The sequence below is a fragment of the Lonchura striata genome, chromosome 1 (genome assembly GCF_046129695.1).
Source record: "Lonchura striata isolate bLonStr1 chromosome 1, bLonStr1.mat, whole genome shotgun sequence".
Classification (NCBI taxonomy): domain Eukaryota; kingdom Metazoa; phylum Chordata; class Aves; order Passeriformes; family Estrildidae; genus Lonchura; species Lonchura striata.
The window spans coordinates 153,062,110-153,350,467 of record NC_134603.1 but is presented as its reverse complement, the minus strand read 5'-3'; the positions used below and the strand labels follow the sequence as shown (position 1 = coordinate 153,350,467).

General features: G+C 43.3%; 1 protein-coding gene across 3 annotated transcripts; it reads left to right on the top strand.

Moving 5' to 3' along the window:
- Window positions 1-102,577: 102,577 nt before the first annotated feature.
- Window positions 102,578-254,698, top strand: CRHR2 (corticotropin releasing hormone receptor 2). 3 transcript variants are annotated; one of them, XM_077789598.1, is made up of 13 exons: window positions 102,578-102,724; window positions 117,901-117,994; window positions 147,530-147,649; window positions 182,876-182,961; window positions 189,547-189,653; window positions 207,554-207,671; window positions 210,003-210,156; window positions 213,175-213,235; window positions 217,361-217,433; window positions 229,154-229,239; window positions 231,685-231,820; window positions 235,037-235,078; window positions 251,920-254,698. In XM_077789598.1, exons 1-13 carry the CDS (start codon window positions 102,659-102,661, stop codon window positions 252,058-252,060), a joined length of 1,284 nt encoding a protein of 427 aa, XP_077645724.1. In that variant the 5' UTR covers window positions 102,578-102,658; the 3' UTR covers window positions 252,061-254,698. The 3 variants fall into 3 exon arrangements, with proteins under 3 accessions (XP_077645724.1, XP_077645719.1, XP_021403362.1); XM_077789593.1 differs by lacking the exon at window positions 102,578-102,724 and having other exon boundaries at window positions 117,144-117,994; XM_021547687.3 differs by lacking the exons at window positions 102,578-102,724; window positions 117,901-117,994 and adding an exon at window positions 146,900-147,387.
- The last annotated feature ends 33,660 nt before the right edge of the window (window positions 254,699-288,358 follow it).

The window sequence follows — 288,358 nt, the reverse complement described above, 5'->3', positions numbered from 1 at the left end:
CATAAATGTAAAAAGCTTGTACCTGGGAACTTAGGAATTACAGAAACCATGTTTTTTTTTTAATGTTTTGACACATCAGGCTACATCACCCTTGCTGCAATTTTCTTTGGCTGTAATGTTTTTTTTTCACTGCTGTTTATGCTCAACAGTGTTTTGAGAGAGAGGAATGACTGTTTTAAAAATTGAGGGTTTTTTGGAGTTAGGCTCCTTAACATGTCTCATTTCTTCAATTCTTTCAACTGCTTCATCCCCTAGTCTGACATTTCTGTTTGAGAGACATGTGTCTTCTGAATATTTTATATCTTGGTTTGGGTATTGTCATACTCACATAATAAATAGGAACTACTTGTGGTATCACCTGTTTATGGTGGGATGTGGTCAAGTGAGATTTTAATTTGGCCAAACTGTGTTTTCTTGATGCCACATAAACCCTCATTCTGCTCTAGGGCTGCTGTGTCACCTTCGAGTAGATGTAGAAAATGAATGCCTGGGTTTGCATGGAGGGACACATTAGGTATTTTTCTGAATACAGAAGCTCAAACCATTCTGATGAGGGGGAAATAATCAGATTTCTAGTACAGTTCTGAGGAAATTGGTTGTTATAACTCAAATTTCAGTACAATTTTGCTGCTGTGAGGTGAGATAGTTCTCAGGTTGCATTAAAAAAAACCAAAGTGGGGAACCTAGTAGTTTTTGCTAGTATGAATTGGTGGCCAATTTCAGATTGAATTTGGAAGATCAAATTCCAGGTTGCCTGGAGAACAATGACTAGAAAGAGGAGAGGAAATTACCAGCACTGATTCAATTGCAGCTCACGTTTAAGGGCAGGATTAGCATCAAATCAGTTACAAATCCTTCCTCTGCTATCCCAGACCTAAAAACTCAGAGGGTCACAGGGTGGGTGCCAGGCAGTTTTCTCCTGCAGAGGACCTTGAGGTGAGGCTGTGGCTGCTGTGTGGAGCAGCACTGGGGTGATGTTCCTGCTGGGGCTGTGGTGGGGAGCAGTCTGTGTGTTGTGGCTGCTGTCAGACAATTCCACGTATTGTATGGAGGCTTCAGGCTGTAAAAGAGGGAATTTTCTGTCTGACTTGAGCAAAAACAGAGTAAAAAAAGCTTTGCCAAGTTGGTGCCAAGGACAAACGGCCTGTAGCTGTGCTCTGAAGAGACCAAAGACATCTGGACTCTGTTCTCAGCCTGAAAGATTTTTTTTTGGTGACCCTTTGCAGAAGCCTTTTAATCATTTTGCCCCTTGAGTCTCCCAGCATAAAACAAGAATAACTGTCCCTGTCTCATTCTCCTTCACTCTTTTCTTTTGGCCCCATCTCCAGAGGATGCTACAGCAACCTGAGCAACAAAGCCCCATCTCAGCAGGACCCCTGATGCTGACATAATTAAGAGAATTATTGGATATTTTCATCCTTCCCTGGAAGTGTTTAAATGTTGCAGCACATTTTCACAGCTTCAGCCAGCATTGGTTGTTTTTTTGGTTTTGTCTTTGTTTTTGTTTTTTTTTTTTTAATTTTTAATTATATCAGTTGTTACCAACTTTTTTGCTTCAAAAGAGGTTTTTCCAGGTAACTCAGAGCACCAGTGCTGGGTGTAAAACTGACCAGCATGGGTGGAATATCTTCAGGCTGAATTAGCATGGAAATGGTGAGGCTTTTGCTTTCAGATAAAATGTGCTATTTATTGCACAGAAATTTTTAAGTAGCTCTAAGAACAGCTGGTGAAGCACTTATTGAAGGCCCAGTGTTACCTCAGTGCTCTTGGTGCTGAAAAATCATTCCTCCTACCACAAACTCTACTGGACAGAGACAGCAATGATGCAAATTCCAGGTATCATCCTCTCAGCAAGGAAGGTTAAATAGCTGCTAAATACCTAGAAAATGGAAAAAGAATCAATGCAGTGGCTTTGTCTTCAGCAGATGTGTATAATTCTGCCTTAGTGTCAATATACTTGTGATAATGAGCTTCTCTGAATTTCATTTCTATTCTCTCCTAAGTAGCTGCCTAAATATATTTTTTTTAAAATTGCTTATTCTTGGGGAGTGAGTGCATTCATGGCTCTAACAACATGTAGGGTCAGTCTCATTTCTTGTCCTTGTTTTAAAATAACTCAGAAAAATGGAATATTAGCCCCACCTGTCCACAAGGACAGGCTAAAGGAGTTGGAGTGGTTCAGCCAGGAGAAGAGAAACTCCAGGGAGACCTTGGAGATCTTTTCAATGCCTAAAGGGTCTCCAAGAGAGCTGGAGAGGGACCTGGGACAAGGGCATGGAGTGATGGGACAAGCGAGAATGGCTTCAAACTGAAAGAGGAGAGGTTTAGGTGAGGTATTAGGAAGAAATTCCTCAGTGTGAGGGTGCTGAGATCCTGGCACAGGTTTCCCAGAGCAGCTGTGGCTGCCTCTGGATCCCTGGAAGTGTCCAAGGCCAGGTTGGACAGGGCTTGGAGCAGCCTGGGATAGTGGGAGGTGTCCTTGCCCGTGGCAGGGGGTGGAACAAGTGAGTTTTTAACCTTCCAACACAAACTGTTCTGGATGGAAGCAGCCAATAATTCAAGGACTGGTTCTATCAGTGTTTCTAGAGAAATGCCCTGGTGCTGACACCAACAAGACAGGTGTGGGCCACCCGGGCCACTCTTCCAAAGCTGCTGGCAGCAGGGACAAAATTAAGAGCTTTTAATCAGCAGTTAAGCTTTTTCGTGGTTAAGACTCACCATAATCTTTCACAGCAATCCCATTTCACAGTGCTTTTGGGTCGTGGTGACTCTGAATCCAGATGTTCACCCAACCTTACCCTGGTTGCATGCACAGACTTAAGGTCGTGTTCCCCTCCAGGTGATTCCTCACAGTGGGACACACGTCAGATGCGGGACCCAGCTGTCTGCTCTACATTATTCTTTTACTTTGCACATGTTTCTCATCCATTTCTGGCTTTAAAAAAATAATACTGTGCACTTATAGCTGAAAGGCACATGGGAAGTTGGAGTTCATGAACTCAAGCTGATACAAAAAGTAGGATGGAAAGTTAAGAATCAAGGTGATGATGGGGAAGTTGCTGGAGTGAAATTTGGGAAACTGAGCTAATTCTTGATCTGTTGCTGCCAGGAATGAATAGAGGAACCCCCTAACCCTTCATTTTGTGGTTTTTCATAGCAATAAAAATGCTTTATTTTATTTTAGCTGGAGTCTGTCTTACCTAATGGACTTCTGAATTCATAAAGCTGGAGCCTTCACACATCTGTGGTCATCATTTGGAAAATCATGAAACACTTTGGGTTGGAAGTGACCGTTAGGGTGTCTGTTCCCAAAATCTTGCCCAGAGCAGTGCTGGCTTCTATCCCAGACCAGGCTGCTCAAGGTTTTAGTGCAGTCCTGAAAATCTCCAGTGATGGATTGTTGGTTGAACATTGTGGTGGAACACTGGAACACGTTGGCTCAAGAGGTTGTGGAGCCTCTATCTTTGGAAATATTCAAAACCCACCTGGACAGGGTCCTGGGCAACCTGTTGTCACTGCTTTAAAAAAAAAAAAGGGGGTTGGGCTAAAAGGTCTTGAGAAATCCCTGCTAATCCAAAGCAATCCATGATTCTGTGGGGTTTCACAGCCTCTCAGAGGCTCTGTTCCCATGCTCCACCACTGTCATGGCAAAGCCAGTCTTCATTTTTCAGCTGGGAGTTTGCCTCCCTTCACCCTGGACTGCTGTTTCTGTGCCCTGCTCAGCAGTCTGGCTCCTCATCTCTATTTTCTCCAACTTGAGAGTTAAAGGAAGTCATTCAGATCCACCTTGGACTTCTCCAGGATGAAAAAACCTTTCCAGGCTCTCCTCATGCATCACATCCTCCAGGCTGGTAGACCCCAAACCATCTTCATGTCCCTCACTCAGAATTTATCACCATCTTCCTTGTGCAGGAGGACACAGACAACATTCCAGAAGTTGTGTGCCAGGTGGAAAGGAATCATAACTTTCCACAGCCTTCCCAAAGCAGGCAGCATTTTACCTGAGCATCATTTGCTGTCATTGTACCTGTCAAATCCTGAGATGTGAGTTCAAAGGTGGCTGAAGAGAGGTGAAATTCATCTCCATCTCCAAAGGAATAATTGATGCTGGGTTGGGACCAATTTCTCCTCCATCTCTCTGGGTGTGCAGGGTTTACCTAACACATATGTTTAGCCCAAGGCAAAATCCTGATGCTGTCCTGTGACAGCTGGTAAAAAATCCAATATATCCGGAAAACCTGGATATAATGGCATGAGGAATCAGAGATAGAGGGAAATTGCTTCCAGCTACAGGCAAGCTCGTCTGTAAAACATCTGGGGGAGAAGGGAGAGTAATTTATTGAGTTATTTAATTATTGTTATTATCATTATTGCTGTTGTTGTTGTTATCATTTCTGCTATTACTGTTATTTATTTGGTTGTATCACAATGCTAATTTCTACTGTGCACACCTGAACCACTCATCATTTTTTGCCTACACCTCAAAGTTGCTCCCACAGCCCGCTTTGCCTGGGGTGACTCTGCTTTCTGGGTTAAGCTTTCTTGTCCTGTGAGAGAGAGAGAGGGAAGACCTGCAGAAGGGAAATGGATAGATTTGAGAAAGCAAAGTAAACTTTTTATATTGCTTCTGGTATTTCAGGAAGGAAAAGGTCTGGAAACAATTCAGATTTTTCCAGCTGGAAACAATATCTGCTGAGCTCATGGAGGAGTGAGTTGATAAGCACAGGATTCCTCTGGCAACTGCTGCCCAGTGTCTTGACTGAACATGGAATTTGTGGAGTGATCAAACCAACCTGGAGGATAAATCAGGATGCTAAAAGCCAGTGGATCATGGTACACTTTGTTTAGCCAGGGTGGATCTGGTTCCAACCCCCATACCATGGCCTTTAATGCCATTAGTCATAAATCAAAGCACTGGGGAGAAGATCGACAATTTCAAAATTAATCTAATTTGTTGAATTTTGAAACATGAGTAATGCCTGCAATACTGCATCATGCAAGGGAAATGGGGACCTCATGAAAATCACATTTTTAAGCCTGTTTCCTGCATGTGTCCCCTCAGGACTTTGCTTCCTTCAGGGTATCCACGTAGGAGATGCTAGATGAACCCTCTGGGCCAATATACCAGAACACCATTGCAAAAGATAACACAGAAAACAAACCCCTGAATTATGGGCAGTCTGGAGCTGTGGGCAAGCAGGTTCTGACAGGGTTGCCTGTGTGGTTCAGACTCTGGGGGTCACACGAGGATTTTCTAACATGTAAGAGCCTTCTGGGGCCAGTGGCCCATGTCCAACATTAATGTGGATCCAGGATTAACAAGGTATCTGAGGGACTAAAGATCATTTATTCTCACCCCACATCTCCACTGCAAACTGACACATGTCCCTGCCACTTGCCACTTCCACACAACAGTTTTAGACCTAGAACTCATGGGGGAAAGATCAGAAAGATACCTGCTGGAAGGCAGACCTTAACTCCCAAGTGACTCCAATATTCTGGACTTTTCACCTCCTTCTTCTTCAAGAGTGAAAAAATCCAGTCCCACCCCCAGCCCAGATTCCAGTGGGATTTCATTCCCGCTGACTGCTGAGATGAAAACAGGCTGCCATGGATTTGGCTGGAACTGGGTTTGTCTGTCATTAAGTCTAAATCTGCCCAGAGGCATCTGTGGCACTTAGATGGCAGAGCTCGTTCCTGTCACAGTCTGCTTATTCAGAGATTGGCCCTCAAAGTAAGGCTAACTGATTAGGAACAGGTTTAAATCCTTATCCATTAGAAAGAGGAATTAAAACTGAATGTTTTGGTGCTCTCAGACGTCTGAGAAATTATACTAAGCCAGAGAATTCTTCAGTCCTTGACGCAGAAATAATAAAAGATTAAGAAACACTTAGCTCAGACGTGGTGAATTTCAGAGATACATTACCATGAAATATAGAGGAGCTGATCTTCATCTGGCAAACCTAGATATGGCTCCACTGGGTTTTGGGGAGCTGCTTCCATCAGCTAAGATCCAAATGAGGTTTGATAGAGGCTGGGGTACAGCTTTTGTAGCCAGGAGGTGTCTGAAGGGCCACATTGGGTGATGGTTAAAGCAATAAAATCAACCCCACAGTCACCCTTTGTGTTTGTGGCTCTTCCAGGAGCAAGGTGGGAGATGCTACAAATCAGTGGTGCTGCAGTTTCTCACTGTGTAAATCAAAAGATGGTGCCCTTTGCTTGAGGGCTTTCTTTGAGCCTTCCTGATAAAAAGACAGCTTATAAAAATTAAATGACATTATCATTTCTTTCTCATAGCGTGTGAACATCTGCAAAAATTCACTCTGCTCTTTGTGAATATCACATGTGTACCTTAAACATTTGCTGTGTTTCTAAAATTTATACAAAAGGCAGGAAAAGACTGATCAGCTTTGGGGACTAGAGCTCTTGGAATCAAGAAACTCCAAAAGATTTAAAATCCCTGACTTTGTCAGACTCTCTTCTTACATCAGACTTGTGTATTTTGTGCAGTTCTGTCCTTACAGTGAAAATTTGAGATGACATTGAAGAGATCAGATAGTTTCATTGTTGTTTGGGTGTTTTTTTTAATCTTTGATGGAGCCCACAGTTGCTCTGACCATAATCAAAACCCACCATGACATTTCTAAATACACGTCACCAAATTAATTTTGAAAACAATATGTTCCTGGTGCTGATTAAAGCCAAGCAAAGGTAATCCCAATTAACCCCGTTACCAGCACCTGCAGAGCACTTCCTTGTGGCAACCAGGTCCCGTTTTTTTCTTTACAGCAGCCTCAAGTCAGCTGCCAAGAGCAACTTCAGTTCCCATCTATCAAAGGTGAAACAGCAGCCCTCTGCCCTTGGCTTTTTGGCTCTTCAGCTGTGCGTGGCATCGAGCCAAACCTAACAAACAGAAAGATTTGAGCCAGGAAAAACACAAAATAGAGCCTGCTGTTGCTGCAGAGGGAAGAGGTGCTCAGCCATCCCAGCCACGTGTGACACAGTGGCACTGTTGGGGACAGCCCCCGAGCTGCCCAGCCTCTGGTTTGGGCAGGGGTGGGTGTCTGCAGGAGCAGGTTTGGGGGAGTGGACAGTGGCTGTCAGCTTTGAAGAACAGCCACCAGCTGTCTCCTGTGCCAAATTGCTCACATCACCATCAGGTGTGTTATTTTGGGATTGAGGGCTGCTCTGACAGCACCACCTGTCCCCAAGGAGCGAGAGGAGCCATCGGCCTGTGCCTGGTGGTGGTGGGAATGGCCACTGGCAGAGGGAGCTGGCAGTCTCTGGGTGGAGAACAGTGCTAGGAGGAGGGTGTCAGTGCTGGCGTGGAAATGTGCCCGCAGTGAAATCAGCTCTCACCCAGCTGGGCCACAGCCAGGGGGGCAGGTGGCTCTGTCCATGGTGGTGCTACATGGAACTAATTAAGCAGGAGGGTTCAGGCATTGTAGACAGAAGCACTGACAGGAAAAGTGCCCTGCTGATGGGAATGAACAAGTCAGAACCCAGGAGATGCCCTTTGGTGCTTGTTCTACAAAGTGTTGTTAATGCTGACACATGTCAGCAGTCGGTCTTGTGCCAGGGCCTCAGCTGGTCCCCTCCCACAGCAGCTCTGACCTCCTGTCCTCACCTTATCTCTCTGTTTTCTGTGCATATTTCATCTGGAGTTCTTCTTGCAATATGCCTGTATCCTTTAACAGCCCTCTCTTTAATACTTTATTCCCTAAACTTCTCTTATTTTCCCATAATTTCCCTTTGTAGTGTTCTTTGCATGTAGAACTGTTGTAACAACAAAGGATTGTAGATGTTGTTGAGGAAAAATGTTCTGGAAGAAAAGGGGTCACAATATGGCAGGTGTGGAACTCTTTCCAAGCTCAGGAATAAGGACCTGGAGTATCTTTCCTGACCAAATGATGGCACATGGTGCTGGATGTCTCCTTTTGGCCATGGTTACAGTGTTCAGAATTCTAAGCCATGTTTACAGTTGTTCAAAACTTACCAAACAACGTTGGGGTCACATGTTCAGTTTGGGGGGATGGAATGACATGATCTTTAAGGTCATCCCCAACACAAACCATTCTGTGATTCTATGAACCAAGCATTAAGCCAGCTGTTAATCTGGATTTCTGAACTGCAGAAAGATCTGCCCTTTTCCAAGACCTGCTGTTTCCAGGACCACCTTGGAGAGGAGGTCACTGCCCTGGGCTGGGTTGAAGAGCCAGCAGTTTGCCCAGAAATTAAAATCCAGACCAGGTGACAGCGTGTTCTTACCCACAGGGACTGACACAAAGGGCAAGATTACAACTTCTGAAGGCCATTTCTCTCAGTTTAATATTTCACAGAATCAGAATCACAGAATCACAGAATAATGAGGTTGGAAGAGACCTCTAAGATCATCAAGACCAACCTATGCCCTAACACCTCAACTAGACTATAGTACTGAGTGCCAAGTCCAGTCTTTTTTTAAACATATCCAGAGATGGTGATTCCACCACCATTTCACTGCACTCCAGCTACTACAAATCATTTAAAGTGTCTGTTCCTTTTACTGAGGGCTTTTGTGCTTTCTTCCTGCTCTGTATAATTATGCAGTCATGCAGCCTGACATTTATTTATATAACTGCTTGCTGGAGAGGCACTGGAAGCAGGATCAAAGGCTATGTACAGTGAGTTCTGGAGTAAGGGCATGGTGTCTGCAGGACACGGCTCAGAGCTTGCCTAATCCTCACAGCTTTGTCACACAGTGTGTAAGGCTCTTTATCCAGATTTTACAGATGTCAGAAATTGAAATTCTACCATGAAGTACCTTGGCTGAGAACTCCTAATACAGTGTTTTGGCTTAGCTGAGGATTTGTCTTCTCCTCCTGGTGGATGTGGGTGTGCCAGCTGTGTCTAGACTGGGGAGAGATGAAAGGGTGACTTTCAGTCCTGCCTCTTTATGTAGGATCAAATTAATTTCTTAATGTTTGATAGAGAGAAGTGTAAGGCCTAAATGAGCCTTTCCTGAATTCCCATCTTGGTTGTGACTCCAGCGATGTGTGTGCTGGCTGCCTCCCCTTAGAGTCACTGAGAGGTTATCTGCTGATCTTTGCACTTTCTAATTAGCCAGAGGCCACAAAACTGCAGTTTGAATCAAGAAGTTTAAAAACAGTATGTTCCAAAGATTTCCCCCCCACCCCTCCCTGCTTTCCTTTCTCCTAAGCCTTGACTTTTAGCTACTCTTGGTTTTCATCTGGGTTTTTGTGGGGGTAGTGGCTTCTGAAGATGCTCAGTCCTTGTGATGCTCTGGGACCTGGAGCACCTCTGCTCTGGGGAGGGCTGAGAGAGTTGAGGTAGCTCAGCCTGGAGAAGAGAAGAGATTATTGTGGCCTTCCAGTACTAAAAAGGGCTCATAAAAATGCAGAAGAGAAGCTTTATACAGAGGTGGATAATGATAGGATGAGGGGGAACAAATTTTAAACTAACAGAGGAGAGATTTAGGTTGGATTTTAGAAAGAAGTTCTTTATCCAGAGGATGGGGAGGCCCTGGCACAGGTATCCCAGAGAAGCTGTGGCTGTCCCATCCCTGGAATTGTCCAAGGCCAGGTTGGACAGGGTTTGGAGCAACCTGGGATGGTGAACCAACCCCCATGGAAGGGGTTTGGAACTGGATGATTTTTCAGGTCCCTTTCAACTCAAACTATTCTGTGACAATCTTGGCATTAATGGCCACGAAATAGTAGAGTCCAGGACTGTAACAGAGCACACTATAAACTCTGGATTTAAGGAGAGTGGAATACAATTATACTAGTATAACTCTTTTTTTGTACTGTCTCTAGCTCTGGACTCATCTACAGAGCTGAAATTTTTCTGTTAAAAAAAATAAAATAAAAAAAAAAAAGACCCCAAAAAAACCCCCAAACACTAAAAAACCAATCAAGAAAGGAGGTCACAAACACTTTTAATTTCCCAAGATGTGTTTCTGCTCTCATGAGAGGGAGTGTGTAAATCCTGGGCTGTGAGCAGAGCTCCCTAAAGCTGTGAGACAAAACTGTTCACACTGAGAGAAGCGGGCTAACTCATCCATAAATTCAAGTGGTAAGCATCAGCTATTTCTTGAAACCCCTTCTGTGGCTGTGAGTTCACACATTTGTGCTTCCTTGAGCTTGCAGTGTTAGTGTGAAGTGAGTGGCCATGGGGATTAATGCAAAGCTAAGCAGGGACATTTCTAGAGGAAAGATTCCTTCCAACTGCAGTTACTTGTGGTATTGTGAGGGTATTGTATTCTGGTTGCTATGGTGATGAGCAGATTATAGAATTATATAGGTAGATATAAACAAAGTTAGGTTTGTGTTAAGGCATTTAAGTGGCTGAGGAGCTGGGAGCATCTTTTATTCAATTATTCATTATTTATTCAATCTCAGCAGCTCTACTGCAGCTCAGTTGGACAGAGCTCCTGTGTCAGAGCATCTCTGAGAGTGGATTAGGCCCAAACAATTGGAAATGTCATGTTTTTTGGGGATTCAATGGGATGTCTGACAGCAGGAACCTAATTTTAGAAGTTTAAGTATCAAATAATCTGGTTAACTTCATGCCAGTTTATTGGATTTCCAGCCCTGGGCAGAATTATGGAAAGGCTGATACGGGATTTGATTAATGAAGGCACAATGCAATTATCCCGTGTGCCAGCGTGGCTTTATTGAACATAGGTCTGTTGAACACTTGATCAAGGGAAACTGGAAAGATTTGTGTATAAATACTCCAAAGCATCTTTCAAATGCTTTTAATTAATATTGAGCAATATTTTGGGCAATAATGAGCAATAGATCATGTGAATAGATATTCTTATCCATAGAAGCACTTTCAAATGATTAAGAACAAGGGCGACAGCATTCCTGTAGCTAATGAAATGACTTTTTGAGATGTTTTACTGGCACTTTACAAGATTGGCTCTGAGCCCAGCACTATCAACAGGGTCATTAATGATCCCAAAGTAAATATGCAATCACAGCCTATAAAATTTGTGGGTGTCAAAATGATGAAGCACCTATAAATAATAATGAAGACAAGACATTTAGAGGGGGGCAATTCTGATTGCTTGTCAGGGAGGCTTGTGCAAATGGTCTTTTTATTGCAGACAAATGCAATCTGCTGCCTCCAAGAATGCAGGTAATTCTTGGATAACAGAGAGTGTTTTGAAGACAACGACTCTGAAGACATTCTTGTGGCTATAAATCTGAGCAATTCAGTCTGCCCTGGAAGTCACAGACTGGGAGTTGTTTGTGTGGCTTGGAGGGAGGTGTCTGATTGACCTTCTAGGTGTTTTGGGAGAGGAGCATTTGAGTAAAAATAAACAACTGGAAGCACTGGTCAGACCCACATGATATCTTTTGATGTCAGCATATGGATAAACTAATCAGGGAGGAGAAGCAATACATAAGATTATTAGAGGCTGGGGAAAGCACTTTTGGTAAGTGATTTAATGAGCTCAGCCTCTTCAGTTTGTCAGAAAGATGATTGAGAGGTGACCTGATTGCAACCCAGTACTGCAAGATCCAAAAGAAAGAGCAAAGTATTTAAGAGGTTATTTAATCTAACAGAAAATAGCAAGATCTGTGGCACCAGCTCTCTGGCCACAGAGAGCAGGCACAGATTTTCCCAGGCATTTTCCTGGGAAGGCTGTGAGAAGATCAGAGGAAAGAATGAGAAACAATTCTTATCTCACTTGCTCGTTGTTGTGCACATGTGGAGTGTGCCATGGAGATTTGTTTACCAAAGGGTGATTTCTTAATTGGACACTGGATGTTGTTTGGGTTGATTGTCAATTAGGTCAAAGCTGTATGGGACAGGCTGGAAGGATTACTGAGTTTCTTAATGAGTATAGTATAATCTAGGATGATAAAATAAAGCAGTTGATCAGCCTTCTGCAATCATGGAATCAATGCTAATTATTACCCAGCTGGGGGCCTGCAGCAGCAAAGATCCAGTGTTGGATGGTAGAGAAAAACTCAGGCAGCAAGGCTCCTGGATTTTTACCCCAGAAAAAAAAAATTATCATCGCAGCCAAGGAGCTGAGGGACTGAACTCCTGAAGTCTCAAAACAAACTCCAGGCACTCTGTGTGAGAAATGCTGTTCCCAGGAGCTGCTGGGCTGTGACCCAGGGCAGCAGTGAACTGACAGATGCTCGGAACTGACGGGTGATGGGTGATGATGGGTGATGGGTGATGATGGGTGATGGGTGATGGGTGATGGGTGATGGGTGACAAGTGACAAGCCCTGTCTGCTGTTCACACTTCCAGAGCCTCTGCACTTGAAGTCCTGGCCCAGGATCCTAAGACAATATGAGTGGTTTTAGGCAATGTCACCACTGCTGGAGCTGTAGGTTGTACAAAATGTTTCCATGGGTCATTAAATTGCCTAGAGGAGTGCAGTAACCAGTAGTATGCTCACATTTTGTCCTGAAATAGTTTCCAAAGCCACAGAGGGGGAAAGACATGTATGAAGCACCTGCCCACAAGGAGCAAGCCAGACCTGGGACCCCTCTTGCCCAGATGAACTCCCGTGAAGCCTGGCTGCACCCTCTGCAGGTCTGGTTTGGAGTGGAGCACTGCAGTCCCAGCCTTTGGACATCTTTCTTCTGCACACATCCAATTCAGGTGCTCTCTCACCAGCTTGGTGCCCGTGTGCTGCTGCTTCATCTTCTCTCCAAAAGCAGAGAGGCTTTCAGATGCTATTTCATTTTATATATCTGTGTAAAAGGCTTCTTTTTATAGCTGAAGCTGCTCAGCTTCACAGCAGTGCCAAGCTCCATCCTTCTATTTAATTGCTCCTTCCCCGGAGCCTGGTTGTAAAACCTGCCTGGGAGCTGCTCTTAACGTAGTCACAGTCTGTTGCACTGTGTTAACTTGTGAATGCATTGTCTGGCAGGCTCGTTTTTATCCTGAAAGAGGAGAGGAAGGAGTGGGGAAAGGAGGGGAGGAAATGGTGTTAATGGAAGCAGCAAGATGGGAATGGCAGAAATCAGCATAAGCCATCTTTATTTGCTGCACAACTCTGGCTTTTGGCAGAACTCCCCCAGCTGTGGTTCAGCTCAGACTTTTCAGTGGCTCTGGTGACCTTTGGATGAGACTGTGCTGAGGTTGAGCCCTACATTCCTGCAGGTTAATCAGGTATTTGAAGCATCCACTCCACTCAGGGGAGCATCCACCTCTGCTCCCCTGAAGGGCCACTGGGAACAGCTCCACCCACCAAACATACACAGAACCACACAGAATTACAGAATCACAGAATGATGAGGTTGGAAGAGACCTCTAAGATCATCAAGTCCAACCTATGCCCTAACACCTCAACTAGACTATAGCACCGAGTGCCAAGCCCAGTCTTCTTTTAAACATATCCAGAGATGTTGATTCCACCACCTCCCTAGGAAGACAATTCCAGTATTTTATTATTCTTTCAGTGAAATTTTTTTCCTAATATCCAATCTAAACCTTCCCTGATGTAGCTTGAGACTGTGACCTCTTGTTCTGCCAATTGCTGCCTGGTGGAACCTGCTCCAGGTCATGGAGCATAAAGGCTGGAGATAGCACAGAATCTTGGAATCCTGAGCTGGAAGGGGATCACAAGGTCAAGTCCAGCTCCTGGTCCTGCCCAGGACACTCCAATAATCCTGCCCTGTGCATCCCTGGGAGAATTGCCCAAACTCTCCTGGAGCTCTGGCAGCTTTGGGGCTATGCCCATTACCTGGGGAACCTGGGCAGTGTCCAGCATCCTCTGGGGGAAGATCCTTTTCCTGATATCCAACCCAAAACTCCCCTGGCACAACTTCAGGTCTCACACAAAACTCTGTGTTAGATTTGGGAGTTAATTCTGAGTCTGGTGTGTTAAATCCACTGGGTTGGTGTCAGCTGGAGTGTTTGTGGCAGGGCAGTGTGTAATGTGGGAAGTCTGACATTTTCAGGAAAGATTTTGTTTAATTCTCACCTGGTGTCGACAGATCCAGCATTTCTGGTTGTACTGAGCATCAACAAATCCACAGCTGTGACAAAGCCTCGTATTCCATTCAGTCAAAAAAGCCCAGGAAAAATCTCAGAGCAACTCCAGTGAAACCTGGCCTTGATCAGGGCTCCATCAAACCTTGAGCTTTGTTTGCCAAAGGAAAAGAATCAAGATGTTACAGGGGGTCACTGCTGGGGCAAGAGCAGCCACATCCAGCAGTTCATCTGTGTTCCCTGCTGCTTCACCTGCCACGGGCCCTGTCACTGTCACCAGAAAGACGAGAACAGTGCCTGCCCCTCCTCATCCCCTCAGGGGGAAATCACAGGCTGAGGGTCAAGGTTTTAAAGATGGGTTTTGGAGATAATTGCAAGAGGACAGTGAGCAGGACATGTCTGATGGTGTCTGCTGCTCCTCACAGGCATCCAGGGAGCCAGCTGATGCCATCCTGTCTCATCACCTCCATCTTCCTCATCTTCTCTCCTCCTCTTGTTGCTTAGAGGACAAGTTTGCTAGGGTTGGGAAGAATCAGTGAGGTGAAACCACAGCTTTGGGTGGAGAAAAGGTGAGTGGAGAGGGGAGGGAAGCAGCAGAGCCAGGATCAGAAGTTCAGGGAGAAGCCAGAGAGAAGAACCACAACTGGGAAGATCCAAGGTTTCAGCCTGGAGCAGAAACAACCTCAACCAGCAGCTAAACCCTCTGTCACAGGCATCTTCATGTGTGGAGGTAAGAGGAGAGTAACAGTTCAGAAGAAGCCAAATCCTTCCCTCTGTCTCCCAAGGAGACACTGGGCCATGTGTTTACAGCTTAAAAAAAAAAAAAACAAAAGAGGATGGAGGAAATGGAAAAAGCTCTGAGTGATTTCAGTGGATCAGTCCCAGAGGCATGTGGGAATCCAGGGCTTCACTCTGGCTGCCCTGGCAGGTCTGGGACCCTGGCAGGGGCCAGGAATCCCCCTGGACAGAGCTCCCAGAGACACTGGCTGTGATCTCTGGCCATGGAAAAGAGTTTTCAATCTTACAGGATGAATTACCAGCTCTGAGTGTTTGATAGAAGTAGTAATTAAGTGTGGCACAGGTGCAAAAATAAAATTTTAGGATTCTATATTAAGGGTTCAAAGAGTACAAGATGGAGGAAATTTGGTGTGCCTTGTCCTTTTTCTCCTTCTTCATGCCCTCCATGTCTCACTGTGGTGTTGGCATTTTTCTGTTGGTTCAGGCTGGGGACACACTGTCCAACGTAGGTGACAGATATTGGCACGTTATTGTAAATCCAGCCCAGGGAGTTTCTGGTATTGAATGTTTGTCACATCCCACTGAGGGCAGAGCCCCACACGCTGCCCTGCAGGACAGAGCTGGGCAGGGCAGCAGAACATGTTAGAGATAAACAGAATAAACAACCTGGAAACCAGCACAGACCAATTATGGCTTCTGCTTTGGCAGGGGGCAGACAGACAGAGACTTTCTACAATCTCGGGATCATCAATACCACAGATTCCAACAGAGGCAGATTTAGAGACACATCATCTGCAAAGATTTCAAAGAGCAGCATTCAGGAGGAGCTCATTGCACACAGCTTTGGCCCCAAGCTCTCTGCAGGCTGCTCCAGCAGCTTTATTGCCTCTATAGCTCATAGGCAAGGCTGGGGCATTGTCATAACCCTGCCCAGGGTGGACTTTTATGTGCACCTTGTTGGGAAGGGGCCAGTTCTCCCAGCACAGCTCCGAAACAATGAGTCCCTTTGGCAAAAACTTGGCTCTTACCACTCTGTTATTTTTATTAGTTTCCTAAAATACTGAGCACTTCAGAGGAGAAACAGATGGGCAAAGATACCCGGCGCTACAAGCTCTCATTTTAATGTTAAATATAATGCATATTATGGAGAATGAGCAGAAAAGACAGCTTGGAGGGTGCAAAGGACAGTCTTTGCAGGAACATAACAACATCTGTGTGCCGTTGCTGCTCTGTCATTTTATCCACTTAACTACCTGCTTTGTGTTTTTCTAATTCACTTTAAGCCAAAAAACTACAGGATTTTACATTGAAGGCTTAAGGTCAGAGAGCTACTAACAGACACAGCTAATTTATACCCTCTAAAAATGATCTTAACGTGGGAGCTCTGAGACAGGATATAGTTTAGCCTTTAGGCACTTAATTTTCCCAAGAAATCTTTCTAAATCTAGGATGGTTGTAAAGGTATTACCAAGGTTCATGACCTTTCCTGAGAAAGCTGCATCCAATTTGAAGCACACCTGGGCTGTTCCACAGGTTTGCAAGAAACTGGAGCTCAACAGAAAGTGCATGATTCTTATTAACATTTCTTTTTGGAAACCTATCTCTAAAGGAAATCCTAGTAAATATTTTTGGGCTAAAAAATCAAAGAAAGTGGTAACACCAAAACAGATGAGTGTAACTATAACTTACATAGTCCAGACTATCTGCTTTTAACTTCGGGATCCAAAGTTTTTTAAAGAAGTTTGACTATTTCATAATATTATTTATGAATCCACTACAGTAACATGTGTTTAACAGTTCAAGGAAATGATATTCTGGGCAATACAGAGAGCTGACAACTATTTACAGATGGTTCAAGGCACCAGAGGTGGCATTTCCCCTGAAATTAAGGGCATGCAGAGATGAACTGAAGCCTCCCAGGGTCTCACACAAAAATCTGTGTTAGATTTGGGAGTTAATTCTGAGTCTGGTGTGTTAAATCCATTGGGTTGGTGTCAGCTGGAGTGTTTGTGGCAGGCCAATATGTAGTGTGGGAAGTTTGACATTTTCAGGAAGGATTTGGTTTAATTCTCACCTGGTGTCGACAGATCCAGCATTTCTGGTTGTACTGAGCATCAGCAAATCCACAGCTGTGACAAAGCCTCACATTCCATTCAGTCAAAAAAGCCCAGGAAAAATCTCAGAGCATCTCCAGTGAAACCTGGCCTTGATCAGGGCTCCATCAAACCTTGAGCTTTGTTTGTCAAAGGAAAAGAATCAAGATGTTACAGGGGGTCACTACTGGGGCAAGAGCAGCCACATCCAGCATCTCATCTGTGTTCCCTGCTGCTTCACCTGCCACTGCCAGTGGATGCTGCAATTCAGGGCACTTGAAGCTGTCAGAGCACTCAGTGCTGAGGTGCTTCAAGGACTGATTCAGGACTTTTCTGTTTAATTGGTTTTGTGCTGTGTTTTTAAACAGCTCTTTGCCAGGCCCTGGCTGTGGAAGGGAGCTGAGCAGTGCCCTACAACACCCCTCACAGTGCTGCTTTATGGTCACCTGTCCTAATTCTGGGTTTGTCCCTTGATGCTGGGCAGTGTTGTGTTTGTGCTCTAAAAGCTGTTTCTCTCCCAGATTCTCTTCCTTTTGCACTGTTGAGTTGGTTTCTTGTTATTCCATCAGCAGTAGTTGTGTGGCAGATATGAAGGAATCTCTGAGGTGGAAGCTCAGCTCCCAGAGACAGGACAGCAGCCTTGTCCTCTCGCTCACAGCCCTCCTTGTCTCCAGGCAGTGTTGGAGACTGGCAGGCAGAAAAGTGCTGGGTTTGACTTCACACCAGCAAATCCAGCAGCCTCTGGGGACTTTGTTCTGTCCCTGGCCCTGCAGGAGTGCTGCAGGGGGGTCTCAGCAGCCTCAGGGCTGCAGCAGAGCCTTTTCCCATCACAGCAGCTCCAGCTTCAGCACGAGCCCCACAGGCCATAATTGCCAGAGCCCACCCTGGGTCGCATGGGCTCCGTGTGGTGGAAAAATCTCTCCTCCAGCCCATGCCTCCAAAAAAACTCAGAAGTCTTCTGTTGTTCCATCTCATGGTTGTCCCATCTCATGGTTGTTTATTGCAAGTTATCTAAAAGATTTTCTTCTCTGTTGCTGTGGTTTGCTCACAGCTCAGGCAGAGGCACACACACACCCTGACATCCTCTCTGACCCCGACTGTTTCTCCTCTCCCCGCCCAGGGCTGCTGCTGTCTTTTATATGGTACATTACGTGTTACATGGTTACAGTTTTTCCCCAGTGCCTATTACCTATATTAAATGGTGCTTTTCTATCTTTTATATGGTACATTACGTGTTACATGGTTACAGCTTTTCCCCAATGCCTATTACCTATATTAAATGGTGCTTTTCTATCTTTTATATGGTACATTACGTGTGACATGGTTACAGTTTTTCCCAATGCCTATTACCTATATTAAATGGTGCTTTTCTACTCTAAACCAATCTGTGAGTGCCAACATCACCAAGAACATGGAGGGAAGGAAGAAGAAAGAGGGAGGACAGGGCAGGCCCAAATCCCTCCATCCTAAAACCTCTGACCCCCATGTACAAAACCAAACCCCCCTGTACAAGTATTAAAACCCCCCTGTACAGCACTAAAAAATTCTTCCCTTTACTTTGTGACTACTTCTACTATAATATTTAAACTTTTGTGACTTCTTGTTCTTCCTGCAAGGTTGGTAAATCATTCCATGGCTCAAACCCAAAATCACAGCTGCTTCCAGCTGCCTGCCAGGGTCTCAAATGCTTCTGACCTGGGCCCAGAACCTCCAAAATTGTCTGAGGGACATTTTGATTTCCAACACATAATACCTTTGGGAATGGTGTCAGAAAATCAGAGACTCATGGAATGTTTGGGTCAGAAAGTACCTTAAAGATCATACAGTTCCAACCCCCCTGCCATGGTCTGGCAGTTCAGCTGATCAGATTTAAAGATCTGGTTTAGGGTGAGCTGAACAGGGCTGCAGGTTGCAGATCATTTCCGTTACAGTCAGTACAACCCGAGCACGAGTTAGGTCAGCCTGAGTGGCACTGAAAAATCTTTAGGAGTGAAGTGCAGATAAAGAGGAATGGATCAAATACCTCTCTCTAATCTACATGCCTAATACCATTTAATCCTGAAGCAAACCTCTTAAGGGATTTCACAGGACTACATAAGGACCACTTGAGGGTCAGGGATGCCTTTTAGCAGTTCAACACATCCCTTTTAGCAGGTCAACACCTCCTAAATTCAAGTCTGAGCTCACTGGTGCCTCTGGTCCAGCTCTCCTACAAGTGTCCATTTGCCTGGCATCACCTTCCACTCATGGGGATAAGGGAGGATGAGGGTGAGGCAGCTCTGTGCTTATCCAAGTGAAAACGTAAAGATCTGAGCAGCGACAGGGAGCTGAACTGCTGAACTGCTTCGATTCTTGGATTGATTTTTGCTCCTCTCAGTATTGGCACTGCTGAACTCCCTGAGCTCTCACTGCCCCCAGAGACTGATGCTCTGCCCTTCCTTACCTGCTCTGTGCCAAAACTCTGAGGGCAGCTCTGGCTGTGGAAGGGAGCTGAGCAGTGCCCTACAACACCCCTCACAGTGCTGCTTTATGGTCACCTGTCCTAATTCTGGGTTTGTCCCTTGATGCTGGGCAGTGTTGTGTTTGTGCTCTGAAAGCTGTTTCTCTCCCAGATTCTCTTCCTTTTTCACTGTTGAGTTGGTTTCTTGTTATTCCAGCAGTAGTAATTATGTGGCAGATATGAAGGAATCTCAGGGTAACACACCTTTGGGATAGGAAGGAATAAGAAAACACAACTCGAGTTGATGCAGTGGTACCTCCACAAAATACACCCCTTTTTAATGGGGTTAACTAATTAACTAATTAATTCTTCATTTTCACAAGAGATTTATGATGCTGGCACGTCCTGACAGGAAAAGAAAATGCAAAAAGAACTCCAGCTGTGGTTCATGATGATAAATCTACAAGTACAAATGTTATTCTCCTGCAGGACACACTTGGGAGGAAAAGGCAGGTTGTTTTCAAGGAGCTGACAGTAAGTGAATTTCCCACCTGGGTAAGTACAATGTGACTGTGTGTTGGATGCCAGAGAAGCAAGGGCTTTGCACTTAAAATTAAATGTGTTGTCTTGAGGGGTTAGAGCATCCAAACACTCTAATCCTGCCACTGTGGCTTTCTGGAATTATCACCCAAAGGGACAAATGGTGACTTAATCCTGTTTGCTGTTTTTCTTCTTATTATTCCGCTGCCTTGACCAAGAGATAATTTAGTCCAACACACATTATGTCTGAAATCTGTGCTCACACAAAAAATGCCATATGGGTCCTTTCTCGCTTTCTGACCTCCCTGAAGTTCTGTGCTTTGCACATGCATCTTCCAGTCAATTTATTACAGTCAGATTTTATAGATGTGAAACCCAGCACAAGATCAAAGAGCTTGAACAAAATGGCTTGTGGTGATTCTGGTGAAAACTCCACAAATGTGGCTAAGTTCCACCTCAAAGTGCTTGCAATGAGGAAACACTGAACAAATACATAATGACAGAGCTTGGATAGAACTGGAAGGAGGTTTAAAAACTGAAATTGCTGTTGTTAGCATTAGAGTTGGGAAATATTTGCAAATATGAGCAAAACTGACTCCCCTTCTCCCTGTCTAGAATGTCACCTGGCTAGGAACATGGCAATTCCTTTGTCTCTTTTCTCTGCCAGGGTCAGAATTAAATGTGTGAGATGGAATTTCTTGTTGGGACTCAGATGTTTATCAGTTTTTATCTATGTCACAGTCTCACAAACCCTGAGTTCTGCAGCCCTTCACTACAACAAACTAAAAATGGAGCCCATCTCTCTACAAGGCCATTTAAGGATAAAATGTCCAATTAAGAAATGACACCTAAATTATTTTTACTTTTAACCCAATAACCAATCACCTGTAGCCACAATGGGGACTTTTTTATCCAATTACACAAAACCACCCAAACCCATGGAGAAGAAGGTGGAGAAGAAAGAGCAGCCTCCATCCCGCTTTATGTCTATTCCTGTATTCTAAACCCTTAAACTTGGAGTTTACCAGCCTGTGATATCACACACTTCTGTTCAAACTCCACTCCCACAATCCCAGTTCTGTCATTCCATTTTGGAAGCTTGTTCATGGCCTCAGGTCAATGCAGTGTTTGCCTGGCAGCACAGAAAGTCTGAAATTCTCAGCAGTCAGGGTCCCAACAGGAACACAAATTTATTTAGAGTCAGAAAGAAGGGAAAGAAATCAAAATCTGTTTCTCTTGGAATTAGGAATTGACCCTGGATGCTGATACAAACCACTAAATTCTGAGTTCTTTGGTTGTGTTTGTCACAGCCACTCCTGGGTGCTTCAGGGCTGTCTCAAACCAAACCAGAGGAGGTCAAGGCAATCTCCACATCTTGCTGTGTCCATGGATCCAAAAAGCTTCATCCAGCTGGATAAGAGGAAGGTGGTGATGGAACCCAGTTTCTGGTGATGACCATCACTCTCTTAAGAGCCATTTTGTCTATTTTGTGTGGCACTGGTTGTTTCTCCAAGGGAATCTGGCCCTGGCACAGATCTCTGCACCCTGTCTTCTTCTGTGGCCTTTCCAGAGATGTTCAACCCTCTCTCTAATTAGGTTTTTATAAGGGAGAGCCCCTGGTTTGTCCTAAAGGAGGTATGAACCCACACTGCAGGTGGGCTGCCCATCCCAGTGCCATGATGTGCACATTTGGCTTTGGCTCCACTTAGAAAAAAACCCCTGAATTTCACCCATCTTGGGTGGAAATGTTTGCTGCCATCACCAAATGTGGATACAAGGCAAAGTGACAGCAAATAAAATGCCTGCTGCAGTTTAAATCCCCAATTTAAATGCACCCCAACTGTTTGCAAGGCTACAGTTAATGGGAAGAAGGTTGAGAGGTGATGATGAGTGTGCCCACTCTACTGAAGGTGCCTTGTTACTCATAATTTGTGTGGTTTAAGCCTGAGACAATATCAGTTAAGTCAAACATGTTGATTCAGTGGACTTTTGTAGCCAGCAGAAATGTATCTTTTGGATGAAGTGCTCCAAAAATAAATTAACAGCTTTTCTTTGACACTGACATTTCCTGCTGGCTAATAGCAAAATCCAAACAATAACATTGGGTTTTGTTGGAGTGAAATAGCTGGCACCAGTGCAGCCTGAAAAGGAATTTAAAAATATTTTCCTTAGGATAAAAAATCCTAATTTTCAGCAACCTCATTCATGCTTTTTAATGATAACTTGAATGAAAATTAGTATGTTGCAACAAGCCCTACATACAAGATTTCTATTTACCTGGTAAATATGAATGTATTTGAATGCCATAATGGAATAATCTGATTTTATTAGTCACTCTGTGGAGAGAATAATAAATGTTGATGTCTAGCCAAGTTCTGTTAGTGCTGATAGGCTTATCTGGGCTTAGTCTGATCAGTGTCTTAGATGTGCCAGAGAGAAGCAGAGAATTCAAGGCTCTGACCTAATTCGGTCTATTCCACCTGGACTGCACTTGGATGTGTTTGAGCTCAGGGAAAGATTTAACAATTTATCAGTGTGCCAATTAGATATAGCTCTGCAATGCCTGTTTCCATCACTTTGGACCAAAATGTTGTGAGATTTGCACAACTCTCAGCCTCGATTCAGCTCGGAGTGAAAATTCACAATCTGCTCTGGGGCCCAGATGCTTCCCTCTGCCTTTGGCACTGAGAATTCCTTCTGCTTAAAATACTCCCCATGTTCCCACAGACTCTTGCAACTTGCTAGAAGTTTGTTGAGGTCTGGGTATCCCAGAATGTTCAGGCAGTCCTTAAATAATCCCCATTTAACTCAAGGAGATGAATTCCATGAGCTCCAGGGCTCTCCAGGGCTGCACTCATTTGCCTGAATGGAGGCATCAGTGGCACATACCCCACACAGGGACCCGTGGGTGGCTACCAGAGAGGTGATTTAGGATTTAGGAGCAGCAGCAGAGGCTCCTAAGGTAGAGCAGGATCCACCCACAATGCCTGAGATTACAATAGGTGCTAAACTGGGAGCTGCACATTCCCACATCTTCCTGTTAAAACCTTTCTGAAAAGGTCTTTTCCCTTCCATCTCATCTTTTCTCTTTATTTGCTCTTGCAGAACTCATGCAGCTGAATTTTTCTTTCTGCATCCCCTAACAGTGAGATTTATTTTCAGAGCCTGTAACTGGATCTGGCTGGGAACAAAGATTTTTTTGGGAGCATATTTTAAATATCTCCAGTTTATACTGGAGAGTTTTTTCCAAGTTTGTTTTTGGGTCTGTCTTTTTTAAATTATCAGTAGGATCTAAGCAAACTCCAGAGTGAGGATATTTCATGGTTAAAACTTGACCAAATCTCGTTTTCACTCATAACTGTGTGACTCATCTGTATTTCTCTGGAACTGAAGAGCAAGTGAGGTGGCAGCTCTGCCACCTGTTCCATCTGACCCATCTCGTTTGTCTTTTTTCTTTTATTTGTTGTGAGTGTTAATTAGAGGCAGAGAGACTCTTCCAGTGGGTGACTAATTCTTCTCCCTCCCATTTTAGCATCAATTGAACCTCTGCTTGGAGGAAGCTGCCTCTTTCCATTGCCTGGGAAACTCATTTAGGCCAAAGTCTAAACTTAGGGTAGATAAATATCTTTTAAGTGCCTTGACCAGGGTTTTCCAAGGAGGCAGTGGCAGGGGAAGGAGTGAAACTCTTGCCTCCTGCAACTCAATGCACTTTGTCAACCATTTCTGCTTGAAATCAGCCTCATTTGTACATAGAACATGATCAAAACACTTAGAAAGATCTTTCCCCAATTCTAGTATGGAGAGTGAAAATTAGAGAGGAGGTTGGGGGTTTATTTATCTATTTGTTGTTTTAATTATTTATGTATTTTTTAACATGCCAGGATCATTTAGTGGAAACAAGTCAGTGGCAAAACAAAGGGGAAATTCCATTCAGGATTGGAGTCTGATTCTGTGTGGTGTCAACACCTGGGTAAAAGACAACTGATGGAATACCAGGCAATTTCAGTTCATTAATAATGTATGTGAATCCTCCAAAACACACTGCCACGGGAAAATTAGCAAATATGTCAACAAACTCATCAGGAGTGCTGCTGTAATTGAGTAAAGGATCCATCTGAAACACAAAACTAATTCAGAGAGAAACGTCACAGCCAGGCACTGAGGATGGTGTGATTAGCACATTTAAATGTGCACTCCGACTCATTTCTGGGCTGACTCCTTCAATTTAAACACTCTCAGTTATCCCCTCATTCCTCAAAGGTGACATTCACACCTTCTTCATTATGTCTGGTTAAGAGTCAATGCTAAGGTGATTTATCAAAGCTGTAAGGCAGAAAATGATCAATTTTGTTCCTTGCTGCAGTTCTCCCAGCTCAGCTCTAATGGATATTGTCAGGTGCTGGATATTGTCAGGTGCTGGATACTGGGATACCAGAGCTGTCCCTTTTCACTTGTAGAATTCATGACTTAATTTTTAAAGTGATTTACTTAGAATTATAGGATTCCAGAATGGTTTGGGTTAGAAAAGACCTTTAAGATCATTCAGTTCCAACCCTTGCCATGGGCAGGGACACATTTCACTACCCCAGGTTGCTCCAGGCCCTGTCCAACCTGGCCTTGGACATTTCCAAGGGATCCAGGGGCAGCCCCAGCTGTGAGGTTCCCACCCTCACAGGAAACAATTTCTTCCCAATATCTAAAGTAAACTTGCCCTTCTTCAGACCCATCACTCCACAGGAGTAAATTAAATTTCCCCAGACATGGCTCTGCTGTGGGAAACCAGCCTCTGATACCCAGTAGGTTCAAAACTGATCAGCTCATTGCTCTTCGTTCCTCAGTGACCAGATTTGGGAATGTACTGTGAGGTGAGCCAGGGTAAGAGCTGCCCTGGAGGAAGAAAGGCTCTGCTTTGTGCTTAAATTACTAATTAAATTCCTGCTACTAGTTCAGTCTAAGTATTTAGACTCACAAGATAGAATCATAGGCTAATCAATGTTGGCAAAGACCTCCCAGATCACCAAGTCCTTCCTGTTGGGATAAACCTTCCCCCAGTCCTGTGAAGAAAGTTGCAGCACTCCAGGAAGGCTGTGAGCTACTCTTGAACTTGTGTGGGAGATGTTGCACTGAACTTTTGTTGATGCCTGGTGGGATTTTTGCAAACTGTCTTTGAAGCTCTGCAGAGGCTTCAAACTATCAGTAAGAAAGATTTAATCACGTCCAGTCCAAATTCTCACCACTTATAAGCAAAAAAGACCTAATTGCAGCTCCTGGCCATCAGGCAAAGAGTTCTGTCAATATGAGAAACAGAAAATAATCCTAAAAATGTCTTGTTGAGGTCAACCCTTAGGCTGCTGGAAATTAGCACAGATTGATTATTACTTACATGCTTTGAGTGTCAAACACCAGCTGAGACCCTGTAGCTGGAAGCTCCTTGTCTTTTTGGCTTTTGCTGGGCTGTTAGAAATGTGAGTGTCAAGCTGAGCAGCTAATGAAGGCATCTCTCTCTAGAGGGGGTGAGGCCTTTCTGGTGAAAGAAATCTGTTCCTGTGCTTGGAGACAACCATCCTCATTGCTTCCTGATGTTGGGGTGAAATGGGTTCACCTGCCCCAGGGCTGGAGCTTCCTGAGCCACTCATTTGCATTTGCAAATGCTTCAGGTGGAGGAGCAGCAATAAAATATAGGCAGGAATGCCCAGGGGGAAGGAAATGAGCTGCCACCACCTCTGTGTGCTCTTCATGACATGGGACACCTGCACAGATCTGTGTCTCCTCTGAGGGGATGTTACAGTCCAACCACTGCTTCCCCTAGGAATTAATTGTTGGGGTTATTTTTGATGCCTTGTGAAGACTGACCTAGAACAGAACTGGACAGAGCTAAAGAATAAAGTAGGAATTTATTAAGAGGCTTTAATACTTGGGCAGTAACTTAAAATGGTCATAAAATGCATGACCCCTCCTGGGGGCTCTCCCTGGGATCAGTTCTGCTCCATTGGCACCTTGGAGTTCATTGTCCCATTCCAGCTCCAGCCCAGGCAGTCCCACCCTGCTTGTTTTTCTCTCTCCAGCCCACGCTGTTTGTGCTCCTGGGCTGAGGTTTGGATCATTTGTCCTTGGTGCCCAGCTGGAGCAGGAATTGTTTTGTCTCCCTGCTCTGTGCACAGAGCTCAGCATCCCCTGGTATGGAGCTCAGACCCACACACTAAAGCAGCTCAGAATGTGAAAATATAAAAGCTAAAACCTGAGGCATCATTTTATGCTGGAATATACTGAATCAGAAATAACAGGGTTTTTTCCCCACCTACAGCCCTTGACTTTGTGTTATCTTCCCATTAATCTTAATTTTTCATGACCCCAAATCATCCTCTGGAGAAAGAGTCAGAAATTTCCCACTGCCAGAATCTGCAGCTCCAGACTGCTCCACCTCCTGCACATGGCAAATCTGAGCCCCTGGCTGCATCACCCATTGAATCTGAAATATGACTCAGTCTTAATTTACCAGCTCATCTTATTGATTGCATCTTAATTAATTAGACCAGTAAACCATCCCATTGGATGCAAAAATGCCAACACATGCAACCATGATGGTTTTCAAGTATTAACCCACAGGGGCAGCTAAAAAACCCAAATAACACCTCTGTCCACCTGAAATTGCCTCTTCCATCTTGCAATGACCACTTTTCTCCTTCTCTCTGCTCTGGACTGGCATGGTGCACAGTGTGTCACCTGCCCTTGCTGTGCATTTGGAAAGAAATCAAATGTTTCATGGGTGAAGAGTCATCTTGTAATCATAATTCCTATTGTTTGGGGAATGTTGGAGGGATATTCAATGGAAGGTGTCAGAAAGAAGTGCCCTGCTGGTGACCATCACAATTAATGTACCCCTGGGACCACGGTAATTGGGTGGTGCCATGAGACAACACAGCTCCGTCACCCAAATGGCTTCTGGTTGAATTCCACAAGTGGTGCCACTCTGTCACTTGAGTGGAGTGGCTCAGGGAATTGGGAAGATGTTGTGTAATTATCCCTTCATCTCTCTCATCCTGACTTCCTCTGCTCATAATGCAAATTCAAAGTGGGCCTGAAGAAAATTACTGGATCTCTCATCTTTTTATTGATTTATTTCATTTATTCCTACTGCTTAGTATCCAAGGCTCTTCCTGTATCAAAGAAATATGATCCAAATTGCTTTTTATCCAAGGATTGATTATTTTTTTGTTGCATAAGACTGCTCTTCTGTGGGCCTTTGCCATCTTTGGCTTGTGATTAGATTTGTGATCCAATATTGCAGATAACAAACCCCAGTGACACCGTGGCTTGGCAGGGGCTGCAAATTTGTTAAGAAGTCTTCAAATCCTTCCCAGTTTTCCTGAGATTACTTCAGTCATGGAAGTCACTTTTTGTTTTCATGCCCTCCCTCTGGAAAAGGAAAGGACCAGGGCAACCATAAAGCTGCTAACTCCAGTTTTCCAACCCAGTGCCTCCTCCACAGAAGTGCTTCATTCCTTTCCACATATATTTTTTATTATGTGTGTTTTACATCTGGATTGCAGTTTTGAGCTGCCCCACTGATAGGAACAAAGCCTAAAGAGCAGTGATCTGTTATCTGTGATTGTGTAATTTTTTTCTGGCCACTCTTTGGCCTTGACTCTCCTGTAGCATTGCCTGATAATCAGCATCAGTGTTCAAACACCCCAGAGGCTCAGCTCCTGGGCCTGCAGAATTGCTCTTCAGTTGCCTTGAAACAGTTGTGAAATTGATTTTTGGTCTTTGTAGCCTCAAATAACTCTTTGGTCACCAGATAGGGCAGGTACATGAACAACTTCCATTGGGTTTTCCCACTATAAGGAGCTCCACACAGGAGGCTCCCATTCACTTTGGAGGTTTTGGGTCACACAGAGGAAAAACTCATGGAATTCGACTGGTTAAGGCATCTTTAAAATTTATGACTTATCAGTTACTTCATTTTCCATGATATCTGCTAATCTTGAGCTCATAGAGACCACAGAGAGGCTTTGCTGACCCCATCCTCTCATGGTCTTTGTGGTGCATTTTGCTTCAGAGCCTGGGTGAAAACCAGCAGCAGGTTTGTGAAGAAGCTGGGGAAACTGCCCTCAGATCAGCAGCTTCCCCAAAATTCTGCTTTTGAGCAGACATCTCCAGTGAAGCAAGATTTTTGTTGGTGACTCACTGTGAAGAGTCTCTCAGGAAGTCCCAGGAAATGGTCTTTGAGGAGCTGGGAGCATCCAACAGCTGCAAGAGAAAATGAACACATTTAGCTCTGACGTGTTTTGATGCAGGACCAGTAATTTCATTTTTGGCATTATTATGGAAGAAAAACATGTATTAACAGGGTGTAATTTATTTTAAAAAGGAGAGCAAGAATGTTTACTGTCTTCCTGGTAATGCAATTGGGCTGTCCCACAATCATCTATCAGGCATGACAGCATCTCCCAGTTTTATTCAGATTTGTTAATTAAGCAAATTTTCTGTAGGTGCAGAACAGGAGGAGGTGTTCTTTCTTTTAGTGTACACCTATAATTTACTTAAATCAGAGCTTTCCTGCAGGGAAGTAAAAATAAATTCTTTATTTGTGCTATGACAGGAGCAGAATTTGCAAAGACAGTCTCATTTTTTTGTCTCCTGAGAGAAAGCATTGGCAGGGTGGAACCTTCTGTGCCCCTCTGAAATTACCACACACTGAGACTTTGATCACTAGAGCTATAACCAGGGTTTGGAGGCTTTTTTTTTTCTCAGCTTAAATATTAACAAAGGCTGTGGCAGTTCCTGATATTCCTTTCTCCTGGGAGGGATGGTGAGGAGTAGGCAGAGGGCTTAGAGACACTTTAGAATCGAGTAAAATCCTTGTGCAATTAGTGGCAAATTTCCCATTGACTTCAGCAGGGCCAGGATTTCATCTTAGACCTAAAATTGCCTGTAAATTCCCTTCTAATTAAATTAGTGGGCTGAACTGTTTTCAGTGGTGCATTGAGAAAGAAAAGTTCTTTCCACTGCAGGAAATGGCAAGTCCAGTCCTGCACTATTTATAGGGGACCCACATCCTCCATCAAGCCTTTAATGTTGGTGAACTTCCATAACTTCTTACCAATGGGAATCTCTTTCCACCTCAAGCTGCTGGAAAGGATTAGCCCATAATTAAATTTCTTCAGTGAAAGGCCATCTTCAGCATATAAAAAAATCTGTCTTTTTGAGAACTGATTATTTCTCTGCTTAGTTACAGTGAACCTAAAGACACTAAATCAGAATAATTACACAGTGATGTACATACTTCTATTTTTTTGCCAACATGGAGTGAATTAAAAGGTTTAATATTCTTTTGTGGCACCCAGTCTGGCTAATTGATGCTATCTGGGAAGCTTGCCCAGAGGTAGCATGTAAAACATTCTGCATCTGTCAAACAAGAACTACCTACAAACAAACTCATCCTCCTCTCTTCTCTGTGTCTGAGCTCACAAAAATAATGTGTTCATAGTGAGTATCCAGAAATCTGATGAACACAAGAAGCCTGAGTCTTGACCATCTAAAACAGGGGAATTCCACAGATTCCTTCCTCCAGCAGATGAAATATTTATTGCTCAGCAATTGCAGAAAGAGAAAATGTTTTGCATGTTTTACATCCCTTACATCTATTTCCCTTGGCACAGATGAAGAGGGCAGCAGAATTACCAGGCAGTTCTAATGAGCCAAGAGGTCATAATTTATAGATCCGCCTCGAGACACAGGCCTTGCCATCTGTGCTGCACTTTGCTGGGTGTGAAAATCAGCTCAGAAAATGTGATTTAACACCTCTTCAAGGTAAGGCATCTCCTTCTGCTGCCTCGTGGCACCAAATCAGCCTGATTCTTCCCCTGCTGCTCTTGGGTGCTGCCCTCAGAGCACACCTGGAGGCTGCAGGTACAGAAACACCCCGTTAGTCTCTGGGATGTTATGGGAATTTTCCATGTTCATTTGGCAGAATCCATTCTGTTCAACCTGGATGTGGTGAGAGATGTAGAAAATCACAGAACCACAGGATATCCTCAGTTGGAAGGGACCCACAGGGATCACTGAGTCCAGCTCATGGCCCTGCACAGGACACCCCAACAATCTCATCCTGATAGCATTATCCAAACACTTCCTGAAGACTGGACACTGAGAGATGTTGCCTTGATTTTTAAAAGTGTTAAGTTTTCTTTTATAGCTCTTTTGAAAGTTTTAAAATTCTCCAGAAACTTCTTTAGCCATCTGATAATGTTTATGTACTTGAGAGTCAGAGTTCCTGCACAATTTCATGTGTAAATAGAATAGTTTACATATTTCTCTGTAGGTAGAGAGAAATGATTGATTGATCTTTGGACCAGTGTGGTTGGAGAGGTGGTAATTCCATCCTCCAATCCACAGTCACCTTTGGAATTCTATAAATACCAGATGTTTGAATAAAACTGTGTCTTTTTCTCTTTTGAACTTACCAAACTTCTGTGTACTCATTTTGTGTCCAGTAGTGACAGAGAGATACTTCCCTGAGCTCACCTGAAAATGCAGTCAGCCTTGCTGGTTTCTGAGGGAAAAAAAAAAGGAAGGGTAGCAAGAAAATGTTGCATTTCAGAAGGCTTAATTCTGTCTTGGATATTGGTGGATGAAACATGTTTGCACTGTCGGGGAGTCCAGGGTCTGTCCATATCATCCATTTAAGCTTTGCTCACCAGAGATGTCATCCCAGCACCTGGACACAGAGGTCAGAAGTTTCACAGAAAATTTTTCACAGATTTCACAGATTATTTGGCATTGGAAGGGACCAAAGGATCATCAAGTCCTACTCTTTGTAGAATGGCCCATTTGGGGATGGAACCCGTGAGCTTGGTGACATCAGCACCATGTTCTGACCAACTGACTGTGCTGACATCACAGCAATTTGCCTGTGTGACAGCGTGCTCCTGAGGTCCCAGCTGTGCTGGATTCGTGTCCCCAAAATTTCTGAATCATACAATTGCTAGGGTTGGAGAAGACCTTAAAAATCATCCAGTCCAACCATTACCCCAACACCACCATGTTCACCACTAAACCCTGTCCCCAAGTGCCATATCCACACAGCTTTTGAGCATCTCCAGGGATTGTGACTCTACCACTGCCCTGGGCAGCCTCTTCCAATGCCAGATCACCCTTTCAGGGAAGAAATTTTTCCAAATATCCAACCTACAACTTGAGGCTATTTCACCCTGTCACTTGTTATCTGGGAATAGAGACCAATCCTCACCTGGCTATGCTTTGTAAACAATTTCCAAGGAAAAGAAATGTTCTAATTTCTCCTTAAGGAATATTAATACCATATTTAGCTTCTTCAGAGCTGTAGCCTTTTCTTATGGCGAATGTTTGAAGAGCCAGTGGGAGCCAATTCACCCCAGGGTGGAACAATTCCCAGTGGAAATGCCAGCAGAAACACAACTGTGCCAAGAAATGAACCCTGCTCTGTGGGGGCTCCAGGGCATTTGTGCACTGGGAGACTTGCTGGTATCTGATCCTGCTGGGAAAAAAGCATGGAAAAAACAACAACCTCCATCCCAGGAGCTGTGTCCAGCCATACCACAACAAAAGTCCTTACTCAGAGGTAAAGATTCACTTTCCAGCAAGTGAATTGGTAGCTCTGGAAAGCCCAGATTGCCCTGGCTCAGCCATTCTCAGACAGCCCACAGGCAGGTTTCCATCCCATAGGATGGAATCCATCTTTCCCATTCCCACACCTTGTCTGTGTGCAAGGGAAGGCTCTGCTGGGATCAGGCATGAAGGTGACTTGTTCATCATTTCCCCTGCAGCACTCACAGAGCAGAAACCCACAATGTGCCATTCTACAGTATCCCAATTAAAAGGTGTTGTTTTTTTTTTTCCCCAAAAGGAATTACACCCATCAAGCTGTACTCCCCTTTCTCCGTAGAACTGTAGGGAGATGATGCTCTATAACCAATCTGCTCCTTATAAAAAAAAAAAAAAAATAATGTTTTCTATGGGCTCTGTGGTTTCCTTGGTATGTTTTCTATATTCTGCATTTATATTTCACTCCTGCCTGCAGTTTCAGCTGGAGATAATTGCTCTTTCTTTGTCATCAGGCAAGGTGAACCTGTTCCCCAGTGTGCTTGAGGATCTTCAAATACATCCCAGCTAGTCCAAGAGCAAGACAGAATGCATTGTAAAATAGCTGCTTGCTCCCCCCAGCAGAATTTGAGCACAGGAAGTATAAAATGACAGATTATTCAACCCCTAGGTAGGCCAATTAAAGGGAGAAAAAAATCCCAACTCAGCAGCAAAGGCTCTGCTGTTATAACTGAGAAAGGATTGCTTGAGAAAAAGGACTTCAGGTTCATCTAATTTTTGGAAATTGGTAGTTGCAGTGGGACTGGCTTAGAACAATGTCTTTTTTTTTTTTTTTAAGGGAAACTTTGTTGTCTCTAGAATTGTATGTTATGTATGTGTGTTGGTTTGAAAAGCCAGGTGTCTGCTAAGGAAGGCAGGAGCCTCCCTTGAAATTGAAAATGCAAATCCCTCCAAATTGTTATAATTTTGAAATTAAAAGGCTCTCAGGCAAAGATATGGGAGTAGGAATAACAGTTTTTTACTAGGAAAGCTAAAAATACAAATACAATAGATCAAACAAACAAAAATAAGCCACCAAAAAACCCAAACCAAACCAGAACATGCCCTGCCCTGGCAGCCTGTGTGTCAGGGAGGTGGCAGCAGCCCCATCCCAGGGTGGCTCAGCCCTCCTGCAGTGCCAGCTGTGCTTCTGCTGGAGCAGGATCCTGCACAAGGGGGGAGTTTTCCTCTGGAGCTCCAGGGCTGGGGGAGATGGGCCTGGGCTCCTCTGGGAATGCAGTGGGAAGAAAGCTGCTCCTCTGGGAATGCAGTGGGAAGAAAGCTGCTCCTCTGGGAATGCAGTGGGGAAGAAAGCTGCTCCTCTGGGAATGCAGGGGGCAAAGGCTGCTGTGCTGTTCCCAGGTCAGATTGTATCCAGGTAGGAATGCTTGGCTCCTCCCCTGGGTGCAGCATCTCCCCATGGGATGATGGAATTTTCTCAGCCATGCAGGGACACTCAGTGGCCATGGACAGCAGAGATCTCCTGTGAGGTGGATTGGCTGTGGAAGAGATAAAGAAAACTGCCCCATGGACAGCAGAGAACTGCCCCAGCTCTGACAGATGCCAACAGAACACACACTTATCTTACAACCCAGGGCAGTGTGGCAGCACGAGGAAGCGATGGGGAAATTGTCCTGCCTTGCTCCCAGCCAGGTTTTTCTCACCAGCTGGAGATCCTGGTGTCAGTCAGTGTCAACTCCAAGAACAGCTGAGACAAATCCCTTGATCATCTGGATAAATGTGCCCCAGGAATGGGCTGAATTAATTGCTTTTAGAAGTAGAGCCAAAATGTTGGTTTGAGAAGCTTGTGACCCAGGTGATTAAAGATGTGTGTAGGAAGAGGAGGTGAAGCTTCTGGTTTGCCATCAGAGAGGTGAGTATTGTACTGTCCCTTCACTGAAAGGGTGGTTAAGCTTTGGAACAGGCTCTCCAGGGAAGTGGGGCAGTCACCATCTCTGGAAGTGTTGAAAAAACAAGTGGATGTGCCACTTTGTGATTTGGATTATTGGGCACTGTGGCATTCAATGGAAGGTTGGGCTTGCTCGTCTTGGAGGTGTTTCCCAACCTGAATATTCCTGTGATTCTGTGAGTGGCTCAGCCACTGCCCTATGAGCTGCTTTCCAAACCCTGAGCAGTGAAATAGGCTCTTATTTCCCATATGAGAAGTGAAGTGCAGAGGTCAGTCCTGACAGGATTTGCTGTAGTTATGCATACCCTGAAAAAGAGAAGGATTCCTCCAGGGGCTGGGGCTGCTCTGGATGGAGGGACACAGCTGGGGCCCATCCACTCCTCCCTGGACAAACACCACAGCAGCAGTTGCAGGGGAGGTGCTGCTGTGCTCAATAAAGAATCCATCACTGCATTCCAGGCAGAGCATCCAATAAATGGGAAAACATTCTGCACCCATAAAACCCAGTGATAACTAAAACACAAAGCCACTCAGGCTGCAGCAGCTCTACTCCAGCCCCATAAAATTAGGCATCACACAGAGATTTGGAAAAAGCTGTTTTTTCCCCAACCTGGCAAGTGCTGTCTCAAGCAGTAAATCCCAAAGCCAGGAAGCCTGGGGGTGCTGCCTTGGGAGCTGTAAGTTTGACTGTGATAACCCAGAAAAGGGCAGGGGTCTGAGTTAACACAGCCAGGCTCCTGCATTGCACCCTGCCTCATCACCCCTCGGACAGGCAGGGGACACAGAAATCACATTTACATTTTTCTTGCCACTCACCAGAGGTGTCAGTGCTCCAGCTGCTGGCCTGATCCTTCCAGTGTCCATTGCATCACTGCCCTCTGGCTCCCAGCTGCTGCACAGAAAAGTCATTACTGGACTGCAGAGATATTCTGGTTTTTCCTTTTTAGGCAAAAACAAACAAACAAATAAAATATTCAGCTTTGCCTGCATGGTCTCTTTGTGGTTTTGAAGAGGAAGGAGACTGGTGAGGATTTTTTTCCCAGTCCCTGCCATGAAGTGTTTCACTCTCTTTTCCCAAAGTGCTTGTGATCTGAGGCAAAACCAAAAAAAAAAAAAACAACAAAAAACCCAACCTATTAAAAAGTGCTAATCTTTCAGCCAGTCTATCTGATACACACATGAAAGAGGGACATGTCTTTATTTGTCATTCAGTAGGGCCAAAATTGCAATCCCTAGTGTAGAATTGATCTGTTTTGCAAGTACTGGCAGGACAACAGAGAAACTTTTTAAAGCCTGTGGCTCAGTTTATAAGAATAAATACAAAACATATAAGAAAGGTATGAAAAGGGATCTGGATTTTTCCTGCTGTTTTCCAGAGAAAGGTCACAACACTGTTCTTGTGGTCTGACTGTTTTTGCCTCAGGGCTTTACAGCAGGAAGGACTTGGAATATCCCATATCTTGAACTTCCATGTTAATTCTTTTAACAAGAAAGTCCTCCCACCATTTTCTTCAAGGGTTCTCAATGAAGACTTGAAATACACCAGATATTTGAGACAGCCCAGAGCAGCTGTGGCTGTCCCTGGATCCCTGGAAGTGTCCAAGGCCAGTTTGGACAGGGCTTGGAGCAACCTGGGATAGTGGAAGATGTCCCTGCCCATGGCAGTAGGGGTGGAATGGGATGATCTTTAAGGTCCCTTCCAACCCAAACCATTCTAGGGCCCTTCCAACCCAAACCATTTTAGCATTTTATGATTCAAACAAGAATGGGAGGCCTTAAACTACCACAATTTTTAATATCTGGCCTAATTAAAGTCTCTGTTTTCCCAGTATCCCCACAGAGGAGTATGAAAAATTACCTTGGTGAAATCACCTGATGTCAACCCATCCTCCTGACAGTTTGGCATTGCAGATGAAGCATCTTTGTCAAACTCTTGAAGAATTCCACCCACTGGCTTAATTATTATGCACTATTGGACTTATTTATTCACATTAGTAGGAGCAGCTTGTGGCTTCAAAATCCAAGTTTTGCCATCTAAGCAAAGGAAACGGTGAGGTCTCCCTCACCACAGGAGACCTGGACCACAGACATGAATTCTCTAATCCCTCCCAATTCATACAACTCCACCTCCAGACACTCAAGCTGACCATAAATATTTGAAATAACTAATTTGTCTCTTTGAATGAGTCACAGTGTACATTTCTACCTATATATTTTTTTTTTTTTTAAGATGCAGTTTAATTTCATCAAACAGGCAAAAGAGAAACAATATTGAAACAAAATGGGCTGCATCAAAGTTTGGTGAGAAAGTTTTCCCAATGCAAATTGCCACAGCACAGAAATTAATCTGGCCCACAATACAAATCTACTATATCTGAAATGTTTTAAAACCATTCCCACTAAATCAGTATGATAAATGCATTTAAACCTTGAATAAATAATTTTGAGGAATAAATAGCAAGCATCTTGGTTTTAATGATGACATGGTCACTTGGGAGCCTGGAGGCTCCTGTGCAAATGCATTTCTCCATCACCTGCTCCACCCCTGTCTGAGTGCTTGTCTTTGCCTCCCAGGAGACAGTGATAGGAAATAGGAGGTGCTTTGAATTTCTCCTTTCCTAAGGGATAAAATGCCTTCTGTTTCCCCCAGTGCTGTGCTCAGGAACATAAACACCCAGGCACGGCTGACAGTGTGTAGGATCTTGCTGCTGGGTGAAATCCTTGGATTATCAGTGAGTGCAGGGCCCAGATCTTCAAAGGGACTTGACTCCTACTGATTGAATTTGATTCTGGGGACCAGGGACATTGCTGTAAATTGATGTTCCTCTCCCACGCTCGTAAGCCACAAGTGAAAATTTGATTTAAGGCCTTATAGAACGTAACACTTTTGAAAATGTAACAACTCAGAAACATGACTTATCTCGGTTTAACAGCATTTAAAAATGATCACACTCTGGCTCCATGCCTGGATCCAAACTGAAAGGCAATGTCTTGGCCTGGGAAGAGCCAGACAAGCCTTGCACGGTTAATTTTCAGCCATTTTCATCTGCTGTGCAAAGAGAAGATAAGGGAAACACAGGAATCAGGACTAATGACAGCCTGTGCTTTCTTGAAGCTTCTAATCTCCCTGTTAAGTAAATTAATTTTTATAAAGGGGGATTTATAAGAAAAGCATTAATTAAACTTAGTGCTTTGCTGTTGAGGGTGAGCCAAAGCAGATGTTTTTGTTCATGTCTGGTTTTAATTGCATACATCTCAGACAGGAGTATCTGAGGGATGCAAGGGATAAAGAACAGACTTGCTTTTGGAAAAAGGAGAAGAACTGGAGTTCTGGGGGTACATCTGCAGTGCTTGACATCACCTGAGTTTACTTGGACAGTGCTTTAGGAGCACCTGGAGCATTCAGGGTGTGATCTGCCCATGTGGTGGCAAATCCCAGTTAATTTTATTTACTGCTGAAGTCCTTTGCCATTTTGTCCATTTTGCAGCTGGCAGAGAGGCTCAGTTACTCTGCAATGCTTGGACCTGAGTACTGCACTGCCAAAATGGGTGAGAAGAAGCAGAGTGTGTCGGAATCTGAGGTATTGATGATCCCGAGATTGTAGAAAGTCTCTGTCTGTCAGCCCCGCTGCCAAAGCAGAAGCCATAATTGGTCTGTGCTGGTTTCCAGGTTGTTTATTCTGTTTATCTCTCACATGTTCTGCTGCCCTGCCCAGCTCTGTCCTGCAGGGCAGCGTGTGGGGCTCTGCCCTCAGTGGGATGTGACAAACATTAAATACCAGAAACTCCCTGGGCTGGATTGACAATAACGTGCCAATATCTGTCACCTACGTTGGACAGTGTGTCCCCAGCCTGAACCAACAGAAAAATGCCAACACCACAGTGAGACATGGAGGGCATGAAGAAGGAGAAAAAGGACAAGGCACACCCAATTTCCTCCATCTTGTCCCCTTTGGACCCCTCATCTAGAATCCTAAAATTTTACTTTTACACCTGTGCCACACTTAATTATTACTCATATCAAACACTCAGAGCTGGTAATTCATCCTGTAAGATTGAAAACTCTTTTCCATGGACAGAGATCACAGACAGTGTCTCTGGGGCTCTGTCCAGGGGGGTTCCTGACCCCTGCCAGGGTCCCAGACCTTCCAGGGCAGCCAGAGGGAAGCCCTGGTTTCCCACAAGAGTGGACACTGATTTATTTTTTGTTGCTGAGACCAGAAACCATGGCAAGAGTGCTCCTGGAACAGCACCTACCTGACAGGAGAACTACAGTACATAAAGTGCAATTTTGAGGGAGGATCTGGGATGAAAAGGCATGAATGGATGGATTAGTCTTGGAAAAAGAGGCTGGAGGGACTCAGTCTGGAGAAAAGCAGTCTCAGGGGTGACCTTGTCACTCTACAAATCCCTGACAGGAGGGTGTAGCCAGTTGAGGGTCGGTCTCTTCTCCCAAGTTACCAGAGACAGGACAAGAGGACACAGTCTTAAACTGTGCCAAGGGAAGTTTAGGTTGGACATTAGTAAGAGTTTCTTCACAGAAAGGGTCATTAAATGTTGGCATGAGCGTCCTAGGGACATGGTGGAGTCACCATCACTGGTGATGTTTAAGGGAAGACTGAATATGGCACTGAGTGCCATGGTCTGGTTGACAAAGTGGTTTTAGGTCACAGGTTGGACTCATGATCTCAAAAGCCTTTTCCAACCTAGCTCGTTCTGTGATTCATCTGCAACAAGGCTGAGCAGGGCTTTGGGGCTCCTCTTTTTACCTTCAATTTCCTGATAAAAGCTGCTTATTGTGGGTTTATCCCACCACAGTGTGGGCTCTTCAATAGGGAAAGGTTTTCTCAGGAGCAGGAGAGTGACACCAGAGATCACAGTCACCTCAGTGGGATGTATGGACTGGGACAGGAGTCCAGGGGAGCCCTTGCTTATCCTGCTTGGGCCAGGCCAGGAGCTGCCTCACTGAGGGGCAGCTCTAGGAGACCTGGGCATATTCCAGGACAGGAATATGATCCAGAGATCCATGAGCAGCCCCAAAACTCTGCTGTTCAGGGAGGCAGGAGGACAAACTCAGAGGCACCACTCCCTGAGAGATGCCTGTGTTCAGTCAGATGGATTCCTGTTTCAGAGCAGAGTTTTCACCAGTTGAGCTGGAAGCAAAGCAGATGCTCAGCCCAGCCAGGAGGCCATTACTCTGTGATTATTATTTCCATGTGCTTCATTTCCAGCTCTCTGGTGCCTGTCAGTGATGGATGCTGTGACAAAAAAGTCCTCAATCCTGCAGATAACTGAAAGCACACAGGGACCTAATCCTCTCCCTTTATTCTAGTAAATCTCTCTTGTTCAGGTAAACCATCTGGTCATTATCCCTTATCCACATTTAGGCCCTGGAGGAATAAGTCCAAGTCAGGATAATCCACTGCTGAGCTGACAATGAGGGGTGACACGTGATAAAATGAATTCTTTTTTATAATTAGGAATATTAAAAAGCCATTCAACAAAATGAAGTTGTTGTTATCACAAGTAAATTACAGTTCAGCAGGAAAGAATTACATTGAAAATTGATTGGCTGTAAAATTAATAATGTTTTGGGCAACGTGCCTGCTCTTGGCACTTCCCTGAAGCGTCAGCCTGTGGCAGTGCTCACCCCAGCCCCAGATATCCACACCCCACCTTCGAGGAATGATGTGCTAAAGCTTGCTGCTTGGTATCTGACACGAATTCCCAAATATTGGGGAAGAAATGTGAGATCTGGGCAGAGCTCCACAGGGGACATTTGCCCGTGTGGATGGCTGGCAAAGCACCCCTGTGCCTCTTCCACCCTCAAAACAGGGAGAAGCAGACCTTGTAAAAGGAGTTTCCACATCAGCTCTCTCAGTTCTGATCTGTGGTCACACTGAAAGGAGGAGAGGAGGATTTTGTTTACCCAAAGGTGAATTTTAGTTTAAGAGTCTGGAGTTTCAGTGGAAGCACCGTCTCTGAGGCAGCTGCCAATAACTTGAGGAATAGTAGTCAAATCTCCCAGGTACCAAATGCCCTTACATAAACAATTCCAGCAGCAAAGAAGAGCCAGGACAACCTCTTTTAAATGGAGAGGTGGAGGAAGCTATCTCAGAATCTGTCTGTTGGTATAGGGTGTGATTTCATGCAAGGAAAACTCAGTTTTCTTACACAGCCCCCAGCATCCTTGGCCTTCCATGAGATGATCCAAGTGTGTTGTGTGTGCTCAGGGTTTTCTTTTTTTTTCCTTCTTCTTCCATCAGAATGTGCCCATTTAGGATAATATGAGCAGGAGTTTTGCATGAGGATTTCTTTTCATTATGAACTCTCCTATCTCAGCACTGAGGGTGGCTCTGGGGTCAGGACAGGATGGTCACAAGCAAAATCCTGCCCCAGCTCCTACATCAATAACTCCTCTCAAAAGTTTCATTGCTTCCATTCTCCCTCTCTGTCTCTCTGTCAGCTTTATCCTCCTGCCCATCCCATTAAGCAGGACTTATTTCCACCAAAAACTCCCCAGAGTGGTCTTGCTGATGTCAGAAAATCCAGTTCCTAATCCAGACTGCACGGACACAGCAGTTAAATACCACGGTTATGGTGTCATTAAAATTGTGCAGAGAGGGGAATGTGTCCTAAAGAGGCTCTTTGGAATATATGTAACTGTGTCAGTTGATTCTCTTTCAGCAAATATCAAGCCATAAAAATGTCACTGAAGGTTATATATATATTCAAGGAAGAAACAATAAGAATCATCTGAGTTCACAAATCCTCTGCTCCACAATAAAAGTCTCATCTGTAGTAATCATTCATTTCCAAAGTTGTTCAAATCAAAAATTGACTTCAAGCTATTTCTTGTTTCTTCAGTTTCAGAACCAACTGCAAGAGATTTATCTACTTCCAAATTGTCTTTGCAAACTGTCAGTACCAAAAGGCAATTAAGCTGGAGCTCAGTGAGGTACGATGCAATAAAAAATAATTAGAAAAGGCACGTTCCAAAACAAAAAGAGTTTTCTGGCAAAAATACATCTGTCTTTAAATTCAGATGTGCTGCAGGGATGGAGCTGAGCTGTTTGACTCCACTTGTGATATTCTCATCAAGCCCATGACACCACATGAGGCAAAGCCAAGTTTGCAATTCTTATTTCAGTATTCCAGAGTATCCTGAAATTCCAGGGTATCCTGTAAATTCAGCTTATAGCTCAGACTTGCAGGAACATCTGCAGCTGATGTGCATCTTCTCAGCTTCTAAAAGGCCACAACCTCCTGTAGCTCCAGTTGTGTATAAGAAAACCAAAGCTGAGCAGGTTTTCCCAATGCTTTTTAAATAAATCTCCACCTCCTCGAGCTGCCAGGGTGTGTGGTGACTGTGCACGTGCTGCATGTGACTACACACACATTTTTAAACTGTTGCTGCCATTGCATAAATCCCAATCCAGACTATTTTAGGTGCTGACAGAACGGGAAATATGTTTTTTCCCCTCTGCCTGATGATTTTGGATCCAGCCTTTCCATCTTTTTTCTTGAAAAGGTGAGCAATGTGAAATTAGGAGAGCACGCACACAGGGGTAAGAGGGAAGCAGGGAAGGCAGCACGATGCAAAACCTTGCATGGTCAGAGTGGGTTCTGTTCCTAAGGACACTGGTGTTCTCTCAGTGCTCAGCACAACTGCAGATCCAGGCAGCTCTGGAGGAGGCTGGAGCGAGGATCTGCCTCTGGATGTGTGTGCAATGGAAAATGACCTCAGCAAAATGAGTTGTCACAGAGCAGTGGGGTGCTGGTGTCAAACTGGAGGCAGCTGCTGTCCCAGCTCCCCCGTGCTCACCTCCCTCCTGGTGTTTTCCTTCTCCCTGTTCCGGTGCCAAGGCAGAGGGAGGAAATCTTTCCAACACATCCTTAGGGCTGCAGTGGGACCTGGAGTGACACGCTCTGCTGATGCAGATGGAAAAGTGGCTGTCAAGGCTGACATCACACGCTGTTCTTGTATTGTTCCCAACAAACACAGCTCATTCATGTGAAACCCCCAGTGCTGATCTTCCCAAGAGGCTGCTGCTCCCGTGGGACTGCAGGGATTCATGCAAGGACAAATCCCTTGGGAGCACTCAACAGCAGAGTGGTGAAAATGGCACTGGCTGCTCTCTCTGTTCCAGGGCTGACACAGCTCATTTTCCATGTGTTACCTGGTCCCCTGAGTCTTGCACATTTAGAGCCAGAGGCAAGACAGGCTGTTGGCAGGGACAGGGACTGGAATTCCACGGAGTGCTGGGCTTTCAGCAGAGTGCTTGGATTGCTCATTTGTAAAGGCTGGTGCTAATGCCAGGCAGCTCTGGGTCTATTTGTGTCCTTCCCTGAAGTGAGCAGCTGCTGTGGCATCCCTCACTCAACCCCTCATTCTGCACGAACCCCAGACAGACCCCACATCCCAGTCAGTCCTGTCTGCTCTGCCCACGCTTTCTGGGGCTCTTGGCTCCTTTCCTTCCTGGATTTATTGGCTCTGTGGTCTCTCAGATCTCAAACCCATGACCACTGTCTCGTGCTTCCCTCCAGACTCACATTTGCCTTTCAGTTTATGGGCCTGTGTCCTCTGTGTGCTCCCATCCACACTCAGTGAATTTTGGTTTGGGTTTGTTTTCTACTTTATCCTTGATATAAAAATCATTAGTGATTAAAGCACTCAAGCTACATCAGGGAAGGTTTAGATTGGATACTAGGAAAAAAAAATTCACTGAAAGAATAATAAAATACTGGAATTGTCTTCCTAGAGAGGTGATGGAATCACCATCTCTGGATATGTTTAAAAAAAGACTGGACTTGGCACTTGGTGCTATAGTCTAGTTGTGGTGTTAGGGCATAGGTTGGACTTGATGATCTTAGAGGTCTCTTCCAACCTCATTATTCTGTGATTCTGTGATTCTGTGATTCTGTGATTCTGTGATTCTGTGATTCTGTGATTCTGTGATTCTGTGAATCAACTCCAGCCCATAAAGAGATCAGACTGCTGGCTCTGAAATTCTATTGGTTCAATTCCCCTCGAATGAAAAATTTTGACATCTTTGTGAGGGCTTTGGTCTGTGGATCTGCCCATATGTATATTGTATATAAAGTGTATATGGTCCACTACACAGGAGCTGCTATGGGGGGAGAATAGGGAGGCTCCTGAGCTGCTGGATTATCATTGACACAGTTGCTGGGACCCACACTTGAGTCCTCTAAAACCAACAAAATTGAACAAAAATACAAAATTGCCCTGTTTATTCCCTTATCCAGAAGAATGTTTGTAGGGAAAAGGATCAAACAGCAGCAGCTACAGTCAGATGTGCTATCCCAGTTCCCTGATCTGTGCATGGCACATCTTGGGTTCAGTTTTTCTTGGTGTCCACTGTCTCTGCAGACTTGCTGGAAATCCTAAAATGGGCAAGGAGTGCAGAATATTTGCTGAGAGCACCAACAAAGCACATGGCAAGAGGAAACACTGATAAAGATCTGCATGGTAAACCTGGATGGACACAATCATGATAAATGGTTCCTGTCTGGGAACCCCACCAAGAAGGTCTGTGCTGGGTCTGTGTGCTGTAAATTTAGATAAAATTTATCAGTCCCTGCCTTAGACCTGTGCATCCTGTTGCTGCTTGCACCTAAACTTCATCCACACATGATGGGAGGATCCCAGGGTCATTGCTGGAGGTGCTTTAAGTGAGCTGGGCCATTTTTCTTGGCATTCCATTTATCACAGAATCATGGAATCATTGAGGCTGGAAGAGACCTCTCAGATCACTGAATCCAAATGTTAACCCAGCACTGCAAGTCCACCACTAAGCCATGTCCCCAAGTGCCACAGAGCTTTTGAACACTCCTACAGATGGCAATTCCACCAGTTTTCCAGGAGATGTTCCAATGCCTGACTACTCATTCAGGGAAGAATCTGTTCCTTAGATCCAGTCTAAACTTCCTCTGGTGCAGCTTGAGGCCATTTCCTCCTGTTGTGTCCTCATACTTTTGTTGACTCTACAAAACCTGTTCCCTTCTCCCAGGGAATGTGTATCTGACTATTTGTGTTTAGGATGCTGTCCTCAGGCTGGAGAGGCACTGTGGAAACTCTCCCTTTTCCATCTGTGCTGTGTTTGCTGAGCTCATATGTTACCCTGAATGAAGAGCAGGAGCCTCCCTGTAGCTGCACCATCTCTGTCTCGCTGCCACGGAGCAGGTGAGAGGCAAACACCCTGTGGGCAGCCTGTGGTCTGACAGAGACCATCTGTGTGACTGCTGACACAGAATTTAAGCACTTTTTGCACCGTTCCCGAGTTCTGTTGCAAGAAAGAATATGCAGGAGATGCTGAGGATCTCCAATGCAGCATGCTCAGGGGGGCTCTGCCAGCAGACATTTGCTGCTCCTGTGCTAAAGCTTTGTTTTAAAAGTTACCTTTGTGGCTTCTTGGAATGCCCTGAGCTCTCCATGGAGCAGATATTTTTAATGAACTGTCAGTATTTGGCACAGCAGGCCAATGAAGGATTAATGAAAACCAGCACGAGCTGGTTTGCAGAACTCTGCTAGACATCAAACACCAGGAATGGGCAATATGGAATAAATTCACTCCCAGGGTGGGCTGTTTCAAGCACAAAGCCAAGCATGAAATACCGAGCAGTCTGCAGGTTCTGTGTTTGTTTAAAATCCAGCTTTAAAACCTTTCTACTCAGAGGCCATTTCCCCTCTGATATCCCTCCTGGGATAAGGGATACATCAGATTCTTGTTGGCAGATGGAGCAGTGGAGGTGTCCCTGACACCCTTACAAACAACAAATGCCTGGAGAATATATCCCAGCAGTATCTGCTGCCTCCTGTGATCTTCTTCCCTTTCCATGGAAGCAAGGGGAGGGCACAGTCCTGTTGCATAGGCAGAGCCTTTCCCTGGAGGACCAGGAAATTTAAGGTCTCAAATTTAAGGTCTCCATCCTGCAAGCTGCTCAGAGCCCTGCCAGCACGAGGAGTGGAAGGGGTTTGGCCCTGTTGTGTCTTTAGGACAGGCAGGAGGTTGGTGACAGATCAAGTGTCTGCACAGATTTTTCTTTGTTTTTCAGGTTTGTGTCAAGGAAATTCTCCCAGTGCCCCTGGGAAGTTCAGTGTGACATTGTGGCAGCCAGATAAATGCCAAACATTCCCTTCCACCTTTCCAGAGCAATTACAGCCTTCCCCAGCACATCTCTAAGGATTAATACCTGTCTGATTTGCAAGACAGCAGAAAAATCCGTAAGTTACTGATGGGACACACACAAGTTTGCAGAAAGAGAACTTCAGAACAAGGGAGGCAGCTCTGTCCCCACTGTGGCCAAAGCCAAGCCTTGCAGGCATCCCCAGCTGTGCAGCAGATGTGGGGCAGGTGGAAGCACCTCTTCCAGGCTGAACTTGCCACCTCAAGCAGAAAGAAATTCCCTGGCTTAGGGTCCAGCTGTACCACCCGAGAGAGCTCAGCACCAACAGGTTAGCCAAAAACCCACCAGATTTTACACAGCTCAGGGTGTGGCAACATCCACATCCAATCATCAGCAGGTGCCCAAGCAGGCTCTGTGTCCCTACCAAAATTTGGTGACAGGACCAAATAAAAAACTTTCCAATTCTCCCATTGCATCAGAGCACAGCAAAAGCTGAGGTTACAAAGAGAAGGTTGTTCATGCTGACTTCCAGATTTAATGGGCTTGGGGATGAAGTTCCTGTTCCCTGTTGTGTAAATTGCTGCTCAGGACACATTTCCATCAGTGTGCATCAAAAGGGCAGGAGGTTCTAAAGGAAAAGCAGCTTTCAATTTTGGCAACAACTGGCACCAGTGTGATCTCATGGCCAGCATGAACAGGGCTTGGAGCAGCCCTGTGGGAGGGGTCCCTGCCCCCACTTGGGATGAGCTTTAAGGTCCCTTCCAACCCAAACCATTGTGTGACTCTATAATAACAATTCTTTAGCTGTACTCAGATCAAGGTGACAGCAACAAGGTAAACTGGGATCCAGGGAGCAGCTGCTGGATAGACTTTGTGTCTGAGCACAGCCACTGGAGGAGTTCACGTTTTGGGTGTGTGTTGTACTAACAACACAGATCCGTGAATATATATATATATAGAGAGAGAGAGAGATGGAGATATATATATATTTGTCTATTTTCATGTATATATTTCTGTTGAAACACATTATAAAAGCAGACTACCATTCTGATTAGAATCACAGAACCACAAAATCACAAAATATCCTGAGTGGGAAGGGACCTACAAGGATCATCCAGCCCAGCCCCTGGCCCTGCACAGACACCCCAACAACCCCACCCTGGGCACCCCTGGAGCACTGTCCAAACCCTCCTGGAGCTCTGGCAGCCTCGGGGCTGTGCCCATTCCCTGGGGAGCCTGGGCAGTGCCCAGCACCCTTTGGGGATAAAACCTTTTCTGATCTCCAGCCTGACCCTGCCCTGAAGCAGAGTTTGGTGAGAGGAGCACCAAGGTGAGCCCAAGCTGCTGTCAGTGAGCCAGGGCTGTGCTCTGTACCTGCACAGCCCCAGTGAGCAGCCTGTGCACACCTGTGTGAGAATTCCTGGAACATCCCCGTGTCTGGGTGTGCTCCCATACACCTCCAGCCCCACTGCAGGCAGGATCTGTGGCAGCCTCACCTCTGCCAGGTGACTGGATCTGGCATTTGGCCACCCACGTATGGTCTGGTCTCTTCGGGATGGATTTTTTTGTTTGCTCAGGATATTTTCATTCATTTTACTCTTCTCTTTCCTGCTTTCTTCCTGTGGTGTTTGCCTGGCACAAGTGGTGGTGAGCCACAGTTCCCTTCCTGCTCCCCCAGACAAATCCCACTGGGCTGTTGTGCAGGAAAACTCAATTCACAGTTTTCTCCCCCATATTATTCCAACAGTATTTCCAGCCTACCAGAGTTAAATGCAACTAAGGTCTCCCTGACAGCCAGTATTTCTGATATACAGGCCCTCAACTGAACATCCTACTTACACCAAATTGCATAAACTGAGGTCCAAAGTGACTTACAAGTTATGATGACAGCTTAACCACAAGAACAAATTGCAGCTTTAAAACCCTGTAATTTAAATTGTCTGTAAGTAGGATTTCAATCTAACAGTGTACCATTTGAGGCTCAACAGTACAGTAATTGCAGCTGTACACAGAATATAATCAAAGCACCAGGGTGGGGGGGAGGGGGGGAAAAGAAAAATAAGAAAGAAAAGCCATGAAAACAATGCCAGAAAAATTAATTACCACATCAGCTCAGGCACTCTGAGGTGTTGGGCACTTCTGCAGCAATATGAGCTGTTTCCAGCTGGCTGTGCTTAACAGAAGTAAAACAGGAAAGAAAAATATCCAAGACAATGTAGGAATAAAAAGCACCAATCCTTTTGATCCCAGAGAAGTTGTGGACTCCCTTTCCCTGGAAGTGTTCAAGGCCAGGTTGGATGAGGCTTGGAGCAACCTGGGATAGTGGAAGGTGTCTCTGCCCAGTACAGGGGCTGGAAATGGATGATCTTTAGGGTCCCTTCAAGCCCAAAACTTTCTAGGATTGGTTTTGTTCAGATTACATTAATTTTCATTACACCAGAGATTTTATATTACCAGAAACAACCCCTTGCTTGGGGCATAAGCTTAAAACTGGCTTTCCACAGCACTTAGGTCAAAAAAGGTTTGAACTTTTGCTTGAAAGTGTTAAAGCTCCTGATTTCCTTGATTGCTAATAAAGATGCACTGGGTCATACAGGCTGATCTGCTCAATTTATGCTGTATGTCCTCTAAGCCCAGCACCAAGGGTCAAACTGGACCTTTTAACTCCTCAGGAGATTTTATTTATTCAGGATATGGCAGGAGGGAAGCCTCCAGTACAGCAGGTCTGAAAAGGAGAGTTTGAATGGCAGGCCCAGGTCATCCCATCAGCTGAGAAATCTTTTGATCATGTGTGGATAAAAACCCAATAAAAGAGATTTCTCTCTTATGGGGAAGAAGAGTGGATGTTCCCAGCACCAGGGTGCAGCAGAAAAGAGCATTAACAGATTAAGGATATGCAGCAGAGAAACACGAAAATGAGGACAGGGCATGGTTTTGATATCCAAGAATGACATAGATCCAACAGAGAAAAGCCTAACAGGGAAGAGCTGATACAAACACAGGAGTGGGGAAAGGGAAACTGAGGGGGGAAAAGGGAAACTGAGGGGAGGAAAGGGAAACTGAGGGGAGGAAAGGGAAACTGAGGGGAGGAAAGGGAAACTGAGAGGGGAAAAGGGAAACTAAGGGGAGGAAAGGGAAACTGAGCAGCTGCATCTGAAACCTGGAGCTGGTGAAATGTGGGTGGCAGTGACCACTATGCCCTGTGACCCCAGCCCTGCACACTGAGCAGGACCAAACTCACAGGAGCATCCCTGACATGTTTGCCCAGCTGTGAAAGGCCTCCCGTTCTCCTCAGTGCCATTTGCCCTTTGAAAGCTTTATTCTGAGTCCAATTTAAATGTTCACATGGCATTTTTCTTCCATTTTCTTGGTTCAGTGGATTTGCCTTCCCTTCTGCTGCAGCCAAGTTTTCCACAATGTCACATGGGGGGGTCAAGGCTAAATTCCCAATCCAAAATGGTTTTGAGACTGCACAGTTCTAGGCAGGCTGCAATTTCAGATTTTGTCATCATCTAAATTCAACAGATTTTGGGTGAACAGAGAGAAAATGCTATTTCAGCTGAGTCCTTAAATAAACTCAGCTTCTTGAGGCTCTGTGTCCACAACTTCACATGCATCCAACAACTTTTGAATATAAAGAAATTTAACAGAGCATTTCTTTCAAGTATTACAAAAAGCAGCACCTGGGAGAGAAACCCAATTCAGTGGTCACTGAGGGGGAAAAAAAATGCAGGAAGCTCTCACCTGAACACTTTATTTTCAGTGTCTGTGGCTTTGCAGCTGGCACGTGTCACTCTGGAATCCCTGCAGCCTGGGGGCTGTGGGGGAGGACTGGGACTCCTGGTGGGTTGTGGTGGGCTGGTGTAAGAGAAACCAGCCTGCAAATCTGGAGGAACTTGGGCTTCTCAGATGCCACTTCTTGATTTTCCTTCGCAGGACATCTGCCCATCAAAGAGGCTGCCAGAGGAACAAAGCTGCCTCGAAAAGCAGAACAACTTTTGGAAAGGATCCTGCTGATTTCAGGAGGCAGAAGCAGCTCCTGCACACCCTGGGGCTGCTCGTGTTTCTTGAGAAAGCAGTGGGCAGAGGTTTGGCAGTGACCTGAAATGCACATCCCTGAGCAAGTGCTGCAGAGTGGAGGACAAAGTGATGATGGAGGGCAAAAGCACAGGAAATTTGCCAAGCTGAAGGTCAGACCTGATATTTAGTTGAAAATAATCCCTTTTCAGGTCACTTCTGGTTTATGGTTTATCAGCATGGGTTCGTTTCAATTTCATTCTTCCAGTCTGTGGAATTGATGCCTCCAGCTCCCACTTAGCACCTTTCAGCATGAATTAAAAATCTGACGGCTTGTCTGGTGTCTGCTCTTCCCTCTGCATTGCCAGAGTGAGGTTAAAGAAGGCATTAGGGATATTTTAGAGGCCCAAGGACTGTTGTGCAGTGGGAGGAAATAATTTGCTGCTAATGCACACGACAAAGTGAAACATTAAATGTAAAGGTAATTTTGGGGGTTGGAAAGGAATCAGTGCATTTCTAAATGACTGCCTCATATGCCTCAAAATGACTGAATATCTCAGGAGACAAAAGGCATCTGGAATATTTTGTAAAAGTCTGCAGGAGAGACTCATGGGTTGAGCAGGAAAATGAAGATCTCCATCTCCAGCCATCCTGGCTTGTGCTGGAGACCAAAAACCTCATTACAATATTGGGGGAATGTTTGGCCAGAGTTCTCTGAGGTAAGCAAGAAAAAAAAAGCCTTTCTTTTACTGGACTGTTTCTGGGGGAAAATGGACAAGGATTCAAGTTCAAAGATGAAGACATTGATTCTGATAAGATGCAAAGAGACCCACGTGGTGTGACTGGAAGATGGCTTTGTGTTAAGCAATGTGGAAGCAGCTCTCAGGAACAAAGAGCACTGAAGATTTTAAGGAATTTTATAAGAGAGAAAATGGCAAAAGTCATCAAATTATGAAGAGCATTTAAATCACTAATGAAAAGTCAGTTCTCCAATGCAAATAAAATACAGATCACAAACTTCAGCCGGAAGGGGAACTTTTAGAGCACAAACTGTGCAGCACCCCTGAAACAGAGCAATGACCCCATATAGTCCTGAGGGATGAGACCAGAATTTTTAAAAGAGAGCTCCAAGTGAGTAGGAATCCCAAGCAGGAAGTTTTTGAGTTGTCGGAGGGAGGAAGCTGTGGGGAAGACCCAGATATACTCAATTAGTGGGTTATATTTGATAATCTTTGGGAAGAGTTCTTAAAGAAGGAGACAGGCTGAACGACAACAGACATACAGTAAAGCAGAATACAAAATTTGGAGAAGTGAGGTCAAGCAGTGGGCAACCTATCAAAGTAACTATTTTATCTGTTGTGTTGAACCCTTTCAATTTATTTTTCTGTTTACCCAACACCTGCAACTCCTTTGTTTTTCCCTTATGCCCATATCTTTGCCTCTCTGCTTCTTCTCATCACTCAGCTCTGGAACACTTCCAATTGGGCCACATTTTTCTTGACATCTTGCTAATCCTGTGGGCTTTTTCTTGACATTTTGCTGTGAGCTGTGGTTTGCTGTCTTGGGCTAAACAGGATGTCAAAACCGTGGTGCTCACTGGGTAAGATGGATTGTGACTAAAAGTTTGTTATTGACACCTGGGAATTGAACCCAGGTCCTTTCCACTGTCCACTTACACCTGCCTGCACAGTATTTTCTGTTAATTAAGGTCAGGTATGATGGGAATATCAAGAAAATAAGAAAAAGAGAAATTTAGAGATGTTAGATGAGAAATACATAGGTTTTTACTTGGTTATTATTTTATTTGCTTCATATCAACTTTTTTTTTCATCTGTAAAGTGGAATTTCTCTGCATTCTTCACCTTCTGTTTCAACCTCTTTTGTCAAGGCTCCTCATTTCTGTGCTCTGGGGGTTGCTGTGTTTGATGCTTGCTGAGAGCAATACACCCACAGCCTTCCTTGTGACCTCATGTTCTTACAGACTGAGTCCACTGGCAGCACAAGGGGTTTTTAGTAATAAACAGGGCGTGTGGAAATGCTGATTTCCATCTCAGGTAAAAAAAAATCTGAACTGTGTGGGCAGTCAGGGCTGGTGCTAAATTAATCAGAAATGGAGATTTATTCACACAGAGCAGCGTGGAGCTGCTGCTTTTCCCTGCAAGCCCCAGCCCATCCACTGTGATGTTCCCTCCTTCACCACCACCACTCCCAGAATTAAATATCACCTCTCTGCTGCGTTCACCAGGCTCTGAATCATCCTCTGTAACCTGCCTAGGGCTGGCTACAAAGTTTGCTGGCAAAACAATGTGACTTTGGGACAAGACTGATAAAAACTTGGGCAGAAGATGCTGCTGAGCTGAGCTCACTCTGCTTTTGCTGTGTGCCAGGACTGAAATCCCACACAGTCCCTGGGTGCTCTCTTATCTCAATTTTTAGAAAATTCTTCTTCTTCAAGCCCCATGCTTGTCCTGTAGCTCCTGTTGGCAGCTCCTCTGGGGCTCTGCCCTCTTTGCTCAGGATATTCTTGGTGTAGGACAAGACCTGATGTTCATTCACCCCCTAAGCATGAACTAGAAATAAATAATGATGACATCCTCCAGTCACCTATATGATTTTCCTGAAGTTCCTTATACTGCCCTTCAGGTTCTGGTAGCAAAATGATCTTTTTATTTTTAGTTTGGGGTGTTTCTTGCTATTTTCCTTCTTTCAGAGAAACTAAAATAGTAGTGCTTCAGATTAGTAAATATAAAGGATATCCCATGCATGAAGCAGTTAAAGATTATCTGCTGGTAAAGGTTCCAGGACATTATGAAAAGTACAATTAAAATACACATTAGCAGCTCTTCATGGTAAACCTTCCCTTAATATAGTTTTGAAATCACACACACACACAAAAAATTACATTATTCTTAAAGATTTTGTTCAGCAGAGTGACAAGAATGAGTGTAAAAATAAACCCAAGCTATTATTAGCTCTAAAAAGAAATCTTTTATTAAAAATCCCTTAAAATATGGCAATCTACTTGCTAATAAACAAGTATTCTGCCCCTTTCTCATAAAATACTCAACCAGTTAAAGAGGGAAAAAATCCAGCAAATTTAAAGAAACGTTGAAATCCTTTTCAGAACTGTTCCACCAAACTGGGTCAAGCTATTTTCAGGCTGAAGCAGTGACAGATTTCCCCAGGAATATGAAACATTGATGTGGCCAGATTAGCAAACATCATTGATTTGGAGAGCTGGGGCCAGGAGCTGGAGCTGGGCATTGTCCTGGGTTGTAAGATAAGTGTGTGCTCTATTCCCATCTGTCAGAGCTGGGGCAGTTCTTTCCTGTTCATGGGACAGTTTTCTTTATCTCTCCCACAGCCAATCCTCCCTCCAGGAGATCTCTGCTGTCCATGGCCACTGAGTGTTCCTGCATGGCTGAGAAAATTCCATCATCCATGGGGAGATGCTGCACCCAGGGGAGGAGCCAAGCATTCCTACCTGGATACAATCTGACCTGGGAACAGCACAGCAGCCTTTGCCCCCTGCATTCCCAGAGGAGCAGCTTTCTTCCCCACTGCATTCCCAGAGGAGCAGCTTCCTTCCCCCTGCATTCCCAGAGGAGCAGCTTTCTTCCCACTGCATTCCCAGAGGAGCCCAGGCCCATCTCCCCCAGCCCTGGAGCTCCAGAGGAAAACTCCCCCCTTGTGCAGGATCCTGCTCCAGCAGAAGCACAGCTGGCACTGCAGGAGGGCTGAGCCACCCTGGGATGGGGCTGCTGCCACCTCCCTGACCCACAGGGGGACAGGGCATGTTCTCATTCTGGCAGTGCTGTTTTGTACTATTGCATTACTATTTTTAATTTTCCTAATAAATAAATATTATTCCTACTTCCATGTATTTTTCTGAGAGCCCCTAATTTCAAAACTATACAATTATAATAATTTGGAGAGTGAGAGTTTACATTTTCCATTACAAGGAAGGTTCCCGCTTTCCTTAGCAGACACCTGCCTTTTCAAACCAAGGCAAGTGTAAAACTCTGTCCATGACTCTCTCGTTTTCTTTGGAGGAAGCGGCTGCTTCAGGAAGTCTTTACGTATTGAAAGAAGGATCAATTGTGTTAGATACCTGCATTTAACATCTTCCTATTTTAGAGGTCTTTTTTGATAATTTCAGAGGGCTGATTAAAGATGTTGTCTGGATGGAAAATCCATGATAAAATAGGATTAGGGATTGGAACAGGAGGTGAGGAGTGGCTAGTGTTGGAGGATCTGAGACTGGACTCAGAATGGAGGGCTGAGAGATTGGAGATGCTAAAAGGAGCATCACTTTAAACATTTCTTTCAATTGTAGCATTTGACTTTCTCACACTAGTAAAAATTCTCTTTAAATCTGAAAGACTGTGTGCCTCAAGCAACCATGAGCTCCAGGGGTGACTCAAATATTTAGTTTTAATTCATCCATTTAACTTTAGGAACTCAAACAGTGAACATTTGGCCCTAAGTTTAGCCTAACACCTCATGCTATGCATGGGGCATACATGAAATAGATATTTGAGGAAAACAGGTATCTATTTACTAGGAAATGTGTGTATTTGAAATTAAATTGTGATTGACTGGGGTTGTACTTTTGTCAAGTTTTATAGTTAAATATTATTATAACACTGTGCTGCCTTAATTGATGTCCTCACTAAAAGTTGTTAAAATACATCACCTTTGCAGCTCCTGGTTGCTTCTCCACGGAAATTTGAAAGCTGATGGTTTGATGAGAAAAAAAACAAACAACAAAATAAACAAAAAAACCCAACAAAACATTGCTGCATTGCATCTCTCCTGTCAGACCCTGTGATGTGACCAAGAATAGCTGAGATGTGTAGCTAAGATTCAGCCCAGTGTGCTTTTTCCCTGGATATCATCTTTGGTGTTTCCCATTTGAGTTTTGATTTTTCCCACAGCCTCTACAGACCGAGCCATGTTCCCTTTGCAGAAAGATTTCACACACTGGCACATACAAAGAAAATCTAGAAAGGAAGGAAATCCCTTTGGTTTGCTCCTATTCCGGCCATGTCACAGAATCATAGAGGGGTTTAGGCTGTGAAGAACCTTAAAGATCATCCAATCCCAATCCTCTTGTCCTTGCCCAAGAGCTGGATCCTGTTGCTGAAGGAACGACCCCATTTTTCAGCCTCAGACGACTGAAGCCTCAAAGCTCAGCCTTGGAGATCTTTAGAGAGAGGTCCTGACTGGGAACTGAGATCTTGAATGGTTTTTTGGGGGTGGTTTCTTTGTGTCCCAGACATTGTGGAAGATGGAACAATCCCTCTCTCTGTTTTACAGGTTGAAAATTACTGTTTCATAAATGTCTAGGCAGAGAGCTGTCGAGTTAAGAAATTATTCAGATATAGAATATACATAAAAATTTAATTATTTATCTAAGGTTGCAGATTATGGGGAAGAGTTTTGCTTTGACCTGACTCTGACAACAAGAGGATAACTCAGAATCTCTTCTTTTTCTTTGCTTCATTCTCCTGGTTTTAAACCAGTTGTCAGTGAATACCACCTCTCAGCTCCACTAAAAGTGACCTTTCATTCTCATGCATCTGTTATTTGTAGGTACACAACATTTATATTAAGAACAGGAATCGTGGCAAACATGACCCCACTTGCAGTGTGCAGGATTAGGCACTTCAGGCCCCCCAAAAGGATTAGGAAGTAACAGAGTACCAAAGATGGTAGCAAAAGCTTGCTTTATGGGTTTTTTTTGGAAATCCTCTCTTAAAGAAGTTCTCTGATTTTGTGTGTGTGTGTGTGTGTCTGTGTGCTCTCCATTTTTACCAGGGAAAAAAGAGGCAAATTCTAAGTATGACAGATGATTGATGATTCTGGGTTCCTAAAATGAACCCTCCTCAGAGGTGAGCCTGAATTTCCTGAACATGTTTCCTGATAAAGATCTTTCTGTTCTTTTACATTCCCATACATTTTTTCACTCTTGAATTTTATTCTTGGAGAGGACTGCCAGAATTCAGGGATTTTATTTTGCATTCCATAAATCTCAGAATGTACAAAAATGACAACAGCACACATGGGTTGATGTGAGAGCACATGCACACATTATTCATGGCACTGGCTGGATAGGAAGCTATGCTTTTCACTCCCAGCAATTCTTAGCTGAGGAAATCTCACAGCCATAAATTCACTACAGAAAACATGCTAAAACTTAGGCGAGAAATGAAAAGCTTTTAATTCTGAAAGTGTAAATGTATTCAAGCTAAGCTGTGTGAGCAAAATATGGCTTTTAAATTCGTTACCCTGCCCTATTTTATTGCAGGTGCTTCTGACTACAGATTTAATTGCTACAAGATGACAATGCTGAGGCTTTCAGATCTTACTAACCCATTTTCACTGAGACTTGGCTGACCTACAGGACCCCATGGAGCCACCCTTGTGCCATCAAATGTTCTGGGAACAGGTTGTACAGAGAGGCTGTGGATTCCCCATCCCTGGAAGCTTTCTAGGACAAGTTCACAGGACTCTGAATCAGTGGTCATTCTGGCCCAGTTGAAGGTGTCCCTGCCTATGGCAGGGGGTTGGAACTAAATCTTAAAGGTTCTTTCCAACCCATACCATTGTGTGATTCTGTGATCACGCCCCACCCCACACCTCATTTCTCTGCTGGTGTCACTCCACAGGCTCCATGGCTCCCTGGCACTGGGGCTGCTGTGGGACGTGCCAGGTGATGTGGCAGTGACTCAGGGGGAAGAGCTCTTTGGATGAGATTTCATTTCAATGTTCACCCTCGTTGCGTTTTGGCTTCATTTCAGTGCCCTGGTGTATTGCCTTGATGGATCACTACAGGGAATGTACCCATTCCCTCTGGGTGCATCACTCTACACACCTTTAAAACGGATAAGGAAGTAATTATCCTTATTTCCATGGAGGAGCTGCATTGTTCAGAGAGCACATACCCATTTCCACCACTATTCCATTGTTTTAATGAGTTTTCAGAGCTTTACACAGGGCTGGACTGCAAAGCAGGTCGCTGCCTTCACTGCCTCTCTCCCAGGATTGGGGTCTCACCACAGGTGGGCATGGGTTCAGTTTGGGAAGCTGTCTTAAGCTGCAAATGGGGGTGTGTGTTCTATTTCCATCTGTCAGAGCTGGGGCAGTTCTCTGCTGTCCATGGGGCAGTTTTCTTTATCTCTCCCACAGCCAATCCTCCCTCCAGGAGATCTCTGCTGTCCATGGCCACTGAGAATAGCTGAGAAAATTCCATCATCCATGGGGAGATGCTGCACCCAGGGGAGGAGCCAAGCATTCCTACCTGGATACAATCTGACCTGGGAACAGCACAGCAGCCTTTGCCCCCTGCATTCCCAGAGGAGCAGCTTTCTTCCCCACTGCATTCCCAGGGGAGCAGCTTTCTTCCCCCTGCATTCCCAGAGGAGCAGCTTTCTTCCCCTGCATTCCCAGGGGAGCAGCTTTCTTCCCCCTGCATTCCCAGAGGAGCCCAGGCCCATCTCCCCCAGCCCTGGAGCTCCAGAGGAAAACTCCCCCCTTGTGCAGGATCCTGCTCCAGCAGAAGCACAGCTGGCACTGCAGGAGGGCTGAGCCCCCCTGGGATGGGACTGTGCCACCTCCCTGACCCACAGGCTGACAGGGCATGCTATGACTCTGACTCTGTGTGTTGTATTACTGCATTTTTATTTTCCCTAATAAAGAATTGTTATTCCTCCTCCCACATCTTTGCCTGAGAGCCCCTTGATTTCAGAGTAATAATAATTCAGAGGGAGGAGGTTTGCATTTTCTATTTTAAGAAACACTCTTGCCCTCCTTAGCAGACACCTGACTTTTCAAAGCAAGATAGTAGTATTTATATTGGAGCAGGGAATTTCAACACAGCTCCACCATTTCTGAGGCCAAACCATGCAGTTGCATTTGTCGGTGCTGCTCTCTGATGACACAGACAAGCTTCCTTCCTCTCTCAGAACAGAAATCTTCAGAAGTTTAATTTAGAATCAGCTCCATCTGACATGAAAAATAGGGAGGCAGGGTGTTTGAAAGGCAAAGGCACAGACCTCTCCCATGTGTTTTGGAAGAGCCCTGTCTGCTCTTGGCTGGTCAGACCCCACACGAGGCAGTGTGAGACAGGTGCCTGAAGGTCTTTCTTGGAGCAAAGTAGGAAACAAGTGGTACTGAACAAAACAGAAAATAGAGAGAGATGCTCCTTTTTTTCATGAATAATGATCAGAGCAAATGTCACTGAGAGCAGTGTGATTTTGCAGAACACATTTCTCAGTTAGGAAAAGCCATTACGATGTGACTTCAGGCAGCACTTTTAACTCCCCTGTAGTTGTGGTCTGATTTTATAGTCAGTGGTTGGAGCTGTCAGTTTTCACTTGCTGGTGTCAGGAGAACAGTAATGGTAGAGAATGCCATTCACCGACAGGTATTGCCTTCAGAGCAAGTCCAGCCCTATCTGTGACTGGATGGATGTCAGCAATCCAGGCATCCCAGCGCCTTCTCCAGCCCCTGAGCTTGAGACAGGTGCTCCTCTATCTGTGAAAAGATTTGATTCAGTGCAGGGGGGAATGACTGCAGTCTCCTGGAGATTGAAATCACCTGTGCATTTCTCAGCCCTGAGCAATCCCTTTGGCTTTCCGGACTCAGCAGCAATTACTGCGTGAACTGATTCAGGACAAATCACTGGTGTTAATTAGGATAACCTCCATGGGCAACTGTCTAATTTAGGCACTATTTCTATTTCCTTTTGTACCTTTATGAAAACACTAAGACATCTTTTCCCTTCTGCCTACATTGGTGTTCATTAAAGTATTTCAGAAAGGAATTGAAATATATTTTCCCTCTCCGTAATTGCTCTCATCAATAACAAGTCACTGCCTGGATTCCAGCACATTGCCCTGAGCCACAGAATTACATAAGCAGGAGAAGGAGCAGATGGAATTATGATATTTAAACCTAATTCTGTGGGGAGTTCTCAAGTGACAGCAACCTTTGCTACTGCCATTCATTATGGAGGCTTTTTGTTGAATGTGTAAAGAGAGCCGTAATTATTGATTGCTCAGCAGGCTGCAGCTGACAGCTTAGTAAGAAGTATTAATAACTGGGATAAAGAAGTGACTAAGAAATCATATTTTTTTTCCAGCAATTGGGTTTATTCCAGAGATAAATTGCAATTTTATAGCCCTTGAGAACATCAAGTGTGGGAGCAAAAAAGGTTGGCTCACACTTTCTGCCCGTGGAAACGCAGAGGTGGAGCAGATTGGTTGTAAGTTAACATTCATCAGAGGATGCTGAGCATTAACACTGAGCTGTTTGGGTGTTATTTCACTTTTCCCAAGCCACTGCATCCAGTGAATTTACAACTCATTTATGTTTTCATAAACAAGTTCTAAGTGCTTTAGTAATGCTCTGTACGAGCCATAATTACTGTGAAACTTAGGAAAGAGAGAAGTAAGTGGCTTTAGGTCTTGCAAAAAATGTCAGTAAACTAGGCAGTGAATTTACTGGAAAATAAAGTTTAGAGAGACTAAAGCTATGTCTGGCTCCTGGCCAAATTTGGTAAATAACTTTGAACTGAAAAAATCTTGAAAAAGAGCATGAAGAACAAAGTGTTGCTCTCAGATTTGCTAAAGAAAATATTCTGCTATTTCATTTTGAGAGCAGTGCTTTAGATTGAAAAATTACCTAAAAAACAATTGGTTTAATCCCCTTACATTCATAGAGCATTTAATCTCAGTTTAAATACAATGATTCAAAATGAGCTCAAATTAATTTTGACTTCCTCTTCACTTCTTCATTTCAGATGGTTGGAAAAAAAATTAAAATGAAAATCCTGCATCTCTGTGCTTATCCCCTGAGCTGAACCATCCACGCTGCCAGCGTTGCAGTAGAGAATTCCAGATGTAACCAGCCAGGTTTTCCTGGGATGGAATGAGCAGCACTGCAGGGTCTGGCCCAGAGCATCAGTGGAAGAAGTCGACAAATTGCAACAGCAGAAAGAAATATGAATTTACAGTAGGATATTGTGGGCTAATTCCAGGATTGGGGTGATCTGTAATTCCAGGACTGGGGGTGATCTGCCCCTTTAGGCTCTCTGAGGCCAACTTGAGAGAGAGAGACATCTCCTGAAGGCATCTCCCATGGCTTGGCCCTGTCCTGGAATGAGAGGGTGGGTGAGGAGATGCAAAAACTGGAGATGATTAATGGCAGCTGGAGGTGGGAGATGGTCCTTTATGGTTGCTTCATGCTTGTCCACAGCCCCACGCAACTCCCTGGATCCTAAACTTAGAAAATGTACAGAACTATTGTTACAGAACTATTGTTGATGCTGCTCAGCTCTCCCCTGTCACTTGTCCTCACTGGATACCTGATTTATTCTAACTCAGCCAAATGAATACTAAGATTAAGATACTTCAGGCTTTTACTTTGAAAAATTAATGATTTATCCTATTAAAAACTGCCTTCTGGAAGCAGTTTATTGAGTATTTTATTGGCTGGCATTTTTGTTTCCCTCACCAGGGAGAAGTGAAATTTAACACATAAACACTTCAAATGTTTCCTTTTGGACTGAACGATGCATGACAAAGGTCAAAACACATTCACTGTAGTTTTTTACTCTGGTATGCTATTTAAATAATGCCACAATATTATTAGTTTGCTGTTTATGGATTCTTTGTACTCAATATATGATTTTTTCTGTTTCCTGCTATGCTTGATCATTATTGTAATACTTGGATGTCAGTAATGGACTCGGATTCTTATAAAAAACATTAATTTGGACACATGCAGCCCAATTCTGTGCCATTTACATCACAGAAAATAATTCATCACTGCCTCTGTAACCACTGGGTCTTGTTGGGAATGCTCCCAGAGCAAGATACAACTCCAAGAATCTCAGTGGTGGAATTAATACCATAAAATATAGCTTTAAACTTAAACATTAAAGTGTGCTGAAGTGAGTCTCATATCTCTTTGATATTCAGTGGAACTCAGGTCCATAAATGCCTGTCTGACTTTTAAAAAATAAGACTTGCTCACAAGATTTCTGGAAAATAAGTACTCTGAAGCAATTTGCTGTGTAAAATATATCATTCCAGGCAGGAAAAAAAAAGAAAGTAATTGGTGCTATCAAACAAGTTGGAAGGTCATGGGTTGTTCTTGTGCCACACAGCAATCTCCAGTCCCTCTCCATCTCTCAACCTTGATGAAAAAAAGTTTAAAAATTTTAAACTTTCCCCTTTTGGTGCTTCAAAGTCAGCAGAAGGCTTGAAAATGGATGGTCAGAATGAGAAATGTGCGTTCCCTTGCTGTGGTGAGAGAAAACCAGGCCCAGGGGCTGCTGTGAGCTTGGCCATGGACCAATTTCCACCTGACTGGAACTGGGGGGCCCAGGCTAAACAGAGCCAAGACTGTTCTTTCTCCTTGAAGACAAATAATATGGCATAGTTTTTATCTTTGCACTGAACTCTGCCCTTCCCCTCATCTCCAAAACCTGGTGGCTTCATCCAGCTGATTCTTATTTTATCTAAAAGTCTGGAAAAAGCAGAGCTGCTGAAACGCAGCAGCTCCATTAAGAAAGGAAGCAACAAAAGATTAATTTAACACTGCTGACATTTGTGAAATATTTGACTATTCTATGCTCAAAAAATGAAAGGCTTTGTTGTACCAAAGAGAACAAAAGCCCTTTGTCAATCATTATGTGTCTTATGTCCCATTTTAGTGACTTTATACACTTATTTTCTATAGGTTTATACAGGAAGCCTCTTTTAGCCTTCTGCAAGGAGCGATGGTTAATTCCTGTTGTATTTTCTGTCTCCTTTAATTTGATAAAATAAGAATAGCTCAAATCAGTCACCAGGAAGGATGTCAAATCATCAGAAAGGATGTCACACATAGTAGCTCAAAATGAGATGGTGGGAGAAACAGTGAAGCTGGAATATTAGAAATGAGAGTTGCCTGGAAGAGCAGGAGGTGCTGAGTCCCTCTTTGCCTCTGCTTTGTCACAGCCTCTGCCTTGAGTTTCAGCTTTATGTCCATGTGACAATGGGCATTTTCCTCCCTCTGAGCCGCCTGCTGTGACTGACAGCTGAATTTTGACCCTCAACAACCCATTTCAGGTTCCTGTGACCTCAGTGAGTCTGCTCAGCATCCCAGTGACTCCCTAAGATTCTGTGAGGCACCACTGCAGCCCTGGCAGAGGAGCCCCAGAATTGCAGTGGCATCCCAAGAATTCCTTGGATTTCAGGCACGTGCGGGGATCTTCTGCTTTTGCCCAGCTCTTGGCACCACGAATGTGAGCCTGGAAGGGATGGGGCAAGCTCTGCCTTGGGTACCCCGGGGTCACAGGTAAGGGAATATGGGGCAAGTGAGTAGTTTGGGTTGTGAGCTGGGATTCCAGCTTCAGAATCCTCTTCCAAGCACCATCACCAGCTATCTTGTGAGCAGCGCCCTGGTCTTGTCCTGAGATGTCAGATAATGCCCACATCCTCATCATCCCAACCTCTAATCAGCTTAAAAAGAAAAAATATGCAATAGCTGTCATACTGCAGGACGTGCCTCCCTAAATCTTCCTTTTTTCCTGCCCTATGTGCCCCCTGTTGCAACTGGTTTCCTACATCTACATGTTCACCAGTGGAAAATTGGCCCTTTCTGTCACCTTCAAATGTGTTATTTTGGTTATCTTGTGTACAGTTCTTCCCTCACCCACAACAAGAGACAAGACAGTTTTGTGCTGGCCAGTATTCAAGTTTTTCATTTGACAGTTCATGTCTGGCTATGGAGATCTGACATTACCAGGGATTTATCAAAGGGAGAGATCTTTTTCTGTGAACACACACTATGCCCATTTCTGGGGCTGTAGCAGAGTTCTCCTGCCTTGAGAAACACCCAGGAAAAAAGGAAATGTCCTGCCTTAAAACTACAAGAGCATTATTTAGGACTCACAGAATTATTTAGGTTGGAAAAGCTGTTTGAGATCACTGAGTGCAACATTCCCTCAGCACTGCCAAGCCCATCATTAAATAAACCCTGTTCCCAAATGCCACATCTACACAACTTCCAAACACCTCCAGGGATGGTGGCTCCACCACAGCCCTGGGCAGCCTGTTCAGTGCCTGACCAGCCTTTCAGGGAAGAAATTTTCCCTAATGTCCAACCTAAACCTCCCCTTGCACAACAAGAGGCCACTTAATCTCCTCCTGTCCCTGTTCCCTGGAGCAGAGCCTGACACCACCCCCCCCCCCCCCCCCCCGGCTGTCCCCTCCTGTCAGGAGTTGTGCAGAGCCACAAGATCCACCCTGAGCCTCCTTTTCTCCAGGCTGAGCCCCTTTCCAGCTCCCTCAGCCTCTCCTGGTGCTCCAGCACCTTCCCAGCTCCATTCCCTTCTCTGGACACTCTCAAGCAGATTTGGGATGTCACAGGTGAATTTAACCCCTCTCCTCTGGTAAGTCCCAAAACTGGAGGAGGATCCTATGGCTCTGCCTGGATGGGACCATGCTGATCCTGAAAATGAGCTCTGTTTCTTGTGTGGGTTTTTTTTTCTGCCAAAGTAGATCACAGGGCTCTCCTGTGAAGGCAGCAATGGGTGGGTGGACGTTTGTAGGTCAGGAACAGAGAAAGGACTCATCCATGTGGGAGATGCTGCTCAGGAAGTCTCAGAGTCTGGGTGTCAGGATGACCCCAAGATTGTAAAAGTCTTTGTTTCCTAGCCCATGCAGCCAAAGAAGGAGTCTGGAATGTGTAGGGTTGGCTTCTCAAGGTTGTTTATTTTTCCTTATCTGTAACATTCTTTCTCTGACCTGCTGAGCTCTGTCTAGCAAGTCAGCCATGGCAATCTGCTCTGCCCTCTCAGGAAGTGTTTATATTTTATACCCAAAATTATGTGTACTATATTTATGATAATGTACCAATACCTATCATCTATGTTGGTCAGTGTGTCTTTACCTTAAACCAATAGAAAAGTGTCACCATCACACCAAAACATGGAGGACAAGAAGAAGGAGAAGACCAGGACACACCTAAATCCCTCCATCTTGTACCCCCTGAACCACATAAAAACTCCAAAATTCTACTTTTCCACTTTGTGTTAATGCAACTACCACACTAATCAAACCCTTGTGGCTTGTTACTCCTCATACAAAATTAACAGCTTTTTCCACAGGCTAAAATTGAAGCCACAGGTGTTTTTGACTTCATGCCCCCTGCCAGGGTCTTGAGACAGCCAGGGAAGGCGGAGGGATGTCCTGGACTCTGACAAAGAAACTCTCCAGAAACTCCTCCACTCTCCCATTACATCCTGTTTCTCTGTTTGTTATATGCTGAACCCAAATAACCAAATTCTTCAGCTCCATCTTCATAAGAAACCCTGGGGGAAGAACTGGGCTATTCCTCTGAGAAATAAAAAAGATGGGATCCAGTCTAGACAACAAGGAGACCATCCTGGCTGACCTTTGAAGTTTTTCCAAGGTCATTCTGGAGTTTTCAAATTGGTATAATTAATTTCTTTTTTTTTCCCCCTCCATAATTACTGGGAAACGATTTGTACTGTGGCCTCTGAGACAGGGAGCACTGGGAGAGCTCAGCAACTTATTATTCAGTGTGAGAGACTTTCAAAGGAATTTTGAATGTATAATGAACTGTGAACATGGAGAGGGATTTTTCCTCCTCTCACCCTTTTTCTGAATTCCCAACACGATGTGGATAAAATGTGAAATATCAGGTCAAGACAAATGCGGCTGCTAAACTGTGCAGGGAATAACTGTGTTCTCTTATAATAAGGCTTCATTTCCCATCTGCATCTGTTTAGCAAAAATGACTCCTGCAGCAGGGTGTTCTTTTACACAAGCTTTGGAATTCGGTATTTTCATAAATTCCTTCTTTCTTCCTTGTGTTGGCTTCTTAGATTAACATGTGTCCTGAAACTAAAAGGCAGGAGAACAGGTATGTAAAAAAAAAGCAAACCAACCCCCCCTCAAAAAAAAAAAATCAAACAAACAAAAAACAAACAAACAAACAAACAAATAAACCAAAAATAATAATTAAAAAAACAAACAAACAAACAAAAAAACAACAAAAAACCCAAAAAAAACCCCTAAAAAACAGGAACAAGAGAAAGTCCAAATATGAGGGAATTTCAGGTCTGAGTGGTACCTTCTGCACCAAGAGTGTGAGGCATATGCTGGCCTCACTCTACATCAGAGGTGGATTTGTTTCAAAAATTAAAATTAATCTTTTTAGCCCCCTAATGTTAAGCTTCCATCCATATTGAAAGAGGATTATTGGCTGTTGGAGGAGAAGGAAGGGATGATTTACAATCAACCTCTTGAAGCCCAGCAGCTCTCTGCAGAAGGGAATTTACAGATCTCTGGAAAAATGCTTTCTCTGGGGTCTGTACAGCTCACCTGGGTGTAGGATCAGGCCTCATGTGCACCTGTGTGAAGGGGAAAGGGTTTGTTAATCTCAGTGCCAGCCCTAAAAAACAGCTCTGGATTAAACATGGTCAGCTCAGCTCAACCCTCATTTTCTTAAATTCAAACTTAAAATGCCACATTCAAAGAATCAAAGAATCGTTTAGATTGGAGAAGCCCTCTAAGATCACCAGTTCCAATCATTAACCCAGCACTGCCAAGTCCACCACTGAACCATGTCCCCAAGTGCTAAAATAACAAATTTTCAACATTTCCAGAGCTTCTGATTCCATCACTTCCCTGTTCCCATCCCTGACCAACCTTTCAGTAAAGATTTTTCCTAATATCCAATCTGGACCTCCTCTGGCACAACCTGAGGCCTTTTCCTTTTCTATTCTGTTCCTTTTAAAAAACACTGGAATGCAACTAATTAGACAAACCAGTATTGAGGCTAAAATCTTCTTTAAAAAACACATCTCCTGTTAGGGGTTGAGATGATTTATTTGATTTATTAAGTACAAGCAGCTTGGTGATTAGCCAATGTTCTGTGATCTGGAAGTAAATTTCAATAAAAAAGATGTAAGACTGCAAGTAAACATGCAAATTAAGGAATGAGGAATCTACAGCTGGTTTTAGTGCTTGCAAGTGAAGCTGAAATATAGGAATTTCCCATAATAATATATATCTGTATGCACAGACATCTACTTAACACACAGTTATCCCACATATTTTAAACTTAAGTGGTGAATGTAACTCAGAATAGTAAAGAAGATGCTAATTTGACTGTGTAACAGAGACAGAAAGGCAAAACAGAGGTGTGTAAAGTACAGGCTTTGTGTTTTAATGGAGAAAAGCAACTCACCTTGGGCTGGTGTCCACCTGCAGCTCAATGAAGCTGCAAGAACGTGCACACTTTGCCAACATCTGCAATAAATCTGCAAATATATTGTGATTTATCCATGGTTTTGTTGCATCTACAGCAGAAAAAGCCCTGCTATTTCCTAGATTGTTCCTTTCCCTGCTTCATGACTTTTCCCAGGCTTCATCCTCAGGTTTCGCGTGTCAGCGATTGAAGGAGACAAACCTCATAAATTATGGAGCTCTAAGACAGGTTTTAATTAAACTCAGTGGTCCAACAAAAACGAGAGGGTGCGGTGTTGTGGTGGGGGAGGTTGATGTGCTCCTCTGTGAGTGGTGTCAGCTCTCACTGTCAAGACAAGGTCTTTCAAATCTGGCTGAGACACTTCCCTAGAACCCACAAATTTAATAAAACTGGGAATTTAATGAGTACACATCTCACACAGACTCTCTCGTCAATCCTAAACTCAGAGCAGCCATGGTCTGAGATGAAAATCACATTTCTCTCTGAAGAAGCAGCAGCACAAATATCCCATCTAAAACCTCCTCTGTTGCAAGGAAACCCAAAATTGCTTTTTCTTCCTGACCTGTGTTATATCATCCCCAAAAAGAGATAAATGACCCAAGGAAAATGGTTTGAGTTATTCAAGCTGAGGAGAATATCTTCACCCTTAGGCCATCACTAACCAGCTGGTGTAGAAAACATATTTTGTGCCCTACAAAATCAGGGTCACGGTCCCACGTGGGGCTGAAACGCAGTGAGAGATGTCTCCCATCTCACAGAGCTCCTAATCCTGGCCAGCAGCCCTGATAAGGGGAAGCTGATATTGGAAAGCTGAGAGATCTGCCAAGCCCTCACAGAAAGACAGCAGCGGAGCCACAGGCTGAGCCCAGATGGGTTTTGGGGCTGGTCTGGTTCTTTTCTGGAGGAATAAATTCCAACCACATTTGCATTGGTCTGGCATGGAGTCGACAGCAGAGTGATGAAGGAGAGAAGTGCAGAGAGGAGGCAAATCAAAGGCAATGGGGATCTGAATCCTGGCCATTTGCATCTTCTGGGATTAGAGACATTTGGGGTTTGGTTGCAATTGATGGTCAATAAGTAGGAATCAGATAAAAAAAGGTTGAAAAGCTTAAGCAGATTCACAAGTCCTACCAGTCAGTATGTTTTTATTTATTACTCCCCTTAATATAAAAACAACCCCAGATTTACACCCAAGTTCATCTCTTTGGTAGCTGGTGGGACTGTGGAGCTGTGCGTAACCAGCAGGAGGAAAGGTTTTATATCAAATCCTCTCAAAACACTCCAAACCACCTGAGATGCCTTATTTCAATTATCAGTTTAAAAATAGAATTGGTTTTTGTTCCCTGATCCATTGATTCCTTCTTGGGTTACGTTAGAATCTCATTGAGGCCCAGGGGCAGCAAAGCATTTAATGAGGATTTAGCTAAATGGGTGATTATTAGCCTGTGTCGCTTTTCTTCTTGAGGGGCCACAAGTTATGCTACACTTGTTGAAATTTTAAAAATACATCACCAGGTTCTAGTCTGCAGGTCAAAATTTTAAAAATATTTAAAAAACCCCAAAGTTATAACAGATAAAAGTACTTAAAACTTGGCTAGATGTTACTACGCAAAGCTAATACTCAATCCTGCTGGAGATTTTTTTCAAGGCTTTTTTTTTTTTTTTTTTTCAAAGAATAGATTTTTAGTTCATTAGAAGAGCTACTACATTTCAGGAGGAAAGATGCAAAGATTTCCTTGGACATTTGACCTCAGCTGTGACTTAGGCTCCCTGTCATGACCATCCCCAGCCACTTTTCTGCACGTGGCCTCAGTCCCCCACTTTATTTGCTTGTTGCCACAGTCTGACTCCACCAGAGAGGACTGTAGGCAGCAACAACACCGTCTTGATTTCTGTGAGAGATGTAGGATGTGAGATTAATCATACATTCCCCAGCTTCTTCCCACTGGCAGCAGCCTGTGCAAGAACAAGTGGGCACTTAGGGCCAAGGGGGATGAGAATTTGGGGCTGCTGAAATCTAAAAAGGTTTCCTAAAAAGGAATCAGTATGATGACAAGCAGGAGATGGCTGTTTCTCCAGGGAGAGACCAGGGGGATTTCTGATGCATGAGAAAGGCAAGTCAATAAATAAGCATTTGCTGAAGAATAAAATAATTTATAGCCTCATCGGGAAAGCAGCTTTCTCTAAACATGGATGGCAACATGAAGGAATTGAACATCTGTGTGGTGCTTGCCTGCAAACGAAGGAGAATATATAAAAAATAATAATGTTTCTGAGAGCAGGAGGTCTGGGGTATTGGGTAGTTGGGTTTTTAGGGGGGAGGTTTTGGTTTCTGAAGCAGCTTTCAGGCATTTTGCCCAGAGAAGTCTGCAATACAGATATCTCAAAGATCCAAGCCCTCGTGTGAAACTGAACTGGGCTTAATGTGTGTTTCTCTGGCAGTCAATAAAATGGGAGGGGGAGACACAGAGAAATTTCATTGTCAGAAAAAACCCCACAGATCTGAAGAGCCAGGAGTGTCATTTGAAGTAACTGAGGGCACATAGGGACACAATTGATTTTAAGGAGACTTTTTAGGTCCTGTGGGTAAAGGCTTTTACTTTGCACACAGAGGAGCACAGAGAAACATTGTAGGGGGTGACAGACCCCAGAACCTACACAGAGGAGCAATGCCAGGACCCTGCTGGTCCCAGGGCTCCCAGAAGAGCCTCAACTCCACAGGTTGGGTGACAGAGATGATGGAGACAAGAGGCTCCTTGCAGGATGTTAGGGGGAACAATTAGAGGGGAAAGGGAGTATTTTGGCTGGTTTGGAGAGGAACAAGCATGGAAAAACAGTGAGATAAAGGGGCAGGTCAGTGAGATAAGAGACTTGGAAGCCAGGCGTTGGGATGGACAAAAGTCTGGGCTGGATATGGGAGAGATGCAAGACAGCTGAGTTGGCTGCAGGAGGGACAAAGGGCTTCAAGCCAGAGAGACCATGAGGTCTGGGGCTCTGCTGAGAGACATCTTTGCTTCCTTATGTGTCAATTCTTTATCTTCTTTTTCGGCCTTGGTCAGGGTCAGGATTGAAAGCTCTTGAGATGGTATTTCATGTTCAGACTCGGATGTTTATCAGTTCTTATGTATATCACAGTCCTACCAGCCATGAGTTCTACAGCATTTCAGTAACAACCTACAAAATGGCCTCATATCTATCCCTACAAGGCCTTTTAAGGATCAACTGTTCAATTAAGAAATGACACCTAAATTATTTTCACTTTTAACCCAATAACCAACCACCCATTCCCACAATGGGAACTATTTTATCAAATTATACAAAACCACCCAAACCCATGGAGAAGGAGGTGAAGAAGAAGGACTAGTCTCCACCCCAAAACCTCCATCTTGCTTTGTATCTATACTATATACTATATCTGTATTACTATATTCTTAACCCTTAAACTCTAATTTTCCCACCCTGTGATATCACACACTTCTATTCAAACTCCACACCCACAATCCCAGTTCTGCCATTCCATTTTGGAAGCTTCTCCACGGCCTCAGGTCAATGCAGTGTTCTCCTGGGGTCAGTGCCTGGCAGCACAGAAAGTCTGAAATTCTCAGTATCCAGGGTTCCAACACTTATGTGTCTGTGAATGAGGCAACTGGAGAGAAGAGGATCCAAGATCAGCTTCTGGGTGGGCAGGGTCCAAGGTCACATCCTGGAGGGATCCATAATTTCTTTATTGCTGTAGGAATCATCTTGCTCTTGAAATTCTAGGTCACACACCAGAGCAATTGCTCTTTGTGAGAAATAGTAAAGGTAAGGAGATTTTTAGAAGGATTTTTAGATTTTTTTTTTCCTGCTTTGCTTTTCCACTGTCACATTCTTCAATTGTCACCACCCAATGTTGTCTTTTTGGGTTAAAATCACCTTGCAGTTCCCTAGAACCATCACAACAACACTGCCTTGTCTCCAGCTGCTGGTCCCCACCCTGCAGGGAGAGTCCACTCAGAAATGCCACACGAGTGATCCAGGTATCACTGGATTATTTTCTGATCCTCCAAAAACTATTTGTCACAGCTTATTTGATCCAGAAGAAGCTCTAAACAATAATATGACACAACTCCCAGCACCTGAGACAAAAATTACTTTTTCTGAACCCTAAAAATGCATCTGCAATTTTTAAGAGTCATTTTGAGATTTGGAATCAGACACGGTTCAGGAAGGAATTATACAGGCAGATATTTATCTGGCTGTCTCTGCCTAATTTCATTCCTGAAAACTAATGCTCTTTGCTGGAAATGAGTCTTTTAAATGAAGAATTTATTATCACTATGGTTTGCTTTCTTTTCCACTATTTTTTTATGAAGCAAAACCATTTATAATTTCATACCGCATCACTGAGTTTTTCTGTCATATTTTTCATGTTCTTATCATAAAATAAGCTTAACTGACTGGTGGGTAAGCCCAAATTCCACACAATGAGACAGGATCCATTTCTTTATTCCACCAGTGTGGGCAGACTATTTTATGTATTATTTCAGGTTACCATTTCTGATTAAACAAAGACTTTAAGCTCTTGTTTAAGTGCCTTAATATATTGGATTTAGCAACGTTACAGGTCTTTTATATGGAAAATGCTGTCTGGAGATTGGGACAACAACATGAGAGTCAAAAATACTAAATGGTATTTCTGAGGTTATGGGCAACTTCTGGTAGATTAATTTTATCTTCTGATTCCTGCTATGGAAACAGGAAAGAAAATGGAAATTCCTTCCAAGGAGAGCCATGGCTGGTTAGACAGCAACCTGTATTTATTTCTAGGCTGCATATTAGTGGAGTGTTTGGAGATTTTTAGAGAAGAAAACGTAAGAGAAGGTCAATAACATTCAGAGGCATGAACTGTTCCAGTTCTGAGACCAAGGCTTGTCCACACCTGAGTGCCCAAAGTGTCTGGGTCAAACACAGCATTGATAAATTTCTGCTTTGGAAATCAGGAGTATCAGGCACCTGCTGGGAGGAAAAAGGAGCCAGCTGGAAATAAAATGGGAAAATCACCATCCTTGGAGATACTCAAAACTCAGCTGGGAAATGTTTTGGGCAGCCTCTCCTAACTTTGAACCCAACCTGCTGTCAGTGAGAGGGTGCACTGGAGGCATCAGAGGTTCATTTCCAATATAAATTATTATAAATCATTATGAGTCCCTGGTCAATTTATATTCTTTATTTTATTACATTTTATGACATTTCTGATCTTTTTATGAAGGCTTATAATGAAATCTGGGAAATTTTATAACTTTATTAATCCATAAAACTGGAATACATACAATATTGATGTGTGTGTGATGGCTACCTCAATCCCAGTCTGACCCAATACATTTGAAAATGGGGGATGTTTCCCTTCATTTATTTTATCTTCTCCTCCTCATTTTCTTATCTTCCTTCATAAAATACTATTTTCTGAAGCTATTTAATTCATTGATTTAATGTACAAGGAAGTGTCAGTCACTGAGGAATATCCTGTCACTTCACACAGTTTTTCCCATGTTTCTCAGTGGAAATGTGGATGGGTGCTTTAAAATTATCCCTATAACTAGAATTTGGCAAAAAAAAGTCCTCTATATATATATAGAAATGTAAATAATCACAAACCAAAACTAGCAAAACATTTAATTAAAAAAATATGCTACAACAGGAGATTTCCACAGTATTAAATCACCCTTTCTCTTCTGTATTCTTCTGAGAAAAAAAAAAAAAAAAAAAAAAAGGCAAAAAAACCCCAACAAAACAACAAACAAACCAAAACCCCAAAACAAAACAAAAAAAAAATCCAACCAAGATTTTTGGTAAATCAATCTAGCATTTTGGAATGTTTCACATTTTTTCTAACAGTGTATTTTCATAGAACACTCATTAATTAAAAAACTATTTGCTCTACTGATGGTGCCTTTCTGAGTGTGACAGGCCCAGCTATCTTCCAACAACTCACAGGGCAGATTAAGTTTTTCCTGTGCCACAAACTTTTGTGATCTTGGCACCAGGAGAAAATGAAGCTGTTCCTGCTCTCAGGGAGATTTAACTTGTGACTGCTGCTTGAGATCCCCATAAGCACAGCCTGTGCTGTTAAAATTCTATCAAAATGGGTGAGCAAGCACACCCCCCTGCAGGGATGATTGATTTCTCTTCCTTCTACAAATTCTGCCTTTTCCTGAAGATAAACATGAGAACACTAAAAATGAGAAGAAAGCCATGGGTCCATGTGAAGTGGTGGTGCTGCAGGAAAACTGCAGAAATTCAAGAGACTCGGACAGTCCCAAGTACAGGAGCAGAATAAAATCTCTTACTCACTTAGGAACATTTCCTTACCCCTTCCATGCCTGTTTTGGCTGTCTTGGGTCAGAGCTGCCAACACATGCTGGTCCTCTACAAAATCCATGCAGTGATGTTGAGAAAGGTTCCAGTGCCTCCTTAGAGCCCTCCTGAAGGAGGAATAGCAATGAGAGAAGGAATGCCAGACTCCAGGAAGAAATTCTTGACTGTAATGCCCCTCTTTATCCTGGGGTTTTATTTGTAATGCTGTGGAAGAATCTGCTTTGGATTTAAAGGTTTGAAGGGATTTTGTTTAAAGACTACAGAGAGGTATTTGAGGGCTTGAGCCAGGTTATACTTTAGCAAACTTGTAGGTGGTGAGCTCTGGGGTGGACTCTGCCTCAGACAGTGGTAGGGCTCCATGTTGTGTGTGCTGGTGATGGTTATTTGAGAGTTAATAATGGACCAGGTTTCCTGTCTCTTTATTTTACCTGATAGAAGAAAATATTCATGAAACCTCTGAAGTCCAGTGAAGATGCAGATGCAGAAAAGCAACAGCAGATTTGTATTTTTTTCCTTTTTTCCTACTATTTTTAATTGATATTAGCGTGTTTTTCAGTCACAAGCAAACATCTGAGATTTTAAAGGGCTATTCTTCCTTCACTGAACTTCAGTGCTAAGTTTATTTTGCAGATGGTCTCATTAGGCAGTAAAACCAAGAGTAAAAATATTCAGTCTCCCTAGTTTTTCCAATGAGTGCTTCAAATGGGTGTTCAAGCGAGTTCTGCCCATCATCATCAAACTGCACATGAGACTGGAGGTGTTTAGCACTCAGAACCCCCCTGTTCTCATGTGGGCAGTGGCAGAAAAGACTTTTGCAGAGACATGTCTGTTCTTAGAGAGGAAATTTTCCACCCAGCAGCTTTGTGTGACACAGACACCAGGAGCTCGCAGCTGACTCTCCTGAACAGATGTTCACTGCTCAGCTCCAGAGAATATTTGGATCCTCTTGGTTATTCCTGGAGTATCTGCTCAGGGCAGGGGCTTCCTCCCTAGCCCTGCATCACATCAGGGTGTTGTGTTATCAGTTTGCCCCGATTTGGGGGATTCAGTGGATCTGAAATACTCTGGTGTGCATCACAGGTGACTGCTCAGCTGGTTTTAGCAAGGTGTGGGAATCAGAACCACAGGGAATGGAACTTAGCAAAGTTCTTCATTGAGAGACTGCCTGGTGCTCATGGAGAGCAAAGCTGAGTGACCTGGGAAAGACTGGTGGAACAATCTACTAGAGGAGAAAAGTTCCTTTGGGACACCAACCTTAAGGAACAATAAACAGATGCTTAAATTTGCGTGCACAGAGTGAATGCTTGATTTTCTCCCCCAGCTCCTAAGCAGCATTCCTGCCCCTGGAGAAGATTAATCAGGACCAAACATCAATATCTTGTTCACCCACACCCATTCCAGGCCCTGAGGTGGACAGGAAAGCTGGAGCCACACAGGCTGGTGTTGGCTGCAGGGCTCAGGTGAGTGCAATGTGAATAACTCCAAGGAAACCCTATCAAAGCCAACAGCCACCTCTGGTCATCTTTCCCCACCTATGGGTCTTAGAAAATACATGGAATATTCCTAAGCAGGGAAGCTGTCATTCTTGGCTTGGTGGAGCAAATTTTGCCTGGGAACATCTTTGTGGAATTCTGCAGCTGAAAGAATTTTGTGAGAGTGGGTTCTGTTTCCCACTCCTGAGAGTGCTGTTGAAAAAATAATAGTTGCTGGGTTGAAAAACTGATTTTTCAAGAAAGTTTCCATGGTATCATATTAGTATAACAGGGAAAAAAAGAAAAACAAACCAACAAAGAAAGAACTGACTCCTGAAAAGTCCATTATCGACTGTCCACATGGCTTTTAATTTTTGGTGGAAATTTCAGTTGGTAATTACTGAGCAACCTGTTATATCAGCAGAGGGCATTTCATAAATCTAATGGCATCTCACCTCCTTTTTCCTAGCAGGTGTCCTTGTCTTAAAAAGAAATTAAGTGATAAGAAGCAGAGAGGGCCATAAATCCTGCAAAGTAGAACAGCAGGGACTCCAGTGAGGTGGATGTGATCAGCACATGAAATCCCATTAGCTCTGAACCCATTAGGCTTTAATAGAGTAAATCTGGAGAGGAGGATGCACAAACGTAGGGAGGTTCCATCAGGAGACTGAAAAATATTGTGGGAATGAGCCCAGGACTTGCAGACTGAGATAATTTTTTGTTGATGGGATGTAGAGTACACACGGTGCAACTCCAAGGAAATTTAAGCTGTAGTTGGGATATTCCTGCAAGAACAAAGTAGGAGCTGGATTTGACTTATATCAGCTCTCACAGTCTGAGGTGGTTTTCACTAAAGGTTACTTAACATTGCAAGAATAAGGAGAAAATAGCAGTGACATAGTTTTTTTTAAAGGTCTTCTATTTAAATTAATAGTTTTCTTCTCAAAACATTAAATTGGGAACTTGACCTAATCTCTTAATGAAGGGTTATTCCAGCTCCTGTACAGCAAGTCCAAGTCCTCACAATGCAGTTTCTTAGACCAACAGGGCTTTGTCCAACTGACTGACAATTATTTTTGTTAATAAATATAAATTTCAAAATTTTGTATTTATTATTTTAATAATCCACTTTAGGTTTCCTGGTGGCAGAGGATCACTCCCCACAGCAGGATCACATCCTCCAGATATCCCTGGTGGAGGAGTGTGGAAAAAACTTGAAATGCTGTGGCTGGCAGCAAAAAAGAAATTAAGAGGAGAGCTCCGACACTGAAAGTGAGATATGAGAGTCAAACTCTTCCCACCACTGGAAAAGGAGATAACAAAGGGCAACAACCACAAATTGCAGCTTGGGGAGCTCAGGCTGGACACAGAGTGCGAGGTTTTCATCAGCAGGGGAGGGAGCAGAGGAATTGGTTGCTCAGAATGTTTTGGTTTGAACAGACAGGTGACTGCTAAGGAAGGCAGGAGCCTCTCTTGAAATGGAAAATGTAAAGCCCCTCCCTCCAAATTGCTATAAATTTGAAATTAAGGGGTTGTCAGGCAAAAATATGGGAGCAGGAATAACGTTCTTTACTAGAGAAGAAAAAAGAAACAAAACTAGAACAATGCAGTAATGCAGAACATCACTGCCAGAGTCAGAGCAGCCCTGTTCCCCCTGTGGGTCAGGGAGGTGGCAGCAGCCCCATCCCAGGGTGGCTCAGCCCTCCTGCAGTGCCAGCTGTGCTTCTGCTGGAGCAGGATCCTGCACAAGGGGGGAGTTTTCCTCTGGAGCTCCAGGGCTGGGGGAGATGGGCCTGGGCTCCTCTGGGAATGCAGTGGGAAGAAAGCTGCTCCTCTGGGAATGCAGGGGGAAGGAAGCTGCTCCTCTGGGAATGCAGGGGGCAAAGGCTGCTGTGCTGTTCCCAGGTCAGATTGTATCCAGGTAGGAATGCTTGGCTCCTCCCCTGGGTGCAGCATCTCCCCATGGGATGATGGAATTTTCTCAGCCATGTAGGGACACTCAGTGGCCATGGACAGAAGAGATCTCCTGGAGGGAGGATTGGCTCTGGGAGAGGTAAAGAAAAGTGCCCAGTGAACAGGAGTGAACTGCCCCAGCTGTGACAGATGGCAATAGAACACAGACCCTTATTTCTAACTTAACACACAGAGAAGCTGTCACATTTCCATCCTTGCCCCAGCATCCAAGACTCACCACACCTGATTCAATCTGATGTTTGTGGTTTTGCTTGCTTCAAGCAGGAGGTCAGGCTGGAGGCATACAGAGGCTCCTTCCAGGCAGGGAGGAGAGAATTAAAGCAGCAGAAGTTAATTACATTTTGTAAATCCATCTTCCAATCATTGCAAAATTCACGGAATCTTTCCTCCCCTTGTTTATTGCTTAAATTTTAGTTTGCAAACCACACGTGATGAGATATTCCTAGGAAAATGGTGTTCAGCACCTAAAGATTCTTATAAGAAATTCCTGGAAACCTCACAAATGTATTTTCCTGACAGCCTGGAGGTCAGAACAGAATCATTACTAGATTCCTCACTGCCTCCTGTCCAACAAACACCTTCTGTGACGGAGCCCAGCTCTCAGCTCGCACAGCACCTTTACAGTCCATGGAGCTGTTACTATAACTTCTTATCTCCAGTGCACATTAACATATCTCCTTAGTCAGCAGTTATCAGGAGATGATGTTGTTATTTTCAGGAGAAAGGCCAAATATGTTTTTTCAGTTGGTGTGTGATTTGGGACAAGGAATAACAGATGCAAAAGTGTTCTTTTATCTTGCTGGCTGACACTGTACTTTGGTTCCCCACAGCTCAGAGAGCCTTGTTGAACAGAATGCAGAACACAAGACCTTTCCTCATATTCCCTTCTTATGACTGCCCTGAGGACTTATAAATGCCATCAAATTGCTGAGGCTTAATAGGTTATCAGAGTCATCTGAGATGTCTGTGCATTTGTTCTTATCCCAGGGCAAATGGCAGGGGATACAAATTATTCCAGACTCCCTTCACTGACAGCCACACACCAAAATAAATGAGCTCCTCCAGCCCAGGGGCTGTAAGCACACACTGTAACCACACAGCTAAAATGGGCAAGGCTGTGGATAGCCACAGTTGAGAACATTACCTGGTGCTTCATCTGTCATTGCAGAGAAATGGGAGTTCTTAGGGCACAAGTCACCTGTCAGGTTTGAAAAGTCTATTTAGGGCAAGGTGAATAATGCCCCAGCAAGCAGCTCCTCCTTCCCATTGTCCCTGCAGAGAAACCAGGCAAAAAGCTCAAATGGCACTGTGGTCATCTGGCCTGATGGATCTCATCCACTGTCACTTTTTAAATCATCTTAATTGAGTGTCTGACATTTAAACTTGCACACAAAGAGGAGAAGAAGAGGTGTCACACACTGCCTGTGCTAAGAGTTAATACACCAGCAAGGACTGGGTAGACAATCTTGGTGGTTTCTTGGTCAAGTTACTGATCCAGGTTTGGTTTATAGACACAGCCATGTGGTATGGTCAACAGATTTCAGGGTGCTAAGTGGATTCTAAGTGACATTCTGATTGAAAAAATTACCTAAGGGACATACATCACAAATGAAGAACAGGTTAAATGTAACAACTTGGAAATGTCAGTCAGTAAAGGATCACTATTATGTAGAATATTTGTGAAGTTTTTCAGGAATTCGTGTTGGTCCTGGTGCTGTTGAAGATTTCCTGCCACGTTTTGGGTATAGATAAAATGATGTGTGACAGTGAGGACAGATGAAGGCAGGACAGCAGTGCCCAGACTTTTCCTTTTGATGCTTTTAAAAATCATCTTCCTTTCCATGCCCAGGCCTGTGACCACATTCCACATCTGAGATGAGGACATGGAGAGGACATTTGGCTCATTTCCTCAGTTTTTCCCAAGAGTGGATGCCAGGAATGCAGTCCAAGCCCTTACCAGAGTGGCACAGAGTGCAGGCTGATTCCCTGATGGGAACAGCCAATATCTGGTCGAGCAGTGTTGGTTTCTTTTGTAACAAGAGACACTTTTGCATCATGGACATAAAATATATTTGGGACCTTCTCCTCCACTATTCCTCTCAAGGAAAGAACGTGGTCAATTCAGTGTCCCTTTAAACTGTTTCTTTGGTGATAAATGTTAAGCAAATTTTAGCACCCAAACTCTCTTGTCCCCTGAGGAACCCTCTTGCCTTGTCTATCCTATTGCCTGATGTCCACAAACATTTGAAAATGATGACATTTAGGTCAGTTCTTCAAAACTTGTCTCTATGTTTGACCTAGTATACCCCCTTGGGAATTTGAAATCTTCCAAAGGATCTTGCTGATCCTTCTCTTAATGAGTAGAGAAGTCTCCCAATGCCTTCTGGCCAGCAACTTTTGAAATTGAGTCCAGTCCTAGCTGGTTTTGCCAGGTGAAACTGATTTAAATATCCAATTTTCCATAGTGGCAGTGGTGTACAGAGGGGAAGAGAAGCTGTGATGAAGCCTGGTTTGAAGCACAGAGTGCCTGAAGAGCAGGAGATCCAGCTTGAACTGAAGCTGATGGCAAATCTTCCTTGTGGGATAAATTGTGGGATCAATTTGATTGGTATGAATAGCCTGAATTACTAACCTGGAATATTTTTAATAGTGTTCCATGTTTTATTTATATATTATATTATATATATATATGTGTGTGTGTGTCTGTGTGTATTATATAACATATATAATTAATAATTATTTTTATATAATTATTTTTATATAATATATATATTATATTATATATATTTTCCATGTTCTATAGTCTGTCTGTGTCAGATACCATGTAATGAACCATTTCTTGTTTCTAGAACTGTCTGCTGTGAAGAGGTGGTGAGGTTACATCGAGTAGCTGTGAAAAAGGAGGGGCTAATTGGACAGTCCAATGTCAAAGAGAAAGATAAAATCATCTGCTGTGCTTGTGGGAACAAAACAATTTGGGTTAGTGCTCAAGTGTGTTTGCAGAGAGCATATTTGATATCTGTAAACAGAATTATTCCCTGAGGAAAAGACATGCTAAAAGCTCTGTTCCCTGTGCAAGGAACCAAAATGCAGAGCAGCTCCCCAAGACATCCTGAACTCTGATGCCTGTGTTCAAACCTATGGAAAAAAATGCTTGTACAGGCAGTGCAGACTTAGAATCTCTCACAGATGTGATCTGACAAATATATTCATTCTCTGGACTGTTTGCACAAAGCAAACATGGCAGGAATATCAGGATAAACCAGGGTTTATTTAAAACCAGGAGTAAATATTTGCTGAACATCTCTTGCATTTTCGTAGATAAAAGGATCAAAAATAAAAACCATATGTACTCGATCTGCTCTGCTGTTTAAGGATTCTCCTTATTAATATGTCTACTTATTTTTAGTATTGCTAAAAATCTGATTTCCATGTTCTGTGTGCACCCTGAAATAAAATGTTCTAACCTTTGGCTTATGCATCATTCCTGCAGGGGAATAAAGGTTTTTCTCAGCATAACAATCTCAACTTTTTTCACCATTCCTGAAGCACTTCACAATTTAGGCTTGTCAACTGTTGACACTGAGGCAGCAAAATGCTACTGTTGTGGGTGGGTGTGGAATTTGAGCCAGCTGTCTCCCACATCCACTTTTTAAAATGAGGAACAGGGGGGAAAACAACCCTTTGAGCACTGCAGCTCAGTGGCACAAGGTCCCCCAGATTTCAGGAGAAGGTGATGTCCTCTCACACCACAGGCCATGGCTGCACACATGGCCATTACAGGAACTCCAACTTCTCCCTCATTAGACTTTTTTAGTATTTAGATTCTTTAGTATTTTAGTATTTAGTATTTTTTAGTATTTAGATTGTATTTAGATTTTTTTTCATACGGACTCTGGTGTATTTTTGTTTGGGTGAGTAAATGCCTTTGGGTTTGTTGGTAGTGATCACCCCACACACACCAGGATGGTGCTATCCCAGAAACCATCAGCCTTGTGAATCGTGGAATCCTTTGGGTGGAAAAGGCCTCTAAGATCAACGAGTCCAACCTTTAACGATGTTCACCACTAAACCATATCTTCACCTGCCACATCCACATCTCTTTTGAACACTTTCAGTGCTGGTGACTCCATCACTTCTCTGGGCAGCCTCTTCCAGTTCTTAATAACCCTTTTTGTGAATAAATTTTTCCTTAGATCCAACCTAAACCTCTCATGACACAGCCTGAGGCTGTTTCATGCTTTCACTGATTATCTGGGAGAAGAGTCAACCTGTCAGGGAGTTTTAGAGAACTACAAGGTCTCTCCTGAACCTCCTTTTCTCCAGGATGAGCCCTCCCAGTTCCCTCAGCTGCTTCTCATCAGACTTGTGCTCCTTTGACCACATTAAAAGCTGTTTTATTTCACTGTCTTCTGTCTGGTGTCCCAGAAGCTTTGTTAACCTGTCAGAAGTTCAATGAGGAGAGAGTGATGAATTGTCACTTATTACCTCTTCACTGCAGGAAAGAAGCCCTCTCTGGTACATTTACATATCTATTTGCAGGATTCTGGGTTGTGCTGCATCTTCGATAATATTTATATACGAGACCAAATCATATCAGGACCCTTCTTATTTGGTAAATAACAACAGAAAATAAATTAGATTGAGAAATGGCTATGGAAGTGATTGCTCAGAAAGAGACTAATGTGACCCAAGGCAGGTTTGATAAAAATAATCCTGGCAATTTAATTTTTCCCTCCAAAACTATCAGTGTTTTATGGAAATGAGCACAGCATTTCAACAGGGCTGTAATGTCTGGTCAAGTAAGGTTCTGACTGAAGGAGCAATAGTTCACTGTTCATGGCAGGAGCTTTGGGACTGCAATTCAAATCATTCTCCTGTCAAACTTAGGCCAGGGACTTGTATTCACAGTCTGGTGTCATCAAGGCATGCTGGTGCTGATTTATCCTTTAATCAGCAAACACCATCTAAGAACACTTTAGTAAAATGATTCTTTTTTCTGCCATCCACTCACTGTCCTACAGACTGTCTCTGCTTTGGCTTTCTGCTTATTGTCAGCCACAGTTTTCATTTTAGCTGAAAGACAATAATAAAACAATTATCACAGATAAAAGAACAGCTGTACCATTGCCCAGGAGAGAGGATTGTGTGGGGATGTGTGTGTCTGAACAGGCTGGCAGAAATAGAGAAATGACAGCTCTTCTCCCAGTCAGTCACAGCTCTTGGAAATACAAAGACTCAATACCCAGGAAACAACATACTGGTTTCATAAACACATTCACAACAGGGGAAAAAGCTCTCTGGGAGGAGGCAGATTGAGGCTGCCGTAGGCACTCACACATGGACTGGCTGATTTTGTTGGTATTATCACTGCAGGACCCTGCCAGCACCCTGGGGGAAAATTTGTCAGAAGATCTGCTGCAATAATCCTGCACCAGGCTCAGGTTTGATTAGCAGCCACTCTGGCCTGTCCAACGAGGCCAAGAACTGCCAACTCTTTAAACTGGATGGCATTCCTGCCTTTCTGAGAGCAGGGAAACCACAGCAGGAAGGGAGCTGGGAGCTGCACCTCCTCTGGGACTGCTGTGAGCTTTTACCCTCCCCATAAGCATGTGGGGCAGGATGAGGAGTGGCTGCAGCAGAGCAAAATCTCCTGTTTGGTGTTGGCTTGGGGTCACTGCTGGTCCAAATTCTTCACCCAGTGCTGGTCAGCAACCATGGGGCCCTCTGTCTGGGTTTGAAGAGACAGGTGTCTGCTAAGGAAGGCAGGAGCATCCCCTGAAATGGAAAATGTAAATCCTCTCCCTCCAAATTATTATAATTTTGAAATTGAGGGGCTGTCAGGTAAAAATATGGGAATAGGAATAACAGATCTTTATTAGGAAAATTAAAATACAAATGTAATAGTACAAAAAACCACTGCCAGAGTCAGAGCAGCCCTGTCCCCCTGTGTGTCAGGGAGGTGGCAGCAGTCCCATCCCAGGGTGGCTCAGCCCTCCTGCAGTGCCAGCTGTGCTTCTGCTGGAGCAGGATCCTGCACAAGGGGGGAGTTTTCCTCTGGAGCTCCAGGGCTGGGAGAGATGGGCCTGGGCTCCTCTGGGAATGCAGTGGGAAGAAAGCTGCTCCTCTGGGAATGCAGGGGGAAGAAAGCTGCTCCTCTGGGAATGCAGGGGGAAGGAAGCTGCTCCTCTGGGAATGCAGGGGGCAAAGGCTGCTGTGCTGTTCCCAGGTCAGATTGGATCCAGGTAGGAATGCTTGGCTCCTCCCCTGGGCGCAGCATCTCCCCATGGGATGATGGAATTTTCTCAGCCAGGCAGGGACACTCAGTGGCCATGGACAGCAGAGATCTCCTGGAGGGAGGATTGGCTGTGGGAGAGATAAAGAAAACTGCCCCATGAACAGCAGAGAACTGCCCCAGCTCTGACAGATGGAAATAGAATAAACACCCCCTGCCACATCTGGCAACCTAAGGCATACAGAAAGTCTGGAGGCCACCACAGACACAGCTCTCTGCTGATGGAACCCAGTGCTGCAGAGGATTGTTTGCAGGTATAGAATAGGGGATTATCTACAGGTGCCTGAGCAGGGCTATTGTTTTCCTCCACTTGATGCCCAGAGCTGTGTCAATAATTAAAAAGGTGTTGGCCAGCTCATTTTTAATGAATATTGCAAAACAGTCCTGACAAAAAAAGAACCGTCCTGGTGTTCCTGCCCATGGCAGAGGGGTTGAACTGCCTGATCTTTTAGATCCCTTCTGACCCAAAGCATTCTGTGATTCTGGGATTAGTAAAGGCCAAGTCAACCCAGCACCTCTCACAAAAATGACAGAAAATATCACACACAAGAACACCTCCCTCTCCAGCAGGCTCTGCTGGCTTGGAGCAGAAAACAACTGCTTGTTCCTCAATTAAACCAGTTTCTTAAGAGCATAAAAGCCCCTTACTCTGAAAAGACTATTCATTGCTAACTGCTCCTTTCAGCTTGTAAACATGGCTCTCTGCAATCCAAGGATAACTCATCTGAAGGGTCATCCTCTTCCAAGGGGGACACAGAAATCTGCCACAGCCTCCAGAGCAGGCTGGTTCCTCCATTTCATGCATTACATTCTGGCAGAAGCTGCTGGGGTGCAGGTTGAAGGCTGGGCCGTATTTCTGAAGTGTTTTGATAGGAATTTCGGGGAGAAATGAGAAATAACTGTTGGACCAGGGCAATTTACAAAGAGAAACTGGAGAATAAATCACTCATCTAGGGATATTTGTTCACTGTTGATGAATGTGTTACAATTCCCTTCATGCTCTCCTTCCCTGTATTGCCCTGATCAAGTTATGCTTGACCTTCTTTGTCTTTTTCAACACGACATTGACTGTTTCTATTTTTATTGATCCATATAATCCCTTCATGGACTTGGTGACATTAATATCCTCAGGGGTCTGTCTGGGTTCCAAGTCACTGAGCTGTTTTGCTTTCCCTTTCCCATCTGTGTAGGGCAATGGCATTGCTCCTGACAATTAATTCAATAATCCAGTGGATTGAGGAACGCCTTTCCAAGAATCTTGTGTGAAGTGTCTTGTAAAAACATCAGGCTTGATTAGACTTTCAAACTGAGCATTCTGAGCTGACAGTGAGCTTTGTGGTTTAGCAAGTACAAACAAATATCCTGATTTAATCTGCCTAATTAAGAGCTGAAGGACTGTTATGAAACTATGAAAGAAACTAGAAAGATATCCCATGTTTTTTAATCCATAGGATTGGGAAGATTGTTTAGTTTAAAAGATCAGCCTACTGGTACAGGGCATAATTTAGTGATAAAGGGACAGATCCAAGGCTGGAATAAGTATTGGGACATTGAGATTATTCAAACCTGGCACTATTTTCTGACCAATAGGAAATGCTGAAGAGAAGAACACAGCAGAAACACTTTCTCCTCTCAATTTAAGCACTTCTGGGTAGTAGTTAAAATTGCCACAAAAATAGGGTTCAGAACCCAGGGGATCCCTGGGGATGGATATCTGAATCTCACATGGCAAGGGAAGGCAGAGGAATATTCCCCTTTGGTTGTTTCTAGAATTTTTATTAAATATCCAGGAGGGAAAAAATTTCCCCTGACTCTAAGGTCTATTAAGATTTCCACTTCAAGCTTCACACACTGCTTGGCTTGTAAGGTAATTGGAGCAACATCTGGGGCACAGCTCTGTGCTTGAACCATCCTGGCTGTTCTCTGCTTTGCTTCAGCCCCTCAGACAGCTCATTCCTTGTGTGGGGGCTCTCTCCTGATGCTCAGCTCAAAACATCCTGACTGGTGAAACCAGTGCAAAAGGTGTCATTTTTATTTTGTCCATTTTATTTGGTGCTGGTGTCACCACAGTGGTGAAACATCCTTTGCATAAAATCAGCAGGAAAAACAATATCTGACTCTGGCTTGAGCTGGAAAGGGGCTGTGATGCCTGGATCTGCTGCTGCACACACTGGTTCAGTATCTTCAGCTTCCTTTACTTCGCAGAATTTACCTCGAGCTGCTCCTGGGCAAAGGAGGACAAATTTAGACCATTTAAAGCTGCCTTTCTAAAAATAAACCGACTAAAGCACTCACCATGAGGGTCCTGCAGCTGCTGGGATTTCAAGGAAGAATTTGAAAGTTTGGCTCCACCTTCAGGGTCAAAAAGCCTGGTGCTGACACAATGGGAAAGGCAATGGTGAGGGAGGATCCTATGGCAGGGACAGGCAGGCAGTGTTCCCAAACACACAGGGCTATTTTTAAAGGAGAGCTGTCTTATGAAACAGATGACTTCGTGCTGCAGTCTCAAACAGGAAGTGTGAATGTGTGTTCTGCTAGCTGGGCAAGCAGGAAGATGACATTATTTATTAATTTTGAACAGGAGAGACAGTGGGTGCAGGACACCAGGACGGAAAGGGTTGTTGGGATAGAATAGCAGCATCAAGTCAAAGCATGGATATCCTGGATGAAAGAAAAAAAAAAACAACAAACAAAATAAAGAAAACAAACTCCCAAAACCCCCCCCCAAAAAAAAAACAAGAAAACAAACCAAAACAAAAAAAAACAGAAAAAACAGGAAAAAAAAAAAAAAAAACACAAAAAACCCCAAATAAACAATCCCTAAATCTCCTTAAATTTTTATGGCTTTTCTATTTCCATTACAAACTCTGAAAACCTGATCAAATAAGCTTTCTGCTTCTCCCTGGCTGGCACACTGTAGGAAACCATCAATGACTCATAATTTATTACAGAAATTCTCTGATAACTCTGTGCTACTCACCCCGGGGGAAGAGGACATGAATTTCATGCCACACCGCAGTTCAGTGCTGTCAACTCACAATCTATGAGTACCCAACTAGTTCACACTTCACTTATTTCTCCAGATTCTGTAACAAAACCACTGGAAAGAAAATTAGTGAAGAAAACCCTCAGTGCCCTCCAATTTTACTGGTTGATTTTTGGTTTGGTTATATTTTGTTGTTGTTTTCTTGGATTTTTTGTTTTGTTTTGTTTTGTTTTTTGTTTTTTTGTTTGTTTTGTTGTTTTTTTTTTTTTAATCTGATTGGTTATGGAAAGTGTTCTGAACACTTGATGCAAGAAAAACAGAAATTCCTCATAAATACAAGGAGAAAGTTGTAAATAAGCATCTTCAGTCCCTGCCTTTTGGAAGACTTTTCATGATTTCTAAAAATTTAGCACTGGCAAGATCAGTTTAAAAAATCACTTCTGATCTTCTGGGTATTTACCAGAAACTGCCCAAGAAACAGAGAGTGTTAAAGCACAGGGCTGATTTAGCTCGCTGTGCCAAATAATAATAAAAAAAAAACCAGTTCTTGGATAACTTTTAATTAGAGCTTAATAATTAGAGTCAAGATTAGCTTAGCCTAATGAATGAGACTTGGCAATGGAGTTGGTTTTTTGATTTGTTTGTTATTTTTAAAGTTTTTTAAAAAGCCTTTTAAAGGCTCTCTGGAAATGAATGCAAAGCCTGATTTACGATGGAAGAAGGAAAAAAAACAATCTACTTTTTCCTTTTCCCTTTTTTTTTTTTTTTGAGTTGTTTCATTACCTGCTGGGTCCTCAGTAACCCATATGGCATTTTCTGCAGCAGCAGGGATGCTTTGTGCTCCCCCACTTTTCCTCAGTTCAGTTCAGTTCCACCCTCATGGAGCTGTTACGACTCAACAAACTCAGCAAACCAGATCCTTAAATCAAATGAGGTGGGAAAAAAACAACCAACACAGGTAAACATTTTTCTGCCTGTTTCTGCCACTTCATATGTCCAAAATCACCTGAAAGCTCCTCAGGTGAACTGCTTTCAGGAGGCTGATGGAAATGGATTTTTTGACCACAGACTTTAAATGTTTTGGGATTTAATCTGGAAAATACTACTTGCTGCCATGGTTCAGGCTGACTTGGCAAATACTCTTTGGCCTTATCATCAGCTCAGTCTTTAAAGGAAAAAAAACAATTAGAAAGCATAATCTCTTCTTCCAGTAAGTGCCAAGAAATTCAAGTTTCATTCATCTTGTTACAGAACTAAAGAGCTGTTTATGGGCATAAAGGAATTATGGTCCTCTCTCAACCTGACTTCTTGCATTTGCTGCCTGTATAAGGATATCCAAATGTGATCAGCCTGAGTTTATTCAGGTAATGACTCCTGGCTAAAGCATGAGAAGGGGGAAAATACCTGTTAATAATAGCTATGTGTTTAACTTCTAATTTAACCCACTGGTGGAGTAATGCTTGGTTTAAAGATCAAAAGTTTATCAGTTAGATTTATAAAAGTACTTCAGAGGGGAAGTTTTAATCAGTCATTGAATATTGTTCCTGTCAAAATGTTCCACAACTTTGTGATCACTGCTAGCCAATAGCACAAGCTAGTTTTTATTTCCTTCATCTATAAGTGTCTCTCTCTCCCCAGAGATGAGGCTTTGTCTGGTGGGATTACTTGACTCAGAGATTTGGAGCTACAAGATGCTATTTAAGCCAGATCCCAAATAATGAAAAACTGCTCCCCATTTTGGGGGAGGGTTGGCAGTTTTTGTGATTTTCCCCCCTGATGCAGGGTGATAAACCAGACAGCATCCCCAGGACCTCCCTGGCTCTGATCCTGCCCTGCGGCACCCCAAAGGCAGTGCCACCCCAGTCCAAAATCCTCAGGTGAGCTGATGGTGATGAGGCAAGTGCAAGTTAAGGCATATTATTCTGAGGTGATGTCAAGGCTGGATGAGTTCTGGGTAATCCTGTCCCTGCCATGCTGGCCCATGGTGACCAGGCAGGTCCCAGGTGAAGCTGGGAGGTGTCTGAGCCCACATCACTGGTGTCCCTGTCCAAACACAGCTGGCACTGGCAAAAGGCAGATATTCATCAGCATGACCCAGGCTGAGGCTGGAGAACCAGGGCTGGACACAAATGCAGGTGATGTCCACAGGAGGGGTGGGTAAAGCCCCTCAGTGCCCTTAGGACTCTGTTTCTGTCCCCTTTTCCTATGAAGGGAGCGGAGACAAGCTCAGACACCTGCAGCTCATCAGATGCATCTCCCATCAAATCTAACACCCTTGTTTGCCTGGGTCTGCCTTGGTTCACAGCCTGAAATGAAACTCTGCTTCAAAGGAAAGCTTGCACCCCAGTTAGAAGCAGGGCACTTTTAAAAACTGGAGTACCAGTTATTCATTACTATTTTGTTTCCTTAGGAGGGATATGTGGCAAGCACATTTCTCTCCCTCTCAGGATTTTCATAGAAGTGCACAGAGAGAAATAAAAGAGAAAACAATTTATATTTCTGCTCCTCGTTTTTCCCATGTGGAATGTGTTTGGAGAATTGTTTACCTGGGGTGATTGCTTGGCTGGATTCTGGTGAGGATTGTTTGAGCCTGATGGCCAATCCAACCCACCTGGGGGCTGAACTTGAGAGAGAGGGTCATGAGTTGTGTTAGAGTCAGAGAAAGTAGTATGTAGTTTTAGTATCCTCCTTTTACATAGTATATTAATGTATTTTAGCACAGTTATAATAAAGAAATAATTCAGCCTTCTGAAATGAGTCAGACATCATCATTTCTTCCCATTGGGTTCACCTGCCTTTACAATAGGGATATACACTGCTTTCACAGAAGTCAGGAACTGAATTAGTCAATCTCTCCTCAGAATCTTTTAAGATCTGTCTGCTCTTGTGTGCAGGGCAGGCAGCAAGTTGAGGTCAGTGAAATCCAACCTGATGCTGCTGAAATGTAGTAACCAAATAGGAAAACTAGGATTTGTATCCCTACACCATTATTTAGGAAGGTGACATGAAGACTTCATGAATAATTTGACTCCTAAGTCTTGGAAAATTCAGGTTTTCTTATTGTGTACTGCATCTTTTCCGATGATTGCCATCTTTTTGTCCTGCTAAACCTCAGGAATCCATGCATTTATCTCCTTCAAGCTGTGCTATGGTGACTCTCCCACAATCACCTGGACAGCAGCTATAAAGAACACAACTATTTGTGTCCCCAGGGCTCTGTCAATCCAATTCCCAAACCAAGCTGTATCAAATCCCAGGATAAATTCATGTGCCACCCATCTCTTTTGGTGGGACAATCTGCTCAAGAAGTTCCAGCAGCCCCATTCCCTGGATTTCTTACTGAAAGAATGTTGCAAATTCAACACAACAAAAGATTCCAGCCCCTCGGTCTGGGAGGAGATCTCTTCCATTTTGAATTTCTCCCACACTTTCTCTCACCACCACAAAACAAAATAACTGAGCCAAAAAAGCAGTGTAGCCTTAAATACACTCTGAATCTGGGCAGGAGAAATGCCAGGGAATCTGTGGAATACTGCTGTTGCTCTTGATCCTGTATGGAAAGCAATAACATATTTTTGTGATAGCTGACAGCAGATAGATTATGGATCTGTCTCCTGGGAAATATCTACGTTCTGCCAAGGCTGAGATATTCAGTCTAGTCTCAACTAAGCTAATTCTGGACATGGAAACAATATAGTTGTGTTAGTAGGATGTTCCACCCAGATTAATTAGCCTTTCCAGCTGACCCATCCCTGCTCCCAGCGAGAGGGACGTGGCTGGGACACGATGAGTTTCCATGACTGTCATCCACAGCTTCCCACAGAAAGGAGACAAGGATGGGGAAAGCAAACCAGTCTCACAAGTAAAATATGCCAAACTGCACAAGGATTAAATCTTGTGTTCTTGCCTCATTGCTAAAATCAACCTGATTTTATGCTGGTTATTCCACTGGAGTAGCCCTGGTAGCAGCCCATGTCTGATTAAGTGAAGGTGTTCGTGTCCATGGAGATTTTTGTACAGTCACCCAGAATTCCAAGGTCAGCTGGTATTTATATGTCTTTGTACCTTAAAACCCTTCACACATTTTTTCTTCTAAGAATTTGCCCTTGCTATTGCAATACTTCCGATTTTCCTTATTAAATCTAAATATTTCTGTGTTTTCTACATTTTCCTTTCTCTTTCTGGGAGCGCCTAATTATGGTGAAAAATACACATTTTTTCTCTTCTCCCCAGTTTAACGGTGAAGGAGAATTTGAATCATCTTCCCCTTTTCTTAAATTAGGATATCTTGCCACAGCTACACGCTGAGTCCTCAGCACCTCCCACCATGCACTTTAACCATTACACTTCTGATTTGGGAAATTCATGTTTTAATTAAACCCTGAGAGGGAAATAGATTTTCTTTTTCAGTTGAAATCTTCCACGGGGGAAAAAAACTATTTTTCAATGGGTACTAGAGAAACAAATTTCCCCATAAAATTAAATCAACAATTGCATTGGATGTCTTTTTTTTTTTTTTTTTTTGGGGGGGGGGGGGTGGTGGCATTAAAAATGTTTAATTATGATTGCCCCATCCCTGGAAGTGTTCAAGGCCAGGCTGGATGTGGCTCTGAGTAACTGGGGATAGTGAAATGTGTCCTGCCTGGGGATGATCTTTAAGGCCTCTTCCAACCCAAGCCATCCCAAAATTCCACGATCTATGATTCTATGATTTCTGCTCTCTATTTTTCATGTGAAATAAAGTGAAAATAAAAGAGGGTTTAAAATGGAAATCACACCCTGCTGCCCCTGAAAGACTGACAGGAGAATATTTCTATGGAAGTGTTCTATTCTGATTTTTCAACACAGTGTTTTATCAACTTGACATATTTCCATGATACAATTTTCTTTTGACAGGTTGACATTTCCTCATGGGAAATTCCATAGGAATGTTTCTGATGGGTTCTTTCAGATGATCTGCAGTTCTAAAAGTGAAGGCACAACTTGTGGGATGCTGAAAAGACTTATAATAATCCTGGGGGGGAGTTGGGAGCAGACTGATCACTGCCTTTTGTGTTCTGCCTTAATGAATCCATAAACAAATTACAGGGCTTAAAGGAGCAGCTGACCTGGTGTCTATCATGAGAACACAGATGCTGTACAAAATCCTTAATGTGACACTTAATGCCTTGGCTCTTCAGGAATATTCCCTCATTAATTGCTTAAGTCTCCAGATTTAAGCTCAGACATTGAGAAGGCAAAATTTACCATCACTGTAAAATACACTGACTGAGAGGCATTTATTCCTTGAAAACAAATGAGCAGGATTGGGACTCAGCTTTTAAGCAGAGCTTCCCACTGAGGCTGCTGAGAATTCCTGCCTTTTTTGCATGCAGTGAGGGCCAGATCAGGCTCAGTAGTTCGAGCAGTTTAAAAGTCTGAAGCCATATTCTCACTGGCTGTGAAAGCAGAATAATTCCAGCAAAGCTGGCTTGCTTCAGCAATAGCACATTATCTCTCTTCTCCTTTAAATGATGTTCACACAAAGGCCTGTATTTTTGTCATTATTAAAAAAAAGAAAACAAAAAAAACCACAAATCTGACTTGTGTGCTTTTATGTCCTCTACAAAATGACTGTTTGTGCTATTGCTTGTGCTCACAACAAGTCTTTAGCTATTGAACTTTTAACTCAGATGCATGAACCTGGCAGTCATTATGTTCTCAATTCTGAGACAACCAAAATTATTGATCTTAGACCTTGAACTATCAGAGAAGGACAGGATAATCTGTTAGCCAGTGGACTAAAAAAGAGCATAGCAAATACAAAAACAAAGGGATATTTGCTAGGTTACTCTATTTTCATTTCACAGTTGTATTCTGTGGCTCTAAAATGGACTATATTGCAAACACTGTGGTGTCTGAAAGACTTGGAGCCTGAAGGATTTGGAGAAGGTGGTCAGGGAACATTTGTTTACTGTTTCTTGCCTTGAAGAATTAAGAATTGCAAAATAAAACTACCAAAGGTCAGTGCCTAGAGCTGTGAAACTGCTGTGCTCACACAGACCTGTCCAGGAATTATCTGCATTTTGTGCTCATTGCAGACAATTTGGCTTCATAACCATTTCCTTCTCCCAACTGTGCAGCCAGGTACATAATTTCAGATTTCAGGGAGGATGTTTTCTAGGGGAGGGCTGTGCTGCTGAGATGAGCAGAGCAGATCTGCTCAGAGGATGACTCTGAGATACAAACCTTTACTAAACACATCCACCCTGATCAATTTTCCATGCCTGTTTCCTCAAGCTCCTGGAAAGTTTATCAGCATGTTTGTCATTGAAGTTTCCACTAACTTAAGTCACCACTGCTTGTTGCTACATGCAATTAATCCAGACCTATTCACCTGACTGCAGACCTATTAATAACATTCTTTGCATGCTTCAGTAATCACAGACAAGCCATACATCTAAAAAGTGCCTTGGAACTACTGTCAAGCTCCTTTTTAAAGCTCATTAAGATTGGATTACTTGGTTACATTAATCCTGGGGGCTTTATGCCAGTGGTCCTGACTCACAGTAGTTATTGTAACACATTGGCCATAAGAATAGAGGAAATGGCAAATTCAAAGGTGAAACTGAAAGAAAAAGAATCACAGAATAGTTGGGGTTGGAAGTGACTTTTTAAAGGTCATCTGGTACAACCCTCCTGCAATAAGCAGGGGCATCTTCAACCACATCAAGCTGCTCAGTGCCCAGTCCAACCTGACACTGTATAATTCCATGGATGGATCATTTATGTCACTGCTTTGCCACTCTCACACAATAGCTTTTTTTTCTTATATCTAATCTAAATCAACCCTTCTTCAGTTTGAAGCTGTTACCCCTTGCCCTGTCACTCCATACCATTGTTAGAAGTCCTCCTCCAGCCCTTACAGCCTTTTTAGGTGCTGGAAGGTGCTCTCACATCTCCCTGGAGCTGTCTCTTCTCCACACTGAAAGAAAAGCAAGAGTTGGTCCCCATGGCCCTTTTAGTGTCACAGTGCTGCCCACAGGTCAGATGAGGTGAGGAGCCAGCATCCTGTGCTTTCAGCATTCAATTATTGTGTAGCTGAGGCACGCAGAGCTGCCTTTAGATCACCTCCAATAAATTCAGTAGCTGGTGCTCCCACCATGCAGTGGCAGGGAGCTTCTTGCCTTCCATCCAAGCACAAAAATATTGTTTGTGGATATAAACACCACAAGTTCCATGCTTTGCAAACTGATGATGAATTTCTTGGTAACAACAGAAGCATTTTGGCTCTTTCCAACTTTATAAAGTGGGAAAGCAAAGAAGAGAGACTCAGCTTAAAACACAACATGCCAGCGGTGGAATGTGTGAGATTTGAATTCCTGGCTCTCTTGCCCTTGACATTGAACCAAGGTGGTCTTTCTTTCATTTTATGTTTTGGGGTGTTTTTTTTTTCTAAATCCAAGAATCAAGATACCTGCTACCTTGTTAGTTTCTGATGATTATGGGAACTGTCTGTTCTAGAAAGTCTCATAGTGTAAGTATTGCTTTATGGGAAGAGAGATGTGAGGGGAGGATGGCAATCAATGGGCTTCCTACACAGAGAGACTGACACAGTGTGAAAATGAAGAGTATTATATCCTAATCTCTGGAAAATTTGATATAATCTACCATGTGCATTTTGCAAATCACCCATGAGAATTATTAGAATCATAGAATTATTATTCTTAGAGAATCAGAGATAATTATTATAGAATTATATATAATCCTATAATAATTACAATAATTATTAATAAATAATAATTAGTATTATTAGAGAATGGTATTATTATAGAATCATTATAATGATTCTATAATTATTATAATCACAGAATCATTTAAATTAGAAAAGACCTCTAAGAACAGTGAGTCTAACCACTAATCCAGCACTAAGTCATAGATTTACCAGCAAAGGGAGGAGAAATGGGCATTCCTAAATATTCCTCTGAGTCCCTTTGGATATCAGTGAGGAGAAATTCTGTCAAAAATGAGCCCTTTTTGAAGCCAGCACCACAGGGGTGGAGGCACTGCTGGGAGGGCTCCTCTGCTGATGTCAGGTGTAACTAAATTTGCCTTTTCTTGGCTTTAAGCTTTCCTTGTGTATCCTACATTTCCTGTGCTGTGAAGGGTTTTTCCACTGGGTTCATGCTGCCTGTTTTAATCCTGACTGCTGCTTGAAAAAGGAGAACATGATTCTGGACAGAGGGGTCAAGGGATCTGTTGGTTTTTGTTTGTAGCAGTAGTTAGAAGGCAGGTGTGGTTTTATTCCAGAAAAGGGGATGAATCCTCTAAAGCAGGCAGTGTTCTCTGGATACTCAGCTCTGGGAAAGCCCCTGTGTCATAAATGCCTTTTCCTTTCTTTCAGTACAAATATTTTTGTCTGTGTTTCTCTCTGTGGCTCTGTGAGCTCTGTTTGTCTTCTCCCTAATTTTAATCAGGTCAAATTTTAAAAAATCACTCTGCTTTCCTTGGCTCCATTTGATTGACACCATCCTTGGGAGGGAGGTGTGTGGAAAGCAAATCCAGGTGTTTGGGGAAGGAGGATACCAAACCCATCTATGCTGCACCTGGCTGCTGGTGTAAATCACACAAGGACCAAAATCTATTGATGATAATCACACTTCACTTTTTCCCCATCAGGATTTCTGCAAAGACTTTTCGCAAAGGAAGAATGTAAAATGAACTGCAATGAAATACGAAATCATAGATACACCTGGGTTGGAAGAAACCTCTGGAAATGTCAACCCTGACTGCTGCTCAAAGCAGGGCTGACTTCCCAGTCAGGCTCAGGGATTTTTCCTATGAGGTACAGAAAATCCCCAAACTTAGTTTTTAAATACATTAATTCCCTGTGGCACTGATAGGAACTCTTTGAATCTCTTTTCCTTAAATAATGTAGAATACATTGGAGTTCTTCCCAATTTGGATCAGAAGAGATGTGCTAGCATGGTAAGGGACAATGTTGGTTTCATTCATTACTGCTGGCTCTTTCTGCCTCCATGTAGGGGAATTTCAGGATTTATACCTTTTATGGAATACTGAAAGACTTGTGGAGCATCTGCACAAATTTTAATTCAAAGAAGAGCCAAATATCCAAATTTTAATTCAAGCCCTGCAAGGATGATGTGGTTTTGCAGCCCAGATGAATTTTATGCTCTAAGATTATTATCAGAGATTCCCAGGCTGGTGTGCAGGACATGAGTTGCATCTGTACATGTCAGCAGCATCCTGAATTTTTCCATCTGGCTGGAAAGAAGGATCTGTGGGGTCTGTCTGCCATTCAGCCACTAATACTGACAACTGCAGGTATTTGGGGAATATTATTCTGTCCATCCTGATGTGCTTTACCCAGCAGTTTTAAAGATTTCAAATTACACTGAATAAAGCCTTTGTTAAGTCTGTCAAACACCTTCTGTACCTGCTCTTGGAACCAAAAGGAAGTTGAACCATTTTATAAATAAAATTTCAGTCTGGTACAGGCTAGAACTTGTTTTGTTGTGGTTTTGGTTTTTTGGGTGTTTTTTTCTGGGATGAAACTCAAGATTCAGTCAAGTGCTCCTAACAGCTTATCTGGAAAGAGAGTGTCTGGCTTGCTTTCCACCTAAAAAAAGAACACAAGACAAAAATTACACCCCCTGAAGCATTTCAACTGTAGGTGTCTTTAGCTTAGTATCTCTACCTGTTTTCATTTGAGGGTAAATTGCCTCAGCACTGACAATAATCTCTTCCTTTCATTTTCATGCCTCAGGATGTAAAGCAGCATTTATTGACAAACAAGCAATACCCAGAAAACTCAATTTCTGAGCAAAAGGAAATTCTTTATTACCATATCTCTGATAAATAAACATGAAATGATTCATCCCCTTGCTGCTACCATAACTCACACAAATGCTGCTTGCAAAGGGTGCTGACACAGCAGCTCAGTACAGACTGGACCAGAAAAATAGGAGAGAAGATGGATGAGAAGATGGTTTAGAAATGCAAAGTGGTGAGCAACCAGCATAAAAATATTTTCCTTAAAGTGCTGGAAGGAAATTTCTCTGAGTGCTTGGGTAGCTTCAGCTCTGCTGAGATGAATAAGTGGTGGAATTTTAGAGGAGTGTCTTTATGTTTTTATGAGATGTTTTCCTGGTTAATCCACAGGCTGAGTCCACCCACTTTGCCACCTTCTCTGCAGTGTCCATGGAAACACTGGGCTAAAGCTAGAAATGAATTTTTTGGGCCCAAAAATCCAAATTGTTTTTATTGGCAGTGGGAGATGCCCTGCTAACTTCATCTGGCTCTTCAGGTGAGAGGTTCCAATACTTTCCCAGGATGTGCAGCATGGAAAAGGCTGAACCATCCTAATCTAAGGCAGTGTGAAGAAGGCCAATATTTCTGCCTAAAAGAAATATGAAAGCAGAATAATTCCAGCAAAGAAATATGAGCTAAAGAAATGTGATGCACAGAGATGCTCTGGAAAGGGATTTTGACTGATAGTCAGCCAGGCCAGAGGAAATAAGACAAGAAATCCTGGCTGAGCCACAGCAAGCCCTGCAGTGTGTGTTTTAATTAGGTAGAGCATGAGTGAAGCATTATTCTGTAAAATTTCAGACCCTTTGAAACTGCTGAGGCTGATTGCTGCGATATTTAGAGGAATGTTAAGATGAATGACCAACAGATCCTCCAGCTCTCCTGCCTGGAAGAGCTCCCATGTACAACAAGGCAGCACCAACAGCTTTAATTCACAATTTGGGAGCCAGATGTTCATCACAGGGAAGTGTTGCCAAAGGTGGCACTAATTAATTGCTGTGAACAAGATGGGCTTCAGAAATCAAATGCTCTCATGCCTAAAGCTGGTGATTTAAAAGGATTTAAAAGTGTGGGGCCAGAGCATCAGTCACTGTGAATTGTCCTGATCCTGTGGCAATGAGGCACAGCAAAGTGGATGGCGAGTTGTAACATTTGCAGGGTGATTTCTTCTGTAGCTAAAGATGGGGTAGGATTCTTGGGATTCACTTAATTTCAGTTATCTACAAATCCCATCTGCACTCACTGTTTTCAGCTTCTTTCACAGACAAGGGTAGAAACAGACCAAAGTGAGTGCTCAGATGTGCCACAGACACTGAATTTGGGGTGTTGTGGAGGGGAGCTGGCCTGCTCTGACTGTGTGGCTCAGGTGTCCACTGACTGCAAAGGGGGAATGGAGAACACCCCATAAGACCCCCTGTAAATAATGGCTTTTTTCAGCCCAGTCCTGCCTGTGATGGTAATTTGGTAAGCCATAAGATGTTTTAGGAACTGACATCTCATTTCCTATGTCCTCGTTAAAAGTTTAAGGTCCCACACTGGATACCTTGTGAATGTCTTCTGCAGAGACTGGAATGCTAGCAGGAGCCTCTGCTTAGCATTCAATCTGTGTGCTTGCATTTATTTCTATTTATCCTCATCTTTTCTAGACCCAGAGTTTACCACATGGAGCTTTGTGCTGCTGGCTCCAGTGACTCACAACACTGAGAAGGCTGAAGGGCAAGAAGTAAAAGAGAAAAAAAAAAATCATGATGTGCAACTCCCTTGTTTCTCCTTTCTACCAGAAGATAAATAAGTTGTTTGTTTATTTATCAGTATTTTGGCAGCAAGTTTTTTGCAAGCAGTTTATATGCCAATGGGAAATTGTAAAAGCAAACTCTATGGTCACATTCAGTATAAATGTTGTATCTGTGTCCTACCTGAGAGTCCTGACTCACAGGGAGGCCTAATTCTCATTTTTTTAGAACATGTTGCACTGCCACAGGTTGCCCAGAGAAGCTGCTCCATCTCTGGAAGTGTCCAAGGCCAGGTTAGATGGACTGGTTCAGTGGAAGCTGGTCCCTGACCATGGCACAGGGTGGAATAAAATGAGCTTTAAGGTCCTTTCAAACTCAAAACACTCTGGGATTCTGTGATATTTATTTTTAAGTCTGAAATAACACAAATGCATTTGCCTCCATTTGCTTTGAGACACTTCAGCCACTCAGAATAGAAAAAAAAACCTGCAATACAAAAAAAAAAAAAAAACCAAAAAAAAAAACTGCAGCAAGCACGATCCAAAATAGAAGGCAGCTATTGCTGGGAAGAGTGATGCTTTTCTTCAGGGATGACACAGAACCATTAGGCTAGAGATAAAGAGAGATAAATTATGTTGACAGCTGAATTCTAGAGAAGTGGATGTAGAAAATCCCCATTTCATGTATTGTTCCACCAGCTAAGCCTGGTTCTTCTCCCGTATGTACCTCCAGTGTGGATTCACTGAAACCCACATGGCTACAGAGTGTAAAACTGGAGTATTATTGCTGTGACTGACAAATGAATATTTGCAAAATTGCTTCTGATTCATTCAACTGCCAACTGCTGAGTCAAATTTCCAGTCCTCACCACTGACACTAACAGTGTCAAGCAAGAATGGCACGAAATATCATGAACCTTTTTGTTTGCTGTGCTGTGAGCTTCTAGAGAGCCTGCAAATAGTTCTTGGGGGAAAAAAAAAAGAGAAAAAGGAATGATTTTCAAACCTTATCACTAGAAAAGGTAAGTGAGCAGCATTGTCAGATAATGTCAAGAAATAAAAAAATATTGCGCTGGCAAAAAAAAAGGTTTTTCCAAGGAAATTCCCAACATACCAAGTGATAACCCCACACAAGGCAATCCTGAAGTGACTTGGCAGATCTGGGGACAGAAATTGCTGATAGCTCAGCTGATAAAATAATTGAGACCTCAAGGAATTCAGAGCAGCCTGTCAAGGGAAGGATCCTCCCAGAAGGATCCTCCTTTGTCTGGTGAAGCTGCATTTCAGCAGGGACGTTTCTCAGGCAATGATAAAACTTGTCAGAAATGAGAGTGAACCCCATGAGAAATCTTTATTTGGCAGAAATGTACTTTTTTGGTTTCATTTGGTTTCCTGTATCTCCACTGATTACAATATGAGCTCAGCATTAAAATATTGAGACACCTACAGGTATTTATCTCAGTCCACAAGAGAAGTCCTGACTGTAGTAACATTTAAATTGCAGGACTAAATTGGATAACTGAGCCTCAAGACAGAATGAAAGCTTCTCTAGCATGTAAGGGGACATGGCAAGCTGAAAATTAGTAACTTATTTGGGCCCCAAAATCCAGACATAATATTGAACCAGAAAGATCCAAAGAGGAAGGGAAATGGAAGAAGTGAGGAATAAGTTCTATGAATTTCTTTGCAAAGCAGTAAATCTTCCAGTTTTGTTTTATGTTCCCAAAAGTATTGCATAATATTCATTTTACTGAGGCCTCAACACTAAGCTGTAAATGATTTCAAGCTAAAAGGACTGGAAGTTTAGCTCCTAAGTTGTGTTATTTAAGACTGCTGATATAAAATATCACCCCTTGAAATGTGAGTGTTGTATGAAGACTTTGCCTGTCAAGGGGGAAAACAAATACAAAATTTAGGAAATTATCCTAAAAACTACATCCTGAAGAAAGAACTTCAGCAGGAAATACATGAGTCAGGTTTTAGTGTCATCACAGTGGATTAAAGCTGGATGCAGGAACAGTCTCAGTCTTCATTTGATTGTTTAGTGCCAGATCTCCTTCAGTGTAGTAAAATACAGGAGAACACTGCAATCTAAATGCAAAATGCAGACAACATTTCTGATAAAATAGTGGAAGAGAGAGGCTGAATCACACATTTCTCTCTGCTACTTGGAAATCCAAGATTTATTTCCACAGAAGTAACTTGAAAGTTATTTGGAAATAATCAAGTTGTACCAAGAATCCACCAAAATCAACTTAGATGTGTGGCTCAACTTACTCAGTGTGGCTTGAAATTCTGAACCCAAATTAGGTGATTCCTCTCATGACACATTTCCCCCCTCCCCCATTTTAAGGTGAAACATCTCTTGATAATACTTTTCACCATCTTTTTACAATTTACCTCTGAAACTGCTTTGCCAGGCAGCTTTGAATGGTGTCCAAGTTGCCAGTTGTCCTTCCCAGCTTGGAGCGAGGCACTGAAAGCCCCAAGTACCCAGATCAGCATCCCCAGATGTGGCAGCTTTGCTGTGCCACAGCTGGCTGGGCACAGGGGAACACCTGGCAGGGCCTGCAGCCACCAGAAGAATTCTCCCAGCCCATCTGGGCTCGGGGCTCCCTGAGGTTTGTGGTGCCCTTGGGAAGTGAAGAGCCAATTGCATCTCCTTGGCAATAGCATGTGCCAAACACTGAGCACCAGGAAAAGCCCTGTGTTATTCCATGAGAATACAGTGGCCACATGAGTTCCACAGTAAAGGAAGCCAGAAAATCTATTTTATGTTAAAGGGGTGATGCTTTCAGCTAATTTTCCTCCTTTCTCCCCACTCCCAAGGTTTATACTACACCCCAGAGACTTCACTATTAGGAACCAGTTCAGACAATGGAACTTTCTTTAAATACCACCATTTTTTCCTCCATCCTGCTTACATCCCTCCTTCCAGTGCAAGTACTGACCTGCTGAAGAGGCAGAAGCTCTGTGCCTTTGCTTTGTCAGAGTAATCTCTGTTTTCCTGAGCCATGCTCATTACCAACTCTGACCCATCGTTATTTCAGAAAACCATCCCATTAATAATTAATAAGAACCCTCCAGCTAACTTTCCTCCCTTGCAGAAATTATTCTGGTTTCAAATGTCATCGTGGCATTCACTCATTCTGCAAAAATCAGGGGGAGATCCTCCCATTCCTTCTCCCAGCTTGGCCTTTTCCAGGTCTGGCACACCCAGACCAATTCTCCTGCCTCTCTGAAACAGAGCTGACTAAAAGAGATGCAGTCAGGAGGGAGCAGGGCAGCACAACACTTCAGAGAATTGTAGCTGTTCTGAGCTGTCACATCTCTGAAAGGGCTCTGACTTTATTAGTTTAGGGGATGAATAAAACATCTGATACACAGTTAAAATTGGATTTACTCAGATCCTGCACAAGAGGCCTAAAACCTATTCAAGTTCCAAATGGGGACTCAATTTGTTCCCAAGTGGGGACACATAGAAGATGGCTCTGGAAGTCACCTGGAGAGATGTATTTGGTATTTTCTGATGTTTCCTTTTAACTGGATGACATCTTATCCCCCTGAGAGGTCCTCAAGTGTTTCAGAGAGACAAAATTGGCAGCTAATTCAGCCCCATTTCACCCTTTGGTTATGATGTCTTTTGTGATGCTTCTGTTTATTATTAAAAGTGCTTTTCAAGTTATTTCATTGTATTTTAGAAATTCTTCAGGGTTATGGACACAGCAAGGACCTTTGTGTTAGATGTGACACCAAGAACTGCCCCTTCCTCCAGTGAAGATTCTTTCTGTACAGCTGACAGCAGTGGGGATACTTAGACTTGAAGTTCTTTCAGGAGCTTTATTAAAGAGGAATAAAAATCACCACCAAACAAGCAAAAGGGGGTTATCCTTGTATGGGCATGACTGCAACCCATGTCTGAAAGTCATCTGGGCAAGAGCTGAGCAACTGGATCCTTGCCACGATCCCACGTGGAGACTCACTCTATCTCCAAGTATTGATCTCAGGGGCCTTGGTGTGTTCCCTGGAAGAGCAAGGCTTACATTCCCCATGCCATATCCACACATGTGGATATCTCTGTCTGTGCATCTCTGTTTCCATGTTAACCTTGACCAACCTCCCCCACAAACCCAGCCAGTAGGATTCATGATCCTACAAGTTTTAGAAAAGGACATGACGGGGAGAAAAGTCCCCTGAATGAAGGAAAAGCTGCAACATGAGCTCAACCCTAAAGAGTATCCAAAGGGGAGTGACCTTATAAGCAACCCAGACAACAAAAACCTTTGGTAGGACTTTGCAACCCATTTGCAAGGGGAAAAGCCTCGGGCATGAGTATATTTTTATATACTATGGGAATGATTTGTTTAGTCCTAAGATAGTCACTTTTGGGGTCATTTTGCTGTGTTTCAATACAACTTTTAAGATTACGAGGCTCTGGACAGCGCAATAAACACAGATAAATGAAAAGAGAAAGTCATGGAAAACCTTCCTGGTTCCAAGGCACTTGATGTCTGTGCCCAGGCAGCTCCAGGCCTCTTTTACCCATTCCCACGAGTTCATGGAATCCTGTCGCGTGTGAGTTTCCAGTCCCGGAGTCGAATGTTTAAATGCAATAAAAATTTGGGCTGGATTTATTCCTCCCTTTTGCATTTTCATGAACGAACTCATTTTAATTGGAAGCATGCAACTTTGGGATATGGTTTTGTTTTCTTTTAATAATGAAAGGAAACAAATGCTGGTGTGCAACAGGCAGAAAAGGGAAAACCAGGCAAGCTTAAATATTTACATGTATTCAAACTGTTGAATAACCAAAGGAAAAGGGAAAATAATGCTGCTTTGTAAGAATTTTTGCCAGTCTCTTAGGAGGATTCCAAGTTTTCTAGCCCATCTCCTTGCTGTGAGGTTCATGCTGTCATAAATGGGATTCCTGGGGAAAATTAGGAAAGTAAGTGTTGTTGTAGGTATTTTAGAGAGGGTCAAAGGCTGTTTTATGCCTTTCTGAACAAATGACAAAAAGCAAAATAATTCAGCAAGGCCTTAAAGGAAGATGTCCAGGTGTTTCTGCATCTGAGTAAGGCTTGCTAAGCTTTTGCAAACCCTGAGAATTTGCTGGAACTCTTTCCTCTGTGCCACTATGACCTTTATGCCAATTGATTTTGATTAAAAAAAAAAATCAGAAAACAACTAGGAAGGTTGTGGAAAGGCACTTTCTTGGGGGAAAAGGAAGAAGAGGCTCCATCTCCCTGCAGGAAACAGCTGGCAACAGGTGACTGGAGAGGCAGGGTATGGCACTGCTCCCTGAGGAGATCCAGCTGGGCTGGGAGGGAGCTGGTCCTGCCTGCTCCTGGCCCAGAACTGTGACTGAGAGCTGTGTGCCTCAGGACACAGCTGGGCTTTTGGGGACAGTCCCAGCTCAGATGGGGGAAGGTTCTGCCTGTGATTCACACACAGCTGGCTGTCCTCTGGGCAGATAGGGTGGAGCAGAGGGGAAAATAATCTCATTAGGCTCATTGCTGGCACTGGGAAGCCCAGGGCTTGGCCTGATGCCCACACTTAACAATGCCACAGACACATCCATTGTATGGAGAAGGCAACTGCACATGGAGGGCAGGGAGTGATAATTCTGCTAGACCCAGGAATTGGGCCCCAACATGATCAGGCATCCAAATCTGTAAGATTCCAATTCTCTGATCATCAACATCCACCCCAGAGCAACCAGAGGGCCAGAAGCTCCTTGGGCAAGCAGCAGGAAGATGAGAGGTGACCTTGCTCTGCACAGGGGTCTAACCTGGCAAGTATCTGTAGTTAAGAGCAGGACAAATGTGTTTTGTTTCAGAAACCAAGTGCACAAGGCTCAGCCAAACAGGCAGGTTTGGGGTTGCATGGATAAAAGTGTGCACATGCATTGGGGAGTCCTAAAAGGCTTGGCGCTGGGGAATAAAGGGCTTCTCATGGCAACTGGGAATAGCAGAGGAGGTGCCCCACAGCCTTGGAGACTTTGGGAAAGGCGTGCTGATGAATCTGGTGACCAATAAGCAAGAATCCTTTTGCCTTGGGGTACAGAGGGAGATGGGAGATTTGCTTCTTATTCATTATCTTCCAGGTGGAGATGCTCATCACAACTGGTAATGTTGCATGGTGGGCTTGAGGGGTGTCCTGTCACTCTTGGAGGATAGGCAGGTGGTTCAGAGTGCACAGTGTCAGAGAGGATTCTCCCTTATCTTCTCAGGTTTGTAGGGGGCCACAGAATCCTGGAAAGACTTGGGTTGGAAAGGACCTTAAAGATCATCCTATTTCAACCATCCTGCCAAGGGCAGGGACACCTTCCACTATCCCAGGTTATTCCAAGCCCCATCCAACCTGGCCTTGGGCACTTCCAGGGGTGGGGCAGCCACAGCTTCTGTGGGCACCCTCTGCCAGGGCCTCACCACGCTCACAGGGAAAGATTCCTTTCTAGCATCTGATCTAAACTTTTATCTTAAAAAGAATGCTATTGCTATATGCTCCAGCAGAGTCACTCTCCCTCTTTTTATAAAACACCTCTGCACGCTGTGCACACAATGCAGGTGGTACCTGGGCACTGGGGGAAGCCTGTTGCTCCTGAAAGTTTTCAGGCTGTGGAGTTAACACTTTACCTAATGCCTGGCAGAATGGGGTGGTGGTGAAGGGATTATTAATGTTCCTGAGGGGCTGTAGGAGGTGTTTCCATTGCACCTAATTTTGGAAAATGCTCCCCACTGCACCCAGAGCTCGGGCAGGGAGAATCCTCTTGCTCCTGGACACTTTGGAGGCAGTGGAACTTCCAGCGTAGGGGAAGGTGGGGGAGGATCCCCGTCATTTCTGGAAGCTGGTGTGGAAGGCGTCCCCATCGCTCGGGTGGAGGGATCTCCATCACTCAGGGCTCGGCGAGGGGCTCCCCGCGGCTGCCGGCCGAGCGCGGGCGGCGCGGCCCCGCTTCCAGCTGGCGACGGGAGCGGCTCCGGCGCTCGGAGCCGGGGCACAGGACGCTGCCCCTCGCTGCTGGAAGCCGTGAGGGTCGCGCTCCCCCGGGGGCCCCCCGCCGCCTCCATCCCCGAGGAATCCTGGGCGGAGGGCGGGCTCGGCTCCCCCTTCTCCCTCCCTCCCTGCCGGGGCTCCGCTCTGGGACGCGCCGGCAGCGCCGGGCTCGGCTGCGGGACGGCGGGCAGGGGCGGAGGGCAGCAGGCGGGGGGCGATGCCGGGGCAGCGCCGAGGGTCCGGCTGAGCCCCGGGCACCCCCCGAGCTCTCATGGCGGGGCGAGCGCCCCAGCGCAGCCTCCCCGCGGCAGCGGCCGCCGCGCTCCTGCTCCTGCCCGTAAGTGCCGGGGACGGGGACGGGGCGGGGGTGCGGGACAGGGGCAGGGACTGGGATAGGGACTGGGATAGGGACAGGGACAGGGAGGGAGCGGGGGGGATGCCCCACGGCCGCGGGGAGCGCAGGGCAGCCCCGGGGCTCCGTGCTGCTCCGTGCCCCGCAGGTGCGCCCGGCTCTGGGGCACCCCGGGCGGGCGCCGCTCCCTGCCAGCTGCTGCCGGGATCCCGTGGCCTTTTCGTGCTCCATCACAGGTGCTCTCAGAGCCACCCTCTGCTCCCTCGCCTCTGGAGCCCCTCTGAGTGCGCCCTGCCCTGTGAAACAGCCACCTTTGCTTGCCAGAAGTGGTCCCAGCGCAGGGACGCCGCTGGGGTGGCAGCTCCGTGCCCCAGCGGGAAGGGGTTTTCCCTCCATCCCCTCGCTCCCTGGCGGTGCCCGGTGTCCCCGGCCCTGTGCCGGTGGCTCTGCCGGCACCGTGTGCCCCAGCAGCGCTCGGCAGCCCGGGGCGGCGATGGGCAGGGCTCAGCCCACGCACCCAGCCCAGCGCTTGCTCCGGAGTGAAACCCGCAGGAAGCTTTTCCTTCTCCATCACCAGCATCCCCCCGCGAGATGCTGGGGTGGGGTGGAGACCAGGTTGGTTTCTGTCGGACTGGACTTCAAAAGCTTTCCCAGTGTTTTTTGGTGGCTTGTTTTGTTTTGAGCGACGGTTTCAAGTGTGGTTAAGCCGGACTTGAAAAGAAAACGGGAGAGGTTAAGCAGCACTGAACCTGTGCAGAATTTGTAAAGGCTGTTCCCACAGCTTTAAAAAAGTGGCAGTGACCCTTCTGAACCGCAGTGTAATTGATCTATCTTTAACATTTCCTCAGATAAAGAAAGAAAATCTGTTCTGTTTCCTTAAGTTCTGTCTATTTTGGTTTGGGTTTTGTTTGTTTATTTGGGGGGTTTGTTTGGTTTTTCCTCCCCTCTCTAATTTAGAAAGAAAAAGAAAAGCCAGGTCAACAACAGGCTTCAGAGACGAGCAACAATTTATTTTTTTTTTTTTTTTTTCACAGTAGCTTTCTTAGAAGTGAGAGAATACTTTCTCACCTCCGCCAGTGTCGGGCTTTTTTTATCCCCAAAAGAAGGAAGAGATCAGTGCACATGGGATCACAGTGGCATGGGTCTACACACTTGCTGTTTTCAACCCCAAACCACTATTTCCTGATCTGTTTCTTAGTCTTTTTTCTCTCTCAGTCTGTGTTTTCTCTTATTGATTTATTTTGGTCCAAGAATATATCTCAGTTTGTCTTTAGAATGTGGGATTTGTCAGTGGGGTTATCAAAAGTACTCAGGTACTGAGTATTTAGCCAGACTAATCCATTCTCAATGAATCAAGAAATGTTTGTGTTTCCTCTGTGGATATAGTCTATGGATTTTCCAGGTTTCCAGTTCTGCTGCAACTTTGCATTTGAATTATTTCTGCAAATTTTGGTAGTTGTGTCACTGCTTTAAAACCAAAAACTGCCTCAAAAGAAATGGAGAAGAAAAGGTAGATTAAGGATCAAAAAGTGAAGTTCTCATAAAATGTGTTTAGTCCAAAAAATGTGAACTCTGAGTGTTTTCTATGTGTTTTTGTAGAGGAGCTTATTTGGGTGGAACATGCTGATGTCTGGCAGGGGCTCGTGTATACCTGTGTGGGAAATAACATTTTGAATTTTCACCTTCAGAACAGCTCAGGTTGCTCCAGGTGTAGCAAAAGCTTTTGCTGCTCCTGTGGGGAGTGTTTTAATCCCTGAATGTTGTCAATAAATCTGGATCTCTGCTTTCCAGCTGGAGGGAACTTTGCACCAAGACACTTTAGAGCAGTGTTTTAAAACTTTGGCTCAAAGCCAAAGCTCTTAAGCTCTTGTTTAACTTGAAAACACTCGAAAGTGGACTCGAAGTCAGTGACTTTATCCACATTTGTGGATTTGAGGAAAAGAATAGCTGCTCATGAAAGCAGGCCCTTACCCAATTAAGGGAGTTGAAGTTTTCACAGGAGCCGAGCAATTGTGTTTTATGGGAGCTGCAGGTTTGCAACGCCCATGAGATGAGGCAACTTTCTGGTACAGAATTAGATCTGCCACATGAAAATGCTGGTGCAAATGACCTGACAGATTTCACAGGGCTGGTCAGTAAAAGGGTGAAGACTTGAACTGAGATTTATGTTCTCTTAAAGGAGTTCTGGGTGTATGATGCACTTGAAAATACATTTAACTGAATGTGGGAAACAAAAACCAAACCATAAAATGAAGGCAAATTAGTCTTATGACATTTTTATATAAAGTCCTTGCTAAATTCACATAATTTGGAGGGGGGGGGGGAGATTATTAATCAAAACCAAAAGCATGGCTTGCTATCATTTATTTGTTCTCCTGGAGCTGTTAAAAGAGCTGGGGCAGTGTGAGTGTATCAGCCAGTGATGACAAGTTAAATAGTATTCCTGGTCTGAGGCTGCCAAAATTCAGCCCTGTTGTGAATTAATGCAGCATAAACATCTCATCAGGAGAAGCTTTTCCTGGGGCAGTACTTTGTCAGGGTTTAGTTTGCAACCATCCCATGGCAATTACTGGATGTTAGAGGGAGGTGGCTGCATGCTGGTGTTGGCTGCCTGTAGTTTTGCCATAAAACATTTCAGTGATGATGTTCATCCCTGCCCTTAGCCAGCAAGAAAGCAGCTTTAGCTTTTGTGCATATAAGGCATCTGCTTACATATTATTATTGTGTCAAGAGCAGAGGAAAAGTCATGATCAAGTCCTCTAAACTCTGTGACCTTCATATTCCAAACCAGAGTATGGTTATGGAGGAAGAGAGAGCTGGGATCTCTTTGCAGGCTGTGCATTACCAGGTGCAGAATTTTAATTTCAGCCTCACAGGTTCTAACTCCACTGCTACATCAATATCTCCAGGAAAGCTCTCCAGCCTTCAGAATAAAATGCTAGAGAGTGACTTGTGCTCATGTGATTGAGCTCCTTCAGCATCAAAACCAGGGAGGTGCTGCACAGACTGTGCACGGAGCTGGTCCATGGTGCTTCCCAGCTCCCAGATCATTCCCAGGAACTCTGTGAGACACCACCAGATTGCTTGGGGCAGAAATGTGGCCAGGAGCCATTCTAAAACTTGAACGGTTGAAGTGATTAAGGACTTAGATCTTTGCACTGCTTGATTTATTGGCTTGGATGGAGAGTGCTGTGCTGCCATCGCTCTGGGCTTGCCCCAGGGAGGAGTTTTCCTCTAAGGCCAGCTGTTCATTGCTGTGAATTTGGTGATCAGCTCTCTTTGTGTCAGGGATTACTGAGAGTTCCTGCTGCTGATGTGCTGAACTGAGAGACTCACCTCGGGAAAAACGGGGTAGTGAATGATACAGACTTATTAAGGACGTGTCTTCCTGTTTTCTTTTTATTTTCATTTTTCCCTATTAGTAAACCAAATATTTTAAAAATATTGTATTAGAACAAACATACAAACATTTGCACATTTCTAGAGTCTTTTAATAGTTCTGCAGATCTTATTTTTTGGGGAGAGGGGGAGGTGAGGAAATGTGGGCGGCAACAACAGGCTGCACATGCTGCTGAATCTGTTCCTTTGTAGTTTATATCACTTTCAGGTTTTGCAGCACTGCAAATGCAAGAAGGAGATTTAGGGGAAAGCTGATTTACTCTAGATTAAAAGTTTATCCAGCAGATGACTTTTTTGCCGGAATTTTCTTTTCCACACCATGTCTATAAATTGCAACAGATCATGTCCTTGTCCTTTCTTTTAATTTACACTGCTTTTAATCCCAAATGTAGTCTGCTCTTCGTTAAAGTGCAAACATTAATTATTGGATGTAAAGCTGGAGCTGTCCAGCGGGCCACTCTCACCTCCCTTCCTCCTGTGGGTACTCAATGGCCTGTGTTAAAGCATTGCATCAACATTGTCTTTGCCTCCTTATCTTTCTATTCATGACAGTTAAACACTTTGTGATGGTTTGCTTTATCAAACTATTTCTTTATACAGAATTGCTTTCTTTTACTGCTAATAATTCTTTTAATCTTAACAACTTTGAAGGTAGCTGTGTCTGATTTAAGTTGGCAAATGTTGGGTAAAGTGTTTTAATTTTCTTCTCTGAGAATTTGTATAAATTTGCCCGCAGTCCTTGTTACAAGAGAAGACAAACAGAAAGTAGATCAGCCAAAAGACAGAGCTGTCCTTCAGGTGACTGTCTGCTTGAATCTCGTCAGTCACATCCAAATACATGAAATTTTCATTTCCAGTTCGTGGTGCCAGCCTGGGGATGATTGTGGGATGCTCCCTGCAATGCTCTTTGACAAGGACCACGTCCTGTGGTAAGCACTGCTCAGTTCCCTGGCCCTGGGCTCATCTGCTTTGGCTCTCCCAAGCAGATGTTCTGCTGGAACTTCTCAAAGGCTGGTCCCTTTGGCTGTGGAAGGGAGAGAGAAGGGCACTTCACAGAGATGAATTCCAGTGTCCTGTCCTGACCTCTGACTCCCAAGTCCCTCCTTGCTGTGCAGAGCCAGGTGCTGGGAGAGTGCTGCTCCTTCCCCTGCTCTGGTGTGGAGCTCAATGGGTGGAAAACTGGGAATCTGCCTTTCCAAACATCCCTTACACCTTATGTGCCTGCACAGAAACTCAGCATGTTTTCACTAAATAGGAAAGAAAATCCATTTGATAATTCAAGAGCTGAAAAGCACTTCTTCCACGGAGCTGTAAGAAAATGAAACTAATTAAACAAAGCCAATTAAAGCTCTACAAACTTTTGCATAATGCTGGCTGAGTAACTGTCCACTCTGGGCTGTGTATGCCGGGAAAGTAAATAGTGAGTAATGCAGATGGAGATTAAAATACATTAGCTGTCCTCACTGCAATGCTAAACCCTTGCCCTGGTAATAGTAGCTGAAGTGCCAGAGGGCTGGAGAGGAGCTGCCAGCTTCCAGGGCTGTGGGATAATCCCTGCTGCACCCCCAGGTCCCTGGTGTGCAGGAGAGCTGCTCAGTGCTGTCCTCTCTGCACTGCCATGGTTTGGGAAGTGCTGTGCTCCGCCAGGGGTGGCTTTTCTAGTGCAAAGGAAGAAGGAAAGGAGGCAAAAGGGAAGGAGAGGAAGTGTGCTGATGGGCCTGAACAGGTTTCCTGTGGGGCTGCCAGCCAGGCTTTGCTCGCTGAGGTATCCATTCCCTTTGAGTGGCAGGAGCAGATCCCAGGCCTGGCCATGGCTTGGGTTTCAGGGGGCTCAGGCCAGCAGAGGCTCCTGAGCCACACCAGGGCTCTGCTGGGCACTGTGGCCATCACAGCTCTTCCCTTGCTGCTTGCTTGTTGTGTGAGCAAACATCCCTGCTGAAATGAACAGGGCTTATGCCTTTATTAATGTTCAGCTCTTTATTAAAAAGATCAGCTGGGCAGGGGGCTCGACACGGAGCTCGCCCCTGCTGCTGTGGCTTTTTCCTGGTAGCTGAGGAGGGAGAAGGCTGCAGGATCTGTCCCTGGAGTCTCTGTGCAGGGTCTGTCCCTGGAGTCTCCATGCAGGGTCTGTCCCTGGAGTCTCCGTGCAGGATCTGTCCCTGGGGTCTGTGCAGGGTCTGTCCCTGGAGTCTCTGTGCAGGGTCTGCCCCTGGGGTCTCTGTGCAGGGTCTGCCCCTGGGGTCTCTGTGCAGGGTCTGTCCCTGGAGTCTCTGCAGGGTCTGTCCCTGGAGGTCTGTCCCTGGAGTCTCCATGCAGGGTCTGCCCCTGGAGTCTCCGTGCAGGGTCTGTCCCTGGGGTCTCCATGCAGGATCTATCCCTGGGGTCTGTGCAGGGTCTGTCCCTGGAGTCTCTGCAGGGTCTGTCCCTGGAGTCTCCATGCAGGGTCTGTCCCTGGGGTCTCCGTGCAGGATCTATCCCTGGGGTCTGTGCAGGGTCTGTCCCTGGAGTCTCCGTGGCACACTGGCAGCCAGAGGTGAAGAGGTGTTGTCCTGGTTTGAAAAGCAAAACCAGTGAGACGCTCTAAGTCAGAAGTACAATTTATTAGGAAAAAGGGAACAAAGAACCAAATACATACAATGGCACAAAAGAAGAACCACTGGCAGAGTTAGAGATACAGCCTGACACTTGCTGGCTGGGGCGGTGGTGGCAGATGTGGTTCTGTCCAAGCTGTGCTCCTGTAGACTGATGGAGTTTCCCTCTGGAGGTCCAGTGCAGAGAAGGTCTCAGCTGTTCCTCTTGGAAGAGGGGATCTCCTTGCTGTCTGCACAACCCCGCTCATATCCTTGATGGCATCGTTTGTCTCCTCCCTCTGGGCGGAGCATCTCACACTGGAATGCTGTGATCTTCTCAGCCATGTGGCTGAAAGAACAGCTCCTCCAGGAGGGACTTATCTGTGAGTTATGAGATAAGGAAAGAAAGGGATTGCAGCTCGAGGTGGTAATGGAATACACCCCAGTATTATAACCTAAGACAGGTGTGCAGTCTGTAGCTGAAGTCCCAGCAGACCATCCTCTCTCCTTTCTTCCTGGCACACTGGCAGCCAAAGGGTGAGGGGATGTGCAGAGCCTGCTGTCCAAGTCCAGCAGCAGCTGTCCCCTCTCCTTCCCTCCTGGGAACACCAGGAAGAGTTGTTCCTTTGTTCCTGCTTCCCACAGCCCAGTCCAGTCTGGTCCCCTGCAGGCTATGGTGACATGTCAGACACAGACCAGGGATGTGGTTCCCTTTTCCCCAAGCAGCTCACCCATCCAGCCCCCTCCACTGTGCCCAGCCTTCCATTTAGGGGTGTTTTCATCCCCAAAACCCCCTCCCATGATTCCACTGGTCTCTCTATTTTGCATCCCAGTCCTAGAATGGCAGTGTGGGTGGGGATGTAGGTGATTCCCAGGAGCAATTAGCTAATTAACATTTCAATATCAGTGCTTAGCTCAACTCAGCAGTGTCCCAGCAAGGCCGTTTTGTTCATAACACCTGCCAGGGACCAGGCTGCTCCTCCTGCTATCCATCGGCTCTTCCAAAGCAGAGAGGAGCCCAGGACATCCCTCTGGCTGCTGAGAATGGTGTCTCAGAGCTCAGGGAAGTATTTTGACCAGGTGTGCTTCCAGTCAGATGCACTGAGGATCTTTCCTCATCCTGCCTCAAAACTCACCTCAGCTGAGACACCTTCCAAAGTTTAAAAATCCCCTAAATTATCCAAAGAAGTATCTTCATCAGGATTTTGAAGTCTTGTCAGACTTGCAGTATTTCTTTCCTTCAGAAAGAAAAAAAAAGGGGGGGATTAAAAAAAAAATTATCTTTAAATATAGTAATAATTTTAAAATGTCTTTTCATAGTATTTGGCATACTATTTCAATTATAATTATGTGAAAAGAGTAAAAAAATCTTAGAAACATGAGTGAGAAAGCCTCTGGATTGATGATTATTTTTCAAGATACAGTCTGTAAGCTGTTTACTGCATTGCCCACTGCATGAGTAGGGAGTAATTGTTATCTATGATTCTTTTTACCATAGGGACTGTAAATCATATAGAATCAAGGAATGAAAAAAATAATTTCTGCTGGAAAGGATTGCCAGAAGTCCAGTCACCTCCTCAAGGCAGGGTTAATTCCAAAACCAAATCATTCTCATCCAGTTCAGCTGTGAAAATCTGCAAAGATGGAGCTCTCACAACATCTCTGAAATGTCTTTTTACATCTCTTTTCCAATGCTCAGTTGTTGTCATGGTGCATAATTTTTTCTTCATGTTCTATGAGATTTTCTCTCACTTCAGATTGTGAATGATGCCTGTCTTGATGCTCTGCTGTCAGTTCCTGAAAGGAATCTGACTCTTCAGAGAGGAGTCTGTGATTCCCCTTCAGGTAGTGAAAGATAATTCCAGACCTGGAGTTAAATTTCACTGTGATACTTGGTTTTCAAATCTAGAAGTGGGCTCCAACCCAAGAATTAGCAGTTTAAGGAAAGACAGAAAGTTCACTGCTGATACCCAGTGCCACCTCGCTGGTTCATTTTTAAATCCCTGTCAGGAAATCTTGGGTCAGAGGAACATTTTGTGGAGGATACAGAGGTACCACCGTTGTCATTCCAAGGGAAGCTGAGCAGGTATCTTCAGCTGATAAAATCTTGATCCAGATGGGTTTTTACCTTTTTCACGTGGCAGAGACCTGAGAAACAAAGATGAGGAGCTCAGATTTGTTGAGCTGGAGCTGGGAGAGCCTGTGAGGTGTGGCTTTGGAAGTGTAGTGGCAGTGGGGACAGAGCATGGCTCAATGATCCCTGCAGAGGCTCTGCCTGTAGGTAAAGGTTAGATGAGGGAGGTATTGGCATTCACTTGGGTAAATATGACTTTTAAACTTGAGTTGCTCTGGATTCCCTGAGTGTTTTGTCTCCAGTGCATGATTATCTCACCCTGGAGTCCATGTTTAAAGCACAGGCGATGGATTGGTCCCTGACAATGGTTCCTTCTTCCACTTCTGAGCATTAGAGAGCCTGAAGTAAAGCCTGCTGGAATAGGGGGGTGAGGTGAAGCACATTGCAGCTGCTGAGAGGATTCACAGGAATGGGAATTGGGTGGGAAAAAATTACTCACAAACCTAAGGAGAGAGCAGACATGAAGGCAGGAGTGTCCTGAGGGGCTTGCTCCCCTTCCAGGCTCTGAATATGATACCCACAGGCATTGGAATGGCCAACAAAACTCTTCAAGGATGTGAAATTGAAAAGTCTTTCCATTAAACAATCTTATTTCAGGAGAGTTGCACCTTGTGATTCAAATGCAGTCATACTAATTTTCAACATATCAGGTTTCTTTGGAAGGGCTTTGAGACCTGGTTGGACAAATCCAGCCCATGGGTGGCCTTTACCAGGTTTGGTTTGTATCTCATGGTTCAGAAAATCCCTCAGCACCTGCGTGGCTTTCAGTGGATGAAGAACCTCCCTTGTAAAAGCTGCTTCAGCAGAGCTCACTGAAGGCAGATCTCCAAGTTTGAAAGACAACAGTGAAGTTCAGCAGTGGACTCAGTGTAGCAGGTGCTCAAGGGTTTGTTTTTAATTTATTTTTGCATCAAGATTGATTTAATTTCATGCCTTAAAACCGAGCATGTGTTTAGTTGCTTTGTTGAACTGGGGTCCTAATTCCCATTCCATGCAGGCTTTTAGTCTCTTTTTCCAGACTTCCTGGAAGAGCTGCAGAATACATCTGGCCTCTTAAGATCATGGAGCAGTCTCCTGGAGTGTTTGGTGTTCTCTAGCAAGTAGCAATGTTTTATGTGGCCACTTGGATTAACTCAGAGGGACTTTAAAGAGCTGAAGGACAATTTGAAAAGGAGCCTATTTTTCTTGAACTGTGCTCAGAGTCCTTCCCTTTACTGTAACCTTAGCTGGCTCAGGTTTCAGGTTGCAGGCTCCTGTGAAAACTTGTATTTGGACTTTCTATCCCAAATGGAAATTATTTTTCTGCTGAAGCCAAGCCAAACAACTGCACACTGCCAAGTGCTGCTGCACGAGCAATTTTAAGTTACTGTGTTGAGAAAGGCCAAAAACATCATGATGCAGAGGGCTGACCTTTTTGGTTCTCCATAAAACAAAGTCTTTCCAACACACTGGCCCTCTGACTTCTGTTCTTTAATAAGCATCTCTTTCAGATGAATCTTGTGGATGAAGTAACCACAGGGCAGTGGATATAAATCCATCCTGGCCACTGTGAGGATGACTTTCCCCTCCTCTCCTGTGCTAATCTCTGTTTTTGTCCTGAAGTAGCAGCTCTCACTCTTCTGGTTGTACATAATCCTTCAGGTGATGAGTAGTCAGCAAATATTCCAGCTCTCCTCATTCTCCCCCTTGTGTTGCCCTCTCTTAGAAGGAAAGAGATGCTCAGATGAACACTGGCATTTTTTTTTAAGAGCATTCCAAGGAATATCTGGTGGGTTTTTTTTTTTCCCAAAGCCTCTGTTTCTCCCCACCAGTGATGCAGAACTTGCCAGATGCCCACCTGCCCTGGAAACTGTGTTCAAACAGAGGATGGATTTTGTCAAGGAAATGTGGGATTCACTTTGATTTTGCTGAGTTGAGCTCTTTCACTAACTACATTTTCATTGTGAAGTTAGAAGCCTGTGTTTCCCTAAGATGAGCTTCTCTGCACACAAACTAGAATTTTGCTTTTAATTGGGCCACTGCTCTGAGCATTTCCATCCCAGAAGTTGGGGTGAGAACTCAGTCTCATTGTGGAGATGGAGTGAATTTATTTGCATTGCCTAATTGAAGAACTAAAAATTAAATGCAGTTTTCCCTTTTCTCTTGCACTCGAACTTTTTTTTTCGCTGAGTTCTGGGGCAAAGCTACTAAGCAGCAGCTTTTCTGTGTGCTAAAGACAGTTTTGCTGCAATTTTGATGTTGAAACAAGGTAGCATTTGCAGCCTCGGATATTTTAAAGAAATACATGGGAAAAGCTGGAGTCTTGAGAGCAGTGGAGGTTCCCAGAGATGAAGGGTAGGAAGAAGCATCCTCCTGACATAATCCACGCCAGGTGGTTTCTCAGGAGTGGAAAATGCTTTGTCTTTATAGAGAGCACAGTGAACAGTGCAGGGTGAGATTTTGTGTGGCAAAGAAGATGTGAGATGGACCCTCTTCTTGTCAGCTGTGGACTGAGCACATTTTGTGTTGATAACTCCAACATTTTTCCATGTTGGAAGGTCAATTCATCTTGCTCAGTAAAAGAAAGAGCACAGATGATTAAATAAAATTGTCATGTGCTCGTGTCTTCCTGCAGCCATCATCTCTAGGAATGTTTTGATCTCTCCTTTTGCATGTAGTCTAAAGAAAATTTAGGAAGGATGCATCTAAGTGACTCTGTCCTACAGTACATAAGACCCAGCTGATGCAGTCAGTGGAGGTCATTCCAATTTAAAGATTTAAAATACCGCAGATGAACTGCATCTGGAAAATTCCTGCTTCTCTTCCTGAATTCCAAAAGAATCCCTGTGTGACCAGCTCAGCTGCTGCTCTCTCTGTTTTGAAGTCTAAATCCCACTGCTTTTCTGGGAGTGGCTTTCTGCTGAGATGCTCTTGTCCTTCCATGGGATGGATTTCTCTGGGGCCTCGGGAGTACTAGAAACTACATTTTTTTAACAAACAGTTTTTGCTCTATTGCTTTGAGGCTGTGTCAGATGTCAGCACCTCTCAGCATGCCACCAGCAGATGTTTGACAGGGAGGCCTAACAACTGGCTTTTATTAGAGCCATGTGGCATCTGGGAATTCTTGTGTGAGGGTGGGAAAGGGGAGTGTGTGCATCTGTCCATCCACTGCCTCCAAACTCACCTCCGCCTTGGCAAGGGTGTTCCACTGTCATGGGTCATCCTTTTCCTCTTCAGTCCTTCCCTTCAGCTTGCATTCCTGCTAACTTCCCTCTGCTGCTGCCTACTGTGAGATATTTAAAATTACCAGATGCTCCATTGTGTCTCTGTGGTAGCCCCATGCTTGTGTTGACATTTTTGGATCCTATCCATAGATTTGGGGGCTGGTTTTTATTCTGAAGTCATTCCTTTATATTCCTGTAGCCATTTCTTCCATGTTTCAGAAGAGAAAACAACCTCTTCCATGAATTTTAAAGCACTGATGTTAATTTGGTTTTATATTTCTATATTGCTTCACAGAGGAACTCTGTATTTCGAGCCAGGACTCTTTGTTAATTCTTCTTTAAATGAAGTTACAAATCCTCTCTTACCTGGATGGAATAACCACAAATGCTGGTGGAAACTGAGAATAGGCAACTCTTGTGTCTCGTAGTTGATGTCCTCTGACAGAGATAAAGATCTTTCATGAATTAATGAAGAGCAGTGACCATGTCCAAGGGGAAAGATCCAACAAAATGCCCATGAGAGAGGCAGAGAGTGCCACACCAGAGTAACTCATCTTTTTCCCAAAATCCTCTCAGATGTGAACGGGAAGTCAACCAAAGGCTCTGTATTTTTTTTTTTTCTGAAGACTCAGAGCTGGCCTGCTCTTAGTTGGTGTCCCTGCTTTGGAAAGTAAAGGATTAATTTCCACCTCAGTCTTTGGCGCAGCACATTAGTTTTATTTGTTCATAAATGTCCACAGCGGCTCTGAGGAATTAAGTTGGACATTTCTGTGCATGATTTAGGTAAATTTTCAGGACAGAAAAGAAGTGATTTGGTGGACAGAGGTGATGGAATAGCTGTTTCAAGAGAAATGCAGTTTGAGAAAAGTCACGCATTAGTGACCCAAAGCGATTATTTCAGTACTTCAAAATATAATTTCTGCACAGTCATGGGCCCAATTATTTATCTTTACAATTCTATATTACTGAATTTTTTCTTGTTCTTTCTTTGTTTTTCCATTTTTTTATTATTGTAAGAGGAGTTTTTCAAGGCTGCCCTAAGAACAGAGGCTGGACAGAGCTAAAGAATAAAGCAGGGATTTATTCAAAGGATCTCCTCCATGGATCCACCTTGGGCAGCACCAGAGCCCAGCCAGGGCTGCACCCAAATGACCCAAAATGGTCCCAAAATGCACGAGCGCTCCCGGGGCTCTCCCTAGGATCAGTTCTGCTCCATTGGCACCTTGGAGTTCATTGTCCCATTCCAGCTCCAGCCCAGGCAGTCCCACCCTGCTTGTTTTTCTCTCTCCAGCCCACGGTGTTTGTGCTCCTGGGCTGAGGTTTGGATCATTTGTCCTTGGTGCCCAGCTGGAGCAGGAATTGTTTTGTGTCCCTGCTCTGTGCACAGAGCTCAGCATCCCCTGGTACGAAGCTCAGAACTGCACACTGAAGCAGAACAGAATCTGAAAAATATAAAAATATAAACCTGAGTCATAATTTGGGTTTATCTGCTTTAAATACAATTTTTAAAAGAAAAAAGTTTCACGCACAGCAAGGCTGTTGACTGTGGAGAGAAAATGAAACCAAAAGTAACATAATATGTGGAAAGCACTTTTCCCCCCAGCCAAATTAACCTGAGCTGAACCCTAAGGCAAATGTGACATTTAACCTTTCCTACTCCTGCCCAAGCTGTGCTGAGCTTGACCTCTGTCTGTGCTTTCCCATCGTCCTGGGGAGGGCACAGCTGAACACGCGGCGTATTTACAGTGCACGGGGATGGCTTGAGTTTCTTCTTTGAAGTGAGGCAGTGCTTTGGCCTGGGAGGTGGCAGAGGGGTGAGGGGTGGAAGGGAAGAAATGCCTCTGCTGTGTCAACATGCCTGGATCTGGCAGGAGACGTGGCCACTGCAGAGTCTGAGGTTTGGGAGCTCCGAGCCTCCGGAGGTGGAATCTGCACCTGGCTTTGTCTCCCTGACCTGACCGTGCATGGAGGTCCTGCCACGGGAGGCAGGAGTTCTGAGCCTCCCTGGGTGCTGGAATTTGAAATGCAGGGAATTCTCAGAACTTTGGGCCTGTAAGGCAAAGTTTAGGATTAAACACAAAATTTGATCTGAGACTTTAAACTTAGGTGCTACAAGTGAGAATGTAGTTAAAAGCAGAGGTATGTTAAGTAGAAGAAAGTTTAAAGTTTTAAAGTATGGAACTCTAAGTTTGTGTGTTATAACATGATTAATTTAAAAAGCTTACACTGGTATGAGTCTATAAAACAAAATACTTAAGAATTAGGTCAAAAATATAAATATCTTTGTTAGTACTGTTATGTTAGTTAATAAATCTTTAAAAGGTCTTGTAACTAGAAGTTTTGGGACTTTTTGAGTTATGTGGTGGAGATATGATCTGAACTCACCTTTCCTACCTATGTAAAAGATAAGAAAAATAAATCACATTATCTGAAACAACTTAGAAGTCATGTCTCTAACTAATTCAAAATTCTTCACACATCCTCACACGTGGAGGAGAAACAGCCCCTTCATGGAGTTGGTATGAAAAGAATGAAATCTGGGAAAGGTTTTCTGTTTGTACTTCAATGCTTCCTATTTTATAAAATAACAGCAAAGTGAGAACTAGGTAGAAAAAGGTGCTGTACAAAGAACAGTTGTTCTTTAGAGAGATTGCTGATGGATTCTATTGTCCTGAGCACTTACCGTCCTTTTTATTAAGTGAGAGAATTCAGTGACCTAAAAAATGGGTTCCTCAATCACTTAACACACCTTAGGGCACTGAAATATAGTATCAACCTTTAGAGTATGGTTGTTTCCCTGAGTAAAAGCTGCCTGAATTTTGTTGGAGTCATTCTGTGTAAACAGAAAAGCAAAGGCATTTTGTGTGTTACCATGGCTTTATATCCATCTCAGAAACAGTCAGAAAGATTTTGTTTCATAGTTTGAAAATTGGATTTTCTGTCATTGATCTGTCACTCCTGAATTTTCCTGTCACATTTCGTCCTACCTTTCTTAAAGGACTTTCCAAGAGCTTCCCTTGCTCCAAGCAGGATCCCAACTTGGCTCTATAGTTTGGTGTAGTCTTCTCTCCTCTGTCTGCACTGGGTGCTTTATTTTGAGTGTGAAAATTAAATATTCCCATTGATTTTCAACTCTATTCCCTAAATTTTACTTGGGGTTGTACTGCTACCTTGTACTGAACCTGCAGCTTTCTCAAAGTGCCCATGTTGGCATTTCTGCTCTTTCTCACTGTTATTTGCCCTCAGTGGAAGGCTCAGCCCTAAATGCTGAGGGTCAGAAACTTGTGTGTCTTCCATTGGCTAAAAAGAGCCACAAGACACCTTACAGGGATGCCAAATTATCCTATACATTCCATGGAAACACTTTATTCAAGCCCTCTGAACTGCCCTTTGCCAATTGCTGTATCTCTTGAATGTGCAAGGATCTTTGGCACCTACATATCAATTAAAAGTTCACTGAAAAAACTCAACACACAATCTTTAACTGAAAAAACTCAACACAATCTTTAATGGGATGTGATGATGTGATTCAGCTCTGCTGTTTCAGGCATCTACTTTCAGGTGATGAGACAAAGGGGATCCTGAGCTTTGTTAAAGGCACTGAGCAGCTCCCACAAGGAGAGATCCAGAATAGGTGCTTAATTTGCAGTTTCCTGCTTTAGTCAGGTGAATTCCATGTGATGCCCTGGAGCCGAGCAAGTACAACCACAAACCTTCTGTATCAGTGGGTGTCTGTGCCTGAATAAATCATGAATGGGAACTGCTCTGAGACTGCTGGGGCTTGTTGTACTCATGAAAGAGAAAATCTGTTCTAGGTTGCTGCTTTACCTGCTTGGTTTCTTTCTGTTTATCCAGATAGTTCTCCACTGTGAATCCTCTGTGAACCTGCCCTTGTCTGTTCTGCTGGAAAAGTACTGCGAAGCTTTGTCAGCCCGCACCAATGTCACAGGTATTTACTCCTCTGTTTCTTGGTGGCTTCTTGTTACTGGAGGATCCACTTTCAAAGTGCCCTTGCTCCAGGAACATCTTCTCCTGCTGAGATAAACATACTGTCTCCAGCTTGGCTTTTCCTTGGTGACAATGTGCAGTGATGTGACGAGGAAGGAGAACTTGGAATTTTGCACACCTGGAGAGAGCTTCAGAGGAACTGCTGACAGCCCTTTCTCAGAGCTTAATCAGTTGAATTAGCTGTACTTACTGACTGGTGTGGTAGTTGAAGATTAGTATAGTTGAATTAATTAGTATAGTTGAAGTGTCTTGTCCATTTATCCAGACCAGTTTATAGAAGCAGGGCAAAGCACTTGTCTCTTGGCTAAAATACGCCAGCACAAAAATGATGCTGTAAGAGATGTGAAACTGGATCCAGCTTTCTTTCAGAAGGGGGAGAAGCACACTCAGAGCCACCCTCCTCTGCAGCATGACTTGGGGGGGTGTGCTGCAATGAATGGTGCTTCTGGGGAAAAAACTAAATTTCTTCCCTTCCTCTTCACTTTCTTTTTCCCCCTGGTGAATATTCATGGAGGAAAAGAGCTTAAGATATAATGTAAGTGTTATCATTCAGCCAGGCGTCCATCCCTGGGAAACAGCAAAGGAAATGAGGCTCAGGGAATTAAAAATCTTTCTGTAAAATGTGTTGGATCAGTGGTGTTTTATTCTGACTTAATTCCTTCAGGACCATAGGTTGATCTGGATATCAGGCTGAAGTGTGAAAGTTGTGGTGCCTTAACTGCCTCTCAATTTGCATATAAATGGGTGTGTTGACCTGTATTATGAATCTGCCCCAAGCTCTGCCCCTTGGTGCCACTGTGTTCCAGGGAGCAGATTTGTTTATATCAGTTTAATGACCATCTATTCCATTCCTTAGCTGGAAACAAAGGAAAGATAAATGAGGTTCCATATTTGGACCCTTCTTTTAGGTGTTCTTTGCCTTTTGAATGTGTTTGTAAATATTGTTGTAAAACTTGCCATTTATTCATGAAGTGTTTTTCCTTGTGCAGAGCTTCTGTTTTAGAAAAAAACCCACAAATTTCATGCCAGGCTGTCTTAGAAGTCAGCAAACAATTTATTTTTCAGTTGTTGACAAAATATAATTTTCTGGACTGTTTATGTGATGCATGAACACACGGCATATTTTCCAGTGGAGTGTGGCTACTGGAACAGAATTTTAATGGGAAAAGGGAAGGGAGAAGCTTCAGAACCCTCTCTTCTATTCCACTATCTTTGTGAGGTATCACTGATCATAGGTAAAGCAATGCTCTGAAATTAATGGAAGTTGATATTTATAGTTGGTCTAACCTGCAGCTTTTTTAGAACAAACTTTCTATGATACTTTAAAATCCTGAGAACCTGTACTGTGCTTTGAGAGTGGATTTATAAATGTAATAAACCCTAAATATAGTAAAATATAGTAAACCTCAAATCTGCTCCATGGTGAGCCTCAGGTGTAAGTATGAAGTGAACTTTGGGACACCCTAGGGACAAAAATTAATGTTTTTTCTTAGCATGGACCAGTGTTCTTTTCTCAGGGTGGCTGGTCATCAACAAGAACATGGTGGTTCCCATGATTGATTTTTTTTGTGCTCCATGAAAACTGGATTTCCAAACAGTCTGGGCTATTCAGCTATGAAATGTCTCATTAAAAAAATGGAGGTCTCCAATATAATCACCACCTCTTCATGGTCAGTAGAGCTCTACTGGTACAGCTAAAGACCAAAGCATGATTTAATCCTAAATTAAAACCTAAAATGGAGCAGAAACTAAATGCTTTTTCATTATTGGGGTCCAAGGATAATGAGCTTCTGTAACTAAGTCTGCTCTAATATTTCAGTGTCCAAAATGAGGTGAGCTGTGTTGCAAGCCTCATTTTGAACCCTGGTAATGACAAGGATGTGTCACATGGGAACATTGGTGAGCTCCATTCAGCAGCGTGGATGGAGAGAACCAGACCACAGAGCCTGCAGTGTCTGAATATTTTCTCTGGCTCCTGTTCTTTGACACACTGCAGATATGTTTTAGAAGGGAAAAAGAAATCAAGAGAAGAAACCCAAGGAGAGCCATATTGAACAATCTTTATTTAGCTGGGAGAACAGTAAACATTAAGCTTTGTAATTAGTTATCTTCCCTGTTTCTTTTCCAGAAGATGCTGTTAATTAGTCCAATATGCTAATTTCCTCTTCTTATAATTACTAATTTCACCCCCCAAATATGTTCACACTAAGTATCCCAAACAGATGGCATAAAATGCTTTTGAGAATGTAATGCATGGGTAATTTCACAGAATGGCTCAGAGAATGACATTGTAAATTCACTCGGAAGCAATTTAAACCAAGAAATACTTTTTCAGAGTTGGAAAGCAGCACAACTCATTTTCTCTTTTGGGCATTTTTTCCTTGAAAAATCCCTAGATGGCACATTCAGGTTTGCTTGGATTCAGTTCCTGAGCATGATGGTGTTGTCAATGAATGGTTTAGGTCATTACAGAATCTCCATTAAAGCCATTAGCAAAAGTATGATTAGCATGAATTTGTAAAAGTGTGAGCAAATTTCAGTGTCAAGGTCCACTCTATCACTTTTTACATGGATGAATCACACAGAGGAAAATCGAGTTAGAATTGAGCTAGAATGATTTACACAGAGATGAAAAATGCAAAAGGGTAAAAGGGACTCTTCTGATGAATCATGAGGGTCAGAGTAGACCTCCTTTGCTTGTTGAAGTCTTTACAGAGCTTTGGTGCAGCTCAGTCCAATCTTAGTCCCAGACCTGGTCAATGATTTATATCTAAAGGATTACAGATGTAATTAATGAGCATCAGCTAAAGCACCACCATCAAACATATCCCAGCAAAAGGTGATCTTAATAGGATGTTGTAAAAACACCAGTTTACCACAGATGGAATTTTTACATGGCTCTGAACCAGCCATAGTCTGAGGTTTGTTCACAGTTTTTGGGTGGATTGCTGGAACCCTGGACACTGAGAATTTCAGACTTTTTGTGCTAAAAGGCACTGACCCCCAGGAGAACACTGCACTGACCTGAGGCTGTGGAGAAACTTCCAAAATGGAATGACAGAACTGGGATTGTGAGTGTGGAGTTTGAATAGAAGTCTGTGATATCACAGGGTGGAAAACTCAGAGTTTAAGAGTTTAGAATATAGTAATATATGTGAAGCAAGATAGAAGTTTTAAGGCAGTAGCTGGTCCTTCTTCACTTTCTTCTACATGAGTAGTTTGAGTGGTATTTTGTAATTAGACAGAAAAGTTTGCACTGTGGGACATGAGGGGTTAGTTATTAGGTTAAAAGTGAAAATACTTTGTGTCATTTCTTAATTAATAGTTTAGCTTTTTTTTTTTAATTTAGCTTTTTTTTTACCTTGTAAAGAAAAATAATTAGCCATTTTGTACCTTATTAGTGAAACACTGCAAAACTCACGCCTTGTAAGACTTCTATATAGATAAGAAATAATAAACACCTAAGTCTAAAATAAATATCATCTTGAGATCTTCAATCCCAGCCTTACCAGGCAGAAAGAAACCAAAAACCAACAGTGGATCAAAAGATTTTTAGCAATTCCTAATCACCAACTAATTTAACATTTACAGAGGCTGCCAGTAGAATTTATTACAACTACAATAGTCAATCACAGAGCTAAGATGGCAACATTCATAATGCACTTTCTGTAGGTATCTAAATTTCCTGGCAATAATCTGGGTAAGTAATTACTGGATTTTTTTAAATTACTGTAACAATGGAAGGTAAGAAATGTTCCAAGGCTGTCAGAGAATGACTGAATATTCCCACTGTCATTTCCCACCCAACATGGTCCCACCCTGGACACACAAAAGTCCTTGGTGTGGGGTCAAGGGACACTTCACCACCAAACTTATTTCACCAAGGCCACAGCCTAGCAGGAATTCGTGGATCATAGAGCAATCCAGAAGAGATCTGGGTAAAGGGGAAAATGCACCACTCCAGATGGGAAGTGCCTTTGTGAACCTGAAGAAAAAAACCTGTATTTAAGTATTACTTCACTCTCATATGTAAGACAAATTGGTTGAAATGGCAGAATTTATTCTTTTTTAGGGGACTCAGCTTAAGATGCTTCTGATGTTGTGATTTCCTGGTCTGGTTTGACTAGAACTACAGTGGTAGCCAGGATGAGCAGATGGCTATAATTCTATATGTCAGTATGATACAAGACTGAGTTATAATAGCTTGAATTTTTATAGGAACTTGGAGGACAGAGGCCTCAGTTCACACTGATATTCCATGCATTGTGGAATGTTTTGACTTTCTCATCTAATGTGTTTTCACAGGAGTCTGCAAGTCTTGGCCTGCATCTGATCCTACTTAATTTTGATCTGCATGGAAATCTTTTGATCCCCCTATTTGTTCCATTGACACATTTGACCACACAATCTTTAAGACCTTGTTAAGAGACAATTCATCTGAAAACAGGAATTTTATCCAAAAATAAATCAACCAGAATGTGGAGGGCCAATGCTACTGTGCCATATCAGTATACAAATTATATTCTCTGTTTTTCTTCTCTTTCTTCCCTTTCAGTCAGTTTGAAGGTTGCAGTTTGCATTTATGGTGTTTAAGTGTATTCAGACAACCCAGTAAATGAGAGGCAGCAAATCTGATGTCATGCATTTCACTTCAAGAAGTCCTGGGATGCACTAAAAAGAAAAATTATTTCTTCCTCCTGGTGACTGGATTCTCTTGAGCTGGGGGTTGGTTCCTTGCCCTCACTCTGGTCACTTTGTAGTGAAAGCCTCTTGTCTCCCAGAAATGTTGTAAACATCCTGATGCTGAGTGGTGCAGGATTCCACCTGTCCAAATCCTGGCTTAAACCGCTCCTGTGTTGTTTCCTCAAGTCTCTTGGGAAGCTGTAGTTTAAGGAAGGTGTTGGTGGGTGTGGGATGAATGTATCCAGGGATGGGTCCACAACTCATCAAAGATGCTCATCAAGTCTCCAGCTCACCTGACATCACTTGGAGTTTGCCATAATCTTCCCAGTTGCTAGGAGAGTGTTTTATTCTAGAGGGTCCTCCCAAAACTGGGAATGTATGAATAGTGTTGTTCTTGGCTGGCTTGTTAGTTTTGAATAATCAATTTCAATAATTCTTGAATCAATGATCCTTTTAGTGGATGAAAGTTTTATGACACACAAGCATATTTGATAATTTGTTTTCCATCCCAAACTGTGAAGGTAAGCCCCTCTCTGCTCCAAGGGTTATTTGTTTCTGTACATCACACTATTCTGTTTCCTGGAAACAGAAGATTTGGCATCATTACATCCCTAAATATCCCTCCAGAGTAATGATATGGCAGCATTTCTCTCTGCTTCCCTTCTGATTTTCCCAGCAGGCCACATCAATGAGCAGTCCCATTTAGAATGAGACTGGGATGGGGGATTTATTTTCACAGATGCTTTCACTCCCTTGGCGTCAGCCTGCTGGCTGCAGCTCCCCACGCTGCTCCTGCAGCTGCCTGGGGGACAAGGGCACATCCACATCCAGTCACAGCTCCCAGGCAGAAAAAGAACCTCAGCCATGGATGTTTGCACCATCACCACTCGAGCTGGGCACCAGCGACCTTCCCAGCGCTTCCTATTTTCAGATGTTGCAACAGCACTATTTAAATAGAGGTGATGATGTTGGTTTACTTTCCCACTGCCCCAAATGACATACCAGGCAGTCTAGCTCTGCTTGCTTCTGCTTCCCAAAATAAAGTTGACAGTGCTGGGTGTTGCTGAACAATTTGTAGTACTACCCTTATAATTTAAAAAGTTGCATATTTTTTTTTGAGTCTGGTCTAGTTCCAAACCGAGGGTATGGAAATTCCTCGTGTATTAGGAAACTGTAGACAGTCCAACAAGTTTTGTGGTCCACTAGAGAGGATTATCAGAGCAATAGAAAAGTTTAATAATGCCAAGGTTGTGGGTTTGATCCCTGTATGGCCCATTCACTTAAGAGTTGGACTTGATAACCCTTGTGGGCCCCTTCTAAATCATATTCTGTGATTTAGGTTGGAAAAGGCCCTTAAGATCATCCATTCCAACCAGTAACACAACACTACCCAGTCCACCACCAAACCATGTCCCTAAGCACCACATCTAATTTCTACATTTGCTGTAGAAACAAAATATTTATGAGGGGTTTGGGATTTTATTTTTTGGGTAAATGACTTATGGATGAGATAGGTAAACACATCTCAGCGTTCCCACATTTATCCTAGGTGTCCAGAGGCTGATGAATTCTTCCAAACTACGACAACAAATCTCTAATCTGTGTAAAGGAGGCTGTAAAATGCTCAGCATGAAACATGTTTCAGTAAGGAGTTCCCCCAGTGTCTTGACCCCGTGGAAAGGTGTTTTTGCAGAACCCCAGTAAAGCACCAAAAGAAGTAATCTGCCCTCTGATTTTACATTACACAGGAATATAAAGACCCTGGGAACAGACACTGTGATTTTTTTTTCATATTTTAGAAGAGTGTCACACCAAAGTCCTGGCTCTGTGCATTCCCAGCAGCCCCTCAGTAGTGACTGTTACAATGCCCCACTTCATCAAATATACCAAATATTTGAATTTATACATTTGGTACAATAAACACTGTTCACTGAAAGTGGTTTTTAAATTAGAAAGCATTTTTTGAACACCTGATAGATAATAACACACACTGCAGAACCTCTCATTTTGTTGAGTCCCACAGAGCAGATGGAGTGGCTTTTCTGTTCACACAGAATCACCTCAGCGTGTCTGCTCCTAAATGAAAACGCTCCCTGTCCTTTAAATCAGCATTTCTCTCAGGGTTTGGGGGGTGATGAGCTCTTCAAGGGTTAAAATAACACTGTGGCCAGTCTGAGAGTAAACCCAGCAGCCTGGTACTACAGAGAGCACTGTTCTGAAGGATGGGTGCTTCAGAGGATGCCCAACATCTGCAGAGTTGCAGGATCACCATTATTAGGAAATGGGAGAGATTGGGTGGAATAGGCAAATTTTTTTGTCGTTGTTTCTGATTTCAGTTTAGTGTCCAAATGTGGGAAATGAGTTTGTAGAGACTTCTCAAAGCCTGACAGAAGGCCCACACAGTGTGTGCATCTGTATGCAAACCTTGAGATAAGAAATGGTGACTTAGAAATGCCACGGAATAGGACAGACATTGCTGAAAGAGAAATGGAGCTAGAAACAAGTTTCAAAGGATGGCCTTGCACATGAGACCAGATACTCTGGAGAAACAGAACTAGGAAAATGCATTGTAGTAGGACCCACAAGGGGTAATTTTAGATTATTGGCTTTAAGGCATTTACAACATGGTGTGGCAAAAGCTGATAGGCCAACAAATGCTTATAGTGTATTGTAATTAGGAAATAGTTTGCTTCTGATGTGCTTTTGGGATGTTCTGGGTCAGAAAATAGCTTAGTCTGACTCCCATGAACCCATGACTGAGTTGACTCTCCAGGTTAGCAATGAGCCTCTAGATGTGCTCTTGTTGACACGCAGTTGTGGTCTCATCTTTGTCTCCCTGCTTTGGACAAAGCCAATGTTTCCATGCTTCTTTTGGAGGGGTATCCTGACCACACAGAGCCAGACTCACCACAAAGCCAAGATGAGGCTGAGCTCCATCCATTTCCCTGTGAGGGTAAACTCTGTGTGTCTTAGGCCTCAGTGTATAAACTCGTGCCTGCCAGTGCTGCCTTCCTTCACTACCAACTACTGACAGCAAAAACAGAGGGTGACCTTCCACCATGTGTTCTTGGTGTGTTCAAGATGTGCCCAAAGCTCTTTGAGATCCCAGTGGCTGCCTTGAGGAGGAGGAAGTGAAAGGATGCTTCATACTTGAAAGTTCTGTTCTGGTTTACCCTGGACTAGAATTTGAACCCAGAAAATGGAGAAGAGATTCAGCTTGAAGAAATCACCTGCTCTAAAGTCATAGCTGGCAGCTCCTTGTTTAACTCTGAGTTGCATCACTTGGTTGAATTTTGATGAATAAACTCCGTTATGCAGGGAATTAATTTGCCTTGGCCTTCAGCCCCGAGATGAGAACATCTTATTGTATAGTCATAGAACCATAGAACAACAGAATTGTCTGAGACATTTAAAATCACTGAGTCCAGCCCTTAACCCAGCACTGCCCAGTCTACCACTAAACCCTGTCAAGTACAACTTTTAAATGCTTCCAGGCTGGTGACTCAGCCACTTCTCTGGGCAGCCCATTGTCCCATGTACACAAAAATAATAGTCAGGCACTAAAGCTTGTCAAAGTGCAAAGCAACCTGTAAAGCTCCAGCTCTACTTTCCTCAGCTTTCTTATTCCATTTACCAAGTAAGAACTAGAAGAGTTATTTTTTTCCCCTCCAGGCATTCATATTACTCATTAAACTGTCAGAGGGTGGACACTTGCTGTATAGGAAAGAGATAATGGAAAATGTTAACATGGTTTATGCAAGCCACTTGGACTTGAACTGTTCAACACTTCACCCCCTGTACATCTTTTTTTGTAGCAGATTCATTCTCTCTGTCGTGCTACTGCTGTGCATAAATGGTCAGACAAAATGATTGTTTATGGGTGCAGATATTTCAAGTTGCACATACCAGTAGCTAAGAGGTGACACAAATGAGAAACAGATTGCCAAAGGTATAAAATGCTGGGTGGTCTCAGCTCCACTGATGTAGAACAGGAGTCTGATTTCAAGGCTCCCTCCTCACCCTCTGGACTCTCCAGCTTGTGCAAATATCCTTGGTACATCAGGCCAAGCATTTAAAGGCTGATCTCTTGCCTGTTGTCACTGTGAAATACACAGGGAGTTATTGCCATGGTAGAGAAACCTGGTCCTGTATCAGGAAATCCTTGGGGATGAACATGGGAGCTGGGAGAGTGTTCATTTATCATCTCCTGTCTCTGTGTTGTTCCCTAAATATCCACTGCTGGAGACTAGAAGATGTAGTAGGTAGACCCTCAGGCAGAACCAAAAGGGCTGCTTTGGTATTTTTAAACAAGCCTGGGTTTTTTTTATTTATTGAGTTTAAAGGCAGCCTAAGGCCTGCTCAGCTGTAGATGCCTACTTTGCAATATCCAGAGTTACAGGAAATTAATCATTCCCCTAAGAACCTGCTCTCTCTTTGAAAGCATCCCTGAGGTAATTCCACTATTACTCACTGCCTTCTGTGTACATAAAGGGGAAAGAGTTAATATCAAAAGTGAGATGTATTTACAATTTTGCTGTTAATCTGTTCAAGGAGAGTGCTGAGTTCATCCCTGTGAAGGTGGGTGTGAAATCTTTAGATGAATCCTCAGTGTGGGGCCATACCTCAGTGGGCATCAGCTCTTTGAAATTTGTATCAGCTAAACACAAGATTTCTGACTAAGATGAGCAGCTTTTTATGTGAACAATTTGTTGTGAGCTGTTAAATATACCTCTACCGATATATGCATAAAATATACACATATAAATATATGTCAATATCTGATTATTTTAGAAATCAAAAGTATCATTAAGCTGAAACTGTCTGTCCAGTAACCACTGGGTAAACTCAGTTCTAGGATTTAGGAGTATGATCAGTATTTTTTGCTGTCTTCTCTCCAGAAAAATGTATCTACTCTTGTTTGAGTTAATTTAAAACTTTGCACAGATCTCCATTTTCTTCATGGATAAATAAACTCAATTTATGTATTTATTTATGCAGGATGCTCACCAATTTTTTTTTCCTCTTGTTACTCCTAGAGGTTTTAAAAGTCTTGATTTTCAGAGGAGGGAAATGCTATTTTAATGCCAGTGTTGCTACCTAAAGTGCTTGTCACTTCTGCTTGGGTGAGTGCCCAGTTCACTCAGATGTGGCTGGTGTTCTCTCACATTGTTTTGATAGATTACTGGTCTTCTTTTATTTAATTTTGTATGAAACCTTCTCAGATCCAAATGTAAAATTCTTCTTAGCAGAAAAAATACAGGTTTTTTTAGGGTGCTGTAAAATAGCTTGTTGTGCTACAAATCTCTGAGATAAGTAATACAGAAATTCACCCAGTAGATGTAAATTTTTAAGAATGGAATTACTTTTTACATGATGACAGTGAAAATTAATGTAGCCATACATGTTATTAAATTTTGGCTATTATTTCCCCTACCTGGAGGATAAGATTTTATGGCCATTTTCAACAGGGAGACAGAGAACTCAGGGGCAGCAGTTGAAACATGCACAGTAAAAATTGTTATGTCTTCTATTTTTCATCAAAATCATCAGAATTTTATCAACATCCACAAGACAATGAAATAAACATGTCTGTTTGATTGGGGAAAACACGCAGTAAAGGAAAAATCTATGCAGCATTACATGGTATCTGTAACCTTGTTTTTCTACAGTCCCATAGTCCACAGATGGAACAAGCAAAGAATACTTGATTTTTGATCTGCATTGCAGATTTCAGAGCACTTTGTCACTCTTTATCTCACTTCAGGAGGCCTGACTGTGGTGTGTTATGTGAAGTCCACAATTTTGCAGTTCCTTCTTGCTTCCAGCGTTACTATAAACAGAAATACTTTGTTAATTTTCTGTAGATTGAAACTTTAAAAACTCACAGCAAAAGCAGAATCCATGGAAGCTGAGGGGTGGATATTTTTACCTCTGTTCTATGTATGGTGAAATAATGAAAAATGAAATTATTTGCCAAGAATTCAAAGGCTGTCACCAGAGGAATATCAGAACTTGAGGCGTTCTTGCTTTGCAGGCTGCCTGCAGTACTTGATTGGGACTGAACCCAGAGCAATTAAAAGCAAGCAGCTGACATTTTTGCATTGCAAAAGTTTTAAATATTCTGTGGTAGCCTGGCAAGCCCACACACAACCTGAGAGCTTTCTAATTGGTGCAACTGCTCTTGCTTTTAGCTGAGTCTCTCAAGTGTTGATATCTTCAGTTGATCTGTCTCAGAGGTGAAGTTCATAGTTACAATCCATGCTAAAAGAATGGATTCCATTTGAATTTTTGGTGGCTGTTGGGAAGTTCCAGGGAACAGAAGTAATGACTCTGGAGAAGGGAGTGCTGAGGTGCTCACAATGAATAATGCAGTGACTGCTAAAAGCTCGAGTAAGGGCAGTGGAGATAACTTGTACAACATCCCAGCTTTAGCTGGAGCTGGGTTTGAAATTCCTCTCTGCCCCAAGCTCTAACAACCACTCTCTTCCTGTATGAAATGTGCCACTTAACGTATCTTGACGTGGAGAAAATAGGGTATAAATGTTATGACACTGACAGTGGTTGGTGTGTTTTGTGCTGCAGAAACACCTTTATGCCCTACAAAAGATGGTATTTAAAAGGTTTTATGGAGCATGGGGAAGGTGATCAGCATTAGAAAAACATCTGTCCTCTTTATCATGGATACAGCTGGTTATTGATATGGAAATGTTAGTGGGGGATGCTGTGGGGGTGTTTATAGGATAAATATTTTTTGTTTAATTAATTTATTGGCAAGGTGGGCAAGACTGAGGATAAGGATGGGGGCAAGGCAAAAATCTTACCTCATCACATCCAGCCTTTGTGTGATCTGAACAGTAGCTGGGAAGTCTCAAGCACGTGATCAAACCTGACACGGAAACTGAAACACAGTCCAAGTGAGTTAAAGACAGCTCTTGAGTCACTTGGGTCCTGGCAGGCCTCACTGAATATTGCACAATATTCTGGCACAAAGCCTAGGAGGGGTCAGCTGTGGGATTTACCTCAAAGAGAATTTGCCCAAACACCTCAGCACGCACAGTTACAGGGTTGAACGTGTGACAGAAGTGCTGCTAACCTTGTTACCATGACAGCCTTTGCTCCATCCAGCCCTTCTCTTCCTGGAATCTCTCGGGCTGTCCATGAATAAGCAGCAGAAGTGCTGAATTCCAAACCTCTTTTTTTTATTTCTCCTCGTGTCAGTGCTGTCTGAGTCAGTGTTTTCCTTCACCTTCCATACCCTGTTCCTGTAAAGATTCAGTGCTTATTTGGGAATTTCACAGGGTGGGGAGGGCCTGAGCAGCTGGGGCACAGCTGAGTGTGTGTCTTTCCCCTCTTCTCCAGACTTTTCCTGCACTCTCTTTCCTCTTCCTTCCTGCTCCTTGTTCTGGTTTGAAAACAAAACCAGTGAGAAACTCTAAGTCAGAAATACAATTTATTAGGAAAAGTGAAAAAGGAAACAAAATCTGTGCAATACAAAAGAAAAGTCACTGACAGAGTCAGAATACAACCTAACACCCTTTTTGGTCAGGATGTTGGTAGCTGTCCAAATTGGAATGGCCGCAGTCCTCCTGGAAATCCAGTGGGAAAGCCTGAGTATGGTGTCCCAAAAAACACAGATTATATCCAGGTAGGAATGCTTGGCTCCTCCCTCTGGGCAGAGCATCTCACAGGGGGATGTTACAGCTCTTATCAGTCATGCAGTGACATTCAATAACCCATTATCAGCAGATGTCTTCCCTGAGAGAGGATTGGTTGTGGAAGAGATAAGGAAAAACCACCCACTTAACAGAAGACAACTGCCATACAGCTGGTAAATGGAATACATATTGTCTTGCAATCTGGGACACTCCTTCACAAATTTCTGAGATGCAAGACATCCATCTCTCACTCCATCTTCCTCTTTGGACCCTCAGGTCCTCCTCCACATCTTGTTGCTGATTTCCAAGCGTGGTATTCACATACCCTCTGAACAGAGAGAGGCTTGGCTTTCTCAGGATTTCTCCTGAGAGAAGCTGTGAGAGAAGCAGAGAAAAAAAAAAAAATCAAAACAATCCTTATCTCATTCACTACTCCTGTGTTTGTACCCATGTAGGATGTGTTCTAGAGATTGTTTACCCAATGTGATTGCTCAATCAAATTCTAGTAATAATGTTTTAAATTCATTGACCAATTGGATCCACGTGTGTGTCAGGACTCTCAGGAGAGAGTCACAGGTTTTCTAGTTGGTTAGTTAGTGATAGTTCTTTTTAGTGTAATAATAGTTATAATATAGTATAACAAAGTCATTAATTAACTTTCTGAGATCATTAGTGTCCTACACATCACTTTTCCTGCGTTGGGCATCCCAGCACCAATATCTAGGTGTCCCCACCAGTCCTTATTCATCTTACAGACCCTGCTGGGCTGTTGGGAAGATGGGGGTGGTGGAGATGAGGTGGAGGAGAATCCAGAGCTCTGAAAATCAGGGTATCTGGGACTTTTTAGGTTTTCTTCTCCTGCCATCATTTCTGCACAAGCTCAGTGGTGTAAGACTTAACAAAGAAGCAGCTGCCACAGGATATTTCAACAAAAATTTTCCTTTAGCTCCCCTGATGTACTGAGGAATTCCCAAGGAGTAAATACAATTACAGCCAGAGTTTCCTGTTCCTTTCTGGTTAGGAATTTCCAACATGATGGCAATGATAACACAAAATTTCCCAAAGGTAAAAACAAACTTTTAAAAATCTGCTTAAAAGCTTAATATTCCTAGTTGCTAGTCATTGCCTAAGTGAGAGTAAATTGAATTTTACCTTTAGGAAACTCCAAATCATGCAGATTTAGGAATGTGTTTCATTTTCAACAATTACTGCTAGAGATTAAAAAAAAAAATCTTTATTTCCATAAGTGCAAATATTTTTCCTTTAACAAGGGAAAAATTTTTACAAGCTTGGAATATCCATTTATTTAAAAACCAATCATATTAAATCCATAAAGGAAAAAAATGTCCTTAAAATCAATTTCTTACCATTATGTCTAATCAGAAAATTATTAGAAAATGATTAGAAAGTTAGAGGCTTGTCTGAGTAAATGAAGAGATTTCCACACTTTAAAATAATGAAGATAAAACTCACTCTCCACTGTGTATGCCTAAAGTTAGGAAAGAATAATTCTGCCCCTCAATTTTATCCTATTATCTGCTTAGATTCATTTTAGTGCAATTAAGGTATCATCAACATTTTGCAGCCCCTGGCTTGCATTTTTTGTGTGTTTTCTCAATAAACTGAATAGTAAATATCCAAGGAAATTGCTGTTTGGAGCAACAGGGGTTCAATTAGGGAAAGCAGCAAGTTCATTCTGAAGAATGATCCTAGCATTATTGGAATCATTTGTGTGGAAAAGACCTTTACAATCATCAAATCCAGCCATAATTCCAGCACTGCCAAGCCCAGCACTCAACAATGTCCCCAAGTGCCACATCTACAGAGCGACTCCACCCTTCCCTGGGCAGCCTGGCTCAATGCTTGCAGCCCTTTTGATGAGAAATTTTATTTCCTAATCTCCAATTTAAACCTCCTCTGGTGCAGCTGGAGGCCATTTCCTCTTGTCCTATCACTTGCTGTTTTCCATATAATGTTTATTTTCCATTGCTGTGGGCTTCTGCTTCCACAATTTGTGTGCCACTGAAGACCAGTTTTGGTGATTGATAATGAAGGAATCTACTTTAATGCTGACATAGCTCCATTTTTGGGTGTTATTTTTTGTGTCATCAGCACACTTTGGTTTAGATTATGTAGTTCAGAAATGTAAAGGACAGGCTATTCAGACTTTTGGCTCCTCAGAACTGGAGTGTTTGTTCAAAGTGCAGGCAGAATTATTTGAAAACTTTTCAAAAAACATTTTGTCAGTGGCGAGAGGGACAAATTTGAGTCAGGTGGTAAAACCAAGGAGGGCTGGTTGTGTTGCTGCAGCTGGGGGAGGAGGACACATCATATCCAAAGGCAGTGGAACAAGAATAAAAAAAGATGCAGAGTCTGTTTCTGGCCTGTTCATGCTTCAGCATCAATATTTTGTCTTCCTGGAGAGGGCCAGGTCACCCAAGTGTCTGCTCTGAACCAAGCCACTGTTTTTTTGCTGATTTACAGTCAATATAGAGAAAGAGGCATCTCCAGAGGGATGGCTCCTGCTAGGAGCAAATCACAGGATAAAATAAATTGATTCATGAAGGCATTTGTATTCCTTGCTGGAATGTTAGCAGCTCTTCTTGGAAACCTTCATTTTCTACACCTGGTTCTTTGCAAATCCATATAAACTCTACATTCATACATTCCCAGCTGCTTTCTATTTTAATAGTTTTTTCCTTTGTTTTCACTGTTTCAGCCCATTAATGAAAGCTTCTAGGAGACCAGTGAGTTCACATTTTCTGGGGCAGTTCTAATCTCAGAGATGGAAACTCCAAATCTGTCTTGTGGCTATAAATCATACTTTCATTGTTAGGATTCATTTTCTCATTAGGGTAGGATCTAGAGGCTAAACCAGATCAACATGTCTCTTGGGATAAACACTGCAGATCTCAACATAATCAGAATGGAAGAGAATTTTATCCTTTAAACAGCAATAGTTTTTAGTTTCTTGTTTGCCTCCTTCCTTCCCTTTGTATGTATTCTGGAAAGGATGTGCTTCAATGAGATTTTTCTTCTCTTAACTGCTGCTCTTAAAATTACATCAATCCCAAACTGATGGGCTGTACTAACGCTACAAGTGTAAATGCTGAAAAATTAAAATCTCTTTGTTATGCAAATGGAAGATACTTAGCAGAAAACCCCTCAAATCAGCAGTTTGCAGTAGCTGGGTATTTTCTGAGTGTTTTGTAGGAACCTGGCAATGTTGACTTCTTGGTCCTGAGCAGTTCAACTCCTACTGGGTCCAGAAAATGGGGCAAAATGGGTTGGTTCAGTGCTGTAGCTTAACTGGTTGTTTGTTACAGCCTCCCACATGCTCCAACACACACCATGGATTTGCCAAGTCAGCAGGTGCAGTTACAGGATACAGCTCATTGTATCTAATTATTTCTTCACTTTCCTCTTAGTTGGTGCTATTGGTTTGTAAAAACAAATTGTAGAGTCATAGAATGGCTTGGGTTGGAAAGGACCTCAAGGACAGTTAAGTTCTCCCCTTGCCATGGGCAGGGACACCTTCCACTATCCCAAGTTGCTCCAAGCTCTGTCCAGCCTGGCCTTGGACACTTCCAGAGATCCAGGGGCAGCCACAGCTTCTGTGGGCACCTGTGCCAGGTTCCCACCCTTATAGGGAAGAATTTTTTCATAATATCCAATCTAAATCTCCTCTCTGGCAGTGGGAAGCCATTCCCCCCTGTCCTGCCACTTGAGCCCATGTAGAAAGGGTCTCTCCATCTTTTCTTGTTGCTTCCTTCAGGTGCTGCAAGGCCACAGCTGGGTCACCCCAAAGTTCTCTTTTCCAGGCTGAACAATCCCAATTCTCCCAGCCTTTCCTCACTGCTGAGCTGTTCCATCCCTCTGATCACCTTGGTACCTCCTCAGCTTTCACTCCAACAGCTCCATGTCCTTCCTGTGCTGGGGACCCCAAGGTGTCCTGGATACAGGACAAATGGTTAGGAACAGGATTCCTACAAAACCAAAATAAAATAATCATGGAAAATTGTACAAAAAACAAAGCAAAGCCTCAGTGGAAATGTTCAACTCTGCTCAAGGTAAGGTTGTTTTTATAGGAAGGATCTTCCAGGCCTGATTTCAGTTCTTTTTTCCCTACAGATGGAATTTCTGTCCCTCAGTCTGGACATTTATAGCACAGACATGTCCCAGGGAGCAGGTCAGCCAGGTTGTTTTGTTTTTATTGTTAATGGTGAGAAAGGGACACTTTTAGAAGACAATTCATCTGATCCAATTTAAGTATCTGCTTTATGGTGATAGAAATCATCCCAGGGAATCCACTGAGTTCACAGAGTGGATCCCTCTTGACTTTTGAGGGAACTTGGAGACTTCTCTGCCCTGACAGCTCCTCTGCAGGCCATAAACTGAGATAAATGATCCCAACCACATCAGCTGCAGCTCAGAGGAGCGCTGGCATGAGCAGTGCCCATCCATCAATTTTTTATGGACTGCTTAGTTTATGTTTTCTGCAGGTTTTGCCTCCAGCAAAAACTTTAGGGAACATTATCCATAAAAAACCAGTATAATTCTGCTGAAGAGAGGTGGTGATTTCTACTAAAAACTGTAAATTGCTTATTCTTATATAAGAAGTTTCTTATAAGGAGATTTTTTTTTTTAATCTGAAGAGGGTAAATTGGGCTGTTCTTCTGCCTCCATAAAACAATCAATTATTTTAAATGAAACCATGGCTTTCTTGGTGTGGGGGAACACTCAGCTATTGATTTTTGTGGAGAGTGGAATTTTAATGTTAAACTCACAGGACTGTGTTGGAGAAATAACTTTTGCTTATAATCATAGAGTGGGTTGCAAGGGACTTTAAAATTCATTTAGTCCCAATGGCATAATAACAATAATAATAATAATAATAATAATAATAATAATAATAATAATAATACATAGAAATAAATCAAATAAATCAAAAATATCTAAAATAAAAAATAGAGGTGGGGAAAGAATTCAGCTTTAAAAAGTTTAATATACATAATGTGGGCAACCACAGTTAAGTCAGACACGTCAGACTCCACTTCTAGGAAATTGCAAGTATTGGAACAGGTCTCCAACAGGTCCAACCTAGCCTTGAACACTTATCAATATCTAAAATGTAAGGATCCCAACCATTTGTTTCATTTGGAATGCTGCAGATTCCAAAAAATCTAGGAAAATGATATGAATTCCTGCTCAAAATATTACACCTTTGTCTTATGTCTACATTTTCTGTCACCTGGCAAGCTAAAAATCTAGTACAATTCAGACTAAATAACTAAGGTGTAATTTAAATGACTCCGAGGATATTTCAGCCCAACTCTAGCTAATTTTATATTCAAAGACAGAAGCAAAGGCCAAGAAAATCCATTTGTCCATTATCTCTGGTATTTCTTTCTATCTGTGTTAGACTGTCTCAAAGGATTTGGGATAAAATGACCACAGCCAGGGCTCTCTATTCAAAGCTACTTCTAATTCATGGAAAATAAAGTATTTTCTGCTATGCCTGATGAGCTGGCTGGCTTGTGTCTCAGAATTAAAAATATTCAAGCTAACGCAGAGAAGTCATACCAGGATAATGGCAAAATCCACATCTCTCCCTGGCTGGTGGGACAAAATTGATTTTGACTCAGGATATACCCAAGAGTTTGGGTGAGCCGTGAGTGACAGAGATGTAGGGCAAAGTTCATCCCAAATTATTATTCTGGGGTGTTCAAAGCTACTTGTCTTTTATTCTGGTACTCAATATGGCCTTAAGAAAAGATAGAAAAAATTGTTCTGCTTCCACAAAACAATTTAGGTTTAACTAACTCAGCCCTTTTGATCCAAAAGATGCAGGGGGAAAAGAAACAATCAGAAATTTTCATTTAACAATGGTCTGATGTTTGATGATTGATCCATCAAGAGCAAATTGAACCAGCCTGGAAAATTGGTATTGGGGTGGGAAATAAGTTCAAAGTGAGCTGGCAGAAGGCTGAAATCACACTTAGTTGGAAAAGGAATTGAGTTGTGATTTCAGAGTGAAGTGATGCGAGGTAGGGAGGAATGGGTGATGAAGGCAAACACTGATGGCCTTCTTAAACCCACAATTTCCTGTGCAGTTCATAAACTTGTGTGGAAAAGGAAGTTTTCTCTTTGGGGAAATTCACCTCTAACTGTAGCAACACTTTTTGCTGCCAAAGGCAGGACAGTAAAATGCATCTTTTTCCACATGTGGATCTCTGATGAACCAGTGAACTCTTCCTGTTTTGATGGCTTTTTGACAGGTTTTGATTTTGCATTCAGGTAACTCCAAGCAGGTTTTCTTTTGCAGTGTTTTTGTCCTCAATCAGACATTTGTAGTAATGAAGATTTAGGAGAGCCCTCCAGTGGCCGAGGGAAAAGGATGAGCTCTGGCAGGGAGCCAGACCAGCCTAGAAACCAGGGGCAGAAATCAGAAATATCTGCAGCATATTTCAGAGGTGGGAACTTCCAGCCCTCTTAGGGATGGCTTATACCCCACTTGCATTTGTCCTTTGATCCAGAGGAATTTCACAGCACCTGAAAAACTCTGTGACTGAAATAATAGGTGTGTATTCCTTCATTATTTCTGTCTAAAGAAGGGCTATTTGTGTGAAGGGGATAAACTTTAGGGATAAACTGATAGCTTTTGTACTTAATAACTTTACAGGAATTGAAAATTTAAATATCTTGGTCCTCACAAAAGTAATTATTCATATTCATAATGCAATAACTGCCCAAAAAAATCTCTTCAAAACAAAATGAATAATTATTATTTCTTCATTTCATAGTCCCTTAAGGTAAAGACATGATGAGCATGCCCTTGTTGCCTAAAACATTGCTGTAAGTGATGATTCTTATGATTTTATTATCTGGGAAAGGGAAGAAATGCTTTTTTCAAGGCATCAATCACAGATTTTGACAACTGCTGGTGATAACTGGCAGTTAGCAACATCATGGATGGGCAGTGTAGGGGATGGTAAGAGATTTGGAAGGTTAACAAGGAGATTTGAGGAGTTCAGAAGAGAAGCAGCACTTGCTGGCAGCTGAGCAATAAGATGTTGTTATCTTGCCTTTGCAATTGAGTGTGAGAGCATGTGAGTGACAAAATGTTTAATCAGAACGTTACGTGTTTTCCCCAAACTCATTCTTTAATATTCATTGGGGTGAGATGTGCAGTTTTCCAAATAAAAACCACATGAACACATCCTGGGGAAAGAAACCCAGAGGTGCTGTCAAGCAGATTGGGAGTGCCACGCTTCCCAGAATTAATTTGTTGCTGCACCTGTTATTAAAATCTGTATCCCACTATCAGCTGCTTGATGACATTTACCCATGTTTTGCATCTGTGCTGAAATAAATCTGTTTCAATGTTGATGCTTATTTCAGTTTTCAGCTGTTTTGCTTTGAATTCTTGTGGATTGTTTCATGGCTTTTGTAAAAATCCACTATAACCAATGCTGATGGAACCAGTTATAGATTGAGATCTGCATATCCAATGTCTTGATAAGAACAGAAAAATCTTGGGGTTTGAGGCTTTAAACTGTTTTCCAAGGTTTATACTTATTGTGAAAGTTCTTAGCCACAAAATGGACGCAGACAATTTACAGGTGGCTCAAAATGTATGATTTAAAATAACAGGCTTCTATAAATTTTATACAAGATCATTAAAATTCAAATAAAAGCATAGCATTTAAACATATATGTGTGCATTTCAAAGCAGCATAAAGTCCTAGCTCTCAATTTCTGTCTGACCTGTAAGTAAAACTCTGATACCCATCTCAGATATGTGATGTGCTGGCAGGTGACAGCTCTTTCCAAACTTCAAATGTATCTTGGGGTAAATAACATCCAACTAAGTAGAATATCTATGAGTTGTAAATTTGAAGAAGGTATTTGTCTCCATATTAAACGAATCATCATTCTTTGAAAGTGTCCATTTCCCTGGAGACTGTTAGAGAACTTGATTTAGTCTAGATACCCAAATTTTAGGTGGCTGGAATTAGGTGAAATGAATCCTTCTGCCTCTATGAACCTCTCAAATACCCTAAACTATACAAGACCTGAAGTACCTGCAGAATCAGAAATACTGGCCCTGGTGGTGAAAACATCAAAGGGTAGTGAACAAAGCTAGGGAGGAAATCTGGAGAAGGATTTTATATTTTTTTATCCCAGGGGGAATCCAAAATTATGTGAGGTCACTGATTCTAGACAGAGGCACAAGTTACTCTGACAGAATTAATGTTCTGACATCCTCTCTGTTCTACTTGGGCTGCAAGCATGTGCAGTAGCAGTTTGAAAATCACAGATCAGGCAATTATTATATTATTTTTCCTCAGTTATCATGGCCATAATAACATTATGATAATCCATTTTCATGCCTAATCATTGCAGCTGGTGTCTGGTGTGACTGGATCCTCCTCAGAGCCTGGTGAAAATGTGTTTGAGAACCGCTGTCTCAATTCTCAAAGTCAGTATTCTGCTCATGATTCCTGCCACTTCATTTCCAGGCATTTTCTCTGGTGTTTGCTGAGTGGTGGCTTGCAGAGAGATGCAAATCTATTACACAGTGCTTGTGTTGTATTGATTTCCTCTGGTAAATAATTGCATTAAATCTAAGACACGGAATCTCTAAACACAATGCTGCTGGCATTGTGATAGTCCCGTCCTAACAGAACATTTTTCTTCTCATATTTATACCTGATGTGTTTAATTTCAAATATTTTTGTTTGCTCTCCTATGAAATGATAGGCTCAAAGTTATGGGATTACAGCTGTAAAACACTCCAGGGAGATGAGGTGGGCCAGTGGGGAAAAGCTCAGCAAATATTTGATCTTTGTTCAGGGCATCTGGAATAGGATTAATCTGATTAACGAAGACATTTATATCAATGTAAGTTGGTTCCTCTTATAGACAGCAAAGATCTACTCAGGGTAATGGTTAGAGCTGAGGGCAAAATCAATCTCATCAGGTGAATCTCATTGCAAAAGTTTTTTTTTTTTTTTCTAGTGCTTGTACACCTGAGTGAATTGTCATCTCTGGAAGCATTTGTACTGGGGACACCATAAGAGAAGTGTCCAAAATTTGTTTCCTCTCAGAGATGTGTTGTAAATATGACAGTTCAACCAAGAGGAGAAAATAATCAGGAAAACTTTAGTTGTTCTACAAGGCTTGTGCTACCCTTTGTGTTTTAGGAGGTTTCCCACATTTATGAATGATTTAAATTAACGCAAGGAATAAAAATCTACTACATAAAGCCAATGTAATAATAGTGAAAGCCTCCCTGTGACATGCTGCTGATGGGATTCTTCCCTGTTATATCAGGTCCAGGTTTTGCCCAGTCTGATGTCCACAGGTGGCCCAGAACACTTGAGATGCCCGAGGACAAAGTGTTTGCCCTGTGGCTGCTGCTTCAGAAGGGGTGGATCTTCCCTTCTTCTCTGCCAGCCTCATGTGGCTATTCCAGATATGCTGGAGTACCTCAGATCATGCAGCTCACACGCTTTTGGGCAGTGGAATCAAAGTCTAGACCCTTCTTGTCTACAAGTGGCAGCTTTGATAACTCATGGGAAACAGAGAGTAAGAGCATAGAGAGCTGGCAGCTCTGTAGTGTTTCAATCTGTTACAAGTCCTCGATTTTCCACTTGCTTTGGGCCCAAAGGAGTACAGAAGCCATCAGCCTAGGGTCCCAAAGCCAGACTGATGGGGCTCCTCTAAGAAAAACCAAGCAAATATGAGTTGGATGGTTTAAAACTGGGAGTCATGACATTGTAGCTGCCATGTGTGCTAGGCCATGAAGGCAGGGCCCGGACACCAAAGGGTTAATTCTCTTACCTTTTTCTGTTGAAGATGCTTAGGAAACCCTATTGATTAGATCATGGTAATTTGGAGCAGGCTGGTTCTGTTGGTGTGCCTCAGTTTGAAAAGACAGGTGTCTGCTGAGGAAAGCAGGAGCTTCTCTTGAAATGGAAAGTGTAAACCCTCTCCTTCCAAATTATTATAATTTCAAAATTAAGGGGCTCTCAGGTAAAGATATAAGAGGAGGAATAACAGTTTTTTATTAGAAAAATTAAAAATGCAGTAATACAAAACACAGAGTCAGAGTCAGAGCAGGCCCTGGCAGCCTGTGGGTCAGGGAGGTGGCTCAGCCCCATCCCAGGGTGGCTCAGCCCTCCTGCAGTGCCAGCTGTGCTTCTGCTGGAGCAGGATCCTGCACAAGGGGGGAGTTTTCCTCTGGAGCTCCAGGGCTGGGGGAGATGGGCCTGGGCTCCTCTGGGAATGCAGGGGGAAGAAAGCTGCTCCTCTGGGAATGCAGGGGGAAGGAAGCTGCTCCTCTGGGAATGCAGTGGGGAAGGAAGCTGCTCCTCTGGGAATGCAGGGGGCAAAGGCTGCTGTGCTGTTCCCAGGTCAGATTGGATCCAGGTAGGAATGCTTGGCTCCTCCCCTGGGTGCAGCATCTCCCCATGGATGATGGAATTTTCTCAGCCCTGCAGGGACACTCAGTGGACATGGACAGCAGAGATCTCCTGGAGGGAGGATTGGCTGTGGGGGAGATAAAGAAAACTGCCCCATGAACAGCAGAGAACTGCCCCAGCTCTGACAGATGGCAACAGAACACACACCCCCAGCCACATCTGGCATTTGCAACCTAAGCCATGGTAGCATCTGATTTGGGTCATTTTTTAGAGCTGGGGTATTGAGCAGCAGGATCATGTGTTATTTGTCTCTCTTTGTGCTTTCTGAGCTACCTGATGTTTCAAAATCGGGCACTGTGCAGTGCCTCTGAGCTTTCCAAGGAAATGAGGGATTGACTTCTGAACATTTTAGTGCCTTTTATTTGTGTACATCCTCCCAGTTTATGATGCATGGGAAGACTACTCAGATCTTCCCAGCATGCAGTGAAAGGCAGCAAAACAAAGCAGAGTGGGAGGCAGGGAGAGCAAAAGTTTGGCATATGCTGAATTAAGCCAGGAGGAATTTAGTGGCTGATGTGTGCTGAGGAGGAGAACAGGACAAGACCCCTGAATCTTTACATCGTTTGTGGCAGTGGTCCCATTGTACACAACAGAAAGAGTGAGATAATAACACACATCCTCATGGTCATCATTTGTTTAGATGGGACTTAACTCCCTTTTTTTTTTGCTATTTTTTGTGCTTATGCTGTAAACAGAGCACCAAGCCATTGCCAGGCATAGATAAATATATCAGATGGACTCCTTTGTGTTTTTGTGTGTCTGCGAAGCGCTGACTCTGAATTTGACCCTGTATAAAATCAGAGTTATTCTGAATGCTGTTGTGCTCTTATGCAGTAGATGATGTTCTGTATATTCATCTAAAACAGCTCACTTCAAGAAAAATAACTCTGTCAGTTTATTAGTGTGACAAGGTTGGTTCTTTTGTGTTCTTTGTGTTCTTGTAATCTCCCTGCAGTGTCTCATCATTTGTCCCATGTAACATGATTCACTCACAAAGGTTTTATAGCTGTAGAGAATGACAAGTGTATTAATATGCCTAAAGAAATATATTGATATTGTATTGAAATATAGTGATTTGACAGCATAAATAATAAATGGCTACAAGCCATTTATTATTTATGCTGTTGGTTCTTTTTACACCCCCAGTAAATATTTTCTAGCATCAATGAAGCTGCGAAGATTCATCACCACAGGCCTGCATTTATTAATTTTATCTTTGCTCGGTGGAGTCATACTTCATTTCTAGCAATAAAGGATGTCTCCTGTTTCTAACAAATGAGTCTATCAGCTGAAACAAAGATCTCTGTGTATCTATGTCTAATCTTCCTCTCCACATACAACAATTTTCAACTCTGAACTTTCAGTGTAGGTCTCAAGTAGATGCAGAAATGACCAGATTTTGATTAAAAGTGTAGCCCTCAGTTTGAGAAGGGGTTTTCTTTAGCAGTCTACTCCTGCAGCAGAGTGGAATTCACTGTGAGGAGCCAGGGTGTGGTGTGGCAGGGGAGTCAGCCATATGTGACATACCCATGGCAGTTCTAGAGCTGTCTGTGGAGATCTTTAAGCTGTCCTCAACCTCTTGCTACTTGAATTGCCTTGCTCCCTGTGGTCTGAATGTGCTCCCACTCTGAAAATTGCATTTACACACCTGGAATGGGAAGATAAATATTCTACCAGCTCATGGTCATGTCAACACTGCATTTGAGAAGTGCAGTCAGAGCAGTTTTTCAGTGCAGCTTGAGAAGGAGGGCCTTGAGGTTTGTGGCCCAGAAGCCACTTGGATAAATTTGTACCTTCCTCAAAATCTTGCATTCCTTACCAAGTTTAAGAGTCCCAGTAACTTGACAGTTTGATGCTGGGAGGTCATTGCAATAGCACAGAATTACTAGGGGAGGAAAAGGAGATGACAAAAAATTGATTGTAACACTTGAAACTCTCCAGCCTCATATTTAGAAGAAACAGCTCCATGAGTGAGTTAACAGAGCAGTTTGTACATGAAATGGAGAGTCTGGATGTGGATGCACACACCTGGGTTAGGGGAAGAGAGGTGAAAAGCCAACACTGGCACTGTGTGTTACTTGCACCCTGATGAGGTAAAATTCCTGAAAGCCACATGGCACCGAGGTGCAGAGGACATTGGTGTCACCAGATGGAGAGAAGATGTGCATTTCCTGCCCTGAGCCTTCTTACAGAGCAGAGCAGAGGGTGACTGCTGTGCCTGCAGGGCAGGAGCTCTTCACGTGGACAGAGAGACAACAGGAGTGCTGAAGCTGTCACTGTAGTGGGAGGCTGAATACTTTTCTTTCTCTGAAGAAGGGAAATGAGGAGAGAATTTGTGTTCTGGTTTTTATTTCCTCTTTGCTTCCACCCCTCCACCCCCCACCCCAACCTCAATAATCATCCTGGATCTTGTAATACACAGGAATTCCTTGGTTTTGTGTAGATTGAGTGTCTGAGGAGAAGTCAGGTGGTTCTGGAGTTCTTTCCACCCTCTCCAAACACTTACAGGGACTGCCTGGGTCTGCATAGAGCTGAGCTTTGATGTTGCTGGACAACCACAGCTCATCCTTGCTACTCACTGTTGGTGGGGCAAGCTAAAAGCTGTGCTCTGACTAATTCCATCAGCTGTGGCTTGGAGCAGGTTGTAGATGAAGAAAGCAGCTGTGCAGCAGTGGTGTGAGGGCTGACATACAGAGGTTTCCATTGCCATTTATGAGCAGAGCTCGTTCCTTTCCCAGAAGAACTGCAGGTGACCTTTTAATAAGTCTGCTTTAAAGGGTCTTACTGAGTTCTGTGAGCGTGCACAGGTTTATTTGTCTGTCCTGTTCTCTTCCAGAGCCTTGCACGTGCACCCAAACCAACCAGCAGCATGCAGGAACGAGCCCACTTGGAAGCTGGCAAAGCTTTTCTGCCTGCCAAGAGCCAAATCCCAGCTTTCTTGGGATGCTGTGGAATTTCTAAGGCAGATCTCTGCTGCCTGGCAAGGGCTGATTTGTGTCACGTGCGCCGTGGCATCGGCAGAGAAGCAGAAGTGTCAGCAGCTGCAGGATTTCTGTCAATCTTTCATGTCATTGGTTTCTTGAATAAAGAACAACATTTGCACATCAAATGAGTCCAACTGACAGAGTCATGATTTCACTAGATCCAGTCAGAGGGAAACTTTGATGAAGTGGTTAATTGTACCCAGGGATAGCTGCAAAAGTAGTTTTTCATCAAGAGGTTACAGCAGAACTGGGATTATTAAAGAATGGTGCTGATTTGTGGACTGAGGAACAATAAATTATTATCTTCATTCAGATTTAATCCTCAACATTCATCCCCTCTATATTTATTTTTGCAGTGTCTTTTATATTATTATTAAATATATGGAACACAACAGGATTGTATGATACATGCTGCTTTCTGATTTTCTAAAGTTTGAACTGAAAAGATGGAAATCAGCTTAGATTGAAGATTTTCTAGCTCTTCTCACTTAAATGAAGAAATCATTCTCCTGATCCTGAAAAAAATATTTCGTTTAATTCAGGGCTATTGTTGCATGTGTTAACCACTATAAAGAACAGAATTGAAATAAAATTCAGCTTAGTGTTTGACTCTGTAATATTTGAGCCATTCAAAAAATCTTCAAGAGTTTATTCTGGAAAACACAGGGCAGAATTAGGAACAAGAAACATTTACCAAATTTAAAAGTAGTTACTTTTTTTGAAACTGTCATTTTTTTTTTGTAATTTATTAAGTGCTGCATTCCTCAAAAAATTCAGGAAACTCCAGTGCCCAAAGCCTCCAAGCAGGATTTCGAGTCCAGTGTGCTGAACAAACAGCATGAAAAAATAGAAAGGGCAGACAGTAGGTGAGAAATGAAGACTTTTGGCCAGGTTATGTGATTTTTCTCCTGCAGAGAGTCAGCAGAAGCAGACAAAAAAAAAATAATCTTACAACATCCTGGACCAGTGTCCTGCTGGCTGCTCAGTCCTGCCTGTGTGGGAGCAGCCACTGGGCACATTCAGGTGCTGTCCCGTGAGAAGGTCTCAAAGCCACCCCTGAGAGGCTCAGCTTGAGGAACAAAAAGGAATTTTATGAGCTCAACTGAACTTTCAGGAAGGAGAAAATGAGGGTTTAGAGCACCCTTTATCCCTCACTCTTGGAAGTTGAAGAAAAAGGCCTTTCTCCTCAAAGCAGTGTTCAAAGCCAGCCAGTAGGTCATGTTAGGTGACTGATGCTAAAAAAATTTTCTCGCCTGCTTTTTGGGGTTGGTGGTGCATGGGACAAAGAGATGTGTTGGTGTTGAGAAGGGTTAATTTGTTGCAATTGAGATTTCTCCAGAAGGGCTGCAGTTTTGGGAACACTGACTTGAGAAGCAGATTAAGGCTACAGAAAGAGAAGCAGAGAGATGCATTAATTTGCCTCAGAATATCACAGTGTCTAGAGAATTAGTACACTTGTTATTCTCATGGGTTTTTATATATTCCAAATAAAAATACTTATCCCAAAACCGCAGTGGCACTCCTCCCCTCTCTGCCATTGCAATCTGAAAATGTTAAAAAAATCTCCAGATTCCCAGATGGCAAAATAACATCCTGGCTAGTTCTCTCCTCAGTGTATGTTGTTAATTTATTTGTTGTTATAACCCAGTTATTTTTTCTTTTTCTTCTCTCTGGATGCCACAATTCTTTTGGTACTTCAGAAGTAAAGAATAAAGCCCTTCAGTCTTAAATATGAATAAAAGGAAAGTCCAGGCCTTTGCAGGGTGGGAGATAAATGTTATAAGAAGTCCTGTATCACAGCTTTGAGTTCAGTGTAAGCACCTTGTCCGATCTAAAGCTGTGAACAGACTGTAAATATTTCATTTTACTGTCTTTGCCTTATTTTTCTGCATTCCTCTGTCACTTCATATCTACTGATCTCAGTCTACTCCCTTACAAGTCATTTTGTTGTTTGCTTCCCAAAATCTGTGGTCATAAATGAACCTCAGCAATGTTTTTTTTTTTTTTTTTTAGGGATTTCCTCATAGCTTGGTGTAGCAAGTCAGAAAGGCTGGTCAGGTCTGAGCTGCTCTCCAGCATGTCGCAGGGTACAGCCCTTCACCCAGTGCCACTCTGCTGAGTTTTGATTTCCCAAAGATTGCCTGCCTTCTGGGCAGCTCCTTCCAAACTTCTCCTCCTTGCCCTTCACCAGACCCTTCTCATCCTGTCCCACGCTGACCTCAGTTTGTCAAGCCCTTTGCTCTTCCCTCTCTCCCCACATCAGGATTTTCTTGTTTAGAGGCTCCTGCTCTTGCACCTGGTCAGTCTGGGTGCTCATCCTTTCTGAAAACCTTGCTCTCTCCTACCACTGGAAAATGAGAGGGGCATTTCTTTTCTTCCTCTTCCCCTGAATGATCCACCCTTTGCTTCAGAGCTCTCTGTGCCTTGCTTTGCTCTACTGTCCGCCCCATCCCATCCCTGTGAGTGGCTGAAAGATGTGTTCCCTCAGTGCCTAGGCTTTACTCTTCCCACTCTGCCTCTTCTGTGGGTCATTATTCCAGATTTCTTTATTCCAGACCAGGCTGGACAGGGCTTGAAGGAACCTGGTCTATTGGAAGGGATCCCTGCCCATGGCAGGGTGTTGGAACGAGATAACCTTTAACATCTCTTCCAAGCCAGACCTTCTGTGATTCTATGATTACTCCAGATTCCTTTATTCCCTTCTATCAGATCATTCCTGTTTTTATTATTTCTATCTTTCATCCCTGCTTTTGTTATTTCTCTTCTTTCTCAAGGCTTGCCCAGCACCTCCTGGACCGGGTCCCTCCTCCCCCGCTGCCCCAGCATCCCTCTGCTCATCCTCAGTTCCATGCAGCAAAGGCAGGAATTGCTTCTCTCCAAAAAAAAAAAACAAAAAACCGAGGAGTTCTCCTCCTCTGATGGCTTTTCCTGCTCTCCCTGGCTTTAATTTGCAGCCAGCATTTCTCTGCAGAAGCGCTCATCCCTGGAGCTAACAACAGAGCCGTGCCTCGGTGTGTCAGAGGCAGGGAGGAGGGCGAGGGGGATGCAGCGGCGCAGCGCGCTGGCGGAGCCGGGCGGCAGCTGGGAGCCTGCTGGGGACACCGGGGAGACGTGAGCCCCTCAGCCGGGCCCAGCCCCATCCCATTGGCTCCCGAGCCGCCGGATTTAAAGGGAAGAGGAGCTGGGAGGGCTGAGCTGGGAGGGCTGAGCTGCGCAGGCAGACGCAGACTCAGCCAAGTTGTCAGCGCGCTGCGAGCGGGAGCGGCTCTCCAACACATTGATGCTCCTTTGGCTCCAGAAAGGAGAAAAGGAAGAGAGGACTGAAAAAGCAAAACAAACAAAAAAACCACACACAAAGGGGTGATCCAGAAGGAGCCTGATCCAGTCCGGCAGTCCCAGAGGGAATAATGGATGTGACCGTCTCTCAGTTCATCTTAGAAGAATTTGATGTGAACTGCAGCCTCCTGGATCGTTTGCACGAGACTTTTTTAGAGAGTTCCTCTATCCCTTTCCTGGGCTTTGATGGTAGGAGTTGTTACCTGGCGCAGAGCTCGGGAAAAGCTTCACGAGTGCTGAGATTCGGTTTGCTTTGTGATGCGAAGTGAGTGGCTTTTGTGCCTTCTCAACTGCTTCTTTTCCCCTTTCTGTCTCGTTTTTTTAACCCCAGGTCCGTACTGCAATGCCACCACGGACCAGATCGGGACCTGCTGGCCCAGAACCTCTGCGGGGGAACTCGTGGAGAGACCCTGCCCGGAGTTCTTCAATGGGATCAAGTACAACACCACGAGTAAGTACAAACTCCTTTCTTTTCCCGCAGAGCTCGCGTTCAGAAGGCACCTGGGGACACCCAAAATCTATTTTCATTACATAAAAAAAAAAAAAAAACAATAAAATAAAAAAAAAAAGTTTGCTTGGGAACCAACATTTCCTCCACATTCCAGCATGTATATTCAAAATTTTTGCCTGGAATGATGCAGATTTCTCAAAAGCGCAGGCTTGTGGACGCTGTTTCCTCTTTGCTGAAGTACATTTAGGGAGATCCGGGCAGAAAATCTCCTCTGCAGTCTGAGGAGAGTTTATTGTGCTTTGTGTGTTTGTGCATGTGCAGCTGCCTACAGCTCAGTGTGTTTGTAGCAGTGCTTCACCCACCTGGATAATTAGACAACCTTTGGCTCACGGAACACTTAAATTCCTACCACCTCAACTGCATTTTGGCAAGTCAGTCCCTTTTCCAGGCTGGCTGTGTGAGCAGGGGTTCAAGCCCTGCTGGGAGTTGGATTAACAGGCAGAAAGGAGGCTGAGGGCTGCAATCTGTTTTAGCAACTTCATCAGGGACTGGCTGCTGGGGCTGGAGCTGCATCAGCTCTGCACAGGAGACAGGAGAGGAAATTGGAGGCAAATAATATTCAAAGCAAGGGAGCATGGGGGCTCCTTAGAAATCTCCTGGATGCTTTATTCTTCGAGGTAAACAATCATGATGACTCACTACAAATTTATTATTCAGGCTGTGGGACCCAGGCACTCATTTCCTTCTGCTTATCTGTCAATACCCTTTGGACCTTTCATTAAGAGTTTTAAAACATATTAATTCCAAATGTGTGCACCCACTTGTTTGTCACTCATTTTTTCAGTGTGGTTTTGACTGTAGGGATAATTTCATTCTATGCTTCACTCAGAACTTTTGCTTGGGTGTTGGTGATCTCACTTGCAGGTAGTGTTAATTTTGTGGGGCCAGTATTCTCCTTAAGTCCCATAAAAGAGTGACCCTGACATGTCAGATCTTATTTTTAAACTTGTAGAAAGTGAATTTATTCCTTCCCCAGCTCTAGGTATCATGGTCAGGTAACTGGCCAAAAGTTTGGTGCATTGGCCCTGAGAAACAAAGTCCTCTGTCAGATTAGTTATTAGGGACAGACTTTGAGCAGAGTAAAAGGTTGCCTCAGAGAACTGCAAAATCATCCTAAAGCCCTCTAATCTCAGACTTGGGTCTTTGCAATAAAATAGGAGGGAACTTGGAATGGGCTGGGTGATGCTGGCTTTGATTACAGCAGAGACTTCACTACTTGGACAAATCTCAGCTGAGACCAGAAGAAAATTTCTGAGAATTAAGGGCAGTGCGAACACAGTGGAAAGAATTTAAATGTTTTTTCCTGTAAATGAAAGAAAAAAAAATATGGAATACCCCAGTTTGGTTTTTATAAACTCTGTTGATGCTTTCAGTAGTTCATCAATGACCTGATTTAAAGTTCTCTCCTTCTCAGTGGTGGCTGCTTCTTGTATTGCAGTGCTAATAACTTTCCTTAAATCCTTTGCTTTTAAAACAATGGCATGTTAATTAAACTAAAGACTGATGGAAATATGTTCTTGAAATGCTGAAGTATTATTTTCTGAGGAAATGGATATTTTTCTCCTTTCAACATAAAGTGTGAGTAACTACCTCCAGATGATCTCAGACACTTCCATGTGTGTAGTTCCTCCAAGTTGTAGTGCAGAAATTGGCGGGAAGGATTATATCAAAATCTGGTCAGCTTTTGGAATCAATAGCTCCTTGGGAAATAGCAGCTAAGTGATTAAAGCTAGGGAAAGCAGTAGGACAGCAGGCTAAGGTTTGAATACACAGGTGCAATCTCTTTTGGCATTTGAAAAATATAATTACTGTATGCAAAACACATCCAGAATTTGGGAAAACCAAATATTAACACATTCTGACCACTTGCATGATTTCACCAAGTTGGTTTGTGGGCTGCCTCATTTGTGATGAGGCTGATTGTGCTGAAAACCTCAGCTGTGTTCCCCCTGCAGATGATAAAATGAGCACAGACAACTGATTAAAGAATGGGAAATGGATCTTGCAAATCTCAGAGGTGAATAATACAGCTCAAAATGAAGGTCTGATAAGAGATGGCTTGAATCAACATAAGATTTCTTCCTAGGGTATGTAGTTTTGTTCTATTTTGTTTTGCATTTTGATGAGACAGAGGGAGAAATGATGGTTTGTTATATTACACTGATTTTTTTTTTTTGAGAGCAAAATTAGACCAATTTAGAAAAATCACCTTCCATTGCCTTTCTTCTACTAAGAGCTTTTCCAGCTCCAGGGTGTAACTCAGCATTTATTATACTCTCAGGTATCCCACGTTCATGAGCCTCCACCTTTTAGGAGCTAGAGCTTTTCTTTGCATTGATTTCATATATCAGTTTCAGTGATTTATTTTTCACTTTTAAAAATCAGGCTCTCAAAGATTCCCATTTCCCACCAATTTCCTAAAAGCAGCTCATCAGCTGGAGGGAATGAACCCAGCAGCATTCCCTGTCAAGGAAATCTTTTGCATTGTAGACACTGGCAAATCCAAACTGGGAAGTGCCCAAACTGTGTGAAAAGCTTTTGAAAAACTCAGAGAAGCACAAAGCACTGACCCATGGCTGAGTTTTGGTACTTGTGGGGCGGTTTCTGCACCTCACTGTAATCTCTGTGCATGTAGGGGATGGAATTCAAGACAAAAACAGACAGGTAGGTTCCTCCACACATCAGCTCATCAGAGGCTTTGGATGCACCTCCCCTGCTTTGTGTCCATCCTGTCACCTCTCAGGCTTTGATGTCCACTCTGACCCAGATGGGGAAGGCTATCAATGCCAGCAAATACAATGAAAAAGCATTTGAGGATAAAAAACAAAAAACCAAAAAAACACCAAAAAACTCCACAAACAACCAAAAAAACCCACCAACAAACCCTTAGAAAAAAGAGCTTGTGCTTAAAAAAACCCCTCCTGTTTGCCACACTAGAATAAACTGTTGGTGTAAAATATTTCCATCCTAACTGCAAGAGATTCCCGTGGTGATTCTGTGCCTGGGTCTGTGTTTCTCTGTGTCTCCTGGGAGCTGCTGAGTGACTCAGATAAGTTTCAGCTGCATTTGTAAAACAAAGTCTGTCAGTCTGTGATGATTTTTTATCCCTGACATTTTGTTATTTTGGGGATATGCTGGGGTTTTTTTCCCTCCCTCTTTATTTGGGAAATAAAGTCATGTTGACAGATCACACTCACTCTGGTTACCCTGCAGTGTGAATATGAGCAAAATGCTCTTTGACCAAGGATCTGAAAATTATGCCATCCACTTACAGCTTTGTAGTTTTTATGTATTATTCTCAAAGGGGAAAAATTAAAAGAAACAGGAAAAAAAAGTCTGTGTTGCTGCAGTGTGTGACTGTGCACTTGTCTCTCTCAGGTTCTATATTTAGTGAAAAATTACAATATCATTGCTGCCCTCTAGATGTGTTTATGCTTTGACAGTGTGAAGCTCTTAGTTTTGTTTTAGGAAACAGATTAATTCACTTATTAGGATATCCTGAGGCTTGATTAATTCAGCAAATGGCCTGTAATGAGTCTGGCTTTGCTGCTTGCTAAAAAGCAGCTGTTCAAGCACGTAGTTAGAGCGTGTTACAGGCTAAAGTATGCCTACATTAACACTTTCCCTACAGATTTCCTTGTGCAAAGTGAAAATCCAGGGTTCAATGTTCATCTACTGGAAAAGAAATGTTGACTTTTGTAACCTCAACCAAATTTTGTCCCAAGCCCCTGGCGTGGCAGGGTGTTCTGTGGTGACACCCATCCATCATGGGCTGCTCACTTTGCTCTGGGCTGCAGACAGGAGCTGCAGGCATTCAGAAGGTCTTTCAGATTAAAACCCACAAAGTGAGGTATTTCCAAGTAGTATTGACAGCTAATTTAAGTATTTAAGCTCTAATACAAGTCAGAGCTCTAATTGACAGAAGGAGTGAAGCCTAGGGAGTTACTGAGCTCAGCCTAAATGAGCAGCTCAGCTTGGCAGCCCCTGCAGAAGTGGCAGTGCTGTTTGATATGCCAAGGGGTATTTTGTTGCTGTTTTAGGGGGCCCAGCCTTGTTGTAGGTTTGTGTTTCATCTCCCAGGCCACCCAGGTGTTGCAGATGCTCAGTGACAAATGATCCAATGCCCGTGTTCAGGCAGCTGAGCTCATCCCTGGGCGTGTGTTGTGCTGAACTGATCCCGCACCTGAGGGTTGAGATCAAACTGCTTTTGCCATCAACAAAAGGTCTCTGTAGCTCCAACTCCCAGACTGCAAATCCCCCCCACCTCTCTCTCTCAGTGTAGGGAAGCTCTTTGACTGAAACAACCTCTTCACAGGAGTGTTTTGGATATCTTACCAAGCATCCTCCTCACCTTCTCCGGGGACCGTGCAGCTGAGAACAGGCACATAATCACTGCTAACCTTGCCCTGATGGGGACTGGGCTCCTGCATGTTCTGAGGGGGTGTGCATCACCTTTTCCTTGGCCCTACCACCAGCTGCCTGCTGAAAAAGCTTTGGAGAGGGTTGGTGATTGAGCAACTGATGTGCTGGAGCTCACCTCTAGGTCAGGGGTGGCTCCGTGTGGTGGAAAAGCCTCTCCTCCAACCCATGCTTTCAAAAAAAGCTCAGTAGCCTTCTGTTGTCTGGTCGCAAGGCAGTTTATTGCAAGTTATCTAAAAGATTTTCTCCTCGGGCTGCTGTGGTTTGCTCACAGCTCAGGCAGAGGCACACACACACCCTGACATCCTCTCTGACTCCCGACTGCTTCTTCTCTCCCTGCCCAGGGCTGCTGCTGTCTTTTATATGGTACATTACGTGTGACATGGTTACAGTTTTCCCCAATGCCTATTACCTATATTAAATGGTGATTTTCTATCTTTTATATGGTACATTACGTGTTACATGGTTACAGTTTTTCCCCAATGCCTATTACCTATATTAAATGGTGATTTTCTACTCTAAAGCAATCTATGAGTGCCAACATCACCAAGAACATGGAGGTAAGGAAGAAGAAAGAGGGAGGACAGGACAGGCCCAAATCCCTCCATCTTAAAACTTCTGACCCCCATGTACAAAACCAAAACCCCCCTGTACAGCACTCAAAAATTCTTCCCTTTACTTTGTGACTACTTCTACTATAATATCTAAACTTTTGTGACTTCTTGTTCTTCCTGCAAGGTTGGTAAATCATTCCATGGTTCAAACCCAAAATCACAGCTGTTTGCAGCTGCCTGCCAGGGTCTCAAATGCTTCTGACCTGGGCCTGGAACCTCCAAAAATGTCTGAGGGACATGTTGAGTTCCCACACTGATATTCATGTGGATGGGCGTGGGGGAAGGAGCCCCTGGCACACAGATCACACCTGTACCTGTCAGCAGGGCTTGCTCCACACTGAGAGAAGAATTTCTGCAGTTCATGGTTGTCTCATCTTGAACACAGAGCAAGAATCTTTTGTGTGCTGAGGGAAGGGTGAAGAAGTGAATTAATAGCTCTTCTGGTTTGCATTTCCCCTCTTTTGAAAGGGTTTATAGGGATGATTCAATTTTTAAAAGAGCTAATTTTCGTAGGTTAAAATCCCATTCTTTGCTGCTTTTCCTTCTGATTAATTATTGTTCAGAGTTCTAGAGATGTGATCCAGCCTGCATAGAAAACATGAACCTTGCTAGGAAGTCAAGACTCAGAGTCTTGTTCATATTTTGCAGGCAAGCCGTGTCCTGATAATTACAGAAATGTGCACTTTTAGAAGTGGCTGGCCCAGAGACTCAATTAACATTTTCACTTATGTTTTATCTCATGTATTTTAGTGTCTTGACCACTTCTGTTGATCACATTCACGTGACGTACTCGTTCCCCAGAGGTTTTTCTGGCTTGATTTCTAAAGGCTGCATTTTTGAAAGCAAAGTCCTGCTGTAAATGACAGAGAGCCCTGAAGTACTGATGGCTTTTCATCGTTATTGGAGAGAAATAAAATGTCCATCATGGGCATGCAGGTGTGCTTTCAGACTCAAAAAAATTACTATGAAACACTAAAACTACTCTCACTTCATCTGTCTTCTGTAACCTTGTTAGATGTCCAGAAAGCTTTTATCCCACTCTTTAATGACAGGGGATTTGGGATAAAAATAAATGTTTTGTAGTCAATTTTAGTTATGGAGTCACTAGAAAAATACTTTTTTTTTGTTGTTAAAAAAAGTCTGTAGCCTTGCAGCAGCCATGTATCAACCATCCTGGGGGGTAAAACAAGTATTTTCAGCTAGGAAGTCAAGAGTATATGGAAGTTGAAGGAAGGAGACTGATGAGAAATGCAACAAACTCGACAGTGGAAAATAAGAAGTCCAGAATTGGAATTCTGGGGGAGGAAATAAAACATCATTTTTAAGCTCGTAAAGGTTCTCTCTGAGGAAATAAAATCTGCAGCTGATTAGGTCAGCTTGTCTCCAATAGCTCTGTGTCCAGATTAAGATTTCAACCATGTTTGTTCATTTTCTCTTGCTGCTTTTGCAGAGAAATACAAATACACACATCTTCCACAAATACAGTGGGAGGCTCTGGATTTCAGTCATGCACAGATGGGAGAGGCTTCACTTGCTCCCTCCCAAGTTTTTCTTCTTCTTTTTCTTTCTTTTGTGAAGCATAATTTGTGGTACGAGATGGCTCTGATTTTGGAGTCTGGAAGAAAGAAAAGTGTTGGAAATAATATTTACAAGAAGGAATGAAAAAAATCCCTTTTTTTTTTTTGTTCCCACTACTATCATCATGTAAAACATGTGATTTCTTCATTGAGCCCAGGACACAAGTTAATTGCATGTAGTAAAATAAGGAGATTGTTAATGTTACTTCAGTCAACATTCAAGGACCTTTCCTCCAGCCACTTAAACACGGATTTCTACTTTTGTTCTTTGCTAATAACTTTACTAATAACAGCAAAGGTGGCTTTCCTGTGGTCCTGTTGCACCTGATTTGAGTTCTCTTCAGTTTAGGCTTGGCTTTGGGGCAAAATTCACCCAGACTTCACCAAAACTGTGACTGTAGCTGCCATTCTGCACCAAAGTCAGTCAGATGTGAGCAGTGGCACATCTCAGTGATGGCTTTTAATCCTAGGCCATCAGGAGGGTCAGCAAACAAAGTGTTGCCCACTTTATTTTGGAAGTTTCTTCATAATTCTTTCTTTCCCTAAGGCAGCTGCCACATCCATCTCTCTGGAACTTGCTATTGTCTAAGCTGGCAGTGACTTCCAGCTGGCAAACAGATGGACTGAAGTCCATTTTTTTCCACAAGTTTGGAATTAGATGACACTTGCAAAAAATGTGTTCTTCTAGAGCATGGGGAGGAAGAGGGAGCAGCCAGGGAAGGGAAAGAATTAAATTCTATTACAAATCCTCATCTCACCATATCAAAATGAATGGATAAATCCCACCCAGCTGCATGCAGTGTGGACACTCCCTCGTGGACTAGGATCTCCTGTTTTATTGTGCCTTTTGACCCTTTTTCACCCGGACAAGATGTGGGAGGCTGAGGTGGAATGGGGCTGTTCTCGCCAGGTGCTGAACACCTGAGGCTCTCTGTGCCTCACCTGAGGCTCGCAGCCTCAGTTTGCTGTCACAAAAGCTGGGGGACAATGTCACCGAGGCCACGGTCACCCGCCATTCCTCCTGCCAGCCACAGGGTGTCACTTAGAGTGCAGGTAAAGCCAGTGTCCCCTGCAGGCTGGATGGGAGGGATGGATGGTGCAGGGGGACCCTGGAGCGGGGCTGCTGTGGGACAGAGCTGCTCCCCATCCTGCTGCATGGCAAAAGAGCCTCGTGAGGTGGGGCAGGGACAAGGACACATTCCTGGGAGGGACCCTGTGTCCCCTCTGCTATGGGGTGTTGCCCCTCTCACCAGGGCTCCTCTGAAAAGCTGCGGGAAGGGCAGTGCCAAGCTTTGCTCCCAGGCAGGTGTGTGTTGTGGTAGAGGATGAGGAGCCATGCAGAGCACAGTGCAGCCGTGCAGGGGTGGAACAAAGCTATCAGAGGAGCCCAAGCAGGCACTAGAACCTGCCCTTGGATGATGCAGGGGTTGCTCGTGGCTGGACACGCCGTGTTCTTCACTGCACTGCTGCCCTTTGCATCCACCTGATGTCTCAATGCTGGCAACAGCTTTTGGATTTTCCCTCTGTACCTGGCAGATGCTCCAGGTGCTCCCACTTACCAGCAATAACTCACAGGTGTGTCACCAGTGGGGCAATACCACCTCAGCTCTGCCCTGCCTGTTGCTTGTGTTCTGCAGAACAATTAAATCAATAAATTAGGCACATTTAGTTTCTTTAGGTTTCCCTCTGTGCTCTGCCGTGACATAGAAGTATCTTTGCTGTTCACATAATGGTGAGTCTTTGCAATTTCTGTGGCTTGGAAGAACGGACCTTCAAGCTGCATCCTTGTCCAAATGAAATTCCCAGCCTCTGACAGTCATTCAAGGCTTTGCCTAAGGTTTGTTGTCCTGGGAAAGGGAAGCTCCTACTCAGTTTTGGACCCCAACATCCAGACTTGACACCCAAATTACAACAGCCATTCTCAGCAGCTTGAGAAGTTGATGAGAAATAAGGTTTCCCATGGAAATTGAAGGGGAATGGATTTTTAGCGGATATTTTCTTTTATTTTTTCAGTGCGGTTTTCATTCCCCTCAGATGTTATTCTTTGAATTCATAATTGGTAGCTCTTGGGACAGAGTCATAAAATCAATAAAACCAGGACTGCTTTATGCTGACTTCTTTCTCTGCAGTGATGGGAATAACAGAGGAGCAGATGAGACTTGTGCTGGGAGAAGCAATACTTTGAAACAAATTATAGGAATAGTACTAAAAAAAATAAAAAACAACCAAAAATAAAAGAAAAAAAATTCTCAAGTCTCAAGAAGAGATTTCCTTGGGAAACCAAAAGGAGGAAGAACCTTTCCCAGTTTGGTTGTACTGTCCCAAACCCCTGGTGGTTGGAATGCCCTGGCTATGCTGTGACAGAAGAATTAATGCAGAGGAGCTGCATCCCCCTCAGTCAGCCAGGGAATAAACAGAGCTTTGGAAAACAGAAGATGTCTCATGGAAATAAGACAAACACAGAAAATAGGAAATTAGTTTGCTAGTGCATCATCCCCATTTTAACTAAACTTAGATGTGACTTCACAGGGATTCTTTTTCTCATTTCTAAGAATTTGTATCCAACTTAGGAATTGCTGAATTATGCCAGTAATCCCTGAAACATCAGCAGTTGTGTATTTCAAAGTACATCATGAGCAGTCAGGACTTGTTGCAGGATCTCCAGGCTCCACACTGGTTCCTGCTCTGCAGCTGGAGCAGCTGAGTTTGGAAGCAGAAGGATTTCAGAGATTGTTGTTTCTGGGCTGATCTTAACACACTTGAACAACTGAAAACTCCCATCTTTGTGCGGGAACCAGTATGGAAAACAAGAGTTTGAGTGCTGGAAATGGATTTCTAGGATTGATAGGAAGGGGACACCCTATTCCTTTGCAGGATAGCAGAGTAAAAGGCTGGGGATGAAGGGGAAAGGGAGAAGCAGGGCCCTTCAGAGAGATTTCCCAGTGCTGGCCTTCCACAGAGAAATTTCCTCACAGGTTCCTTCCTAGTGAGATTTTTTCTGTTCCAGGAGCTCTAGTGGGGTGAGAGAGACCCCTGACTTGGAAAGTCCTTTTGAGAAGTCCTTTTCATCAAGGAAAGGACTTGTTTTTCCTTTCAGGGTGTGGATGGTGGTGTGCTGGGTGGGATTGAAGGGATTTGGACAGGGGAACATGTCTTGGTTTGGAAAGACAGGTGTCTGCTAAGGAAGGCAGGAGCCTCCCCTGAAATGGAAAAATGTAGGACCCCTCCCTCTGAATTGTTACAAATTTGAAATTAAGGGGGGCTCTCAGGCAAAAATATTGGAGCAGGAATAACAGTTCTTTACTAGGGAAAATAAAAAGATAAAATAAACAATGCAGTGAACCAAAACACTGACAGAGTCAGGTTCAACCTGACTCCCTGTTGGTCAGGCTGTTGGCAGCAGTTCCATTGGAATTGTGGCCGCAATCTTCCTGGAGTGTCAGCTGTGATTCTGTGGGAGCAGTGATCCTGTAGAAAAGGGTGCAGGCTTCCTCTGAAGAGGCAGTGGAAGAAGCAGCTGTTCCTCTGGGAAATCCAGTGCAGGAAAAGCCATGCTGGTGTTCCAGAAACTCAAGATTGTATCCAGGTAGGAATGCTTGGCTCCTCCCTCTGGGCAGAGCATCTCACAGGGGGATGTTACAGTTCTTATCAGTCATGCAGTGACATTCAATAGCCCATTATCAGCAGATGTCTCCTCTGAGGAAGGAGTGGTTGTGGAAGAGATAAGGCAAACTTCCACTTAACAGAAGACAACTGTCATACAGATGGCAAATGGAATACATCTTTCTTTTTTCAGTCTGGGACAGTGCAGCTGTCTGGGTGGATGGGGACAGGGACCCCATCTCCAGCTGACAAAGCTGGTGATATAGAAACAGCCCCTTCATGGGGAAAACTTTGTATTAAAGAAAGACAGCATCCCATGGGTTCACATTTTGGTTAATTTTGGCCATCTAATCCAAACTTCTGAATTTCCCACTCCACATAACTATCCTGTATAAACTCACCCATTTACCACAGTGTCATTAATTGACAAATTAATGTCTGAAAATGCATGTTTCCACAGAGCTGCCTGTGACTCAGGAAGTCTCCTTAGCAGCCCAAAAATCAGAAGGCTTTCATTGTGTGTGAAAATGAGGGAACAGATTCCCACTTAGGTCTGCTTTCTGTTTTCAAGCCTGTCTCAAAAGGGACAGGGATAAATCCAAGTGCAGTTGTGGTGGTTGTATCACCCAGTTCCAGGGAGTGGCTGTAGGTTCTTCAGGTTTCCCTCTGTGCTCTGCCATGACATAAAAGTATCTTTGCTGTTCACATAATGATGAGTCTTTGCAATTTCTGTGGCTTGGAAGAACGGACCTTCAAGCTGCATCCTTGTCCAAATAAAATTCTCAGGCTCTGACAGTCGTTCAAGGCTTTGCCTAAGGTTTGTTGTCCTGGGAAAGGGAAGCTCCTACTCAGTTTTGGACCCCAACATCCAGACTTGACACCCAAATTACAACAGCCATTCTTAGCAGCTTGAGAAGTTGATGAGAAATAAGGTTTCCCATGGAAATTGAAGGGGAATGGATTTTTAGTGGATATTTTCTTTTTTTTTTTTTTCAGTACAGTTTTCATTCAGTAGGAATACTGGGTTTTGCTGCTTCTTACTTCTTTTTGGGTCAACTAAAGGATCCCCACAAAGATATTTTCACACAGTTAAGCCATTCTTGTCCACCTACAAGCCCATTCTCAGTTTGGATTCTGGAATTTTTTTTTTTTTTTTTTGCCTTAATCTGTTTTTAATCCCTTCATCTCTCTCGTGTTCACAGCATGTTTCTCCTAGGGAAAAAAAAAAAAAAAAAAAAAAAAAAACAACAGTAATAACAGCAGTTTTATTCTCCATGAGCACTTTAGTTTATTGCTTCAGTGAATGCTGAGGGGGATAGAAGGATCTCTGAGCTGACCCAGTGAGGTGAGCGTGCCAGAAGAGCACAGACATCAGAGCAGTGCAATTCAGTTTATCCTGGGAATATGTAAAAAGCTCTCCTGAAACTAGAAATATGCTAATCAATGGTTGGATTTTTCAGCAGACAGGTGCAAAGTCTTTCCTAGGGATTTCTATTTTACTGATTCTCTGTTAGATCTCAGCTGCAAATCTGTGGCTGACTTCCTGAGATTACAGATGACCACACCCACTGTAATTACAGGGCTTTGAGAGAATCTGGGGGGTTATTTTTCATCACTTCTTTGAGTGGTTGGATACCTGCCTGTCTCCTGTCTCACTTCAGTACATTATCCTTCCTAGGCTCTTTGTCTAAGCCCATTCTCATTTTCCCAGGCCCTGAGCAAGCACAGAGAGAGGCATGAATGGGGGGGATGTGACTGAGTCGCCGATGCTCTGGGACCAGCTGAAGACCACCTGTTTGTGCACTCAGCTTCTGGTGCACCTGAGCTAAAATTCACCTCCTGAAAAATCAGGGAAAGAAATTGATTTCTCAGTGGTAGGTCAGTTATTTGTATGAGTCTTTAGGTTCTTGAGTAGCTTTGAAAACTCCACTGGGATTTTATAATTTCCTTCATGAAACGAAGCACTTCTGTGTGAGTTTTGAGCATGGAGAAGCTCTGGCTTTGCTTGTTAAAAATAAACCTGGTGTGGATTGGGCATTGCAAGTTGGACCAGATGAACTCTGCTGCTCCTTCAAACCAGGCTTTTCTGTGGTTTTGTGATGTCCCTATGGATATCAAATAGACCCTTTAGTGGCCTCTATCACCAACTCTTTGTTTTTCATGGACACCTGTGACTTAGTGATGGTTTTTCTATGAAGAACTTGTGCTACCAGGTGTGCATCAGAGTGAGAGTGGTCTCAGGCTCTTGGTTTGAGTCCATTTACCTATTGATGCAGAATATGTGATTTCCCTGCACCATTAAAATGGTTTTGTTCATCCTTTGCTTGCTTTTAGGGGAATTGAGTGATACTCATGGGGCACTGACCTTTGTCTAGTTGCTATGTTACCTCAATGAAAATCAGCTGGAAAAGGCAGGGCTAATTGCTTTGATTTAATCCTGAAATGTCAATGACTCAGTGATGGCTCATCCATGGAAGTTATCTGCTCGAGGTGGAAGGATTGGATAAAAATAGCTTCCTTGGGATGAACTTTAAGTGCTAGAAGTTTCACATCATAGCATCAGAGAAAGGTTTGAGCTGAAAGGGGCCTTAAAGATCATCTAGATCTGACACCTCTGCCATGAAAAGGGGCAAAGGGATGGGGCAAACCTATGGGAAGCATGCAGAAAGCATTTCTGGTTAAGAACTGCAGTGCCTCACTGCCAGGTGGGGCACACCAGGCAAAAAATCTGAGTTTCCATCCCAAAGAACAGCAGGTGAGAGAAGGGAATTGAGAGTTAAATCCCAGATGTAAAGAATAAGGGTGATACTGTCCCACATCCTAGGCATAACAGACACATTTCCTGACTGCAGGGCTGCCAGAGCCTCTGAGCAAACTAAAATTCAACAGAAGAAAATGTCAGACCTGAAATATCTGTTTTGTAAACGAAAAGGGGACATGCAGCTTGATTTTTAGTGTGTTTGGGCTGAGTACCTTGTCTCAACAGAAAAGGGATGTTCATAAATTGGTTTTCTTCATAATTTTCCTTTCTGTCTCTCAGAGGATGTTCTTGTCCCCTGATTTGGTGGGCAGGCACATGACAGGACCATTAGAACCACTCTGCTTCTGGCTGTGTTGCCTTCAGGGTGAATTCCAGGACTTCCCTGGCTGGCATGGATCCATCTGTCCTGAGCCCTGCTGCAGCAGCCTTGGTGGCTGTGCCAGTGTGAAAGGGAAGGGCTGGAGGCAGTGTCCAGCCTGTTTCTGTCACAACAGCAGCAAATGAGACCTGTTCATATCCTGCAGCTGGTCCCTGCTCAGACTCCCACCCTTCAACCCTGCCCTTTTGTAAATTAACTCCAATATTTCAGGCACTCTGAAGCTTTCCAACTCTGGAAAGACTTCTTCTTTTTTTTGGTTTAGAATGCAAGAAGTTCCCTGCTAACATGTCACTTTTATTCCTCAGTGTCATTAATTTCTGTGGGGCTGAGCCAGGAGTGTTTTGAGGAGAGAATCTGTGTTTTGCAGTGCTTTGCAAGAGTTTCCATACAAAGACTTTTGGATGTACAAAGTGCAAAGCAGGCAGCTGGATTTCAGTGTCTTCTTAATAGTGTTCCAGGTCTCTTTTTCAATAGTAAAAATCTTCTCAATATGGAGATGTGAAGTGAATGGAAAGCATCCCTTTGTGTGGCCTGGGAAAACCAGAGATACTTTCATTGATACCTTCAGAACTGCAGGAACATCCATGAGCTTGGATATTTGATTTGTGTAAGTGCTGGGTACCGTCACCAATGTATTTGTGAGTTATCCACGCGATTTCACAGCTCTGTATTTGTTTTCATGCCTTGCTGTCTTGGTGCAGACCTGCTGGTCTGTAGCACCTGCAGGTTTCTGTGTGCCAGATGAAGTGCTCAGTTATCACAATCACATTGATGCAGCTACTTGCTGCTCTTCTCTGCAATGCAGAGTTGTTTCCTAGGCTACATTTTCTAGTATAATACATATCCTGTTGTCAGATCCCTTCCATTGGATTTGGCTTCATTCCTTGATCCAATGAAGATAAAATAGTGAACTGTCCTGCTTTACCAGTAGAGATGGGTTTTGTTTTCCATAAGCTGAGTTTTATTTTTCCGTTACTTTTTTTTTTTTCTGAAATCACTCTACAAATACATCAGGCAACTCTGTAGCATGGATGAAGAGGAATTTCAAACTCTCAGGCAAAATGAAGTGAGACAAGAGAGGATAAAGCAGCTTTTGATCAGGCTCTGCATTGCCTTTTTCATGCTAAAACCTAAATAAAATGCAAAAACCTAAATAACAATGTACTGATTCCCTGAAGGCTTCTTGGTGTCAGCCGCTTGGGTGCAGGGGACACTTTGGGTGTGATGAGCAGTGCAGGGTGTGACAGGGCCAGCAGCCCACAGGTGCAACAAATGGAGCAATAGAGAAAGCAGCAGCTTCATTCTGTGTCCAAAATGTGGGAAATGGATTTGTAGAGAATTCTCCAAGCCTGACAGAAGGCTCACCCAGTGTGTGCATCCCTGTGCAAAACTTGAGGCAAGAAATGCTGGCTTAGAAATGCCATGGAATAGGACAGACATTGCTGAGAGAGAAATGGAGCCAGACACAAGCTTCAAAGGATGGCCTTGCAAACAAGACCAGAAACTCTGGAGAAATAGAATTAGGAAAATGCATTGTAGTATGACCCACAAGGGGTAATTTTAGTTTATTTGCTTTAGGACATTTTCAGCATGGTGTGGCCAAAGCTGATAGGCCAAGAAACATTTATAATGTATTGTAATTAGGAAATAGTTGTCTTCTGGTTGTGATAGAGTGAATTATAACATCTGTACTGTCTCAGACTTCTCATGAGACTGAAAATAGAATGAAAGTTTTTAAAAGACCTCTCAGTTGCCCCAGCTCTGGGTCGGAAAAAGGCTTAATCCGACACAAAAAGTGCAGAATCAGGGTTTGTACTTAAAAAAGTAATAGGAGGAGAAAGAAAGCTACTGTCAGGACAAGGAAGGAAAGAAGAGGAAAACAAAGCAAGAAAGGAGAGGGATCAGCTTTTCCTGAGCATTGTGGGGTTTGATGCAGCACTGAGTCTGACAGCCTGACTGGAGCTGAGCTTTCTGTGCCTGCTCAGCCCAGCTCTCACACACCCACCTGAACCAGCCCCCGCCAGCACTGGCAATAAATCAGCATTTGTGTGATCTCAGCTGTGCTCTGGGGCAGGCAGTTTTACAGGTGCAATCCTTATTCCTGAATGGCTGTCATTAGCTCTCCCCTCTGCCTAACCTTCTCAGCTGCTTTCGCTGCCAGCTCTGGCTGAGATGAGCTAATTACACAGATTATGCAATTCTGCTGCACATAATACATGTAATTTTGTAATGAAGGAGTGGTGCTATGTAATAACAGCTCACACAAACCTGTCTTTGACAGCAGGCTCTGGCAGGAAGCTCGGCAGGAGAAACTTTGCATAAAAGAGTTAAATAAGACCATCAGATCATTGATAGGGAAAAAGGTCTCCAGGCATTTCTGTGTTCTTTTGGAATTGCTAATATGTCCACAGAGATTTATTTTTTAATAAGGAGATTTCAGCTGCAGTAGTGGCAGTGTCCTGAATGCTCAGATGGATTTCACGAATACAAGCAAATAAATGATTCACACAAAACTTGATTTCACCTTTTATTTGTATGATCAAGCAAAAGATTATTTTTGCTTGTTGCAACACTGTGATGGTGTTTGTTGCACTCTTCATAAAATAATAGAATAATTAAGGTTGAAAAAGACATCTAAGATCATCATGTCTGACCATTAAACCAGCACTTCCTGTTTGCTTCTTTCTGTGTGGACAAGATTATTGATTGTTGGTGGTAAAATTAACTTTATTTTGCTGGCACTGCTGTGGGGCTTAAGGACCAGATTTTTTTTTTTTTTAATAATCTTTAAACAAACTCTAGAAAATATTTTCCCCAAGCAATTACTGGGAGGCCAGAGTGGAAAGAGAGGAGCTGTACCGGGTTAACATGTCAAAGGTTTGGTAGCAGAGGAATGCAGGAGTGGTTATTCTGAGAAGAGGTAGTCAGGGGTTGTACCCACATTTGACAGAGCCAAATTAATTAGCTAAAATGTTAATTACTCACTGAACTGTCTTTTTCTCATGCTACAAGTTTTCTATCTAATTTTATCCCCCTATCCTGATGAGGAGAGGTCTGGTGGGCACCTAGCAGTCATCCAGGGTCATCCCACCCCAGGGAGATATCAAATAAATGAAGGAAAACTCATCCTGAGATATTTTTTTCAGAATTCTTCAAGCTTGGGAATACAGTTAGGAGGGCTGAACGCTGCAGAGCAAGGCTGCTGTCCTAGGGAGAGGCTTCCAGAAGGCAAACTGGGGCGTTTGATTGGAATTTTAAATTGGAATATTTATTCAATCTCATCTCTGACTGTGTTTTACACCAGGTGGAAATATTTTAAATCCAGCCTGTGGTTTATAACTAAATGCACTCCCTGGTTTTCAGTCTCAGAACACAGTCAGGATTCAGAGTGCTTACTCAGAGACATTTTTATCTCTCAGCGAATTCATGAAAAAATTCTCTCTGCCTGTAGCAGATATCCTTTCCCAAAACAGAGACACCAGACTAATGTGATGCTATTTTTAAGTGAAATTCCAGCTCAGTTGTCTCACTTCAAAGAATATCAAAATTAGTCGTTTTTCATTGAAACAAGGGTGCTGATCTGTGGTATCGTCATTCCCTAGAAACATTTTTAAACTTCCCTGAAGTTTCTGATGTCATTTGGCACGACATACCCTGTTTGGCAAGGTCCTTAAAATCCCACAGTGATGAGAGTTTTTGCCTTCTGTATCGTGGCTCCAGAGCTGAGGATCTCAGGCTCCGGTCTGGTGCCATCAGCTGATTGTTGAGGAGCTGTACCACGACACCTCCAAGCTCTCCTCCACCAAATGCTCTCCATTCAACTTCAGGAAATTCAGTTTCTGCCAGTTCAGCAGCATTTGTGAATGAAATTCCCTCTCAGTTACCCCAAGGAAGGTTGTCTGTTAAACTCTGCTCTCCTACCAATGCATTCTGTGTAAGTCAGTGCTTCAGTTCTGAGGCCAGTCACTGTGACAGATCGTAAACAGCATTATTGCAGGGTGGGGAAAGTGTAAGTGGAAAGAAAATGCTAAAAACAAAGGAGAAAACAGATTTAAAGGAGAGTTAGTAACCTGGCTATGGTCACTTGTAATCAAGCAGCATTTCCTGCAGACTGAAGCATCCTGTGAGTGGTTTTCATAAATGATTTCAGTACAAAGGTAACAGAGACCCTTGGAGTCATTGGCATATGCATTTTGCACTGTAAATCTGTTTAAAGAGATGAGCTGTATTGTTCTCTCAGACTGAACTAAATCCTAAGTACTTCTCTGAAGTTAAATGTTTCTTTCTGACATATTTGTGACGTGCAGCCATGTAACAGCTAATTACAGTGATTAACTGCATTTCACAGATGATGACCAGAAGAAACTGTTAGATGAGGCATATTGCATCTCCTTTGTGTTTCAAAAATAACAAGAGTAAATTTTAATTACCTTTGTACTGTCATTAGAATAATCTGCTAACCTCCTTCTATTGATTTATCCAAAGATAAATTCTTGTGCACAGGAAAGGGAGAGACATTTTATTCTAAACACTTCATGTGTAATTACTTAAAGAATCTTCTATCTATAGAAAGATTTAGATTCTATTTTAAGAGGAGAAGAGTTTGAGGGTGGTGCATAAAATGATCGCATTTCACATGATATAATTAAGATCAGACACCTGAGAAGGAAAAAAAATCGTGTTAATCATTTAATTTTAAAAGCCATTATTGAGAACTACTCCAGGATGTTGTAGCTGCGTGACAGTAAAATTATCTTTTGCTCACTAACATTTCATTTGGGAACTTTTATGAGGGAAAAATCTCTTTATAAGGCACAGCAAGGGAAATGAAGGTTCAGCCGTGGACTCCCTAATCACAGAATCAGAGAAGGGTTTCGGTTGGAAGAGACCTTAAAGATCATCCAGTGCCACCTCCCATGCCATGGGCAGGGACACCTTCCACTAGACCAGGCTGCTGAGAGCCCCATCCAACCTGGCCTGAAACTCTCCCAGGGATGGGGCATCTCTGGATTTGTCATGGACGGGATTTACAGAATCATGGAATCAGAGAACATCCTGAGCTGGAAGGAACCCACAAGGATCATCGAGTTCAACTCCTGGCCCTGCACAGGCACCCCAACAATCCCACCCTGTGCATCCCTGGGAGTGTTGTCCAAACCCTCCTGGAGCTCTGGCAGCCTCAGGTGGGGCCATGCCCAGCCACCCTCTGGGGAAGCAAGAACCTTTTCCTGATTTGCAGCCTAAACCTTTCCTGAAACTGCTTCAAGCCATTCCCTCAGGGCTTGTCACCAGAGAGAAGGGATCCAGGTCTGCCTCTCCACTGCCTCTCATGAGGATGTTGAAGACCAAAGTGAGGTCTCCCCTTGTCTCCTCTTCTCCACTAGAACAAACCAAGTGCCCTCAGCCTCTCCTCATGTGGTTTCCCCTCCAGACCCTTCACCATCCTCACTGCCCTCCTTTATATAAGTCAGGAGGTGTCAAATCTTAACTGCTTCTTGCCAGGATCAGGACTAAATGCATGAGACAGAATTTCTTGTTGGGACTCAGATGTTTATCAGTTCTTATCTATGTCACAGTCTCACAAACCCTGAGTCCTACAGCCCTTCACTCTAACAAGGTAAAAATGGAGTCCCATCTCTCTACAAGGCCATTTAAGGATAAAATGTCCAATTAAGAAATGACACCTAAATTATTTTTACTCTTAAACCAATAACCAATCACCCGTGCCTGCAATGAGGACTTTTTTATCCAATTACACAAAACCACCCAAACCCATGGAGAAGAAGGTGAAGAAGAAGGACCAGCCTCTGCCCTAAAACCTCCATCTTGCTTTATATATATTACTATATTCTAAACTGTTAAACTCTGAGTTTCCCACCCTGTGATATCACACACTTCTATTCAAACTCCACACCCACAATCCCAGTTCTGTCATTCCATTTTGGAAGCTTCTCCATGGCCTCAGGTCAATGCAGTGTTCTCCTGGGGGTCAGTGCCTGGCAGCACAGAAAGTCTGAAATTCTCAGTGTCCAGGGCTCCAACAAGGCACCTAAAAACTCTGAACAAACCTCAGACTACGGCTGGTTCCATGTGTGGTAAACTGGTGTTTTTACAACATCCTATTAAAATCAACTTTTGATGGAGTACGTTTGATGGTGGTGCTTTAGGTGATGCTCATTAATTATATCTGTAATAGTTTAGATATGTAAAAGCCATCGTTGCTTGTTGTGGTCATCAGTCTTTTGGGCTGTGATCTGTAACTGGGGTTTTTTGTTTTGTACTTTGAGGTCTCCTCACTGCCTGGCTTGAATCCTGCACCCAGCCCCCCGTTTCTTGTTCTTACGCTGTTCTTTCCTAGCCTTAGCTCACAGGAATTTTGGAAAGGTGCTGTTTGCAATCACAGCACCACGAGGGTCTGGGTCTGAGGCTTCTGCTTCTGGAAGTGAAGCCAGCACTGTACAAAACCTCCAGATGCCACTCCAGTAGAAAGACTTTAACGCCTAAGACTCAAAATGTTCTTTTGTGGATATTAATCCATCACTACACCTGCTAAAATCTTGGAGGGGTCAAAGTCCAGAGTCAGGAATTGTTAACATCTCTTCAGGCTGTGGCTCTCTGCATGGCCTGTGTGCACCTGAGTTGACCCTGCCACATGAACCTATCCTGAGAGAATGCACGGTTTTATTCAGATTTTATTAATGTAGAATTCTCCTAAATCTAGTGCTAGAAAACTGTAGCTCAGAACCTCAAGATACAAAATAAGGGGGTTTTGTCCATATGAGGAAGGCTTTATCTCACTGAACTTGAACCATCTCTGAGTGATGACTCCTCAAAGCCTTCTCAACTCCACTTCTGGCCAGCAGAGAAAGGTGAAGGGACCAAATCACCCTCTGAACATGTCCATCTTTAGCAATTATCCCAGAGGTTTCCACATCTGAACTGTTTCTGTGACTAAAAGCAGGTGAGGAAAGCCTTTTATCTCATCTTGAAGATGGATGGGCTCTTTGGATGGGCTTGGACAGGCACCACTGCAGTGCAAGCAAAAGAAGAAGCTTACAGAATTATTTAGGTGTATTTTGTGAACAGATAAATAGAATGTAGCACTATGGACCTTTGTATCACATTTTGTTACTTTTAAAAAGCCTTTTCCCCCCCTTTTTTTTTTTAATTCCTCTCCTCCTATCTTGTCTAGGGATAAGGTCTGACCCACCTCTGGAATTTCATTCCTTCAGGGGTGGCAAATGCATTCCTGAAAGAAGATCTGCAGGTGTTCCAGAAGGTCTTTGCCATTTGGCTTTGCTCTGGGAATGGGAGGTGACAGAGCAGTGGAACATGGAACACAGGCTGGGTTTCCCTATTTCACTGTTTTAAAATAAAATTCATGGGGTAAAAAAGAGAACAAACAGAGCTTAAAAGAACAGCACTTACTCCATCCCTTGAGGCACTGGTCCAAAATGAGCATTTCCAGTGGAACTGTTAAGTAATTGCTTATTTTTCTTAGAGGGGAGGCTTGAGGATTTGGATGCACATTTGTGCAGAGCTTTTATGTTGCACTGCAGATTTTTTCATGTTCACATTAAATTGAAAGTAGGTCTAAACTGTCGAGCTAGCATATTCTCAAAAATATTATGTAGCTTCTCTATAGCCCATTTATGATGTGCACAGGAGGCTTTTATTGCCATAAAACATAATTCACTGCTCTTCAGATGAAATCAATATTTCAATCTACCTTTTAAAAAACTGAAGTTACCTTTTAATTTGTCTATCAAAGAAACCAGCTCTAGTATCACCATATTACCTTTCCCATGTTTGATACACAAGTCAGTAGCTCATTATTACTTGGCAGAGGAAGTCTAAAGCTGAATTAATGTGAAAAGTGTTAAAATTTCAGACACTTTTTTGTGCACTTTGGATTCTTTGAAGTCCAAAGCAGTTCATCTGCCCATTCAAGCATCTTTATTTTTCTCTTGTTTGTAGAGGTTTTGTTGGGTTTTTTTGTTTGTTTGGGGTTTTTTTTGTTTGTTTTGTGGGTTTTTTTTGTTGTTGTTGTTTTTTTTGTATTCTACACCACAGTGGTTCGTGGCAAGTTTGGGATTTAAGGTTTTATGGTTTGGTACCAAGGAGAATAGCAATTAAGCGTCCTCACTTGACTACCCAGTGGTTAAATATTGCTCACTCAATTTGCTCTTGGGGAGCTCGTTTTGTAGTTGAAAAGGAAACGGCACTTAGGATAAATCTGCCTCAGTGTAAGAGATGTAATGGATGAGTTTTCAGTAGCTTTTCTTGTCATAAGAAAACATCTGAGAAAATCTGTTACCAAAGTCAGTAAATGTCTAAATGGCAGAGTCTCAGCTAAGTGGAAGTGAATGATGAGCACTAAACATTTCTCTGAGGTGAACGAGCACTTCCAGACATATTTTACCTGATCTAATTGCTCTCTTTGTTGAAGGAGATGGTAAATCTTTTTTAAGAGACCTTTTTTCCCATCTAGTTTCTAAACCTCTTCCTGCATTGTCACTGTAAACAACCAATCCTAGTGCCCATCTTGCATGGCAAGAAACCAGCAGGTATTGAAGGAGCAAGGAAATCCAGCTCTGAATGACAGGAGCTTTCTGCAGCATCCTCCCTTCTAGCCCTTCATGCAGTTACCTGCATTAAACTAAATCTTGGAAGTGCTGAAGCATCACCAACTCTTTTATCCTCTGTGGAACACCTGGAACATCTCCTCCACCTCCAGTTCTTGGCTTATGTCCTTGCTGGATGCAGCATTTCTTTAGGGATGGTGTTGGCATAAGACTGCCCTGCTTCCCTCTTTTATTGTTTAATTTCAGTCCAGATCAAATTTATTATGGTGTTTCCAAATCCCTGGAGTCAGTGTTTATGTCAGGACAATGTCCCAGGAGGGTGGTCCATAAATCTGTGGCATGGTTAAACCAGCAAATTTGGGGGTTGAAAACTTCACTTCTGGATTTGAAGAGAAGATCTTCATATCAGCTTTAGAAAAAAGGGAAGAAGTGAAGTATGGGGAAAGAATGTTGAGGAAAACGCTGAGCTGAGCTGAAGCATTGGCAGGTGTTATTTTAGTGCTCTGAGAGGGGTCTAGAATATTTGGGGTGGGGAGAAGGCTGTTCTGTCCCTTCTTGTACTGTGAGGAGATTTATATGACAAACCTAAGATTAATGCCCTTCATGTAAAGTGTGCAAGGTGTTCAGTGCCAGTGTGAGATGATTTATTCTTTCCTTTCACATCCTTATCATCATGGAACTGCATGGAGAATGAATCCCCGTTTCCTGCAGTTCCCAGAGCTGTTTGAGTGGTACTGACAGCTCTGAGATCACAGATATGTGATTTTAAAAGATGTGTGTGATGATGTTGGAGCTGCCACACCAGGTTTGCCAGGCTGCAGGGAACCCAAAACCACATGGGATGGTTCAGAGATGGCCCACTCATCATTCCTGCTCGAAATAAGCTCAGGATCTTAAGATTCGTCAGGGAGTTTAGCCAAGAAGTGAAGCTGGTGAAATGCTTTTCTTAGACTGTCACAGCATGTGCTGACAGCATTTTATGTGCTGTAAAATTAGAAGAGGTTTTAAAATTTCCTTTCTCCCTCCCATGCCATTTCAAACCCCCAAAGAGACAATAATTACCAGGTGATAAGAAAGCACCTTCCCACATAACAGCAGGTTTCCCAAATGAGAGATGCATCGTGTTAATCAGGTGGTGGCAGGGGAGCAGCCTCTTCACCTCTTTTGCAGAAGATTATTCAAAGTCTTTCTGGCCAGCAAGTGATCACTCAGCTCCTTGTGGAGGATCATTTGTGTCTTAGGAAGCTGAGCTGAAGCAGAGAACCCAGGAGCAGTGCAGACAGACCCATTTCAGCCTCACAGAACCAAAGTCATATCTCCGATCTGCCTTTTCTGGTTGATAAGGTGCTATGGGCCTGAAAATAACCCTTACAGAACAAGATGGTCCTTCACAGTTCCCTCTCAAAATTAATTTTGTACTTCTTCACATCCTTTTTGATATCACTTGCAAACCAAATTTCCTGGTGTCTGTATAGCACTAGCAAACATTATATGAAATATTATTTCTCTCAAGTTTCTGATCTCACTTAAAGCTTCAATAAATGCTCTCCTGGAGGGAAGGACTGGCACATGATTCATATTCCATGCTGTATTTTTGGAAAGTGTAAAAAGGCAGCAATGGAAGCAGCAATATAAAGTATGGAAAGGGGAGCCTGGGGGGGTTAAGCATTTGGTGAACTTTAAAATCCAAGTATCATCATCAGCCTAGCAATTACTTATCTACAAACTCAGCCATCTCTGCTGCCCTTCTTACCAGATAAATCATCTCTGGACACTGAGTTCCCCATAGCAGTGCTGTGCTGGGTGATTAATTCCATAGATTTTTTTTGCACTATTTTCAAGGATGGGAAGACAAAAACTGAGAGGGAGGCAAAACTGGAGCTCATAAGCCCAGTGTTCCTTATTGTAATTTATTTCATGCAAATTTCCTGTTCCTCATTGTGGCTGTATAAGAAGAGTTGAGGTAGGTGTTGCTTTTCTCCTGGCAAGAGCTGTTTTTAGACCTTATTCTTCACCCAGTGGGAAAAGGAATTTATGTGGAGGGACAGCCCATAGAAAATGTAACAATATTAGTGTCTGTCAAAGGTTTTTGAGACTTGGAATTATTGTATTTCCCTGTGTCTGCAGGGACTTTACTTTCTCATCTCAAACAAACCTAATCTGTGATGGCCTAAAGAAGCTATTTATAACCCCCACATCTGCAATCTCCACAGTCAAAATTCAGCCCCTTGATGTTGCTGAATATTTTGCTCATCCTGTAAAATTATATGGTTGGGGAAGGGGTTGTATTCAGAAACCTTAGGTTCACTTCACAGAAACTGGGAGATCTTGCCCGTTCCCATCCCCTTTTTAAAGTTACATTATTAGAAGGGGAAATGTGGTTCAGCAAAATGGGCTCAGATCTGCCAAGAAGCATCTGGAAATTTTTATGTTCCTATATTAGGCTTCGCTATGAAAGCTGGCAGGGGCTGCTCTGGCAAATGGTCACTGGTCTGATGTTTGCAGGGCTTTTTTGTCTTGCAGAAAGTCTGTTTTTTGCCTGCCTTCTCCTGATGAATATTTAGGCTTGGGGAAGGCACAGAGCTTCCTGGCAACCACACACACGAGCTGACAGCAGAGCATGTTGTGTTTTTGTCCAGACATCCCAAGATGTGCAAGTGTGACAGGACCTGTCTGAATCATCCTCTAGGGCTGGGATTTTTAAAAGGCAAGGATTCTTACGAAATGTTGGATGTATGATCTGATTTGAAATGGGAAAAAAAAAAAAAAAAAAAAAAAAAAAACCAAAACCAACTCAAAACCAACTCAAAACCAGCTAACAAAGAAAATCCCTGTAGGGCCAAGCAACTGTTTTGGTTCCTGTGGTGTAGGCAAACCCCCAGTGCTGACTCAGGGATAATAACCAGGTTTTGCAGATCCTCCTGGCCTTTTAGCCCAACTCATTCCCTGTGTTGTGTGTGATATTTTCTCTCACCTCTTATTTTCTGTCTCTCCTGTGTGCTGCTTTCCTCTCACAGCCTCTGCTGCTGGACCAGAGGTTTCATGTGAATTCCTTGTCAAAATGTGTTTGAATCTTACCAGGCAAATACCACATGAATGGGTGCATTTTGGAACCTGCTCTCATCCCTCCTTTTCTCAGCTACCTTTCTCATTATTTTTGCAGAGTTCTAAGAGCAGGTCAGGATTATTCCCAGTGAACACTGACTCTCTGCTCCATCACGAGCCATTCCTACAGCTGCTGTACTTTACTTTTGTGACTGCAACTCATAAATTCCAGGCAGTGAAAGCTCTGTGAGAATATTGCTTCCCACATTCCCACTTTGCTCAGGCAAGAACTAAAGGGAGGCACACACTCTTTTCTTTCAAGATGTTGTGCAAATTTTCTTCTCGAGTCATCTGTCCTAAAGTTCAGCCTCCAGCCCCCCTCTTCTCCCTGTCCCTCCTGTGTTAATCAGATCTTAATGCTTCTCACTTCCACAGAGCTTTACTACAGGTAATAAAGTACAGTTACTCCTCTCACTATCACTGCCATCTCCCTGTGCATTCAGTAATTATGTCAGGTGACTAATTGGATTTTGAATTTCATCTAAGAAACAGCTACCATAAAGATGAAACATCATTAGCAGCCTGTGCCCTGCCAGCCTTCCAGAAGGGGGTTATGGAGGGAGTTTCACGGCTCTGTGCTCTCCTGGTCTGTCCAACTCAGCAACAAATGGTGCTGCAGCCCTGGGTGATGCCTTTCCTCCTCCTGGTGCTCTGCAGGAATTCACTGCCACTACAGCAAAGGCAGAATTAATGGAATTAATTACTCTTGGACTAGCCAGTGGGAAGAACACTTTCTTAGACCACACCTCTCTCCCAGGTGTGTTTTTTAGGTAGCTGTGTAGGTGGAAGTTCCCTCTCCATACAGGTGGAAGTGTTCTGGGCTGGGGAATCTTTCATAGTAATTTGCGTATGATCTGTGCAAACACACGTTGGATGATAGCCTGTTCCTTAAATCAAAAATTGCATTACCCAGAGTCAAACAAGGGAAATCTTTAAAATAAACAGAAAGTGATGGTTCCACATCAAATGGCAAGCCAGTGTTTTATTTACCCCAAGCACCTAAATTTAGGAGGGAAGATGCTTCTCTTTGCTGTAGGTGATTAAATCCCTCCTGTTGTCAATGTGGGGTCAATGGAAGAACGACCCTGCTCCATAAAGTAAATGGCCATGGATCAGCTGAATCTGTCTCAGCTCTGCTGGCTGCAATCTTGGGATCAATTAATTATCTTAAATTTGGGAATTTAGTATAGTTTAATGACCTGGATTGAGTAGATACCATGAGCATGGCAGGTGACCTCAAATAGTGCTGGATGTCTCTGCAGCAGCAAGGACATTGGAACCTTCACTGACACCTCAGCATCTGCATCAGGACATCAGAGTCTAAAATTCTTAATATTGAACTTCTTTGTATAGAGCAATATAAGACCAGGACAAGTAAGAAGAAAGACTCTCCTGGGTGTTCTTGTAGTTTCCAGCAAGCCAAGTGTCAGTGACTTGCTGAAGTACAAGTGATGTCTGTGCATCTTCTTTGTGTGGGACACCTGGCCCTTCAGAAGAGATTAATTTGAGCGACTGGGTGTGGAAATAAACCCAGCATGAATGCCAGAATTTCATTTTGCAACAAAGTTTTGGGGAGTCATACAATTTCTGGTTTCTGTTCAGCTAGAAGTGAACAGGTTTGGGTTGGGAGTTTGGTTTGACTTTTATATTTTGTTGAGCTTTTTCTCTCTGTTTATTTTTTTTTTCTTGCGCTGAAAACCTGGTAAAGGGAAAAAATGATAACCTGAGAAATAACCTGTGCTTTGTAATCTCCTTCTTTTTTCTTCTGAAAGATACATGGAGGTGTGAGCTGGAAGCCTTTGGGTTCTGTGTGTGCTCACACCTGGGGTTGTGCTGTTTCAGAACTTTTCCTGCAGACTGCACAAAGCCTTGGGAGGCTGCAGGCAGGATTAACCAAGCATTTGTCAAGTGCTGCTGAGCCTCTTCACTGGGTTTTCCCTTCCTGTCTTCCCTCAGCTGTTTCTGTAACATCCCAGCCCTGACATTTCAGAGCAGGAGTTTCCTCAATCACAAGCCATGAAATAATTTCTTAAGGAAGTTAATGTTATGCGGGGATAATAATTATGTGATTGAATAATAATTCTTTTATCATTCAGTTATTAATAGGAAGGTTATCACAGGAGATACAAGCAATTTGGGATGAGGAAGGCAGCTTCCAGGATGATTCCCAAATCATCCTTCTGAGGAGAGATTGTATTGGGAAAGGGAAAGTTTGGGATTTGCCTGTCAGGGCCCACACCTCATCCCTGAAACAATTCAAAATGAAGTTGTGAAGAAACAGAGTATTTGCTATAAAAAAGTTGTATTTTATGGAACACTTTTTGCTAACCCTGGAGGCACAAGGAGTGAAAAATATTGCAAGAAATTGTGTTTCCTGAGGTGAACCACGTGGAGATCAGCAAGTCAAATAGAAGGTGGGGGATTTTTTGTGAGAAGTTTTACATTAGCAGGTATTTCACTGAACAAGGTTGAAAAGAGACACTTTTCTGCCAGTTCTGCACAATTTAATCTATGGGATCTTTCTAATGCCACTGCTTGCTGCCAGGAGCCCCAGCCTGGGCCAAGGAGAGTTCAAGGCCAGGCTGGACAGGGCTTGGAGCAACTTGGGGTAATGGAAGGTGTCCCTGCCCATGGCAGGGGGTGGAACTGGATCATTTTAGAGTTTTTTCCAACCCAGAATATTCTGTGATCCTCTGTACAAACAGAACCAAGTACCTCAGGTACCCTCAATCTTTGTGTGTCCAACAGAGGGTGCCTTGAGCTAGGACCAAGTGAAATGTTTTTCTAATCTCTGAAGGAGCCTGGAGCACTTCTAAACTTCTGAAAGGTTCTGTTCCTGCCTTTGCTTTTGACCTGTTCTATGACCTGGGTCAATCACTTGAGCTCTTCAGCAGATGGGAAATCAATGCAGCAAGTGAGCATAATTGGGCTGCTGGAGGTTCTTGCAAACCCTTTTAGGATGTCTTGGCAAAGGAAAACAATAGAAAACTCATCAACATTTCTAATGTGCTTGAAAGCCTGAGGACACATCAAGCTGAGCCAGACAGAGCTGAGTTTAGAAATATTTTTCTAGAGGAATATTTCTTGCCTAAATTACGATTTATCTGCCTTCCAAGACTCTCCTATAAGTGCATTATACTTCTGTACAAATTCAAAAAAACCCCAGCTGTGACATCCAGAGAAAGCCTCTTGGCTTTCAAGTTGATGTTGGCTGATGTACAAAGCAATGAGCTTCAGTTGGATAACTGTTCTTGCCTCTCCTTATTTTTGTCAGAATATCTCTCATTCACAAATAAAATATGTGAAGAGAGATTGTTTTTATTTTTTTTTTCAGTCTCCTGGATGTCACAATTATATGCTACTGTCACTTACAATTTCTAGAAATAGTAAGCAATTGTCCTGATGCTTTGTGAATCCTACCTGGCTCGAGCTTGTCACTGCAACAATCAGAAAAAAATAAAGCACCAAAGAGGGAGGGTGGCACATGAATAAATAATTTATAGCCCCATGATTCAGCCCCTATTTTTAGAAGCTTGCTGTTTTTATGAGACTTTGAAAAGGGGCTAAGAATAGTCTATACATGAAGTGATATGTGCCTTATGCAACACAGGTTTTTTTTCTGTCTCATTTGATCAGGCTCCTATGAAATCTGGGCAGCCAATCTGAGGAATTTGTATCATGCAGTTCCTGTTGGATTTGCTGGGGATCATGGTGGATAAGTACCCAAGAGAATTTTGTTTTGCTTAATACCAAGCAAAATGTCTTATTTTGAACATTAAATGAATAAAAATTGTTAGGAGGAGACACTGGGAGAATCTTGAAGTGGTCCAGTGATTAGAACTCCCTGAAAAAAAAGGATTCTTGAAACTGGGTCTGAATTCCTCATGAAATCCAGCATTGGAAGACACCAGAGCTGAGCTCCATGCTGTGAGCAACTCCTGGGCTACAACATCTAGCACTGAAATATTTTCGGTTGTTTTACTCCTGTGTTCTTTGAATGTGTCTGAAATTTTTCTTCAGGGGGTAAAACCTGGGTCCAATTTACACTTATCAAACCTGTCAAGTGACTTTTGCTGTCCCAAAAGTGTGCATTTCAAAATCCTTTTATTCAGCTCAGAAGATGGCATCCAGCTTTAATCATGGTATTGAAACAAAGCAGGATTTCTCCACTGCCTCTTCTGATTTTACAGACCAGCATATCACTGAAAGTATTATAATTTATATCTAAAATAAAACCTCACTTACTTGGGCTTCCTTTCCATGGGAAAATCTGGCATCAACACCTTCATGTTGGGGGCACCATGGGCTGCTGGGCTGTGCCCTGAAGCAAGAGGAGGAAGGGATTGATGAGATGTGGACAAGACTGGCTGCAAGTTGATATTCTGAAATTACAAGGTTGAACTCCACCTGTGGCAAATATGCAGAACTAACCTACCCTGAAAAGGCTGGCAAATTGCTCAGCTAGGTCAGAGGCAAAACCAGTTCAACAGTTGTCTTAAAAAGCAAAGAAAAAATGTAGGTAGAGGATATCAATGAAAAAAAATCACAGTGGAGAGATTTACCAGACTGTCTGTAACAGTTTTACAGAATAATTACTGAAAATTCTTGGAGCTTTCACATTTTAATCTGGACTGAACAAGTCCTGTGGGTAGGGAGGTGGATGACATGACCCACTGTGCTCTTGCAAAAGTGCTCATTGCATCTGTGTGTGCCACAGTCACCCCTAACCCCAGTTCCCAAAAACCTGTGTGTTTTAGGGAGCCTGTTCAGTGGGGATTCTGGTTTTCTGGTGGATGGACCCTTCACTTCAGCTCAGCTGACAGCTAACATGGATCAGCAAGCTGCCAAGGCAGCCACATACCCTCAGCTCAGGGCTTAGCAGGCTGTCTTATTTATTTATTTGTGTTTCTATTTATTCCCTCTCACTCCAGTAGCTGATGAACTTGGCTCAAGATTCCATGGCCACTCTGTAGAATGCAGGAGATGAAAGGCATAAATAGCCAGAGAAGTCAGATTTCCATTTTAATGATAACTGGAAATGTAAACCTTGTCAAAAAGTCATCCACATGAAACATGGCGAGACAAATAAAATCTCTTTCAAAACCAGCTCAGTTCCAGTTGTCAGGGACAAGATCCATTATGGCAGTGCCTGCATGCAGTGTCTGGAATTGTCTTTCACTCACTAATGACTGGGAGGAAGTGATGAACTTCCTACTGGGAATGGCATTCACCCAGTGCTCCTGTCTCCTGTTTGTGTCGTGCTTTTAATGGACTTATTCTGTCTAAACACCAGGCCAATCCATATATATTGAGTTACCACTACCTGAAAGACTTTGTGCTCTTCAACAGAGTCAATAAAAAAAGAAAAATACAAAAAGTACCACTCATCAAACACTTCCCTTTCCATACCCCATTCGGAAATGCACCATCATCTGCAGTTAGAAATGAAATTAAGGGCAAGGCATGCAACATCATCTGCAGCTAGAAATGAATTTAAGGGCTAAGTTTTACCTCATAAACTGATGTAGAGCATTGTACCTGAGGTGTGTTTTAAAGCTGTTCCAGAGGATAAATTTATGCAGTTAATCACAGAACCACAGGATGGCTGAGATCCACCTGCAGCTCCCCAGGAGCATGTCTTTAAAAGTTTTTAAGTATCTTCAAAAAGAGAGACTCCACAACCTCCCGGGGCAGCCTGTTCCAGTGTTCTGTCACCCTCACAGCAAAAATACATCAGTGCATTCTAAGGAGCAGACAAATGACAGTTGGGATGACAAATATTGTATATTGTTGCTCCATTTTCTGTTTAGACACACACTGAGGGCGCTTCAGAAGAGTCTCTGGCAGTGTTGTTGATAAAATGTAATAAATCGAGGTGGAATTCATTTTATGTGAGTTTAGATGTCTAAAAGACACATTTCTGTTTGGGATAATGGTCCTTGAGCTGATTTGTGAAAAACTGCTCTCATCCCATGCAAGTTTTCCCAGAATTAATCTGGTAATAGTGGAGCTGAGTTGCAGGGATGCTGAGGAGAGTTATGGGAAAACTGGAAACAGAGTTTGGATGTCTCCCCCTTTACCAAAGACCAGAGTGAGAGGAGTCCTTCAAATGAATAAAAAAAAGTCTCTGAGTTTCTCTCATGTTCTTCCATGTCAGATGAAAGTCACTTTCCATTATTATTGATGTAGGGCTCAAATCTGGGTTGATCATCTTCTTTTTACTGAGACAACAAACATGCCAGAGTTTCTTAGAAGTCCTGTTTGCCCTGTAAACAGAGTTGTGATTATCACAGTCTGTTCTTTTTTTTGATAAATGCAATGTTTCTATTTGGGTTTCTAATATAAGACTTTATTAATGTGATAAGAGTTTTCCTTTTTTTGATTTTTTTATAGTATGTATTGTGAATCTGTCAAAATCCTGGTGGTGATATATCTGTAATCATAAGGTACTAGATCATAATTGTAGAAAGTGTTCTTTAGTAGTTGTTTGAAGTATGGAGAGTTTACGTTACTCTCTTTTATTGTTTAAGTTTTTAATTATGTCTGTGTCAGTGGTATTTATTGGGGGGAATTTGTATTTTGTCTGTTATAAAATAACAGACAATAAAATATTATAAAACTCACAACTTATAAAGCTATAATATAAACAAGAAATAATAAACATCTAAATCTAAACACAATATATCATCTCAAACACTTCAATCCCAACCTTGACAGAAACAACAAAAAAAACAACAATGCAACACTAATTGTCTTCTGCATTCAAAGAGCTTTTGCTCTCCACCTTGAATTTCTCACTTGCTCTTAAATGGTTCTACTGCCCTAGGAATAAAGCTCAGGCTCTCTATAGCATGGGGTGTGGGTATAAATGCATAAAAAGAGACATTCCTGTGGGTGCTAGATTGTTTATCTGGATATATTCTGTGAAGGACTATAAAATAACAGACTGAGCTGGACTTGCCCAAGAGCTGGAGTCAGGGAGAAGTGGCTATCCCAGTTGCATTCCTGCCAAGGCTTTGCTGTAGCCATGCTCAGATTTTTTTTTGTGATGTGGAATGAGGCATTTCAGGCGTGGAGACCCTTTTCCATCACCTCAGAGTCCAGGAGAGCTGTGAATGTTGCTGCTGCTGCTGTTGGTGCCTGGGCTCTGCCTGCTGCCCTTGGCTTTCTGGTGGAAGGAGCAGCACCCCTGAGTCAGCCCCTGGGGCAAACAGGACGATGCATTTGCAGCCTGGAGGGGCTGAAATCCATTCTGTGGCAGCTGGAAACCCTGAGCTCTCCTGGATATTCCTTTCTGTTCAGGCACTTCCCTTTTACCTCCCTGCCTGTCTCCTGGAGTGATGCTTAAGCAGAAGAAACCAAGAGCCACAAATCTACAGGAAAAGGAAATCAACATTTTTTAAGTAGGAGAAGAGACCATAGACTGAGGCCCAGGAGTGAATATTGGATGATGTGTCAAGAGCTCTGTGCATGAAAGCTGAGTGCTGCCTGTGCCATCCTGACTCATCTACTGCTCGTTATTCATTTGCATGAACATTAAATCTCCTTGTCCAGTTGTCTTTTACAATAACAATATTTTATTGTGTCATACTATAACAATATATTGTTATGTTATGCAATAATAATATATTATTATATAATAAACAAGTGCAAGTGCACACAGAGCACATTGTAATCACCAAATCTCTATTTCCTGTATTCCTTCTTGAGAATAAAATCAGGAAGGAAGGGGAAATTATAAGAGAAAGTATGCTGAGTTCTTCAGTGTGTCATTTGTCTAGGAAAATGAGATTTTACACAATTGGTTTTCTACTAGGAAAAAAATAGTGCTAATAGCTACATTTTTTTATTATTAGTTCTTGTTAAAAGATCATGTAAGCATTCTTTTCTTCTTGGGTATTCATTGTTTGTTTCTACAGTGGAGTTCTCCATTATGATTCTTCCTTTTTTCTTCCTTTTTTTTTTTTTTTTTTTGTGACAATAATTAAGAAAAACTGAACTTAATCCAGTGTCTTTATGCACACAGTGCATGAAAAAGAGCTGCTTCCTCCAGATGCCTGCAGTGAGGATCTTACCTCACCCAATAAATGAGATTTTTCTCCTTTAAAGCAGTGGCTAAAGGAGCTGCATTTGTCATTAAAAAAAAAGAGAGGGAGGGAGAAAAAGAGAGAGAAGGAAAGGAAAGGAAAGGAAAGGAAAGGAAAGGAAAGGAAAGGAAAGGAAAGGAAAGGAAAGGAAAGGAAAGGAAAGGAAAGGAAAGGAAAGGAAAGGAAAGGAAAGGAAAGGAAAGGAAAGGAAAGGAAAGGAAAGGAAAGGAAAGGAAAGGAAAGGAAAGGAAAGGAAAGGAAAGGAAAGGAAAGGAAAGGAAAGGAAAGGGAAGGGAAGGGAAGGGAAGGGAAGGGAAGGGAAGGGAAGGGAAGGGAAGGGAAGGGAAGGGAAGGGAAGGGAAGGGAAGGGAAGGGAAGGGAAGGGAAGGGAAGGGAAGGGAAGGGAAGGGAAAGGAAAGGAAAGGAAAGGAAAGGAAAGGAAAGGAAAGGAAAGGAAAGGAAAGGAAAGGAAAGGAAAGGAAAGGAAAGGAAAGGAAAGGAAAGGAAAGGAAAGAAGAAAGGAAAGGAAATCCTTTACTGTGGAGTATAAATTAGCAATGACAACTGGAGTTTGGAATGAGAGCTTCCCAGAAATCAGATCTGCTTGCTGCTGGTGTTGAGAAGTGTCTGGTATTGGAGGAGATGCTGGAAAAGAGAAATTCAGATTTTGATTTTCCCTCCTCCTGTTCATACCCTCACCATGTGGGAGATCTGTGACAGCTCAGAGAGCTGCACTGGTGTGGGTTGTACATCCCACAGGGTGGATTGTGTCTGTGCTCTCCACAGCTGAGCTGGAGGGATACAAACAGGGAAAATGAAGTCAGAATGAGTAAAACAAGGGTTTAAATGAATAAAAGAAGCGTTTAATATGAGCAGTACCCCAGAAGTGGGACCCAACATCTGACTAAGCATCAGCTCATCTGGAGAGTCAGGAGTTTGCCACAGAGGCTCAAAATCAGCAATAATTCTGCACAGGGAGCTCCAGCACTGGCCAAAGGAGGGGACAAATGCAAGGGCTTTTAGGGATGTAAATCAGATCCTACCACCTAAACCCCACTCTGACTGTTTTGTTTTGTTTGGCCTCATCACTCCAAAAAGAAACAGTGGAAAAGTGCAGCTAGACACCAGCAATATGAAATTCAGTGATCTGTGTGGATAAGGTGTTGTCTGGAGCATCTGCAGGGACTGTTATTTGTTGGCTTCCCTTCTCAGTAAGAAGCCAACCTTTTCAAAAGTCTTTTTATCTTTTTCAAAAGCACATTATCAAAAGACTCTTGACCTTTTTCAAAGGCTGGTGTCAGCAGAACATTTAGGACCATTTGATTTTCCTGCAATAAATGACCATGGCAAAGGCTCAAAAAGAAATTGGGTAAAGGGCAGCAACAACATCATGAAGAGACCATCAGGAAGTTGCCTGTATTGGTCCTTTGGGGATCTTTCTGGATTTCCTGTTTTATTTTAATTCTCCTGTTTCTAAGAAACAGTTCAAAATAAGAATGGAAAAAACCAAGAACCTCTTGCTTGGGATTGGATGTGCCTTTGAGGAGTGGAGGAAGGCTTGTACAGGAAAACTGCAGTTTTCACTAGGAATTCCTTGGGATGAAGAGAGTGCTTGCCAGAAATTGAACTCCCCTCTTAGTTCCCAGAGCCCTGCAGGGTGGTGTTGAATTTGGACATAATATCTCTGCTTCAGTAGTTTGTGATTTTCACTTATGATCTGTGAGAACTGGCACCTTGGGAAAACACCAGGAATGGTTTCAGTTGCAGTGTTCTCATACCTTTTCTGTCTTCTGAATTCATATTCTGTAAGAAAAAACTATTAATAAATCCCTTTAAATACTCATTGTCTGTAGATGTGTTTGTTATTTATTTCTCCTCTTCTGAGTGGGTTGCTCCAGTCATCACAGAGGTGGGATAAGTTGATTTGCCTTGTAAATAATCTGTCCTGTCAGTCTTTTCTTGAACCTGTGAAATGTCTATGCTCTTTCAAGTCCAGCACAGAGTGTTCATCTCTCTTTTATTTTGGTCTGTACCAGGAAATGCCTACAGAGAATGCCTGGGCAATGGGACATGGGCTTCCAAGATAAACTACTCTCAGTGCGAGCCTATTCTGGATGACAAGGTCTGTATTTTCCCCTTCATTCTTCTCAATGACATTTCTCAGCATAAATGAATGCAAAACTAAACTTAAGGTTAACGTGCTAATTTGGGACCTCTGGGAGAGATTCCATTTGTGCCTCTGCAACAAAACCTCCCTGTGAATGGAGGCAAATCACTTCTCCTCTCTCCATATCCCCTGCTCACATGTTTTTTTAAAAAGGATGCTTTATCTCGCTCTGTCCCTGATGATATGTGTTTATGCAGATTTTTCCTAGCTTTGTTCAGAGCCTACAGCTGCTACAGTAAATGTTAGCAATAATAACAATAAGACCTAAAGCCTCTTTGGCACTAAAAAATAAGTTCAACCAGCTGATTCCACCCTATATCTGCCCATTCTGAGATCTCATCAACAGCTGACCTTTGTAGATCTCAATGTCATTTCTCCTTAGGCAAATATGTAAAGGGGCAGCAACAGAAAAAATACATTAAAAGTAGACTCAGGACCCAGCTGTCTTAAAGAAATTGAACCAGTCTTGCATGATATAAGAGTTATCAGATTTAAATTAGCATATGAGATTAAGTTCCTTCAGAAGGGCTGTGAGGAATTATGCAAAGCCCTTTTCTTTTCAGATGTCTCAGAGACATCATAGACATTCACCCTCACACAGTTTAAGGCTTCAAGCCCTTCATACTCTTCCTCTTCTCCTGTGTTGAGTGCTGTGGTGGGACACAACCCCACAAAGGTGTTGTGTTGCTTCTGTCTCTGTGTCTGGAGTGGCTTTTCTCTCCAGGGTGGAGCCCAGCAGCTCAGACTGGTTTGCTCTGGGCTTCATTCAACTCATTCTGTCCTTGTAGTTGTGCCGTGCCAGGGACAGAGAGGAGGAAGAGGAGATCCCACATTTGGTACTCAGGGACTCTCTGTGGTGGTCCCAAAGAGCCAGGATGTGCTTTGGCTGTGGTGCAGCATCCATCCTGCAAGATCCACGTGCTTGGTCAGTCTGGGTTTTCTCCAGTGAATCACAAAACAAGTAACAACACACCAGCTGCTGAGGAGGACCTGTTCTTACCCCCTGGCTAGTTTAATCCCTCCTCCTTTTCCTAGAGGCTTCTAGGAATTGAGAAAAGTTGTGCCAGTACCTTTCTGCCACCCAGAGGGACATTCAAGGTGTTCTAGCACGGTGGAGGGGCTCCCAAGGCAATCTAGGCCAACCTAAGCTGGGAGCACCCCAGTGCAGCCCCTCCTTACCACTCATTCCCATTTAAAATGAAAAGCTAACTTGCTGCTGGGTCATTTTTTTGGATGAATCAGGTCCCTAAACCATCTCAGTGCATCGTTGCAGGAGTGCTGTGGGGCTGGGAGGGACAGAGTGACCATGTCCTACAAGTGAGCAAGAGAGGGGCTGTGGAGCCAGGGCTGATGTGGAGAATGGGGAGCAGAGCTGGGCCAAGACTCGATATCTGTGGTGTGGTTTGGGTGGTACAGAAACCTCAGCTGGGAGCAGTGAGCTGCAGCCACTCCTTTACGTGTTTGCACAGCTCCCAGCAGTGGCTGGCTGTGCACAAGCAAATACAGAGGGGTTTTATTTGAAGAGGCTGGAGAAGTGTTTTGAGCAGAGGACAGGATTGTTCCCTTTATTCTGTTTTTGCTTTTAAAAACTTTGCAGTTATGGTGATAGCTTAAAACTCCTTAAATAGCTGTTTCTTAAACAGATGAAAGTGCAGATGTTCCCTCACTCTTGCTTACAGAGGCTTAAAAACTCATTTATTGCATCTTTAAAGATTTGTGACAAGCTTTGCAAATACTAATATTTGTGAATATTTTTGAAATCTCTCATAATGCTCAGTGTTACAGATGAATACTTTGTGATCTCAAAAAAAAAAAAATAGAAAAAAGGAACAATCCCCACAGATTTGCTCCATTTTGATTAAAGGTGAGATTCAGGCACACAAGTGGGTCTATTGTTATTTACTGAGTTTAGCAGATGCTAAACATCAGCTTGGGTGTTATGCCCTGTGACTTGTGTTTATTTTTAATCCAGATAAACCAACACTGCTTTTAAGCTTGACCACTCACAGGCAGAGTGCTAAAGAATCACATGGTTTTAATTTGGTCATTGATAACAGGGGATAGGAACAGGACTTTTCAACATCAATGGCAGAGTTTTGGTAATGTAGCAATAGAAATTTTAGGGTTTTTTCAGCTGTGGGTCAGTCTTAGGGGCCATCAGCTCAGTTCCACCCATTCCCTGGGATATATTAATGCATCATTGCTCTGCTTGTGGTTAAGACCTGTGGCAGTGGCTGATAAAACTCTGCTCTGGGATTGATTTGCTGCTAGATTCCCACTCTGAGATCTAGTTCCTTAAATGTAGTTGTGTAGTGTCGTTTAAAATGTCTCGGTGTCTCCAGACTGTCCTTTGGAATACCTGTGTCCTTCTTGTCCAGAGAAGGGAACAGAGCTGGAGAAGGTTCTGGAGCACCAGGAAGGGCTGAGGGAGCTGGGAAGGGGCTCAGCCTGGAGAAAAGGAGGCTCAGGGTGGAACTTGTGGCTCTGCACAGCTCCTGACAGGAGGGGACACCTGTAGGGTCGGGCTCTGCTCCCAGGGGACAGGGACAGGACCAAAGAAAATGGCCTCAGGTTGTGTCAGGGGAGGTTTAGGCTGGGTATTAGTGAAAATTTCTTCTCTGAAAGGATTTTCAGGCATTTCCCAGGACAGTGGTGGAGTCGCCATCCCTGAAAGTGTTCAGAAAACTTGTGGATGTGGCACCTGGGGACAAAATTTAGTGGTGAACAGGGTGCTGCTGAGGGAATGGTTGGAGTCAATGATCTTAGAGGTCTTTTCCAACCTTAAAAATTCTGATTCAGCCATGGAGGTCCCACCAGGAGCAGCTGGAAGTCACAAATGTCCCCAGTGCACCTCAGGGGACACAGGGTGCATGTGTGTCCAGCTGCTGCTAACCCTTGCCTTGGGTGGGTACCCGAGTGTTGGTGTCCTCATGTCAGGCTCAATCTCAGCCTCTGAACAACCAGTTGGCTCCTCCTTCAGACACAGGAGCAAGACACAGACATAATTTTGATCCAGCTGGCTGTTTGGTGGCACAATGTGGGACAAATGGAAAGGTTCTCCTCAGCCTACAAGCTCCTGTGTTGAACGGGCCTTCACCGCGTCCGACACAAATCTCTGCTCTTCTTAGAAGAAAAGTCAGCGCCTCAGGCAGCAAAAGATACATCTTAGCCTCCAAAAAGAGCTGTAAATCAGGAACTTTGCTGTTGTGGTCTCTGGCAGCTGTACATGGATTTGCTTCTGCTGATGTTTTGAGGTGGCTTCAAGCTGAGTAGCTGAGTTAGCACCACGCTGGGCTCAGACTAATGGATCCTGCATAGGAGCCCGGTCACATCAGCCACAGCAGCTCCCAGCTGGCTCAGGACGGGAAAGCAGTGAGCTCAGAGTCATCTGGCATCACAAAGACACTTCCCAGTTGCTTCTGAAAGTCTTTGGAGAGGTGTCCTTGAGCTGTGCTGGTGCTGAGATCATCCTGGCACCAGGAGGAAACTGGAAGTGACTGACTGGCAATGGCGTGTGGAGCCTCCCAGGGAGACATGAGCTGTAAACACTGGCAGGACCTGTCAGTAAGTTCTGTTAGAGGAAACAAGATCCTTGTCAGATGCTCTGAGAGTGCTGTTATTAGGTGGTTATTGATTCAAACCACTCACTGGATGGTTTAGGGCAAGTTTAGCAGTCACGTTCCCGCTGAAGCAAGGGGAAAAGTGCCCTGGGCAGAATGAGTCTGTCATTAGCCTGCCTGTGGGGAGCCCACCTCACCTTAGATGTGCAAAGCCAGAGCAGGTAAAGACATTGTGGTTCATTCCTCAGTTTAGAAACTCTGGAGACACTCCTGCCCCACCTGGTGTGACATGATTGTCATGTCTAATGTCATGGAATGGGATTGCAGTGGTGTGACCTGCTGTGGCCAGGGGGTAAAACCATCTCTGGATTCCCCATCCTTGGATTCCACATCCCTGGATTCCCCATCCCTGCATTCCCCATCCTTGGAAGTGTTCCAGGTCAGGGGCTCTGAACAACCTGGTCTAGTAGTTGTCACTCCTTACCATGGCAGGAATCATCATTAAGGTCCCTTCTGCCCCAAAACTTTCCAGGATTCTGTGATCTCCTTCTCCAACTCATTTCAAATCTAGCAACCCTCCTCCTAAGCCTGAACAGCATTTAAATCTTTATTTTAATGAAGTGAATCTTCCTGAAAGCAGAAGGATATTGGGTAACAGGAGAAGGTTGTTGACATTTTAGATGTATTGGTGTCCAAGAGGGTGAGCCAGAAAAGAGCTGTGCAAGAGCTGAGCTTTGTGGAACAAACACATGATTTTCTGGGCACGTGCTTTTCAGCCCTGAAGATGTTGCCTCCCATTCCAGCAGAGATGCAGACTGCATGTAGGCTGGTGGAAAGTGATCTTGCCACCCTGTCAGTTTAGTTTTCCCTAAGCACCCAGGCAGTTCTTGTTTCTGTGATGTTTGAATTTGCCTTCAGGAAACCTTGTTAGCATCAGAAGCAGAAAATATGAAAGTTGTGCCTGTTTTTTCCTTCAGCATCGGTGTATCAAGCAGGAGCTTCATAATTTTATTTTTCCAGTTAATCTCATGTTTTGAACCACACCTGCTTAAAACTTGAGTGGAGTTCAATTAGTGGTCAGGAGCCAGAGGAGGGTTGGACTTAAAGAGCAGGAGCCTCGTGCTAGAAAAACACAAGGTTTGCCAACTTCCAGGAGAATTCTAGCCCTAAATGAGCAAGTCTGAAAACAGTTTTTAGTCAGAGGGGTTGGGTTTTGATAGTGTTGTGAGAAGCAGAGTTGGATTCAATGATCCTTTTGGATCCCTTGAGATGTTCTGTGATCCTCTGGCTCTGTCAATTAAGCAGGAGAGTCAATGAGCCCTGCAGCTCGCCAGGGCATTACTGAATAAAACAGCATTGCACAGGTAGGCACACCAGGTCAAGTGAGTTTTCATTCCCTTCAGGTGTCCCCTCAGCTGAAGGATAAATAAAACACAGTGTGGAATTTGCATTCCACAGCTTCGTTTTGTTGCTTCTTTTTTTCTTTTCACCTCCAGGCGATTCAGAAAATGGGCCCGTGGATGGGGAAATTTATTTTAGGGGATTTTATAATAGACTTAAAAATACTCTGCGTGGTTGAGTTGTGTCCAGAAACAGCACATTACTCTGTGAGCTGAAGATGTAGGCAGGTTTCATCACAAAAATGATTCCATGAATGCTCCCTGGCTCTCTGGCAACATGCTGGAAGATGCTTATCTTCACAGAACAATGGAACAGATGAACCACAGCTGCTGGTTGTAGTTTCAGCCAAACATTCATTCACTGACAAATTCTTTTCACTGGAGTAAAATGTTAATGGAAATTGTTAGGGAAAAAAATGAAAAAAAAAAAAAAAGAATTTTGACAAAAAATGTTTTAAAATGATGCCATTTGTAGAATTTTACTTCCATATTTTTATCACAAGGGAGGAAATGTAGGTGGTTGGTTTCTACGAGCCTTGTTCTTCTGAAGGAAAGCAACATTCCAATGTGGGGAAAGATTTGCTTAACTTGAAAATAAATAAATGTCAAAACTCATAATAAATACATTTTTCAGGAGCATTTAGTCTTCCAGTAGTAAACCTCTTTGTAGCCATCTTCAGTATTTATCTGAATAGTGTCTACTTCTTCCTAGCCATGCAAAGAGAGGAGATGCTTCTTTCTCCAAAGCCAAAAGCAGCCTACCAATAAAGATATTTCTGCAAGGCCAAATTTGGATCACAAAACCCCTAAATTCACTGATTTAGATTGGGAGCACTTCTGTACTTATTTTTTTTTGTTTACAGGATCAAGAACTTGCCAACAATCTCCCCCACATGCTAGGAAGTAGGCACTAATACAGAAAATTTCACCACATATTTGGGTTGCTGCTAAAAACAACAGGATCTCTGGTTTGTCAGGCTCTCCCAGAACTGAAGGGACACCACTGGGTTCCAGCTCTTTTAGTCTGCTTTGGTTTGAAGGATAAAGATTGTAGCCCGCAGGGAATGTCCCTCTGAGGAAAATCTGCCTGTATGAGAAGGGCTTGTTATTTATCCTTACTGACATTTTTGTGTGAAAACCAAGCCATTTGAGTAGGAAAATGGCATAACCTGGCTCATTAAGACTGTGCTGTTTCCCAAGAAAATAATGTTTTATAATTTTTGAAATTCTGAGATGTGTCTTGGTAGGTTTGTCGCCTAAAATGACAAAGGTTTAAAATAAAGAAATCTGAGGAAATGGGGAAAGAAAAAGGGGGGAGGGCGGGGAGAAGAAGGGACAAAATAACTTTTTTTGCAAATATTTGTAAGAAACTGTGACAAACTCCAAATTGAAATGACACCAAGCCTGTACTTGTGTGCCTGGGCAATACTTTGCCTTACACAGAGGCATCAGCCCTGCTACTATCATGTCAATATAAAGCTGAGAAAAATAATGATTGTTTTCTGAAGTGATCAACTGTTCCTGAATGCCCGTGCTTGGAGACTGCTGCTGATTTAATGCTGTTATCTCTTTACCTCCAGAGGAAGTATGCGCTCCATTACAAGATTGCTCTCATCATAAACTACCTGGGCCACTGTATTTCAGTAGGGGCCCTTATAGTTGCCTTTATGCTTTTCTTGTGCTTGAGGTGAGTAATGTGTTTGCATGTTTCTAATGTTGGGTGACACTTTCTGGGTTGCTCCAGCCCTCTCCTGACTCTGTCCAGGTGGTGGATGGTCCTAAAAAGTGGTCATGGCTTTTATGTTCCTGAGCACATCCCATGGCTTTGCTCACTAATGAGCTCCTCCTGAGCTGAAGCCTGTTTGGGTCATGGAAAGAACTGAACATGATTTATTGATGCAGCAAAAAAAAAAAATCAGTGAGCACAGTGTTCTTCATTAAGGGCGAGCAAGATCTGAGTGTGTCAAGTTACAAGTTTTGAGGGCAAATTTTGTTTTCTCACAAGGCAGAACATGATAATGTCTTGCATTCCCTGACAGCTAAAACCCAGATCTAAACCAAAGGAGGCAGAACGAAATCTTTCCATTTTGCTTTGGGTTAATTTTGTTTTTTTCTTTCATTAAAGGGCTTAGAAGTTTTGTTAAGTAAAAAGAGGAACATCATTAGTGGAGCTTAATCCCCAGCAGTGCTCATGAAGTGATGAATACAAATCAAGGAGGCTGCATAGAAACCCTTCCCTGATCTGGTTCAGGGTGCAGAGGGGAGTTTGGCAAATGGAGATGTCAGTGAAAGCAGAGTTAGGGCTACAGGGAAGAGAAAAAACAGGAGGAAAGCCAAATTAGTGGAAAACAAGTAGATATGGATCAGTCATCCTATGTGTATTCACAGCCTGAATCACAGGAATTTATTTTCATAGGAGTGGCCTGGGGGGTTAATTTCATATTATTTTTTAGATTTCATACCTGGCATTTCTGGCATCATAATTTGTGCTGTGTTGTCCAGGAGAGTTCTACCTGAACTTAAAACCAGCTCCACTGAGTACTGTTCAATGATAACCCTTAAGAAAATACTTGTCCTAATAGCAGAGGAAAAGCTGTGGGTGGAGGACATCCTCCCCCTGCCCAGGAGTACAACAGGATGATTGACAGTGACCTCAGTGCCAGAATTCCTGTTTTTCCTGGAGCAGAGCATCAGTAAAGTCTTAGCTAAGTCTTCTGAGCATTCTTAACAAGGCCTTCTCTAATAACAATAGGAATCTTCTTGCACTCCAGCATCTATGGACAGAATAATCTATGCTAATGGAAACAAAAAAAAACACCTTAAAATATTAAACGGGAGTTTTTATGATGCATCAGTTTAAACTTTCATTTCAAGTCCTCTACAGTGCATATAAAGCTAATTCCCACAGTGCTTGGAGTCCTGAATTAATTTGCAGTGAATAAAGAATGCAAATTATTTATTGCAGTAACTATATTCCCTGCTTTTATGCTCAGCCTTTTATAAATGCTTCAGTAAATAACAAAAAAACAATTAGGTAGGATGATATAAATGTATCCAGCTTCAAACACGAAGGCAGCCCACCTGAATTCTTCTAAATTGGTCTTCTGTTATTTAAACTTTAAGGTTTAAATTTTGCAGTCAGCTTCAACATCAGAAACAACAACTGAGTAGTGGCAATTAAGAATTTCCCTGTACATGCTGTGAATTAAGATAGTCCATCTCTTCAAATTCACATTGTGTCATGCAAAACGTGTCCAGTGTGCAGCCAGAGTTAACCAGCATGGGATTCCTCAGGATCTGTCAATATACATCTGTTTTCCAAAGATCTAGAGATGTTCCAGTAAAAGCAACCCAAATCCATGTTTCATTACAGGTTGTCCCTACCCAAATTTTGGGTTATGGACATCTTCATCACATTTATGTCTATAAAGTGCCCCAAGAACAAATCTGGTTTGATAATCAATTTTTATTATTTGGTGGTTTGTTTTTTTTATGCTGTTTTATTTTGGATGGAAGAAGGTATGATGGAATTGGGTGAAAGGTGAGAATTTAGGTAATTCCTGGCCAAAAAAATACAATCTGATAACTCCTCATCTTGACCTAAAGTAGAAATCTGCCAGTTCCTCATTCCTGCCCCACTCCATCCATCTACCTCACTCCACGAGTCCCTGCTGAGAGTGAAAATAGAAGAGACCTCCACAAAGATTCAGGTTTTACATCTGCTCCCAATTTTTGTGCTTCTCCCCTGGGACCTGCTCAATTTTCCTTTGCTCTGCCAGTGCAGGTGGATCCCAAAGGCAGCCCAGTCTCAAGGGGGAGACTGGAGCACACCTGCTCTGCTGGAACAGATCTGCTGGCAAGGCTTTGGGACCTCTCCCTCTGAGGGTTTAGGAGCAGGGGAAATATTTGGCTGGCATGGAAAAGGGTGTTACTGTGATATTCAGCTGGTCAGGAGGGTGTTCTGCTTTTGGAAATAAGCTTCACCATCACTGGTGCTGCCCCAGCCCAGTGGGGCTTAGTCCTCACTTGTGCTGAACTGGGAAGGTGGAAGGAACTGGATCTCTACCCTATTTTTCCAAGTTATCCTGTCACCTTGCACCCAGCTTCATTCTTCCTTGATTCCTTAAGCAACTTCATCCTTCATTCACAACCCACCCTCCATTTAGCAGAAAAGTCCTGCTGCCCTAAACACTGAGTAGTCACACACTTCTTTTAAGGGTCAGGAATCTCAGATGGAGCAGCCAGTGATGAAATCTTCTGCAGGTGATGAAATCATCTGCCATTTGTGGGGTCCATGAGACCCCCACACAGCTGGGAGGGGATGAGAGCTCAGCCCCCTTTTCTTGGGAAGATCCATTTTAGCCTTGTTTTCTCCAGTTCTGCTGCATCTGACCTGTGCAATGACAGCCAAGCCAGTAAATATTTCATTTAGCACCTAAATAATAAAAAGTGAAGGAGAGGGCCTTGATTGTTGCTGGCACAGTGGCTGAATGCCAGTGAGTCACTGTGGCTGCAAGTCAACATCACTTGCTCAAGGTCTAAATGTTGGTGGTCTTAAAATTGTGAGAGCTGTTCTGTCTTTACCACGCAAAACCAAACAAACTCACAAACAGAAAGGAATACAGCAAGAAGGAAAAACAAAGAATTTGTGCACAAGCTGTGCTGTAGAAGTGGATTGATCTCCAATACAGGCCTTGGAGAGATTTGCTCAGGGCACTTCACTTGGCATTGTTGAATGGATCTGCACTTCTGGGATTCTCAGAGTCTGTTTGTTCTCATTAATAGTCAAGGTTTGCTCCCTCCCTCCCTCCCTCCACTGACTCAGCCTCATTGTCCCACTGAATCACAGTCTCAAACTGCTGAAGCAGAAATTTTCCATAGGAGGAATTCTGCTATCAGTAATACCAATCAAGATGAAGAAAAAGAAAACAATTTAAAACAATCCAAAGGATTAAAATACTTATTTTGAATCACATTTTTTCTTTGCTGTTGCTGATAATGCAGAAACTTATCTCGCTTTGTTCTGGCTTTTCCCTTGTCACTGTGCTGTTAGAGCATCCTCTGAGGTAGAATAAGATTTCTTTGTAAAACTCCTGATTTGTTATTAAAAAATGTGCTGGCAGTGGCCAGCAGTAACCTGAGTGGATTCCATCAGAATAAGTTTTATTTGTGCAATGGTTATCAGAGAAGAAGTAGGGGAAGAAAGGTGTTTGTTCTGGGAAGCATCCACATCCCTGCCGAGTTTTGAATCCAATAAAGGACAGTGCTGACAGGAAGACAGGCAGCAGATTAAAAATGATATGTTCTTGCTGGATAAAGGAAGCACTAAAAACAACCAAACCTACAAACATTGTCATAACATCTTTTGTCACTGCTACAGTGACAGTGAAAGCAAATTGAAGTTATGAGGTGTCGAAATTCTGCTTTCCTGTAGCCCTTAAATTTAGCTCTTTCTATTTGCCCAGTGAAGCATCTGATAAGTTTTTTTCTCATAGGCCTAGGGCAGTGTTCCCATTCTTTTGTATGATTACACATAGATTTCCTAAATCCCACGTATTATTTCTCCCCAAAAGACTGGAACATTTTTTTTTTCTCAAACAATACAATCACTTATTTTATTCTTTTTCTCCCCCCTTACCATCTCCTATCTACTTTCCTTTATCCTCTCCTATTTCAAGCTCCTTTGAACTACTCTGTTGCTCTTCAATCTGCTGCAGGCTTGGCAGGATTGCTGCTGCAGACCTCTGTTGGTAAGAATGGAAGAGTTTGATGAAATTATTTGTAGAAACCCGTCAGGAGAAAGGCAGAGCATCAATACAGAGCAGTTTTCATAGAGCAAAGTGCTGTGACACCTCTCAGAACCTGCAGAATGAGGATATCTCAAGCAGGGAGGAGGTCTGCACCATTAGTTCTGGTTTGCATTTAAAAGGATGAAGTTTTTGATGTGATCAGAACAGAGCAGGCTCCACATCGAAGGCACAATCCTTTCTTCTTGTGGAGCAAGAGGAAGGAGCAAGTCCCAGGTCAAGACATCACCTCACAGAGTTCATGTCAGTGCTCCATGTCCCCCATCACCTCCTGCCTTCCCACCCAGCCCAGCTCAGCCTGTTCCATCTGCCACTTCAATAGCAGAGCCTTCACTCATGATTCAGGCAATTTGAAACTTCCCCAAGTGTTGAAAACCACCCTAGGTCACGGGGTGGCTCCATGTGGTGGAAAAACTTCTCCTCCAAGCCGTGCTTCCAAAGAAAGGCTCAGCAGTCTCTTGGTTTTCTGTCTCAAGGCAGTTTATTGCAAGTTATCTAAAAGATTTTCTCCTTGGGCTGCTGTGGTTTGCTCACAGCTCAGGCAGAGGCACACACACACCCTGACATCCTCTCTGACTCCGACTGCTTCTTCTCTCCCACCCAGGGCTGCTGCTCTCTTTTATATGGTACATTATGTGTTACATGGTTACAGTTTTCCCCAATGCCTATTACCTATATTAAATGGTGATTTTCTATCTTTTATATGGTACATTACGTGTTACATGGTTACAGTTTTCCCCAATGCCTATTACCTATATTAAATGGTGCTTTTCTATCTTTTATATGGGACATTACGTGTTACATGTTTACAGTTTTTCCCCAATGCCTATTGCCTATATTAAATGGTGATTTTCTACTCTAAACCAATCTGTGAGTGCCAACATCACCAAGAACATGGAGGTGAGGAAGAAGAAAGAGGGAGGACAGGCCAAAATCCCTTCATCTTAAAACCTCTGACCTCCATGTACAAAGTAAAAACCCCCTGTACAACATTAAAACCCCCCTGTACAGCACTCAAAAATTCTTCCCTCTATTTTGTGACTACTTCTACTCTAATATCTAAACTTTTGTGACTTCTTGTTCTTCCTGCAAGGTTGGTAAATCATTTCATGGCTCAAACCCAAAATCCCAGCTGTTTGCAGCTGCCTGCCAGGGTCTCAAATGCTTCTGACCGGGGCCTGGAACCTCCAAAAATGTCTGAGGGACATTTTGAGTTCCCACACCCAGGAATCCTGGGTGGGGTGGGATGGGTGCAATGTGGGTTTGAACACAGCTCTGTGCCAGGCTGTCAGTGAAGTCCAGAGAGAAACACAGATATCACCACTAGAAATGAACGGATGGGTCCATTTTTGGGTTAAGAAAGATTTATTGCTCAGTCTCAGAGGCCGTGAGATTTTACAGGAGCTAGAAGTCAGCCATAGCTCAAGAGTAGTCACAAGTTTCTTTGTCACAAGGTAATATATAACTTTCTAACTTAATAAACAGTTGCTAGAGGGTTTATTTTGCTTTTCTAACCTATCACGTTTACTGACTTCTGCTGCACTGTGGATGCTTTTCTTCAATAGTCTTCTGTCTCACATGCACATGTATTCTTCTATTATAACTTCTAAACTCTTAGCTTATTCTATGCAACTACACTCTTACATTATAAACCTTTCACCATCTTATTAGTACAGTTTTTCACTTATTTAAGGTATATTCTTACTTGCACCTATGGAAGCATAAGTTTATTATTTTTCTGCTTAATGGCTGTATACTGTATTTTTACATCAATCCAAGCTTCTTCTAAGGTTGCAGATCAAATCTTTCAGTGTCTGTGGAAGTTTTTGTTTTTCCAGTTCCCACAGACAGGAATGAAAATTATGGAACTGTAAATAAGAGCAAACCCAATGAGGGGGATATCTTTAAATACAAAACACCCAAAGTGCCTGTACTGCCTGAATCTCCGTGAAGGGTCTCATCCAGTGAACTCAGATGAAGGCCAGGAACACTTTTCCTATTGATTAACCTGCTTTGGTTTGACAAGGAAGTGAATTTTCTGAGGAACCTGGAGTCAAACCAATTAGTGGTTAAGTTTAGATACTGACATTTAGATTAACTACCAAAGGCTTTGGACACGTGTTTGAGAACACAAGGGGTTAAAAGCAGAGAACTCCCAGAGGAATTTTGGTTTTGGTTTCAGTTAGCAAAAAGTGTAGACTGTAGTCCCCCCCAAAAAAAAGTTGTTATTTTAGTCCTTAACAAAGTATCCTTAAAAAAAACCCTATAAACAATTTTGGTCCATACACAGTAGTGACACAATAACAAATTTTCACAATAACAAATGTTCTCTAGTTACTATGTATAGTTACTGTGTGCAGTTACTATGTATACTGTTTACATATAGTATATATATATGTATATGTATATATATATAAATACAATAGGTTACAATTGTGTTTTCTAGGAGTCTATAGTACAAGAAAGACTCCTCTCTCCCTTAATAAACTAGAAAATTATTTATCTAAGGAGTAGTAACTTAATCAAAAATCCAAGTTTGTGTCTCACTGTGTTTTTGTAAAAATTAGGTAAAAAGAGAAAGAATGGTGTAAAAAGTTTTCATTCTAAATCCTGTGTATTCCTTTTATGATAAGATAATAAAGTTTTGTCCTTTATTTTTAAGCTCAGTCCTGCTCTGCTCTATACCTAGTCACATCTCACACACTCATTTAAAAGCAAATACATTTTCATAAAAGCATGACACCAATGTCAAACCATAACATAACCCCAGGCCATTGCCTTTGCTTCCCACTGCCTTTACTCACCCCCTCTTCATCTCACATCTCTAGGATCTGTTCTTTACTCTTTTTGTATAGACCCTACCCCACACAAAATAAAATCCCAGACAGCAGGGCCCCCATGAGCTCCTGCAATAATACCAGTAATTAAAAGTGTGTCCAGAGAGCTCTGTTCTTAAAATGTGAAAGATTTCACAAGCTGCATCTGAAATTGTGGTATTTTAACCTAGCACAATGAAAGGCACTGAAGAGTGTTGTTGCTGCCTATAAATACATCACCATTGGATAAACACTGGAAACTAAAGAGCTGCTTATGACAAAGGGCAGTGCCAGTGCAAGGAAAAATGGATGTAGGTGCTCTACAGACAGGTTTGTGAGTGGATATGAAAGGATGATTTCCAGCCCATAGAGCAGAGCAGTGTGGTAGAAGAAAAAACTTTAGTCAATCAAGAGTATCAGGTCCTGTGCTAGAAATGTGTTACTGGTATGTTTCTGTTGCTGCCAAAGTTTTGGCTGTGAGTTTTTGGAGATGGACATGAACTTCTTTGAATTCTGATTTATAGAACTGTTCTTACAAGACCTTTGTTGACTGACAAGTTAAAACTTGTCTGTGTTCTACTTCTGATGATGATGGAATGGTTTTGGGAACAATGGAGCTTTTCCAGCACTGCAGATTTTCCAAGATTTCAGAGAAGGGAGGAAAGCAAAGTTGGGTCTTTGCAGTTTATATATGAATCATGCTCAGGAGTGCAATTTGATTTTAAAAAAACCCACATCCTGAGTCATCTCTGGGAAGGAAAATCAGAGAATATGTTTTCAAGATGATGTTTAGAGTTATGAACTGCAGATGCACCTGCAGCTGTTCAAGTGCTTAATGGTTCAGTTTCAGTTTTCATCCATTAAATTGTACATAGGTCCCTCACTAACTCCACTGTAATTGTTCAGCACTCAGGAACTTCCTCTTCTGTCTAATCTAAAAGATAATTTAGATGCTGGAGTGTGTCCAGAGAAGGGAACAGAGCTGAGGAAGGGTCTGGAGCACCAGGAGGGGTTGAAGGAGCTGGAAAGGGGCTCAGCCTGGAGAAAAGGAGGCTCAGGGGGGACCTTGTGGCTCTGCACAGCTCCTGACAGGAGGGGACAGCCGGGGGGGGACAGATCTGCTGCCAGGGAACAGGGACAGGAGGAGAGGGACTGGCCTCAGGTTGTGTCAGGAGCACGTTAGTTTGGATATTGGGGAAGTTTCTTCACTGAAGGAGTGGTCTGGCATTGGAACAGGCTGCCCAGAGTAGTGGTGGAGTCACCAGCCCTGTAAATTCCCAAAAAACTTGTGGATGTGGCACCTGGGGACAGAGTTTAGGGGTGCTGCATCAGTGGTTGGATTTGATGATCTTGGAGGTGTTTTGCACCCTAAACAATTGCACGGTTCTGTGAATTCTGCTGCTGCACATTGCTTTTGTCAGCTAAAACATGAGAGAGGGGAGAGGTGGAGGTTTTTGTCACCCCTGAATGGGCCATGGACACCCCTGGCAGCTCTGGGTTGCCTCTGCCTGTTATGGGAACAGCAACTTCCCTGGGGACGTGCCCAGGCTGAGCCCCTGGACACTTTTCCTAATGCCCAGTGAGCACCATGAGAATGAGGACCAAGCACAGGAATGATTATTTGGGAGGTTGCCAATCTTTCCTCAATTCCTGGCCAAATGCTCCAAAATAATTAAATATTTCACACCATGTCTTGGTGTAAATGAGGCCAAGGAGAATGTGAACAGCAGCATCAGCAGTTCAGACTTTCCTCCTTGGTTTATCACCACAGTATCTGCAAATGTAGATAATGTAATAAATTTTGCTAATTGTGAAATTGTATTAAAAGTAAAAACAAAACAAAACAAAACAAAACAAAACAAAAAACCAAACAAAAAAAAAAAAAAAACAAAACCATAACCTTTGAATTTTCTAGCTGGTCTTTTAAATTAATTTTGTTTCAGATTTTTTTTTTTTTTTTTTTTTTTTTTTTTTTTTTTTTTTTGGTATTCTCCCTTAAGGGGATTATGAATGAGGACATGCTGTACACTGTATTTCCCAAACAGCTGCTGTCAGCCAGATCAGCTACTCTGAACTCTCCCTCTCTGACTTCTGAAGTTCTGCCTCGGATGTGGGCAATCCCACTGCAGTGGTCTCTCCATGGAAAACATTCAGCTTTCCACAGTGTGGGCTGATAACTACAATCTGTCAGAAAACCTGAGCTGTAAGGTGTTTTGTGTTCAAAGAGTTCCTTTGCAGCTCTGTTTTCTCTTTGTTCAAAAATTACTGGCATCTGACCACCTTTTAACAAATCAAATTAGAGCAAAGTCCTAAATCTTTTTCTGCTGCCACAATCATATGCTGCACTAAATGAAGTGATCTGTATTTTTATCATTCTTGTGAAAACTGGGAATTTTCTCCCATGGGTGACTTGGTGGCAGAGTTAAGGTTGGAGCTGTGTTTGTGGAGCATGCAGGGGCTGGGTTTCTGTTGTCCCTTATCTCAGCAGTGAGCACAGCCACTCTGGGGCTGCCCTGCCTCTCTGTCTTGTGTTGGCTGCATCCCTCCCACCCCTGGAACATCAGTGCAGAAACCTTTGTGTCTAAAGCAGGCAGGATGCCCCATGCCCTGCCATTAAAAACTGGCTTGAAGGCAGGAGAGCGCAGCTTTGGAAAAGACAAACACACAGATGGTTCCACAGTGGGTTTATTTTTGGGGTCTCTGCACATACTAAATACTCATGGAAAATGCTGTTTCTCCTCTTCACCTGAGCATTTCACTCCCGTCCTCATGATAAAGCTGTCACTTCCAGTATTCCATCCTTCCCCTGCTTTTCCTGTGGGAATATTTACATTCCCGCAGGCAAGTGCCACCAAGAAGCTGATTTTCCCTGCCAGCCTCTCCAGCTGCTGTTCCCATCTGGAAGCATTAGCAGCTCCAGAATCTGATTGAGCACACGGGGAAAACCATGGGGACCTCAGGGGAGGTTTCCATGTGGGTGAAAACAAATAGGCCCTGACAGACACAGAGCCTGGGAAATAACTTGCTGTGAGGTATTCTTCCCACTCCGTGCCATTTATAGGTTGTGCATGTGCTTTGCCTGCCCCAGAAAATACTAAAGAGGGGAAATAGTTTTTTAAGTATTATCCATTATTCTCCTTCTGGTGTGTTCCAGTGGTGGGATGAGAAGGGCTCCAGCAAAGTGCACTCCTATTTCTCCTATCAGCTGTTTCCAGAGAGAGACTTTGGGACAGCAGCCTTAATTGAACATCATTATTAATGGAATACTACATGAATTAATAGAAGGTTTCCAAGCTTCCTTAATAAAGTTTTCATTTGCAATTATTTCTATGCAGATGATTCAACTGATTCAGAGGGCTTTCAACCACGCTGGCACATTATTATGATTGTTAATGTTAATTGTTTGTCTCATGCTTTGAATCGGAAAATAGTGGCTCTGTGCATCCCAGAGGAAAAAAAACACTGTATGGATAGAGTGAGAATAAAACCCCAATAAATCAACAGAAAGCTACTTTGAATTGTACCAGGGCTATTCATAGATGTCCATTTGTGAATCAGTGAGGCCACCTTTACAGAAAGAGTTGATGTGATTTTCTTTCTGCCTTTCCAGATCTGATAATTTTGCAAGTAAAAGGAATGGGGTTTCTATTTCTCTGCTTTCTCTGTCAAATCACACAATTAAGGTCATTTGGTGGAACTAATAAGCAGGACATCCTCTTCCTATCAACGATCAGAAGCTCTTTCTGCCCACCCCTGACCCAGCTGCAGTCAGCTGCTGAGAATTTGCTTTTTTTTTCCCCTTTGCTGCTGTTTTCCTTTGAGGAAGCCCAGCTCTGACACCTGCACATGAGGCAGTTCAGGATGCTGGTGGCTGGAAACTGTCAGGGAACAACGTGGTCTGTTCTCAGAACAAATAAAGGGGTTCTTGTGTATAATTTCTCACAACACACCTGGCTCTTCATTTACTAATTAAGAAGGCCAAGGAGAAGCATGTTTGCTTTCACCTTAATTTCTTCTTCATGTCCAACCTGCTGCAGATCTGAGTGCTCTGTGTGTGTGGTGGGAGGGAGGCTCATCCCAGATCCCAGATAATCTCATCTGCTGTGCCCATCGCAGCCAGAGACAGGCTCTGGCACTCTGGAATCACTGCAATACCCACATCTTCCTGCACACCCATGGAGATTCACTGAGCTTGGAGTAGACCTCTAAGATCATTGACTCCAACAATTACCCCAGCACTGCCAGGTCCACCCCTAAACCATGTCCCCAAGTGACACATCTAGATGGTTTTCTGAACTTCCAGGGATGGTGACTCCACCACTGCCCTGGGCCTGTTCCAATGCCCGACCACTCTTTCAGCAAAGAAATTTTTCCTAATACTCAGTCTAAACCTTCCCTGGTGCAACTCGAGGCTGTTTCCTCTGGTCCTGTCCCTGTCCCCTGGGAGAAGAGCCTGACCCCCACCCAGCTGCACCCTCCTGTCAGGGAGTTCTAGAGAGTGAGAAGATCTGCCCTGAGCCTCCTCTTCTGCAGACCCCCAGCTCCTCAGCTGCTCCTCATCAGATTTGTGCTCCAGGTTCTTCCCCAGCTTTGTTTCCCATCTCTGCACAAGCCAGCTGTCCCCAAATTCCTGCAAATACAAAACAAGGCACTTCAAAACTCAGTCTCCCATGAAAGTGTGCTGTTCCTTGCTACACTCCCCTATCCAAAACCTTTGAAATAGGCTTGGTGTCGTGTAGACCAACCCATGATGAAAAAACCACAAAATTCTTCTGGTGGCACCATGCTCAGAGCCAGGTATCAATGATCTGCTGGTTCTTCTTCTTCCTTCCTTCATCATTCCCTCCAAATGGAAGGATAGAGAATTATATTTGTGCTTCTTGTTCCTTAACCTTTTGTCTGGAAGAACATGTCTGGAAGACATGAAAACATGAGGATGTGAAGACATGAAAACACAAGGAGATGAAGACATGAAAACATGAGGAGATGAAGACATGAACACATGAGATGAGGACACCTCTGCTAAACCCACAGCAGGACTCCTGAGCATCAGGCCCTGGTCAGAACCTCCTGCCCTTTCAGGAGGAGGTGTCTGGATACCATTCAGCAGGGAAAGCACTGGTTCTTAAGAAATCATCAGGAGTCAATCAGCCCTTTCATTTACAAAGCCAAGATGCCTCCAGTGGCAATATATTTTCTCTCCATGTCAGAAATTGTCCTTTTCTCTTCTCAAGGAAATCCTTTTCCTTCTGCCTGCTCCTTCACTCAGGGTGACACACACCCCTTGTTTGTGCCTTGCTGTCTTTCAGGGAGGTATTTCCTGCCCAAAATCTGCTGTCAGGCGCAGCCAGAGGTGAGATTGCTGCATGAACTGTGGGACTGCAGGACGCAGCACCAAGCACTCCTCCCAGTTTGCTCCCACAGCCCGTGGATGAGCAGTTTCTTGCTGTCCAGATCCAAGCTTTTTCTGTTCCTTCACCTTGCAGCTCCCACAGGACAGGAGGGGGTGTATTTGTGAGGAAATGCCTCCTCATCCAGCCCTTGAGGGTGGGCAGACAAGCAGAGAAGAGGAGCCCACACAGACAAATGTGTTCTACTGTGCACAACAGGTTATGAGCTCTTCAATCCACCATGTTAGTGGTCTGACTCCAGTGAACCAAAACCACAAAAGGAGTCTATTGTAAATGCAGGCAAACCCAGTGGGGAGAAATGACGATGTCTGACTCAATTCTGAAGGCTGAATGATTTCTTTATTATAACTATGCTAAAATACATTAATATACTATACAAAAGGAGGATACTAAAACTACATACTACTTTCTCTGACTCTCACACAACTCGTGACTCTCTCTCTCTCGAGTCCAGCCCCAGGTGGGTTGGATTGGCCATCAGGCTCAAACAATCCTCACCAGAATCCAACCAAGCAATCACCCCAGGTAAACAATTCTCCAAACACATTCCACATAGGAAAAACAAGGAGCAGAAATAGACATCGTTTTCTCTTTCATTTCTCTCTGTGCACCTCTGTGAAAAATCCTGAGAGGGAGAGAAATGTGCTTGCCACAGGAGTCCAGTGACTCCTGGGAGGAGCTGGGCCCACCAGTGAGGTCATTTAATGCATTTAAATGCAGCCTCTGATTCAGGAATATCTTCTGACTGCCAGGAGCAAGGAGGCAAGAGCAAGGACCAACTTGCAGTTCAATTCTCCTGTTTCCAATGCTCTTTCCCAAATGAATTTTTACTGATCCCCACAGGGACTGAGTCCCAGCCTAAATAGCACACTGCTCTGAGTGAACATGGACGTTCTTTATGTTCTGACCTCAATCTTTGAGTCTGTGGTGAGTGAATTGCTGTCACTTCTCTCTTTATTGCATCCATCACCAGGGAAGAGCTAGCAGAAGAGTCCAGCCAAAGCCCTGACCAGTGATTTTTATCTGAAAATGATTAGAGTAGGAAGGAAATAATTAATTCCTCCTCAGTGGAAGCCCGTAGCCTCAGTCTGTGGTGTCTTGTGAGGTGCCAGCCTTCAGGATCTCTGGGCTGGTGATTTGTGCTGCTGCTCTTGCTGCATTCAGCACACATCAAGGCTTGTAAAACAAGTGGAAATGGCACAAGTGATGTTACCTGACATGAAGATGAATGGGAAACCTTTCATCATCTGTTCCTTTGGGCTGGGGAGCTCTGAATGGCTCTGTAAGTCACAATTCTTGCCAGCAGTGCTGTAATTGTATGTGAAGCAGCAGTTCAGCACCCAGTCCCCTCAGCTCCCATTTCTCCCCTCTACCACATGATTCTGTCCCTCTGCAGAGGCAGCTCTCTGCTCTCTGTGCTCTCAATTTCTTCATGTTGCCACTGCCACCACCCCCAGGTTGTGATATCCCCCTCCTAAGAGCAACCCCGAATTTCTTAGCTTCTGGATTTTGAAGGAATGCATTCATGCCAGCCCCCGTGCCTCCAAAAAAGCTCAGTTCACTAAATTCTAGCACAGCTTCACGTGTTTTAAATTCCACCTCCTGCCAGTTGCAGTGTGATTGGAATATTCTTTTTCTGTGTTATTGCTGCTCCTGGAGCACAGGCTTGGTTACTTTTGCACTCCTCAGAGCAAAGCCAATAATTACTCAAGGAGAAAGGAACTGTGGGGCTCATTGTCATAGGAGACTGATACGAGTGTTTTAAGTTTTCAAAATGGGACAGGTCATTTTCATGAATAACAGGAGTATTTACATTTAAATTAAGGCTCATAAATTTAAGCTATAAAGAACCAGGAAAAAGCCTGTGGGGGACAAATTACTCCTATGAATATCCCGAGTTTTTTTCTTCAGGCTTTGAGATGAATGAGTGTGGCAAGGTCAGCTTTGTCCTTTCAGCAAACACTATCTGTGCTGCAGGTCTCCTGTTGTTCAGCACTTTTGCTGCCCAGTTTGGGAAGTGTCCTTCACTCAGTGCCCACCCCAGACTCCAGCCTGGCTGCAGAGATGAGTTCTGTGCACAGGGTGAGCTCCTGAGCCCAGCAGAGCAGTCTCACCTGAATAAAGCCTGGAATGAGGAGCCCTTTCCTCAGTATCCCTCCAGATGCTTTACACCTGCTAAATTACAATAACTCCCCCACCTGAAAATGAGAGCAGCTTTCTCAGGTGGCTGCCAAGAGATTGTTCCCTGTTCCATGGACTGCAGCCCTGCTGTGCCCTGCAGCCTCCACACTTTATCATCCTGCAGATTCTCCCTCCCCACTAGAAACCTGACACAGTTATTTCTCAAGCTTTCCCTGCCCTTGGCTGTGAATTGCATTATTGCCATTGATTTCTGTGCTGGTGGTATTTAGGAGACAGAACCACGGACTCTGGACTTATTGTGAGCAATAACAAATTTTCAGTGTCCAGTTGGGATTCTTATTAAAAGAAAATTAGAGGGAAAAAACCCAAACAATACAAAATAAACAAGCAAACAAAAAAACTAAAAAAAAAAACCCAAAAACCCACAAACAAACAAAAAAAAAAACCAAAACAAAACAAAAACCCACAACAAAACAAACAAACAGAAAAAAAAAAAAAAAAAGAGAAAAGGGAAAAGGTTAAAGCCATTCTATGCCTGAGATCACATCACTGCCTGAGTTATTTGAGAAAGTCTGTGACACTTTCAGACATCTCTCAGATTATCTTTCATGGCTCTGTTAGCCCCAAAGACAGGAAGCTTTTTAGCAGGTGAAAGAACCTATTTACCATGCAAGTCACACACCCAGTGTCTCCAAAAAGGAATGAGGCAGTGCTGTGAGGTTTCTCATACCCAAAATATGGCTTTTGCTAAAGGCAGTGGGACAGGAGAGCCAACTGTCCCTGTTTCACGTCCAAAGCCAAAGCTTCAGGCTTCATTTTGGTCAATTCCAGCTGTTGGCTACATTTATATTTAATTTAATTTACACCAGGATATACTTAATTTGCACCAGGAGCACACCTTCCCTCTACAAATGGGTCTTTTTGAAAACAAGGAGTGTTTTGATAATTATCTGTTAAGACTGGAGGTTTCCAAAACAGACCAGACCCTCCACCACTAAAAATCTGAAGGATGCAGAGTGATGGGCAAAGAATAAAAACCAATAGGAACCAAGAAGCAGTAAGGAGCACAAAGATCATTTAGGCACTAGATAAAAACTTAGAACCATAGAATTGCTAAGGTTGGGAAAGAAGAGATCATCAAGTCCACTGAGCTTGTCAAAGAAGAAAATGTGGTTTTGCTGACTGGGATCTTCCTGGGAGAAAATCTCTTTTTTATGATCCAAAAATCTACAACTCTTCATTTGATCTTGTTTGCCTGTCTGCCCAGTCCAATGTCCTGCTGTAAATCTTGTGGCAATAAGATTTCCCCTAGCCAGATTTAGTAATATTCCATATTATGGGATGATTAAACTAAAAAATACCTAACTATAGCTATATCTAAAAGGATGCCTGCAGCAAGGAAGTTTTTTTTCCCCATTCCTTTTATCTTACCTTTGCCAAGAAATACATCCAGGTGGCAAGTGTACCAAATCTGTTTTGTGATTAAAGCTCTCAAAAGCAATTAATTTCATCTCAATAACTCACAGATTGACCTGAATTTCCTTAGTTTTAGTCCCCTGTCTCCTTCTCTCCCTAGAAGCAATGTTTCAAACTCATCCTTTCGTTTGCTAATCCATGACCTGGAGGGAGTAAATAAAACACGTAGGTGAAGGGGAGCTGCAGGACATTTTTGGGCAGGATGAGGCACAGGGACAGCCCTGAGCAGGATGTCTCAGAGCCAGGTGCTCTCCAGGAGCCCAGCATGGGCAGCTTGGTTGCCTCATTTCTTTGAAAGCCAAACCCTGAACCTCATTCTTTTGTTAAAAGTGAAATTCTCAAAGTGAGATGGGTCTGACATGTCTGAGAGCAGCATTTTGGAGTTTGTAGCTTAAATAAAAGAGAAAGGGCTTGAGCAGCTGGAGATTTGTTCTCCAAATTAACTCATCATGAGTCACTGAGGTTCTCAAACCAAATACCAATTTCATTCTGGCAGCCTGAGTTGTTAAACTCAGAGATGATTTTAACATTGGCTTAGCAGGGTTATACCTCTGAGTGTCTCTGTATCTCATATGTGGGAGGTCTTCTGTTTTTTGAGTTTTTTTACTGAATTGCTTGAAATCTCTGAGAGATTTGTGAGGCTGAAGGGCATCACAGAATTCCTTCTGGCCCTAAAACTGACAAATTTAATCCTAAGCACAGCACAATGAGTGTTTTATGGTAGGAAAATAGTGTTCATCATTAAGAAGAGTGGCTTGTTTGCCTTGCAAAAGACCTGAGGCAACAAAAACTTGGTTTTTGGATTGTGCCTCTCGTTCTGTTGTCCCTGGGGTGAGATCAGTCCCTTCCAGCTGAGCAGCTTTGAGCCACTTTCTGTGTTTGTCCCACATTTTCTGGCAGCTTCCCTGGAAAGCAGGGAGCCTGATATGGCCACTGCCAAATCCCACGAAGTGCTCTGGCTCTTTGAACCCCCGTGGAAATGATTTTCATAAATGGAGGGGTTTGCTTTTTGCTGAGAAAAGATCATTTAATTGAAGATTCTGTAACTGCAACGCTGCAACTTGGCACTTGCCAGCCTTTACCAGTTCACAAAGAATCAGAAGAGAAATGTTCTGGTCTTAAATGACTGAACCTGTCACAAATAACTCTGCCTTGCCTCAGTTATGCTTTATTTTCTGGCAATAGCATCATGCCCTGGCTGCCATTTCCAGCAGCAAGTATATTTCAGATGTGCCCACTTTTGTTTTATGGCACTGTGTCCCAGCTTACTGTAGCTCACATTTTACTTTGTGCTCATAATTTCCATTGTACCTGAATGGGGGCTGGGGAGGGACCAAAACCAGACACAAATATTTCCTGATGAAGGAGGATGTGCAGCTCTGCCTCATTTAAGGTAAAATTTAAGCCAGCCAAGCCCAGGATTGAAAAGCAGGCAGTTTGTGCTCTCGTGTTGCATTAATCCAGACTCACACAGGTGAGCCTGTTCAAGAATTAACCAAATGTAAACTATTCCAGCTTTGCCACTCCAGTACAAATATTTATCACTAAATCTCCTTCTGTGAGCAGCTCAGCAGCCTCCAGGGCAGCCTGATTGTTCTGAGGCTTTTCTATCAATTCCAGTTGTTCTAGAGATGGAGGGAACGGGAGCAAAACTAATAACCAAGGATGAAATAACAGTTTGAATGTTTGATTTATTTTTTCTAGTAGATTCAAGCAGTTTCACTTGCTTGACTTGATTCAACTGTGTTGTCAAGACAAATTGTTGTCCGTGGCTTTGCAAAAAACACAAATCTCCTGTTTCATAGAGTAACAGAGGGATTGCAGGGGGATAAACTGTGCAATGAACAGAATTTACTCATTTGTTTTATACGGTTATTGATGTGTGGGTGGATATATTCATCATATATGTTCACTTCAGTGTGTTTCCCTGCTCAGGAGTATCAGATGCCTGCGGAATATTATCCACTGGAACTTGATCACCACGTTCATCCTGAGGAATGTGATGTGGTTTCTGCTTCAAATGATAGATCACAACATCCACGAGAGCAATGAGGTGGGTGCAGGGAGGTGGCAGGGCCCTGCCCTGGAGCTCAGGGTGCTGAGTTTCTTTGTCTGGATATTTCAGGGGACATTTAGCCATGTGCTCAGAGAGACTTCCATGCTTGCCTTCATTTCAGTGTCAGCTGGGCACTCACCATCCTTGATTAGCTCTTCAAATGTGAGATTTGACATCTGAACTTCAGCCCCATGCTTTGGGAAAACAAACAAAGAAATCCTTAGTGCCCACATAAAGATGTCCGTGCATAAATCTCTATTATTACTCGCCCAGACACTCCTTTGAGAAAATGTAAATTCTGTTAATTCAGTGTTTGCTCTGTCTGTGCTTCTGGCAGTCTCACACTCCAGAAGATGGAGTTTAGGAGCTTTATGGTCAACAGTTTCATCCTGTGTGACTTGCCCTCATGAATATGCTGCAAATCTTTATTGAGATTTTTTAAGTTATTTAGGAAAAATCTGTTGGAGACGGGACTCAAATACCTCTTAAAATGTGAGCACAAAGTGACAATGAAAATATAAACCTGCAAATATAAGGATGGAACATCACATGCTCCAGTTTTCATTAACTCATCTTTTCTCTGCAACCTTTTTGGGAAAGGTGCTTTTTACAAGTTGGTGATAACTTTGTTATGTGATTGTGGGATAAGTCAGTCAAAATAACACCACCAGAATGAATGTTAACATCATTTATTTTAGCTGTTGATGTGATCTCTTCTGCGCTGATCAGTGCTGATTAAATAGCAGATACAGAAGCATCAATGTGGAAATATTTTGCATTAAGTTTATAATGCTTGCAAAAAAAAAAATCAAGAAGGATATGGTGCAGTTATCTGGAGCCTAATGGTGGGTACATGTGGGGATCAGGAATCCTCAGTCACATAAACAGAAAGGTGTGAACTAAGGAGCTTTGCAATTTTATTGAATTCTATTCAATTTATATAACTCCACCAAGGACTTGCTCAAAATTCATTTTGTCCTGGTCTCCTATGGAAGTCGTGCAGAGAGAGATCTCATCACCATTATTTGTATTTGTTTGTCCCAAAATCTTCCCAATCCACCAGCCAGCTCCTCTTCGTTCTGACACAGGAAAAAATGACTTGGATGTGCAATTGATGTACAAAAATTGACTTTTTGTACACAAATGAAGGGAAGGGAAGGGAATTTGGTTTAAACAGACATTTGAAAACAAAATGTTTAAGTTTCTTCTGGGTTGTTTTGGGCTTTAATCCTATTTTAAGTGTAAAGCCAAACTAAATTTCAAATGTTAATGAAATAATACAGAAATGATAGCGTTAATACATCCAAAAGATTTCTTCTTTTTATTCCCATTCAATACACAGAAGTGATCACAACTTGTGGATGGGCTGTAATTTTGTAAGTGTGCTTCTTGCCCAGTAAATTCTTAAACCTCAGAATTTTACTGGGCTTGGTGGTGTGTCTGATGCTCTGTTGGCTGCCTGTAGACCATCAGCATCTCCTGCATATGAAGGCTAAAACAAAATTAACTGAGGGTAAAACTTGGAAATACTTCACTAGAGTTAGTTAAAAGGCTGGAGAATGGTGAGACCAAAATGACCAAAATCAGTGATAGCAGAGAACCCAGGTAACGAGAGTTGTGCCCCAGGGAGTGCACTCGATGTCTGCTGGGTAAGAAGAAAGTTTTCCCAGACTTAAGTGAGCAGCACTGTGGTAATTACTCTCAGTTCCTTGTGATTTATTGCTGGGATGTTCCCATTTAGAGCTAATTGTGCCTCCCACAGCTGTGCTCTCACTGCACGGCCACTCTGGGGAAAAAAAAAAAACACATTTTCTCACATTTTACAAAAGGTTCCTGTTGAGTCTGTGGCAAAAATTGGAGGTGCCATGTGACTTAAAATTCAGGTGTGACTTACAGAATGAAGCACCAGTGGCAGGAACAGAGGGGCTAAATTGGCTGATAAAAACATGCCTTTGAAATATTTTTTTTTCCTTTAAATATCAGTTGTGCCTCAATGGAAATTAAGCAAGACCATGACACTGACACAGCTCACCTGTGCTGACATGACCTGCTCCTCTTGGAGCCTTGTTCTGGAACCTGAATTTTCCAGACAGGTTTGGTACAGCAGATCCTGCATGTTATGGTCAAAGCCAGTCTCAGCAGAAGGTACAGATGGATCAGTGAGTTCCTGTCAGCACCTAAAATATTGTGATTCCAAGCCACAGCATAAATCTGCATCCCATGAGTGAATTTTATCATTTATATTTTTTTTAAGGGAATAATGACATACAGAATCTTTTAAATGTTCTCACCATGATTTTAAAATATTCTTTTGTGTTCCCTTTCTAGCCCTGGTGTCGATGTATTACCACTGTCTACAATTACTTTGTGGTGACCAACTTCTTCTGGATGTTTGTGGAAGGCTGCTACTTACACACTGCTATAGTGATGACCTACTCCACAGATAAACTGAGGAAATGGGTCTTTCTCTTCATTGGATGGTGTAAGTGACCTTTTGTGGTTAAAATTATGTTCTGTGGAACCTGGCATTCAAGTGTTAAAGACAACGAGAGGCAAGATTAAATATTATAAATCCCCCTGGGGTGAAATCTGGACCACTCAGTCTGAACAGACACTTCCAAGTGAGGATCTGACTTGAAAAAAAAGCCTCATTATCTGCCAGTCCAGCCCCACAGCTGCTGAGGGATTTGTTCCCAGAAAACAAAGAGTTTTTGGACTGTCCTTGGGCTACTCAAAGTTTCAGCTGGGGCAAAGATGGAAATGGGATCAGGGATCCAAAGGACATGAGCTGTGATGTGAGGCTGAAGGAGCTGAGCTGCTTTAATCTGGCAAAGAGGAAGATGAGGAGGGATCTGTTTGGTACCAGGAGTGATCTGGAAGATAATTTACAAAGATGATGGAGCCAAATTCTGCTTGGTAATAGCAGATGTTATAAAAAGGAACAATACTCATAAACTGCAGACTGGGAGGTTCCAGTTGGATGTTAAGAAAGCAGAAAATGTACCAGGAGATGGTGGAACACTGAAATATGTGACTTAAAAGCTGTGAGACCTCTGACCTTGGGGTTATTAAAAATTTAGCCAGACAAAGATCTGGCTGAGGTGGGTGAGTATTGATGGTTCTGCTCAGAGGAGGAAATTGGAGCAAACAGCTTTAGAGATCCTTCCCAACCACCATCTTCATGCTTTGAACTCAGCCAGATGTTTGGCAGGACAAGCCCCATGCAGACAGTTTGTTCACTTGAATGAAAATCTGAGGTCAGACAGAACTAGTGAATCTAGCAGTTCTTTTCTGTTGAAGGAAGAAAGGTGGAAAAAAAGTCACCAATATTTTCTTTTGTGAAAGCAGAATGATATTTTGTTCAGAAGGGCCTCTCCCTCTCTGCAGAAGTAATTGGATTGCAGATCTGAAGGCAGAAACAGCCTTTAAAACAAAATATGTCATTCAGTCCAAAAATCAAATGGGAGGAAGAGGAGTTGTAGTAGAAAGAAGATGGTTATTTGGGGAGTTGATTGAATTTTTTTCCCCAATAGTTTTCAATTCTCTCAGCAAACTGGAAGATCAGCTGCTTGCAGGGCTCTCCCCCAGACTGGTTTGATCCCTGGTGTTTTCACTCCCTACCTCTGTCAGAATCCTCTGGGTCTCTCATCACTCATGTAGGAGTGCTGTGAGCTGAATAAACCTTTCCAGCCACTTTTTGGGTGCATTCTGGCTCTGCTCTGCCTCCTCATACACATTTTTTTTTACCAGTCTTATTCTCAAATACCTATTCTTCACTTAACAAGGAAAAGTAAAATGTTTTCCTTCAGGAGAGGGCACATGGCTTCATTTTCTCTGTCCATTCCTCCCAAGAACATGGGGAAATGAATGCTCCAGACCCTTTGAGTGGGTGATGAACAGGATGAAACAAAAGACAATCATTTGAAGGGCACAGGAGCCACCAGAGATGCTGGGGCAGGAGATCAGAGCTGCTCTACTCCTTGCTGAGGTTAAAGTTGACCCCTCAGCAACTCAGCCCTATTTGTAAATGCAGGCGAACCCAATGGGAAGAAATGATGATGTCTGACTCAATTCAGAAGGCTGAATGATTTCTTTATTATAACTATGTTAAAATACATTAATATATTCTATAAAAGGAGGATACTAAAACTACATACTACTTTCTCTGACTCCAACACAACTCGTGACCCTCTCTGAGAGCCCAGCCCCAGGTGGGTTGGATTGGCCATCAGGCTCAAACAATCCTCACCAGAATCCGACCAAGCAATCACCCCAGGGAAACAATTCTCCAAACATATTCCACATAGGAAAAACAAGGAGCAGAACTAGAAATGGTTTTCTCTTTCATTTCTCTCTGTGCACCTCTATGAAGACTCTTGAGAGGGAGAGAAATGTGCTTGCCGCAGAGCCCCATCCCCTCTGTGTCGTGGCTCTCCTTCCATCTCCTCAAAGCCTCCATTTCCCACAGAAGGGAAAGTGGGAAGGTTAAAAGAGACAAATTTGTGTCAGAGATAAATGCACCTCTGCTCCTCCATGGGGGTTTGAGTCTTGTTGCTCCCACTGCAGAGTCTCGTGAGAGTCACTGGGGCTCTGTCCCTGCGCTCACCTCAGTGATTTCAGTGGTTTCAGAGACGTGAACCTGCAGTTCGGAATGGGGGATGGAGATGGCGAGCCTGGACTTGTTTGGGTTTTCCTGAGGTGAAAGTGAAAGGGGGAATGGAGAGGAAAAACCTCCCCTTTTAATTTTGACATGGGTCTAGTCCTTACCCGAGTGGAGTCAAGAGGTCTCTTCCATTTACTCCCTCTCCCTTCCACGTCCCTCCTGCAGCAAATCCCCTTCAAACCAGCTGGTTTGGAAGGCCTAACACAACCACTGTTAGGGAGAGCAGTGATGTCTGTAAAGTTAAAAGTAGCTGGATCCTTTAGAAAGAGAGAAAAAAAAAAAGCAAGAATTCTGATACTTCAAGATATCAAGCTATTCTTTCTCACAACCCTGTTTCATAAGGAACACTGAACTCAAAAAAAATTGTTGAAAGTTTTGAAATTGTGCTTCATCTAGAGATCCCAGTATGTTTACAAGCTTCTTGGAGCCTGGGAAATAAAAACCTAAACACCAAATTCCAAGTACTGTCCTTAAAGGTTCTGCTGTACCAACTGCAGGAAAATGAAAAGGGTTCAAAACTGCCTTTTAGTCAGCTAAATTCTTCTGGTCACTTCTATGGAAATATAGGCATTTATGTGTGTTTGTTAATATTTTTATTAACTTTCCTTACTGATACTAAAGTTTTATTAAGATTATCTTTTTTTTTTCATTTTTAAGTTAAAAGATCTTAGCAGTGGTGGTGTTAATCAGACCAAGATAGGACGACTATGATTTGGAATCTCCCATTCATTAACTCAGACTCTCCTCACATAAATCTGAATTTGCTTTGGTACCATGGACACATCCATCCATCCATGATTAACTCCTAATTTTTTTTTTTTTTTTTTGCTCCTGCAGGTATTCCCTGCCCAATCATCATTGCCTGGGCCATTGGCAAGCTGTATTATGAAAATGAACAGTAAGTGATGTTAATATTTGCGTTTGTGTGGCTCTCTAAACAAGTTAAGAAATGGATACACATCCAAACCATATCCCAGGTCACATATTCCTGCTTCCCCTGGCTGTGCATTTCCTTCTTCCTCGGTGTGAGGAGCTGCTCCTTGCTCAGCCATTCCCATTCCCTGCCTGTGCTGCCTGAATTTTTAAACGTGGCATTGGAGAGCTCTTGTTCCCTGAGAAAAAACGTCCCTAAAGAGCTGCCAGGTCTGGTCAGCTCCTCTGTCCCTAAGGACAGGTTCCCAGGGGGAACTCATCCACTGATTCTTCAAGCAGCTGGAAGTTCCTCTTCAGAAATCCAAGGTCCTGACTTTGCTCCTTGTCAGAGCTTTTGTCCGTTTGTCCTGAGCACTGGGGGAACCATGTGCTGCTCCCAGGAGGTCAGACCCAGCCAGATGGACACAGGCAGCAAACATGGACCTGCCTGCAGCTTACAAGACTATTTGGGACTGCCCAAAATTCAGGAAAAATGGGAATTTCCTCTTTCTCCCTCTGAGTATTCATTTGAGTTGTGTGGAGGTTGAGCTGGGGTTCAGGTTGTGTAGCTCGTCATAGTTTAAAAGCTCAAAATAAAAAGAACATTAAAAAAATGCTTCAAGCAACTTCCTGACTTTTTAATATTTGTGTTTAATAGAGATCTTTAATATTAGAGATCTTTAATAACTATTAATATTAATTTAATAAATATCTTTGTGTTTAATAGAGATTATTTTCTGGACAGTCAGGCAACTATAACTGGTTGTGTGGTAAATATCCTGCCTGGGGTTTATCAGTTCTTTAGCAAAATATGGCAACTCTGGAAAAAAAAAATACTGTTAAATCTCAATTTAAAAAATCACTCACAAATTATTAAGAGCTATTGCAGTAATTTCATTGATGGGCATTTGTTAAGGGGAAGAACATTAGTGAGATCTAATTAACAATAGTGATAAAACCTAGTGGTGGGTTTGGTTATATAAAGAACTATCAGAGATCCCTGAAGAATATTAAGTAGTGCTACTCAACAGAAGTGTATTTTACACAACTGAGTCTTACCACAACTGTCTTGCTGAATCGTCCTCTTCAATATTCAGGGGATGTTTATGTATCCTTCCAGAGGCAAAAAAATAATAAAAAGTGGCTAAAGGGCTTATATTTCACACATATGCACCAAATAATTATCAGAGATGCACCAAATAATTGTCAGTGATTTACGTTTCTCTTTTTGCTTTTAGTGAAATTATTTTATTGCAGGCACAATGGCCTGTGTTGGATTTAAAATAAGAGTTCAAATGTTTGGCAGAACAGTTTGCAGTATCTTAGCTAAAAGTCCTCATTGGAACAGTTAAGACTCTAAATATGAAATATTGCTAATCAATTGCAGACATTTATTATGTTTCTGGCAAATAACTGTCTCCTCTGAGCAATACTCACCCCATTTAATTAGAAATATTTAGATTACAGTGTAATAGATCTGGTTCATAACCTAATGAGATGAACACAGACCTAAGGAAGCTGCTGGGGTTTTTTTCTCCACTACCTACAAAAGGAGCCTTGGGGCAGCAACACTCCTGGAGAGTTCTGTGTTGCAGAGTCTGTCCTTGGCCACAACCTTGTTTTCTCAGTGTGGAAATAAATCCACATTAATTCTTCACTCAGCACAACCTTGGTCTAACAGTGGACTTCAGATAATAAATTTCAGCATTTTGGTCTTCCAGCTAAGCAACATTTAAATTCCAAAGAGCAACAAGAGCAGCCTTTGCCCTGGAACCTCATTTGTGCTTTACCAACTCAGTTCCAAATTCTTTGCTGACTTTTTCTAGCCCACTAAGTTCTGCCACATGCCTCAGTCTGTTTTGTATTAGTCCCTCTGCTAGAGCAGCCAGCTTCCCAGGAACTCTTTGCTTCTCTTAGTTCTCTGAGTTTCAGGCAATAAAAAATAGTTCTCCCAAAATACCCTTCAAAATCTTCTCTCAAATGTAGATCTTGGAAGTTCTGGAGAAATTTGTTTCCTACCCTGGCGTATCTTGTAATTTTTTTTCATGTCTTTCCAGCTACATTAAAAAAAATAAAATTCAAAAACACAGTTTCATTCATTTAAGGCTGCCCTGGGGATTCTTCTTGGATGATAACTTGGCTGGAGGAAGTGCCTTATTCCAAGTCTTGCTCTCATGCCCAAATTTTGGAAGATGAGTTGCAAAATTATCAATTCACACTCAGTGCACCAGGGAATAGCAGACGTCTTTCACATTTCTAAAGCATTCAAAGCTCCCTCATTCATTTGGAACTTAAAGGATGTGGGAATTGAACCAAGAAAAGGCAAATAATTGTGAGGTGCTGAAGTGTTCCTGATTCCAGCTGTGTACCTCCACACTCCTGTCCACTCAGAGCATCTTGCAGTGGGCAAGCAGCTCCTCCTGTTTTAGCAAACTCCACATTTTGGAGAGAGGCTTCGAGGGCATGGTGTGACCTACGAGGATCCCATCTGAGCCAGAGCTTTGCTGATCCCAGTTCACTTCCCTGCACTTGTGAGGTTGTGTCTCACAGGCTCCAACCTCTTTGAGGCAACCTATTACATCTTGCTACTTGTAAAAGTGCAAATGTGGCTCTGTGGTCTCCCTGGCTCAGGAAATACCCTTTTTTCCATGGCTCCAGTGGCACTAAATTACTATTTCACACAGCAAACATGGGGAAGGCATAACTTTTGCAGTATAGATTTGTTATGGATGGTATCCATGACAGGGAAGAAAACTTTCAGATCCTTGAACTGCAAAATCTACTTCCTAAGGGATATGCAGCTCCAATGATCTCAACCTTAAGGAATTATGAATGCAAAGCTGTCTTAGCTTGGTGGAATTCTGGATGCAGACTCCGTGGCTGTATCTGTAATACTGATTCAGCTGGGCCTGGATTAATTCCTGGGGCTCGACTTCCAAATAGTATGGGATAATTCACACCCGTATCATTAAACCTCCTTAGCCTCCAAAATCAGGGGTGGTGCAGTTTGTGGACTACTGGGAATGTCCTCTGGCTCCTGCTAACTCCAGATTTGTTCCCCAGGAATAGTTTTGGCCTTGGTTAGTTTTTGGCCTGGACCAAAACTACCCCAAGGAAAAGGGAATGGCGTGAGTTCAGACCTGAGCCCAGTCTCTCATTCATTGACCAACATAAACAGAGTAAATTTGTTATTCTCAGTGAAGAGGATGAAGTGAGTGTCAGTGTGGGTTGCTGTGAAATCACAGGGTTCTTTTGTTGTGTAACACAGCAGGGAGAAAACCACTTGGAATTAGAGGAAGTCAAGCCAGTGCTCGGTCACAGGTGACACATCCAGGCTCTCCTCTGCTCCGAGGCCACCTGTGATTCCACTTCCCTGAGTCCATTCCCAGCCTGTTTTGGGTCATCCCAGGCAGTTTGGAAGGGGGTGCTGGAGCAGGAATTTGGTGGCTTCACGTGATGGCTCTGCTCTCTCTGCTGGCTTTGGTGGCCATGGAGTCATTAGGGTTGGAAAAGGCCTCTGAGATTGTGGAGCCCAGCCACTCACCTGCACAGCCAGGTCCTCCACTAACCCATGTCCCCAGGTGCCACACCTGCATGGTTTTTGAGCACTTCCAGGGTCCCCTGTGGTCCCCAGATTCATTCAAAGCCAATGGGATGACTCCTTATCCATTCAGTGTTTTATTTAGACAGCATTTCCATGCAACTCGAGACATTGCTTCAATTAGCAGCCCTTACTTTGTACAGTGTGTCTCTGGGCACTGCAATGGATAACAGGGTTTTTTCTCTTGCACAGAATATTTCTTTAATCCCTTTTTCAGACATCTCCTGCATCCCTGAGCAGGTTCTCATATTTCTTGTAAATATTTGCGTAGGCAATAGCCAAAACCATAGAGGGAACATGAATGTTCTAATGGAAGGGAAAAGTGGAGCTCAGATCTGTGTCCAACAACAGGTGATGTGCAGCAGAAAATTCCATTACTTGCTGATTATTTATATATAAACAGTGCAGTGAGTAAAAGAGCACCTCTCTGTAAGTGTCCTTCATATTGCAGTCTAAAAGAAGTCAATGTACCTTAACAAATTGTTTTCTTATTTGCTTTCTTTTTCACAGGTGCTGGTTTGGAAAAGAGCCAGGGAAATATATTGACTACATCTACCAAGGGCCAGTGATTCTTGTTCTCCTGGTAAGTGTTTGCGTGGGTGGGAGGACACTGCTGTCTCCCACTCAGAGAAAATTTGATTTGTCATGTTCCACATCTGCTTTTATGGAAATAAGACACAAACAAGGCCAAACATCTTCAGGTGTTCTCTGAAGTGGCCGCAGTGGATAGCACTGCAAGAATTGAAATTATTTGGTTTTGGCTGTTTCCTTGGGTTTGGGCCATTCTTTCCTCCTCCCTCTACAGTGCTATTTGCCTTTGTACAAAGTTTTGAGAGACAGAAAGGAAAAATGTTCAAAGCCAGGGGGTGCATTAATAATATCTGCTCATCCACCTGGGGCTCATGACAGCTACAGCAATTCTGTCACACAGATAATTTAGAAAAAGGTAATAATCACAGTCAGGAGTTGCATCTTTCACTGTCAGCTCCATTTTCTCCATCACCAGCACTGCTGTGTGTTTGTTTCTACATTTCCTGTTGTGAAGTTTCCTTCCCAGTGCTGCCCACACTTACCAGGCTGTTTATGTGTTTACCCAACACTCCATCTCTTGTGCCAACCAAGATTAGGCAGAGGGAGAAGGAAACTCATTCATAGCCCATTTTGAGCCTTCAGCTGAAGCACAGCGGTGCTTTCCCAGGAAAAAAAGCAAAGCTGAGTGTGGATGGAAAGTATTAATTAGCTGCTAGTAAGGACAAAGCTGAAAATAAATTATTCTGCTCTTCCAGGCAGATGAACCAACACTGAATTCCCAGGGCTCAGTGGGTTCTCCCTCTTAGGGAGCCAAGGTTTGCTGTGGTTGTCCCTCATGTCACTGCAGCCCCCATGGGGAAGGGCAAATGCTCCTGAAAAGGCACCACTGGCATCTTTCTCAAGGCTAAGAAGCCTCATGTTCTCACCTTCTCAGTGCCCTGTTCGTGGGACTCAGTGTGAAAAAAGTTTCTGTGCTGCCCAGCAGCTGGTCTGAGTGTGTGTCCTGAGAGCAGGAGAGATCATTCCCGTTTAGTTGTTAAGATACAGCAAAAAGATTGCCTGAAAAAGAAAAAAAAATCCATTATAAAGTATGTTTTTATGTAAAAATTCTTTTCTTTATGTTCTAAAGACACAAATAGCAATGGGTGTTTTATACAAAATACAAATTGTGTTGCTGAGGAAACCATCACAAAACCAGAAGGCACCTCACAGTAAATTGACCTCATTGATACAGAGATTCCCTCACAAATAAATCTGATTTAGACAACAAAAGGTGGGAGATTTGTGATGCTTGGAGCACTTGGGTTTCACATCATTGCCTGGAAATCTGTGACTCTGAATTTTCTATAACCCCTGTAGCCCAGAGGATCTGTGAAATCATTGGGTAGCATCTCTCACAGATACCACAGAGCCATGAAAATGGCTTTTTTCTCTCCGGAACAGCATTGTAAATATTTACAGACCCCCAAAGAGACACAGAAGATGGCGGTATAGTTGGAAGCTGACACTTTCTATAAAGAATTATATCTGTCATTATAGCTGCCTCTAATTTGGAACAGCCTTGAGACCCCTCTAAACCAGGCCAGTGACTGAAGAGCCCAGAGCTGACACTGGATTGAACCTTCCTAGCTTGGCCTGCCTGTACTTGAGCCCTAATTAAAACACTAATGAGGTAACAGCGCTAATTGCACTGTGGGGTGGAAAGGAGCTGATAAAATCTGAGGGTGAGCCCTTGCTCCCCTCACTTTAGGGTTATTCCCCTCAGAGAGCACTGCTGGGGGAGGAAAGCATCCCTCTGCAAACAAAACCTAACCTGCAGATCTGAAAGCTCCTGTTACAGCCAACTCAGGATTCCTAAAATCTGCTCCCCTGCTTTTTTTTTTATTATTATTTTTATTCGAACTGTCAGTTCATTTTTGGAGTGTTTCTAATTAAAACCCACAACCACACGGTGCCTTAAAGCCACTTGACGTGCTTGCTTTTTGGATCCTTATGTGAATAAATTCAAACTGGAGACAAGGACTGAAGCATCACTTGCTGTTATTGGAGTCACTGACCCTTTCAAGGCTGCTGTGAAAAGTGCTGGATGAGGAGCACTGGAATTTGACATCTGCACCCAGGGCAGCACAGTCAGACACCACAGCCCTCAGATGTGATTTGGGCTCTGCCTCAGCACACACAAAGCTCTGCCTTCCTGCTCCCTCCACTGAACACTGGCCACCACAAGTGGAAAATGCAGGGATTTCAAAAAGAGGACAACTCTGTGACATCTGTCAGTCACTGCTCACCAGCTGGATTTGAACTACCGAGGAATTGAAGTGGAGCTGCAGCTGTGTTTTGTGAAAGAACAAACAGAGCACAGTCCTGCTGGGACAAGGGGGAATGGCTTGAAGATGATGGAGAGCAAATGAAGATGGGATATTTAGAATAAATTCTTCCCTGTGAGGGTGGTGAGGCCTGGCACAGGTTCCCAGAGAAGCTGTGGCTGCCCCTGGATCCCTGGAAGTGTCCAAGGCCAGGTTGGACAAGTCTTGGAGCAACTTGGGATGGTGAAAGGTGTCCCTGCCATGGCAGGGGATGGCACTGGATGAGATTTAATGTCCCTTCCATACCAAACCATTCCATGACAACTCTGAGCCAGCTATCCCAGGCCTCTGCTGGGAAAATAGACACGAGTGCTACAAGAAGAAATTTGTGTTGTTTCCAAAGGAGGACTAACACTGAAAGCTGAAATTCTAAATACTCCATGAAATTACAGTTCCTGTGCACCTGGGAAAGTTACAATTGGCTTCACTCACCTGAGTGAAGAGCCAAGAGCTCAGTGTCCAGCTCAGGTGAGCTTTGGTTACCTCTTGGACACGTCTTGGTGTATTCCAGAAGCATCATTGCACCAACCAGTGGCAAGATGATTGGAGTGCTGAATATTCTAAGAGGGATAAAACTTGCTTCTAAAGAAGCAGTTCTGTTTTAAATATTATTTTAAAGGATTTTTTTCTGTCAAAATTTATTTCCACTGGTTTTGATTTCTCATTTTCTTGCCTCTGTGCATTGAGGTGTTGCAGCACAGGATGGTGTAACACAAGGAATGGGTCATGCAGGAGCTCTAAGCCTCACTGGAAATAAAGATTGGCCACAAAAAAGGCCTTGTATCATGGCAGCAACCCTCAAATCCATCTCCAGATCACATTCTTGTGTTGTATCTTGGGTACAAAACCTTGAACGAGGCAGTGGAGTTGTTGGATTGATTGATTGATTGATTGATTGATTGATTTCCTACTTGTCTGTGTAGAAGGAGCTCAGATATTGACTTGGGCTGAAAACAGGGAAACAATTTGAGAGACAATTGCAGGAAAAAAAAAAAGGAAACTGAATATAAGTGCTGATTCTGTATATTGTGCAAGAAACCTGTATTTTTATTGACAAAACATCAGAGGGAGATAATTTAGGCAATCATCTTTTTGTTTTTGGTTTCATTCCTGAATGGATTTTGACTTGTATATATCCCACAAGAGAACTAACAATTGAGCACATTGGATGCTTTGAAATTTAACTTCTGATAGCACTGGAAAAACACACTCTATTAGGTATTTTCTCTTCAAATGAGCACATTGGGGTTTTTTAATTATTTTCTCAGAGTCACATAAGTGAGTTTTAATCACACACCCCTCTCTGAAGCTAAAGAAGAGGCAAAGATTGGAAAAAAATGCCAGGGAAGTGAATTCTTTAATAAAATCGGTGAATCCTCCTGATTTTATTAAGGAAAACACATTTCTTGTGTTCACTTTGAGATGTAAAACTGCCAAAGTGTTGGTGAACCACACAAACAGAGCAGGGCCAGAGGACAAAGCGCAGAGAAGAGGCACCAGAGCTGCTTTTTCCCTCAGTAACTTTTGCTGTGAGCTGACCCCAGCTATGAACAGCCCTGCAATATTTCCCAGAGCTAAGACTTTATAAATTTTTAATTTTTTCAAACAGGCAGATCAATTTTTTTCCCCAAACCTTTCATTCAGCTTTAATAGATTTTTTTTTTTTCTCTCTCTTGTGCTTGGGAACTGAATAGTTTTGCAGCCTCTGGGTTTTTTGTGTCTGGTTGAAAATAATTCACTACAACCAGTTAGGTGCTGGAATGAGTGGGTGTATGAGGTGGGGGAGGCCCTGGAGTTCACTTCTGCCTATGCCTTCATCATTTATTTAATTTTGAACAAGTTGGATTGCTGCTCAAAGCTCAACTGCACCAGCTGTAAAGCCATTTGAATGATTATCTATTTTAAAATTATCTATTTAACAATTATCCTCCCTTGCTTTGAGATTCCTGGATGACAAGTAGAGGAGGTAAGGGTCCTTTTTCAGTGTGGAATTTTGCTCAGGAGAGAAAACCACAGGTAGCCAAGAGATCTTTATGATGTGCTGCTCATGAAAGATGCAGAATTTCTGTGGTGGCAAGATCAAAGCTGGCCCCAGTAATCAAGGTGTGAGCACACAAATGGATTTTTACATCTGCGTCCTCTTGCCTGGTTTATTTTCTTTCTCAGTGATTCCAGGAGGTTTTATTGTTTCCTTTCTTCTGCTGGGAACTGCGATGAGGATTTCAGGGAGCCAGTGAGTGTAATTCCAGCATTTCTTTTGTGAATGAAAACTCCCAAAGCTCATAACTCCCCATGTAAAGCTGAGATTGTTTTGTCTCCCCCATGGTGTTACCTTCACATCAGGTGATTTACTGGGCCAGTTATTGCCTGATCACCCAGTCCCTGGACAGCTCTTTGCATTCAGTCTTGATTTTTGCTGCTCTGAGCAGTTTGATGCCACTAAAAATCTGTCAGCCTGTTCTTCAATGCCTTTTACAGATCCTGAGATTTGTATGAAACAGCACAGATCTGCTGGTAGCCTCTTTCCATGGAGAAATCAGAATTATATATATGTGTGTGTATATATATATATATATATATATACATATATATATATACATACATATATACACATATATACACATATATATATATATATACATATATACACATATATATATACACATATATATATATATATATATGCCCTTTTTCCTTGTGCTCTTATGCACAGTGCTGTTCCCTTCAAGCCTGCATCAGCCAGATTTCTCTGGGAACCTCTGGAGTTTGGAATTTGAATTCCTTTCACGGGATTGTCCACTGGATCTCCCTTGTTCTCTAATTGATTCTTTCAGAGGACTTTACAAACCACATCATTCTTCCCTTCACACCTTGTTTCTCTTCTTCACAAAGAATTTATCCAGACCAGCTTCAGTTTATGGGAAATATCAGTATATCAATGAGCAACCACTGGCTGATGCTCTGGAAGGCCTTGACAGGAAAAAAAATTCAGTAAACACCTGAGTTAATTCAGTTTTTCAAAACCAAAGCTGTGGAAACACAGGGTGTTTTTGAAGTTTGTCACATCAGAGAGTGGAGGTGCTTAAGCTTATCAACAAAATCAGCTGATTTATTGACAAAAAGTATTTTTTTTAAAGTGAGAGTTATCCTTCCACTGTCCCAGGTTGCTCCAAGCCCCATCCAGCCTGGCCTTGGAGATTTCCAGGGATCCAGGGGCAGCCACAGCTGCTCTGGGAACCTGTGCCAGGGTCTCATCATCCTCATAGGGAAGAATTTCCTCCTAATATCCAATCTAAACCAATTCCATTTCAGTTTGAAGCCCTTCCCCCTTGTCCTGTCTGTCTTCACTTCTTTTGATCTGTCATGCTCCATTTCAAACACCACAGTCCACATTGCTGAAGTTCTTCTGATCTTCTAAAGAATTCAAAGTTTTCTCACTCACTATTTTATGTAAAGTATCTCACCTCTGTATGTAGCTGTATGCTTTTCATTTATGGTTGTTTTGTTTTTTGTTTTTTGTTTTTTTTCTAAAAAGCATTCCCTAGTCCTCTGTAAGCATCCTTCTTGCTGATACAATTGCTTCTCTGAATATTTTCTTAGTTTTTACTGACTCTCTTCACACTTCTGTTTCCACTTTTGCATTGTTCTGTTCAGAGACTGAGATTTTATTATTATTATTATTGATATCATTTTTTCATTTCCCCTTCTCCTTCCTATCTGAATGGCTTATGTTTTTTCTCAAACACTAATCAAATTCATTTTCCTATTGATTTTTTTGAAATTTCTTTCCTCTACAGACGAGCAGCTCCTCCACTGCTGCAGCTTTGCAGATCATGACTTGTTGACATCCCTGAGTTCTTCTTGCAGGACTTTTATCATAATTTCTGCAGTTGTGCATGCAGGTTGTGCTTAGCTGCACAGAGCACAAAGATAATGTGCTGGTTTGATTACAGTCCATGCAGAATTTATCTCCCATTTTGATACCATTGTTGTTATTGACTTTTTCTATTCATATTTTGTAGTTGTGGAGTCAATAAGTGCCCAGCAAGGTGGCCAGCAGCACAGACACTCTACAAATTTTCTGAAATTTCTGCTTTTTTTTGTGAAATGTTCATTCTTCTTAATCACATCAGGATTTCTTAATGAAATAAGGATTTCAGGAATCCTTATTCCTGATTGTACATAAAGTGTTTTCTAGCCCTTTGCCCAAAGGACTCACTGGGGTGCCTGTGACCTTTGAAAAGGAAACTTTTGTGATAAAAAGCTCTGTCCAAGGATCAGGACAGGCCAGCATGGTAGAACAATTAAAACAAAGCGTTAATTAACTGGCAGAGTGCTCATCTGAGGCCAGGATGGCAGCATCCAGAGCTCCCACTCAAAGGACTGCTCTGATCCCAATTTGGGTTACTTAACCCTGAGGTGATTTTACAGCACTGCATTAAAAAAATGAAATCTAAATAGAATAATTTTTACAGTTCCTGGCAGTGAAGAGGAACAAACATTCTAGGAAGCACAGGAGCACAAGCTTTCTGTGAAGCATGAAATAGAAAACCCAGCAGAAAATGAGCAAAATAAAAGCTAGTTGCTCATTAAATTCTCAAAAGAAAGAGCAGAGCTTAATGACCTCCCTTTTAAACTCCTGGGCTTGGGGAAAACTGCAAAGAAGCCCTCAGAGTCATCATTGCCTCTTTTGTGCACTTTGGCTATTTCATCTTGATAAGGGAGATAAATTTCCTCTCACGTGGAGTTTGGTTTTTATGAGAGAAAAATGTTGCCACCAAAATCATTTACTGAAAAGTTTCTTTTGGTTCAGAAGAGTTTCTGGGCTCGTGTGTTCAGGTTATAACAGAACAGTGCCAAAACAGATGGCTCAAATACTTTCTGGATCACTGACTTGTAACTCCATTTTGGGGGGCTGAATTTTCATCCCAATTTAGAAATGGAAAGACTAAACTTCTGGCAAGAAATGAAAACTCTTTCTTTCCCATCTGTAGTTGGAGAGGGTCTTATTCCAGCAATAATGATATTCTTAGCATGGCATAAATAAAGGAGAGAAAGAAATAAGCCACTTTATTCTATCTTCACAACTTTGCCTTTGGATTTATTTTATCTACCAGTAAATGTCAAGGTAAAAATCCTTGGTTATGTTTTCCATTAGGAAGCAGAAAACATGGATAAACAGAAATGAATGAAAATAGAAAATGAGCCTAAAGAGAAATAAAAAGGATGCACTGCCTTTCATCATTACCTCTCTTAAATGACCTTTCCTGGGACTCCATTGATGGAAGTGATGTGTGGGTTTTGTTAGAGCTGCCCAGCTCTGAGGAATTAATCTGTTGACACAGAGCTCTGATAATAACAAAGAAGTCCTTGACAAATAATTGTGTACTTTGGTCAATACAGCACTTAGGCTCTTTTCTAGGAAAACTCACTTTGCAGTGGAGTGAGATCTTTCTCCCTCTGAAACTCTGCAATCTAGCTGAGGAACAAAGAGCAGAGGCTCCATCTGCCCTGCCTGTAAATCAGGCTCAGCCTGGTAGCCTCTAGAGCAGGATGGATTCTCTCCAGCTGAGAAAACAACTCCATTTCCATCTCCAAGCCTTCAGCTCTTGCAGGCTGTTCCCTGCCTGATTCCCTCTCTCCTGAGCAAACTGCCCCCATCATCCCCACGAGCTTGGGCTCAGGCCCAGCTGATAGTAAAAGGGTTTTTAAATCATGGGGATTAAGGGTTAAAAGGAAAAATAAGCTTAGTAGGCCCTGGAAAAATAAACACCCTAAGCACATGGAGAACTAGTACTTGCTAGAACTGCACTGTGTAGCTAGTACATGATAAATGATATAATTGTTAGATGTGATAATTGTTTAGTAATTAAATATAATTACTGTTTAATCATAAGAATAATCATGAGAAACTGTAGTCAGTGACCTAAGAAAGTTCACGAGAAACTCGTGTCAATGTATACAATAGAACAATATAAGTTTAATAATTAATATGTGAGTTATGTAACGATAGAATATAAAATACATTCAGCTCAAAAGCCATGTCGGAGTCAGATTTGGGTTTGTACCCCGACTCCCAGAGCTCTTAATAAAAGCACCTGCATATAATCATATCCCATGATTATGTGTGTTTCCAAACACTAACACAGCAAGGACAAATGCACAATTAAAACCCCATCTGATTATGCACTGAAAACTGATCTTCAGATCAATTCAGGAATAGTAAAATAGTTAAAATAGTTTTTTCATACCTCTCTGAGGGCTGCTAAAAGACCTTACTGAGCCAAGTGTCTTTCTGAAATGGAGTTCAGAATGCCTTTCTGAAAAGGCATCAGAGTGTGTTTTGTTTTTTTTTAAAGAAATAATTAAAAGTGAACACGCTGAAATGTGCTTCTAGAAGGGAAAACCAAAAATAAGTATTTTGATGTGACCACATTTTCATCTTTTCCCTTGGATTTTTTGCTTTCTGAGATCTGCATTGTAGGGGTGACCCTATCCAAGTCTTAAAGATTTCTCAGAGAAACCTTAACACAGACAAAATGTTGGTGCCTCAAAACATTTTTAAGCTTCCATAGACTGTAATATCACAGAACCTCATCAACATGGCCCCATTCACTTCACTGAAGCTCATGTGGGATAACCTGAAGATCAGTGGAAGATTTGTGTGGGCAACTGGTTCAAGTCCAAGCCCTGTTAGTCCAAAACCACTCATTTAAAATATATCAAACGCACCACTGTGGAAGTTCCCATTTCTTTGCAGTGAATATAAATCAATCTTGGGATAAACAACTGCTTAATCTGACAAAGAATGATGCCAACCCAACTCAGTTCCTTATGCTCTTGCTCTTCTAATCCTCACTCTGGGATGGAATTGATTTATAGCCAAGGCCAAGTCACTTGGCTTTTCTCTCTTAGCTACTAAATCTAGAAGGGGGAAGAGCCAGTTATTCCTTTTTCTTGGAGAAACTGTGGGATGAGGCAGCAGCAGGAGCTGTGTGTGTAACAGGGCTGCACTCATGTCCTCTCCTGCTGCAGCAAGAGTTGGGCAGAGAAACTTCAGAGAAAGTGGCAAACCAAGCCTTGAAGGAGCTTCACACATTCTAAAAGAGATTCTAAAGCCAAAAGGAGCTGTGAATTATTTTTCTAACCTCCTTGTATGCACTGAAAAGGCCAGAGAATTCTCCTGACTTGATGGTCCTCTGCATCCAAGCCATCACAAGACCCATTTTTACAGTACCTTCCCTCCAGCACAGGATATTCTACTTCCATCTGTCCCTTTCACCAGCCTAAAAAAAAAAAAAAAACAAAAAACAACAATTATCTGGTTTGCAGGAAAAGGCAGACTGGTAAAAGAAGACTACAACAATAATGGAAGAAGCAGAGTAAAAGTCACCCTGAGGTTCAGACTGAGATTACTCAGGAGGAGAATTCAGTTTGAGTGGCCAATGCTGCTGTTACCTTCTCCTAGGAAATGTGCTTAGAAATCCTGTCCTGGCAGGGTTTTCTCAGACACCTGGGCAGTTTTTTAAAAGTCAGCAGTGAGGAATCTGCCTTCCTGGTGCTCCTGGAGAGAGGTGATGTCTCTTACCAGCTTTGTGTCACCTGTGCCAGTGCCACTCACAGATTTCAGGGGTGCCTCAGGTGCTGCTCTGCTCTGGGCTTGGGCAGCTGAACTGGGAGAATTAAAAGCAGACTTTTATAGAATGAGAGTGTTTCTGGTGAAAGGACTCCCAGAATTTTCAGCTAGCAATTCTTCTAGACTGATGAATCCCCCTCTGCAAATGAATTCCACAGAAGGCCAGAATTCCTCATTTTCTGATGCAGGCTGTGGCAATCTGAATTTCCAGCTCAGATGGCAGGATGCTGTCACATTGAAGTAGGGCTCATGAAACTTGAAATGCCTTCTTCAGCCCAGTTCATCCTGATAATGCCATGTGATGAGTCCCACTGATATTTGGGATTTGCTCTTACCTAGGAGTCTAATTCAGTCTGGCACTTTTCCATTGCAAGTGAAAAACTGGCACATTTTGGGTTGGTGCCTTTTTTGCCTCCTTGGTAGAAATAATCCAAGCATGGCTTTGAGCTGATAGAGAACCTCAAGATTCAGCAGCAGAATTGCAGAGAGAAGTTTTCTTTCTGTGGGTGAAGGTCACCTCCATTCACCTCCTGCTGAGCAGAGACTGCTTGAACATCTCTTTGTGCTACTGAAGAGCAGGGCAGTCACCACTGTGAGGAGTTTAAAATTCAACTCAAACCACAGTTATAGAGCTGCTTTTGTCTCTGATAAATAAAGCATGAACCAGTACCAAGCTCTTAAAATGACAAAAAACAAATCTGAGAAGAACAAACACACAGGCTGCAGTGCTTTGATTACTTCTTGTACTCCCCAGGGCCCTGCTCTGCTGAGGAAATAATTTCCAAAAATGTTGTGTTAACTCCTAGAACAGCATTTTTGTATCTCACTTAGGGTGTTTACACAATTCCCACTCCTGCCAGTCTCCCAGTGTCTGCTCAGGTGTTTTATTGCTCCATTTGTTCTGAGCCATGGAACAGGAGCCACGGGGAATGCTCTGATGGATGCCAAGATATGTAAACATTGAAACATACCCCACAGCACAGGGGGAAAAAGGAGCATATTCTCAGAACACCTTTCAGTTAGCAGCTCTGCTGGGGTGTTTGTAAATACTCAGATGGCAATCACAGAATTGCTCCATTCAGGGGATAAAAAATGCCAGGAGCTCTTGGAATTATGTGTGAGATAAATGTTTTCTCCCAAGCTGTGGGACCCCAGCAGTTGTGTAGTTCTGATGACTTTGGGACAGACCCATGGCTTGTAAGCTGCCCTGCTTTATGCTCTGAAAGCATCTCCCAATCTGCTCCCAAGAGGCAAATCCTTCCACTGATCACAGCCTAAAAATCAATCTTCTCTTCAGTTTGTTGGGTATTTTTTAATCTCCTGTTTGCACTATGCAAGGAAGTCACCAGCAGATGCTACAACAGTAATTAGAGCAAATATCAATTCTCAGTGGGGAGGCTGCAGCACAAATAATAATTACCCAGCTCAGCAGATTGAAAAGGGGAGTGGCAAATCCATCAATCCTACCTTTAGTTCCTCATTGCACCCAGAAAAGGTGAAAAGGGAGTAAAAATAATCTTCTGTTTAGAGCAATAAGGATGTACTCATTTTTCACTGCTGTTTTGGAAGCATTAAGAGTGTTGGATGTTTGCTGTATTATCTGGTGTTTCTAGTAAACTTCTGAGTCTGTTGCAATCAATAGCAAAGCCAAAAGGCTGTTTTCAGTCAGATTGAAACTGTAAAATGTGCTTTTTAGGGTGTATCACATCCTGTAAGCCATTATTTTACTGACTGGTTGCATTTTTTCCCCCTCTCTTTCTTCTTTTCCAGATAAATTTTGTATTTCTATTTAACATAGTTAGGATTTTAATGACAAAGCTGAGAGCTTCAACCACTTCAGAAACAATCCAGTACAGGTAAGTCAGCTTGTGACTGCTGCTGTTCTGGTGTTGTCAAAGCTCTGCCTTGATTGTCCTTTCCTTGTCCCATCTTTGTGTTTCCAGGTGCCACTGTTGATGGAGCTCATAAATTAGGCCCACATTATTGATCTGTGCAGGCTCTCCAGAAAAGCCTGCCTGCATTTTTTTTCTGTCCACTCCATTTCACTTCAGGCCTGCACGTACCCCAGCACACAGAGAACCCCCTCATTTCCATGAAACCTGAAGGATTTGAGCTCACGTGAGGAGAAATTTATGTCTTCACATAAGGGACAAATTTATGTCTTCCTCCCCAGCACAGGAAGGAGCTGGAGCTGCTGGGGCCAGCCAGAGGATGCTCAGAGGGATGGAGCAGCTCTGATGTTGGGAGAGGATGGGAGAATTGAGATTGTTCACCCTGGAAAAGGCTTTGGGATTACTTAATTTTGGCCTGAAGGGAGCCTGCAAGAGGGTGGGGAGAGACCATTGACAAAGGTCTGGAGTGACAGGACAAAGGGGAATGGCTTCGAACTGACAGAGAGTAGGTCTGGATGGATATTGGGAAAAAACTCTTCCCTGTGAGGGTGGTGAGGCCCTGGCACAGGTGCCCAGAGAAGCTGTGGCTGCCCCTGGATCCCTGGAAGTGCCCAAGGCCAGGTTGGATGAGGCTTGGAACAGCCTGGGATGGTGGAATGCATCCCTGTCCATGGCAAGGGGTGGCACTGGATGGACTTTAACCTTCCAACCCAAACCATTCTGGGATTCTGTGATTAATGTGTGCATACAGGTAATTAATGCTCCATTTAAGATGTAGGGGAGGGAAATGAGAGGTGATTGCACCTTTTCTTTCCAGCTGGGGCCAGAATTAGTGTAACCACTCACTGGCTTGCATTACAGAACTGATCCTCAGCTAATCAGTGCCTTTATTTGGGTTTGGCTTCTCAGGTCAATCAGTTCCCATACCCAGCATAACCCCACAAGCACTGGGATGGCAGAAAAGTCAGAAGGGAAGGTGGCCTGGCCCCTTCAGACTCAAATGTGGGCTTAGATCAGCCTTAACAGTCCAAAACCAAATTCTCAGACACCAGGAGATGCTGAGTGCCCTTCTCTTATCATTTGCAGCATCTTGAAAGGTATTTGAAGGACGTAGGGACTAAGTAGGACTTAGGTCCTTGCAGTAGGAAATGGCACAGGTTATGTGGAGTGAGATCAGTCACTCTAACTCATTTCTGGATAAAGTCTCAGCATATCAAGCTGAGTTGCATCTTGATGTCCTCAAATCAGCCTGCACTTTGGAGGCAGTTTTGCTGCAGTAATAGGTTTTGTTGTTTTGCCTGATTCTTTCCTTTTGCTCCTGTCAGGGTTTTGTTAGTGAAGTTCATGCAGGGGTCTGAAGCTCAGACTTTTTTTTGCACATTTCCTGAGAAAGGAAGGGGAAAATACCCTTTTTTCTTGTTCAAACCTCATGCTACAAAACTAAAACTGGCCTGAAACAGCCCTGATGCAAACCTCAGTACACTGTTATCCTTTCTGCAACTTGCAGGGAAGCATTAGAGACATTAGAGTGAATCAATCTACAGCAAGTGCTATTGTTCTTGAACAGATGACAATGATCTTATCCTTGCAGGCTCTCTGAGGGAATTGTCTTTTCCACAGCCTAAATGGGAACCTTTAGAATTCCAGCAAAGCCTGGGGCTCTCCTTGATGCTCTAAAGCAGAGCAGAGCAACCCTTTGCTAAGCAGATATTAAACTGTGTGGCGCTGCTTCCTTAAGGCTGTCACTTTGTCCTGACACTGGCAGTGGTTTTGTGCTCCCCTGCCTGTCTGTACCTATAATAAATAATGTTATGGCATTACTCAGGGATTTATACAGACTTAGCCAAATTTCAGCTTTTGTGTTTATACAATGACATGTTGCTCTCAGCTGACTCCACAAGACACTGTTACAGCACCAAAAATAAGGATTAGCCCTCAATAATTCTGTTAATCACTGATGATTATTGATGATCATTCTTTCACCACCTGCTTTGTGATTTGTGGCTCCTAAGACAGCCCTGAGCAGTTGAGTTGGGTGGGTAGGTGTTGCAGAAAGTGTTTACACTGCAGACAGCATCAAATGATGGGCACAGAGCGGGTCTCAGCTGAGCTGGGCACTGATCTCATCTCCCCGAGGTGTCAGAAATCACTCAGCAAACCTGCAGAGAATCCCAAGGCTTCAAGCCTCACTGGTAGGAGAGAAAAGGAAGAAGAGAGGGAGAGAGAGGGATATAAATAAGGTTCAGAGGTGGGGAAGCAGCAGGATTCCAAGGCTGTCCTGGGGCACTTTTCCCAGGTGGACAGCTCTGCTCAGGCAGGGAGGCTGGCACTCTTTCCATGCTCCTCCTTTCCATTCCCAACACAGTTGTCCTTCCCTGTGTTCACTTGTTTTCTCTTCCCTGCCCACAGGAAGGCAGTCAAGGCCACGTTGGTTCTCCTGCCTCTGCTTGGCATCACCTACATGCTTTTCTTTGTCAACCCTGGCGAGGATGACATTTCCCAGATTGTTTTCATCTATTTCAATTCCTTCCTTCAGTCTTTTCAGGTAAGAGAGCAGGCTTGCTGGGAGCTCTATCCTCTGCACAGCTCTATCCTCGCTGCTTTTCAGCCATGAAACTTGAGGCAATGAAGTCTGTGATGGAAATTATGGTTGCAAATAGCTTCATTCACACATGAATAATAGATGTACAAGTGTGTCATGTGCAGTGGAAAATCCTCTCAGGTGTGGACTGGAGGGATCCATCTCCCTTAACTCAGCACTGTGCTCAGCTCCTCACATAAAATCAATAGAGAGAGAGAAGATGTTTCATTCCACATGCCTGAGAGAGGGTGAGGGGTCCCATTCACATTCTCTGGGCAGAGAGACATAATTCTGTCTCTCAAGAGAAGTGCAGAGAGAAGAGAAAGCAATCTTTATCTCTGCTCCATTTTTTCCCCATGTGGAATGTGGTGTGGAGGTTGTTTACCTGCAGTGATGGCTGGGTTGGATTCTGGTAAAGGTTGTTTGGGTTCAGTAAACAATGGGATCTAGCTGTGTTGGATTCTCAGCAGAGAGTCACGAGTTTGTTTGTTTGTTAGATAGGTAAGTAAGTAGTGAGTATGTAGAATAGCATAGTATATCTTTAAATAGTATATTAATATAATATAGTGTAGTTTTAATAAAGCTATCCCACAGCCTTTTGATCTGGAGCCAGACATCATCATTTCTTCCCACATCCAGGGTGTCACACTGTGACTTGAAATAACTCACAGAAGCAGGTTAGATGTAAAAGGAAAGGAAAAAAAAAGAACTCAAAAAAAAGCAAACTTTATTTTCTGACTCCACTATATGTACAATAGCAAAAGTGACAGTGGATTGGAGGATGAAATTGCCACCTCTCCAACCACACTGGTCAAACCAGCAGTCCATCAATTCTCTCCACCCACAAAGAAAAATGCAAAACAATCATTATTTACATGAACATGAGTGAGAAAACTCAGCTGAAATATGTAAATATCAAAAGGCATAAGAACTTTAAAAATCTCAAAAGAACAAGACAACACCGGGGTTCATCACATTTTTGATAAATCCCCCTCCTGAGGTGCCTCTCCTCCCAGAGCACTCACTGGGCTGAGACTGGGACTCAGTGTTGACAAGTTTATGTTTATTTAATCCATCAGTCTCACCTTTAGCTCCTCATTGCACCCAGAAAAAAGTGAAAACGGAGTAAAAATAAGCTCCTTGTTAGGGCAATAAGGATGTGCTGTTCTGTGCAGCCAACAGCTCAATTTTTAATTAATATTAAAAGTCACGTAATGTGGTAATTTTTTAAGGGATGTTAGGAATTTATTTTAACTGTTTTCTCCAATTCAGAAAAGACATGGTGAGTATGAGTTCAGAACTAGTTGGTTAAAAAGAAAGGAAAACAACAAAACATTAACCAGCTGCTTTCAGAGAAATTCCTAATATTTTGCCTTCAAAGATCATTTGTGTTTCAAGGGATGGCTTGCTGAACACACTTTTGGTAGGAATTTAACAGGCAGGAAAGGGCCAGTGTTTCAGACAGGCTTGAGCTGTGTTGCCCAGCCTGCTCTGGTGCACTCCCTGCATCAGCCCCATCTCCTCCCTCCCCTGAATTCACTGGAGTTCTGCCAGGATGGAAAAGGCACTGGAATTTGAGCAATTGCCCCAACTCTGTGAGTCTGACACAAACCCAAAAGCAACTGAACACTCTGAAGTCTCTTTAGCCACTCCTTTCTGCCCAGGTGTGTCCTACAGCTTTACCTCCTGAACTAGGGTGGGAATTTGTTTGACATTGATGTTTTTACCTCCTGTGAGTGGGAACAAGTGCTCTGATACCCAGAATATCAATACAAACACACAGCTGGCAAGCCAAATCTAGGGTTGGGTTACTGTTTTTACTGATTGCATCCCACCAGAAATCACAGCTGAATATTGAAAATAAAAAATGGCCCTTTTAACCTGTGAAGGAAGGAACCTTATCCTTTACCTGTGAAGTAATTCCATGCTTTTCATTCCCTAAAATGAATTGTATTTTTTATCTGCTGTTGCTCAGTGTCTCAAAAAAACGCTGCATTGCTCGTTAGTTCTATGAAGATGTGTGTAAGAAAGAAGCACAGGGAGTCTCTCCTTCATGGTGATGATAATGACAGCCCTACAATGATGGGCAGAATTCCACCCACAGGAATTCCAACCTCTGCAGTCATCACAGGGATTTAGTCACTGCTGCCAGCAGATTGCACAGAGCCTTTGAGCTCAGGTGAATTTAACCCATCTGATGATGCTCTTGGCCTCACGATGACAGAAACCTGGCCTGGTTCAGGGGTGGCTCCGTGTGGTGGAAAAGTCTCTCCTCCAACCCGAGCTTCCAAAGAAAACTCAGCAGTCTCTTGTTGTACGGTTTCAAGGCAGTTTATTGCAAGTTATCTAAAAGATTTTCTTCTCTGGCTGCTGTGGTTTGCTCACAGCTCAGGCAGAGGCACACACACACCCTGACATCCTCTCTGACCCCGACTGCTTCTTCTCTCCCCGCCCAGGGCTGCTGCTCTCTTTTATATGGTACATTACATGTTACATGGTTACAGTTTTTCCCCAATGCCTATTACCTATATTAAATGGTGCTTTTCTATCTTTTATATGGTACATTACGTGTTATATGGTTACAGTTTTTCCCAATGCCTATTACCTATATTAAATGGTGCTTTTCTACTCTAAACCAAACTGTGAGTGCCAACATCACCAAGAACATGGAGGTGAGGAAGAAGAAAGAGGAGGAACAGGACCAGCCCACATTTCTCTATATTAAACCCTCTGACCCCCATGTATAGAACAAAAAAAAACCCTGTACAGCACTCAAAAATTCTTCCCTCTACCTTGTGACTACTTCTACTATAATATCTAAACTTTTGTGACTTCTTGTTCTTCCTGTAAGTTTGATAAATCATTCCATGGCTCAAACCCAAAATCACAGCTGTTTGCAGCTGCCTGCCAGGGTCTCAAATGGTTCTGACCAGGACCTGGAATCTCCAAAAATGTCTGAGGGACATTATAAGTTCCAAGATCAGGAGACCATCTAAAGCAATTTAACACCCTCTGTGAGTGCCTGGGATGTCCCCCCTGAGCTGTCAGCCGTGGGACAGCTCCTCTGAGGGGCATTGGATGCTGTAGAGATGTTTTAGCCTCTCTGTAGGGACAATCCCCTCTGTCAGCAATGGTGTTCAAATGTCTACCTAATAATTGCCCGCTTTCTCTTCTTTCCAGGGTTTCTTTGTGTCAGTATTTTACTGCTTCTTGAATGGTGAGGTAAGTAATTCATCACTGGGAGGTGGAATTTGTTTGGGTGCCTGATTACAGAGACCTGAGATCTTTTTACAGGGGGTCCCCGTCCCATCAGTCTCTTGTGGAAGGCTCTTAATGTGCATCTGAATTTCCCAGCCTTTCTCCTCAAAACTTTATCAATTTCAGACTATTACCTGTGAGATCAGGGCAGAGGGAAGGAAATTTTGTCAGATTATAAATTTTCTGTTCTTTATCTTAAAGACTTCTTTGAAGTTTCTCATTAATTAAAAATATGATTTCTGAGCATAGCTAATTACTTCTGAGCTGGACTTTTATTAAGGATATGCTGCAGGTGACCCATTTTTGTAATGCCATGCTGAGCTGAGTGAGTTTGTCCATGTGGGTCACTATCTCTGAGTGATCAGTGCCTGTTGCATTCAGAAAAAAAGGGTTGAAAACAGATTAAATCAGAATTAATATAAGGTACTGCTACTAAAGCAAGAAATGCTTCACTAATATCCCTCAGTGTTTGATTTCCACCCCAAAGTGTGAGATTTAAATCTTTCCCCTGCTTACACTGTCAATGTCTCATTTACCTGCATTAAAGTGTCTCATCTTTGTCCAGCTAAAATTTTAGTCTCCGCAGAAATCAATTCCATATTTCATTATTCCTGCTGTATTGATATAAACGTTGTTTGTGCTGCTTCTTAATTTCATTGTGGGCTATGAGAAAGAATGGGCATGGCTTTAAAGCAAAAGTATGTTATTTTAAATATTTTAAAATTTTATTTTTACTGTATTTATTTTGTTTTATTTTACCTTAGTATCTTTCCCTCTTCCTCATTAATTCTGAGATGATGTTAACAAGAAGCAGCTCAGTTTTCTCACGTTAAGCAAATCCCATTTTTATATTCTGGCAGCAGAGTTCTCAGTTCTCTTTCCAACTTTTCTTCTATAAATTCCATTTGCCTCTTAAAAAACAGGGAATTTAAATCTTCTTCCAAATACAGGTGCCTGTAGAGCTGCATTTACCTCAGGCTGTGTCAGGGGAGGTTTGGGTTGGGTATCAGGGAAAGGTTTTTGCCTAGAGGGAGCTGGGCACTGCCCAGACTCTCCAGGGAATGGGAACATTCCCAAGGCTGCCAGAACTCCAGGAGTGTTTGGATCACACTCCCAGGGATTCCCAGAATTCACAGAACGACCAGGTTGGAAGAGACCTTCAAGATCATCGAGTCCAACCCACCCCAACACCTCAACTCAGCCCTGGCACCCAGTGCCACATCCAGGCTCTGTTAAACACACCCAGGGATGGGGACTCCACCACCTCCCTGGGCAGCCATTCCAGAACTTTATCACCTTTCTGTGAAAAACTTTTTCCTGATATCCAACCTGAATTTCCCTTGGTGCAGTTCGAGGCTGTGTGCTCTGGTTCTGTCAGTGCCTGGAGAAAGAGCCCAGCCCCAGCTGAGCACAGCCACCTTTCAGGAGCTGTGGGGAGTGCTGAGGTCAGCCCTGAGTCTCCTTTTCTCCAGGCTGAGCACCCCCAGCTCCCTCAGGGGTTCCTCACAGGGTTTGTGTTCCCAGCCCCTCTCCAGCCTCGTTGCCTCCTGGAGCACAGGCTGGGATTGTTGGGGTATTCTGCAGGAGTTGGACTCGATGATTCTTGTGGGTCTCTTCCAACTCAGGATATTCTGTGATCTACTTGTCATATTCATCAGGTCTGCACTGTTAAAGCAGAACATTCTTGCAGATAGCAGGTTTTCTTAAAGTCTTTTTTCATTTTTCCACTGGTGTCTCAGTGACCATCAGGGGCAGGAACCCAGGCTGTGTGATCTCACAGCCACTGTCACCCCACTTCCATTTTGTGGCATCCAGACTTGGAGCTATTGGCTGTTCAGGTTTTCACTCTTCTGGCTGTTCTGGCATTCTTTCATCCCTTTTTACTGGGACAAATATCCAAACTTCCCCTTCCCTTCACCAGTCTGAAGCTGTTTGTCCAAAGCCATGAGCCAACATCCCATTTCCTGCAGCTTTGATGAGTTCAGACATAATCAAGATTGTCAAAGGAGGAGGATTCACCTCATGCACTTCTAAGCCTTGAGAACAATCTGCTGGGAAATCTGGACTGATTCCAGAGCTGATTTTCCAGCTGTATCACACTGGGAACAGGGATTTATAATTAAGTCAGTCTGAGGTGGAGACACCCAGCTTGGGATGTTGATTCATTTCCCTAAACTCAGATATCTGGTGCTGCTGGGGAGGCTGCAGAGGATCTGAGGCATCCCTGTGGCTCTTACCAGCTGATACAGGATCTGGAGAGGATTCACATCTGACTGGGAAGTGGGAAAAGCAGCTGGGATCCAATGGGGCCTCTCAGATGGTTCCATGTCAGTAATTCAAGCCAGCCAATACAATCAGGGCAGAGCTTTTTAAGCTTTTCATCAGCTTGGTCTACAACAGGTACCTCCATCTGCTCACCTGAGCATCTCAGTCTGGGCTGGCTCTCCACTGCATGCCCAGACACCCTGCTGCCATGTGGGCACCCAAAAAGCTGAATTTGGGAGGGAAATCTTCCCTCTAGCATTTTTTGACACCTAATGTGCAACTTTCACTTGACTGACTAAACTATGGCAGCTCTCTGACTGCTTCTTTGAGGTAAGCCATAAGTCCAAACCTCCCAAATATTAATATTGTCTATTTCAAAACTGTGAAAGAACTTTAGGCTCATCTTAATGTACTGTGACAGTGTTTTTTTGGACTATCATAAAGCTTTTACAGGATAAAATTTCCTGTTCTGTCGTAGCCTCAATTTTGCACAGCACTGAAGGAAGCAGCAAGCTCAGTGAATTTTCAAAGCTTTCTGGCTGTGTAATACATTGCCCAGAACACAAATTTGCATTTTATAGTACACTATGTTAAAAGCTGAGCTGCTCCCAGCCAGGCATCCCTACTAGTAGTGGTGGTGAAGGCAATGCTACTCAATCCCCATGAGGTACCAGATTTTGCTCAAAAAAGGGAAAAATAGCCTGTGAGGAGCAGCCTTTCAGAAGCCTGAGAGCTTCATATAAATCACTGAAGCTTTGTTAGAATCTCTTCAGAGAGCCTGATGCTCCTGCCTCTGTGGTAGATAGGTTAACTTGCTGTCTCAGAAGGTTTTAAACACTTCAGGTCTTCCAGTTATAGCAGAGCTGGGTTATTAAATGCATGTAACAGTCTTTATCAGGTTACTCATCCCCCACAGTGCCAGCCTTGCTCTCAGTGATGACACAAGCAAAAAGCCTGGAAAATCCATCCATTTAAGCTTTAATAATGCTGTGATCTCAGCTACATCTATCCCATCCCTTATTTGATGCACATCCTGCTGGGCACTTTCAAACTGCCAGTAACTGTCTGTAGTACAGCTCAAAAATTATGGGTTGTCCTCAAAAAAAAACCCAAAAGTCCCCTTAAAAATATTAAATGAGTGCTTCATGTCTGGGAGACTTGTCCCTTCACAATTTATGTGTTTCCTTTTGCTATGGGACTAAAAGCTGCTGCATTTAGTGGAAGACAGAGGAAACACCATTGTGGGTTTCTCAGGTGTGAAAGAGTGGCTTTAGGGATGTTCTACCCCCTAGGAAACCACATTAAAAACCCTAATTTGAGTTTTTTCCTAAGGCCCAGTGTGTGATTTTACTGAGTTTTCTCATCAGGAAGTATTTTTGAAGAAGAAGGAGAATAATAGGAACTAAAGGAACAGAGTTGATGTTGTTTTCAGCAGCCACTGAGGGACCCATGCAAAATTCCTTCCCTGTCAAAGCTGGAATTGGGTGCAGCCTTTGCACACAGTTGTGCTGGATTTTAATGTTCGCAGAATAAAGAGAGGCTACAATTAACCCCAGTCCTTTATGAGGAAAGGAAATTGTGCAATGAATTTACTGCTTGAAGTGCACATAGAGATTTTGCAGTGAGATTTTGTAAACGTTGAGGCTATTTCTCAATCTGATGTGAAAATCATTTGGTTTGGGTACAGGGAAAGCATTATTAGCAGTTACAGGAATCTGAGCAAATGGCAGAAATATTACTTAAGGCTGCATTTTGATAGAGTCACAGAAAATGGAACCATGTGTCCTGACAAACTTGCATGAAGTGAAAAATAAAGAGGAAAATTCTGCTGGCTCTGGTAGCTTTATCCTGTACCCCTCAGTCCAGTGCCCAGTATCTGAGCAGCACAGTCTGTGTAGCTTCAAAACCTCTGTGCAACTAAAACTGGGTTTAAAAATCAAAATCAGCACCTTAAAAACACTCAGGATGTGAGAGGCTGTTCCAAAGAAGAGTTTGCCTTCAAACAAAGTTTGAAGTTTGCCTTGCCTATAGAGTTGGCAAAGGTTTGACTTGATGATCCTTATGGATCCCTTCCAAGCTGAGATATTTTGGGATTCTATTCTATAAAGTTTTTATCCCTTTGTCAGAGTTCTGTCTGTGAAGTTTGAAAAAGTTTGAAACAGCTGAGAGTTTTTCCTCTATAACTTCCATTGATTTAAAAAAACATAACCTTGAGGTCTAACCAAAAATGACACCTTGGTAACCCCTGATACCACCATAAAATGTCCTGATTTTCAATAATTTGATCTCACAAATGCAACATCACTGTAGGGAAAAATAGATGCTTTAAAATTTAGTCCATGCAAAGAATTTCAAGGAGGATGAGTTTATTTCCTTTGTTTTTGTGTGGACATTTGACCTGGGCATGCAGTCACCTCCCCTGCCCTCATTTCCACAGAACACACTTCTTCACACAGCTCCTGGACTGGCTTTGTTGGCTGCAATGAGAGAGACTGTCAGGCCCCTCAGATTAAAAATTATCTATTTTTCGAGGTCAGGATTGAAGGCACTTGTGACAGCATTCTATGTTCAGACTCAGGTGTTGATTATTTCTCATCAGTGAAACAGCCTCACAACCATGAGTTTGGCAGCTTTTCATTAGCAAGGCCCAAAATGGCTAACTACCTCTTGTTACAAGGTCTTTTAAGACTAAACTGTCCAATTAAGAAAGGACACCTAGTTATTTCCATTTTAACCCAATAACTGATCCCTCAAAGCCCTCAATGAGGAATTTTCTGTCCAGTCACTAAACATCACCCAAACCCATGAAGAAGGTAAAGAAGAACAACCTGTCTCCACCCTAAAAAATCGATTTTGCTTCATATTTATTTCTATATTCTAAAACCCCAAACTCTAAGTTTCCCACCCTGTGATATCACACACTTCTAACCAACTACACACCCACAATCCCAGTGCTATCAATCCATTTTTAAAGCCTTCTCCACGGCCTCAGGTCAAATGCAATGTTCTCTTGTGGGTCTGTGCCTTTCAGCACAGAAAGTTTAAAATTCTCAGCATCCAGGATTCCAACAAAAAAATCAGTAAATCAAAGAACGAATCAAAGATAATCAAGTTCAACTATTCACCACACACTACCCAGCCCCCCACTAAACCGTGTCCCCATCTACAGTTTTTGAGCACTTCCAGGGATGGGGATTCCACCACTTTGTTTCTCAGCTTGTTTCAATGCTTGGCCACCCTTTCAGTGAAAAAATTGTTGCAAATATCCAATCTAAACCTCTCCTGCTGCAATTTGTGGCCATTTCCTCTTGTCCTATCACTTCTGACTTGGGGGCAGAGCCCAATCCCCCCCTGGCTGTCCCCTCCTGGCAGGAGCTGTGCAGAGCCACAAGGTCCCCCTGAGCCTTCTTTTCTCCAGGCTGAGCCCCTTCCCAGCTCCCTCAGCTGCTCCTCATCAGATTTGTGCTCCAGACCCTTCCCCGAGTTCTGTTTGCGAGCCTTATACACAAATTATTGTAGAGAATCCACGGAGGCGAAGCAGTTTAGGTTGAGAGGTTGCAGCTTTTTATGTTTTATTGCTTCTGAAAAGTTCTGAAGCTGTTTTGAATGAAGTATGTGTGCCATGGGTGGGCACAAGGGGCCGTTGGCACTTGACTCGTTAATTTGTTTAGAGACTTTATGGGAAAAATAATACCTTTTTTTGGACGTAGAGCAACACTAGAGGGCAAAAAATATGCAAATTTCATTTAATCCAAGTGGAAAAGAGCATCTCTGGACTTCCAAGAAAATTGACAATGAGAGGTTTCTGAGAATTGGAGGTGTTATGAAAACTGGCATAATGAAAAATCTGTATGCATTTATGTTGAATGCCACTTCAGAAGAGTGAATGCAGCTTGTGAACTTCTGCTTCAATGACTGCAATAAACAAGATGCTCCTCCAAATTTTTTCAGTCAACTTGCAGATCCCAAAACTGAATTTAATTTCAGATAATGCTGGATTAAAAAAAAAAAAAAAAAAAAAAACCACAAAAAAAAAAGTGTTTAGGATGGATATTTTTGGAACAAGGATAGATAGACTTTACAAGATCATGGAATGACAGGACAAGGGGGAATGGCTTCAAACTGAATGAGTGCAGGTTTAGACTGGATGTTAGGAAGAAATTCTTCCCTGTGAAAGTGGAGAGGTCCTGACACAGGATGCCCAGAGAAGCTGTGGCTGCCCCTGGATTTCTGGAAATGTCCAAGGCCAGGTTGGATGGGGCTTGGAGCAACCTGGGACAGTGGAAAAGGTGTCCCTGCCATGGCAGGGCTGGGACTGGATGAGATTTAATGTTCCTCCCAAGCCAGGCCATGCAGTGATTCTGCGAATGGTGTGAAACTGTGCTGGAGGAATGAATTCCCACACAACTCCTGTGGTAGCTGGACCATTTTCACTGCAGGTCAGCTTTTCCTTTCAGTTCTTTAGTGTGCAGCTTCTGCTCAGGGGAATGTCACCGTTGAGTCAGGGGAAGAAAGGTGACACTTGATTCCATCCATACATTTTCAGAGGCAAAAGGCTCCTTTATTACAATCTCACAATATTTATAACCAACACCATTCATCCAGAACCTGACTAGTTCTTAATCAACACCCCTCCCATGATTGGCTAATTAAGGAAATACCCTTTGGTAAACATCTTCTGAGAAAACAACTGCTCAAAACACCAGCTGCAAGATTAATTATTTCTCTCAGCCTTCTCAAAACTCCCCAGAACAATTCCTGGGAAAGTTTATCTGTTTCTCTCTCTGACCAAACTGTCAGGACCCACAGGGGAAGATGGGCCCAGCACTCCCATCATTTCTCTTCTACCTTTGACTCATTCCAGACACAGCTTCTCTAAAGGAAGATGGATCTTCCATCCAGTCCCCTTACTGGTGTCGTGTCTACCTTTTAGCCAGACCTTAACAGTGATGTTTTTTTCCTGAGACAAACTAAAGTATTTCAGACAGAGGCAAAGAGTGCATTTAAAGTGTTTCATATTCCAAACAGGGCTGGCTGCACTCCTGCTACCTCAGCAGTGATGATGGAAACAAGAGGATAATGGAGGAATAAGAATCCCTGCTCCAGAGATCGCTTATCCTTGTAATTAGGTGCTTTGTGCAATTTCTAGCTACCACCAGATCCCTCAGAGAGTTCAGTGATCCTTGCAAACCTTTCTAGCCTTGATGGGAGAGCCCAACACAGCCATTCCAGAGCAGGAGCTTGGAAATGGAGGTGACAGTGTTTGAGAACAACCTACATCTACAAAGGGATGGTGCTTGGTAAGGGGCTGCTCGGGGAAGAGCAAGTTCCACTCTGAGCCTGAATGAAGGGAGCAAGGCAAAATTAAACAGGGAAGAAAATATATAAGAGTGAGGATATTTAAGGACTGGAAGAGAGTCTCAAAGGTATTTTGAGATCCCTGTCCTTGTTTGTGCTCAAAATGACTTGATAAGACCCTGACATAATTTCAAAACTGGATAAAACCACTGTGCTGGGTGTGCTCTGATCATGGCATGGGACCAGAGGCCTTCTGATGTCCCTTCCTACCTTTATTCTATAATTCATGAGTTCTGTGTCCATAATAAGGTGCCTGTCCTTCATTTCTATCCATATCCTGGATAGATGCATAACCAGCCAGACCTGAGTCTGAACACATCCTTTTATAGCCTGAAATCTTAGCTCAGGATTCAGATCCAGTATTATCTGACCAATATCAATAATCAGCTATGAATTGACATTTAAAATGCAATTAGCTGGCTTGGAGAGAAAACATCATCAGAGAGGAATAGATCATATGCCACTGTAAATTATTCTCACAACAAGGTGTGAGGCAAGGATAAATATGCTTAATTTTTCTTTCTGTTGGCCCTTTAGCCAAGCATCATCTGTCTCTCAAAATCTATTAAGCTCAAAGTGTCTTCCTTTGATCTGATCATCATGGGAGGCTGTTCATTAGAACTGCCAGCTCTGAGTCACCCCTGAAATAGTTTCTCATCCCCTGCCCATCAGCCCAGGCATCATTCATCCCAAGCCCAAAGGACATGTGCTAAGCATTCCTTAAAATCTCTGAATAAATATAAATATGGAGGTGGTCTAGAGGGTTAAAGTTTAATTCCATCTGCCCTCAGGGTCCTTTCTCATCCTATTTTTCTCCTCATTAAACCACTGCTGATTTGACTCCAGAGTACCCCACAACAAAACCACAGGGGCTTGGGGTGGGCTGGGTGCAGCCCTGCCCTCCCTCTGCTGTGGGTATTGCTGGTCCTTTGTGGCCCAGAAGAAAGTAGCATCATTTGTTTCCACAAAAAAAAAAAAAAAAAATAAAAAAAAAAAAAATTGTAGCAAGTCTGTATGACGAGTCAGAATTGTTGCAGCTTCTTGAACTGTTATTTATGATAACACAATTGCACTGCTGTGGCCTTACAAGTAAACTTTGGCATCCCAGGCTAGCAGGTGCTGTGAAAATATCCCCAGATTGTAAAGAATTGCTGCTGAAGACCCTGAGGGGAAAAAAAAAAAAAAAAAAATTAGGGATTAAAGGGATTGCAGACCAGTTGAGCAGGATCATTTTTTAGGCAGAAAAAAGAATCCCATAATAAAGTTGTATAAATAGTGGTGTGAGGCAGGGTACCTGCTGAAACAAAACCCAATGTTCTACCCAAGCTTTGTTTTTGTTTCCTTTGAGCTGTGCAGGTTGTTTTGACTACATCCCTTCCCGACCTCAGGAGGATTAAATACTGATAATGGCATCCTCATGGGGATGTTCAGTTCAGTATTTTGTGTGATGGTAACATGAGCACCCTTGGCCTGAGGGGCTGGGTCTGTGGGAGCCTTGCAGAGCCAGCAGGGCAGGACACAGGTGCAGTGGCTCAGTGATGCAGCTGGTGTAGAAAACATGGATAAAGACACTCCTGTCTCCCTGGGAGCATCAGAACTCCTCACCTGGACACCCAAGGTCTGTCAGCTCAGGGCTCTCTGTGCTTAGGCATTTACTATTAAATACAACATTTGCCATCCTTCCTCCCTGAGGTGCCAGAGCTCACCCTGGGTCAGGGGTGGCTCCGTGTGGTGGAAAAGCCTCTCCTCCAACCCGTGCTTCCAAAAAAAGCTCAGAAGTCTTCTGTTGTCCAGTCTCAAAGCAGTTTATTGCAAGTTATCTAAAAGATTTTCTCCTGGGGCTGCTGTGGTTTGCTCACAGCTCAGGCAGAGGCACACACACACCCTGACATCCTCTCTGACCCCGACTGCTTCTTCTCTCCCCGCCCAGGGCTGCTGCTGTCTTTTATATGGTACATTACGTGTGACATGGTTACAGTTTTTCCCCAATGCCTATTACCTATATTAAATGGTGATTTTCTAGCTTTTATATGGTACATTACGTGTTACATGGTTACAGCTTTTCCCCAATGCCTATTACCTATATTAAATGGTGATTTTCTATCTTTTATATGGTACATTACATGTGACATGGTTACAGTTTTCCCAATGCCTATTACCTATATTAAATGGTGCTTTTCTACTCTAAACCAATCTGTGAGTGCCAACATCACCAAGAACATGGAGGGAAGGAAGAAGAAAGAGGGAGGACAGGGCAGGCCCAAATCCCTCCATCTTAAAACTTCTGACCCCCATGTACAAAACCAAACCCCCCTGTACAACACTCAAAAATTCTTCCCTTTTTTGTGACTACTTCTACTCTAATATCTAAACTTTTGTGACTTCTTGTTCTTCCTGCAAGGTTGGTAAATCATTCCATGGTTCAAACCCAAAATCACAGCTGTTTCCAGCTGCCTGCCAGGGTCTCAAATGCTTCTGACCTGGGCCTGGAACCTCCAAAAATATCTGAGGGACATTTTGAGTTCCAACAGTGGGGAACACCCTGAACATTTGGAAAACTTTTAAACTACCATTTAAGGCATCATCTTATATTTATTCAAATTCTGTTAAGTAATGGATGGGATTTCTCCCCCCTCAAATCTTAAACACTTAATACAGGCACATAACCAGGTGAGCATATCACCTTCAGCTTCATTTATGGGCAGTGATCCACACAAATGAGATCTATTTTAGTTGTTTCTTCTTGATGAGGTGTTGCCAATACCTTACTAAGTCTCTACAGGGAGAGGCCAGGACTCCAAAAATCTCATGGAAGTGAATTTCACTGCAGTCAGGGGCAGTGAGACCAGTGCCTCGAAATTTAAAGATCCATTTTGCTGAACTGGACATTGCTTGAAAGTCCCTCTTGTTCATCTGTGGCTTGCGAAAAGATCCATTCAGTCTTCATCAGCCTTCCACAATTTGCAGAATTAAACTCCAAAGTTACTCTCCAGTCGCCTCAACCTGCAGCACAAGGACGTGAAACACAGCAAAAAAGGTGCTTAAATGTAGGTGGAAATTGGTGAATTCAGCACTGCAACCTGTTTTCAGGGGAAAAAAAAAATTCAGTCTTTTTTAAAGCCCATCGAGATCCATGTAAATCTTACTCATTTAATAAATTTGCCTTCTTATCAGGATTTCTGGGAATAAAGAGTGGCATTTGAGCAGAGAAAGACCTTAATCAGTCACAGACTAGTGAACACCATGAATATACAGATTGGATATTAGGAAGAAATTCTTCCCTGTGAGGGTGGTGATGCCCTGGCACAGGTTCCCAGAGAAGCTGTGGCTGCCCCTGGATCCCTGGAAGTGCCCAAGGCCAGGTTGGACGGGGCTTGGAGCACCTGGGATAGTGGGAGGTGTCCCTGCCCATTCCAGGAGAGTGGAATGGGATGATTTTTAAGGTCCCTTCCAATTCAAACCGTTTTGATATTCTGTGATTATTCTACAGAGAGTGTTGAGTTTTTTGGGTCAGTTTTATATATTTTTTTTTTGTTAAGGTTGGGATTAAATGTGTGAGGGGGTATTTTTTTTGTTTGGCTTTAGATGTTTATTCGTTTTTATTTATATTATAGTTTTATAAGTTGTGAGTTCTATAGCACTTTAATAAATTAAAACTGGAGTTGTACTCTTTTTATGAGTTTTTTTTAAGAAATTATGTTTAAATTATTTTTATTTTTAACTTAATAATTAATTACTCTTGATTTGTAATGGGGATTTTTAATTTAATTAATACAACTGATTAAATAAAAATTAATTAATTAATTAATTAATTAATTAATTTATATGATACTACTTAAACCCTTGAAGAAGAAGGTGAAGAAGAAGGTTTAGTTTCTGTTCTAAAACTTTAATTTTTTATATATATATATTAATATTTTTAAATTTTTAGATATTAAGTTTTTTAATATGTGATATTATATACTTTTTTTTTTAACTACGCACATATCATTTTAGTTTTTTATTTAATATGATCTAAAAGTTTGACAAGTCCCCTGGTTAGGTGATCCAGTCAGAAGACAAAAAGTCACCCACTGATTTCCTTTCATCCCATTATCCAAATCCTTTTTCTTGGCTGTTCCAAAGCAGTGCCCACACTCTGTAGGCACAAATAAATGTTGGCCAACCTGATTTGACCACAGCTCAGAAATTGGGATTATTCACTGTACACAAAGCAGGAAGAGTGAAAAGGGTGATTCTGAAAGAAGACCTATTTGCAAGAAAAAGACAGACCAAGGGTCAACACAGGCACCCAGCTCTCTGCTCAGAGCAGGGGAAATTTTGTTCCTCTCAAGCAACTAAAGTTCCACAGGGGTGAGGCTGATAATTTGTGTTTCCAGGAGTCCTTGTGGAGCTCTAACCACTGATGACAGCCTGGAGCATCCTTGGGCTGTTACAGGCCAGGCAATTTCAGGTCATAAATGTGTTAATGCTGATTCTGGGACATGGTCTTGACTCTAGAAATGCTTAATAAATCGAGGAGGCTGCTCTTGCAGAGATTAACAACCATGTTTGATAGTTGATATTTTGCATTCTCTTTTTCTTTAACTCTTCTGCTGTGCTACAGCTTTTTTGGTGTATTTTAACACATTATTACAGAAGCCACAGACATTTTTTTTTTTCTTTTCTTACGTAAAGTTAACCTAGCATTTTGTTTCTGAGTTCAAGTGACCTTAACCTTTTCTGCTTGCATTCTGGTCACATACTAATTGCAGCTAATTATTTTGTCATTAAAAAGTGCTTTGCTCTCACCCTTGAAAGTGCAGAGCCCATTTCCATGTGCCCAGTCTGTTAGGAATGGCTCCAGCTGAACAAGAAGACAGCATTTTTGTTTTTGTTTTTTAATCCTCTCTCAAACCATATCACTAAGGCCAACTGCTTGTTTAGACTCACGTCTTTATCTCCAGGTGGCTCTTTTTGACTTGGTTGGCTTGAAGCACAAATGATAAATCTAATCTGGCTTCTCTGGCTGAGTAAGTATCTCTTCACACTGGTTCCTCAGAAAAAAAAAAGAAAAGAAAACCACAAAATCGTGCTGCAGAAGAAAGGAGGAAAATTTTCTCTAACAGTATCTCAGCATTTGGTGACATCTGTGGAGAAAGGAGTATTTGAGAAGCAACATCCCTCTGCATCTCAGGTCTTCAGGGGACAATTTCCCATGACAGCAGTCTGACACTTCATGTGATACTCAAACCTCTTGTCTGAGGTGCCCAGCATTCAGTTAGGGTGGGTTGGTACCCAGAGGAGCAAGGAGTGCTTCATTCCTGAGTGCCATCCTCAGGGGAATTGTCTCTGTTTCTCCACTCTCTGCATTGGAAGCATAAATAATGGATCCAGGAGTTGGACAGGGCTTGGAGCAGCCTGGTCCAGTGGAAGGTGTCCCAGTCCATGGCAGGGGGCTGGAATGAGGTGAACCTTAAGGTCTGTTCCAGCCCAAATTATTCAGTGATTCTGCGAGAATTGGCCAAGATTAGGTGTGAGTCGTTCAGGGGAGGAGCCTTCACCCTTGCATGGACTCTGTAATGTGGATTTGCCTTTGGGTGTGCATTGTATCCTCCCTCCCACCCAGAATCCCTCTGCTACTGCAAATGGAACCGTGATAGGTTTACAAATAGTGAATTCCCAGAAAAGTGCAACACCATGGCACAGCTTTCCAGTGCTTCTCCTGTTTTCCCAGGAGGGCTCAGTGAGTCAGGGAGGTCAATTTGGGGAGAAGGGGATGATGGTCAGCAGTCCAGGCTGCTGCAGTTTGTGACTGAGTCCATCCTGACTCTGCTATTTCATATAACTGTGCCATTCAACTCATTTTATAGCCTGACCAAACCCCATCATGAAACTGGTGGAGAGGTGTTGAAGTTACTGCTCCATAATGAGAGGCTCTTCCAGAAATCCTCTGCACTGTTGTTTAACCACATTGTTTTCATTCTCATCTCCAAATCATTCATGCTCTTCCTGGCAGTGCTGTCTTTTATTCCCCTTTCATTGGGTGTTCTCTCTTCTCTTTATCCACTTCTATTCCCTCATATTCTTTGTTTAATTAGCTTCTGTCTGACCCCTAGTAAGTGTAAAAAATGTTATTATTTATATTGAAACAGATCATTGATTTAAAATTAGAAGAAACCCAGTGTGACTTTCTCCTCACCTTACCTTAGAAATCTGCAGCAGCTTGTCTTAAATCACAGAATCACAGCATCAATTAGGTTGGACAAGACCTCTGAGATCACTGAGTCCGAGCTATGACCTAAAACCACCATGTCAACCATGGCAGTTGCACAGATGACAGCTAGTTGAGAAAACAGACAAAGAAAGAAATCCTCTGCTCTGACTTGCCCAATCTCTGCCTCTAGAAAGTCTCTGATAGAAAAGCCACATTTCCAAGTTCAGGATTCCCCTGAAAAGTCACCAAAGAAGAAATTGCAAAGCTGTTTTCCAGGCTGGCACTCATAGACCTGCAGTGGAGTGTACCCCATGGACAAAGCTGTGGTGAGAGGGGATTGTTTGCTGCCAGACCAGAGTTTCTCAGTAGCAGCGCTGAAAGCCCACCCAGAAATGGAAAAATTGAAACTAGCCAAGACAAGGAGAGCAGTTTCCCCTTTTCTGTGTCCTCCTTGTGAACTCTTCTATGTTTTAACCATCAGGCATCCGTCCTGTTCATCTGGGGCACGCAGAGCTGACAGGGTGTGGCTTGGGTTGGAAACACCTCCAGTCCTGGAGCTCTTCCACTCATCTGAGCACCCTTAGACAGGATGTTTGATCTGCTCTGAAGTGGGGCTGGAGACTGCGTGTGCTCCTTGTGCTTTGAGCAGACCTCACAGAGCCCCTGTAGACAGTCCCCAAGCTTTCAAAGTAATGAAGAAAAGCAGTGATTCTTCATCTTTGGGCAATTTTTTTTTATTATTTTTGACTCCACCTTCCCTGCAGCACCAGTGGTGGTGACAGACACGCCCAGGGTGGCTTTGATGGATCTCACCCAGGTGCTAGAGCTGATTACCTGTGCCAGCATGGGCTTCACAGGATCTGAAAGCTCCTCCCAGGCCTTGTGCAGTTGCCATGGCAGCTGATGCCTTTGAGATCTGCTCCACAACAGCATCTCCTGATAATACCCAAAGTTCCCCTTGTCTGTGGTAAAATGGGCTTAAAACAATCCTTTTGGGGGATGCAGTGAAGATAAGTACATTATAAAAAACTAAAAAATATATCCACAGTTAAATATCAATATTGCCTGAACTTACCTAAATTTATAATGCAGACATCTTAAATAGAGCTTGCTGTCTAGACTCATTTTATAACCAATTAAAGGAAATAGGTATTTTCCATCTGATCACAAATATCTGGCCTATTTTGGATACCTACTTTAGAAGGAGATGAATCATCCCCTTTGACCACTCTGACTGGTTCCCTCTTGGTCAGAAGGTGATCTATAGGTCAGTAGTTGCAATGTCTATATTGCACTATTTATAACCCTTCCTTGTAAAAAAAAAAAATATGGTTTTGGCTTGGCTTGACATAGAAGTTTTAAGTAACAACACTTCTTTCAAAGTACACCAGATTCCAGGTTGGCAGCAGAACATCAGCATCCTTTCCAAGTGTCATGAGCACATCAGGCTTTGGACTCTCCAGGAAGCTGGGCCCAGATTCCTCTCACCTAATTTTGCAGGCTTATTTATCTCCCTGGATTAGGGGTTGGAATTGGTTTACTCTCTACAGTAAGCAGATCTCAACAAGAATATCTAGAAATTGGTCCAAATGTTTCATGCTAGGTTCTGACTTTGAGTCTTCTCTGCCAGGGATTTGGTTTATTTTAGGAGTATTTCAAGCTTTCCCTCCCACTGTGTTTGAGGTTTAGAGTTCCTTTCTCCTGTTTTTCTCTTGCTTAGCTATGTATATATTTGAGCCAGAGTTCCTGGGCTCTGTCTATGCTTCAGGCAAAAAAAAAACAAAAAACAAAAAAAAAAAAAAAAAACAAAAAAAAAAAAACATACACAAAAATTCAAGGTTTATCTGGCCTATTGGTCAGCACCTGCTTGAGGATGACCTTCTGCTGATGTAGAGCAACTTCCACTGCCTGCTGTGCCTGCTGGAGGTGCTCACAGGGGCTGGCTCAGGTGTGCCAGAGCTTGGTTAGATCCCCTGTGCTTCTCCACATACAAGGGCAGCAGGGGCCCCTGGGATGGGGCTCTCCAAGAATTCCATCAGGTGTTGAACAGACCTTGGTCCACCCATCCTGAGGACCCAAATCAGTTTTGAATGTTTAGGCCTGTTTGAAATGCTCTGGAGTATTTAAGATATCAGAGATGAGACATGAGGTGTATAAATTTTTTTTTTTTCCCTGAGTCAAGTACTCAAGAGAATATCGGTGAATTAGGAGCTCCTGTTCAGGCATCTAAATCAGTCCCTGTGATGCCTTGAGAGGCTGACTTGGAACAGAGGCTAGACAGAGTTAAAGGAATAAAGTAGGGATTTATTAAAAAGCCTTCAAAGGATACACCTTGGGCAGCACAAGAGCCCGACCGTGGCTCCACCCAAGATGGACTCCATGTCATGAATTCTCACACTTTTATAAATTTTGGTCCATTTCCATATTGAGATTAATTGTCCAATTACAGCTTCAGGTGATGCAGTCCCATCCTCTCAGTTTGCTCTCCTCAATTCCCTGCTGTTTGTACTCTTTGGGCCTGAAGCTTCAGCAGTGTCCTCGGTTCTCAGGCTGGAAAAGGATTGTTTTGTGTGACTGAGCTGTGAGGAGAGCTTGCTAATGCTTTATATGAAGTTCAGAGTTATATACCAATGAGAACTTACTCACACTTTATATGAAGTTCAGTTATATGCCAATGAGAACTTACTCACACTTTATATGAAGTTCAGAGTTATATGCCAATGAGAACTTACTCACACTTTATATGAAGTTCAGAGTTATATACCAATTAGAACTTGCTAACACTTTATATGAAGTTCAGAGTTATATACCAATGCAGTACAGAATCTGGAAAATATAAAAGCTAAAACATAAGGCATCATTCACCCCCTTTTAGAGGCTTAAGGCATCACAACATTGTGAAATATTGTCTCAGCACTGCCCAGCACCCCTTCACAGCGGACACCTGAGATTCTCCCTTCACCTTCTCCCCCGTGTTTCTCCCCAGGTGCGTTCTGCTGCCAGGAAGAGGTGGCACCGCTGGCAGGACCACCACTCTCTGCGGGTGCGGGTGGCACGAGCCATGTCCATCCCCACGTCCCCCACGCGGATCAGCTTCCACAGCATCAAACAGACCGCGGCCGTGTGACCGCCCCCACGGACACCGCCACCGCCGCCCGCGGCCTTCAGAGCTCTCCTGTCCTCCCACCCACAGCCCCTTCCTGCAAACTCTCCTCCCCTGGCCTCGCTGATCTCTTTCCAGCGGGGCGCCCATCCTGTTTCGGCGGGCTCTCGTCTCCCACACCTGTGATGCTGCTTTGAGGCAACCAGGGAAAAGCCTCTTGGAGTTGGTGGTGGTAAAACAGATTCAAAGAAGGAACAGGTCCAACCCTGATTGCATCCCGTGGAACTTCACAATGCAAAGTCTAAAACAGCACACCGGCAGGAATAATCAATATTTTTCTCCTTCCTTTCTTTTGTTTTTTTGTTTTTATTCCCCCTTTCCTACTGTGGTGAACAAAGACTATTTTGAACACACTGCCCATCTCACTCTGTACATTGATTCCCAATTATTTCAACAATTTTGGTGTATTATAGCCCATCACTTTCTTGTTTTCTTTGTAAAAAGTTTCTTCTCTGCAAAACTGTCATTTGAGAACTTGTGGCAGCAAGAAAAAGAGCGTCTGAAAGTGGTGTGAAAAGCCTGAATTTATCTGCCTTCCCCATTTCTCTCTTGGACAGACTGGGAATTGTCAGGGCATCGCTGGACTGTTCCACACGGGGCACTTTGCCTGGTGAGCACCATGCCCTGCTCTTACACAGATTTTCAAAGGACAGGAGAAGCTCTAAGTAGCTCTACAGAATACTCTCATTCCTCTTAGCCCCACTCTTCCAGCACAGTGTAAGTGGAAAGCCTTTGGAAAGTGGTTTGTTTTCAGCTCAGAGCATCAGGGTGGGGAAGGACAGCTCTTCTGGGTTTAAAAACCACAAAAGGGAAGCACTGTAAAGATAATGAGGATGAGAAGAGGATGTTTGTGTTCCGAGAATAATGCTACATGCTGCACAAAGGTATCTATTGAGCATTTTGAACTAGAGCAGTTGTATCTACCAGGCTTTTTATGTGATGTTCAAGAATACTGTATATTTTCAATAATAAACACTACTCTGGGTTGGTTTCAATAAAACCAAGCATCGTTTTCTTTAACTCTGCCAAGGAAGAGGACACCTGTCTTGACAGTGATTTTGCAGCTATGGTCAGGGAAGGAAATCCTGTTTGATAGTGAGCCAAGAAGAAGAACAACCTCGTGATAAAATACTTACAAGGGAGCATTTAAATGCAAGAATTGCCTCCCTTCTCAGCTCATGGTCTTACAGGGGATCCCTTCCCCTCTGCACTCTCTCCACTGGGCTTTGCCACAGCAGTAAGAAAAATGTTGTGTTATACATTCTCCATCACCTGCATCTCAAAAGAGCTGGAGTAATTTGCTCTTTCCACTTTTAACAAGCTTACTCTGAATTTTCTTCAGGTGTTTTATGGGACTTTTCAGCATGAGCTTGATTTAAACCCCCAGATTTATGTTGCTCTAGTTTTCAGGGACTGGAAATTGTCTTGGAAAACACTGTTATAAATCCCCTGCTTATGGGGGAGAGGGAGGATGTCTGTCCTAACAGCTCAGTCATATTCAACTTTGAGCTTGCTGGCAATGAGCAGCAAATTTAAATAAACAACATTTTGTAACTTTTCCCTCTCGTAACTCATTTGGATTCATGTGCCTCAAAGAGATAACCAGCGAGAGGAAGGAGATCTGAGTGCCTGATGAGAGAGGACCAGGTCAGTGCTTTTATTCATCACAGTAGCAATGCACAGCCCCTGGCATCTTGTGTTTGAAGGGAGGGACACATCTACAGGTTAGAAACATGCACAGGGATTTGCTCTGTGCTTGCTCTGGCTCTGGGCCATGCTGGGATGAAAGAGGGATTTGCAATGCAGCAGATTCTGTCAGAAATTGCAGGTTATTGGTGCTGCCAGGAGTATAGCAGACATCCAGACACGGAGCAGGTCTGAGTAGACAAGAAATTTGGCAGCTGAAGCAGTGAACTAATGGTTAACTCTGGGGTCCTTTAGAGCTTTGAGTTTACCTCAGTGAACCACTGGAATATATCAATGCCAGGGCACCCACTTTGTGCCAGTGTCCTGGGCTATTGTTGCAATGCCCCTAGTTTCACTTACAATAATATTCCCTGAACATTTAAGCCAATAAATAGGTGAAGACAGTTAAATTTGGTTTGTGTCTTAGTAAGTCAGGTGGCTGATCTCCCACTGCACTTGGTACCTACCCAAGGAAATTGTGTAGCATGAAGAAAATAAAAATAATCTTTTAGACTCTGCAAGATCTCACCCCCAGGACTTTGGAAGAAGTTCACTGTTCACTTTCCTAACAGCAACTGTGCTGCTCCTGTCTCTGCTGCACTGTCTGGTCCCAGAGGTGGAGAGCTAACATCTGTCACCAACAGCATTTGGCACATCCAAGCTGGATGACAAAATGCTCACCTTTCCTGGGAACACCAGCCAAAGCAGCTGCTGATGCCATCCCAAGACATGGGGCTGCTTAGAAATGGATTCATCTGAGTTTAGCTCTTTGGAAACCAGCCCAGGAGAAAAACACCTGGGAGCAAAACAGATAAGCAAGAACTTCCATTTTCCCTGGATAGCTCTTGATAAAAAGGCTGGAGGTTAGCCACACACCCTCATGTCAAGAAAACAAATAAATATTTCTGAACTTGCACTGAGTGATGTTGATCTTGTCTTTTAACAGTGAATTAATGGTTTGGTGATTATCCAGGATACCTGTGAGCAGAGCTGCTGAGATGTTCCCCAAATGTCTTGGGCATCAGAGAGGAGTTTCTTGGCCACGAGTGCCCTCTCCTGAGGGTGAGGACTTGGCTGAGGAGCAGCAGTGTGGAAAAGCACTCAGGGAGCTCATGGATGCTGAAATCAACCCAAACCAGGTGTGTGACCTGGCAGCAAAGCTCTGGGATGTTTTGAAGGAAATTATTATTCCCTTCTACTTTGCACTCCTTAGCCCCCAGCCAGATGCTGTGCCCAGTTTGGTACAGGAGGCATTAATAAACTACAGGGAAAGGGACACCAAAATGCTCAGGTCTGGAGCACTCTCCATGTGCAGAGATGCAAGAGGACCTGATTCAGAACTAAGAAAGGATTTTGGACGGAGCTAACAACAGTCTGCCAGTACCTCAATGTTGCTGACAGATCCAAGCCCTTCACAGTGGTTTGAGTCAGGAGGAACAGGCAAACTGTAACAAAAAAGGGCCAGATAAGATGGAGAAAGGAGAAAGTTTTTCTTCATAAAGAGAGTTCAGCAGTGGGAGAGGTTTCCCTTTAGAGATTTTTCAAGATGCAAATGGATAAAGCCCTGACAACATCCTGAGCCTGCTGTGAGCAGGGGGGTTTGGACTGGAGGATTCCTGAGGTGCCTTCCAACCTGGGTTATGCCATCATCCTAGTGCTAATGTTGTCAGTCATGCCTCTAAGACAAGGGAAGAAGGAACATGATCAAGGTTTGCCTGCTGCCTTTTTTCCATGTGCACCTCAGGGGTTTTGGAAACATGCTCATGTCTCCTCTCTTCAAAAGAAGCTTTTTCTTTTGCTGTCTCCTGGCAGGAAGGCAAAGATGAATAAAGTCACACTCTTTAGGGAAAACTCTCCTATTTGCTTTGTGATGCCTTTTAAAGCCGTGTGTCCCTTTCAACAAAATAATCATTTATGGCACAAGTCTGGGATGATTCAGAGGTAGCTTTTGGATCAGCAGGAGCTGTCTCAGCTCAGCTGTGCCAGGAAAATGGTGATGGATTTGTTGGACTGACAGCATCTGTGCACGTGTGTGTCTGTGTGTGTGTTTATGCACACGTGTGTCCATGGCCCCCTGTGCATTTGAAGAAAATGGATCAAATTACTCTGGATTTATGGCTTATGGTGCACGAGGAAAACAAAGCTGCTCGTGTTCAGTGAGTCATTATGGAAATGAACAACAAGGAGCACTCAAGTGCTTGAAACAAGACTCTCCAAAGCTCTTCCAGGAAAATGTTTGCAATGCTGAGCACTGCAGATCACACGTGTGCCAACTGGCGTGGGGCATGAGTGTAAGCTGACTTTGGATCTGGGCTAATTGCTTCCCTCTGACACTATTTAAATATTTTTCCCCCCTCCTCCTTTGCAGCAAATGCCCAGTTCCAGCTTGCAGTGGAGCCAGCTGTGCTGCAGTTACTGGGATGCAGTGTTGGGGATGGGTTGGGGTTCCATCCCTGTACCTGTACAGGACAGCCAGGGGGCTGGGACCTGGACATGGGGTGTGGAAACCACAGCTCCAGCTTCCAGCAGAGCATCAGACCCCTGGGGATGTGCTCGGCAGTGAGAGAAGGTCCTGTGCTCAAGGAAATGGCTCTGGGGTGGAAAATGTGTTCTGAGTGCTGAGATGGAGTCACTCAGGACAGCGTGGGGCAGGAGGCTGGGCAGAGAGGAGCTGTGAAGGGACAGAGCCATTCTCTGCCCACCCTAGTCTCTGGTCAGACTCATCATTTCATTGGTACCTACTCCTGCAGACAGCCACCACAAGGCTCTTCTCTTAGTCCATGGGGAGAAAAAAAAAAAATTGGGATTACACTCCCCTGAGTACTGGGTATCCCTACATGGAATGGATATTGTAAGTTCATGAATGTGAAGGTTTCACATAAATTCTTCAAATTTTCATAGACTAATTAACTTTATTCCTTTTCTCGTGTATATCTTCCACAGAGCTGGAAGAAGTGTCTCAGGAGAAACTTTTGGAAAAGAGATAATATCTATAAATTTACTGGTGGTAAAATATCTAGTTAAAACCAAAACCTGGATCACCTGGACATTCCTTTTGGATTCTACATTGGTTTCTTAAGTTTCTCCACTTGCTAATTAGTGCAGGAGAAAGTAAATCCTTCTGACTGGGGTAATTACCATGGAGCAGTGCTATGGAGATCCTGTGCACTGATGGGCCAAAGCTTTAAAGAAGAAGAACTCCAACTTTAATGAGTTTCCCAGATGCTAATGAGCCAGCCAGCCTCCAGGAGGGCTGTGTGTGCTCAGCACTGTCCAAAGGCTGTGACATGACCCTCCTGACTCACCTCCCCTCTGCACTCAAGGGCTGCAAGGGCTCCTGTCAGAGGCTGAACCAATTAATTGCTCTCTGCTGATTGGCACATGTCAAGCAAGTTCATTCTGCTGAAGTGGCAAAATGACAAATTGCAAAGCCACTGGCAAGGACACAGGGAGCAGCACCAGCACCCTGCAGGGGGGTGTCCTCAGGGTCCAGCAGGGTTGTGTTCATCGCTGGCACGGTGCTGATGAGCTGCCCCATGCAGGCTGAGCAGGGAATAGTGGTTAACCTGGCTCATCCCAGCCCTGGCTGGCCACTAAAAGTGCACTTCCACAGGAGAAATCCTGCGTGTCTTGCCCAGGGTTTGGTGGTTGACTCATTTTGACCTTTGCTGGTTGCTGACTTTGAGCTCAGCAGTTCAGCCAGAGGCCAAAGGACCAGCAGTGGCAGCCCAGGGATCCTGGCTCAGCAGGGATCCCCTCCACGGGGGAAACAGGGATTGCTGCTTCCTAACAGGACAGAGAAGCTGGCTCTGAGTGCAGCAAAGCAGTGCAGCCCACGAGGGCAGCTCAGCTGCTCCTGGGGCACATCTGAGGTTGCCATGGTTCTACATCTCCCTGCAAGGCTCCCTGTCCAGCAGCCAGGCAGGGAATGGCCTCAGTTTTGTAAATCACAGGTAATTTGTTTTGGAAGGTGTCAGAACACAAAATGTCCCTCAGACATTTTAGAATGTTCCGGGTCCAGGTCAGAAGCATTTGAGACCCTGGCAGGCAGCTGCAAACAGCTGTGATTTTGGGTTTGAGCCATGGAATGATTTACCAACCTTGCAGGAAGAACAAGAAGTTACAAAAGTTTAGATATTATAGTAGAAGTAGTCACAAAGTAGAGGGAAGAATTTTTGAGTGCTGTACAGGGGTTTTAGTTTTGTAGATGGGGGTCAGAGGTTTTAAGATGGAGGGATTTGGGCCTGCCCTGTCCTCCCTCTTTCTTCTTCCTCACCTCCATGTTCTTGGTGATGTTGGCACTCACAGATTGGTTTAGAGCAGAAAAGCACCATTTAATATAGGTAATAGGCATTGGGGAAAACTGTAACCATGTAACACGTAATGTACCATATAAAAGATAGAAAAGCACCATTTAATATAGGTAATAGGCATTGGGGAAAAACTGTAACCATGTAACACGTAATGTACCATATAAAAGATAGAAAAGCACCATTTAATATAGGTAATAGGCATTGGGGAAAAACTGTAACCATGTAACACGTAATGTACCATATAAAAGATAGAAAAGCACCATTTAATATAGGTAATAGGCATTGGGAAAAACTGTAACCATGTCACACGTAATGTACCATATAAAAGACAGCAGCAGCCCTGGGCGGGGAGAGAAGAAGCAGTCGGGGTCAGAGAGGATGTCAGGGTGTGTGTGTGCCTCTGCCTGAGCTGTGAGCAAACCACAGCAGCCAGAGAAGAAAATCTTTTAAGATAACTTGCAATAAACAACCATGAGACAGAACAACAAGAGACTGCTGAGTTTTCTTTGGAAGCACGGGTTGGAGGAGAGGCTTTTCCACCACATGGAGCCACCCCTGACCCAGGGTGAGCTTCAGCAGCAAGGGACCTTTAAAGGTGATCTGGTCCAACCTCCTGCACTGAGCAGGAACACCTTCAGCCAGGTGAAGGTGGTCAGAGCCCTGAGCAGGTGCCTGTGCTCCGGTACTTCAGAAAGGCCATCAAGTCTAAGGATCATAGAAGAATCCTTCCCTTTAACAAAAGGATTGTGTTTGGGATACAGAAAGATGGGGTCGACTGATGAGGCATTCAAAAGATAGTTTATTGCAAAATCAGTCTCATGGAAGGGTGAGACTGTAAGGTTGCTACATCCAAAGCCATCACATCAGAAGCCCTTATAATTCTAGTTACAATTTCTTTTATAAATTTCTTATCCAATCAGCTACTTCCACAAAGCTCATTAGCATCTTCATAACCAATTGCTAATTACTAAATTTTACATTATTTACTGCAATGTGTCTTTTTCTATCCAATCATAACTCTACAGAAACTTATTTCTATATCTTCTACTTTTTACCAACTCTACAAGTTCTGTTGTTAGACAAAGTCTAACAATAGAACTATATATAGTTCTATAGTTCTATAGAAATATAATTAATAGTTATAATTAATAATTTATAGTTCTATAGAAGTATAATTAAATACTATCTTGCTTAACCTATTTATTTTCCTATATGAAGCATATTTCTACTTGCTTAAAACATATTTCTACTTAAACCACAAATCTTTATTCTTATTTCATATTTGTTTCGTTATTCTACTCTGTAAAGATCCAAGGTCTTAGGTCAAACACTGTATCCATCTCTATTTCTGAGCTTGTATGTTCAAAGCCTTGGGAGCTCTCTGCAATTGCATTTTCCACAGGATTGTATTAGATATATTTTATAGTTATATATTTATATATATGTGTATTTATATATATATTTATTTGTTTATTATAATAGATATATTATATAATATATCTATTGTTTTATATATATATATTTGTTTGGGTTTTTGTTTGTTTTCTTTGGAGAAAAACCCAAACACAAATCACAGAGTCATAGAATTACCCCTTTGGGGTGCACACGTCCCTCAGTGCCTGTCCACAGAGCAGCTCACACAGTGTGGGTTCTTTCTGCAAAGTGCAACACCAAAATGCATAAACACCCATAACGAACTGACAGGTTTGCACAACTCAATCCACATCTGAAACCTGCTGTACCCGTGGATTTCTGCTGAAAATATGTCAGATTCAAATGACTTTTTAAATACCCTCACACGTGCTTGTGTGTTTTTCAGTGTGTATGAACTTTTTTGACATATTTCTGACAGATCTTCTGCAAATAGCACAGCTCCATCAAATCACAGAATGGTGTGGGTTGAAAGGGACCTTATAGATCATCTCATTCCAACCCCTGCCATGGGTAGGGCACCTTCCACCAGAAGGAAAATACTCAGTCATGGGTTTGGAGTAGGAGAATGATGTTTTCACTAGTCCTGGGCTACGTCCTGTGCATGAAGGTGCATTGTCTGCACAAAGGAATTGAGCATCCACTAAGTTTGCTTGAAAGTTTTGCTTCAGCTTTGCTGATGGGTATTTTCTACCTTTAATAAAATTACTCATTTTGCATGTTCTACACACTCACTGAGAAAAATCTGCACCCAGCAATATTCCTCCACATTTGTGCTGTGCTCCAGGCTCAGCTTCACCTGTTTACAGCAGCTGCCTCTCTCATCCTCATGGTTTTCCCGTTCTTGGTGTGCACAGCCTTTCAATGTGTGCACATACTTTCTTTGCTCAGCACTGACAAGAAATGGGAAGCTGCTTGCAAAGCAAAAAAAGAGAAACAGTTGCATAAAAACATTTTCTCGAAGCTGCCAACATCATAAATCTTCAGGAACCATGCAGTTCCCTCTCCTGCTGAACTCATAAAGGCAGGGATGTAAAACCAAGCCGCTCCAATCTGAAGCCTCTCCAACTCACTGTGCTCCCAGGGATTGGGAGGAAAGCCTTGAGCCTGTGCAGCCCCACAGCTCATCGTGTTCCTCCTCCCATAAATCAGCCATTCCCACAGGTTCTGCAGTGACAGGAGTTTCTAGCCATGAGATGTTTGTGGTTCATGTGGGACAGGCTCCTTGTGAAATAATTGCAGCAGCCCCATCTGCAGCACGGAGCTGAAATGCTGGGCAGTCAGAGCCAATTAAAAAACAAATCCATCAGACCTCCTGCTCCCTAGTTCAGCAAGTGAGGATCACATTGCTTTTCCCTGTCACTTACATATCAGCATTTTTTGGGTGGTGTTATTCATCATTTGTTCAGAAATGAATAAACAACCTGAACAATCAAACTGTCTCAGCTCGGTTATTTTACTGCTCACAGACAGTTTTATTGGCACAACAGTATGTGTACCACTGGAGTAGGCACATCTGTATCACTGCTGAAAATGGGATATTTTGTTTGCCAGGACCAGATTAACATCTGCATCTGGAATCATGTGGAAGATGGTCCTAGGCTGCAAGATGTGGCTGAGGGTGTGTGTTCTATTCCCATCTGTCACAGCTGGGGCAGTTCTCTGCTGTCCATGGGGCAGTTTTCTTTACCTCTCCCAGAGCCAATCCTCCCTCCAGGAGATCTCTGCTGTCCATGGCCACTGAGTGTCCCTGCATGGCTGAGAAAATTCCATCATCCCATGGGGAGATGCTGCGCCCAGGGGAGGAGCCAAGCATTCCTACCTGGATACAATCTGACCTGGGAACAGCACAGCAGCCTTTGCCCCCTGCATTCCCAGAGGAGCAGCTTTCTTCCCCCTGCATTCCCAGAGGAGCAGCTTTCTTCCCCCTGCATTCCCAGAGGAGCCCAGGCCCATCTCCCCCAGCCCTGGAGCTCCAGAGGAAAACTCCCCCCTTGTGCAGGATCCTGCTCCAGCAGAAGCACAGCTGGCACTGCAGGAGGGCTGAGCCACCCTGGGATGGGACTGCTGCCACCTCCCTGACCCACAGAGGGACAGGGCCTCCTCTGACTCTGACAGTGGTTTGTTTTGTGTTTTTTTTTTTACTATTGCATTTGTATTGTTTTAATTTTCCTATTAAAGAACTGTTGTTCCTAGTCCCATATCTTTGCCTGAGAGCCCCTTTATTTCAAAATTATAATAATTCAGACAGAAAGGGTTTACATTTTCCATTTCAAGGGGCTCCTACATTCCTCAGGAGACACCTGTCTTTTCAAACCAAAATGAAGACTTACCTCAAACCCTGCAGAGATGATGCCAAATGTGTAGCTGGTGCCACACAGGGAACATTTGGTGTGTGGGATTCAAAACAGTCTTTCAAAAGGTGCAGGTTTCCCAAATACCTTTTTGCTTTATGACAGCTCCACAGGATTCCTGGCCCACCTCTGTCCCAAGCTAAGGAGAAATCTCAAATCTGCTGCAGGACAAGGACCAACACCTCAATTCCTGCCCCTCTCCAAGGGCAGGTGAAGCTCCCACCTCTCCATCAGGACTCATCTCACTGAGAAGGACAAGCAGGATGAGGTATCCCTGTGTGTGTTTTCTACACCCTCTGTTTACTGGTAGGATTAAGCTGAGAGGGGTGAAAAAAAATTAGAGACAGCAAAAGCTATAAAATAATTGTAACTCACACAAAGTGCCAAGGAAAACATTCCCAAGTCACAGAGCAGTTTTTCACAGCAGAACTGATGGTTTTGGCTGGAGAGCTGAAGGAAGAAAAGTCCACCAAAATCCACTCTGAGGCTTTCCTGACTCAGTTTTGGGACTGGGATGTGCCATAAGCCCTGGAGCAGGCTGGTAGGCAGCTGGGAGGAAGTCCCTGCTGTGGAGATAGAGATGGGAGCAGGCAGTGCTCCCATCCCCAGCAGTCCTGGGCTAGCTCAGCCCTGTGAGCAATGTGTGGGCAGGGGATGGCTCCTGTCTGCCCAGCCAGGGAAACCAGCAGAGCTTGAACACGTGGAAAACCTCTCCTGTGAGGAAAGGGTGGGAGAGTTGGTCAGCCTGGAGAAAAGAAGTCTCTGGAAAGATCTCACTGCAGCCTTTCAGCACCTAAAGGGGCTACAAGAATCCCAGTGAGGGTCTTCTTACAAGGGCAGGTAGTGACAGAAGGAGATGGAATGGCTTCACACTGTCAGAGGGCAGGGTTAGATGGGATGTTGGGAGGAAATCCTTCCCTCTGAGTGTGGTGATGCCCAGAGAAGCTGTGGCTGTCCCTGGATCCCTGGAAGTGTCCAAGGCCAGGTTGGATGGGGCTTGGAGCACCGTGGGATGGTGGAAAGTGTCCCTGTCCATGACAGAGAATTTGGAAATGTTTTATAATACTCTTTTTTAATACCCTTTAATAATGCCTTTTACATATGAGGTCCCCTGGCTCAGCAGAGAATTTTTACCATCTTTCAACATGTTGCAGAAGAGATCTTGCAGTTTTCAGTGAATTTAATTGCCTCCTTCATGAACAAGAAGGTAAACAAAGCAGGGTTTCACATGGTGCCAAACATGATTTATCTCCAATCTTCTGTTGTGGTTTATTAGCTAATTCATACACAGCTTGGATCAAGAGTCATTATGAGCTTGTGTTTTTCCAGCACAAATTCACTGTAAGTAAAAATAAATTAGCTACTCACATTAGTGCTCAGCATAAAATTAAAAGGGAATTATTCAAGGTTTGACATGAATTAGTAAATGCACAGGCAGTGGCATTTTAGAGTGAGACATGGGAAAGTTAAAAACCTTTCATCTGCCTTTTTCCCTGATGCACATTTTATTTGTAGTGTTTTGGAGAAACCAGTTTAACTGACTTGTGGCCATTTCACACTTGTCTAATTTCACAAAAATAGTCAGGAGCTTTCAGCAGGTGCCCAAGTCTGAGATGGAAGAGATCTAGGATCCTCACATCCCAGCTTTTTCCAGATTCTTTCCCTTTCTCTACTGATCAGGAATATATGACTAAATATCTCTATATAATCGATTCCATCAGCAGGTTTTTCAGACTTGAATAATCTACCCACAGAAGCTCAAGGCCAGGTTGGACAGTGCTTGGAGCACCCTGGGAAAGTGGAAGGTGCCCCTGCCCATGGCAGGGGTGGAATTGGATGAGCTTTAAGGTCCCTTCCAACCCAAACCATTCCATGATTCCTGACAGTGATGAAAGAGGCATTAATTGAAATAACATTTTCCACACTCATTTTCTTTGTGCTGTTCCTGGCAGAGGGGATGTGCAGGTAGCAGTGGTTGATATTTAAGCAGCCTCAAAGCTCTTCCATATCCCCGAAGCTGGGAGCAGCCTGGATGAGAATTGTGGAGACCTAAGTTCACAGAATTCACAGAATGAACTGTGAATTCTGTCTCTTCTGAAAAATTGTCTCTTCTCTTGGTTGGAAGAGACCTTCAAGATCATTGAGTCCAGCCCCAGCACCTCAACTCAATCCTGGCACCCAGTGCCACATCCAGGCTTTGTTAAACACACCCAGGGATGGGGACTCCACCACCTCCCTGGGCAGCCATTCCAGAACTTTATCACCTTTCTGTGAAAAACTTTTTCCTGATATCCAACCTGAATTTCCCTTGGCACAGCTCAGGGCTGTGTGCTCTGGTTCTGTCAGTTCCTGGAGAAAGAGCCCAGCCCCAGCTGAGCACAGCCACCTTTCAGGAGCTGTGGGGAGTGATAAGATCACCTCTAAATCTCTTTTTCTCCAGGCTGAGCACCCCCAGCTCCCTCAGGGGTTCCTCACAGGGTTTGTGTTCCCAGCCCCTCTCCAGCCTCATTGCCTCCTCTGGACGCACTCGAGCATCTCAACATCCTTCCCAAACTGAGGAACCAGAACTGGACCCAATCCCCAGCCCAAACCATTCCATGATTCTGTGTCAGTGATGAAAGAGGCATTAATTGAAATCACATTTTCCACGCTTGTTTTCTTTGTGCTGTTCATGGCAAAGGGGGTGTGCAGGTAGCAGTGGTTGATTTTTAAGCAGCCTCAAAGCTTTTCCATATCCCTGAGTCTGGGGGCAGCCTGGATGAGAATTGTGGAGACCTAAGCTCTTGCAGGAAGTTCATGCCAGGGTTTTAACAAGCTCCCAGCAATGTTTGCTCTTCCAGAAAACTGTACCCTTACTATGGAAGTTTCTTCTTTGCCAAAAGTTAACCCCTGGATGAGATCTCAGACATTTTCCTCCAGACCTTGTTCTGAAGGACATGGGAGAGATCAGAAACGTGGACACTTTAAGATAAAAGCTGTAAATCTTCTCAAGCTGCTTTTATTCAGATCTTTCCATTCTCAGGCACCACTTTGTGGCTGAACCAGACCAAACCCAAATCATTCCAGGCTGATGGCAGAATTATGCCTGCTGCCATAAAGGGTGGATTTCACTCTCAGCCACATCAGCAGGGAAAAAGCAAAACCTAAAATCCTTTCCCTTCCCATGGCTACAGCAGCTCTGTTTGTCAAGAGTTCACTGGAAATCTGTCATTGCATCATAGCACAAGTGAACTTCATCAGGATCATCTCAAAGGGAGGGAAAAAGTGGAAGAAAACATTTTGAAAAATGTTCATGAACTCGTTGGGAAAAGAAATTTAATTTTGATGTTAGTCTTCTAAATTTTTATCAATTTTATCTTCTAAACTTTTATCACTTTTATAATTTTTTATGAATATCAATCCAGACTTTGGAACCAAGAATTATTTTCAAGATGAAAAAAAAAACCATGAAAAAATGGGCAATGTCAGGAATGTTATAACAAATTAACTTTATCCCTTGAGAGTTTACAAAACTAATGAGTGCCATTAGTCAACTCTTCTTTCAAGTGTTTACTACTTTCTAGAGTTTGATCAGAAAATTCAAGGTCTCCTTTTTAATTCGTGGTTATGCTGTAATTTAGCTCTGTCTTAATTTAAATCTTGGCCAGGAGAATCTGGTTAAGGTCGAAATAAAACCCTAAATACATTTAAAATGCAGATCTTGCTGTCTTCATTCAAAAAGTCTTAGTGCTACCCCCCAAGTGCCTCGATTTCCCCTTTCTTTTTGTCCTTTATGGATAGAATAAACTAAAATCAGTCACTTCAACCCCATTTTGTGTTATTTTTGGACATGGCCTTGCCCTGTAGATGACAAACTCCAACAGCTGCTCAAGGTACAATGAGGACACATTATGGTGGTGGATAAAAGGATCCATCCCAGCTCATGTGGGATGTCCAGGAAGTAGGAATGAGCCTTTGAGCCTCTCACTCAGTAAAAGGGAGAGGAACAGGCACACAACTCACCTGTCCTCTCACAGGAACACGTGAGATTTATTCCCCTTTTATTTCCCCTTTTATTTTATACATATGCTGAATTCCCTCAGTGCTGAATTTTATATATGTGATGAATTCCCTCAGCACAGAAATTATCCACATTCTGAACCTGGTTAAATCCACCTGGATTGTTTCACTGGAACTTAATTTTTATTTTGGTCTAATGTGATGATGAATCACATCTATTGTTTTCCATGGAGCCCCTTTTGGATCCAGAGTGGTGTAAGTGGAAGGAGAAAACTGCTAATGATATCATTATCATCCTTTTAGGGGAAATCAGTTCCTGAATCAGACTGTCACTACAACATTCATTTTGCTAACTTGAACATTGCAATATGTATTTATAAAGAAATTATACACGGCAAAAAGTATATAGGGAAAAAGAAATATTTTAAAAATCTGTCCTTAATGGAAACAATAGGGGTAAAGCAACCACTAATTAAAAAGAGAGGAAAAATCCCTTCTTCTGGAAGGATAGATGATATGAAATGAAATAGAATAGAAATGAAAATACTCAGAATCTTCATTATCTGTAATTTCTTTTTCATTCACTTTCAAAGGAAGCAGCCAAGGAATACCTCAGGAGATCCTAAAGGACAGGAGATGCCTGAGTGCTGCTAAGGGAATGAGACCCTTGGACAGTGCCTGGGATCATTCCCAGTGTGAAACAGGCCTTTCCAGACTGTAACAGGAGCTGGAAGTCCCCACCAGAGGGGACAAATGTCACTCTCATAATTACTCTTCACTTCAACAGTTTTACTCCATTATAGCCCCAGTGAGTCCTGCTGCTCTGATTTATATCAGCATTCATCCAAAACATTCCCTGAGCACTGACAGCATTATTTCTAAATATCTCTGCTGTGAACCATGGGGGAATTTGGTTGTGGAATCAGCTCTAATTTAAAGACCATAGAGGACCAGGGTGAGATCTAGCAGAAGAAATGCTCACTTTGTCCTTTTTTTTTTGTACTTTCACCCCATGGTCCAGTAAAATAAAGCAATTTCATTCTCTTTTGAGCTTCCTCCTCCCTTATCTACATGTCTACATCTCCATCTACCTGAGGCACTAAAGAAACACAATCTCCCCTACAGGGATAAGAAAATGCCAGGTTGGACAGGGCTTGGAGCAGCCTGGGACAGTGGAAGATGTCCCTGTCCATGGCAGGGTGCTGGAACTGGATGTTCTTCAAGGTCTTTTCCAACCCAAACCATTCTGGGATTCTAGGATTTTAAATGTTCCTAGTGAGGCCATGGAGATGGAGGTACCACTGCAGGAATTCCTCTCTGCATAATTCCTTCTCCTGGGCCAGAAGAGACAAAGCATAACACAAGTAAGCACCATAGCAACTCAAGCACCTCTATTTTTTTTTCCTTTGGTAAGAAAGAAGCAACAGAGTGTGGAGTGAAGCCAAATTAAAGAAGAAAATGTCAGAACAAGGAGGTGACCTTGTATTTCATCTCTGATTAATGCAGGTTATTTATTGTGAATAGCATCACTAGAGACTGTACTTGTGCTAAAGGCACTTTTCTGTCTATAAATAGAGAGTGCTCAAGGCTGTTTGAAAATATATATTAAAAAATGAAGAAATAAAACACCCCAAGAGATCATGTTTTGGACAGATTAATCCAAGGGCAACTTTCACTGGAACTGAGGTCACAGAAGAAAAAGAACACTGAGATTTAGAGGTGTGTCCTGCCTCATCCCAGGATACTGAGATTTCTGGTGTCTTGCTGGAGAAAACCAGTGACTGTGGAGAGATAGATGATCTCTGTATTGTAGGTGACTTATCCTGAGCTGAATTCCCTCCTGGAACTGGGGACTCATTGGATCTGAAATACCCCAGGGAACTGGAGACCTCTCCATGGAGTTGGGAGATGGGACAGGTAAAGCCAGCTGGAATAACCCAGGTGGGCTTCCCTTGGGCATAGAATCATCAAATTGGAGAATAATTGAGGTTCAAAAAACCTGTCAGTGCCAGGTCCACTGCTAAACCATGTTCTCAAACACCTCCAAAAGCAGGAGACGCTGTCTGGGCAACTGAATCAGGACTTCTGTGTCCCTGCAGTAAATGTTCTCAGTCTCCTCTATGGGGCATTTTTCTTTCCCTCTTATCCCCAGAGAGACAAAATCTGATAGGATCTGTGATCTTAAGTGATTTGTCATTGTCCCCATGCACCTCACCACCTTTAGCATGGTTCTGCAAGGAGGAGGAGTTGTGGGGACTTTTTGGACTCTGCATTTCAGGGACCCGTTTCTGTCTGGGGGAGGCACTCACTGCTTTGGAGTGTCACAGTCACTTACTCTGAATAGTAAAGAACTCATTCCCTGGGAATGGAGGGCATTTGGTGTGGAAACTCTGAAATACAGAGTCTGAGCAAGGCTGATCTTCTGCAGAGTCACTTCTCCCCTCTTTCACCACAGCAATTTTGCCCATGTAATGTAAAATGGCAATCTGGGAGTGTCTGCTGCACTGCAACCACTCCACTTCCCAGTCCCTGCTCTCACAGAGGGAAATTATTTCTGTGTGAGAAAGAGGTAGGGGAGGTGAGGTCACATTAAGGTGTTCATTATCTGGAGAAAACATGGCAATGTTACTTGGGGGAAAACCAGAAAAAAAAAAAAGTAACAAAACAAAAAATAGTAAAAAAAAAAAAAATCCTCACTGAGATAATCCAGTCCTGGAGACAAGGCACAACAAGCCATGGGGCGCTGGCCTGGTCAGACCCAGGTTTTGCCTTGCAGGTCAACTGGGTTGAGAGAAAGAGCACAGGATTACCATCGATCAGCTGAACCCTGCTGCTGCAGCACCACAGGCAGCCCTGACAGACAGGGAAAGGCTTGGGCTGCCTGAATCAGAAACAGCAAGGCTTATTTTTTATTACCAATTGTCTTGGTTTGAAAAGCCGGGTGTCTGCTAAGGAAGGCAGGAGCCTCCCTTGAAATGGAAAATGTAAACCTCCTCCCTCTGAATTATTATAATTTTGAAAATAAGACACTCTCAGGCAAAGATATGGGAGTAGGAACAACAGTTCTATGCTAGGAAAACTAGAAAAATACAATTGCAATAGTACAAAAAAGAAAACAAATCACTGGCAGAGTCAGAGCAGGCCCTGGCAGCCTGTGGGTCAGGGAGGTGGCAGCAGTCCCATCCCAGGGTGGCTCAGCCCTCCTGCAGTGCCAGCTGTGCTTCTGCTGGAGCAGGATCCTGCACAAGGGGGGAGTTTTCCTTGGAGCTCCAGGGCTGGGGGAGATGGGCCTGGGCTCCTCTGGGAATGCAGGGGGAAGGAAGCTGCTCCTCTGGGAATGCAGTGGGAAGAAAGCTGCTCCTCTGGGAATGCAGTGGGGAAGAAAGCTGCTCCTCTGGGAATGCAGTGGGGAAGAAAGCTGCTCCTCTGGGAATGCAGGGGGCAAAGGCTGCTGTGCTGTTCCCAGGTCAGATTGTATCCAGGTAGGAATGCTTGGCTCCTCCCCTGGGTGCAGCATCTCCCCATGGATGATGGAATTTTCTCAGCCATGCAGGGACACTCAGTGGCCATGGACAGCAGAGATCTCCTGGAGGGAGGATTGGCTGTGGGAGAGATAAAGAACACTGCCCCATGAACAGAAGAGAACTGCCCCAGCTCTGACAGATGGCATTAGAATACACACTCAGCTACACCTTGAGACATCAAGCTTGAATGGTTGAACTGGAAAAGCTGCCTCTGTCAAAAGTCAGTCATTTCTACTACTCTGGACACAATTTACGTGTCCAGTTTGGCAGTGAAATCCTGCATGAGCATCCACAGCATCCAGTTGCTGGCGTTGACCTTGGGTAGAGAAGTGTCTTCTATTAAATTGCCCTGTGTTCCTTCTGTGGTCCATAGAGAACCAGTTAACACCAGCAGGAGGCCAGAGCATGAATTACCTCATCTGAAAGAGGAATCTGAAAGAGATTTTTAGGCCTCTCTAAGTGTCTGTTTCTCTCTGATGGTAGTAAGTGAGCTGAGGGGGACTGGTCCGGGTTTAGACAAAGACCCATTGTATCACAGAATAATTGGAGATGGAGGGGACCTTTGGGGTCACAGAGTTCAACCCCCTTTCAATGGGCAGGGATGTTTTCAATGCGATCAGGTCACTTCAGCCCCATTTAGCCTGGCCTTGAATGCTGGGGCAGCCACAGCTTCCCTGGCCAACTGTGCCGAGGCCTCACCACCCTTATTGCAAAATTCTTCTTTCTGATATCTACTCAAACCTACCCTCTTTCAGTTTGAAGCCATTGTCCTTGTCCTGTCACTCCATGCCTTGTCCCCAGTCCCTCTAAATCTCTCCTGGAGCCCCTTTAGGCCCTGGAAGGGGCTCTGAGGTTTCTCTGGAGCCTTCTCCTCTCCAGGCTAACACACTCAGCTCTCCCAGCCTGGCTCCAGAGAATGTCAGATGGATTTTACCTGATCTGGTTTTCCCCAGCCTGCACGACCTGCTCCAAACCCAGCTGAGGATCCAAGGCATTTATTGAGGATAATTCTGTGGTAAAAGCAGGAGCCACCACCACAGCAAGGCCTGGTCTGAAACAGCCCAGCTGTTACACACAGCAGCATGGGCCAGAAAAATGTGAGTAATAGCAATTTTCTTATATCAAAATATTTTGCTGACTGCCGGCTACAGTAAGAGGAGGGAAAATAGTCTAGAAGGCTTCTTTTTGCCAGTTTGAGGTGATGCCTTAAGTTTTAGCTTCTGCATTTTCCAGATTCTGTACTGCATTGATATAGAACTCTGAACTTCATATAAAGTGTGAGCAAGTTCTCATTGGTTTATAGCTCTGAACTTCATATAAAGCATTAGCAAGCTCTTCTCACAGCTCAGTCACACAAAACAATCCTTTTCCAACCTGAGAACCAAGGACACTGCTGCAGCTTCAGCCCAAAAAGTACAAACAGTGAATTGAGGAGAGCAAACTGGGAAGATGGGACTGCATCACCTGAAGCTGTAATTGGACAATTAACCCCAATATGAAAATGGACCAAAACTTATAAAAGTGTAAAAACTCATGACCCAGCATCCATCTTGGGTGGAGCCACAGCCAGGCTCTTGTACTGCCCCAGGTGTATCCTTTGAAGGCCCTTATATAAATCCCTACTTTATTCCTTTAACTCTGTCTAGCCTCTGTTCCAGGTAGCCTCTCCAAGCATCAAAGGTCCTGTTAAATATCTCCAGTTCACGAGTGCTTTGATGCAACCAAGAAACTGCTCCTGAAAACACATTTTCCCTGGATCATCAACACACTGTGATCTAAAGAAAGAGGGCAAGAGTTCTCAGCAAAAAACTCAGCCTCTTCAGGTCTGACAATATGTGCAATTTTAAATCCATTTTCCACCGATCTGGCAGATGTGTTTCTTCCACCACTTTTCCCAACAAAAGTATTATATCAGAGGCTGGTAGCTGTCATAATGCTTTGATCCATCTTAAAATTGCCATTCTGGACTTAATATGACATTATTAGCTGAGTCAAAGCAAGAGAAATGTCTCTACTTCCAGCATTTAACAGCCTTTCTGTCTGCTAGCCATCCTCAGCCATGGGCACAGGGGAATGTCTATCTTGGATCTGTGTTCCTGTGCTCTGCAATGGGCACTGGCCTAATCTTTGTGTTTCAGGCAGAAAAGTAAACCCACCCCACCCTCTGAGACTCTTTCCCTGACTTGTTTTTGTTTTTTTTTTAAGTAGGAGATAAACAGCTTTGACAAGTGAATCCTCTTCACTGGAAGTGAAGGAGCTGATGGAGACAGAGCCAACGTGCCTGAAATAACCCAAGTGCCCCCAAAAGCCCAGTTCAGGGAGATCTCCCAGATCAGGGAAAGCAGTGGCACCACTGCACCTTCCAAGAGGGATGGATATCTGCATTTTCCATGACATTTTCCCTGTGGAGGAGGAACCCGGAGCCCAGAATTAGCTTTGTGCAAGCTTTGGTTCAATGTAAGCCCATGCACTCACATGCACACCCACAGTTTGCAGGGCAAGCCCTTGGCAATTCCAACAGAAACATTTGGGATTCAACAAGTGGCTCTTAACTGGAGCTTTCCAAAATTAGCAAACTCACTCCCCACCCACAGGGACCATCCCTGCCCAAGCTGTGAGTGCTTTTTTGGAGTAAAGTAATATTTGTGTAGCTTGCAATAGCTCCAGCACAGCGTGGAAAATTTGCTTGTTCAAGCACCTTGTTCTGATCTATAAAAGTAGACAGGGAATGTGTTATCCTGCCGTGTGAATGGGAACAGGGTAGGAAACAGGGACCATGGAAGGAAGTTATGGAGGAGTTGTGCTGTGCTTTAGTCTTTTGAACAGCCTGGGCTGGGTCACCAGCTGAAGCCACAGCAGGAATGTGGACATCTCCTGGAAATCTCAAGGAAGAATGGGGCAACATTGTGATTTCCTGGAAATCTCAAGGGAAGAATAGGTCAAAGTTGTGATTTCCTAGAAATCTCAAAGGAAGAATGGGGCAACGTTGTGATTTCCTGGAAATCTCGAGGGAAGAATAGGTCAAAGTTGTGATTTCCTGGAAATCTCAAAGGAAGAATGGGTCAAAGTTGTGATTTCCTGAAAATCTCAAGGGAAGAATGGGTCAAAGTTGTGATTTCCTGGAAATCTCAAGGGAAGAATAGGTCAAGGTTGTGATTTCCTGGAAATCTCAAAGGAAGAATGGATTGAAGTTGTGATTTCCTGGAAATCTCAAGGGAAGGATCTTCCTCAGAGATGTCCAGGAGCCAATCCAAATGAAAGCACTTAGAAATCATAGGATGAGGCAGTCACCCACTGAGGCTAAAGTCTGGATTTATCTTGATGCTCAGTTATGAAAAGACAGCAGGAATTTCAGAGGAAAAGGTTTACTGGTTCCTCTGGTTTACGCAGCAGACACATCACCCATTTAGCTGTCTGGAGCGAGTGCTGAACCTTCAGAATGGAAAATAAATTAGGTTCTAAAAAGCATCAAGGTAAAAGGACTCAAATAAATGCAATAAACTGCTGAGCACCAAGTGAAAATGCAAAATGCTCAACACAAATTACAGATGTGTACAGAAAGCAGCCATTCCTCTGTCCCTTCAGAAATGCCTCAGTGAGAGCAGGCCATTCCCTATAAGCATCCCTTCCTCAAGCTGGACATGTCACATTCCTGACACCACCCAGGGACTGTTTATTGCCTCTGTGAAAAGCCCAGGGAAAAGCAGGACAGTCATGAGTCCCTGCTCAGCTTGGTTTCACCTCAGAGTGCTGCAGAATTGTCTTCTCCTGATCCTTGCCTTATATCTGCCAGGAGACAGCAGCTGTACAAAGAACCCAGGAAGTGCAATCTAAGAAAAGATACATCCTACCCAGGTTGGGTTTATGCCATGAAAACTTTAAGAAGCTTTCTATACCCATTGAGAAGCTCTCTAGTTCCCATTCTAGAGAATGGGAGAGTCTGAAATCCTTTTTGGATTTGCAGAATCTGGGCTCAAGGGGCCATCTGATGCATTGGACTGGTGGGGATTGGAGCCTTCTGTTCTCTCCCCATTTTCTTGCAGACATAGAAGCCAAAGTTTTGCAAATTCAAGCAGGGATTTGTCTTCCTGTTCCCTCATCTCTCCTTTTAGCCTCTCCAAAAAAGACACTTGTAAGTCCTCTTCAAGGATAATCTTAGTTGGCATCTTCTCCAAATACCTTGAAAAACTCATGAAGAGACCCCAGGAAAGCACCAAAATAAAATTTCCCAGCTCTAGGGACAGTTTTCCACTCTGCAGACCAAAGAGCTCCGTGAGCCACCCTCTGCTCTCCTGGGAGTTGTTGTAACCCACGAAGCAGCACTGGGAAATTTCCTGTGTGGGCTGGGAACTGCCACTGCTGGTTCTGTGGAGGGTCAGTCTGTCTGTCCCCCCACTCAAAGTGATGTACACCCAGCACGGCTGTGATGCCTCTGCTGCCTGGCCCTGCTCCTGCACCCCTGAGCCCTGACATCTCCTCTGCCTTTGCAAGCCCTCTCATAACCCCAGCTCCCCTGCAGGTCATGCTGGCTCCAGCTTTTCCCCTTTCTAGAGAGCTATTTCCTTCTCCACGTCCTCTCCGGCCTGCTGAGGAGCTCTCCAAGGAGTTTGCAATGTCAAAACACCCTCATAAATCAGTTCTCTGCAGCTTTCCCAAGAATGAGCGCACAGGCGCCGCCGTGTCCCTTGGAGCCATTTCCCACCGTCCCCTTTAAGAGAATCCAAGATGCTCCCTGGATTCTCAGCCCCCAAAAATTCCTCCAGTGTTTTTCTCATTGCAATTCAGAGCGCACAAGTAGGTGTTTGCAAACAAGCCCAGCCAAACACAAGCCCCACACTCCCCCACCCTGACTCAACCCAGGCATCAGTGGGGAATTTGACAAGCTGTGCAATGCATTATCTCATCCCTGCAGCAGCTTTCACCCACGCCTTGTCCAATCAGGAGCCTGTTACCCCACTAAAAATGTCAAACCAGCTCAGAAAAGGATGCTCAAAAATACCTCGTTGCTTTACAGAACCTTGTGCTGTTCATAAATCTTTTCTGCAGGGTTGTTTTGTTTTGGTTTTTGGTTTTTTGGGGTTTTTTTATTATTGTTTCAGCAAATTGGCAGCTCACCCCACCCTGTGGCACTGAACAATCAGCTGGGTACTCAGCAGCAATGAAGGAACACTTCTGAAGTTGCCATCCCAGCCTTCAGGGCCAAATGGCTGTTGATAGCAAAGTGATTCCTCACACTGACACAGCTGAAATCCACTAATAAGCTCCTGCTGGGATATTGCTTTCTCACCCATCCAGCAGCAGAACTGCTGAGAAACTCCCTGCCAAAAGAAACGCCACGGAGATCTCCACCCGTCCTTCCCTGGACTTTCCAGCACAGAGTGCCCTGAACAACAACACCAACAAAAACAAAACAAAACAAAACAAAACAAAACAAAACAAAACAAAACCAACAACAAAAAACAACAGCAACAAAAAAAAAAAGGAGCTTCAGGAGGGGAAGAGAATCTGATAAAAAGCCCATCTCTGACCTTATGATTGCAATGAGTCTTTTATAACACGCAGAAAAGCCAAGTGACACTGGAGAAGACAAGGAGGGAAGGGGGACCATATGTCTCACCTCCGTGGCTGTCAGCACATTTCTGACTTGTTAGAAAACCTGGTCCTCAGCCAGATGCTCTGTTGTCACTTTTCTGAGCAAGGCCTAGAGGGCACATCCTTGCACTGGCAGTCAGTCCTTGGCTGGGTGTGAGATCCTGACTCCACAGCAGTAAAATGCCCTCAAGAAGTGCAGTGAAAAGAGTGATGTGGTTTGGGCTTGCTTTGATAGGAGTAAACCCACTGAAAACCCCATGCCCTGAAGTGTGGAGGTCATGCTCTCAAACAGAATTCTCAGAAATCCCAGCAGTGTCTTTATATCCATCCCTCTGTGCTCTAAATATGTCTCAGATTTTTAGCACAGCATCAGGACAATAGGAAGCCTAACACAGAATATGTGTCCCCCTGTATTTTCATTCTGGAAAAATGTACCCATGTTTGAGACAGGGTGTTAGGCTGTGGCTGGTCTGTCACTCAGGTCCCCAGGCTCTTCCAAATTCCAGGTGTCCCAGGGAGAAGCAAAAACCCACTCACCTTTAGATGGTAAAAGGCATCCCCAGAATGCTCTGACTGGTGCTTGGGGGAAATTCCTGTCATCCATCTGTGCCAGAGGGACTCCTAAAGCTTTCCATTAAATAATCCCACCCCAGAACCCTTAGGGAAAAGTAGAATTTGGTGCACCTGCCATGGTAGAATGCCTCCATACCCCAATCATTTGGGACAGAAGCTTTGCTTTCCCTCACTGGAGCTCCACAGCTTGGTGCCAAATATCTGCTCTACCACCTCCCTGTCCCTCTCCTTCATGCACAGTGTCCATCCTTCTGAGCAGCCTCCTACCTTCCCATCTGAATTGCTGAAAATCCTGGATTCTGTAGATCCCCCAGGGATTTTCCCTTTACCAGACCACAAATAAGTGCCATCCTGAAGCCCTTTCCATCTTGCTCACCACATCAGTTAACAAACCCCATCCAACTCCTTCCTCTTTCACCTCCTCCTGCTTTTCCTTCCCCTCTATCCACCAAATTACACAAACTTGCTCCAGCCACAGGTTCACAGCTGGTTCATGGGATCAGTACACAAAGCCTGAGCAAAATCCATGAGGTAAAGCCAAACATCTGGTTTTTTATCCTTGTGGCAGATCCAGGAGCCACAGCTGCTCTTTAGCCAGGGAGAATATCGAGGAATAAATCTCTGGCCAAAACAGCTTTTAAACCTGAGCTGAGCTAAGGTGCCACATTGCCTAGACTGTGAGTTGTGGCTTTACCCTGTTAGTGCAGGTAAAGACTTTCCCAAACCCCAAACTGGCATTCAGACACTGTGAGGGGTCCCTGGCCTAGGCTGACCCTCTGTTAGCACAGCCAGTCCTTCCTAGGAGAACACTGACTAAAATTAGCAGTGGGAAACACAGAAGGGCTGTGGTGAATAAGGCTCATAGGCCAAAAAAAGAGTTGGAAGTAGAAATAACTTTGATTAAATTAACTGATGGGTCTATAGAAAGTAAACAAACTGTTGGGTGCACAGGATGTTTCCTCCAGGAGCAAATGCCTCCAAGCTGCTACTCAGCCTTCAAAACTCAACGTGATTTTGAGCAATCACACAGATTGTAACCAGTTGCTAAATCTGGCAGAAAAACAAGGCTTCCTTGCTGTCCCAAGTGCATTTGGAATTCAGGATGCTTGCCAGGGAAGGGAGGATGTATGTCTGGGAGTGTGATGTGTTTGAGTGACGGGGAGAAAGCAAAATGTTTCGTGTTTATTTTTGTCTGGGGTCAGTGTTGACTCAGAAGGAAGGCAACAGAAACTCGGGCAAACAAACAGAAAATAACCAGGTTTTCTGATGGCTGGAGCTGCTCGTGTCTGCAGGTGCTGAGGGAAGCTGGTGTGGTCACTGGTCTCATGAGGCATTTAGAGGTGTGAGGACACAGATCCCTTTCCCTTCTATTTGCAAACCAGTCTGGGGCTGGGAAACTCACAGGGAGAGTTCATTGAAACCTGGATTAAATACTCCAGCCTTAGGCTGAAGATATTTTTAGACTGAACTTTGTTTTGCTGTAGAATCTCCCACAAGCTCTTCCATCAGCTTGGAAAGCACCAAAGGAGAAAAGCCAAAGCTCCCTACATTTCCCTAAGGCCATGTCCCTGCAGCTCTGCACAAGGCTGAACAGCTTAGACATACTCAGGACAAGGGTGAAAGAACAAAGAAATCCACAGCTGGGCAGCTCATCCCAACCTACACATCACAGAATGACCAAACTCCAGGTTGGAAGGCACCTCAAGGATCATCTAGTCCAATATTTCTTGGGAAAAGAACAATCCAGACAAGACAACCCAGCACCTTGTCCAAAAGAATCACAAAAGTGTCCAGTGTTGGGAATCCACCACTTCCCTGAGAGATATTATTCCAGTGGCTGATAGCTCTCATTGAGAAAAAAAATTCCTCTTGTGTCCAATTGGAATCTCCCCTGAAGGATGAACTTGTACCCATCACCCCTCATCTTTTCCATGTGGCTCCCTATAAAAGTGAGCCTCCATCTCTGCAGCCACTCCTTAAATACTTTGAAACACGAAGAAGACCTTGATCCATTACATTGAGATCCATGGAAGTGGACACAGTCCTGTGCTCTAAAATATCTGTGTCCCTGAGCTCCAAACCCAGAAAGTCAGAATTATGAAGGAAAATAAGTCAGCTGGGTAAATCTGAGCCCATATTTCCCCTGGGACCTGAGCTTCAGACCTAGATGGTCTCTTTCTTTCTCCTCTGGAGACACAAAGTTTTCAGATGCTCTGCCACTTTCCAGACTGCAACAGATTTCCCTTGCCAGAGAAAAAGAAATTAATATTCACCTGCTTGTACATGTCCTGGAGGCATCTCTTTGGCAGGCAAGAAAAAGTCTCTGGGTAAAATTTAATCCCTATTCTTCAATCAATCACCTATTCTTCAATTAATTCACTTCATCTACAATTAGGCTAAAGCAGATATATCAGATGTCAGAGTCAGACCTCCCAGTTCCACTTCCATCTACCAGGCTTCACCTTAATCCAACACAGAGAGTGATAAGGGCTGATCTCCAATGAAGGTCACTCATTTCTCTGGGGTAATTAATGATCCCTGCAGTAAAAATGCTGTTGTGCTTCCCCTCACAAGCTTAGTGCTTCAAGTGACTGTACTCCAGTAAACCAAATAACACCCAGTCTGTTCATTAGTTCTCAGGATGGATTTTCAGAGCTGTGACTGAGCTTTTCTATCCCACTTTACATTGTGCTAATCTCTGGTGTGAAAACGTGAGAGCAGCACTCATGGCCACAGGGCCACAGGACTGGAGAGGGCTCCATGTGGTGCCATGGATTTACTGATTTATTTCTCTTGCACCTTCTAAGGTTCCTTGTGCCGTGCTAAGAAAGCATCACGCAGGAATGAGGACAGCCCAGAGGCAGGAAGACTACAAGACAGGATCTGATAAATTGCAAGTGGGTAAATGAGGTGAAATGGGAAAATTATAGACACACAGTACTTGACTATATAAAACTTCTCCAGGAATAAAAATATAGTGTTGCAGTAGCAATGTCACCACTGCCTCTCAGACCATCACACCCTCAGGGCTTTGGAGCTGGGATCAGTATATTTTAGGAAAATTGCTGGTAGACTCCCAGCAGAACTTCTCTTTCCACATTCCCAGAGTTGCTTTAGAGATCTGGAGGGAATGTCACCTTGTTAGGAGAAGAATTTCTGGGGACACTTCTAGGCTCCTCTGGAAAAGCATTTACCCAGTATCCACGTCTCTGTATTGGGAGGACAAGCTCCAAAGCAGAACAGAGCAGGTGAGGGGTGCACCTTGCACAAATTGTCCCCTCGGGAGCAGAGAGAAGAGGGGACTGGAGCTGCTGGGCAGCCACACAGCCAAATTCTGGCTGCAAAGGGCAGGGGACTCAGAGGAGGAGAGAGCAGGTCCTGTGTGCATCTGCAGAGAGTCTCATCCCATGTTATATCCCATATAAAGAGGTGTTCATATTTCTGGTTGTTTTATGGATGGGTTGGTGACAATTTGTGTCTCTAATTCTTATTTACCACATATAGTCCATTACATACATTCAGAAAAAAAATATATATATATATTTTATATAACAATAAATAAATTTTATATAACAACATATCTATTTTATGGGGGCATTTTTATATTAAATACACTCAGAAAACCTGAATATCAGCACAGCCCAAATAAACCCTAATTCCAGGACCCACTGCACCACCACTGGCACTGGCAGAGGTGACAAGCACCTTGCTTGCTTGCTTGGCAATTGTAGTTTCCAGATGTCTGCTGAGCCCTCTACATCTCTGAGTCATCTTACAGAATATTAATGGCACGCAAATTACTCTCTGAAATGCTCTTCATAGGCTGCCCAAGCCAAAACCAAGGGTGAATCCAACAATGTCACTATTTAGGATGAAACTGCCTGGGTTGGAAGGGGTGACAGGATGTCCCAGCTCTGGGGCTGCTCTCCTGCTGTTGCAATTAAATTTATGTGAAAAGGCAATTTTAAGAAATTAACCAACTGGAGTAGATTGCCAAGAGCATGAAAGTGCAGGTGGAAATATTTCAATGGCAATATCCTCTGCAAAACTGGCCAACCACATTTGGGTAAATCACAATGAGCTCTACCAAACCACACACAACTCGTGAGTCTTTGCTGAGAAGCTGGGGACATATCAGAGGCATGAAATCTGGAGTGAAAAATCCTCAAAAACTCCAAATTACAATTCCCCATGAGTCAGGTCAGCTTGCCCTTTATCACAAAATTCCCAGACACCATTTGGGGTTAGCAGGAGGTGGGACACATCCATCCACACCACGCCTGTGAACAGGATGCACCAAGATGATGTTCATCCCTTTTTTCAGAGACATGGAAGATCTTGGTCTCAGGAAAGAGTTAAATTAGAAGCTTGCTGCTTTTTCCAACATATCTGTATCTTTTAAACACAAAGGATAATACCTGCAATCATGTAGCACAATAGATGTTTTCTGCTAGTTAGGATTTTGCACAATAAGACTTCTTTGTTTGGGAAGGAAAAAAATTATTCTCTGCTTAAGGGAAAAGAAAAGAAGAAGAAAAATCATAAATCTTCCATTTAGGCTTCTATTGAGAGACATTATAATGAAAAAAACCCTCATTTTAAATACAATCATTTCATTCAGCTCATTTTAACTATTACAAATTGACACTAACAAGTGAAGAACGTGGCTCCTTTTCCATCCCTTTCTTCCTGTGCTTTTATGCTTTTGTCAAGGTCAGAGCAATTAAGCTTTACTCTTTCCACATGATTAGCTGGTTGGAAGTCCGGGAGAGGAATGGGCTGACCAGGCAGAATGTGATTCCAAAGGCAGGATGCTGAGGAGAGACAGAAGAGAAGAAACACTCAGGTGCTATTTCTTCAGATGAAATATTATGCTGGGAGACATTCAGCCCTTGCTCACTACAGAAACGTGTGTGAAACCTGGTGAATTCTGTGTTTATTGATTACTTTTAATGACCAATATTTTGATCAGCTCAGCAATGACCTCCAGCACACCTGGAGCATTTATGGTGCTTTCTCTGGAACATTCAAGTTGAAGATTGTGACAGTGCAGAACAAAGTGACAGAGTGGCTCATGACCAACACTCTCACCTGAGTGCAGCGGTCGTGTCCATGGTTCATTTCAGCCAGGGGCTGGAGTTCCCATTCTGTCCCTTGATGGCCTTCACCATTATATTGGTGAGTTATCTCTCCTCTCCTCTCCTCTCCTCTCCTCTCCTCTCCTCTCCTCTCCTCTCCTCTCCTCTCCTCTCCTCTCCTCTCCTCTCCTCTCCTCTCCTCTCCTCTCCTCTCCTCTCCTCTCCTCTCCTCTCCTCTCCTCTCCTCTCCTCTCCTCTCCTCTCCTCTCCTCTCCTCTCCTCTCCTCTCCTCTCCTCTCCTCTCCTCTCCTCTCCTCTCCTCTCCTCTCCTCTCCTCTCCTCTCCTCTCCTCTCCTCTCCTCTCCTCTCCTCTCCTCTCCTCTCCTCTCCTCTCCTCTCCCTTTCTTTCCTTTTCTTTCCTTTTCTCTTTCCTCTCTCCCTTCCCATGTGAACTGACCTTCCTGGAAGGAAAGCAATTGTTTCCCACTCAGATCTGCCTCCCTTCCTATGGCACTCCCAGCTGGAACCTAAAAATGTCATAAATTACAAATAATGAAAATACACTACAATGGCACAGAAGTCTAACACATCATCTCACCACACAGACTCCTCAAAGGATAACACAGGAACCTTCCCCAAGTAATTCCACCCCCGCTTCTCATCTCCCTCACTCCTTAATATCTCCATTTTTCATCAAAACATCCCTTTTGCCTACAACCACAGATCTCACATCTGGGTAAATCCTATAGCAGTGGATCTCATTTGTATGTAAAAAATATATCAAAAGAGGCACCAGTGTTTTTAAAGAAGCTTACTGTGTTTTCATCCTAACAGTTTTCCCCTCCTGCTGTCAGGGAGCTGTTACTGTCACTCGTTTCAGGCAAGAATAAGAAGTAGTGATAAAAGGAAGAAAGCTTGTGAAGTGGCACCCTGCCAAAAAAGCAAAACTTGTATTTTCCCCTTCCTCCAAAACCCAATGGTTTCTCACAAAGAGGGATCTACAGACTGGAAGGGTTGCAGAGACATAAATAATAACACCGGGGAAGCAAAGGAATAGAGGCCATGGACAAGGAAACCCCAGGGACAAAGGTAAGAAGGAAAAGAGCTCCTCAAAACGACGTGTGCTGGTCTGGGAGCCACTGCTCACCAGGAACCACAGGCAAAGAGTCCACAGGCAGCACTGTCCTTTTTCTCGCAATCCAGTTCTTCACTTCTGCCAAAAAAAATTTCTTCAGTCATCCATCTCTTAATGGATGATCTCTGAAGAAAAATATTAGAATTTTCTCTGAAAGCAGCTGGTTAAAGTTTTGTTCCTATGGGAGTGTTTGTCTCAAGTTTCACTTTAGGCAATTATACTCACCATGTCTTTTTTTTTTTTCTGAATCAGAGAAACTAGAAATACATCCCAATCATCCATAACAAATCACCATATTAAATAATAGCCTCTAATATTAATTATAAATTGGGCTGTTGGCTGTGGAGAACACATAAACTTTTGGCTGGTGATTCTTACAACCTGCGTACAACTGCAAACATCCCTAAAATTCAGTCTTTCAACTTTCTAATGCATTCACTTCTTCAACTCTTTTCTTTTACAACTCCTTCTGTGTGTTTGGGAGCTGGAATGATTGACCCTCTCTTCAGACATCACTGCCAAGACAGACACAACCTGCTGAAGTTGTCAATTGGCTCCTGTTGTGTTCTCTGTCTGGGGATTTCACAGGCAAAACCTGCCAAAATGAACAGTTTTCTGTCTTATCACAGCACCACAAGGGTTTTGCAAGAAGAAAAATGGGCTTTCCATGCTTTCTCTATATTATGTGGGATAACTAACTCATGTTTGGGGAGCTCAGCTCATCCTGTGGAAATTCTTGGACTTTGGCAGTGGTAAAAACCAAGTAAATGGTGATTTCCTGATGATAATTAATTACAAAGCCATCTGTTAAAATTATAGATTGTTAACTTTTTAACAGATTTTAAATTTTTGTCACTTTTAGGCATATTAAAGGGTCCATGCTGAAGTAAGATTTTGTCAAGCTCTTGCATGAAATCTTAAGACAGAACCCACAAAATCCCATGGATGGCTATAAAAAAAAAAAAAACAAAAAAAAAAAACAAAAAAAACTGATGATGTGGGTTTGAGTTTTGCAGGAGAGGGGCTGAATCTGATGTCATTCTCAGTTTACACAACAGGGGCAATGGCAAGGCAGAGGGGTTGGTTGTGGCTTCCAGAATGTAAAGTTTGATAAAGAGCTGACTGATTAGAGGCACTTCTCAGCTAATGACCATCAATTAATGTTAATTTCCAATGAGCAACAGTGAAAAGAATGGATTCCTTCTGGTTACACCTAGCTGTCTGCAGGGATCAAATTACTTCCTTCTCTGCATGGCTGCATAAAGTGAAAAGTGAAGAGAATTAGAGCATAATTGGGTTGGACTCAATGATCCTGAAGGTTTCTTCCAGCCTGGTCATTCCGTGAATTTAGAGAAAAGGCTAAAGGATCTGGAGCATCCTGACTGTGTTTACACTGTGCATACCTGCTTTGGATTTTAAGACCCAACATTCCAGTCTGCCCACACTGCTAAAAAATATATCTTGGTGATGTCTTCTTCCCTGTCTCCTGTACCACAGAGCTGACCATGGCACTGGCATCTCCTGGGCTGCTAGACTTCAGATTTTCTCCTGAACAATTCTCTGATTTTCTCAGTAAGTCTCAGACTCCCATCAGACACTGCAAACACCTTCCAGAGGATGGCTCTGGCACGGAAGAACAGCAGCTCTCAACTAGACAAAGTGAATTGCAGAAAAAAGAAACATCACAACTTTGTAGAAGTTGTAAAGCCAGTATGTTTATTGAAGTGCTGGGCACGTGTGGGGATCGTTCCCCCTTCAAAGGATATCCATACCCCTGAGAACTCCTGATCTCTCGGGGTCTGGGTGTCGATGTGACCCCAAGAATGTAAAAGTCTTTTCCTCCCAGCCCGTGCAGCCAAAGGAGTTGGAAAGTGTAGGATCAGCTTCTCGAGGTTGCTTATTTTTCCTTATCTATAACATTCTTTCTCTGACCTGCCAAGCTCCATCTAGCAAGTCATCCATGGCATTCTTTCTGCCCCCTCAGGGCAGTGTTTACATTTTACACCAAAAACTATGTGTGCTGTGTTTACAATAATGTGCCAATATCTATAACTTATGGTAGACAGTGTGTCTCTACCTTAAACCAATAGAAAAGTGTCACCATCACACCAAGACATGGAGGACAAGAAGAAGGAGAAGAAGGCCAGGATATGCCCAAATCCCTCTGTCATGTCCCCTTGAACCCCATTCTAAATACCCCCAAATTCTACTTTTCCACCCTGTGTTAATTTAACTACCGCACTACTCAAACCCTTGTGACTTGTAATTCCTCATACAAAATGGACAGCTTTTTCCATGGGCTAAAATCAAAGTCACAGGTGTTTTTGATTTCATGCCAGGGTCTCTGTATGCCCTGCCAGGGTCTGGAGACAGCCAGGGCAGCCAGAGGGATATCCTGGACTCTGAGAGTGTACCAATGTGGCACTTGGGTACTTGGTTTAGTGGTAGACTTGGCAATGCTAGATCAATCTTACAGGACTTTTCCAACTTTAATAATTCTGTGATTAGATTTTTTTCCCTAAAAAGCTTCCCCTCTCAGCAGAAGTGTTGGCACCAGCACTGAGAAATTTTCTTGGAGATTTGTGGGGGAGCCTCTGGAGGGATTGTTCCTCATGGGTTCTGTTGTGTTGAGCATGTCAGCTGCCATCATCACCTCTTTGGGGCGTGGATCATGAACCCACCAAGTTTCACAAGCAGCCTTTTTCCCCACAAACTGCCTGGCATATGCTGCTCGAAATGAGAAGGAGGAAACTGGGTAGGGATCTTTCTGGGAGAACCTTAGGTGTGTGAAGGAGGCCAGATGGAATGAAATAACCCAGAAGAGCTGACATGTCACGTGTCTGGGAGCTTCTTCAATTTTTTTAGTGTCAGGGATATGAATTTTGCCCTGCCCTTTGCTACAAAAGTCCCCTTGTTGATCACACATCCCCCAGAGAAAGAATGGGGGAAAGCTTCAAATTTCTTGATCATCACCTAATAAAGATTAGCACAGCACTCTCCTCCCTGCATTTCCAGCCATCTTTTTCAAGTTACCATTTTCAAATTACCGTTTTCAAATTTTCAAGTTACCATCACTTTCCCCCTGTCAGTTTACAAATGCATCCATTACCACAAGACACGACTTTTGCTTTGTTAGCATGTGAACAAAGGAATTCCAAGACAAGGCAGAAGTAGAGTTGACAACATTCTCCTTCCACATTCCTGTAGGCACTGTGGGTCAAATAAAAAATAGGAGGAAAACAAGAAACATGCAAATATGATTAACTGGGACCTGAAAATGCAGGAGCAGAGATACGAGGGGCTTCTGTGCAAAATGTCCAATGCAGAAATGCTGGGAGAGCTGGAGGGAGGAATATTCACTCAAAAATAAATATCTGGACAGTAAATACCTGTCAAATTCAGTCAAAAGTAAATACCTGGCCTCCATCTGAGTTAACCCCTTCAGACCTCCTGAAACCAGCAGAGATCTGATCAGTGTGGGGAGGACGCAGTTCAGATATAAGCCAAAACAGCCCAGATAAATCATGATGTGAAAGAAATTATTTTCTCTTTTACAGCAAGGTAATCTACAGTGATTAATTCAGCTGCCTGCTTTGTGAGGAAGAACAGTGTTTCCTATATATTGGCTTTATTTTACTGGAGCCTTGATTTTTCTCACTCCCTGTACACCCAGCTCCTCTGTGCAGAGACTAAGCTCTTCTGATACTCCTGAAAACCTCAGTTATTCTGTTTCACTCACTGCTGGAAATCACATTATTACGGGCAATCTCAAGTTTCAAAAGCTTTTTTTTTTCAAAAGATAAATTTAGAGCAAACTTTTTTTTCTCCTTATCCTTAAATCCTTTTTAACAGATTTCATTACTTTAGAAAGAGTTTTAACTCAAGTGTTTCAACTTTGGCATGTTCAACCAGCATCTCTAAGGAACAGCTGACATGAGCTCCAATCTGACTGATTTCACAGGTCCTGTTATCTTCGCTTTGGAGAAAAAAATTCTCCATCTACTGATAAAAATATACTGAGAATTCTAAATCCTGACAAGTATCTTTATTTCTGACTGATGTTTTTTCCTCAAAAAAGAGGTCAAAGCCTGCAAGTTATTGGAAGAAACCACTTTCCAGCAAAAATGTCCTCCCTTGGGTGAGGAAAATGCTCTTTTCTGCACCTCCCTTGTTGAGCAGAGTGGCCACCTGAGTGAAAACATCCATCTGTGAGGACATTTGGATCACACAGAGTTGGCCTGGTTTTGCCAATTGCAAGTTCACCTGCTCTAATATGGAGGAATATTCCAATTAGATGTTGAAATGAAGGTTTTTATTGCCTTTGCACAGCCTTGATACTCACAGAGATAAGAGAGACATGAGACAGAGCCTTTGGAGACTTGTGCTTCCCCGGGACAAAAACTGGAAAATGCTGGGGCAAAGCATCTCAGAAGTCATGAAATATTTGTGCTTAATCCACTGAGCCAAATCCAGTGTCTTTCTAAACCAGCCTCACAGATATCAAGTAGAATTTCTGCAGGCCAAGCAGAGGATTTATCTCCCCTCTTTTTGGTGGTCTGGGTGTCCAATCTAATGTCCAGAGTCACAGAGAAATAGGATTCTCTAGAGGACAACTTCAACCCTTTTTCTTGGGGTGGGCTTAATCCCATCATTTATTGACAGCAGAGGGACTGTAATGAGCAAAACTTCCTCAAATGTCTGAAGTTAGCTCAGATGAGATGTATCCCAACGTGCTGCTCAGCATGGGTGGGGTTTTGGGATCTGCTCCACAGCAGGATGCAGCAGAGCTGGGAGGGTTCTGGGATCTGTTCCACAGCAAGGTGCAGCAGATTAGGGGATTTTGGGATCTGCTTCACAGCAGGATGCAGCAGAGCTGGGAGAGTTTTGGGATCTGCTCCACAGCAGGATGCAGCAGAGCTAGGAAGGTTTTGGGATCTGCTCCACAGCAGGATGCAGCAGAGCTGGGAGGATTTTGGGATCTGCTCCTCAGCAGGATGCAGCAGAGCTGGGAGAGTTTTGGGATCTGCTCCACAGCAGGATGCAGCAGAGCTGGGAGGATTTTGGGATCTGCTCCACAGCAGGATGCAGCAGAGCTGGGAGGATTTTGGGATCTGCTCCACAGCCAGATGCAGCAGAGCTGGGAGGAGGAGCCAAGGTAGCAGGCAGGAGAAATATGGAGCTGAAACTTGGAAATCATCTCCAAGCACATGGCTTGGATTTTGCCACCCCTGTGGATTGCTGTTGGATAAACAGCCCCATTTGTTTCAGACACACCACACTTCCACTTTGCAAAGGCATGCTGAAACACACTCTACTAAATAGACACAATCCAGCAGCCCTCTCAAAAGGAAACGTCAGCAGCTCATTACCCAGCATTAGAAGGACTGTGGCATAAATCCTGCTTCCTTCTGGAATGAACACTGGGATTTATTGACTGAGAAGGCTGGAGCTTCTTCATGCCTGGAGGTTTCCAAGAAGGTGTTAGACATCCCTAGATAATGTAAGCACTTCATTTCATAGAAGAAAGATTTGAAGTTTGGCTCATTTGGATAAAGATTTCTTCATGCAGGCAAAAGAAATGCAGTGGCACTGCTTTCTAAGTGGGATTGTGCCAAAGTAACACAAAAGAGAGGGATGCTCCCAGCCAGGATGAGTCACTGATTTCTGTTTAGCATTTCCGAAAGTGCTGGTCACTAGCAACAATAAAAAACTCATTTTAAATCATTCCAAGAGTGAGAAGCACTGTAGCCTAGATGTCCTGTCCTCCCTTATTCACTATCTAGGAAAGTGGATGGAAACTTGGGGTGTATTCCCAGCAGTGTGTTTGTGCATTATAACATGGGGTAAAATTGCTCTGGGCCTTGTTTTGCCCACTGAAACTGGAGAACCTGGCACTGACCTTCCCTTCCCAATCCCCTGCAGGGAGCAGCAGGAGCGAGGCATCCCTGCAAGGGCTTCAGGGAGCACCCAAAGCTGCCTGAGGGCTGAAGGGGTTTGCAGTGCCACCTCTTTGCCACTGCCCAGGAGTGCCTGAGGAGAGGAAAACTGCACTGGGATATTTTCCCAGCTGCAGTGATCTGCAGGGCTGGAGTGCCCAAGGGCTGCTCTGAGAGCAGCAGCTCTGGTTGGTGTGAGAGCAGGATCTCACTGTCCTGTGCCAGTGATGCTTTGAGAAGGCTGACCTAGAACAGAGACCAGATGGAGCTAAAGAATAAAGTGTAATAAAAGAATAAAGAATAAATAAAATTTATTAAAAGGCCTCCATGGATCCACCTTGGGCAGCACCAGAGCCCAGCCAGGGCTGCACCCAAATGACCCAAAATGGTCCCAAAATGCACGAGCGCTCCCGGGGCTCTCCCTGGGATCAGTTCTGCTCCATTGGCACCTTGGAGTTCATTGTCCCATTCCAGCTCCAGCCCAGGCAGTCCCATCCTGCTTGTTTTTCTCTCTCCAGCCCACGCTGTTTGTGCTCCTGGGATGAGATTTGGATCATTTGTCCTTGGTGCCCAGCTGGAGCAGGAATTGTTTTGTCTCCCTGCTCTGTGCAGAGAGCTCAGCATCCCCTGATATGAAGCTC

What these genes read in the sequence shown, in the direction of transcription:
- CRHR2 (XM_077789593.1), top strand. Translation starts at nt 117,799, where the DNA reads ATGGGAACTGCTCTGAGACTGCTGGGGCTTGTTGTACTCATGAAAGAG. An exon ending in TCAGAAACAATCCAGTACAG is followed by an intron (nt 229,240 to 231,684) that starts GTAAGTCAGCTT and finishes CCCTGCCCACAG; the next exon opens with GAAGGCAGTCAAGGCCACGT. An exon ending in ACTGCTTCTTGAATGGTGAG is followed by an intron (nt 235,079 to 251,919) that starts GTAAGTAATTCA and finishes GTTTCTCCCCAG; the next exon opens with GTGCGTTCTGCTGCCAGGAA.